This window comes from Mesoplodon bidens, assembly GCF_964165515.1.
Source record: "Mesoplodon bidens genome assembly, chromosome: 18".
Lineage (NCBI taxonomy): Eukaryota > Metazoa > Chordata > Mammalia > Artiodactyla > Ziphiidae > Mesoplodon > Mesoplodon bidens.
Window position 1 is genome coordinate 52,089,261 of NC_138175.1, and position 285,277 is coordinate 52,374,537.

Genomic DNA, 285,277 nt, shown 5'->3' on the forward strand with positions numbered 1-285,277 from the left:
TTAAGAAATATTGCTAAGGAGGTAAAGGCAAGGTATAGGGTGGGGGGGAATATAGGACAGGGCACCCTATCACCTGTGGGAAAAAACTATATATAACAACCTCTGTTTCAAATGCATTGATTATCTCTGCAAGAATTTACAGAAACTGCTCAGAATGGGAGCTTTCAGGAAGGAAATCTGTGGCTTTGCAGTTCAGCACTGGCATCCTGAAACTGTCTTCTTGTCTCACGGCTTAGCAGCTGAATGACCTCAGGCAAGTCACTCAATCCTCCAGCCTCAGTTTGCTTGACCGTGAAATAGGGTTAAAGGGTAGCATCTGCCTCCGGGGTCATGGAGGGTGAACCAAGTTCATGTGTATAAAACACTTTGGTTGGTGCCTGGCAACTCACAGCCTCATTGTATTTTAAGCTGTGATGACCCTTTGAGATCAACATTATACCTAAGGGTGAAAGTAAAAAGGTCCTCTTCCTTGAGTTCCCACAGACTCACAGGCTGGTGTTCCTCCGCAGGAATGTTCAGGCCCCAGGGACCACTGAGCAAAGGAACCTGAGAGGCCCCAGTTGGGACCCGGCAGCTGGTGGCCAGGCTGGGGGTCAGCAAGCTCCTGGCACCCCTCCTGGTAATCAGGGCCCCCCCGGGGATGGAGAAGTGGCCCATGTTGCCAGTTGGGTGACAGGGGTGTGGGCCGGGCTTAGTCTAGTCACTGCCCACCTACAGGGGTGTCAGGGAGGAGAGGGAGGGAGAAGCTTCCAGGACTCAGGGGACCCTAGAATCCCAGAACCTTCAGGAAGTGCAGAGTGAGTCCGGGCCAAGAGGGCAAGGTTTGAGGGTTTGGTTCAGGATTGGCCATGCATGTCCCACCCCTTGCCCTCCTCAGGCTTGAAGAGAGAAATAGACCAACTGGTCTCAGCCAGCTTTCTTCCCAATCAGCCAGACCTCCTACCCAGATTCAGATTTCATCATCAGAAAAAAAAAAAAAAAAAAGAGTCCAGGAAGGAGGTAAGAGGGTCCAGGAGGAGGCTGGGCTGAGCGGTGGGAATCTGAACCCCACAGAGCAAGAAGGCCCTTGCTGGCCTCAGTTTGCCGCCTGTGAAAAGGGTATTGTGAACGTTGCCCTCCCTGAGAGGAACGAGTGTCTGACAGCAGGAGGGACTGAGTAAACTCCAGGGCTCCAGCCTTCTCCATCAGACCTGTGAACAAGCCTCTCCTCTCAAATTTACATTCATGCATTCACCAAACCTTTTCTGAGTACCTATTGTGTGCCCAGCCCTGTGCTGAGTGGTACTGGGGACCCAGCAGTGGCTGAGACGAGCCTTGCTCCCACCTTCCCAGGTTCATAGGTCAGCAGGACAGACAGACAGTGATGATGCAGAGTGAGTAGGGCTAGAATGGAGGACCTCCGAGGGGAAACGCAGCTTGGGAAGTAGGGTCAGGGAAGGTTCCCTGGAGGAGGGGACATCTGAGCTGAATTTGGAAGGGTGTCAGAGACAGCCAGTGAAGGGAGGAGGAAAAGGGAAGGTATGGGCAGAGGACACAGCAAGGGCAAGACCTGCAGATGAGAAATTTATGAAACGAAGAATAGTTCCATCTGGTCACAGTGGAAATTGGGGAAAACTGAAGTTGGAACGGTGAGCTAGATCAGGTAGACAGAAATAAAAAGACTGAAGTTAAAATCATTCATTTAGGGACTTCCCTGAAGGTCCAGTGGTTAAGACTCCACGCTCCCAATGCAGGGGGCCCAGGTTTGATTCCTGGTCAGGGAATTAAGATCCCATATACCCAAAACTAAGCCCGTGCGCCGCAACTAGAGGAGCCCGCGCGCCGCAGTGAAGACCCAGCACAGCCAAAATAAATATATAAATGATAAATAAAAATTTAAAAAAGCATTCATTTAACACATCTTACCTAAGCGCCCGGCTCTGTGCTGTGTCCTACCGGGGTCTCTGCGGTGGCCAAGGCGGGTTCTGCCCTGTCCTCATGGAGTTTATCACCTATGTCACTGTTTCTTAAATTTCCCAAGTCTCACAGCTCCCATTGTCTGTTAAAATGCAGATTCCTGGGCTCCAAGGCTACCTTCCAAAGGGAGGCAAGTACAGTCCCACCAGGTGCCCAGAAGGAGAGGAGGATGGGAGCATCGGTGAACAGCCCTGAAGACATCACATCTGTTGATTCTAGAATTCTGCTCCTTTGATTGGAGTCTAAGCATTCTTAGCACAGCCTGGACATCTATATTTTCCAACCTCAGGTGTCAACTGATTAGTAGGGCATGAAATAAAGTAGTGAGTCTCAAGCAGTTAATTTTTTAAAATGTCAAATAGAGCGTATTGTACAAGTAATTATTGTATCGTGACATTTTAATTTACATGTGTGTGTGCACACCTGTTCATACACATACTGTGTTGCAAGCAAAATATACATTCTATTGTGTATCAACCGTCTCAAATTCAAAACAGTTTGAAAAACAGTGGTCTGTGGACCCCTGCGTGATTTGCCCCCTCCTTAAATTTTTAGTCCTCTTTTTCTCATATGCCTTTCTCCTCACTTAACCAAGATCTTCAGATTTCCACTCAGGAATCCCCTGAGTTTTCAAGACCCTGAGGCTGGCTCAGGTGTCCCTCAAGGCTCCTCCAGCCCCTTGGACGCCCCCATCCCAGCCCTGCCCACTCTGGGTGGTCACTATCTGGGGATGGGTCTGTGCCCTCCCTTGGGCCAGGGATGGGAACCATCACAACCACCGCTGAGTCCCCCCAGCATTGCCCTGCATGGGGCTAGGCACACAGTAGGGACTCTGGGAATGTGGGTTGAGTCTTTTAGAAACAGGAAGGAAAGGAGGAAGCGGAACCCTTGGGTCCATCCGGGCCAAGAATCATGGGAACTTCATGCATTCTGGCCTGGCTGGGAAGCTGCAGCCTGGGGGACTGGAGACTGGCCCAGACCTTCCCTTCCTACATTTCTAATTATTTATTTAAAAGTTGGCTTGTCTGGGCTGCTCTGCCCCGCCTCCCCCAGCTGCAGGCTGTCCAGCCCCTGTGGCTTGTGGTACACCGTGTAACTCGGGTTTCTTGAGGCCCAGCGTGGGTGTGTCTAGCACTGCCCTCCACACCTCCCCCCAGATCCAGCCAAGGCCATAAGAGCTGTTTTCCAAGGCAGTTGCCCCTGCCACCACTCCAGGCCCTGCCCTGGGACCCCAGAGGTGTCCAGGGGCTCGGGTGACCTGGAGAGAAAGACATCTGATGCTTCCAGGGAGACAGGCTAGGCTAATGGGCAAGGGCGTGGGCGTAGGGCTAGAGAGATGAGCCCTCCCACTTCTTAGCTGACCTTGGACAAAGGATTCCGCCTCTGAGCCTCAGGTCCTCAGGTCTGAAACAGGATGAAGGTAGTTTCTACCCCAGAGGTGGCAGGGGAATGAAACGAAACCACGTGACAAAAGCCCTTAGCATGGGTCTGGACAATGTAATAAGAGCCGGTATATTGGGGAGGCTTTTAATCCTGTGATCATTAGCATTTCCCTTTAGAGAGCCCTGGTCAGAGGCGAGCCAGGCCCCGTGCAAGGGGGAGGCCGAGGGGACGCAGGCCTGCCCTGGGGGTGTGAAGGACGAGGCCCTGGCAGGAGCCAGTTCTGCGGGCAGATAGTCACACAGCGTGTTCCTGGGACTGTGTGGGCACCACCTCTGAGGGCGGCTGGCCTGAAGGCCTAGGACGTTGTGAGTCTGCAGACAATTCCCACCTCTGACTGCCTGGGGCTACAGACCTGGAGGTCACTCGCCTCACCGTGCGCAGCCGGCTGGATCCCAGGAGGAAAGTCCAAAGAGCCCCTGCCTCACTTTCTGAGGGGAGTGAGGGGCCAGCGGCCTGACTTTGAGAGGTGTTAAGAGTCTGCAGCCCCAGATGAGGGCGGTGGTCTGAAGGCCGTTTAACAGTCCCTGGGCAAAGTCCTGCCAGAGCTGGGGGAGAGAGTCAGCACTTGGGGGTGGAAAGGGTAGGGTGAAGGGGGTTACCACCTTGGGCTCAAGTAAGGCCTGGGCCCATGAAATCTGAGGACATGTTAGAAACCTGTGGGTCCAGGGAATTCCCTGGCGGTCCAGTGGTTAGGACTCAGCGCTTCCACTGCCGTGGCCCAGGGTTCAGTCCCTGGTTGGGGAACTGAGATCCCCTGCAAGCTTGGCGGCGTGGCCAAAACAAACAAACAAACAAAAACAGAGAAAAAAGAAAAGAAACCAGTGGGTCCAATGCCCTCTTGGTACAGACAAGGAAACTGAGTTCAAAGACCCGCAGCAAATTATTGCAAGAGCCAGGGGAGGAGCCATGAGCCATGCCAGCTAAGGCCCCTGGAGGAGGTCGGGTACCAGGCCTAGAAGAGAGAAGGGCCCGAACCATCCAGGATAACAAAGCTTCAAGGTCTCACAGCCTGAGAAGGACATCAGGCTACATTCCATCCAATTTTCTTTTTTCAAAGTACCCATGAAGGGCTTCCCTGGTGGTGCAGTGGTTAAGAATCCGCCTGCCAATGCAGGGGACACGGGTTTGAGACCTGGTCCAGGAAGATCCCACATGCCACGGAGCAACTAAGCTTGTATGCCACAGCCTGCAAGCCTGCGCTCTAGATCCTGCAAGCCACAACAACTGAGCATGCATGCCACAACTACTGAAGCCTGTATGCCTAGAGCCCGTGCTCCGCAACAAGAGAAGCCACCACAATGAGAAGCCCATGCACCGCAACGAAGAGTAGCCCCGCTCGTCACAACTAGAGAAAGCTTGTGTGCAGCAACGAAGACCCAACACAGCCAAAAATTAATTAATTTATTTATTAATTTAAAAAACAAAAAACAAAGTACCAATGTAAAAGAATTTTTGAGTTGAAATTCACATAAAAATTAACAATATTATAGTGTATGACTCAGTGGCATTTAGTACATTCACAACATTGTGCAATCATCACCTCTGCGTAGTTCCAAATCATTCTCATCATTTTCCCAAAGGAAACCCCACACCCATTCAGCAGTCACTCCCCATCCCCTCCCCACAGATCCTGGCAACCATTAATCTGATTTCTGTCTCTATGGATTTCCCTATTCTGGACATTCATACAAATAGAATCATACAATATGGGATTGTGATAGTCTGAGTGTTTGTGTCGTCTGTCTCAATTTGTGTGATGAAACCTACATTGCAGCACTATTTACAATAGCCAAGACATGGAAGCAACCTAAATGTCCATCAACAGATGAATGGATAAAGAAGAATGAGATATTACTCAGCCATAAAAAAGAATGAACTAACACCACTTGCAGCAACATGGATGGACTTAGAGATTATCATTCTAAGTGAAGTGAGCCAGACAGAGAAAGACAATATCATATGATATCGTTTATATGTGGAATCTTAAAAAAAAATGATACAAGTGAACTTATATACAAAAAAGAAATGAACCCAAGACATAGAAAACAAACATGGTTACCAAAGGGGAAGGGGGTAGGGGTAAATTAGGAGTTTGGGATTAACATATACACACCACTATATACAAAATAGATAACCAACAAGGACCTGCTGTATAGCAGAGGGAACTATACTCAATATTTTGTAATAACCTATAAGGGAAAAGAATCTGAAAAAAAAAAAGATATATATGTATGTAAAAAAAAAAAAGGCAAAAAAACTTAACTCCCCAGGGTGATGGTATTAGGAAGTGGGGCCTTTGGGAGGTGGTTAGGTCATGATGGTGGAGCCCTCAAGATTGGGATTAGTGCCCTTATAAAAGGGGCTCCCCAGACATCCCTCGCCCCTTCTGCCCATGTGAGGACACAATGAGAAGTCTACAACCCAGAAGAGCGCCCTCACCCAACCATTTACCCTGATCTTGGACTTCCAGCCTCCAGAACTGTGAGAAATACATTTGTGTTATTCATAAGCCACTCCATCTGTGGTATTTTGTTATAGTAGCAGCCCGAACAAGCTAAGGCAGTCACCTTTTGCATCTGGCTTATTTCACTGGGAAATCCACCCAATATTTTGATTTAACAATAATAACTAACACTTATTGAACACTTAACTATATCCCAGGTACTACCCCAAGGACTGTGCATGTATTAACCTACCTGAGCCTCTCAATAAGTAGGTGTGTGGGGTTCTTTTATTGTCCTCATTTTATAGTCCAATAAACAGAGGTACAGAGAAGTCACACAGCTGGTAAGTGGTAGAGTCAGGCTTTTCTCTCTCCTTTTTATTTTTATTATTTTTTTTGGCACCGTCAGCCTGTTTTGTTTGTTTGTTTGTTTTGGCTGAGCCACACAGCATGTGGGATCTTAGTTCCCCGACCAGGGATTGAACCCGTGACCCCTGCAGTGGAAGCGTGGAGTCTTAACCACTGGACCACCAGGAAAGTCCCAGCCTCATTATCTTTGTACTGTGGTAAAATATACATAACATGTTGCTGACACTTTTAAACATTGTGAAGTATACAATTCAGTGGCCTTGAGCACATTCACAGGGTGGTGCAACCATCACCACTATCTAGTTCTGAAACTTTTTCATCACCCCAGGATTTGATCCCAGTTTTTTTCTACCTCCAGAGACCAAGCAGCTATTCCTACCTTGCCTCTCAGTTGAAGAATTTAGCATGGGGGTGAGAACTTGTCTTCCCCTTGGAGTTCAGCCTGCAGAATGCTATGCGTCTATCAGGTTGTCCGCTATGCCCGTCCAGGATCTGGGTTTACTAGCACCAGTTCTGGACTGTTTTCTCTGCCTGGAACCTTCCCTTCCACCTCCCAGCTCTTTGCCTCCTGTGACCATGAGGGGGATTTCTAAAGGCAGGAGCTGCCAAAGGGTCCCATTGTGGAAGAGAACAGAACTGACAGGCCAAGACTGGCTTCATGGGATCGTCCGAACTCCTGAAACCAGCTATGCCTGAAGCCAGCCAACTCGATGATTTTTTCACTCAGATGAGCCAATCAATTCCTGATTTTGCCGAAGACAGTTACGCTGGGGTTTTCAGCCTCTTGAAACAAAAAGGGACATAACTGGGACTTCTCTGGCAGTCCAGTGGTTAGGACTTCGAGCTTCCACTTCAGGGGGCGTGGGTTCAACCTCTGGGCGGGGAACTAGGATTCCACATGCCATGTGGCGCCAGCCAAAAAAAAAAAAAGGGACAGAACCAGTGGAGTGGGAGCTAGCCTGGTGATTAAGGTGCTGGGCAGTAAGTTCCCAGAGAAGGGACAGGCATGAACAAACAAGAGTGGGTGGGGACATGGCCCATTTCAGGGGACAGACAACAGATTATCAAGGTGGCTGCAATGTGGAATTTATGAGGGGTCACAGTGGGGTCATGGTGCAACCTTCCACTTGCAAAAAGAAAGGGGCAAGCCCTGACGATGAGAGGCCTAGGCCTTGGGAGGACCTGAAGGCTTCGTCCTAGGAGCAGCAGGAGGTCATCAGAAGGTTTAAGAAGCAGAGTGATACAATCAAATTTGCATCCTTATTAGAAGCCTCTGCACTCTGACCCATTTGCTGGTGGCTGTGGAAATCGGTACAGCCTCCATGGAAAGGCATTAGGCAATAGGCATTCATGTTAGAAGGTCCCATGCCCTCTGACACAGCAGTTCTTCTTCAAGGGATTGATTCTACAGTTACAGTCGCACACGTGGGAAATTAGTGCTGTTTGTGTTTGCAAGAGACTGGATGCCAGCCAAGCACCCATCAGGAAGGGACCAGCAAAATACGTTATGACCCATCCATGCAGTTGGAATACTATGCAGCTTTACAAAAGAGTAAGCCAGGGCTTCCCTGGTGGCGCAGTGGTTGAGAGTCTGCCTGCTGATGCAGGGGATGCAGGTTTGTGCCCGGGTCCGGGAAGATCCCACATGCCGCAGAGCGGCTGGGCCCGTGAGCCATGGCCGCTGAGCCTGCGTGTCTGGAGCCTGTGCTCTGCAACCAGAAAGGCCACAACAGTGAGAGGCCCGCATACTGCAAAAAAAAAAAAAAAAAAAAGAGTAAGCCAGATCTATATGCATTTCGGTGGTGTGCTGGTAAATGTTTAACCATCGGCTCTTTGGGGAGAAAACAGTCCTGATCTGTAGCGTTTGCCAACGTCTGTGGTGTAAAATACTCCCATCACGGCTGATTTTAAGCTTACCAATGTGACCTCACTGAATGCAGAGTTGGAAGATATCCTCAATACCTCACCACGATGTGGGATTTTCGTAACCTCTAGAACAGAGATAGCATTAAAATGTCGTAGAATAATTAGGAAGTGATCAATTGACTACTTCTCATCGTCTTGTGTAATAGAATGTATTCAGTTGTAAGTTTGTATAATTTAAGTTTTAGTAAAAGCTATGTTTAACAACAGGTTTGCACAATTCCCGGAAGTTTAGCAATCAGCCCTCACCAACTGTTACAAGCCAGCCCCCGCACACCACTGAGACAGCTCCAAGATGGAACAGCACAGCCAACTTATGGACAAGGATCTACAGGACTGTATCTCACCCCCACACACAAACTCTCCGCCTTACTTACTCCTCTCCAGCCTGGATCTGGAACACTTCAGTCTCACACCCACCTCAGGGCCTTTGCACTTGCTGTTCCACTCTTCCCCTCACATAACCACATGACTTGCTTCCTTACCTCCTCCAGGCCTTTGCTCAAATGTCACCTTTATCAAGGCTTTCTCTGAGCATCCTGTAAAAAAGTAGAAACCCTCCTGCCGCCTCCACACTCCAGTGTCTTTGACTGCTCTGTGTTTTATCAGCAGCACTGACTGTGCCATCTAACCTACTATGTAATGTTAAAATGTACTTGTCATTTTATTTATCGACTGTCTGTCTCCCCCACTAGAATGTCAGCTCCATGAAGGCAGGGAGTTTTGACTGTTTTCTTCTCTGCTGTATCCCCAGTGCCTAGAAGAGTGCCTGGCATATAGTAGGTGCTCAATAAATATTTGTTGACTAAACTTAAGGAAAAAATAAAGCACAGACTATTTACAATAGCCAAGACAGGGAAGCAACCTAAGTGTCCATCAACAGATGAATGGATGAAGAAGATGTGGTATATATACACAATGGAGTATTACTCAGCCATAAACAAGAATGAAACAATGCCATTTGCAGCAACGTGGATTGACCTAGAGATTATCATACTTAGTGAAGTAAGTCAGACAGAGAAAGACAAATATCACATGATATCATTTATATGTGGAATCTAAAAAAAAAAATGATACAAATGGGGAATTCCCTCGTGGTCCAGTGGTTAGGACTCAGTGCTTTCACTGTTGGCGCCTGGGTTCAATGCCTGGTTGTGGAACTATGATCCCACAAGCCACATGGTGCTGCCAAAAAAAAAAAAAAGATACAAATGAACTTATTTACAAAACAGAAACAGACTCACACGTGAAAAGCAAATTTATGGTTACCAAAGGGGAATGGGGGTGGGGTGAGGGATAAATCAGGAGTTTGGGATTAACAGATACATACTACTGTATATCAAATAGATAAACAACAAGGACCTACTGTATAGCATAGGGAACTCTATTCAATATCTTGTAATAATCTATAATGGAAAAGAATCTGAAAAGATATATATATATATACATATATATATACATGTATATGTATATATATATATATCTGAATCACTTTGTTGTGCACCAGAAACTAACACAACATTGTAAATCAACTATACTTCAATTTAAAAAACAAATAAGTAAAATAAAATAAATAAGGTGCCGAATCATGTAAATAACCTGAATAATATTCCCCTATCTGTATTTACAAATGATAGACTACCTCTGGGAGAAAATCCAAGAAACTGGTGGCCCCAGTGCCTCCTAGGAAGGGCTCCAGGGGGGAAGGGAGAAGAGAAAGCTTTCACTGTATCCTCTCGTGTACCTTTAAAAATCTGTGCCATGTGCCTTTAATTACCTATTAATATTTTTTTCAAGTGTTCTATTAAAAGCACCGCCTCAGGCTGGTGTGGGGAGCTGGGCCCTGGAAGAGGGCGAGCCTGGGCCAGGAGGCCAGGGCAGTGACCTGAGAGCGGGGACCGGATGGGGTTGCCAGTACTTCACGGCCTGTTCCAGAAGGTCCAGCTGTGGAATGTTCTACACGAAGCCCTTAGAAGGCTCTGAGAGGGGAGGCCTGTCCCTCAGGCCTGGCTTTTGCCAGCCAGAAAAGCGGGTCTCCCAAAAAGGCACCTTGGCCACCCCCTCCGCCGCTACATAAAAAGATCCCAATAAGATGCCACCTTCTGCAACCGGCCGGTGGATAAAAGCCTCCCTCCTCCTTCCGGCTCCCCTGCCCTCCCCTCCCCTCCCCTTGCCCTCCCTCCTCTCTCCACCTCCTCCTCCATCCTCCTTCTCCCCCTCCCTCCGCCGGCTCCTCCCTCCAGCCACGCACCACCTCCCTCAGCGCCTCTGAAACACCAGCGCTCTCTCTGCTCCACGCCTTTGCCGCTGTTGCCTCTGCCTGGAACTCCTTTCCCCTACCTCTTCACTGGCCCCTGCTTTATCCCAGAGAACTTAGCTTCCTTCCTTCACGTCACAAAGATTTACCAGGCATCGAAGGTCGGGCGCCCTGCCAGGGGTGAGGGAGCAGGCGCTGAGAGGTCACATCCTAACTGGGAAGGGCAGGGCGTAGAGTAGTCAGCAGAAACTAGAAACAAGGGAATTCTTAAAAGACAGCTAAGTGCTGCAAGAATGAGTTGTCTACAGTCGGAAAGAGGAGAAGGAGCCCGCCTGCTGAGGAACTGGGGAACAGCAAGTGCAATGGCTGTTGAGGATGGGAATGAGCTTGGAGAGTTCAGGAATCAAAAAGGCCAGTGTGGCTAGATTCGAGGGAGTGAGGGAAAGTGTCATCAGATGCGGCCGAAAAGGTAGGTTTCCATGAGGGATGTCAGAGACTCTGTGAGGAGCTTGGCGTCTCCTCCTCCAGGAAGCCCTCCTTGACTGCGTCAGGCACACTCGCCCTAACCCTGTTCACTCTAAGTTGGAGCTGTCTGGTCACAGGCCTGTCTGCCCCACTGCCCTCTGAGGGCAGAGCCAGTCACCACTGTGTTCCCAGCACTGCACAGCACATGCCTGGGTACACAGCAGGTGCTCAGAAAATGCCCTGGTCATCCCCAGGAAGGCTTGCCTTCTCTACCTCCTTGCCTCCCCTCTGCCTATGCCTCTTCCTGACCCAGCCCAGCCTCTTTCATCCCATCCGCAAAGGCTCATCTGGGGAGGATGCCCATCCTCTTTCATCTTATCCTCAAAGGCCCTTCTGGGGAGGATTCCCAGCTCCAGCCACCTCTGATGGGCTGCAGGCCTAAGGTGAAGGCTCTGAAGTGGTCAGATCAAACACCTCTAGAGCTGGCTTTGGGCCGGGCCAGTGTCAGGGAGGCTCCAAGGAGACTCAGCTTCCCAGATTTGAGTGTTCCAAGATGGAGAATGGAAGGGGGGCTGGGCAGCATGTGGAACTAGCCAAGGGGCCCAGTTGTTTCCCCATCATTATAATCACATCACTTCCAGTTTCTGACTCATTTCGTGCCAGGTGCTGGGCTAATTTTTAAAAATAATGTCATTTATTAATTTAAATGGATAAGATCCGGTCAGGGTGCAAAATTCAGAAGCCTCAAAAAGCCTGTGGGAGAAAGTATCTCTATTTCACAATTTTAAAAGGTTGGAAAAAAGCACTCCTCACGTTGAGTGGGGGCAGCTCAATTTTTTTTTTTTTTTTTGGCGTCGAATCAAATTTTTAAACAATGTGAATCTGCTGTCCACCCAGTTACCCTTCCTGGAGGCAACTATCATTACCAGTTTCACCCAAAATGTTTATTCAAAAAATATTTATTGAACACCTACTACGTGCCAGGCACTATTCTATGGGCTGAAGATATAATGGTGAACAAATAGGCTAAAGTCCCAGTGCTCATGGAGCTGATATTCTAAATGGAAGAGACAGATGCTAGACACACAGATAAGGAGACTATGGAGTGTGTCAAAAGATGAGACATTCGGTGGAGAAAAATAAAGAACAGGTGGGAGATAGGGACTAGGAAATCAATTTTTTTGTTGTTTTCTTTTATAGAAAGGTCAGAGAAGATCAAATCGCAGTTTGATGGGGATGATCTAGATTCCTAGTTCGAGAGGAGAAGCAGAGGAAAGAGGGGAGAATGGCTGGAGTGTGGTCCTTGAATTGGCAAGAGGGGAAGGGTCCCTGGGCTCCAGAGCAGTTCATTAGTAGGGAATGTCTGTTTTCCAGAGATGGCCATGACAATCTCTCCTGTCCCACATGCTCTTACAGGGTGACCTCAACATTCCTCCTATTGTGTGTGTTTTGTGTGGGATTATGTTTTCTCCCTTTGAACCTGGGCAGAAATTTGTGACTGCCTTGACCTACAAAGTATGATGGAGGTGAGGCTTCCAAGGCTACATCATCAAATGCCAGGCACTTCCCACTTGCTGTTAGGGCACTCATTCTTGGAACCTATCTGCCATGCTGTGAGGAACCTCAGCTAGCCCACGCAGAGAGACCACATGGAGAGGTCCCATGAAGATGCTCTAGCTGACAGCTCAGCCGAGGTCCCAGCCAGCAACTGCCAGCACCATCTGCCCAGACATGAGTGAAGACTCCTCCAGCTGATTCTAGCTCCCAACCATCGAGTCACCCCCAGTCTGCAAGTCTAGCCAGCTGAGGCTCCAGACATCAAGGAGCAAAGACGAGCCGTCCTTGCTGTGCCTTGTTCAAATTCCTGACCTATAGAATCCATGACTACAATACAAAGATTGTTTTATACCACTGAATACTGGGGCTGTTTGTTACGCAGCAGCAGGTAACTGGTACCCCCAAATAGTAGAAGAAAAGGCGGGTAGATGAGTAGAGGAGCTGGGGAAGTTTTCTTCTGACGGGTTCTCCTTCCTCAGTGAAGTAGGAAGCAAAGTCCCCACTGAAAGTGGGCAGGAAGGGAGAAGGTGCAGGAGTTTGAGGAGAAAGGAGAAGTTATTAAAAAGTCTAGGAAACAACCCGTGTCCATCAAAGAATGAAGGGATAGACAAAACGCACTACATCCACACAATGGAATATTGGAATATTATTCAGCCTCTCTTTTTGTGCCACCATTATGCTGGCGTGAATGACCAGGACGATGTTCTCAAGAGCATTAACAATGCCAAAATGAGAGTCACATGCCAAGTTCTTGTTAGGCTATGCTCCAAAGTCATTTTCCAGTTTCTAAGTGTGATGATGAAGCATGGTTACATTGGTAAACTTGAAATCACTGATGATCACAGAGCTGGGCAAATTGTTGTAAACCTCACAAGATCATCCCATTAGTTTGGTTTCATCATACTGACGACCACAGCTGGCATCATGGACCAAGAGGAAGCAAGACAAAAACACACAGGAGGGGCTTCCCTGGTGGCGCAGTGGTTGAGAGTCCACCTGCCGATGCAGGGAACACGGGTTCGTGCCCCGGTCCAGGAAGATCCCACATGCCGCGGAGCGGCTGGGCCCGTGAGCCATGGCCGCTGAGCCTGCACGTCCGGAGCCTGTGCTCCGCAATGGGAGAGGCCACAACAGTGAGAGGCCCGCGTACCGCAAAAAAAAAAAAAAAAGTGTCTTCCATAGAGCACAGACCTGTGGTTGCTAAGGAGGAGGGGGATGGGGGGAGGGATGGATTGGGAGTTTGGGATTAGCAGATGCAAACTGTTATATATAGAATGGATAAACAACAAGGTCCTACTGTAGAGCACAGGGAACTATATTCAATATCCTGTGATAAACCATAATGGAAAAGAATATGAAAAAGAATATTTAGACATGTATAACTGAGTCACTTTGCTGCACAGCAGAAATTAACACAACATTGCAAATCAACTATACTTCAATAAAAATATTTTTTTTAGAAATGTGTCTTCGGGGTGCTTCCCTGGCGGTCCAATGGTTAGGACTCTGCACTTCCACTGCCAGGGGCGTGGGTTCGATCCCTGGTCAGGGAACTAAGATCCCACATGCCGCATGGTGTGGCCAAAAAAAAAAAAAAAAAAAAGTGTCTTCTACTGAGCCACTAAGTTTGTGATAATTTGTTACAGCAGCAGTAAGAAATGAAGAGACGCATACATCCATATTATTCTTTCAACGTGTAATCAATATGAAAATGATGGAGTTATTTTGCATTCTTTTTTTCATATTATTACGTCTTCAAACCCCAGTATGTATTTTGCACTTATCGCAGATTTACGTTTGGATTTGCCACACTTCAATTATTTAATAGCCACACGTGGCTGGTGGCTACCGTATCTGACACCACTGGAATGTGAGATGGTGATAAACAGGGAGGAGAGGTTAGGAAGTGCTGGTGTTACGCAGAAAGGGGAATAGTTTGGAGCTTTAAATAAAACACTTAAGGGGGCTTCCCTGGTGGCGCAGTGGCTAAGGCTCCGCGTTCCCAATGCAGGGGGCCCTGGTTCGATGCCTGGTCAAGGACCGAGATCCCACACGCATGCCACAACTAAAGATCCCACATGCCGCAACAAAGACCAGCACAGCCAAATAAATAAATAAATATTTTTAAAAAAGAAAGAGAAAAACACTTGTGTGGCACAAAAACAAACCAAAAACCCTAAACAAAGCCTATAGGCAAATGAGAAATGGGGAGAAAATACTGGCAATGCAGATGACACATAAAAGTTTTACATGTATAATGAGCTTTTGTAAATCAATTAAGACAAACACCCCAAAGGAAACGTGGACTAAGGATTTGAATAGATAATTTTCTAAGCAGAAAAATGAAGCAGCTAATACACATATGAAAACTTAGCCTCTCTGCAGGAGGCAGGGTGAAGCATATTCAAATAACGTGGAGGTTTCCTTTTACACCCGCCAAATGGCACACATGTGGAAAAGGGCAGGCTCATATATCACTGATGGCAATGAGAATTGTTACAGCCTTTTTTTGAAAGGGAATCTTGGCAGCATCTACTACAATCAGACATGCATTTTACCCTTGATTCAACAACCCCACTGCTGGGAAAGCACCTCATAGAAATCAAACCTCCGGAATGAGGTAAGGGCTTATATGCAAGGGTGCTCACTGCAGGACTAGAGGAGCAAAAAGCTGGGAATTGAAGACGAAAACCTATCTTTGGGTTGAATAAATGATGGTCCACTCACTCTGTGAACACTTATGCAACCATTCCAAAGAATCTATTCTGACGGGCTTGGTTCAGTGGTCCACAGCCTCAGTCACGTATTAACATCACCTCGGGCGGGATGTTTTTTTTGTTGTTGTTTTTGGTTTTTTTTGGGTTTTTTTGCGGTACGCGGGCCTCTCACTGTTGTGGCTTCTCCCGTTGCGGAGCACAGGCTCTGGATGCACAGGCCCAGCGGCCATGGCTCACGGGCCTAGCCGCTCCGTGGCATGTGGGATCTTCCCAGACCGGGGCACGAACCCGTGTCCTCTGCATCGGCAGGCTGACTCTCAACCACTGCACCACCAGGGAAGCCCAAGGGCGGGATGTTTAAAAATCATGATCTTCAGGCCAAACCCTAAAACAGCCAAATCAGTCCCTGGGGGCCAGGGCATCAGTATTTTGTAAAAGCTCCCCCAAGTGATAGCCAGAGAGAAAACTACTGACTTAGAGGGATTTCCTGTGGCATAAAGTAGGAAAAGGAAGCTGCAGAGATGTGAGGACAGAAAAAAAAGTTCCCTGTGTATTGGTTTATCAAGCTATGTGCCAGGCACTCCTCTAAGGGTTTAATCCTCATAACAGCTGTATGACGTGGGACTGTTATTATCCCCATTTTACAGATGGGAAAACTGAGTCTCAGAATGGTTCAGGCATTTGCCCAAAGCCATGGGCTATTAAGTGGTGGAGTTGGATTTGAACTGAGGTCATCTGGCTCCTAAAACTGTTCTGGGCTCTTAATTGCTAAACTTTATATACATATATATGTATTCAAATATATATTCACATATATTCACATTTTTATATATGTAATATTCCTAGATATGTAATATTCCTATGTGTATATTTCTATAACTCTAATCTTCCTATATACATAATACTCCTCCATATGTTTCTATATATAGTATTTATATGTAATACTCACATATATTTTTACATATAATAGTAAATATATAATATTTGTGCATATTACTATAACATAGTTTTCCTGTGTATAATATTCCTATGTATATTCTTAGAGGTGTAAGATGCCTATGTATTCTTATATAAAGTAATGGTATATAAAATATTATTAAATATAATATTTATATTTGTTTATATATGATATTCCCATATACCATTCATAAATATAATATATTCACTTATATTCCTTCATACGTCTCTCTATATAATGTTCCTATATAAATATTTCCATATATATTTCTATATTTAGTACATTTCTATATATATTCATATATATCAATACATAGTATTCTTATATAGAATAATCCCATATATATAGTATGCTATTGTATTCCTATATACTATACTTCTACTTAAGTAATATTTATATATATTATGTATATAATCCCTCCCAAGGCTCCCCACCCTGGGCCTGCTCCCCTCTTTGGACTAGAAAGCTTCCAGGCCTTCCCCTCTTACTTTCTCATTCTTTTTTTTTTTTTTTAATTTATTTATTTATTTTTGGCTACATTGGGTCTTTGCTACTGTGCACGGGGTTTCTCTAGTTGCGGCGAGCAGGGGCTACTCTTCGTTGTGGTGCTTGGGCTTCTCATTGTGGTGGCTTCTCCTGTTGTGGAGCATGGGCTCTAGGCACGTGGGCTTCAGTAGTTGTGGCACATGGGCTCAGTAGTTGTGGCTCACGGGCTCTAGAGCACAGGCTCAGTAGTTGTGGCACATGGGCTTAGTTGCTCCGCGGCATGTGGGATCTTCCCGGACCAGGGCTCAAACCCGTGTCCCCTGCATTGGCAGGCGGATTCTTTACCACTGTGCCACCAGGGAAGTCCTTACTTTCTCATTCTTTTATAGGGTGTCCTACAAATTCAGCTCAATTCTGACACTAATTACCTGGAGATAATTTCAGATCCCACAGGTTAAGGGCTCAGTCCCACAAGACCATCCCCAATCACAAAACCAGGTGGTCACCAGTGCTTCTGACCAACTCCCTATAAATCAACCCCTTCCTCTGTTGGATCATTTGTTAAAACGACGCACAAAGCTCAGGGAAACACCTACTTGCATTCACCAGTTTATTATAAAGAATATTATAAAGAATACAGATGAACAGCCAGGTGAAGAGATTCACAGGGCGAGGTCCAGAAGGGTCCCAAGCATAGGAGCTTCTGTCCCCATAGAACTGGAATATGTCACCTCCAGGCATGTGGATGTGTTCACCAACCCAGAAGCTCATCAGATCTTGTCGTTCCAGAGTTTTTATAGAAGAGAGGATTGATTTGAGATGAAGAAAATAGAACGTCTCAGAGGAGCTTTATGGTAAGATGTCACCACGTCCCTGAGGTGAATAAACTGCTACAGTTAGTAAATGTTTGTGACAGAAAAGCCACAAATCGCCATACACTGGGTTACGCATCTTTCACTGTTCAACAAAATTTTGTTTTCACAAGCAAAAATCCATGCTGAGACTTTCAGAATCTAAACTCAAGATGCCATCACATGGTTCTTGTAGAAAGAACATTGCGAAATAAAGGGAATGGCAACTATTTTTCTGCTCAGGAAAGAGAAACTCCCCTGACATGAAGTTAACAATTACAATAAAACTAACCTTCAAGTACAGTCTTTGGTCATGATGTGAACAAAGTAAAATCTTTCAGAAGATACATCTGCAGATATGTAAAGATAGAACAGTTAAAATTGAAGCAAATAAACGAAATCACAGGGAACTTCATTACTGTTTTAAACTCCATATTATGCCCCACTGATATTGAAACTACTCATTTCTCCTAGACAGTGAAAGTGAAGATAGATTCACAGTGTGAGCCAGGAGATGACTGTTGCCTTTCTTTTTTCCAAATCCTCAATATAAAACTTTAAATTAGGGCTTCCCTGGTGGCGCAGTGGTTGAGAGTCCACCTGCCGATGCAGGGGACACGGGTTTGTGCCCCGGGTCTGGGAAGATCCCACATGCCGCGGAGCGGCTGGGCCCGTGAGCCATGGCCGCTGAGTCTGCGCGTCCGGAGCCTGTGCTCCGCTATGGGAGAGGCCACAACAGTTGAGAGGCCCACATACCGCAAAAAAAAAAAAAAAAAAAAAAAACTTTAAATTATATTATTTGTGATTAAAAAGGAAAAAAATGAACTGATGGAAAATTCACTTAAATTAAAATGGAAAGTAAACTGGTGTGGGGGGGCAGTTTTTATAAAGCTTTCATCTCCAGTCCCCTCTTCCCCCACTTCCCGGAGGTGGGTGAGTGAGGCTGAAAGTTCCAAGCTCCTGATCACTTGATTTTTCTGGTGACCAGCTCCATCCTGAGGCTATGAGGTGACTCCATGCTAAGTCACCTCAGCATAAACTCAGGGATGATCAAAGGTGTTCCTTATGGATAATAAAAGACACTTCTATCATTCAGGAACTTCCAAGGGTTTTAGGAGCTCTGTGCCAGAACCAGGGACAAAGATCAAACACATGTCTTATTATAGCACAATATCCTCCCTTCAAGTCAAGTAGCTGAATCCCCCTCTCTTTGAGTGAGAGCTGAGTTTAGTAACTCAACTTGCAATGAATAGAATATAGCAAAACCAAAGGTATGTCGCTTCCTGGATCGGGTTATAAAAAGATTGCAGTTTCCATATTGGGTCCTCTGTCTCTCATCACCTGCCCTGGAGGAACCCAGCTGCCGTGTGTTAAGAGAAAAACTGAGGCATATAAAAATTTTTAACAGTTGAAATCGAGCAAAAATCAATCCCAATCAGGCAATACCAAACTAGAAGTGGTTAGGAGCACTCCACCGACAGGAGCTGGAGAAAGACTTTTGTAGAGAAGACCCGGAAACAAAGCAAGGAAATTATTTGATTGCCTGTAGCTTAAGCATTTGCCTTATTTGGGAAAGGCTCATTGGCTGTGATTGGTTGCCCTTGGATTTTGATTCTTACTTCGGACAAAAAATGTTGCCTGCCACTTTAGTAAACAAAGAATGTTGGGACTTCCCTGGTGGTGCAGTGGTTAAGAATCCACCTGCCAATGCCGGGGACACTGGTTAGAGCCCTGGTCCGGGAAGATCCCACATGCCGCGGAGCAACTAAGCCCGTGAGCCACAACTACTGAGCCTGCAGTCTAGAGCCCACAAGCCACAACTACTGAAGCCCGTGCACCCAGAGCCCGTACTCCACAACAAGAGAAGCCACCACGATGAGAAGCCCGCGCACCACAACGAAGAGTAGCCCCCACTCGCCACAACTAGAGAAAGCCCACGCGCAGCAGCGAAGACTCAACGCAGCCATAAATAAATAAATAAATAAATTAATTAATTAAAAGAAAACAAAACAAAGAATGTTGCCTGCCATTCCAGTAAACATTGAATATTGCCCATCATCAATGCATCAGCCACTGCAGCCACCCCCATGGTGAGCCCTGAGGGGAATTCAGGATGGAGAAAAACAAGATACTGGCCCTAGATAGTTAAGATGCCTATCTAAGGAATAATTTCAATGAGACCAGACTCTTGCATGTTCCCATACTTAGAAAAGCACTAAAATCACTAACTTGAAATGTCTGGTTTTTTGTGATTAGCAGTAATCTTTTCTTTTTTTTTTTTTTTTTTGCGGTACGCGGGCCTCTCACTGTTGTGGCCTCTCCAGCTGCAGAGCACAGGCTCCGGAGGCGCAGGCCCAGCGGCCATGGCTCAAGGGCCCAGCCACTCCGCAGAATGTGGGATCCTCCCGGACCGGGGCACGAACCCGCGTCCCCTGCATCCACAGGCGGACTCCCAACCACTGCGCCACCAGGGAAGCCCTAGCAGTAATCTTTTGATGCTTGACTACGTGTTGGACTTTTTTTTTCAGCAAAAATTCCTATATATGCTGGCTCCTCCCTTACCTCTTTGGAGAAGTTCCTCAGAGCTATCTGAGAGGCTGTCTCCTGGGCTACCATCTTCAGTAAGGCCCCCGAATAAAACATAACTCGCAACTTTTATGTTGTGTTTTTCTTCAGTCGACATTACCTTGAGGCATTTATGGACTTATATTTGGGTTTGCTTATGTAGGCTGCTAATGTATTTGAGCTACCCCAGTCTAATGGCTTCCTTGTTTAATTAATTTAACACATGTCATAAGGACTCTCAGGAGAGGCTCAAGGGTCCAGACACAGCCACTGAGGAACTGAGGTTTCCTGCCATTCATCACCTGAGTGACCTTGAGAGCCAATCTCCAGCCCCACTTGAGTCTTCGAATGATGGTGGTCCCAGCAAACAACATGACCACAGTCTCTTAAGGGACCCTAAGCCACTACTGCCCAGCTCAGTTGCTCCTGGATTCCTTACACCCAGAAACTGTGTGAGATAATAAACATTTGTTGCTTCCAGTTGCTAAATATAGGGGTAATTTGTTATGCAGCAACAGATAACTAATACATACCTCAATAAAAGTTTATTCCAGGAATTCCCTAGTGGTCCAGTGGTTAGGACTCTGCACTTCCACTGCTGTGGGCCTGGGTTCAATCCCTGGTTGGGGAACTAAGATCCAGCAAGCTGCAATGCACAGTCAAAAAAAAAAGCTTCCGGGCTTCCCTGGTGGCGCAGTGGTTGAGAGTCCGCCTGCTGATGAAGGGGACATGGGTTCGTGCCCCAGTCCGGGAAGATCCCACATGCCGCAGAGCGGCTGGGCCCGTGAGCCATGGCCGCTGAGCCTGTGCGTCCGGAACCTGTGCTCCGCAATGGGAGAGGCCACAACAGTGAGAGGCCCGCGTACCGAAAAAAAAAAAAAAAAAAAAAAAGCTTCCATGGCTCCCCAGTACCCTTGAGTCAAAGCTCAAACTGCCTACCATGGCCTATGACTCCACCTCTCCCCTCATTCACCACTTTAGCCCCCCTCTCCCCATGCCTTTTGCACTTTCTAAAGTACAACATCAAAGACCAGACTCAAAGTCAGATGGCCTGCAAGTGATTCCTAGGTCAGCTGCTTACCAGTGCTATGACCTTGGTGGGATCACTTACCCTTCCCTGTGCCTCTGTTGTTTCTTCTATAAATCTGGCCCTCTTCATAGGGTGATGGTGAGGAATGAATGAGCTAGCTCGTGCAAAGTGCTTAGAACAAAGTCTGGAAACTAGTAGGTGCTTTTTAAGTCTTTGCTATTATTGTTCTCATAATACGGCAGCCAAAAAGAAATACAGTCATTTCCCCCAGATTATGCCACATGCTTTTTTCTTCCTGGTCTTTGCACATTTGCACCCCTCTCCTGGAACTCCTTCCTTATCCTTCTTCCCTTTGGCTTGTGTTTATTCATCCTTGATAGTGCAGCTCAAATGCCCCCTCCTCCAGGAAGCCCTCTCTGATTTCTCCTTCCAACCTGGATGCAATACCCACTCTGGGATCCCTCAGTGGATCCTGGGCTCCCCTCTTCCAGTCCTGCCAGATTTGGGATGGGTCTGTTTCCACCACTGGACTATGAGCCCCATGAAGGCAGGACTGGGAATATCTTGGTCACCTCTGGGTCCCCAGCAGTGCCCAGCACAGGGTGGGCATACCGAAAGTACTCAGGGAGTGTTTGTTGAAAAGATAGATAAATCTCCAAAATCAGGGTATGTGTGTATGTGTGTGGTGTAGTGATTACAAAAGCTGTTTTCAGTATTCCAGGCTAGAATGCTTTTTTTTTTTTTTCATCCGTGCTGCGCTGCATGTGGGATCTTAGTTCCCCGACCAGGGATCAACCCTCACCCCCTGCAGCGCAAGCGCAGAGTCTTAACCACTGGATCACCAGGGAAGTCTCATAGCATGCTATTTTCAATCACCAAAATACTGGGGGGTTTTTTGTGTTTGTTTGTTTTTTTTTTTTTTTTGCGGTACGCGGGCCTCTCACTGTTGTGGCCTCTCCCGTTGCGGAGCACAGGCTTCGGACGCGCAGGCTCAGCGGCCATGGCTCACGGGGCCAGCCGCTTCGCGGCATGTGGGATCTTCCCGGACCAGGGCGCAAACCCGCATCCCCTGCATCGGCAGGTGGACTCTCAACCACTGCGCCACCAGGGAAGCCCCAAAATACTGGTATTTTGTGCTTCAGTATTTCTTGGTAATCAGACATTTGCATCATTGGCCTTGAGCTGCACCCAGAGAGTTGCAGACTACCTCATAATTTAGAGGAACCGGGCTCACTCATTCAGAAAGCTTTCTGACCTCGTGCCTCGCTGCTAAAAACCTTACAAGTATCTTACTGGTGAAGGGTCACTTTTCCTGGCTCACCAGAGAGGCCAAGCATTGCTTCCTTTTTTTTTTTTTTAATGGGGGTATAGTTTCAGTTATCTGTTTTATACATATTAGTGTATATATGTCAATCTCAATCTCCCAGTTCATCCCACCCCCACCCCCCCGTCTTTTTTTTTTAATTGAACTTTTTCTTCTGAGATCATTGTAAATTCACATGCACTTTGAAGCAAAAATACAAAGAGATCTTGTGTGCCTTTTACCCGGTGTCTCCCTGATGGGAACGTCTTGTAAAAACTACAGTTGATTCTCCTTATTGGAGGCAGTGGTGTTCTATAAAGTTACAGCAAACGCTGAATTCGCGAATACTGAACCACCGCTCCTAGGGGAATACGGAGTTAGGTTCCCGCGAAATTCTGGTGACAACATTTTCTGAACCCGTCAATACATAACTTTGTTTTATGTGTTTTTCTGTTTAAAGATACTTTCTGTAATGTACATTGTTGATTCGCTCACACTGAACTCAGGCGAACAACACTACACTCACGCCTGAAGGAAGCTTATATAACATATAAAAATCTTACGCATTTTCTCCGCAAGGCACACCGCAGCCTTCTGGCTCTTCGGAACACTGAGCAGCACCTCAGCACTAGGGCTTGGGAGCCATTTTAAACGGCAAAATCACTAACAAAAAGCACAAAAATGTGAAAAACGTGGCACCAAATAGACCGTGAAAGGGACGTTTGTTTACAGTGTGGGAGCCGAACTGAGCGGGCAGAGCCTTGCCTCGGTCGACCTCAGCTGGGAATGCGTGTGTCGAGCGACTCAGTTTCTTTGGCCGCTCTGCGCATGTCTGGAAATGACCTCGAAATTGCCGCCAGTATTGATTTTGGGATTTCTCTGTATTTGCTTTCACAAATAGGAAATCCGTAAACCATGAGGACTGGCTGTTCAGTACCACATCCAGGATGTTGACACTGAAGTGGTCAGGAGACAGACGTTTCCATCCCAAGGATCCTGCCTGGTGCCCTTTTACAGCCAAGCCCACTTTCTTTACTCCCACCCGCCTCCTTAACCCCTGGGGACCTCTAATCTCTTCTCCATTTCCAGAATTTTGTCATGTTAAGAATGTTATATAAATGGACTGACATAGCATATATCTTTGGGGGAATCCTTTTAAAAGTGTACAATTCAATGGTTTTTAATATACTCACAGAGTTGTGCAATCATCACCAGAATCCATTTTAGAACATTTTCTTTACCCCCAAAAGAAACCTCACACCCCTTAGCCATCACTTCCCTCTCTCTCCATCCTTCCCAGTCCTTGGCAACCACCAATCTATTTTCTGTCTCTATGGATTTGCCTGTACTGGAGATTTCATATAAATGGAATCATAGGGAATTCCCTGGAGTTCCAGTGGTTAGGACTGTGCACTTTCACTGCCGAGGACACGGGTTCAATCCCTGGGCGCGGGAAATAAGATCCTGCAAACCGCAAGGTGCAGCCAAAAAAAAAAAAAAAAAAAAGGAATCATAGGCTATGTGCTAGGTGGTCTTTGTGTCTGGCTTCTTTCACTTAGCATAACCTTTGCAAGGTTCATCCATGTTGTAGCATGGATCAGAACTTCATTCCTTTTCAAGGCTGAATAATATTGCATTGTATGGATCCACCACATTTTGTTTATCCATTCATCAGTTGATGGATCGGGCTTGACTCTTAAGGTCTGAAACAGAGTGGAGAAGATGGAGCTCAAACACCATCTATTTTTTTTCAAACTAAAATATTTGTGTTACTAATAGCATTTTGGCATTTTTCAAAATATGTACCAAAATACTGGTTTAGTCATCTTCACTAATCGTGCCACAGGAAATTGTGCTCTGGTGTTTGTTTTAGATGACTGCTGGGAGTTTTATAGCTCAAGGATTTGAAATCTCAAAGACAAATATTTGCTCTCACTAAGTGCAGGTTCTGTTCTAAGTGCTTGGTGCATATTCGTTCATTTAACCCCTCGCAATAGCCCTGTGTAGTAGGGACTGCTATTATTGCCCCCATTTGACAGATGAGAAAACTGAGGCTCGCTCCCAAGGCTGTGCAGCCAGCCAGTGAGTGGGGAAGCTGGCTTTGAACCCAGGCCGTCTGGCTTTGGTGACTTCACTGTTGGTCACAACTCTAATCAATTCCAAAAAGTCAACCAGCATCGTGGATATCACGGCATCACTTCCAGAGGCTGACCAATCTGTCATTTCATGATTCTCGTGTTTGAAGAGTCAGCACTTCTAAGGCTGCCTGGACACCAAGGAATGTGCACACGGATGATATGACTCCTGGGATTTGCTTCAAAAATAAATGCAGGGGTGGGCACTGGATGGGGTAGAGAGGGCCCAGGGTGAGCCAATGAGTTGATAACGAAAAACAAACAAACAAACAAAAACACTCAAAACGACAACACATGACAAGAGGATGCTCAATCTTTCGATGAAGACTTTGGCACGGAGACTCCCCAGTCAGTAAAGGCGAGAAGATAGCCCTGGCTGCTGACAGACCTCCTTCAATCCCAGAACTTCCTGGCTGTGTGGCTCCAGCTAAGTGACTTCACGTCTCTAATCCTCGGGTCCCTCACCTGCCAAGTCGGGGAGACAGTCCTGACCTCCTTCGAGAGGCTGCGTGTCCAGGGCTGACCTGCCATAAGAACTCAACAAGTGGGAAGGTCTTGGGTGGGTGACTTCACCCTCAGCCTCCTCATCAGCAAAATGGGATAGTTGGGCTTCCCTGGTGGCGCAGTGGTTGAGAGTCTGCCTGCCAATGCAGGGGACACAGGTTCGTGCCCCGGTCCGGGAGGATCCCACATGCCATGGAGCGGCTGGGCCCGTGAGCCATGGCCGCTGAGCCTGCGTGTCCGGAGCCTGTGCTCCGCAACGGGAGAGGCCACGGCAGTGAGAGGCCCGTGTACCGCAAAAAAAAAAAAAAAAATGAGATAGTCATAGGACCTACCTTTTAGGGCTATTTGTTCATTTTTTTACTTACTATTTATTGAGTATCTATTAAGTGTGATTATTGAATATCTATCCTTTTCAGCATGAAAGAGAGCAGTGAAAAGATAGCTGTCCTTGCCCTGTGGAGCTGACACTCTAGTGATGACACTGTCTATCTATCTATCTACCACGTCTAGTGGTAATAAATGTAGTGGGAAGAAATCAAGAAATAAAATAGGTTCTGAGATAAATGGTGATATGATGTATGGAGACAAGGATAACTATTGTCTTTGGTGAGGTCAGGAAGGCCCAACTGAGGAGGTGACGTTTGAGCAGAGACCTGAAGGAGGTGAGCAAATGAGCCACACAAAAATCCGGGGGAAGGGGGTCCCAGGCAGAGGAACAGAAAGTGCAAAGGCCCTGAGGCAGGACTGTGCCCGGTAAGGTCAAAGCAGAGCCATGAGGCCATAGAATGAGTGAAGGGGAGGGGGAGAGAGGAGGTTAGAAAGGGGACAGGGACCTCATGGGTCGTGCTGACTGAGGCGGAAGCCACAGGAGGAATTTGAGGAGGGAAGTGACATCATTCACTTCCCGTAGAAGGATTCTGCTAGCAGGCAGGGGACTTTCTGTTGCAGGCAAGGGCAGAAGCAGCAAGGAGGCGACTGCCATAGTCCGGGTGGGAGATGCTGGCAGCTGGACCAGGGTGGTAGTTTGAGAGTCAGACTTTGGATACATGTTGAAGGTCAAGCCAACGGGATTTCCTGCTGGCTGGGACGTGAGGTGTGAGAAGCAGAGAAGACGCATGGATCCCTTCAAAGTTTCCGGCCTAAGCACCTGGAAGGATGGTGGTCTCCATGCCACTGAAGGAAATAGGGTACTCAGAGCACTCAGCTCCCAGCCACACATGAGAAAGTGCCCGACCTGTACTATGTCAGTTAAAGAGGATGTTGTCATAAACGCTGGAGAGGGTGTGGAGAAAAGGGAACCTTCCTGCACTGTTGGTGGGAATGTAAATTAATAAGAGCCACTACAGAGGACAGCATGGAGGTTCCTTAAAAAACTAAAAATAGAACTACCATACGACCCAGCAATCCCATTACAGGGCATATACCCTGAGAAAACCATAATTCAAAAAGAGTCATGCACTACAATGTTCACTGCAGCACTATTTACAATAGCCAGGACATGGAAGCAACCTAAGTGTCCATCGACAGAAGAATGGATAAAGAAGATGTGGTGCATATATACAATGGAATATTACTCAGCCATAAAAAGGAACGAAATTGAATTATTTGTAATGAGGTGGATGGACCTAGAGTCTGTCATACAGAGTGAAGTAAGTCAGCAAGAGAAAGACAAATACCGTATGCTAACACATATATATGGAATCTAAAAAAACAGTACTGATGAACCTAGTGGCAGGGCAGGAATAAAGACACAGATGTAGAAAACAGACTTGAGGACACGTCGGGGGCGGGAGGGGAAGCTGGGACAAAATGAGAGAGTAGCACTGACATATATACACGACCAAATGTGAAATGGATGGCTGGTGGGAAGCTGCCGCACAGCACAGGGAGATCAGCTCAGTGCTTTGTGACGACCTAGAGGGGTGGGATAGGGAGGATGGGAGGGAGGCTCAAGTGGGAGGGGATATGGGGATGTATGTATACATATAGCTGATTCACTTTGTTGTACAGCAGAAACTAACCAACATTGTAAAGCCATACTCCAATAAAGATATCAAAAAAATAAATAAATAAAGAGGATGTTGTCAGACAAGGGCAGGATTGCATCACAGAGAAGGAAAGGCAAGGCTGACCCAACCTCGACAAGACTCAGGCAGGTGTCAGGCATGGAGCCAGTCTTTCACCTAACATTCTCCCTCTGGGCTGGGCTGGCCTCTCCCTTCCCCAGGCCAGAAAGAAATAATCTCTCCCATCTCCACCTTGAATTCACTCTCAGCCGTGTTACTGAGGCTCCCACACTCTTCTGCCAGGCCCTCCTTCACTCAGGTCACTGATAACTACAACTGATGGGCCACATCTCAGCTATTTTGAGTGTGTGGCTTGAGGTAGAGATCCAGTCTCCCACCCCATGTGCATAACCTGCCCCCTTTCCCCATCTTCCAGGACTTCTGAAGCTGTTTTCCCCTCCCTCTTTTGCACACTTTCCCATTCTGCTCTTTGTCGTTTTCTTATTGATTTGTAGGAGTTCTTTATATATTGTGGATATGAATCCCTCTGTCAGCTACATGTGTTGTAAATATCTTCTCACAACTTGTGGCTCATCTTTTCATTTTGTTTTTGGGATCTTTTGATGCCCAGAGGTTTTACTTTTAATGCAGTCTTTTATTTTATGGTTAGTACTTTTTGTATCCTAAGAAATCTTTCTCTACCACACACACTGCTAAAGGAATAGCAAAGTTCTTTACCTACTCCTTTGGAATCATCTCCAAGGTGAAGAAATTGTGTGATCAATATGCCATCGTTTGCATAAAAAGAGTGGGGGAGGGCTTTCCTGGTGGTGCAGTGGTTGAGAGTCTGCCTGCCAATTCAGGGGACACAGGTTCGTGCCCCGGTCCGGGAAGATCCCACATGCTGCGGAGCGGCCGGGCCCGTGAGCCATGGCCGCTGAGCCTGTGCGTCCGGAGCCTGTGCTCCGCAGTGGGAGAGGCCACAACAGTGAGAGGCCCGCGTATTGAAAAAAAAAGAGTGGGGGAGGGTGTGTGTGTGCATGTGTGTATGTTCATATTGCTTCTCTAGGCATAATGTATATCTGGAAGGATAACAAAAAATTGGTTATACCAGTTGACTCCAAGGAAGGGAACAAGGTGGTTGGGGGATAAGTATTAAAGGGCACATTTTTTTCACTGTACCCATTTTTGTAGCTATCGAATTTGGAATATAGGAATACATTCAAAACTGAATTTATTATTATTATTACTATTATTATTGGCTGTGCTGTGTGTGGGATCTAGTTCCCTGACCAGGGATCGAACCTGGGCCCCCTGCATTGGGAGCAGGGGAGTCTTAACCACTGGACCACCAGGGAAGTCCCATAATTACAATTATTTTTAAAGCAGCAGCCCTTCTTAACCTCAAGGTCATAAAACTATTCTCTCATGTTTTCTTCTAAGTATTTTGTCTTACAACCTACCGGGGATGACTTTTGTGTATGATGTGAGGTAGGGATTGGATCTCCCACCCCACATGGATAACCCACACCTTGCCCCCATGACCTGAAAGGCAACCTCTGTTTTGTATCAGATCTCCTTGGATGGGTGGGTCTGTTTCTGGGCCCTCTGTTTTTTTTGTTAATCTGCTCGTCTAATATTATGCAAATACCATGGTCTCTTAGTTGCTCAGGCTGAGTAATAATGATCTGGAAGACTGCTTAGGCAAGCCCTCTCATATTCTTCCTCAAGATTATCTTGCCTCTTCTTGTCCCTTTGTTTTCCAACATGAATTCGTTTCCTAAGGCCTCTTGAAGAAAGTCCCACAAACTGGGAGCCAAAACAACAGAAACTTACTGGCTCATGGTTCTGGAGGCTAGAAGTCCAAGATCAAGGTGTAGCAGGGTGGGTTCCTTCTGAGGGCTGGAAGGGAGAATCTGTTCCAGACCTTTCTTCTTGGTTTGTAGAAGGCCATCTTCTCCCTGTGTCTCTTCGCTTTGTCTTTCCTCTGAGCCTGTCTCTGTGTCCAAATCTCCCTTTCTTTTATTATTTATTTATTTAGGCCTCACATTTGCCTTGCAGGATCTTAGTTCCCCGAACTCGGGCCATGGCAATGAAAGCACCAGCTCCTAACCACTGGACCACAGGCAATTCCCTAAATCTCCCCTTCTTAAAGGACATCAGTCCTACTGGATTAGGGCCCACTCTAATGGCCTCATTTTAACTTGATCACCTCTGTAAAGACGCAATGTCCAGGACTTCCCTGGCAGTCCAATGGTTAAGACTCCAAGCTTCCACTGCAAGGGGGCACAGGTTCCATCCCTGGTTGGGGAACTAAGATCCTACATGCCGTGTGGTACGGCCAAAAAAAAATAACAAAAAAACAGACCTCATCTCCAAATGAGGTTATATTCTGAGGTGATGGAGGGGGGACCCCAAATTCAAATTCAAACCATAACACAACATAAACTTGATAATCAGTTTCTTAAGAATGGAGAGTTTGGGGGCCTTCCCTGGTGGCGCAGTGGTTGAGAGTCCGTCTGCCAATGCAGGGGATATGGGTTCGTGCCCCGGTCCGGGAAGATCCCACATGCCGCGGAGCGGCTGGGCCTGTGAGCCATGGCCGCTGAGCCTGCGCATCCGGAGTCTGTGTTCCGCAACGGGAGAAGCCACAGCGGTGAGAGGCCCGCGTACCGCAAAAAAAAAAAAAAATTAAGAAAAAGAAAAAATGGAGAGCTTGTTTTTGGTGGGGGGAGGGTGACTACTGAGAGGAATTACATTAACTATAAGATAAATCTCACTCTATCTCTGAAATTCTTTCCTACTTCCTTTCTTACCTTTTGGGGGGATCCCTCTCCAACATCTGTCCCCTCAAAGAAAACAGAAACAACCTGCCTCCAGCATTCCAGTCTCATCCTACTGTGTGTTTTTGGGCAAAGGGTCTTTCCTCTCGCAACCAGAGTTTCCTTATCTGCAAAGAGAAGCTCATCCTGGCAATGGCAATGATAATGCCAATAGCTATTATACTTGGCAGCGTCGTTCTGAAGATTAAGTGGGATGATGTCTTTAAAAACCTTAGAACAGGGCTTCCTTGGTGGTGCAGTGGTTAAGAATCCGCCTGCCAATGCAGGGGTCATGGGTTCGAGCCCTGGTCCGGGAAGATCCCACATGCTGCGGAGCAACTAAGCCCGTGCGCCACAACTACTGAGTCCGCGTGCTACAACTACTGAAGCCTGGGCGCCTAGAGCCCGTGCTCTGCAACAAGAGAAGCCACCAAAATGAGAAGCCCGTGCACCACAACGAAGAGTAGCCCCCGCTCGCCTTAACTAGAGAAAGCCCATGTGCAGCAACGAAGACCCAACACAGCCAAAAATAAAATAAATAGATTTTTTAAAAAACAAAAAAAACTTAGAACCTGTGGAGCCTGGAGCAGGCCGGCCAATAACATTTCAGCAGCTTCCTCATTTGGTGGTTTTCTCAAGTTCCTCTGTGTCTCCCAGTTAAACACTGGACTTCCTTGAAAGCCCAGAGCTAAGTCTGGCTTCTGCTTTAGTCCACTTGCACCAGGGACTGCAAACACATGGCTCAGTCTAACCACTGGACGTGTTTTCTTTAAAAAAAAAAAATTTTTTTTTAAGCAAACATTAAAACACGAGAGGACTTCACATTAAAAAAACCTCTAGGTTGTTGAAAATCAACCATACTTCAATTAAAAATTTTTAGTTAAAAAAATAATAATTGGGTTTCCCTGGTGGCACAGTGGTTGAGAGTCTGCCTGCTGATGCAGGGGACATGGGTTCGTGCCCTGGTTCGGGAAGATCCCACATGCCGTGGAGCAGCTGGGCCTGTGAGCCATGGCCGCTGAGCCTGCGTGTCCGGAGCCTGTGCTCCGCAGCGGGAGAGGCCACAGCAGTGAGAGGCCCGCATACCGCAAAAAAAATTAATAATAAAATAATAATTTAAAAACCCTCTAGATTGTCAATGTCTTTTTTTTTCCTTTGGCTGTGCGGCATGCAGGATCCCCGACCAAGGACTGAACCTGTGCCCACTGCATTGGGAGCACAGAGCCTTAACCACTGGATCACTAGGGAAGTCCCACCAATGTCTCTTGAAAAATCAGATCCAGCCATACTGGGCCCACCTTTCCACATGGCAACAACGAGCTGAAGTGGAGTGGAAGCGGAGGTTGGGCTCCACCTCACAAGTTCCACCACCCTATTCAGTCTCAGGGGGACTGGCCCTGGTGGCAGCCGCCCCTCTCCCTCTCAGCCAATGGCCTTGCTTCCCATGTCAAGGTGGAGATAGACTCCATCAGAGAAAGAACTGTCGTGAATTCCAACACCACCTCCACCTGCTTCGGTGCCTGCCCACCCTGCCTTCCCAACTGATCCTAGGAATGAGCCCATGTCCCCTTGTTGCCTGGATCCCCCCTTTATTCCTCCCCAACCCTTGACACTTTCCTGCATTTTCAAGTCCCCCTTGCCAGTTGCACCATTCCCAACTGCATGAAACATGCTGCAATATTGTCTATTTCAAAAAAAAAAAGCACAGTCCCCATCTCCTTGACCCCGCACGATGCCCTTCCCTTCCAGCCACTGCTCTATTTCCATCTTTTATAGCAAAACTTCCTCCAAGGGGTTGATCGGGGTTTGCGCCCCATTCCTCCCCGCCCCCCACCCCCGCCTCTCTGGAAGCCACTCCTGTGGGTTTCATCCCTCCACCGGCCCCTCTGACCCGCACCTTACCAAATCCAGTGGCTTGTTCTCAGCACTTCTCCTATTTGACTGCTCAGCTTTTTTGTTTGTTTTGTTTTGTTTTTTGAAATATACATACCGTAAATTCACCTTTTTAAAATAATTTTTATTAACGTATAGTTGATCTACAATGCTGTGTTTAATTTCTGCTGTACAGCAAAGTGACTCAGCTACATACATATATATATACTTTTTCATATTCTCCTCCACCATGGTTTATCACAGGGTATATATTTTTTAATATTTATTTATTTGGTTGTACCTGGTCTTAGTTGCGGCACGTGGACTCCTTAGTTGTGGTGTGTGAACTCTTAGTTGCGGCATGCGAACTCTTAGTTGTGGCATGCATGTGGGATCTAGTTCCCTGACCCGATATCGAACTGCTGGCCCTTTGCATCAGGAGCATAGAGTCTTAACCACTGCGCCACCAGGGAAGTCCCTATCACAGGATATTGAATATAGTTCCCTGAGCTACACAGTAGGACCCTGTTGCCCCTCCATCTCATTGTAATAGTTTGCATCCGCTAACCCCAAACTCCCAGTCCTTCCCTCCCCCACCCCCTCGGCAACTACAAGTCTGTTCTCTATGTCTGTGAGTCAGCTTTTGCTTTGTAGATATGTTCATTTGCATCATATTTTAGATTCCACATATAAGTGATATCATATGATACTTGTCTTTCCCTGTCTGACTTACTTCGCTTAGTATGATAATCTCTAGGTCCATCCATGTTGCAGCAAATGGCATTATTTCATTCTTTGTATTGGCTGAGTAGTATTCCATTGTATATATATACCACATAAAATTCACCTTTTTTTTTAACCGGGGATTGAAGCCGGGCCCCTGCAGTGAAAGTGCTGAGTCCTAACCATTGGACCACTAGGGAATTCCCCAAATTCACCTTTTAAAAAAATTTTTTTTATTGATTGATTGATTGATTTTTGGCTGCGTTGGGTCTTCGTTGCTGTGCGCGGACTTTCTCTAGTTGCAGAGAGAGGGGGCTACACTTCGTTGCGGTGCATGGGCTTATTGCTGTGGCTTCTCTTGTTGCGGAGCATTGGCTCTAGGCGCGTGGGCTTCAGTAGTTACAGCACATGGGCTCAGTAGTTGTGGCTCACGGCTCTAGAGCGCAGGCTCAGTATTTGTGGCGCACGGGCTTAGTTGCTCTGTGGCATGTGGGATCTTCCTGAACCAGGGATCGAACCCATGTCCCCTGCATTGGCAGGCAGATTCTTAACCACTGCGCCGCCAGGGAAGTCCCCCAAATTCACCTTTTTAAAGTGAGCGATTCAGTCGTTTTTCATATAGTCACTAGATTGTGCAACCATCATCACTATCCAGCTCCAGAACATTTTCATCGGCCGAAAAAGGAAACCCTGTGTGTGTTAAACAGTGACTCCCCATTCCTCCCCCATCAACCCAGCCCCTGACAACCACTAATGCACTTTCTGTATCTAGGGAGTTGCCTATTCTAGGTATTTTCTATACTACATGGAATCATACATTCTGTGGCCTCTTGTGTCTGGCTTCTTTCACTTGACATAATGTTTTTAAGGTTCACCCATGTCGTAGAACGCATCAGAACTTCCTTCCTTCCTTTTTAATTTTTCTTTTCTTTTTTTTTTTTTTCTAATGTGCTGGCGTGTGGGATCTTAGTTCCTGGACCAGGGATTGAACCAGTGCCCCCTGCAGTGGAAGTGCAGAGTCCTAACCACTGGACTGCCAGGTAATTCCCAGAACTTCATTCCATTCAATGGCTGGATAATACTCTCTTGTATGGATATACCAGATTTTGCTTATCCATTCATCAGTTGATAAATATTTGGGCTTCAGGAGCATTTTTGTCAGACGATGGGGGTATAAGGTGCATATACTAAAATTCACCCTTTTTAGTGGACACTTCCATTAGCTTTGAAAGGGCAGAAGGTCAGATAACCACCCTCACAATGGAGATATGGAAGAATTCCATCACCCCTCAAAAGTTCCCTCATGCTCCGCTTTGACTGAGCCCCCAGCTCACTCCCAGCCCCTGGAAACCCCTGATCTGTCCTCAGTCACTTGGCTTTTTTCTTTTTTTTGGCCTCGCCACACATCTTGCAGTATCTTAGTTCCCTGACTGGGGATTGAACCCAGGCCCTTGGCAGTGAAAGTGCAGAGTCCTAACCACTGGACCGCCAGGGAATTCCCAGTCACTTCGCTTTTATAACAATGTCGTATGATGGAATTACACAGCATGTAGCCTTCCAGGTTTGGCTTTTCTCCCTCAGCATAAAGATTTGAGATTTGAGATTCATCCACGTTGTTGAATGTATCAGCTGCTTTCCTTACCCATGCTGAAGAATCGTCCATCGCCTGGATGGACCGCAGTTTGTTTATCCATTTAGTTGTTGAAGGACATTTGGATTGTTTCCGATTTGGGGTGCTTATGAATAAAGCCACTGTAAACAGTAACATGCTGGGGTTTGGGGTTTTGTTTTTCTGTTTGTAACTGCAAGGTAAATTTTATTTATTTATTTTACTCATTTATTCATTCATTATTGTGATTAAGCATTATTAAGCTATAACTCACATAGCATTCAATAAGTCCAGTTAAAGCATACAATTCAAAAATACAGGGACTTCCCCGTGGCGCAGTGGGTGAGAATCCACCTGCCAATGCAGGGGACACGGGTTCGAGCCCTGGTCCCGGAAGATCCACATGCCGCGGAGCAACTAAGCCTTGTGCGCCACAACTACTGAGCCTGCACTCTAGAGCCCGCGAGCCACAACTACTGAAGCCCGCATGCCACAACTACTGAGTCCGTGCGTGCCACAACTACTGAAGCCCACAGGCCTAGAGGCCGTGCTCCACAAGAGAAGCCACCGCAATGAGAAGGCCGCACACCGCAACTAAGAGTAGCCCCCACTTGACGCAACTAGAGAAAGCCCGCGCACAGCAACGAAGACCCAACACAGCCAAAAAAGTAAATAAAATTAAATCTTTTTTAAAAAGCCCCAAAAAACCAAAACAAAAATAGAAAAGACAAAAAAAAGTGTACAATTCAATGATTTTTCGTATGTTCATGGAATTGTGCAACCATCACCACAACCAATTTTAGAACATTTTCATCACCTCGAAAAGAAGCCCTGTACCCTCTGGCTATCAACCTCCAAAGCCCATTCTCCGCGACCCTTCCCAATCATTAATTTACTTTCTGTCAACAGGGATTTGCCTCTTCTGGAAATTTCATATAAACAGAATCATACAAAACGTGGTCTTTTATGACTGGCTTCTGTCAGTCAGCATACGTTTTCAGAGTTCATCCATGTTCTAGTACATATCAATGCTTCTTTCTTTTTATGGCTGAAAAAGAATTGATTGTGTGGACATAGAATATCTTATTTATCCTTTCATCAGTTGATGGGCCTCTGCATTGTCTCCACCTTTTGGCTACTGTGAGTAACGCTGCTATGAGCATTCATGGACAAGTTTTTGCGTGCACACAGGTCTTCATTTAACTTAGGTTCATATAGAAATTTTGCACATCAGTTTTTATTTCTCTTGGGTAAACAAATAGGAGAGGGATTGCTGAGTCATAAAGTAAGTGTAATGTTTAACTTTATAAGAACCTGCCAGACCATTCCAGAGAACCTGCCCCATTTTGTGTTCCCACCAGCAGTGTGCGAGAGTTCCGGTTGCCCTGGGTGCTTGCCTGCACTCGGTATTTTTTTTTTCCTGGCCGCACCTGGAGGCATGTGGGATCTTAGTTCCCCAACCAGGGATGGAACCCACACCCCTTGCATTGGAAGCGCGGAGTCTTAAACACTGGACGGCCAGGGAAATCCCACGCATTTGGTATTTTTAAATGAGCCATTCTCATAGAGCTGCAATGATCTCAACAGAATTTAACGCGTGAATACACTCTCCTCCTGAGCACGCTTTTTTCTCGATTCCAGGACGCTGCACTAGATGGTTTTCCTTCTCATTGGCTGTTCCTTCTCTGTTACGTTTTCTGATTTCTTCTCTTTTCCCTGATCTCATTCTGCAGATCTCTTTTGTCTTCACACCTGTTCCCTTGGTGATCTCAGCTGATCTCATGGCAGTAAATAACATCTGGTGCTTTCAAATGTCTATATTCGCCCTGGATCTCTCTCCCGAACCCCAGAGCCACACAATCACTGCCTCAGCAGCATCCCTCCTTGGAGGCCCAAGAGCTCAAACTTGACATATTTCCCCCCACTGTCTTCTTGCTTCCGGAAAAGGTGATTCTAGTCTTCCAGATGCTCGGGTTGTAAAATTGTGAGTGATCCCTGACTTCTCTCCCACCCTACATCAAACCGTCAGCAAATCCTACTGATTCCACCTTTAAAATGTGTCCAGAATCCGATCACTTCTCTCTACTTCCATCGCCTTGCCCCCACCTTGTCCGAAGCCAGCATCACCTCTTGCCTGGATCATTGCGATCACCTCCTCACTGGCTCCTGGTTCCCACCCTTGACTTCCTGTGTCAGATGTGGCAGACTGTCAACACTCCTTGGCTCAAAACATTCCCGTGCCCCACATATTGTATGATTCCATTTCTATGAAATGTCCAGAATGGGCAAGTCCACAGACAGAGAGTAGATTGTGGATTAGTAGATTACCTAGGGCTGGGGAAAGGGGATGGAGGGATTGAGGGATGATAGCTAAGGGTACTGTTTTTTTTGGGGGGTGATGAAATGTTCTGAAGTGGATTGTGATGACAGTAAAACAACTCTGAATATTCTTAAAAAAAAAAAAAACCTACTGAATTGGGGAATTCCCTGGCGGTCCAATGGTTAGGACTCAGCACTTTCACAGCCAAGGGCCCAGGTTTGATCCCTGGTCTGGGAACTAAGATCCTGCAAGCTGCGTGGCAAAAAAAAGAAAGACAGAAAGAAAAACCAACTGAATTGTACATTTTATTTATTTATTTATTTATTATTTTTTTTTTTTGCGGTACGCGGGCCTCTCACCGCTGTGGCCTCTCCCATTGCAGAGCACAGGCTCCGGACGCGCAGGCTCAGCGGCCATGGCTCACAGGCCCAGCCGCTCCGCGGCATGTGGGATCTTCCCGGACCGGGGCACGAACCCGTGTCCCCTGCATCGGCAGGCGGACTCTCAACAACTGCGTCACCAGGGAAGCCCTGAATTGTACATTTTAAATGGGCGAATTACATACCATACAATGTATGGTATGTGAGTTATATCTCAATAGGGTTGTTACCACCCTCTCCCAAACCCTCCAAAAAAAAGTCCTTCCGGATGGCTCTCATCTCACACGGAATAAATCCAATGTCCTCACCACAGCAGGTCTGACCTTGAGTATTCTGTCTTCCACCTCTAATCCTTCTATTTTATGAACACGTCACCTCCACTGTCCCTTTTGCTCACTCTGTTCCGGGTATACTGGCCTCCTTGCATGTTCTGCCCCAGGGCCTTTGCACTCGCTGTTTCCTCTGCCTATAATACTCTTCCCCTGAAGTTTCCCATGGCTCCTTCCCTCACCTCCTTCAGTCTCAGCTCAAATGTCACCTCCTCCAGCCAGGCCCTCCTGACCATCCATCTAGAATAGCAGTGCCGTCTGCCAGGCTTCCTTCTGTCCTCGTGTTTTTTTTTTTTTTTTTTTGCGGTACACGGGCCTCTCACTGTTGTGGCCTCTCCCGTTGCGGAGCACAGGCTCCGGACGCGCAGGCTTAGCGGCCATGGCTCACGGGCCCAGCCGCTCCGCGGTATGTGGGATCTTCCCGGACCGGGGCACGAACCCGTGTCCCCTGCATCGGCAGGCGGACTCTCAACCACTGCACCACCAGGGAAGCCCTCTCCTCATTGTTTGATTTGCCTCCATTTGCCTCGCTTTCTAACATACCAGACATGGACTTGCTTCTTTATGCATTGCCCCATCACCCTCAGGGGACTGAGCTCTCTGAGGGCAGGGGATTTGTTCTGCTCACTGCTGTATCTCCTGGTGCTAAAACAGTGACTGGCACATAGTAGATGCCTGAGAAACATGTGTTGAACGCACAAATAAGCAAACGCTCTCTGCATCCTTCCCTCTGTGAGCCTCAGGTCTGTGTGTCCAAAGGCCTCCTGGTCCTTTCCTGGGTGACCCCCAAGAGCTCACACTCACTCTAGTGGGTTGATGGTAGCCCCCAAAACATGTCCACATCCTGGAGCCTATGAGTGTGACTTAATTAGGAAAAAGATTACATCTTTGCAGATGTAATTAAGTTAAAGATCTTGAGATGAGATCGTCCTCAATTATCTGGGTGGGCCCTAAATCCAATGACCAGTGTCTCTATAAGAGACAGAAAAGTAGAAGATGAAGACATAGAGGAAAGACCATGTGAAGGTGCAGGCAGAGATTGGAGAGATGCAGCCACAAGCCAAGGAACGTCAGGGCCATGAGAAGCTGGAAGAGATAAGGAAGCATCTTCCCCCAGAGCCTTCAGAGGGAACACAGCCCTGTTGACACCTGGATTTCAAATTTCTGGCCTCTAGAACTGAGACGGAATCAATTCCTCTTGTTCTAAGCCACCTACTTTGTGGTCATTTGTTACAGCAGCCTTAGGAAGTTAAAACACTCTCCATGTTCTAATAACCTTGGCATATTCCTCCAACCTGCTCTTTCCCCATCTCAGGAAGGACCTTACCTCCCACCCCGTCACCCAGCCGAAGATCCAGGCCTCAGCCTGGGTGCCCCCCCGCGACACCCTCACCCCTCCAGGGTGGTCAGTCTCAAAGTCCTGTTAGTTTAAGCCACCAAGTTTGTGATAACTTGTTACAGCAGCAACAAGAAACGACTACACTGTTGGAGTGACTGTATCTAGAAGGGAATGCACCTCCCCAAGCCTCAGTGTCCCACATGTAAAATGACAATGATTATAGTCAGTGCTCACCGTTCACACCTATAAACATCTTTTCTCTCACAGGGCTTTGCACACAGCAGGCACCTGATGTCTGTGCAGTGAATGCATGCTTACTGATGGAAGGTACCACCCTAAACTGTCCCGGGATTAACTCATTTACTCCTCAAGAGCACACCATGAGATTAAAAACCATAGTCGACTCACTTTCCAGATGAAGAAACAGAGGCAAGAGAGGTTAAGTGACTTACCCCAAGGTTGCATAGTGTGTATGTAGCTGAGCTGACACAACCTACCCCCTGCAGTTGGGAGACTGATGCGAAGCTGTGTCACATTAATGGAAGTGGACGGGACGTGCCTAGCATTCTCAGCTCTGCCAAGGATGCCAGTCATGGCTGCAGCCAGCGGTCATCACTCTGCCCTCAGTGGGCATGGGGGGAGGGGGCACAGCCCCTCCAGAGGGCACTAGAAACACATGGGGGGAATTCCCTGGTGGTCTAGTGATTAGGACTCGGCACTTTCACTGCCATGGTGCTGGGTTCAGTTCCTGGTTGGGGAACTAAGATCCCAGAAGCCACACGGTGCAGCCAGAAAGAAAAGAAAAGAAAAAAAAGAAATATGCAGGAGTGTTTTCTGTTGTCACAAGTGATGAGGGCCACTCGGTACTGGCACTTGGCAGATGGAGGTGGACAGTCTTACACAGTGAAGAATCTTCCTACCCCAAGTGCCAGCAGTGCCACTGCTGAAAACCACTGAACACTGGGCCCAGCGCCTGCACCTCCGGCCTAGTGGTTAAGAACAAGGATTCTGGAGCCGCCTGCCTGGGCTCAAAAGCAACCTGGTTCATCTGCAGACTCGCCACGTGACCTTGAACAAGTCTTGTAACCTTCTCTGAGCTCAGTGATCTCCTCTGGAAAATGGGGCTAACAGTCCCTTCCTCATCATCTTGTGAGGATTAAGTAAGGTACTACATGTCAAGGCTCCGAACAGCGCCTGAGAGACATCGGTGTTGGCCCTGAGCATCATTATTTTAGTAGCAAGTGCTCAGTGTCGAGATCCGTCACCGCTTCCAGTCCCAGAAGCCCTCTGTGGGCAGAAACGGGTGGGAAAGCATCTGCACTCCCCCTCCCCCACCCTCAGCACGAGCAGTTCGTTGGGGTTTTTGTGTGTGTGTGTTTTTCTTTTTGACTGCCCTGCACAGCTTGTGGGATCATAGTTCCCGGACCAGGGATTGAAGCCAGGCCCCCTGCCGTGAAAGCTCAGAGTCCTAACCACTGGACCACCAGGGAATTCTCACAAGGAGTCTTTGTTGACTGACTGCCTGATGCACTGACGGCAGGGCGTCCGGAGTTGCCCCTGGTTCCCAGGGAAGATAGGCAAGGGCTCAAAAGACACGAGGCCAGGCGGGGACCACAGGTTTACTGGGGGCTCCACGCACGCACTCACGGCATCACATGACAACGGCATGGTTACTTGGTACACGCGAAGTGGCCTCCGCCCACAGCTGGGGCCCAGAGGCCGTGGGGGGCGGCCCTCTCCCTTGTGGCCCAGACACAGCTGGGTGCCTTCCTCCGGGGTAGCTGAGGGATGGGGCCGCTGGGGTGGACCCCGGGCCTGGAAAGGGGAAGGGAGCAGGCTCGACCGGGGGCAGGACGGGGGGCGGGAGGGGCCGGCCCGCCGTCACTCCAGGGACTGCAGCATCAGTAGCTGTTTGAGCACCTTCGTCTGGCTGGTCTCTCGGATTTCGCCGGCCAGGAACATCTCGTCCACGACCGTGTAAACCTGAGTGAAGGGAGGGTGAGGGGAGACCCTGGTGTGAAAGGTGGGGAGACCCCCAGGATGCTGGTCTAAACCTTGGGAGCTGGGGGCTCTGATGCCCGACGGCCAGGAAACAGACCCCTGCAGAGGCACCGGGGCGGCTGCGGGGGTCCGGCCCACTCCCCCTTGCCCCTCCCCCTTCTCCTCGTCTTCACCAGGAGGCCCACCTTGTAGAAGTTGAACACCAGGTCCAGTTCACAGACGTTGTGGAAATATTCGTTTAAGACCTGGGAGAGGAAGACAGAGGTGGTGAGAGATGGGCAGGGAGAGAGAGACACACACACACAGAGACAGGAACAGAAGGCATCAGAATGAGACGGCAAAAAAAAAAAAAAAAAAGCAGAGAGAAGCTGAGGAAAGGGGAGAGACAGAGACCAGAGGAAATATCAAGGGGGGCAGAGGAAGACAGTGGCCCCCCGCACCCCGCCTTTGAGGGGAGGGCAAGGAGGGCCCATGCAGCCCAACAGAGGGGACGAGGGACAGCGCCCGCCCGCCTGCGCACCTCCACAAAGTTGTGGATGGCCTCCAGGTAGGCCAGGTTGTTGTCGTTGACATCCACACAGATGCAGAAGTAGAGGCCGGCGTAGCGTCGGTAAATGATCTTGAAGTTCCGGAACTGCGGGGCAGAGAGGCAGGTAGTCAGTGACAGGGCGTGCCCAGGACCCAATGTGCTGGGCAGGGTGGAGCCAACATATTCAGTCCCGCGTTCCGCATGTGGTCCCTGAGGCCCTGCTCTGTGTCTGGCCTTGTGCTGGGGACACAGTGGTCCTGGCCCTCCCTGCCTAGGGCTCACTGTCCAGTAGAGACAGATTCATCCTCAGTCATCCCCTGAGTAGGCAGGGCTAGACTGTGGGAGTCCCAAGGGAGCAGGCAGCTGACCCAGGATGGGGGGCTGGGAGGGCTTCCTGGAGGAGGGGGCATCTGGACTGAGATCTGGAGGATGAGTAGGAGTGAACAGGCAGGAGTGCTTTAGGCAGAGGGAACAGGCTATGCAAAAGCCCAGAGCCCAGAGAGAGAGGCAGGGGTGTTCCACGGTGTCCATTCTCCCCTTTCTGTGGCTCCCTGTTACCTCTGGAGAGAGTCAAACTCCTCAGCCTGGAACTAATCTACTCAATCATTCCACAAACACTGCCTGAGTACTTATTGTGTGTCAGGCTTTGTGCTGGGCAGTGCACACTCACCACCTGTAACCAAGACAATCTCAGCCTTGCCCTTAACTGAACCGTAATATAAATACAAATATTACTACCTTATCACATACACACAATCCACGAATAAATATGCATGAACCAGGGACGCAGACTCTAATTTTATACGCATGTGTAAGTAGATAAAGCGATAGACACATAGAGATATGCATACTGGCTTGCAAAGCTCCATGTCTTTGGCCAAAATCTGAAAAATCCAGCCTGGCGTGTGTGCATGTGTCGCCACCTGGTGGCGACTGCAAAAGCCAACACAAGTCCCTGATTTTTTTTCTTTTTTTTAATAAATTTATTTTTATTTATATTATTTTTTTTCACTGCGTTGGGTCTTCGTTGCTGCGCGCAGGCTTTCTCTAGTTGCGGCGAGTGGGGGCTGCTCTTTGTTGCAGTGTGCGGGCTTCTCATTACACTTGGCTTCTCTTGTCGCAGAGCATGGGCTCTAGGTGCGTGGGCTTCAGTAGTTGCAGCAAATGGGCTCAGTAGTTGCAGCTCACAGGCTCTAGAGCGCAGGCTCAGTAGTTGTGGCACACAGGCTTAGTTGCTCCATGGCGTGTGGGATCTTCCTGGACGAGGGCTCAAACCCGTGTCCCCTGCATTGGCAGGCAGATTCCTAACCACTGCACCACCAGGGAAGTCCTCAAGTCCCTGATTTTTATTTATTTTTTTCCTACTGTATCCTTTTGTTAATTCCTATACTTTGTGTATGTTTTCTAACTTTTTTTCTTTTTTTTTTTTGGCCACGCTGCTCAGCTTGTGGGATCTTAGTTCCCTGACCAGGGATTGAACCTGCACCCTTGGCAGTGAAAGCACAGAGTCCTAACCACTGGACCGCCAGGGAATTCCCAGTATGTTTTCTAATATTATTACAGTAGTTCCTGCACATAATCCATGGATTAGTAAGAATATATCAAGAATAAACCTACCTAAGGAGGTAAAAGACCTGTAGTCAGAAAACTATAAGACATTGATGAAAGAAATCAAAGATGACACAAACAGATGGAGAGATACCATGTTTTTGGATTAGAAGAATCAATACTGTGAAAATGACTGTACTACCCAAAGCAATCTACAGATTCAATGCAATCCCTATCAAATTACCAATGGCATTTTTCACAGAACTAGAACAAAAAAATCTTAACATTTGTATGGAGACACAAAAGACACCGAATAGCCAAAGCAATCTTAAGAAAAAAAAGAGCTGGAGGAATCAGACTCCCTGACTTCAGATTATACTACAAAGCTACAATAATAAAGACAGTATGGTACTGGCACTAAAACAAAAATATAGATCAATGGAACAGTGTAGAAAGCCCAGAGATAAACCCATGCATCTATGGTCAAGTAATCTATGACAAAGGAGGCAAGGATCTACAGTGGAGAAAAGGCAGTCTCTTCAATAAGTGGTGCTGGGAAAACTGGACAGTTACATGTAAAAGAATGAAATTAGAACACTCCCTAACACCATACACAAAAATAAACTCAAATTGGATTAAAGACCTAAATGTAAGACCAGACACTACAAAACTCTTAGAGGAAATCATAGGAAGAACACTCTTTGACATAAATCACAGCAAGATCTTTTTTGACCCACCTCCTAGAGTAATGGAAATAAAAACAAAAATAAACAAATGGACCTAATAAAACTTAAAAGCTTTTGCATAGCAAAGGAAACCATAAACAAGATGAAAAGACAACCCTCAGAATGGGAGAAAATATTTGCAAATGAATCAATGGACAAAGGATTAATCTCCAAAATATAGAAACAGCTCATGCAGCTCAATATCAAAAAAAAAAAACAACCCAAACAAAAAAATGGGCAGAAGACCTAAGCAGACATTTCTCCAAAGAAGACATACAGATGGCCAAGAGGCACATGAAAAGATGCTCAACATCACTAATTATCACAGAAATGCAAATCAAAACTACAATGATGTATCACCTCACACCAGTCAGAATGCCATCATCAAAAAATCTACAAACAATAAATGCTGGAGAGGGTGTGAAGAAAAGGGAACCCTCTTGCACTGTTCGTGGGAATGTAAATTGATACAGCCACTATGGAGAACAGTATGGATGTTCCCTAAAAAACTAAAAATAGAATTACCATATGACCCAGCAGTCCCACTACTGGGCATATACACAGAGAAAATCATAATTCAAAAAGACACATGAGGGGGACTTCCCTGGTGGTGCAGGGGTTAAGAATCTGCCTGCCAATGCAGGGGACATGGGTTCGAGCCCTCGTCCAGGAAGATCCCACATGCTGCGGAGCAACTAAGCCCGTGCGCCATAACTACTGAGCCTGAGTGCCACAACTACAAAAGCCCACGTGCCTAGGGCCCGTGCTCCGCAACAAGAGAAGCCACCTCATTGAGAAGCCTGTGCACCGCAATGAAGAGTAGCCCCCGCTCGCCACAACTAGAGAAAGCCCACGTGCAGCAACAAAGACCCAACACAGCCAAAAATTAATTAATTAATTAATTAATTAAAAAAAAAAAGAGACACATGCGGGACTTCCCTGGTGGTGCAGTGGTTGAGAATCCGCCTGTCAGTGCAGGGGACACAGGTTCATCCTTGGTCTGGGAAGACCCCACGTGCCGTGGAGCAACTAAGCCAGTGCACCACAACTACTGAGCCTGCACTCTAGAGCCCGTAAGCCACAACTACTAAGCCAACATGCCTCAACTACTGAAGCCCACGCACCTAGAGCCTGTGCTCTGCAACAAGAGAAGCCAACGCAATGAGAAGCCTGTGCACCGCAATGAAGAGTAGCCCCCGCTCGCCACAACTAGAGAAAGCCCACGTGCAGCAACGAAGACCCAATGCAGCCAAAAAAAAAAAAAAAAAAGACACGTGCACCTCAATGTTCAGTGCAGCAAAATTTACAATAGCCAGGTCATGGAAGAAACCTAAATTCCCATTGACGACAGACGAATGGATAAAGATGTGGTACACATATACAAAGGAATATTACTCAGCCATAAAAAGGAACGATATTAAGTCATTGGTAGAGATGTGGATGGACCTAGAGACTGTTGTACAGAGTGAAGTAAGTCAGAGAAAAACAAATATTGTATATTAACGCATATATGTGGAATCTAGAAAAATGGTACAGAGGAACCGGTTTGCAAGGCAGAAATAGAGACAGAGACATAGAGAACAAACATATGGACACCAAGGGGGGAAAGGGGGTGGTGGTGGGATGAATTGGGAGATTGGGATTGACATATATACACTAATATACACTAACATATATACTAATAGGTATAAAATAGATAACTATACCTGCTGTATAGCACAGGGAACTCCACTTCGCTGAACAGTAGAAACTAAAACAACTATACCCCAATTTAAAAAATAGTAATAAAAAAATTAAAGAAAAAAGAATATATCAGGGTGCTAACTCTACTTTTTTTTTAAACTGATACAGATACATGATCCAATGTTTGAAGGCCCCTGCTCTGGAGTTGAGGGTTCAAGACAGGAAGCCAAGAGGGCAGGAAAACTTGATCTGGAGAAGTTACCAACTGACTGTCATAGCTGGCGTGGCCTTGGCAGGATCTGACCCTGAGCATCGCTCTTCTTTTCTTGAAATTCGCCCTTTCCTGCTGTCACCCTCCCGGCTCTTTCCTGTCACCACTGTGTCACCAGCACTGCCCTGCACAGGGCTACATGCTGGAGTGGGCCTGGATTGGGAGGAACCTAAGATGGTCAGGCCCCCTGTGACAGCTGCACCTGACCAGCCAGCCTTTCTGGCTACTTCTGTCTACTCGGGCCTCCCTGCCCCTCTCTGGGTCCCTCAGTTGCTGCCGTTTCTAGCCCTCAGTGTGGGACCCACCCTGTGCCGGCAGCAGGATGCCCCAGGAGAGCGGGCATCCCTTGACCTCCCCACTCCTCTCCCCTCATCCCCTCCTGGACATCTCGGCTGGGATGAGAACAGACACCTCAGTGCTGATATTCACCACAACCTTCTTCCTGAGTCGGCCCCATCCGAGAAAGTGACAGCGCCCCCTACTGGTGGATCCATTTTCTTTCACACACCTCATCCAATCTTGGGCCCTTCAGTTGGCTCTACCTTCAAAACGCTTCTCTGCACCCCTACTGCTTCCGTGCCAGTGCCAGTCACGAGCATCTCTCACCTGGACCTCAGAGGTCACCTCCTGAGTGGTCCCCCTGCTTCTTCTCTTGCCCCCTAGAGAGGGATCCCTAAAGCCCAAGTCAACCCATGTCCCTCCTCAGCTCAAAACCCTTCCGTGGGCTTCCCTGGTGGCGCAGTGGTTGGGAGTCCGCCTGCCGATGCGGGGGGTGGGGGTTCGTGCCCAGGTCCGGGAGGATCCCACGTGCCGCAGAGCGGCTGGGCCCGTGAGCCATGGCCACTGAGCCTGCGCGTCCGGAGCCTGTGCTCTGCAACGGGAGAGGCCACAGCAGTGACAGGCCCGCGTACCACAAAAAAAAAACACCAAAAAAACCCCCAAAAAACAAACCCTTCCGTGGCTCCCGTCTCACTCAGAGCAGGAGCCCAAGTCCTCACCATGGCCCACAACGCCCTGTGCCCTCTGCAGTGATCTCATCTGCTCCCACCATCCTCCCTGGCTTACTCCACCTCAGATACACTGGCCTTCTTGCTATTCTAGGAATGCCCCCCCCCCCCCCCCGTACATTCCTGCTGCCTCAGGGCCTTTGCACTTGCTGTTCCCTGGGCTTGGAATGTTCCTGTCTCAGGTATCATTTCCTTCCACTCCTCAATTCCTTCAGGTCTGGGCTCAAATGGCTCCTCTTCAATGAAGACCTCCTAACCAAACCATTTAAACCTGCGTTCCAACCCCTGCTGTACAAACCCCAGCAATTCCACCCCCCACAGCGGCTTCTTTTTTCTCCCTGACACCTATCACCGCCTGATACACTGTATCTTTACTAACAGTCTCCCACCCACTAGAATGTCAGCTGTCAGCTCTCCAAGGGCAGGTACTGGGTCTGTTTCGTCCCCGTATCACCAGTGCCTAGAACAGTGCCCGGCACACAGCAGTCCCCTGATTAATATTTGTTGAATTCTACAGGACAATCAGCCTGGTCTCTTGAACAGGCTAATCCCGTGGGAATTAAAGGTGGAGGCATCTCAATAAACAGACCAAAGAGACATGGAAACCAAAAGCAATGCCAAGATCCTTGACTGGCTTTGGACAATCAGTTTTGATGATTTGGGGGAAATTTAAGTATTGATTGGGCATTAGAGTAATAGTAGTAAGGAAGTATGACTCATTTTATCAGGCCTGATGATACTTTGGTCATGGAAGGAAGTGTCTTTATTTTCTGAGATGTATCCTGAAATATTTAGGGATGAAACGTCATGGTCTCTGTAACATATTTTTTTTTGGCTGCACTGCACGGTTTATGGGGTCTTAGTTCCCCAACCAGGGATTGAACCCAGGCCCTTGGCAGTGAGAGTGAGAAATCTTAACCACTGGATCGCCAGGGAATTCCCCCGTGATCTCTGTAACTTAATGGAAAACACTACAGCAAGGGATGGTTCATTATACCATTCCCTACTCTTGTGTGTTTGAGCATTTTAAGTTTTTAAAAGGCACCAGAAAAAAAAAGTTGTTCGGCCGAAAAAAAGAGAAGAAGGTAAAACAAAAATGCAGGACTTCCCTGGTGGCGCAGTGGTTAAGAACCCGCCTGCCAATGCAGGGGACACAGGTTTGAGCCCTGGTCCAGGAAGACCCCACATGCTGTGGAACAACTAAGCCCATGCACCACAGCTACTGAGCCTGCGCTCTAGGGCCCGCGAGCCACAGCTACTGAAGCCCATATGCCTAGAGCCCGTGCTATGCAACAAGAGAAGCCACTGCAATGAGAAGCCCGCTCACCACAACGAAGAGTAACCCCCGCTCGCCGCAACTAGAGAAAGCCCGCGCAGCAACGAAGACCCAACGCAACCAAAATTAGAAAAATAAATAAATAAATTTATAAAAATAAAAACAAAAGCAAACTCTTAATACTATGAAATCTGGGTAGTTTGCAATCGACTTCTCTTTTGTTGTACTAACCTGTAGGCCAGAAAATTTTCACACTAAAAATTACCCCAAAAGGAAGGAAGACGGCAAGCATGTTGAGTAAATGAATGTGGGAAGGAAGGAGGGCGTGAGGGGTTATTGCCATTAGAGGATGGGCAGGAGGCTAGGAAGGAGGGGTCAAAAGGAAGCAAGGGGGCTTCCCTGGTGGTGCAGTGGTTGAGAGTCCGCCTGCCGATGCAGGGGACATGGGTTCGTGCCCCGGTCTGGGAAGATCCCACGTGCCGCGGAGCAGCTGGGCCCGTGAGCCATGGTCGCTGAGCCTGCGCGTCCGGAGCCTGTGCTCCGCAACGGGAGAGGCCACAACAGTGGGAGGCCGGCGTACCGCAAAAAAAATTAAAAAAAAAAAAAGGAAGCAAGGGAGTGGGGGGGGGGGGCATTTGGGTCGGGGGTGGGGTGGGGGGTAGTTTCCCGTCACCTCCACAAAGTTGGTGTGTTTGGCATCTCGGACAGTGACCACAGCGTGCACCTCCTCAATCAGCTTCTGCTTCTCATCGTCATCAAACTGCATGTACCATTTGGCCAGGCGCGTCTTGCCTGCCCGGTTCTGGATGAGGATGAAGCGGATCTGGGGGCAGCAGGAGGAGGAGGGAGGGAGAGGGGTGGGGAGGGCGGGTCAGTGTTGGGCCGCCCTGCCCAACAGCCCCACCCATCCCCACAGGGGAGACAGGGCCCACGTGTCCCTGCAGCCTGTCTTCCAAGGGTCTCAGCCACGCCCCAGAGCCCAGCCAGGTTGGCCTGGCCACACGCTCCTGTCCCAGGTCCTTCCAACACCCCTGTGATTTCTCTGGCCAACTCTGCAGTCATTTCTAGGGCACTAAGTCCCAGGCTCCACCAACTCTCCTCTCCCTGACCTTGGACAAAAGATCCGCCCCTCTAAGCCTCAGTTCCCCATCCCCCACTCCGGCAAAACAAGTTTCCATAGAAGACCCACTTTGTCAGGGTGTTCTGAAGGTTAAATAAGTTTATAAATTTAGTCTAGTAGCTGGCACTAGCAGGTTCGTTCGGTGTCGGCTACGATCATCATCAGTGATGGCTAGGAAATGTGTTTTTATGATTCTGAAAAGCCAGCTCAACTCTCATAGGGCTACTATGAACACTGAACAAGTTGATCTCGGAAGTGCTTTGTATGGCGCCTATTACATACTGAGTGCTCAATAAAATTAGCTATTATGACTGAGGCATTTGACCAAGTGGCTAAGAACACAGACTCCAGAGCCCGAATGAATCCTGGCACTGCTGGCTGTGTGTCTGCAGGCAAGTTACTTAACCTCTCCGGACCTCAGTTTCTCCGTCTGTATAATGGCTATAACGAGAGTACCTCCCTCAGGAGACTGTTGCGTGAGTTATTAAATACAAGAGGTATAATACAGTGACTAGTACATACTAAGTGTTACACAAATATTAGTTCTTAGTAATATTATAATTCATCGGCATTTGCCTTTGAGAAAACCATGGCCCAAGTTCACGTAGCTAGGAAGCCTGCCTTTGGGCTCAGTTCTGTTTGAGATGGGCATGCTTATGCCCGTTTTATAGATGAAGAAACTGAGGCTCAGAGAAAGGAAGTCTCACAGCCAGAAAGCAGAGCTGGGAGTCCAAAGGCTTTCCTCTGAACCCCCTTACCCTCACTTGTGGGAGCCTCCACCCACTGGCGAGAGTCCACTCTCTTTCCTAAGCCTCACTCTCCACACACTCCATCCCTCCTCCCCCAACCAATCAGGCTGCACAGAAACAGGATATTACACTCTCCTTCCAAGAACCCCTTCTGCTGAGCCAGGGAAAACCACTTCCTCGGGCAGGGGTCCTGGCAGGCAGGGAAAGGGCGTGGGGTGGGAGTTGGGGGGACCCACGCCACACAGCCACAGCCTGGGGGCAGAGCCAGAGATAGATGGGGTATCTAGGGAGGAGAGACATAGAAGCCAGTCTACACAGCTGAGGGAGAGCTCTGCCCCTTGCTCCTAAATTCCCTCACACACCTCTTCCTGTTTCTCCTCCCAATTAGAATCTCTCCACCTCAGGGAATCCACAATGAGAAGTCCCTTCCCTCCTGTATCCGCGCCCCTCTGATGTCCCCTCTTGATGCTCCCCAACCTTCTCTGTCTCCAAGCCCCCTACCCTGGAGTTGTTCCCTTTTGACTCCCGCTTTCTCCGTTTCAGTGCCCTCTGTCAGGTCGCCCCATCCCGATCCCCGGGGAGGGGTGACAAATCCAATGCCCAGTCCTTGTTCCCAAAGCCCCATCCCCACCTCTCCCACTTCCATGCCTACTCCCTATTCTCCAAGACCCCTCCTCTTGCAAAGACCTACTCCATTGCTCCCCACTCATTTCTAGCATTCATTCCCTACGCCAAGGCTTCTCCCTTTTACTGCACACTTTCCCTGACATTAAAGCCCCATTCCCTACAGTTGTCTACTTCCCGTCTCCAGGGTCCAGTCTCTTCCCCTTGAGATACCTCTCTCATCAGCAGTATCCGGCCCAGTTCCAGCACCCCCTCCGCCTGCAATGTCAGCTTCCTGCCTCTAGAGACCCCCCTCTCCTATCAGAATGTCTCCCATTCTTCAACACTCCTGCCACGCTCCCAGAGTCCTCCTCTTAGGATGTCCCCTCCCCACCTCCAATTCCTTCTGCCCATCTCTGAGATCCTCCCTGATCTCTTGCCTCCCTGTTTCAAAACCCTCCAGCCAACTCCAGTGTCTCCCTCCCGCACAGCCCTCTCCCCTTGCCACCTGGTCTCCAAAGCTCCCTGGCCTCGAGAGCCCCGGTACACTCCAGCGCCCAGAACCACCTCCCGGTTTCCCCCTTCCCCGGCCTTCGATCGGCCCCAGTCCCGAGAGCCCGCGCCCGGCCCAGACCAGACCATCGCACCGCAGCAGAGGCGGCTTGTCAGTATCCCACCGAGTCTCCAGTACCTGCACGTGGACCCACCCTTCCCCCGTCCCCAGCGTGGGCGCGCCCCCGTTACCATGGCGACCCCCGTCCGGACCCCAGCGGCCCCGGTCCCGCGGCTTCTGGGCGGCTCCGGCTCTGGCAGCTGTTGGGGGACCGAAGGCTAGAGCGGACTTCCGGGAGACGAACTCGCCCGCCCTCTCGCGCACAGCCCGCTGGGAATTGTAGTCCGAAAAAAAAATGGGTTCGCTTGTCTGGGAGGCAAGCCTGGGAAAAGAGCCGGTCTCGCTTCCCAGCATGCTGCGCGACTGTCCTTTTCCTACCGCACGGTTCGGACTCCAAATGCATGCTGGGAGCCGTGGGCGAATTGTAGTCCTCGGAGGACTACAATTTCCGACATGCTTGACGGCCAGCGAGGCGAGCGCTGCATCCTGGGAAATGTAGTTCCTCCAGCCTCCCTCCACCTCCCCGCGAAGGCGAAAAGGACAAGCTGGGAATAGTTGTTTTAAATAAGAAACTGCGTTGGGGGAGCTAGAAATGTAACTGTCTTTCCGTGTTCACCCAGTACTTTGTTTAAAATGTGTTGAGTGTTTTCTGTGGGAGACAGTGGTTTAAGAGCATGAATTTGGAAGTCAGAACTGTGTGCAAATCCTGCCATCGCATTTCCTAGCACTTTGGGTCAGCAATTTCACCTCTTAACTCAATTTCTTCATCTGTAAAAGAGGGGTGATCAAGGGGTAACCTCAGTAGGGTTGTTGTAAAGCTTCGGTAAGTTTCCAAAGTACTTAGCACAGTGCTCAACACATGGTAAGTGCTCAATAAATATTAAAGTCATGAATGTTCACTGTTAACATACATCAGGTAATAGGCGTCTTCTTACTTCCTATCCAGAGGTACACCTGCCTTGTTTCAGTTACCCAAACAGGCCAAGTGCTTTCCCACCTCAGTGCCTTTCCTTTGCACTGTTCCCTGGAGATCCTTCCCCCATTTATTTGCTGGCTGACCTCTTTTCTTCCTCTAGCTTAAACAGCACCTCCACAGTACTATATAGAGGACCCAACATACAAAAGTCCCCCTCTTCGACCCCTCAAATTCTCTAGGTCAGCAGTTAGTTTGATTTTTGGAAGCCTTTTTACGACTGTTAATGATTTATTTGGGGTGTGTGGGTCTGTTGTCTGGATCTTCCCTTAAGTCCCTGTTGAGAGCAGGGACTCTGTCTATTAACTGTATCTACATCACCTAGAACACGGTGGCACATAGTAAGCACTCAGTAAAGGTATTGATACTGAGGGGACACTTGCCCTAATAAAAACAAACCATATCCTAGAACAATGTAAATTAAAAGTGTAGTATTGGCAGAAGAACCAACACATAGCTATTGAATAATTGCAAGGGCAAAAAGAGGTCAGAGATCATTTCCATCTCTTGCACTGCTTTATCTCCAACAGGGTTGGGACCAGGATAAGGTAAGCAATGTGCCCAGGGTGAAAAATTTTAAAAGGCACTCACTCGGGACTTCCCTGGCGGTCCAGTGGTTAAGATTCCATGCTTCCGATGCAGGGGGTGTGGGTTCGATCCCTGGTCAGGGAACTAAGATCCCATATGCCACGGGACGCAGCCAAAAAAAAAAAAAAAAAGTTAAAAAGGCACTCACTCTTAGGTGGTGACCCAGCCCTTGCAGGAGCCTGAAAGTGAGCACCTGGTTTGCCTCCCCTTGCTCCCAGCCTTGATCTCCAGTGCCCAGCTCAGTGCCTGGCACAAGTCTGGTGTTTGTTTGATAAACATCTGCTGAATGAATTAATTAATAGGTTTCAAGAAAACAGACACGTGTAATGCTAAGTAAAAGAAGTCTTACACGAATGAGTAGTTACTATGTGATTTGTTTGAATGACCATGAAGACTAAAATTGGTAAAACTAATCTATGATGTAAAAACAGGAACAGTGATTGTCTCTGTGGACAGAGGGCTAGAAGGTGAGGATTATGTTGGACTTGGCATAGTAATATTCTATACTTTGAAAGAGGTTTTAGTACATGGATGTAGATATACATCAAAAATCAACAAATGGTACACAAGATTTGTGCATTTCACCTTACATAAAATTTACCTGAACAAAAATAGTCAGTAAATATTGAGCTCTATTTGATGATATGCATATTGGTTTGTTTTTTGTTTTTTTTTTTGTCTTTTTTGTTTTTTTTTGTTTTTGGCCGCGTCGTGCAGCATGCGGGATCTTAGTTCCCCATCCAGGGATCAAACCCGAGCTCCCTGCAGTGGAAGCGCGGATTCTTAACCACTGGACCACCAGGGGAGTCCCTGAAATTAACTTTAAAATATATCAGAAAAGTAAGTTAGATTAGTGGATTGATTAAAGGATAGAGAGGTGAAAAGAAAAGAAACAAAATGATAGAATCTAAGTGCTGAGTATATGGGCATTCACTGTGTAAAACTTTCAAACTTTATGTTTGGAAATTGCCATAATAAAAGAAAGAAAAAAAGAAAAGAAAACAGACACTGTCCCCACCCCGACGTCATTCATGGTCTAGCAGGGGAAATAGACTTAAATGACATATGCAAATAAATAACAAATTACTGAGCAAATAACAATAAATATTTCTTATCTCACACAGCTTCTGTGGGTCGGGAATTTGGGAGCAGCTTACCTGGGTGATTCTGGTTTGGTGTCTCTCATGAGGTTGCAGTCAAGATGCCAGCTGGGGGACTTCCCTGGTGGCGCAGTGGTTAAGACGCCGCGCTCCCAATGCAGGGGGCCCGGGTTCGACCCCTGGTCAGAGAACTAGATCCCACATGCATGCCGCAACTAAGAGTTCACATGCCACAACTAAGGAGCCCACCTCTCACAACTAAGACCCTGAGCAACCAAATAAATAAATATTTAAAAAAAAAAAAAAGATGTCAGCCGGGAATGCAGTCATTTGAAGGCTCAGTCGACTGGCCCGGAAGGATCTCCCTCCCAGGGGCTCACTCATGGGGTTGGCTGATTAACGCTGGCTGTTGGCAGGAGGTCTCAGTTCCTCGCAGGTGGCCCTCTCCACAAGGACACATGAGCTGTTTTCCTCCAGAGTGAATGATCCAAGAAAGGGCAAGGCCAGAAGCTGCAATATGTTTTATGACCTGGCCTCAAAGTCACACCCTGTTATTTCCACATTATCTTATTGGTACCCGGAACTGCCCTATCCAAGGTAGGAGGGGACCTGAATACCAGGTGAGAATCAGCGGGGTCCATCTTGGAGGCCTGGCTACCACAATTGCTTAAAGCAGAGGCACCTAGCCTAGCTGAGGAGTTAGGGACAGAGCTAGGCAGAGTGTGCAAGCAGGGAACAGACCTTGTCTCTGCTGTCAAGAATCTCATGGCCTGGGTGGTTTGGAGTCTGAGTCTGTCTATATCTATGGAGTATAGATATAGACAGAAAGGACTAGTCCCGGCACTTCCTCCTTACTACAGAACCTGGAAAGACCCTTTCCTTTGAGGTGTCATTTCAACATGCTTGTCATAGGGAAAAATTGGAAAGAGACAAAATATGCATTGATAGGGGAAAAGTCAGCTAGTTCATATGCAGTCACATAACAAAATATGTGCATTCAGGTAAATATACAGAGAAGTCTGGAAGAAAACACATTTCTGGAAAGGCGAGGGGATGGGGTTGGGTTGTCCAAGGAGACTGCATCTTACCTGGTGTATTTTAAAATTTTGTAAGCACAAGAAATTCATGTATTATTGGTAATTAAGAATAATTAAAAGAATATATAACACAATTGAAAGTGGGCAAAAGATTTGAACAGCATTTCACAAAAGATGCTATTCAAATGGCTCATGTATATATGAAACGATGCTCAACCTCATTAATCAATGGGATAAGACAAATTAAGACCACAACTGGATACCACTACACAGCTATTAGAATGGCCAAAATTAAAGAGATGGACAATATCAAGTGTTTGGGAAAACGTGGAGCAGCTGAAATTCTTCTACATGTCTCTGGGGATGTAAATAGGTGCATCCACTTTGGGAAACTGGTTGAAGTACACATGCATACCCTGTGACCAGCAATTTCACTCTCATGTACATACCTAGCAGGAATTAGTACAAATATTTACCAAAAGACATGTTCTAGACTGTTCAAAGCAGCGCTATTCATAATAACCAAAAAGTGGAAACTACCCAGATGCTCACCAACAATAGAATGTATAAATACATCGTGGGTTCTTCACATAGTAGAATACTACACAACACTGAGAATGAACTATCTCCATTTACACAAAGTAATGTGGATAAATCCAACAAACTATGTTGATCAAAAAAGACCACTTAATTCCATTTATGTAAAGAATTAAAACAGGCAAAACTAAAATAAGCATAGAAATCAGGATGGGGGTCTCCTTGTAGGCGGAAGAGGAGTGACTGGAAGGGGACGGGGTTGGGGGGCTTCTCAGAGATTGGTCACATTCTGTTTTTTTATCTGGGTGCTGGTTACAAGGGCATGTTCTCTTGGAATATTCATCGAGCTGTACACATGTGATTTGTGCACTTCTCAGTGTGCATGTTTTATTTTATTTTTTAAATTATTTTTTAAAATAGGATCTCTCTCTCTCTCTCTCTCTTTTTTGGCCGTGCCACGCAGCATGAGGGAACTTAGTTCCACCGTCAGGGATCAAACCCGTGCCCCCTGCAGTGGAAGCGCGGAGTCCGAACCCCTGGACCACCAGGGAATTCCCTCCATTTTTAAAGTTTATAAAAATTGGGAGGTTCTTCATCCATCCTTCCATCAGACATTTAGCGTGTGCCCACTACGTGTCAAACACTGGCCAGGCGCTGGGATTTTGCAGAGCCTAGACATCCCCGCCTCCCGTTCCTTCCTCGTGATTGGCTTCTCTTCCGGCCAATGGCGGAAGAGTTCACCTCTCTTTGACATAACAGCCACAGCATCAGCTAGCTGCAGCTTCCTCAGTTCGGTTTGTAGGCGGCGCTGTGAGCTCACCGACTCCTTGGTCAAGCTGAGACCTGGTCCTCGCCCTCTGATTCTTTCTGACTCTGAAGAATGGAGAGAGAATATGCCCCAGCACCTCCACCCTCTTTGCAGAACCCTTTTGTGGATTTTTCTGCCTGTGCATCTCCCTGATGCGGATCCAGATCCCCAGGTCCCGCCTCACACCTACTCCAGCTCCACGGTTGGTGTGACCTCCAGTCCCAGATATTCGGGCCTCTAGGTCCATGCTTGGAAAATCTTGACAGTGGCCTAGGCCGGCAGTCGGTACCTCTCTCTGTCAGCTAATTGTTTACTCGCTTGTCTATTTATCCTGGAGTGGAGGTTAGCCTGGTGCGCGGAGGCGGCTGCCCCCAGGGAAGCCTGCTTCCTGTGGTTGGCTTGCTCAACTAACACCCGCCCTCTTGTGCACTGGAAAGAAATGCAGAGCTGGGAAGGCCCTCCTTGATGGTTCCCTTCGTTCATCCAGGGAAACACTGCCTGAGCCCCTGCCTTGTGCCTGGACCTGTGCTAGGAACATCAACATTGATTGGGACATCCCCACCCTGTCCTCATGGGGCTCACAGTCCAGTGGGATAGAAAGACCTATCAGTATAGGGGAACCACCCAGGGGTGGTCAGGGCTTTGCTGGAGGACCCGAAGGTGATGTGGAAGCCTAGAGGGCGACTGGCAGGGCCTCAGGGAGGACCTCCCGGAAGAGGGGACATCTGAGCTCGTATCTGAAAGAAGGAAACGAGTTAGTCATTAAACAGGGACTGTGTCTTGGCTACCATGCCTGCAGTGCCAGCCATCATCCCCTTTGTTTAGAATTAGATTCATTCATTTATTCATTAGCAATTATTTATTGTGGGCCATTTTCCAGACTGAGGAACTAGCCAGAATTCCTGCCTTCATAGGGCTCACACATAAAATGGTGATACCAGGGACTTCCCTGGTGGCGCAGTGGTTAAAAATCTGCCTGTCAATGCAAGGGACACGGGTTTGAGCCCTGGTCCGGGAAGATCCCATGTGCCACGGAGCAACTAAGCCCATGTGCCACAACTACTGAGCCCGCGTGCCACAACTAGTGAAGCCTGTGCGCCTAGAGCCCGTGCTCCACAACAAGAGAAGCCACTGCAATGAGAAGCCTGCGCGCCGCAATGAAGAGTAGCCCCGGCTCTCCGCAACTAGAGAAAGCCCGCGTGCAGCAACAAAGACCCAACACAGCCAAAAAAAAAAAAAAAAGAAAAAAAATGGTGATACCAATACAGAACTTCAACCGCTGATGGAGAGCTGTGAAGAAGTACTAGGTGTGCAGCTATCTGACCCCAGTTGTCTGGGTTTGAATCTCACATCTGCCACTAACTAGCTGTGTAACCTCTCTGTGCCTTAGTTTAGCAGAATAACAACTCTAACCTACTTGTAAGGTGTTCTGAGGGTTAAGTGAGTTAATATGTTTAAAGTGCTTTAGAATGTTGCCTAGCATAAAGTACCCATTTTAATAAAAATATGAGGGTTAGGCCAAATCTGCGAGGCCACCCTGAAGATGTGACTTCGAGTGAGACTTGAATGATAGGACAGGGTCGATGGGCTCCAAAAGAAGGGGAGAGGGGCATCTGGATGCAGAGTGAGCCCAGGCTTCTCTCTTCTCTAGGTGCTGCCAGTTCAAAAATTTCCCAAGATTGGAAGGACCTAGAATACGGCACTGGAGTTATAAACACATATTAATTTGAAGTAGGGGAATCCGATGTCCCTTCTCCCCAGTTTTTCTGGTGTTCTCAAGTGATAGATCTCAAAATCAGTTACAAACCATGGCTTGCAGTGGCACCTAAAGAAAATCTGGCCCACGCATTGGATTTGTTTAGCCCACAGCGCTAAAAACAAACTTTAAAAAAGTCATGAACGGGGACTTCTCTGGCGGTCCAGTGGTTAAGACTCCCGCTTCCACTGCAGGGGGCACGGGTTGGATCCCTGCTGGGGGAACTAGGATCCCGCATGCCACGTGGGGCGCCCCCCAAAAAACAAGTCATAAGCATCTAAAAATCAAATTTCATGCATTAAAAGTGTTAAATTAAAAAAAAAAGGGAGTCAATGGAAACGACCATCATCAGTAATCAGAAAACCTTTATTTGATAGGATGCTTTAAAACTTGAGCACACTTCAATTTTATTTTATTTTACTTTTTTATAGATCAATTTAATTTATTTGTTTACGTATTTTTTGGCTGCATTGAGTCTTCATTGCTGTGCGCGGGCTTTCTCTAGGTGCTGAGAGCGGGGGGCTACTCTTTGTTGCAGTGCAAGGGCTTCTCATTGCGGTGGCTTCTCTTGTTACGGAGCACAGGCTCTAGGTGTGCAGGCTTCAGTAGTTGTGGCACACAGGCTCAGCACTTGTGGCGCACGGGCTTAGTTACTCCGCGGCATGTGGGATCTTCCAGGACCAGGGCTCGAACACGTGTCCCCTGCATTGGCAGGCGGATTCTTAACCACTGAGCCACCAGGGAAGCCCCACACTTCAATTTTTTAAAAAAGCATTGAGATATGACCTCAAAAACAAAACAAAACTTGAGCGCATGTAATTTTATTTATCAACGTTTATAGAGCAAGGCATGATTTTCAGCGCTTTACAAACAGAACTCATTTAATTCTCCCTGCAAACCTTACTAAAGAGCTAAGATTATCATTCCATTTTTTAGATGAGGAGACTGAGTAAAGAAATGAAAAATGCAATAAGAAGAATAGCTTCTCTTTCTACATTCCTTAAATATTGACTGGGCTCCCAGAACGCTCATCTTCCAAGACCCGTACTTCCGGAGGGGTCCCAGAGGAACCCCTCTTCAGTTCGGAGGAATTCAGGGGTTACAGCGGTGCCCCTTCCCATCACTACTCTTTCCCCTCCGGGCTCCCGAACTGACATTTGATTTGCAATGCCGACTTGGAGGCCAGGGCTGCATGCGGGACCAGGCCCTCGCGCCTCTTCCGGGATCAGGCGATCAAGAACCCAAAGCAAGTTGTAATAAGCCACTCGTTACCTGCAGATTTTCTTCTCTGCCAGGAAAAAGAGCACGCGCTCCTCAGCCCCGCCCCTTCTTCCGGATCGACGAATTGAGGCTCCTATTGGGCTAAGGCGGGCCACGCCTCTTCGTGTTCCCCAATTAACTCCTCCACTGGGTGCGCTCCCTCCTCCTCAGCCCCGCCCCACCGCCCCAAGTTACGTCGCTCCCTCTCTCCTCCTCCGTTTTCCCCGGGGCTGAGCTCGCGCGGCAAACCCACCGCCCCTTGCCTCTTATTGGCTGGTCAGGTCCCGCGCGAGCGGGATCGCGCCCTTCGCTCACGCCCCCAAAGCTGGGCCATGCCTCTCCCCTCCCGCTTTCTCCAAGAGCCAGGGCGAGGAGGGTTTCGGCTGCTTCTGGCGCGCGCAAGGGTGCGCGCGCCTCTCGAGGACCACTCCCTCCGCCTCGTGCGAGTAGCCGCGGCTGCTGGCACCCCCTCCCGCGCACGCGCACTTGGCCACCCCAGTCCTCTGCCCGGTCGCGGGTAGCCTCGCGCTCTGTCTCGAGCCGCAGCCACCGCACTAGCGGCATTTCTTGGGGGCGCACGCGCACTGCGCCCTCCGCACCCGTTCCCTGGACGCGGCCGATGTGGTGGCAGTGAGTCCCTCGGGCGCGCACGCGCTCTCGCTTCTCCTTCGCCACGCGCCGGTTATCCCCTCGCGGCGCGCCCTCACGGGCCGTTATCCCCCTGCAACTGTCCCCGCGCCACGCACGCGCAGCAGCGAGGGGGAGCGCGCGCGGGAGCGGCGGCCGCAGGAAGGAGGCGCCGCCGCCGCCATTGCGAAGGAGGGAGGGAAGGAGCGAGCAAGGCTGGTCCGCCCTCCCCCTGGTTCCCGCCCCTCCCCCCTTCCCCTCCCCGCCCCCCGCCCCGAGAGAGAGCCGCGGAGCGGCGGGAGGAGGAGGTGGAGGAGGCGGAGGAGGGAGCCCGCGAGGGAGGGTCCGCCCGGCCCCCCGCCGCCGGAGCTGCCGCCGCCGCCTCAGCTGCCGCTGAACGAGGAGCAGCAGAACATGGCGCCGGGGCCGCCGTCGCCGCTGCCGGGATCCCAGAGGCCAGGGCCGCGCTGAGGGCGCCCAGCTGGTGAGTGCGCGAGCTCCCGGGCCCCGGCGGCGAGGCCGGGCGCCGCCCCGCTGTGGGGTCCAGGGGGAGGCGGGGACGGCGGGGCCCGGAGCCCGCGAACAATGGAGGAGCCGGAGGGGGAGGGGAGGGAGCGGCCCCCCAGCCCCCCGGGCCCCGCCGGCCCCGCCGCTTCGCGCTGCGGCCCGGCCCGCCGGGGCCCGTCTGCCCTTCGGACTTGCCCCTGCCCGCCCAGCCCTGCTGTCGCCGCGTCTGCCCCCACCCTCCAACCCATTGGGATCTCGGTGTCTGCCTCGGCCTCCCCCCCCACTCTGCTCCCAATTCTGCGCCTCCCCCTTCCCTCTTCCGCCCCTCAATGATGCCCTTCGCCCCTCCTAGACTGCAGTGCTCAAGGGATCCACCTCCTCAGTGACCCTTCCGCATCCCTTAATTCTGGACCCGCACTTTGAGATTCGTGATCCTTCTGCCTTCTTCGATTCCGCTTTCACCACCCTGGATGCCCCCTTCTTTGACCCATCTTCTGTTACCCTCCGCTGTTTCACCGCCAGGAGCTGTCCCTCTAGGACCTGCGGTTCCACCTCCTTGGTGATTCATCCAAGACCCTGTTCGTCTTGGCACTGCTGCTCCTAGGTCTTCTCCTTGGACTTAATTCCACGTCCCTCTTGGGCCCTGCTGCCTGCTGACAAAACCTGCTCCCCCCACCCCGCATACCCCTGGACTCTCTGACCTTCGTCTGCCTCAGTTCAGTTCCCTGCCCCCTCTCGGACTCGGATGCACCATGCTCGCCTCCTACCCTGCTCAGACCTTGCTCCCGTCTGCCATTCAGAGCCTTTCCTCTCTTCCAGACCTTTCTGCCTCCCCACTCTGCCCCTCATCCAATCTCAGATCTTGCTGTGCCCTCCAGCCTGCTTGCTTTCAGACTGCTTTCCATGAGGCAGCCTCCTCCCCCTTCTCTGACCCTGCAGCTCTCTCGTTTCTGCCTTTCACTTCTCTGACCTTTCTCCCGAACTCAGCCCCTCCGCAGCCTCAAGCCCTGCAGTCCCCAGTTCTGCCCCAGTGTTCTCTTTGCCGTTTTCTCTCTTCCCCACCTCCTTATTGGCCCTCTTTTGAGCGGTTCGATTCATTTGCTCCGGCTTCCTTTGACCTGTCTCCCCTTCAGTATTTCTCTGTGTAAGACCTGCTTCCAGCCTCTTTCTCCAAGTCGTGTCCTCTTCACTTGGGCCCTTCTTAGATTTGTCCTTTACCTCACTGAACCGTCGATAACTTGTCTCTGATCCATCACCCCCTTCCCTTCCCATTCTGCACCTCAGACTTGCCCCCGATCCTTCTTGCACCTGCTCTTTCATTTGTTCAGTTCCGCCCCATGCTCTCTGTTTAATGCTTTCCTCGCAGCTCTGCCCCTTTTGGAGCTGTCCACTTGTCCACCTATTTTTTGGACCCATTTTAACTTCCTTACTGCTGTCCCCTGTCGGTACGGTCCTCTAACTCTGGTCGTCTTGTGACTGCCTCGCACCTCTGTTGCCTCTCAGTTCTAAGTTTTCCACCTGATCGTCTATCCCCCCACCATTTTGATTCAGCCCTCAACCTCCACTCTCTCCTTGCTCGTATTTGTCCTCCCCTTTTTGCCCTACCTCCTACCCCCTTGCTGAGTCTCCTTCCCCCTGCTCTGCCCAGTATAGAGATGTTTCCCCAACCATTCCTACCTGTCACTCCCCCCACCCCAGCTTCCTCTTAGAGCTGTCTCAGTTCTGGGCTAGAGTCTCCCTCCCTTTTGTGATCCCTCTTCCAGATCTGTTCTTCATTGCCTTGTTTTCTCCTTCATCTTTTCTTGCCCCTTGTATCTTGCTAGGCTTCTTCTCTTCCCATTTAGTTCCTGTCACATTTGCTTCTCCCAGCTCCCCTGCTTGACCTGCACATTCCCACTGGGTGCTTCCCTTCCTCAGGCATGCCTTTCTCTGGTCTCCATCCCTCAGCTTTGGAGGGGAAGGGGCTGGGTTGGGCCTAGGCTTCTGCAGGCTCAGGTTTAGACTGCAGATTCTCTCAGCTCTCTGACCCTGAGGGTTTTATCTCGAGGGATCCTGTGAGATCTGAGTAAATAGGTGGGGGTTGGTTGATTGGTTACTGCTGAGTCTGGGAGTGTCTCCCCCCATCTCCCCCATTTCTGCCAAGGTTAGTGGTGGTGGGGGTAGATCTCCTTTCCACTGCCCCGCTTTCTTTCCCGCTCCCATTTGGCTCCCCAGCCCCTTCGGGTCCCTGGGCTTTGCAGTTTTGTGTCCTTCAGAAAAGGAGAGTGCAGCTGCTCACAGGTCTGTCTTCTCATTCTCACTTTCCCTCCCTCCTTCTCTGAGCTATTGAGACAGTCGTGCCCCCTCCCCGCTTCACCTCCAAGCCAACACCCTTTGGGAGAAGTTAGGAGTACGCTTTTTTGTTTGTTTCCAGCTGACAAGTCATACATGTGTTTTACCTTCGGCTGGGGAAATGCCAGTTCTCGAGTTCTCCCCAGTCCCACGGGGGGTTGTGGTCGCACTTGGTGTTTAGTGCTGTGGGTCTGCAGAAGCTGCCAGTCTTGACTTCTCTAATGGCCTCTGGTTTGCTTTGTGACCTTCGGGAGGGGTGGTGGAAAGTGGGCTTATTTCTTTTTCACCTCTGCTCCAGGAAGGATTCAGCTTCCTGGTCTTCAAAATGGTGAGGGCCTGGGTTTGGAAAGCTCTTTGCAGTTGTTTGTTGAAACGGAGTGCCAAGTGTCACTTAGATTTCTGCCCTCTGGTATTGCAGGCGCTCCCAGCCACAGGAGTTGAATGCTTATAGGTAGATCTATGTTTGGGAAAGGGAGGGGGCTCATTGGTGTACCAGGAGTATGTGGGTGGACCCTGACACTCCCCCAGCCTTTTGACTGCCCTGGTTTGGTAGAGTGAGAAATGGGTGCCAGGAACTGTCTGATATGATTGGGTTTTTGGTTTATTACCTGCGAAATGTACCTTTGCTGCCTTTTCCTTGAGCTTCAGTGATCTTATGTTGGGGGTAGGGTTTAGTAAGTTCATTCAGAGGAAGAGGTGGTTTTTACAGAAAACCAGACAAGCGTTTTCCTTCCTTACCTTGGGAGAAGGAAGCTTTTGCATGTTCTAGGTTTATTTATTTTATTTCTTAAGTAAATCAAAAGCCTGATTTTTTTTTCCCCCTGTGGCCTAGGGCAATTGCATATTAAAGCAGCCATCAAGCTGTGAAGGAGTGTTTACAGGAAGGAATTTATTTCTTAACTGAGCTATAATCAAACTTTGTTTACTTCAGCACTTATTTAGAATAGTTCTGTGTGAATGCATGTGAAATAAAAAACATTCACTGTCATCTACAGAATTGAACCATTGACTCATCAAATGTTAGGGCATTTGTATGTGAGACGGTGAGGGGGGCTGGATAGTAGATCCATATGGCCCCTTTAGTTTCTAAGTTCTTAGGACTTTAAGTTTTGTGACAAGCAGAGTCTGGTAGTTGTAATTATCTGTGGCATTTGTCTTCACCGTTATTGACTTTAAGAATTTTGGTTCACTTCTGTTAGTTTCTGTTCATTTCTGAGTTTTGGCCTTGTGAACCATGATTAATTCTCTGAATTTGTTTGAGTTTATGTTCCTCATGTTGGTATAAATAGTTGTTTTGTTTTTTATTCTTAATGTGGACGTGGCAGCTAATTAAGAATAAAAACAACTGTGTATGCAGTACTGCTTAAATTCGTGTTCCAGGGTTTTAACATCACTGGCAGCATAGAAAGTTTCTGCGTGCCCAAAGCTTACGTTTACATAATAGGAAGAGAGGAGACAGAAGAACAAAGAGCTGATTTTTCTTCCTAAACTGGTAACTGATGTTCCAGAGCTTGTCAGGTTTCTCTGATGGTAGCAGAGGCTCCAACTCCTGTATCAACATTTGCTTTCATGAAGGAATTGGGTGCTACAGAAATCTGAGGTGGTAGCCTTGGCCTTCTGGAACATTTATTGTGCCAGTTGGGGGTGGGGTGTGGAGTGGGGGATGGCGGTAGACCACTGTTTTCGACCTAGTAATATGTCTTCAAGGGCTCTTGCCCTGCCTAGAAAGTCTTTGTATTACTGGCCTGATTAAAGTTCCTGTCTTTTTTTATACTAGCCTTTCTTTTTGGCTTTGTCCCCCCTCCCTTACCCTCTGCCCCTTTTTTCTTGCCATGATGAAGGCCAAAGATTTAGGACAATAAAAAGATCAGAAAATAGTCATTCCTCTTGATACTGGACACATGCAAGTTGTCCTTGTGCAGATCCATGGGCCTGATGGTGACTTTTGACAAAGGACAGTCTGGGAGGAGTGAGGGTTGCATAGGTGACGGTAAACTACAGCCTCATAGGTGTTTGGTCAGTCTGTATGTGATGAGGAAACACATCAGGTCAATACAGTTGGAGATTGAAAAGATGAGACTAGTTGTCTGTTTCCCTCTAGTCTTGTCTGCTTTCCTCTCTTCCGTCTGCTGTGGTGTTCTGAGAGGTGTTAGGTGTCTTGTAGGGCCTTCCTGTGATCTGCTTTGACTCTTGTCATTCACCAACTGGCAGTCTAAACAGTGTGTTAACATACTCAGTCACTGTGACATTTTATTTATCATCTAGTTCAGTCGTTTAAAATTTCTTTTCCACACTATATGAAATAGATAAACTTGGAGATTCTCTGCTTGAAGAGGGAAGGTGACCAGCAGAAAACCCTTGGGTTTGGAACAACAGTTTGAAGCTCAGTGTGCCTCGTCTAGCCTCCTCATTTACAGTTGGGGCAATGGAAAGCTTGCAAGGGGCATGCTGACAGGCTTCCTGTTATAGTTGAAAAAGTAATGGGCATACGGGTAGGAGACCTTCTGGTCTAGGCCTTAACCTAATTAGAGGGACACTTGGACAGAATGCTTTACCACTCTGGCCTTCACATTCGTAGCCTGAAGTCTTGTGTGCCATTCAGCTCTGATTGTAGATTCTCGCCCTGGATCACCTACCACATCAGAGCTGGGACTGGGACTGGGCTCCTGGTGCTACTCTTAACCACTGCACCCCTCCCCGCCCCCCCCATCAAATCCTGTAACCCAGAACGGGCCAGGCAGTGGGGGGGCTCTTTCCCCAGGGGATGCAGTAAAATGAATTGGATTACCTTTGTTGTATGCTTTTTCATAAATAAAATAAACACTTGCCTCTTCTTCAGGCATTCACATGAAGACTAGTTTATAATTTGGGGAGAAAGGGGCATCCAGATTTTATTAACTACATAACTAAAACCATATACCTCTTAAAAACAATATGGAATTTTTCAAGCTGAGTCATTGTTGACCTAGGCTCTCAAATAGCAGTGGTCTGAATAGCACTTGAATGCTGGTATTAAGAAATGCAAACAAATCATTCATGTTCATCTTCCTGAAAGTTTATTTCAATTTAATTTTTGATACTATGCTTTATCAGGCTTCATCTGTGAAGAATTCTTGAAAATAATACTTGGCATCTGTCAGTCTAATCTTCATTTATTTGCTTCGCTGATGTTAAGAGACACCATTAAATTGATATATTAGCAGAGAACCAGCCATGAAGCATCCTCACAGGAAAGTAATATTTATTTTAGTCAAAAGTAGCCAGACTTGCCTATCTCCTTCATCCTTTTTGAAATGAGCATTTTCATTTTATGAAATTTGTGGCAGTTGTGATGTTGCATTATGCATCTATAGGTATTTCATACTTTTTTAAAAAATTAATTAATTTATTTTGGTCACGCTGGACGACATGCGGGATCTTAGTTCCCTGACCAGGGATTGAACCTGCGCCCCCGGCATTGGAAGGGCGGAGTCTTAATCACTGGACTGCCAGGGAAGCCCTCATACTTTTTTTTTTTTTTTAATTATTTATTTGGTTGCACCAGATCTTAGTTGCGGCTTGCCAGCTCCTTAGTTGCAGCACGTGGGCTCCTTAGTTGTGGCTCGCGAACTCCTAGTTGTGGCATGCATGTGGGAACTAGTTCCCTGACCAGCGATCGAACCTGGGCCCCCTGCATTGTGAGCGCGGAGTCTTAACCGCTGCACCACCAGGGAAGTTCCTACCCTCATACTTTTTTTGCTCTCCTAGTGTCTGCCTTCTTATTTGGAAAATGTTCTCTTGCTAATCACTATTGTAATATTTGCGTTTGGTAATCAAACTTGAACAATTGAGAGGCAGCTTCCTATGGCGTAAACAAAGTTGAATTGGTAAGAAGAAACCTGGGTTCTAGCCCTGGCTCTGCTGCTTACTAGCTGAGTGACTTTGGCTAAATCATTTTCACTTCTCTGGGCTACAGTTTCTTCATTAGAAAAATGAAGGGATTGTACCAGTTGGTTCCCATTATTTCCCATCATACCTAGCAAAATATCTTGTACATAGTAGGCCCCCACTACATACATGCTGATTGAAGCCAAGCTGGTGCCAAAGACTTTTTTCTTTTTTTGGGGGGGAGGGGGGGAGTTGGGGAGATGTGTACACTGACCATAATGGCTATTTTTAGGCTTGAAACTCTTAGATGGCATGCCCTCTTGGTCAGCATTTAATCCCTGTACATACATACACACATATATCGTAAGTGTCTTGACCAGGGCTACACAGCTAATAGATGCTAGGGCTATGTTATAAATCCATGTCTGTCTGATTCTAAAATTTGTGTTTATTTTATTAGACTGCCTTGCCTGCCTGGGATGTAAGAATTAGCTGTATTTCTAATCCCTTGAGGAATTCATAGTCAGTTATAAACAATTAACTATATATAATAATATGGGGTGGGGTGAGGGAAGTAAATGTTCAGTAGACTATTATTAATTTCTAGCTGCTTTGGAGGCAGTCCCATATTAATCTTAAAGATTTTCATATTCAGAGACTGAACACACATTAGGTTCCATATCACAGTATTTTAAAAGGAATCCACAGCCACAAGTACCAGCTTGTCTTTCTAGTCAGCATATTGAAGAAGTTGAGTATTTTATTTCTGACCTGGATTCACACCCAGGTATAACAAAACTGTAAGTAAATTTGTCTAACAGAAATAAGATGGAAATGCTTGGTCACGTAATAGCCTTAAATCTATATTTCGGGACTTCCCTGGTGGCCCAGTGGTTAAGAATCCGCCTGCCAGTGCAGGGGACATGGGTTCGATCCCAGGTCCAGGAAGATCCCACATGCAGGGGAGCAAGTAAATCCGTGCACCGCAACTGCTGAGCCTGCGCTCTAGAGCCCGCAAGCCACAACTATTGAAGCCCGTGCTCTGCAGCAAGAGAAGCCACAATGAGAAGCCCACGCACCGCATCGAAGAGTAGCCCCCCCGCCCGAAGCAACTAGAGAAAGCCCACGCACAGCAACGAAGACCCAGCGCAGCCAAGAAAAAAAAATCTATATTTTCTTTGGCAAATAGAAAAGTATCTGAATAGCTCTTAATTGATTTTCTTCTGAGAAAACTCTCTAGACAACTACAAATGTATAGATAAAAATATACTTTGCCCCTTGTTTGTGTGGAGCTCCCTATAATACTTTTTTTTTTTAATTTCAATTCAGAAAGTTATTAAATAATGTTGGGGTGAGAGAGTGTTTTCCAGCTACAGTTAATAGCCTCCTGAAGTGTAAAAAAAATATTGTTGCATTGTACTTCTTCCCATCTCCATTTAAAAGAAAGGTCAAAACCGAGTCTTCATCTGTTGCAGCCTGCACTGCTTAGGAATAAGACAAGGAAAATGATTACTGTTAATTGCCACGGGCAATTAAAAAGGATTCTTTGTTCAGTAACAAATTGATTGTGTACAAATGAAAGTCAGCACTGCATTAATACAAGATTATTAGATTCTTGAAATCAGCATCTTCAGCTAGAGTGGCTTTCACTTCAAGGGAATTGTGTCACTGGGAGTAGTGTACCTAAATGCTTGGTGATTAAAAGTGTCACTAAGTCTTGGACTTCCTTGGTGGCGCAGTGGTTAAGAGTCTGCCTGCCACTGCGGGGGATGCAGGTTTGAGCCCTGGTCCGGTAGTATCCCATATGCCACGGAGCAACTAAGCGCATGTGCCACAACTACTGAGCCCGCGTGCCACAACTTCTGAAGCCCATGTGCCTAGAGCCCGTCCTCTGCAACAAGAGAAGCCACCGCAATGAGAAGCCCATGCACCATAGCGAAGGGTAGCCCCCACTCTCCGCAGCTAGAGAAAGCCCGCACGCAGCAACGAAGACCCAACGCAGCCAAAAATAAATAAATTTATTGGGGAATAAAAAAAGTATCACTAGGTCTTTATGTTTCAGAAATGCTTATTAAGTTTCTAGGTGGAAGACTGATAGATGCTGCTTTTGTAATATCATTTTTAACGGACTGATATCATTGAATATTTTAATGCTGCTGACCTATAGGAAATTTCTTCCACTGATTGGTCAGTCAGTTGAGGAATGCACATAAAACCTTTGATAAATGAGGAAAAAGGACCCTGACTGCTGCGGGAGTGGGTTATGGCACATGCCTGGTATTAGTCAAGAGCCATGAAGGCTTAAAAATGGTCAGTTGAGCTAAAGTAGTTGTGATTTGATGTTATACGTGTATATATAAGGAATACATATTTTCTTTTTTTTTTTTTTTTTTGCGGTACGCGGGCCTCTCACTGTTGTGGCCTTTCCCATTGTGGAGCACAGGCTCCGGACGCGCAGGCTCAGCGGCCATGGCTCACGGGCCTAGCCGCTCCGCGGCATGTGGGATCTTCCCAGACCGGGGCATGAACCCGCGTCCCCTGCATCAGCAGGCGGACTCTCAACCACTGTGCCACCAGGGAAGCCCCATATTTTCTTATGTACAGATTCCCTTAACATTTTTTCTTTTTGTTTACTTTTTTTTTAATTAAGGAGCAACTTACATGTAGAAAAGTACATAAACCTTAAGTGTACATTTCTGAATTTTCTACATCTTGTACAGACCCCTTTTTCATATGATGGGGCATAATTTCCTTTCCACACAATTCTTCATAAGTTGGAAACTGTCTGAGAGTCTCTATCTGTAAGGCAATTCAGTCATGACTTTAATATACAAATGTGAATGTGTAGGATCATATTTATAACTTTTCCAAGTTTGTTTGAGGTCATATACCTGGTAATGAATGGGATAATCGTGATCTCGTACAGATTACAAGTGTCGAAAGCATCTTGTAATAACAGATCTTTCCTATTTGTGTTGTAATTCCAGAGTTTTTGGGTCTCTGTTTACTTGGAATTGAAAGGAAATAGGTATGGTCACTGCTGTGACATCATGATGGGACTGTCAGGCACGCAAACTGGTGTGAACTTTCTGGAAAGCAGTTTGGCAATGTTTTAAGAGACACAATCCTTGATCTAGTTATAGGTATCTATATGGACCAAAACCTAGAGATGAGGACCAAGATTTTATACAAAGATGTTAATTATAGTGATGTGTATTGGAAAGAAGAGAAGCAATCTAAATGTTTTAACTTTAAGGGAATGGTCACTTTATGGAAAAGTCTGGAGTCATGTAAAAAGGATGTTTTTGGAGAATTCTTGACATGGGAAAGTGCACACAAAATAAAATTAAGTATGAGAAAAAAGCAGGATATAGAACTATAAACAGTGTGGTTCCAGTTATTTTAAAATATATATGGGAAAAAGTGGAAGAAATATGCCAAAGTGCTGTTAGTATTTATCTCTATGTTGTAGAATTTTGAGTGATTAAATTTTTTTTCTGAGTTTTCCCATTTTCCATAATGATTTTACTGTTTTTTATTCAGAGGAAAAAAAGGTTAAACAATTTTTTTTTTTTGGCAGAGCAGTTGTATTATGTTTGGTTTTTCTTGAAAACATATGAAGGAAAAATTGAGCTGAAAAGCAAGAAATTAGTAATAGTGAGGTCTGTTGGACTCTAGTACCTTTGAAGGAAAGGCAGTTACCCTTTCTTAGCACAATAATTGCATTAATTATAGCAGTATTACCAGTTAATAACAACAGTATGCTTACTGAGTACCGGGAGACTCCTGAGCGTTCCCTCATGTTCTCCTCACCGCAATCCTCTGCTCTGAGGTAGGTGGTATTTCATTTTCTAGTAAGGGAGCTGAGGCTTCCTGAGGGAACCTACCCAAGGCCACAGGGCTGATAGGTCCCTGAGGCAGTCTGGTTCAGAGCCTTTGCTTGGAGCCCCTGCTTTCTGCCACTTTCTCTGGTGTGCTATACACTTTACAGAACTGATTTTACCCGAGAGATGAGGAAGATAAAAGTCTGCTTCATGGCTGATAGCTGTAGCTATACCAAGGTGTCCCCCACCCCAACCATGCTTGTTTTAAAGGAGCCATTAGTACATTACTTTTTCCTTTTCTTGGTCAAAATCAGGAATGGACATGGAACTAGTTATATCTTCCCTTTTATGGGCCAAAAAATTCTTTAGATCAGATTTAAATAATTTTATTTATTTAATATAGTTGATTAATTTTACTTAAATATTTAAATAACTTAAATAATTAAGGACTATTAAGCAGAAGAGGGAACAAACTGGTTCTCTGAGCTCCAGAGGCTAGAGGTGTATGGAGACAAGTTTTATTTTTCCCTTTTCCTCCCCATTCAACCAGTGTTTGGGTGTCTACACTGTTGAGAGTACCAGCTGTACACAACATGCCTCCTCCTCTCTGAGAGTTTATATGCCATTTATAAAACAAAAGCAATTCTTCCCTTACAGGTGACACAAGGAACACCCTGTTTCTGTACCAGAAAGTAAAAAATTTAGAAGGCCAGTGGCCTGATTTTTTTTTTCCCGATCTTATCTTTAAGAATTAAGTGCAACTTAACATTTCAACACAAGAATGCGTTGACTAGGAAGACAGGTATCAACTTATTATGAGAAAGAAAGTGGTCCAGGTTTTACCTTGAATACGGAATAATTTGGAAATTAAAAATTTTATCTTCTTTTTTTTTTTTTTTTTTTTTTCTTTTCTTTTTCTTGTTCTTTTTTTTGTGGTACACGGGCCTCTCAATGTTGTGGCCTCTCCCGTGGCGGAGCACAGGCTCCGGACGCGCAGGCTCAGCGGCCATGGCTCACGGGCCCAGCCGCTCCGCGGCATGTGGGATCTTCCCGGACCGGGGCACGTACCCATGTCCCCTGCATCGGCAGGCGGACTCTCAACCACCGCGCCACCAGGGAAGCCCCTTCTTCGTTTTTATTGTTGTTATTAACAGGACATTTGCACACACATATATCTGTTTATTTATTGGTCGTTCTTTCTTTCGCAAGGGAGAGCATCGAAGACCTGATGTTCATTTGCAGTGTGAGGTATTTACATTTAGACATGAGGAAGAAATTGCAAAGTAGCTTAGAAGCTCCACAGGGTTTTCTTGTTTTGTTTCCCTGTTTATTCTGTGAACCCATCACATTTGTCCTAGAACACGTCAGTAGGAGCACAGTATTTGTTGAATTAAAGATACGATTTTTTGAGAGAAACCAGGAAAAATAAAGTCTCTGGAATCTTTTAGTCCTTAAATTCTTGGGTTTCTTCAAGTGATGTAAAAACCCTTTCTGCCATTTTCATTTTGCTTCTTACCAACTTTGTGACCTTGGACAAGTCATTTATCTTGAGTTCTTGTCTATAAAACAGGCCTAAATACCTATTCTGCCTGCTGCAAAGGCTTTTTGTGTCCAGATTTTTTTTGGAGAGCTAAATGCCAACAGTGGATGTGGAATTCTGTAACATTGGACAGTCTTTCAGTTTTCTGGGAGGATGAAAAAGCACAGTTTGATTAATTAAACTGTTTAGGTAGGCCAGCATGTTAGAGGAAGCCTGATGAAGTTTTGAATCAGTAGAACAGCACATGCTATTGGTCTGTAATCTTGTAACTCACCCCAGGTAGCAGCCAATTTTAGGGTCTTAGCAGGGTCTCACACATCTAAATGTTGTAGGTCATAGGCCAAGTAGCAGTTGTTGAGGTCTGTTTAGTATTCACAGTGTTAGCACTGAGGCCTCAGTTACTCTCTCCCATCACGATGCATGGCCTCGGGTCGAGTCCCAGTCCCACCCCTTGCCAGCTCTGCACCCTCAGACAACACACTTAAACTTTGGTGCGTTCAGGCACCTCATCTATAAAAAGGGGAATATCATAGTGTCTACTTATAGGGTCACTGTGCAAATTAAAACAGATAGTGTATTTAAGAAGCTTAAGATCATGCCTGTGTCATGGTAAATGCTCTGTAATGTCATTATTAGTGCAGTAGTTCCAGACTTGGCTTTTACAGACCAGTTGACAATATGGCGGTGGGAAAAAAAATATTAATTTACCAATTTTTAGTTTCATCAGGGAGGACATTAAAAAAAAAGAAAGAAAGGGAAACTACTTCGTTGAAGAAAAAGGACCCACTATTAGAATAGAAGACAGCCATTTTCTCTTTTTTGGCCACGAGGCTTTCGGGATCCTAGTTCCCCAACCAGGGACCCCTGCAGTGGAAGCGCAGAGTCTTAACCACTGGACGGCCAGGAAATTCCCAAAAGATAGCCATTTTCATGGAAGTTGGCAGCTTTACGTGGACATACGTAGGTGTATGTTTCTAATTCTCATTTTTACATAGACTGGAGAAAACTGCCACAGGCCAACACGAGTAGTATGTGGACAGGTATTAAATAGACAGATACCTGTCTCAGTTCCTCCATTTATTGTCACCTTAAGCTCTTCTCTGAGCCTTAGTTTTCTCATGGGTAAAGTAAAGATACTAATAGCTATCTCACAGGGTTGTTTTGAGAAACCGGTGTAATGTATGAAAAATGTTTGGCGTATAGTAAGTGTTCAGTTGATAGAGCTTGTTATTCTCAAATATTAGTTGAGTATTAAGCCAGTTAAGCGAAATCCCCTGTGCTTTGTGCCACTGGGAATTCCGAGAAGTAGGGTATTGTGCTTGATTGCAGAAGTTTCCTACAAAGGTGTCCTCTTCATTCTTTCCTCTCTCATTTATTCTCAACAAGTCACTGGAGACACTAAACAAAAACCTGACTGTTGCTCCCCTGCTTTAAAACCTTTGGTGCTTTTCTATGGTCTGTAAGATTAAGTCCAGATCACTAGTGTGTTCTATGGAATCCTTTATACGCTTTGGCCCATCGTGCCTTCCCAGTCTCCAGAACACGCTCTGTTCTTTTTCTGCCTCTGTGTGTTTTTTAAATTAATTAATTAATTTATTTATTTTTGGCTGTGTTGGGTCTTAGTTGCTGTGCGGGCTTTCTCTAGTTGCAGGGAGTGGGGGCTACTCTTGGTTGTGGTGCGTGGGCTTCTCATTGCAGTGGCTTCTCTTGTTGTGGAGCACAGGCTCTAAGGTGTGTGGGCTCAGTAGTTTTGGCTCACGGGCTCTAGAGCGCAGGCTCAGTTGTGGTGCCTGGGCTTAGTTGCTCTGCTGCCATGTGGAATCTTCCTGGACCAGGGCTCGAACCCACGTCCCCTGCATTGGCAGGCGGATTCTTAACCACTGCACCACCAGAGAAGCTCTGCCTCTGTGTTTTTGATGAAGCTGGTTCCTCTTGAGAGTTCCCTTACCTATCCTCTGATTGGTGAATTTCCTGCTCATTCTTCAGCATCCTCTCAAGTGTACACTATTGAGACCTTTCTTCCTGGGGTTTTTCCTCAGCTCTGTTCCATTAGCACTTTGCTGGTGATGTTATACATATCACTTTTTTTGTGTGTGTAGTGATATGTTTGTATGGTTCTGAATCAGCAGTCACAAAACACCCATACTGTTCCCTTATCCCTGTCCCCCAGCCACCCACTTGTCCCCTTTGGAGACATCAGTGTTCTACCGGAGATTTTTTTTTTTCCTTCCAGAGATACTTTATGCACATATAAACAAGCAAATAGAAGTATGTATGCATTCCCCCCTGCCCCCTTTACATGAATAGTAGCATACTATGATTACTGTTCTGCATCTTCCTTTTTTCCACTTAATATTTTGGGAGATGTTCAGTGTTAGCACAAAGGAAGCTTCCTTGTTCTTTTTTTACAGCCTCGTGGTATTCCACTACACAGATACACTGTAATTAGCCAGTCTCCTGTTGATGGATATTGGATTTGTTTCCAGTTCTTTGCTTTTGCAATCAGTGCCGTAGGGGGAAACGTGAATATATGTCATTTTGCACGTGTGAGATTATACCTGGAGGAGAAATTCCTAGAAGTAGAATAGTTGTCTTCTACTACTACTTCTTTTCTTTTTTCCTTTTTTTTGGGGGGCTGCCATGGCTTGTGGGATCTTAGTTCCCTGACAAGGGATTGAACCCGGGCCACTGCAGTGAAAGCGCCGAGTACGAACCCCTAGACCACCAGAGAATTCCTGTCTTCTGCTTCTTAAAGCTAGGAATTTGTTTAAAAAAAAAAAAAAAAGCTAGGAATTTGTTCTTTTTTGTTTTTCACTTTTCCTCATAAAGTGCCTAACTTGTCACTGGTGCCTAATTAATGCCTGAATGAAGGATAGAATAGTCCAGCTGGTAAGCGAAGATGGATTTTTGAAAAAAACTGGACTTTGATATCCTAAGTCCTGATATCAGGGGTCCACAGCTAAATCCTAAAGCTTGCCGAAGTTCTGGCAGCTGTCCCCCATGGCTTTGGGTGTTATAATAGCCCATAGGACATGGTTGGAAGATGTCTGTGTAGCTCGCTCAGCTTGGGACAGATGTGACTTTTCAAAACTTCTCTCCCAATATGACAGTCAATACAATATCCCTCTTCCCTGTGAGCTCACCCCTAGGGAAATCCTTTTACTCTCCACCAAATGAAACTAGGTCCTCAGAGACTCCTGCAGTAATAATAGCCAATGCTTCTTGAGTCCTTTCTATGTGCTAGGCACTGTTTTATGCACTTTACATGTATTGACTCAAGGAATCCACGTTAACAGACCTCGGAAATAGGTACTGGTACTATTCCTGTGCCCATTTTACAGATGAGGGAACTGAGGGCAGCATGTGTTTAGGTAATGTAGGTGGATTCAGAGAAAAGAGAGTAAGAAAAAAACAGCTGCCCCTTAGAAAGTACCAAATTGTTACATAGTTTTACCGGCTGGTTTTGTGTGTGTGCTCTCTTTTCTCTCTCTGTCTCTGCAGTTTCACCTTAATTGTTGACCTTGATTATTGGGAAATGTTTCTCCCACTGAAGGGTATTTGGATGAACATGGTACATTCTTTCGTTTGTCCCCTTGATCCCTAGTTTAGCTTACCTGTTAAAGATTTCCAGAATGATCTAGCAGTTAATTCCAGTTCCATTTTCTGCCCCTCCTTTTTAGTGAGGTCCTAATTGGACTTTATAATTTAGTTTTTTCACCTAATCTTGTCTTAGCAAAATACAATCAAAGCCTGTTACCCAATTCTTTCTGTTATGCCTCCTTGAAAAATTTGCTTTTGATTTTTGGGGAATAGCCCTGGGAATTTTGGTATTGCATGATGTTCAGGGGGAAAGCCAGTGGCATGTGTTGTGTGTCATCAGCCAGCCTGGAATGCTCACTTTAATAACCATGTCAGATGCATGTCTTCTCAGAAACCTTGCCCAGATCCTTTCTCTATTTCCAAGCTCTGAATCAGCATCAGGGCTTCTTTTAGATCAGCCCTGTCTAATCACCTCTGTCCTTTACAACGGCCACCAGCCGCGTGTTTCTACATGAAATGTAGCTAGTGGGAATGAGAAACAGAATTTTAAATTGTATTCAATTTTGATTAACCTTTAAATGGGCAAAGCATTAGGGAGTGCAGATGTAGACTGTATCCTCCACAAGGGAGAGATTCTTCTTTTCCTCCCTCTCCCAACTCTGACATAGGACCATACTTCTTATGTATTTAATGAATGTTTGATAAATAGCCCTCAGATAAATAGCTGAAATATGTAAAGAAAGTTAAAATATTCCTTAAATTCTACTTCCTAGGAATAGCCATTTTTAGGAATTGTGTTATAGTTGTAGAAAAAATTGCCAGTTTTCATTGGCATTTCAGTGATTTCTGCAAAGAATTCATCCTTGATTCTACAAATTGAAATTCACCAGGGTTGTTGTAGGTTTGGGAATTTTCGGAGATGGAGGCTTAAAATAAATCTAATAGAAAGGGTCATACACTTAATAGAAGTATGACTAATATTGGTCAGGTAGCTTTATGAAGATTGTTGTGACATAATGGAATTCTGTCCTAATGACTAGAGTCCTTAGTGAACATCTAAGAGGATGAATCGTCATTCTTTCCACTTCCATATCCCAGATGATTTTGCTGGCATTTTGTTTTGAGGGTAAGTCGGGTGTTCCGGTGTGTTTGGCTTGATTCCTTCTTGAGATGATCGGGGTGTTTGAAGAGAGAGAGATTTAAGGATTTCTCACTTGCTCGCGAGAGACTAAAGGAGCAGAAACGGATCTTCTGTCATTTCTTTTCTCTTCCATAGTGGAAGCAGCACCATAGGCCAAGGTCTTTTTGTAAAGGGGGAGGCTAGGGGGGGGGTGTATGTGTGTGCTCACGTGCATATGCTTTTCCCATGTAAAGATGTCACTGATTTAGTTTTTATTAAATTTCCTTGAATCCCTAATGGTTTTCCCTACTCCAAATCATTTGTTTTTGGGAACTTCCATTCTGTTCTGAAATGATGTAGTATTTACATTGTAAGTGGGCTGGTGATGTTGGGGCCTAGCGAGGCATGGATAGAGTGATGAAAAATGATAAAACTGTGGTGCTCAGGAGTAAAGGAAGGAATTTTTTTTTTTTTTTAAATAAATTTATTTATTTATTTTTGGCTGTGTTGGGTCTTCGTTTCTGTGTGAGGGCTTTCTCCAGTTGCCGCGAGCGGCGGCCACTCTTCATCGCGGTGCGTGGGCCTCTCACTGTCATGGCCTCTCCTGTTGCGGAGCACAGGCTCCAGACGCTCAGGCTCAGTAGTTGTGGCGCACGGGCTTAGTTGCTCCACGACATGTGGGATCTTCCCAGACCAGGGCTCAAACCCGTGTCCCCTGCATTGGCAGGCAGATTCTTAACCACTGCGCCACCAGGGAAGCCCAAGGAAGGAATTTTTTAAAGTCTTTCAATTAAGTGGAATGTGGCATTGGATCCTGGAACAGAAAAGAGAATTAATGGAAAAACTGAAATCCAAATAAAGTCTGCAGTTTAGTTTTTTGTACTGGAGATAATTTCTTTGTTTTGACACGTGGAAGTCTAAAATTATTCTGAAATAAGTTTAAAGAAAAAGCCAGGAAGAGCAAGAGCATTTAAGGGCCGTGGGTTCACTAAGCGGGGTGGGGTTTACATAAATTTAGGTTCTATAAGGGCCTTCTGGGAGCTCTGCCTTTCTCTGTCCACTTCCCTCATTAAACTCAGTGTTCCAGCCACGTTGGATGACTGTAGCTCTTCCAGAGGTCCTTGCTTCTGACTCTTTTCATATACTGTTTTCTTTTTCATGGTATATTTTCCTGCCGCCCCTTACCCCCAAACAAACCAAACCAAACCAAAACCAAAGCCAAAACAAAACCAAAAACAACCCCCACAAACAAACAAACCAAAAAAACAAAAACACAAAACTTAATTCCTTTTAATTCTTTAGGTCTGCCTTAGATTTCACTTCCCTCAGAAAGCCTCCCCTGACTTGCAGTGGTCAGCCCCTTGCCTGAGTTCATCGCTGACGTGGTACTTACTGCTCTGTGTTCTGATTGTCTGCTTTCTTCTCTCTTTATCCAACTACGTCTTAACACCTTGAAGACAGGGGCTGTGCTTTTCACCATTTTATCTCTAAGCATATAACCCAGGAATCTAGGCATCATTCATGTTCAGGAAGTGTTTCTTGAATAAATATCTTTACAACAAGAAACAAGACTCCTACTCACACCCCGTCACCCTCTCAGACCCCACTGGCAGTTTCCCTCATTCCTTTAGGGGGATGGTGGCTGTACTTTGCTGTATAGTGGCATATATACCATAGATGGCCAAATCCCTGCCACAGAGAGAGAAATCAGGACTATAGAGATGAGAAAGCACATTTTTAACAAACTTAGTCTTGTATTTCAAGCTCCCAGGGGTCCAATTCAGGAAAATATTTTGTTTTAAAATCTGCTAGTTATGTACCAGACTATCTTTTCCTGTACTACATTAATTTATATCTCACTTTACACTAAGAGATAACACGTAGGTTGTTCTAAATCTGTTCTTTAAGTAAACCATTATCTAGATAATTAATATTGTCAGATACGACGCCTGCTTTTGAATTTCTTACATTCTATTTGGGGGAGAACGAACATGCTTACCCCACACTTTTTTACTGTGGCATAATAACATGAATCAGGTAGTGAGAGTAGCGCCCTTTGTTGCGGTGCGCAGTGAGACATTGCCAGTGCTAAAGCTATTACCTCTGTCTTCAGTTTCCCTTATGTCGGTATGACCTCAAACGAACAAAAAGGTTGATGAATTTGGGTTGCATCTAGTTAGACGGGGCTTAGAGATGCGGATTCTAAGGAAAAGTTACGAACTCAAGGGTCTATGGACCCTTAAGGGATTCAGATCGGGGAATATCCATGATGCTGTCAAGAGTATGTGCTGGATTTTGGTTCTGTTTATTTTCTGTGAAGAGAGGATCTGTAGCTTTCTTTTAATTCTCAAAGGAATCCCTGACCCAAAAAAGATTAGAACTACTGGTTTAGAGTAACACTGACACCCATGGCCTCATTTTGTCTCCCTTTTATTTCACCGTTTTAGATTGGGCACTGCGTTTTGTTTTTCCCTGATACTTATTTGGAGGCGTCTACTGTTGAACATCTAAGGGAGGGAGGAGTGTGTAAGTTTTCTTTTTGGAAGCTTGGTTTATGGCTCTTAAGCCTTCATGTATTCTCTCATTGTTTAGTAAAAATGTCTTTGTATTTGAAATATGATTACTACTTTGCTAGGTCTAAGTAGCTGAGCAGTGGTCATATAAAGATGAAAATGGGGACTTCCCTGGTGGCGCAGTGGTTGAGAGTCCGCCTGCCGATGCAGGGGACACGGGTTCATGCCCCGGTCCGGGAAGATCCCACATGCCGCGGAGCGACTGGGCCCGTGAGCCATGGCCGCTGAGCCTGCGCGTCCGGAGCCTGTGCTCCGCAACGGGAGAGGCCACAACAGTGAGAGGCCCGCATACCGCAAAAAAAAAAAAAAAAAAAAAGATGAAAATGACTAGGTTCTGGCCTTAAATAGGCTTTCAGTGATATACAACGTAAGCGCTCAGAAATGGTAGCTAATAGTCTCATGGGAACAACTGTCGTGTAGTGTCATGGCTATAGTCTTGGTAGATGTGTACGGGGTAGGATAGGAACATGAAGGGAAAATTATCCAGACTTTATTTTATTGAAATTTCACCGTTGGGGTTTCCCTGGTGACACAGTGGTTAAGAATCCACCTGCCAATGCAGGGGCCACGGGTTCGAGCCCTGGTCCGGGAAGATCCCACATGCCACGGAGCAACTAAGCCTGTGCGTCACAACTACTGAGCCTGCGCTCTAGAGCCCACCACCCATAACTACTGAAGCCTGTGCACTTAGAGCCTGTGCTCTGCAACAGGAGAGGCCACCGCAGTGAGAAGCCCGCACACGACAACGATGAGTAGCCCCTGCTCGCCGCAATTATTGCATGCAGGGGTGTAACATAGATGAGGTGCTTAGGGTCATTGACGAGCTGGAGAGGCCGTTGGAAATACAACAGTGACTGAGGTCCAAGCTGTGACACACGCATTCACGTGGAACTCTTTTAAAGACTGTTGACACCGTTTCCCCCCTTCTGTGGACAAGGTTCTCTTTGCCCATAGTCACTCAGCACGCATTTATTGGCCACCTGTACGTAGGGTGTGTAATACTGGACTGGAACCTTTGACTGGACTGTTTGCGTAGTAGGAGAGGGCAGTATCTTTTGATCACTCCCCATAATCAATATGGGGACAAGGTCCTTTTTGTTGGGAGGCAGTATAGATGGCCTTTGGAAGTCAAAATGCCCGAGTTCTAAACCCAGCTCTGCCATTTGCCAGCTGAGTAGCCTTGAGTCAGGTCAGTTGATTCCTCTGAGCTTCGGTTTCCTCTGAGATATAACTATTATGTCGGACTTTAGCATTATATGCTGCCTATCAGCCGCCTTGCCGAGGGCCTGTCACGACGTAGTCAAGCCCAGTAAGTAAAAGCTGTTTTGTTACTAGCTGATGGAGATTATAAAACTTGGAGAAATTCTCTCATTTTATTTATTCACTAAGGATAATTACTACATCACTCAGAAGAGAGATTCTACGTATGTGAATGGGAGGAATTGGGTACTCCTGGTTAGTATTAGAAACTACGATTATGTCTTTTTTTTTTTTTGGTTAGTCCTGTTTGTTCCATAATTTTTACTAGCGAAAGGTTCTTAACCTGGGTTCCTGAATTTTTTTGTGTAAGTGCATTTTTCTGAGAGGGAGGGTCCATATTTTCATCAGATTGTCAAAGGGATCCTTAACTGCCAAATGATTAAGAATTGGTTAATTGACCTATTAGGTCAGTATAGAGTCACAATTGGTACCCTTGATCTGAAATTATCCATTATAGTAAGATATTACTGAGAGAACTTTTCCAAATAAAAAGAACGTGATGAGGATATAGAGTGAATACTCAAAAGCTTTTGGGTGCTACCCTTATCTATTTATTTATTCTTCAAGCTGGGAGGAACTGGGGCAAGTAGGAAAGGAAGAGAGGTATCAGAGGGAGTAAGAATCCACCTGAAGAATTAAATGCCAGCTTCTTGCCCACATATTCCACAGACTGATTCTCGGTCATCACTCAGCCTCCTCTTCCCTCTACTGTAACTTCCAATGAGGCTGAATCATTTGTTTTCTTCCAGACATGTTTTAAGGTTTTATCACCTCATGTTGGTCCCTCTGCCTAGACTCTCCTTTCTCCCATAATTTGCAGGTCCAGTTCTCTGTGCTTCAGAGCTCCTTCCTGATGCTGCCTTTCTTAATTGTCATCAGCTTATACATCCCTTGAAAGCACTCACTCTCATTCATCTTTTGTCCTCCAGAGGCACAGTCCTTTGTATGGAGTTAGGCACTAAAGTGAAGAATGATGCATAAGATGGAACCTTATATCTGCTAAAGGGAGGAAAAAGATACAGGTTAAAATTCTGAAAACAGAAGCAACCTAAGTGTCCATCATCGGATGAATGGATAAAGAAGATGTGGCACGTATATACAATGGAATATTACTCAGCCGTAAAAAGAAACGAAATTGAGTTATTTGTAGTGAGGTGGATGGACCTAGAGTCTGTCATACAGAGTGAAGTAAGTCAGAAAGAGAAAAACAAATGCCGTATGCTAACATATATATATGGAATCTAAGGAAAAAAAAAAGGTCATGAAGACACAGACCTACTAGAGAATGGACTTGAGGATATGGGGAGGGGGAAGGATAAGCTGTGACAAAGTGAGAGTGGCATGGACATATATACACTACCAAACGTAAAATAGATAGCTAGTGGGAAGCAGCCGCATAGCACAGGGAGATCAGCTCGGTGCTTTGTGACCACCTAGAGGGGCGGGATAGGGAGGGTGGGAGGGAGGGAGACGCAAGAGGGAAGAGATATGGGGACATATGTATATGTATAACTGATTGACTTTGTTATAAAGCAGCAACTAACACACCATTGTAAAGCAATTATACTCCAATAAAGATGTTAAAAAAAATTACTGAAAACAGAAAAAATGATCAGATGCCAGTGTGAGTTCTGAGTTCTGGGAGGGAGTTTGGGAAACCCTTTCATAGCCTCAGTGACAGCCTGGGTAGGGAGAAGAACCCACCCTGAATTAGGAAGCAGGAGTGTGGGGAATAGGTAGCCAGCATTATGGCCTTGGCCAGGTCATATCACTTCTGGACTGGGGTTATCTTCTCTGGAAAGTGGGTTGGGCTTTTTGAATATGTAATAGTGATGCTGTTGATGAGCATCTGCTATGAGAATATGGTAGGGAACAACCAGACAAGGCCCCCTGCTTCTGTTCCAGTAGAATGTATTGGGTGGGTTAGTCCCTTCATCAGCCTTAAAATTCTGTGATCAGGAGGATGGGGCACCAATCTCTGCTTGAGATTGTTGTGAGGATTAAATGAGAAAGTGCTGTGAAGATTATAAAGTGCTCTTTCTTATTTATCAATATTTTGAGTACCCTCCACCCCCCCACCCCCTGTCTTTGACCTATAACTTAAACAGATTAAAAGTGTTTAAAATGTGTATGAAGGTCACTGCCAGCATTTTTACATTAGCCAATCCCCAGTGAGGTTTTCATGCCATATTGTAAGCACATTAACATAGGAAGGTTGAATAGAAGCTTTTTGCACCAGTAGGAGTATGAACTAATGATCCCAGGGTTTAGGTAGAGTCAGGCACTTAATTCTTTCCATTATAAGTGAATCCCTTAACAGGATTGGGATATAGATTTGTAATACCATCTTCCCCAACTAAAAATGTATTTGAGGAGAGTACATTTACTTATAAATGTTTCTGAGTTTTTTCTACATTAGGTTTGTTTCAGCCTTTTATTTTTCTGTTTTTTTTCCCCCTGAAGATTTCAGGCTGTCTCTTAAATTCTTTCTTTATTTATTTTTGGCTGTGTTGGGTCTTTGTTGCTGTGCATGGGCTTCTAATTGTGGTGGCTTCTCGTTGCAGAGTGCAGGCTCTAGGCATGCGGGCTTCAGTAGTTGTGGCGCGCGGGCCCAGCCGCTCCGCGGCATGTGGGATCTTCCCGGACCGGGGCTCGAACCCGTGTCCCCTGCATCGGCAGGCGGACTCTCAACCACTGCGCCACCAGGGAAACCCCTAGGATGAAAATTTTAAAGCACAACTCCCTTGTCTTTAAAATTGTCCCAGAACCCTCAAAACAGAGAGCAAATGATGCAATTAGGATGCAATCCATTGCCTGTGGGTTTCAAGAGAAATCATTTTCTACACAATTCGGAAGCTCATGGATAAAGTCAAGATTCCTTTTGTATCTGGTGAATTTTGTCAAAAATGACCTGATAAGGTGAGATTCTTACCGTGAGGTTAGAGTTTTTGAGTGTTAAGCAATGCTGTGAAATTTCTAAGATAGCTCTGATTTATGAATAAAATGTCACTTCTGATTCATTCTTTGAGATGTTTCTCTTCTTTTTTTCCTTGAAACTTTAAATGGAATTGATTTTGTTTACACTATGCTGTTGTTTTTCGCTTTTGGTGAAAGGAAAGACTTCCATCCTTTCCTGCTGTCCCCTGTGTTACGTCTTATTCTGCTGTTTGTGAGTTCTTGGGATGGAGATAAAAGATGAATTTTTACCTACCCACTGATTTTTTAGTATAGATATTTTAATTCCTTTAAATTTGAGACTGGCTTTCTTTCCATAGGATTTAATCTTATGATCGTCCTTATTGGGGGCCAACCCCCTCAGGATTCATACGAACACAGCTGTCTGATCAGTAAGGAAGATGCTTCTTCCAGAGCCTTGAAAGAGTATTTCTATAAATAGTGGAGTCACATAATTACTTCTTTTTTTTTTGGTGACTTTTCAGGTGTACTTGCTGTGTGAGTAGAAATCAATTTTTGCAGTGGGTTGAGGGGGAAAAATTGAGGTTAAATTCAAGGGCAGAAACTTATAGCATCTTCTCCCTTACGTTGTTCGAGAACTGAAGAAAGGTGCAAGTTAGTGTTTTCTCACCATTTAATGCTCAGATGACTGAAGTCATATTAATTCTTAATTGCAAATTACTGAAGTTTAAGGACCACCATTTTCCATCAAGTCTCATTTTGGAAATGGTCTTTGTGGTTAACACCACGAGAGACATTCTGTTTCTTCTGAGTCTTGGGTGACATCAGTGTGCCCACTGAGGAGAGAGCATATTGAATCCTGACCTACTTTCCCTTCCCCAGTGGGTTTAAGAAGCCGTGAGACAAGGTATGTAATAGTACTTTGAGCAACATAAGGCGCACACACATTTTTACGGGGAGTATATTATTAAAGTTCTGCCTCGAGGTAGATAAAAGCCTGTTCCTCTTATAGTGGAGAGCTCTGCTGAAAGAGCAAATGGATTATAGCGATCGTAGCTTCTCTTTTCTCCAGAAAGCTCAAGCTGCACAGCTGTTTTTGTTCATTCAGTCTTTGCAACACTGCAGTGTTGGGGTTAAGCCATGTGCATAGGCTTCAGAAGCAGGCAGCTAGGGCCACACGAAGTTGGGTGATTTAGAATGAGTCATTTGACCTCTCCGAGGCTGTTTTCTCATCTGTAAAATGGGGATTATAATAGTACCTGACTTGGGTTATTGTGAAAAATGAAATGAAATCACATATGTATGTTGTTTATTTGGTACTGTGCCTGGCTCATGAATATTTGGTTTTATTACTTGTATGAAAGAGAGATGACTAAATGGGAAAACAACTAGTGTAGGCGTGTGTGTGTATTTAAAGCCAATTCTAGTGCATTTTCTGTTCCATCATTTACGCCACATACTGTGCAGTGCGAAGACTTCATGTTGGCATGGGACTCCTGCGCTGTCCTTTTATTTCTCACCTGGCCCCAAGAAGGCCTTCAGTAAATGTTAAATAAGTGATGAACCTGAAGCCCCTCACTGTGAAGTGCTGGCTTAATTATCAGAGAAAGGTGTGATTTCCTGTGGTAATTGCTAGGTACATTTTTGTATATTCCAGTTTGTTGAGAGTTGATTATCTATGAAGCACCCAGTAAATCCCATTTTATCAGGCCTTTTCATTTTCCAGTCTCTGAAAGGAATTTATTGTGCCTAACACTTGGAAAATGTTTATATTGGGTTGTACAGCATGGTTTCCTGTGGTAAGGTTGTTAGAAGTAATAATGGACTAGCTAAAAATGTTAAAGCATTTATCTGTTAGGTTTGTTGGCAGATGAAGTATGAAAATGACAACAGCTGATGGCCCAGTTTCATCAGTCAGCCTGGAAATCAGTGAGAATCAAGCTTCTTTGTGCTCTGGTTGGAGGTTATATCTTCTCTAAGGTTTCCATTTCATGAAACATTTTTTTGTTAATGGAAAACTGGGTCAGCAGATGATGTGATGAAGGGCCATAGGTGTGTTTTTTTTTTTTTTTTTTTTTTTGCGGTACGCGGGCCTCTCACTGCTGTGTCCTCTCCCGTTGCGGAGCACAGGCTCCGGACGCTCAGGCTCAGCGGCCACGGCTCACGGGCCCAGCCGCTCCGCGGCATGTGGGATCTTCCCGGACCGGGGCACGAACCCGTGTCCCCTGCATCGGCAGGCGGACTCTCAACCACTGCGCCACGAGGGAAGCCCATAGGTGTGGTTTTAATAATTGTTAACCTCCGGAGTTACTGGGTTTTTATTTAGCCTTTTAAAAAATGTACACTCTCTAGCACTTCTTACCCTTATCTAGGTTTAAAATAATACCTGAAATTGAATTTAAGATAAGACTTAGGGCTGTCTAAGTGGCCTCTGAGCAGGTTGAAAACACGGACTTTCAGGAGCTGGAGGCTTGCATCTGCTCTGGATTGATTCAGTTCTTCATCCTGCTAAGAAAGGTGAACTGTGTTCTGGGCAGTTTTTTGTAATGGGGTTTTCAGGCTAGATGTTTAACAAAAAAAAATAGAGACCCTCATCAGAAGTAGAGGTTTGAGGGTGGCTTCGGCAAAGAGGAGGCAAAAGTCCCTGCCTCATGTGCCAATTGAACTCCTCCGCCTTCCTTCCCTAGTGGCTGCATTTCAGGACTTGAAAGAGCTTTGGAATCCTTTGTTGAGTGCTTTGGATGAGATTTGTATTCAAGTTGCTTTTTAGAACTAGGCTATTTGCTTGGCCTTCACCCCCAGTCTCTGTGAATCCCACAGCTGTATAACAGACATCAGTCAGACACCAGACATCTAAGAAGTACCTCCTGTGTGTGAGGTTCTGGGGAGACATAGAAGGAAACACATAGAAGGATTCTCTCTATTCCCTAGAAACTCAGTAAGTCAAAGAGAGAAGCGATACTGACTTCCTTTAAAAAAAAAAAAAAGTACACCTAAATAAATATACAGCTAAACTAGCATTTTAATCTTTTTTTTTTTTTTTTTTTTGCGGTACGCGGGCCTCTCACTGCTGTGGCCTCTCCCATTGCGGAGCACAGGCTCCGGACGTGCAGGCTCAGCGGCCATGGCTCATGGGCCCAGCCACTCCGGGCATGTGGGATCTTCCCGGACCGGGGCACGAACCCGTGTCCCCTGCATCGGCAGGCGGACTCTCAACCACTGCGCCACCAGGGAAGACCTAGCATTTTAATCTTTAGAACTCAAAAATGACACTGTAATATACCTACGGAGACATTTTCTAGGATTTCATTTTTTTTTTTTTTTTTTTTTTTTTTTTTTTCTTTCTTTCTTTTTGCGGTATGCGGGCCTCTCACTGTCGTGGCCTCTCCCGTTGCGGAGCACAGGCTCCGGACGCGCAGGCCCAGCGGCCATGGCTCACGGGCCCAGCCGCTCCGCGGCATATGGGATCCTCCCAGACCGGGGCACGAACCCGTATCCCCTGCATCGGCAGGCGGACTCTCAACCACTGCGCCACCAGGGAGGCCCTAGGATTTCATTTTATGAAATTAAAAAAAATCGGTGGTCTTCATTCTTTCACCATTTTATGTTTTATTTTTCATTTAGTTGATATTACTATTTTTATTTCTTCATTATCTGCTGTTGGATCAGTTATTGTCCAATCGGGAAAGTGGGAACCGCTCTAGATACTTCAAGCAGAGAGGGATTTGTTACAGAGGTGGTGGAAGGGCTGGAGGAGCAAAAGGAGGAAAGGAGGTGTGTGTGGGGGAGCACAAGGGAGAAGGGGGTTCTTAGCCAAAGATCAGAAAGCTGCCTTGGGCTTCCCTGGTGGCGCAGTGGTTGAGAGTCCGCCTGCCGATGCAGGGGACACGGGTTCGTGCCCCTATCCCGGAAGATCCCACATGCCGCGGAGCGGCTGGGCCCGCGAGCCATGGCCGCGGAGCCTGTGTGTCCGGAGCCTGTGCTCCGCAACGGGAGAGGCCACAGCAGTGAGAGGCCCGCGTACAGCAAAAAAAAAAAAAAAAAAAAAGAAAGCTGCCTTTGGGCTGGAGCCCAGGAGTCTGTACTCACAGGTGAGCTTGGAGCCATATTGCCACAGTTCAGCAGGAACCCAGAAACCAGTGCTCCGCTGATGCTGCTAGAACCTGTGGTGTGTGTGCAGCTGCCTGCAGTCCTCCACAGTTGCTCGTTGCTGCTGCAGACATAACCAGAAGCAGGAAAAGTGTTGTATCCCTCTTCCTGCCATCCAGTCTCTAGCCTTTGGCAGATTCTTAACAGGAAGCCAGCTAGCAAAGGAGTCTGGGAAATGTAGTTTGCAGGCTTTCAGTTTTGGTGATACAGAGAAGAGTATATTGTCTTACCCTTTGTTAGAATATGAACTCCAGGAGGGCAAGGATCTTTGTCTCTTTTGTTCGTTGCCGTATCCCCAGTGCCTAGTGTAGTGCCTAGTGTAGTGCCTGGCACAATAGTAGGTAATTTACAAAGGCTTAGTATTTTTTTGTTGAATGAGAATAAGTGAATAGGGGCACCCAGAGAACTGAATAAAGGCCACAGTGGTTAGAGTCCAGTGAGAAAGAAGTAGAATGGTGGAGATGAGATCACATAGGGATGTATAAGAATTTGGGGTTTTATTAGAAGGGCAGAGGGAAGCTCTGAGGGGTTGTAAGCAGGAGATCAGCAAGAACAGATCTGTACTTTAAAAAGATAATTTGCTACTCTACAGAGTATGGATTGCAGAGAGCAAGAGTAGGGTGGGAAGGAACACTTGATGCTGTAGGGATGTAGCTTCCCTGGATGCAGATATGTTTTCTTTCTCAGCTGTTGAATTTGAGTGTCTGTTCCAAGGGTAGGGGTTGATTGTTATCAGTCTGATTATAATTGCATGCACTTAGGTTATCATTAGCCCCAAGAGACCTACCTGTCTCCTTGAAGAACATCATTGTCCAGGGATCCTGCTGACGGAAGAAAGCTGTCAAGACAGCTTGGCTGTTATATGCCATTTAACTAGTTTGTGTCTGTGTGTGCCTCCCCTCCCCTCCCTCCCCTCTCCTCCCCTCCCCTCTCCTCTGTGAGATTTAATGACCTAGTTAGGGAGAAAGTCCAGGCCTCTTGGCTACTCTCCAAGTTTTCTACCACTAAAATGTTGATATTACTTTTCTCAGAATTCTTCTGAATCATTTGCAGGCACTGTAAGTGGTTTTTTAAACTTTGATTTTGCCACTTTAAAGACTGTTTGTACTAGTACTTTTCGCTGTAGGAATTTGAGTTGCTTTGGTTACTTGAGGAAGGCCTTTTCACTTGCCTTTGCTGTTTATATATATATATATATATATATATATATATATGAATTTATTTTATTTTTGTCTGCGTTGGGTCTTCGTTGCTGTGAGCGGGCTTTCTCTAGTTGTGGCGAGTGAGGACTACTCTTCGTTGCGGTGCATGGGCTTCTCATTGTGGTGGCTTCTCTTGTTGCGGAGCACAGGCTCTAGGCGCATGGGCTTCAGTAGTGGTGGCCTGCAGGTTCTAGAGCGCAGGCTCAGTAGTTGTGGTGCACGGGCTTAGTTGCTCCGTGGCATGTGGGATCTTCCCGGACCAGGGCTCGAACCCGTGTCCCCTGCATTGGTAGGCGGAGTCTTAACCACTGTGCCAACAGGGAAGCCCCGACTTTGCTTTTTAAAACGGAGTTGAGTAGCCTGTGATAGGTAGGAATGTTTCTGCCTCCTGACGTGTTAGTTGGCAAAGTAGTAGAGGCAGCCCTTAAATAAAGGTCACTTTGGAAGAATATTATTTAGGTACTTAGCATTCTTGGCATTCTTGTGGAATGATACAGGTTTATGGCCTTTTTATTAAGTTCTTAAAATGGAATGGTCTTTAATTAGAAGCAAGCACATATAAAACTTTGTGACTCCAGACAACACTGGTTTTACTGTATTAGGTTGTAGAGTGTGGTTTGCGCCTGTAGGAATATGGGTTTTGGAGGAGGAATCAAGAAAGGGTGTGAAAAGGCTGTATCAAACACATTCTAGCCCTGTCCAGGCCATTGGCTTACTGAAGCCTTAACTGTGTGGAATGTGGACATACAGCTTTCAAGCTCAATTGCCTTTTGATTGCTCCTGACTAGGCTTTTAGTTCTCATGATTCAACTGGTTGAGTTGAGCTTTTGTTAGATAGTCAATATGGAAAATGGAGTTCAGTAGCTTAAGTTTTTTTAACTCATGTAATTATAAGACTTGGCAAGCCATGTTTACATAGATTTTAATCGTCATCTTTGAAATGGCCTGCTCTAATGTTTTAAATAAGACAGTGGAGGAATATATACATTCAAGGACTGACAAGTTACTACAACCACCCCCGCCCGCCCCCCATCCAAAAAAAAAAAACAGTGAGAGAAATCCCACCATACTGTATATGTATTGTGTAAGATTCTTCACTGGGCAAAAAGGCTCAGGTAAGTGTATATCATCTCTTCATCCAAGTGTAACTCGGGATGTCCTTAATGAGGAAGACCTGAAGGGCTGGTGTGTTTGACAGAGCATTTTGGTATAGACACGTTATATAAGCTTACAGGCTGACACCTGTGCTGTTTAGGGGAGTTGATAGCCAGAGGGATCATCCTGTATGGACACCAAAATTAAGCCCCTGACAGGCTCTCTTAAACACAGTGGGTTTTCTGAGCAGAAAGGTGAAATAGCAGTTGGATTGCAGGAGCAAGTGAGTGGTCTGAGGAGTTGGGAAGATACGTGCAGAAAGTGAAGGAGCTTGGGTGAGTCACCTCTCTTTGTTACCAAACCCTCTCTCCCTTCTGCAGACTATAGTAGTCACGTTAGCCATGTTAGAGAAGCTTTCATTTAAGCATAGCTGATGTTCTAGGTAGTTAAAGTCAGTCTGCTGACAAGATTTTAAAATGGTGGTATATTTCTCTATTCCATTCTTTCTAGTGTGAGTTAGAAATCAGTAGCTATTTCTTGTACACCGATTTTAAGACTTTTCCAAAAGAAAGTAGCTGTGATATGTTCCCAGGGCCATGTGTAACCTGGGGAGTGGGAGGTGAGGTCAATGAGGGAAACAGTCAGTGGGTTTATGTTGGGACGAAACAGTGTGAGCGTTCTGTGCACAGGTAACTGAGAAAGGTATGTTGTTACCTAATGTAAGTATATTTTTGATAATTTGAATTCAGAGACATTGTTTTCTGAATAGCAGCCAAATACATGAGGTCAAGGTGATTTCCTCTTGTAGGTAGGACAGCTGTCATGGAAGAGTAGGTTGAACCTGTTTTCCTTCTTAAGTATGAGGGCTGAAGTAGTGGTAAGAGATGACTCATTAGTTTTCATGAAAATTACTGGCCGAGGACTTTCAAGGAATGGTGGTTGATAAGGAGGAACTAGTTACTATTCTGGTCTGTTATCTAAGGGAAAATCATGAAGCTAGCATTTTATAGAAAATGCCATTTATTAAATTCCTTATATGACTACAAGTGTTTTCTTAGTTATTTTTGGACTCCTTAACAGGACATGTTACTTTTATAGTTTGAAATTTATCTTGAAGTAATGGGTAGTAGATAGGTGCTATATGGAACATACAGCAGAAGCTCATGAAAGTATACATATGATGAGGGACAGAGGTTGTTTTTGTCCCCTTCCTGATCATTTTGATTCTCGGATTTCATTAACCTTATCGTCTCTGCCACCACCCATGGCAGAGAGTGGTGTGTAGAAACAGCCCTGGGGTGGGGTGGAGTGGGGAGAGGCGGGAGAGGCCCTAGCACAGGTCTGATGGCAGCTTCTGTGACGTCCCTTTTCCTCTTCAGCTTCCTCATCTGTTACCTGAAGGAGTTGGCTGACAGCTCTCCACAGCTCTGCATTCAAGGGGCTTTCATTTGGAGAGACAACAGATTGGTTCATCTAGAAGTCTTTTTAGTTGTTAATCCCAAGAAGAATCTTAGGAATTTTTTTTTTGGCCAGTTTTCTTCAGATTTTGCTTCTTATTTATCTGCCCTTTCCCCTTGGCCGACTCCCTTGACAGTGAGACACAGGGTCATCGGTTTAAGTATGGGAAGGAAATTATGGCCTTGAGCACAGTCAGAAAGAATCTGGCTCTCAGGCACTTCCTGTGAGCCACCACTAAATTACAAAGACTGAGCCCTGACAAGGCTTTTCAAAGGGGCATCTTACACCACCACTGTGTCAGCGTTTCCGTCATAAGCAGTTGTTTTTCATGGTGCTTATTATGACCAGGTTTGAAGTGGCCTTTACACGGAAAGCATTTACCCAGTAGGGTGAGGGTAAAATAGCAGAGAGAGATATGGAGGGAGGGGGAGAGTACAAAGATTGCTTTCAGAATTCCCTCTTTCAGCCCAGAGTGACTATGCCATTCTTTTTTTTTTTTTTTTTTTTTTTGACTATGCCATTCTTGCTCAGAATCCTGGGAGTTCCTCGGAGGATGAAGTCTAGACTCTCCTTATTGTGACAGGGCCCACCGCAAAACAGGTTTGCCCCCGACCTCTCCCACCATACATACCTTATGCTTGCCGTTCCAGTTCTCTGGCCAGGAGAGCATGTTAGAGCAGGAGGACAGGCCTGGGGGACTGGGGAGGTGTTTGACCTGGGCCTGTCAGCCGGGGCACCATCCCTTACTAGCCGAGTTGTTTCCCTTCCCTCTGTCTAGGTAGTCACTAATCTGCATAAGTTTCCTGAATGAGAAGAGAAGGGAGCCTTTGGGGGACAGACAGGAGACTCTTTTTGACTCTTGTCTCTTGGCAAAATCTTGGGAATTAGACCACCAAATGTCTGTTTATTAAATTGGTTTTTGAACCATGAAGTTTTTTGAGCTTTTTAAAAAACTACAGAAGTTGAAAAAATTTTTTTCTTTATATGTGGAATCCCAACATATAAAATAGATCAAATTGAGTTGCTCTGTTTTAAGGCCGGAAGGTCTGGTGTTCCACCTGTTCAGCCTTCTCCATAGCCCTGAAGATCTGCCAGTTACATCCGGGGCCCTCCAGGGCACTGCTCCTTAACTGTTCTTCTCACTGGTACGTGAGGATTAGAGTCACCTGTTTGACAGGACCCCAGGCAGAGGCCTAGTATACAAGGAAGAGAATGTATCCCAGTGGTTGAGAGAGGCGTGTGTTCAAATCCCAGCTCTACTTCCTAGCTATGTGAACCTGCGTTTCTTCATTTCTCTGAATTGTATCCTTTTTTAAAAACTGTAGAGAAAAGTGTATAAAGCATGTACAGTCTGAACAATTATGAAGTGAATACCCTACCCGTGTAACCAACCCAGGTCAAGAAATAGAACAGAAGCTCTGCTCGTATCCTTTTTCTGTCATACCTCCTTTCCTAACCTCAAAGTAGGAACCTGAAATATGCTTTTCAGATAGTGAGGTGATAAATATTTGAGTAAGAAATATTTTTCATAACACCTTTTTGTTAATAGTGCCTACGTGTAACATCTTCTCATTCAGAAAATCCATTTTGTGTTAAATGTATTAATTCATAAATCCATCACCTCTAGAAGATAGGGATAAACACCTCAATTTAGCAGATTTTCAAATATGATGAATTGAGCCTAAGGCGTGATTTTGTGCTAATTCCAGGCTCCTTCCCATGTTCTGTCTTGTAACTGTTCATTTTCCATTTCTCTCAGACCTCTGCTTTTAACTTTATTTGAAGCAAGTATATAAGTAAGTGTGGAGGCTAGAAAATGGAAAGGAGAAATATAAGTATCAGTTTACTAGTGTGAGTCCTAAATAAGTTCTTTAATCTGTGAATTCAAATTGTTCCCTACTAAGATTTGCTGGATTTAGAAGTTGTTCTGTTATGCTTCTCCGTGACCATTGTTCTTGTCTTCAGTCCAGGCGAATTAAATAAAATAAGACCAACCGTTCTTATTTAAAAAGTTCATACATGTGGCATAATTTTTATTACTAGCAGTAGTCTGCTTTAGGACTGGCAATTTATAGAATAATGCAAATGAGTAGTGAGGAATAATTAGAGATAATGGGCTGAAATCCTAATGTCATCTTAGACTGCCACCAGGGGAACAGAATAGTAAGGCTTACTGTTGGACTTGAAAACAAGCCGACCTATTTTTCCCAATTGACAGAAATGCCTGTTTCTTCCTCTGCAAGACACATTTGGCTGGACAGTACCTCCACTCTTGTATATTCAGATAAATTTTTTTGGAGAATGTTCTTTCAAAAAAACTTTTTTTTTTTTCTACTGAACTTTTTAAAAAACTTGAATAGATCAGAAGTGCTCAGAAGCAACTGCTGAGATAATTTTATAGGTTTTCTTTACCATTTCAAAAATCAATGTAAAATTGGCCCGAATACCAGGAAATTCAGAGGTAAGATGTGGCTGTGGGGTTTTTTTGTTTGTTTGTTTTTAAACATCTTTATTCGATTATAATTGCTTTACAGTGGTGTGTTAGTTTTTGCTTTATAACAGAGTGAATCAGCTATACATATATGTGGCTGTGTTTTTGTGTCTTGGTTTGGTAAGAATCTTAGCTCACTGTATTAATTGTAGATAGGCTGTGATACCAAGGTATTCGAGTAATTTCAGTTTCCAGTTGGCCTTGGTGTTGCATTTCCTTTGGCGTGGAATATTTTTGCGGGTTATCAGAAATTGTATGTTGTTGCTATTGTTCTTAATATAGGTAACCCAGAGAAATTGTGCTGCATCAGTGAGAAAGATTTCTCAGCCTTCACTTTTGTCTTTGTTTATAGTTGCTTTGATCAGATACCCTGATCAGAACTCCAGAGTTACCTGAGAGAAAGCTGCTGAGGATAAAGTTTAAGGAAGTGCTTTTGCTGAAAACAGCTCCCTTCATTCATCAGGGGAATTTGATTTCATCCTGTGAATAACTTGGCTTAGAAATTTTGTTTCTTTGGGACTGGCTTGTAGAGTTCTGCATGAGAACTGTGTCATGGTGGAAAATGGGCTATTTGCTTTATTCTGTGTGGGCTGGCTATGATGGTAAGATAACGTAGCTGTGTTTTTCTACGCTGGAATTTGAGGTACCTTTACCAGGGTTTGGGGGGAAAATAAATCAGGAGGCACATTGGGACTTCCCTGGTGGTCCAGTGGTAAAGAATCCACCTTACAGTGCAGGGGACATGGGTTGATACCTGGTCAGGGAACTAAGATCCCACATGCCACAGGGCAACTAAGCCAGCGCGCCACAACTAATGAGCTCTTGCGCCTCAACTAGAGCCCACGTGCCACTGACTACAGAGCCCACATGCCCTGGAGCCTGCTCACCACAACTAGAGAAGAGAAAACCCACACGCCGCAACTAGAGAGAAGCCTGCGCCCTACAACGAAGAGCCTGTGCGCCTCAATGAAAGATCGCGCGTGCCGCGGTGAAGACCCCGCATGCTGCAACTAAGACCCAGTGCAGCCAAAAATAAATAAGTAAATAATAAATCTTAAAAAAAAAAAGGAGCATTAAGAGACATTTGTAAAAATTATATATGTAACGTCAGAGAATCTTTCATAGCTGTTCTTTAAAAAATTAACTTTGGGGGGGCTTCCCTGGTGGCACAGTGCTTGAGAGTCTGCCTGCCGATGCAGGGGACGCGGGTTCGTGCCCCGGTCCGGGAAGATCCCACATGCCGCGGAGCGGCTGGGCCTGTGAGCCATAGCCGCTGAGCCTGCGCGTCCGGAGCCTGTGCTCCGCAACGGGAGAGACCACAACAGTGAGAGGCCCGCGTACTGCAAAAAAAAAAAAAAAAAAAATTAACTTTGGGCCCAATTATTTTCAAAATAGACATCTGAGTTATCAGTCCTTGAAAATTGTTTTTGACCCCTTTGTGTTTTCTTCATTGGGCCCTCTGGAGAGTGCTGTCCATTGCATAGCACATAGTAAGAGCTGAGTGCACATACATACCCATTGTCCAAGATGGCCCATCTGTTGTATGAGATTACATGTTGCAAGACCAGATGGTTAAACACTTACATCAGTCTTTCCAAAGATCCAGATGACCCATTTCAGAGATTTCCTGTACCCAGAGCCCTGGGGATATAGTAAGATTCTGTGGCTTTGAGGAAATCCTCCCTCCTACGCTGAACAGGAGTAGGTGTATGTAGCCTGTGGTAGTGGGAGCAACCACCAGTACTATTCCGGGCAGATATTTGCGTTTGCTTCCTTTGTAAAATCCGTGGCTTTTTGCCCCTTCCCTACCATGTTACTTGAATTTGCATTGGACTGAACGGTAGAAATATAATTGCCATATTCAAATGGTGTTTTCTTTCACGTAAGATGATCATCTCCTTAGACCGTGTTAATTTATTAGTTGAGGAGTTGAGGTAGCAGTGTTACCAACAGTAAGTAACACTGGTGGGATAAAAGATTATTTTCACGTTAGATTCTCACAGTAAAAATACAGTGTGTTCATAGTCTGAGCCCTGCTGACCTTCTTGTCTTCTACCTTCCATGCACGAAAACTCTGTGCCAGTCAGTATGTCCCAAAACGTATCTGCTGCTGTTCCATTTTGGTCACCGTCATTCATACCCTTTCATGCCTTTAGAATACCTGGGCCACCTCTCCAAGCCCTGCCAGTCTTTTATGTACCAATTCAGATTTTACTTCTGCTCTGACACCATTCCCAGTCTATCCCACCATTCCCAGTCTATCCCAGATCTGAATGATCCCCTCTTCCTTTCTCTGGATCCCAGGAAATGATCGATGCCATTTATTGTCTGTGATCTAGTTATTTTTTAAGTTAAAATATTGTATCTCTAGTAAATTATTAGATTCTCACCAGCAAGGACAGGGTCCTGTTTCTTCTTTATTTCATCACATTGTCTTAGATATAAATATGTATTTGATTTGGTTGATGGACAGTTCAGTTCTTAATTCTAAGGATGAGAGACAAGAGCGATACAAAAATGGTTAACGTCTCTGAAATATTATGAAGGAAGGAGAGAATTTAGCTGCTCTGTAACTGGGGCCATCAAATGGCCTACCTTTCTCTTTTGTTCAGTGTTAGAGGCTGTGTTGTGCTTGTTAAGTTTGATGTAAGTCATTTCAGATGTAGTCATTTCAAGATACTTCTCATGCGGTGAAGAGATGAGCAAAACAAGGGCATTTCTTCACGTTTCAATAGAAATCACAGAGGAAGTGAAGACTCCCTCTGTATTTTGGTGTCAGATTTATAAGTGTGATAATTCCTGTTTATAGCTGAATACTCTGATACATCATTTGTGCACATCACTAACTTGTCTGTAAATTTATTTGGATTTCACAGATGAATGAATTGGATAAACGAGGACCTTGGATTCCACTTCCAACTTTAATTTTTTTGTAAAGGAAAACAAACAAAAACCTTAGGAAATTTTACTTTAACATTTAATAATGTGAAAATAGAAACATTGGGTTTTTAAAGACTATTTTGTTTAAATTCAGTGGTTCAGTAGACCAGAGAGTCGTATTCTCTTCTTACTGGCGCTTTTATATCGCATCCTTCCTGGCCTGTTTGGAAAGTAAATTCCTCTGAAAAATTCTTAAGGAATCTTTCTTACAGGGAAAATGCTTCCTGGTTAGATCCCTTCCTTTTGTTTTTCCCCTCCCCTCTGTAGAGCAGTGAGTCTTACCATGTATTTACTTAATGCAGACATTTAAACCAGCTGTTGATGGTAATTCATAGTTTTGAAAATCCATTCAGAAATTTAATGTGTTCAGAAGTATGAGGTATTAAGGACATTTAGAAAATGCTCTGCTTTCTGTTAAATTAAAATGCATATTTCCATTCCTTTCTCCTATTGGAATTAAGAAAAATTATGGTAACAAGGATTTTGCTTCCTTTGCTAGTAGCTCACTGTGAAATTATTTCCTTATATTATCCTATATATAATTATTATACAGTGTTATATTATTATTAGTTTGGTGGTGTTCTGTATATGGTGGTTCAAAGTGAAATGCATTTTCAGAATTTGTTGGCTAGTCTCACAGGCAGAGAGAGTAGTTTTGGTTGTGAAAACTGGTGGTATGTAGATCTGTGTCTTAACAGGGCATTCTAGATCACAGAGCCCAGAAACATTTCCTCTTGGGGGTGGGGGTAGGGGTGTGAGGTTGTGGATGGAAGGGTGAAACACACACTGAGCTGCTGAACTTGAGCAGTCATAGTAATGCTGGATCACAGTGGCATTTCTGTGTCCTATGAAATGTGTACTATCTTGGGAATGTTACCACTTCTTGCCCTGGGTGTTTTGTAGAGGTGTTAAAAAAGAAAACACCCCTCCTCCTACCTTCCAGTTGAGGCGCTCTTTGTGGAGCTACTGTCTTGGTTAAACAAGTCAAATAACTCCGGAACCTTGGTGACAGGTTCTAAAAAAGCTCTCAGATGTTTGCATTATGGTTTTGTTTTTTTGTTTGTTTTTTTGATGTGGACCATTTTCAAAGTGAAAATTGAAAATTATTGAATTTGTTACAGTATTGCCTCTGTCCTATGTCTTGGTTTCCTGGCCTCAAGGCATGTGGGATCCCAGCTCCCCAACCAGGGATTGAACCTGCACCCCCTGCATGGGAAGGCGAAGTCTCAAGCACTGGACCGCCAGGGGAGTCCCTGCATTATGTTCAGCCTATATTTGTGACAAAGAATTGAAAATACTCCTGGAGTATTTTCCTTCCTGAAGAAGTGGACTTACGGCTTCAAATGTGAAGCTAAATGTTAGGTTCTGTGTTTTTATTTTTCTAATACAAGTAGCTCAGTAAAGCTTAAAGATAAAAGGAGTTACTGGTTTTTTAAAAGTTAATTTTTAGATTTTTTGGCTGCATTGGGTCTTCACTGCTGTGCGTGGGCTTTCTCTGGTTGCGGCGACCGGGGGCCACTCGCCGTTGCGGTGCACAGGCTTCTCACTGCAGTGGCCTCCCCCATTGCAGAGTACAGGCTCCAGGAGCGTGAGCTTCAGTAGTTGTGGCACGAGGTCTCAGTAGTTGTGGCACGTGAGCTCTAGAGCGCAGGCTCAGCAGCTGTGGTGCATGGGCTTAGTTGCTCTGCGGCATGTGGGATCCTCCCAGGCCAGGGCTCGAACCCATGTCCCCTGCATTGGCAGGCGGACTCCCAACCACTGTGCCACCACGGAAGCACGGAGTTACTGTTTTAAAGAATACTTTTTCCTCCTCTATTGTAACTTTTCAGTTTTAAAAGGATTAGCATTGGCAAATTATTAGAATGGGTGTTCAGATTTTGCTGTTTGAGTAGCTCAGTTGCCCACTAAGAACACCAGTTCCCATCAGATTTGCACTCTGAAGACATTGCGAAGTCTTGGACATGCCCTGTCTTCTACTTTCTCTTTCTTTGTGGCCTTCAGATCATTAAATTTAGTGACTCAGCTAATTTTTTTTACCCACCTCTTAGAAAAGTTGAACGTGTTTGTGACCAAGCACTTAAGGTTATTTCCTTTAAACCAAGTGTTTGAGACGTTTTTAGATTTATAACAGTCTTTGTTTACCATGTAATTCAGTCCAATTGAGGAACTAGTAAAACTGCATTATCCAGACATCAAAGACAGACATGTAAGAAGAGTATACTTATACCAGGGAAACTGTTAGGTTTCTAACAAGTGGAAAGTTACCAGGTGTCCAAAAATTAACCACTCCCATGCCACCTAATTCTCATTTCTTGTAGCTTTTTTAGTTCAGCCAGCAGCATTCTGAGTTTAAAATATCAGTTGCTACATTCTTGAGAGTTGAGAGTGTTTTCTTTTCTTTAGCATCCTTCAGATAACTGAGACTTTGGCTTGAATGGACTAAATAGAATATCCTGCCATAAAAAAAAATGTAAGTAACAAGGTGTTGAATGGACTATACATTTTAGTTTAGTTCAAAATTAAACCAATATCTTTATTTCTTGAGGTGTAAGAGCAGGTTGGGGTTTTGTTTTCCTGAGATTTCTGTGAAGAGGTAGATTATTCGGCCCACTTTACAGAGGGTAAGTGTGATGATTTGCCAGCTGCATGCAGCAGTTGCTTGAAGTAGGACCTGTGTCGCCAAGTTGCATTTCAAGATTGGTCAAGTGGGTGGCCTTGACTCTTGCCAGACCCTGGGATGAGGAATGATAGAGAAGGGCTCTGTTAGGTGAGCACCCTTGACTTTCTTAAATCTTTGTCAGCATTCCTACCTGAGACTCTGTTAAAGCCTCATTAAAACAAAATTGTAGGGACTTCCCTGGTGGTTCAGAGGTTAAGAATCCGCCTGCCGATGCAGGGGACACGGGTTCGAGCCCTGGTCCAGGAAGATCCCACATGCTGCGGAGCAACTAAGCCCGTGCACCACAACTACTGAGCCTGCACTCTAGAGCCCGCGAGCCACAACTACTGAAGCCCGCATGCCACAACTACTGAAGTCCGTGCGCCTAGAGCCTGTGCTCCGCAACAAGAGAAGCCATCGCAATGAGAAGCCCGCGCACCGCAACGAAGAGTAGCCCCTGCTCGCCGCAGCTAAAGGAAGCCCACGCGCAGCAACCAAGACCCAACACAGCCAAAAATAAATAATAAACAAATTAATAAATTAAAAAAATTGTATATGTATACTACAGAATAATGTGCAAAAAGCACTTTGATTTCATATAAATCTTTCCTTTTCAGGTATTTCAGAGGATGTGTGTAAACATGCTTTAGATGTTCATAAGCGTCTTATAATTTTACTTATGTACGTAATCACCTAGGGAAGTGGGGGATAGGGAAGGTTGTTTTTTTTCTCTTTCCCATAGCTATCCTGCTTGCTCCTCCTGAAGTCTGGAGCTTGGCTTCTATAGGAGCATGCCACTAGGTTATCTGGAGGCGATTACTTACAGGCATTGAGATTTCTCTTTTGAGAAATGGTCAAAGAATTTTTACATACCATCTAGCCACATTTTGTCTCCATAGAGGGTTTGGCTTTCTGGGTTATCAAAGGAAGACACGGATTTTTGGGAAAGGTCTTTGACCTTTCAGGGTTATCATCATAGGGGACAGTTGTGTTCTCCCATTTGTTGCCCCCTTGTATCAGTCAGAATAACGTATGGTGGTCTGACTTCCTGTGGCACTTCTTGTGAGATAGGCTCACAAAAAAATATTAAGGTTGTGGAAATGCTGGGTTCCTACCAAGCATAAATGAGATTCAAAAGAAAATTGCTGTTTATTTTAAATTCTCTTTGGAATGTCTCAGGAGACTGTTCATTTGGCTACAGGTTCAGCAATTGCACAGTTATATTTACGTGTGTAAGTAGACTGCAGTGCAGTATAAACTGTAGCAACCAGAAGAACATTTATGTAGCGGCAGCCAAAGACTACATATTTTACTTATTTCAGCTGGAAAGCTGCTAAAGACTTTGTAAGACATCATCATAACATTTTATGACTTCAGCTATTCAAACTTTAGGTCCTTTAAGGTGCCACTTCACAGCCACAGTCTGTGACTCCCCATAGCTTTTGGGGAAGAATCGAAGCTCTTTGAAAGTGGCTTAATCTGGTCCCTGCTTACTTGCTAATGCATCTCACCCATCTCCTCCCCATACACACTTAAGTTCAGCTGGTTCTCCCATGGGCAATGAATGCCCTTTTCTGGAGAGAGAGGAGTCTGCACATTTCAGCACCTCTACTTTAGGTCTCACCTGAGATGGAACTTCCTCCAGCAAGGCTTTCCTAAATCTAAAAGGCTGGGTTTGGGGACCCTTTTTTAATAAGCTCTAATAGTCATTCATTTATTCATTCCTTCAGTAAAGATTTGTGTCAAACATGTTCTTGTAGCTTGAGGACACAGAGTGAAGAAGGCAGGGGCAGGCCTTACCCTCACAGAGCTTACGTTCTTGTCAGGGAACCACCCCATATTCGTACCCTTCAAAAAAACAAACAAAAACACCTTTTATTTGGAAATAATTACAAACTTAGAGAAGTTGCAAAAATTAAAATAGCACAAAGGAATATCCTGTACATTTTACCCAGATTCACCTGTTGTTAATATTTTACCTTGTTTGCATTCTTAGTCTCTCTCAATATATAGGTGTGATTTTTTTTGGACCAGTCACATACATTATGGTCTTTTCCCTCTGAATACTTCAGTGTTTATTTCCTAAGAGTAGGGCTTTTCTCTCACATGATAGTTATAAACTTCATAAATTTACACTGATAGAATACTTTTATCTAATTCCATTCATAGTCCAGTGTTATTAATGGATCTAATGATATTCTGAATAGCCTTCCTCCTCCTGCCCCTCCACCCCCACCCCATACAGAATTCAGTCTAGGGTCAGATAACTGCATTTAGTTAGGATGTCTCTGTAACCTCCTTTAATCTGGAATATTTATTTACAAAACCATTCTCTGTCTATTATGACACTGATTTTTTTTTTTTTTAAGTACAGAAATGCACCCCCCCCCCGCCCGGCTGAGGTAGAACCTTGTTCATTTTGTGTTTGTCTGATGTTTCCTTGTGATTAGGTTGAGGTGGTGCATTCTAGGCCATCATACTGCATGGTGATGTTGTATCCTCCTGGGGTATCACATCTGGAAGCCCGTGATGTCCTTCTGGCTCTTTGGTGGTGATAATTTTCATTACCCAAAGTGTTGCCCAGTATCTCCACTGTGTAATTAGTGTGGTTTGTTTTTCTTCTTCCATTTGCAGCTAATAAGTAGTCTATCAGGAGACCTCATTTCTGCGCAAAATCCTGCTCCTCATCAAAATTTCCCCCCCTAGATCAGCATCAAGTGATGATTCTTGTCTGATCCAGTATTATGAACTCAAGTTCCTACTTTTGCAGTGGATTGTAATTCACTACTGTACTTAATTATTTTGATGTTCAAAGTGTCCCAGATTTGACCAGTGGGAGCCCCTTCAAACTGGCCCCTGTGTCCTTGTGAGGTACGCTATCATTTTTTCAAGCACTTCCTTCCTTTCTTGTACAATAAAATGTTCCAGGCTCATATTGTACCATCCCTGCCCTAGCCCTGGAATCAGCCATTTTTCCAAGGAGCTTGCAAGCCCTTGTTTTAGCCCTTAGCACACTGCTTATTTATGTGTCTTCCTCCATTAGATGACATTGTACCTCTGAGGGTACACAGATATCAGTCTTTTTTTTTCTTTTTTTAAAATAATTGTAAACTGCCTTGCTTTGTAGATTGCCTTTAGTACAAATGCTTTGGTTATTTCACCACTTCTTACATTCTTTGCTGTTGGCAGGTTCTCTTATTTATTTATTTATTTATTTATTTATTTATGGCTGCATTGGGTCTTCGCTGCTGTGCACAGGCTTTCTGTAGTTGTGGCGAGCAGGGGCTACTCTTTGTTGTGATACGCGGCCTTCTCATTGCGGTGGCTTCTCTCGTTGCGGAGCATGGGCTCTAGGCATGTGGGCTTCAGTAGTTGCAGCACGTGGGCTCAGTAGTTGCGGCACATGGGCTTAGTTGCTCCGCGGCATGTGGGATCTTCCCGGACCGGGGCTTGAACCTGTGTCCCCTGCATTGGCAGGCGGATTCTAAACCACTGTGCCACCAGGGAAGTCCAGATGTCAGTCTTATTTGCTCCTATGTCTTTACCCAGCTTAAGGCCTTGTACATTTGATGTTTACTATAATTATTTGTTGAATAATAAAATTGATTTTTCCTATTGTTTGGTGATTAAAATTGGTTTCAAAATTATGATGCTGATTGTTTTTCTTTTTTCCTCCCCCACCTAGGAAGAAATGTTGGCTATTTGGCGATGAGAAGTGGCAAAAACTCACCTCGTACTGGTATACAAGCACGATGAGATCTGACACTTTTGCTTCGTGGGCAGCCGGCCCCCACTGATAATGTGGGGAAGCCATTGGGTCCACTGGAAAACACTAATCTGATCTTGGAAGTAGCTGATTGTGGCAGGATGTGTCGACGATGATGATGGCAAGAAAGCAAGATGTCCGCATTCCCACCTACAACATCAGTGTGGTGGGATTGTCTGGGACGGAGAAGGAGAAGGGCCAGTGCGGCATTGGGAAGTCTTGTTTGTGCAACCGCTTTGTGCGCCCGAGTGCTGACGAGTTTCACTTGGACCATACCTCTGTCCTCAGCACCAGTGACTTCGGTGGGCGAGTGGTCAATAATGACCACTTTCTCTACTGGGGAGAAGTTAGCCGTTCCCTGGAGGACTGTGTGGAATGTAAGATGCACGTTGTGGAGCAGACTGAATTCATCGACGATCAGACTTTTCAGCCTCACCGGAGCACGGCCCTGCAGCCCTATATCAAGAGAGCTGCTGCGACCAAGCTCGCATCAGCGGAAAAACTCATGTACTTTTGCACTGACCAGCTGGGGCTGGAGCAGGACTTTGAGCAGAAACAGATGCCAGATGGAAAGCTGCTAATTGATGGTTTTCTTCTTGGTATTGATGTTAGCAGGGGCATGAATAGAAACTTTGATGACCAGCTCAAGTTTGTCTCTAATCTCTACAATCAGCTTGCAAAAACAAAAAAGCCCATAGTGGTGGTCCTGACTAAGTGTGATGAGGGTGTGGAGCGGTACATTAGAGATGCACATACTTTTGCCTTAAGCAAAAAGAACCTCCAGGTTGTGGAGACCTCAGCAAGATCCAATGTAAATGTGGACTTAGCTTTCAGCACCTTAGTGCAACTCATTGATAAGAGTCGGGGAAAGACGAAAATCATTCCTTATTTTGAAGCTCTCAAGCAGCAGAGTCAGCAGATAGCTACAGCAAAAGACAAGTATGAGTGGCTGGTGAGTCGCATTGTGAAAAACCACAATGAGAATTGGTTGAGTGTCAGCCGAAAGATGCAGGCCTCTCCTGAGTACCAGGACTATGTCTACCTGGAAGGGACTCAGAAAGCCAAGAAGCTGTTTCTCCAGCACATCCATCGCCTCAAGCATGAGCACATTGAGCGCAGGAGGAAGCTGTACCTGGCAGCCCTCCCACTAGCTTTTGAAGCTCTTATACCCAATCTAGATGAAATAGACCACCTAAGCTGCATAAAAGCCAAAAAGCTCTTGGAGACCAAGCCAGAATTCTTGAAGTGGTTTGTTGTGCTTGAAGAGACCCCGTGGGATGCCACCAGCCACATTGACAACATCGAGAACGAGCGGATTCCCTTTGACTTAATGGATACGGTCCCTGCAGAGCAGCTGTACGAGGCCCACTTAGAGAAGCTGCGGAACGAGAGGAAAAGAGCTGAGATGAGAAGGGCATTCAAGGAAAACCTGGAGACCTCTCCTTTCATAACTCCTGGAAAGCCTTGGGAAGAGGCCCGCAGTTTTATTATGAATGAAGATTTCTATCAGTGGCTAGAAGAATCTGTATACATGGATATTTATGGCAAACACCAAAAGCAAATTATAGACAGAGCAAAGGAAGAGTTTCAGGAGCTGCTTTTGGAATATTCGGAATTGTTTTATGAGCTGGAGCTGGATGCTAAGCCCAGCAAGGAGAAGATGGGTGTCATTCAGGATGTTCTGGGGGAGGAACAGCGATTCAAGGCGTTACAGAAGCTCCAAGCCGAGCGTGATGCCCTTATTCTGAAGCACATTCATTTTGTGTACCACCCAACAAAGGAAACATGCCCCAGCTGCCCCGCCTGTGTGGATGCTAAGATCGAGCACTTGATTAGTTCTCGGTTTATCCGACCATCTGACCGGAATCAGAAAAATTCACTTTCTGACCCCAACATTGATAGAATCAACTTGGTGATCTTGGGCAAGGATGGCCTTGCACGAGAGTTGGCCAATGAGATTCGAGCTCTTTGTACAAATGATGATAAGTATGTAATAGACGGTAAAATGTATGAGCTCTCCCTGAGGCCAATAGAAGGGAATGTCAGGCTTCCTGTGAACTCTTTCCAGACACCAACGTTTCAGCCCCATGGCTGTCTCTGCCTTTACAATTCAAAGGAGTCTCTATCCTATGTGGTGGAGAGTATAGAGAAGAGCAGAGAGTCCACACTGGGCAGGCGAGATAATCATTTAGTCCATCTCCCCCTGACCTTAATTTTGGTTAACAAAAGAGGAGACACCAGTGGAGAGACCCTGCATAGCTTAATACAGCAAGGTCAGCAGATTGCTAGCAAACTTCAGTGTGTCTTTCTCGACCCTGCTTCCGCTGGCATTGGTTACGGACGCAACATTAACGAAAAGCAAATCAGTCAAGTTTTGAAAGGACTCCTGGACTCCAAGCGTAACTTAAACCTGGTCAGTTCTACGGCTAGCATCAAAGATCTGGCTGATGTTGACCTGCGAATTGTCATGTGTCTGATGTGTGGAGATCCTTTTAGTGCAGATGACATACTCTTCCCTGTCCTTCAGTCCCAAACCTGTAAGTCTTCCCATTGCGGAAGCAACAACTCTGTTTTACTTGAACTACCAATCGGACTGCACAAGAGGCGCATTGAACTGTCTCTTCTTTCCTACCATTCCTCATTTAGCATCAGAAAAAGCCGATTGGTCCATGGGTACATTGTTTTTTATTCGGCCAAACGTAAGGCCTCCTTGGCTATGTTACGTGCCTTTCTTTGTGAGGTGCAGGATATTATCCCCATCCAGCTGGTTGCACTCACTGACGGCGCTATAGATGTCCTGGATAATGACTTAAGTCGGGAACAGCTGACTGAGGGGGAGGAGATCGCTCAAGAAATCGACGGAAAGTTCACAAGTATCCCCTGTAGCCAACCCCAGCATAAACTTGAGATCTTCCACCCATTTTTTAAAGATGTGGTGGACAAAAAGAACATAATCGAGGCTACTCATATGTACGACAATGCTGCCGAGGCCTGCAGCACCACAGAAGAGGTGTTTAACTCCCCCCGGGCAGGCTCTCCGCTCTGCAACTCAAACCTGCAGGATTCTGAAGAAGATATCGAGCCCCCTTCTTATAGCCTGTTTCGAGAAGACACATCACTGCCCTCCCTGTCCAAAGACCATTCTAAGCTCTCTATGGAACTGGAGGGAAATGATGGGCTGTCTTTCATCATGAGCAATTTTGAGAGTAAACTGAACAACAAAGTACCTCCGCCAGTCAAACCAAAGCCTCCTGTCCATTTTGAAATTACAAAGGGGGATCTGTCTTATTTAGACCAAGGCCACAGGGATGGACAGAGGAAGTCTGTGTCTTCCAGCGCCTGGCTGCCCCCAGATGGGTTCGATCCTTCTGATTACGCCGAACCCATGGATGCTGTGGTCAAGCCAAGGAATGAAGAAGAAAACATATACTCAGTGCCCCACGACAGCACCCAAGGCAAAATCATCACCATTCGGAATATCAACAAAGCCCAGTCCAATGGCAGTGGGAATGGTTCTGATAGCGAAATGGACACTAGTTCTCTAGAGCGAGGACGCAAGGTATCCATCGTGAGCAAGCCAGTGCTGTACAGGACGAGATGCAGCCGGCTGGGGAGGTTTGCTAGTTATCGAACCAGCTTCACCGTGGGGAGCGACGATGAGCTTGGGCCCATCCGAAAGAAAGAGGAGGATCAGGCATCCCAGGGTTATAAAGGGGACAGTGCCGTCATTCCATATGAGACAGATGAAGACCCAAGGAGGAGGAATATTCTTCGCAGTCTACGCAGGAACACTAAGGTAAGACACGAGGTTGGGAATGAGTTATAGGAGTGGCTTACACAGTGTCTTGGTAAGAGTTCATTGATGATGATGAAGATTTTCAAGGACAGCTTTCTCTGGTAAAAAACTGCCCTGTGGGTGTGTGTTGTGTGTGTGTGTCTTTACCCTCTGACTTAGCATTAAAAAATAAGCAGTGTCTCAGGTAGCTACTACCGGTAGCTCTCAAGTGGTAAGGACTTGGGATAGATAGCCCTAGTTGTCTTTGTCCAAAACAATAGTTAGGTAATTACCAAAATGAGCAGATCATGCAGAACTTGTCAGTGTCCTGACAAACAGCCAAGCCAGTGACAGTGTGCTTGGCCTTTCTTCACTGAAACAGCAGAACCCAGAATCACAGTCCTCAGTCTTTGACTGCGAAACAAACATTTCATCCGTACATCTCTTAAGTGCTCCTTTTCCCCCTTGCTGATCTGTAAAGGTTGCTGCATTTTAGATCAGGAAAAATTAGATGGTTATTTTATTTGCACACATAAATCAGTGAAGGGTCTTCAAGTACCTAAATGAAAAATAATCTTGTCTCTGTGAGTTATAAACCTGTCCCGTGTTTGTAAAATTGGAGTGCCCTCCAGCTTCTTGAGTGAGTTGCTGCTGCTATCCGTGAGAGCTTCGGATTTGATTTAGGAACCACAGGTGGGGCAGGAAGGGGAAAAGAAAGAAAAAGTAAACCATGTGTGTTAGGAATGTCAGGCCTGCTGTCGGATGTAGAGGAAACAGCCCCAAATGTGGGAGCAAATGAAGTCTCTTTATCTTGCGTGGAATTGCGCTGTGCAGGCCACTGTGCCCTGTCCTTTTGGGCTTAGGCTTTGAGATAGAAAAGGTATTTCTCAACTTTATTTTTTCCCCATTTAGAGTAGGGGAAATAACTTTTGTTTTTCAGAGAAAGACATCTTGGTGAGACACCACAACAGAACTCTGTCAACAGACTCTGTTACATGCGGGCCCGCCCCCAGCATTGTGTATTATCTGGAGGCTAGTTCTGCAGCTCATATTGGTTAAGAGGGTCCTTGGAGATGGAGGAACATGGCGCCATGGCCCTCACAGGGAAAACCTACTCACTTTGTGTTCCCTGATAGCATACAGCATGCTTCTCAATCACCACTGGCCAGAGCTTCCAGAATTTTCTTACCTATAGAATTTCAGAAAGGGCAGGGCAGTATCATTGTGTGTTCTGTTCCCCTCCCATTCTGAGCTGTATATCAATAAATATCATAGGCATTCTTCTGTTTGCCCTGCCTATGGTTTGCTTTTACATTTCTATACCTTTATCTGCCTGCAGTATTTTGTTCTCCAAGTTAGCGGGCAGACCAGTGGAAAGCAGTTCTTATTAGGAAGCCAGAAAGTAGCCTGACCAGCCTGCCAGTATTTCCCCGGAGCTCTCCTGTTTGATGATACTGGAATCCAAACATTTTGAACATTTTGGCTTTCTTCTCTTCCTCCTCCACTCCCAGGGAAGACTGTTGCCAGCACAGCGTATCTAAACGCTGACAGTCTTTTAAGTGTGGAGGTGTCTGCACACCTGGGAGTTAGGAAGGTAGCATAATACCACATTGCGAATCATAACGGGTTTTCCGACTTCAAGCTACATTTTTAATACTGTTGAAAATAAAGCTTTGAAAACACATTCCCAAACAAGCTGTGCTTTAAAGAGTAGGCTCAGCAGAGAACAGCTGGTTACAGGGAGCCTCTGAGATAGCCACCTCCATGCTGGTAATGAGTGCCTCCTAACCTAGAACTGCCTCACGCTGGGTTGCTGGGTCAGCGTGCAAGAAGTGATCGACTTCCCGTCTATCTTGGTTATGTGGGCCACACCTCTCCTAGTCAGATAAAAATGATACCTCTGGCCCAAGAGCAATAGCGTGCCAGAAGTCATTTAGGAGTATCCTTTGGAAAGAGTGAGTAAAAGGTGAAATTGTCTTTTCCTGCCTTGGAAAATGGTGCCTTAAAATGAGCATAGCTGCTTTGTCATCCTAGTGCAGAGATAAGCAAAGTCTTCATTCTGTTCCTGGCTGGAGCAAACCTCCTATTAAAATTTGCTGCCTTTAAGAAATCAGACTGACACTTGTTTACTGGAAAAGCAAGGTACCATGGGGCAGCGAATGCCAAGCCAGCCCCTACATGGGGGATTTGGCCTTTGATTTTTATTGGCATGACAAAGCAGTACAGTATTTATGTGAAGTGAGGGGAGAGCCATTTGGTAATGGAAAACACACTTCGTTCCTCCTGCATGCCACACACCACTGGGGAAATGGCACAGACCCGTCGTGCCCAGACCTTAGCACCCAGTTGAGGCAGCAAGACCTACACAGCTTCTGAAAATAGGGGGTCTGCCCAAGAGGGTGAGGGGAGGGGGTCTGTGCGGGGCAGAGCAGACGTCCTGTGCTGGGGGTGGTTAAGGTGGTGCAGTGTGTGGTGATCAGGAGCGCTGGGAATCAGAGGGCCTAAGTCAAAACCCAGTTCCTCCTCTTCCTTACTGGGCCTTTGGGCACTTGATTCACCTCTCCACGTCCCTTCTGCAAAAGGGACAACCTTAGTAGCACCTTTCTCATACGGTGTGGGAGATGGAATGAGATTGTGCCTGTAAAACACTGAGCATAGTGCATGCTGGATAAGCATTAGTTATTATTATTTAACTTGACCTTGAAGAATGAGTAGAATTGAGGAAGTGGTGTGAAGTAGGGAAAGGCTTGAAGGTGAAAATATGCATGTTGTATTCAAGGATAGGAGAAAACTGGTCTGGTCTAGCTGAGAGCTTGAGGGACCAGCATTGTCCCTCCCTTTTGTATAAGTTTTAACCCTGTGTGTTACTTGGCTGCTTTCTCCGCCCTTACCCTAGCGACAGCCCTAACAACAACCAAAAAAGCTATGCTCTGGGTACCTGTTGTGATGTGGAGAAAGAGAAATTGCTCAGTGCCCTTGGCTAATATGCTAGATTAGCTCCTTACTGTAAAATTGGAGTTGGAGTGAGGGAATGGCTTTCATTTCTACTAATGAAAGTGCAAACTGTAAAGCAGCTGACTCTCATTCTGGGTCCTTTTCCCAGCTGAACCATTTAGTAACCCACCCTCATAGTGGGAGCCTTCCGCACTCAGCTGAATGAAATTGAAAATCTACGCTTGCACTTCAGTGGGGTCCATGAATGGATGCTTTGTCTGTAAAGAGTTGTCGTTGCACATGGTCTCTGTCTCCCAGTGCCATGCGTTTGCAAAGATGAGATCAGGACCAGCAGGGTCTTATTTTAAAGCCAAAAAACAGGCTGGGGTGCCTTGCTCCACACAATGTGCTGTTTGGGCAAGCTCAAATTGCTGAATTCGTTGTGCTTGACCACAGATTTAGAGAAGACATTACTGGCTATTTTACCCTTCTATCTGATGTGCTCTTATTTTGTGTTTTTTTTTTTTTTTTTAAAGACAAAAACAGAATGATAAAGAAAATCTTTCACTCACTCTAGCTACCACATGACAAGACAACCTATTGAAAAGCAAACCAATTCAATCACGCATTGTTTGGTCTATAAGGCACCAAGTAACCAGTTTGACAGTTTGTGTCCCCCCCACCCCCCACCCCCGGTGAATTGGCTTATTTCATTGGATTCAGTGAATTGGCTGGTTGTTGTGGCTTTGTGTGGACACAGCTCTCATTTTGTGAGGCCTAGAACGGAGTTAAAGTTTCTAGTGTGAATAAAAACCAGCTGGGGAATTGGACTGCTCGCTCCACAGGGAGGGATGTTGCATTTTGACAAGCTGAATGGTATGAAATATGAGCTCTTTGTAACCTGCTCGGGAAAGACTCTCAGTGTGCGCTTCAGAAAAGGCTAGCCCTGCCCCATGAGCTCTAAGTGCAGATAAATACCTTGGTCTTAAAAGTGGGGTAGGGGCGCTGACTTGACCTTGGATTTTCTGATTCCCGAAAAAATTTTATCTTTTAAAAGAAGTACTCTTGCTCCAAAGCACATGTTCATTCATTCTTTTAGGAAGGAAACATTCAACTCCACGCACGGGCATTTCCTGAGCACTTGTGTGCCTGGTGTTGCGCTAAGTACCACATGTGTGGTAGTTGCGTTCATCTAGTTTACCGTTAACAGAGAATGATAGATTTTATACATGTATTTACGTGCATTTTGAATGTTGCCGGAGTGGAGGTACAGGGTGCTAAGGAATTGTATAGCAAGGAGTTTTACCCTCACCTAGGATATCTGGGAAAGCTCCCAGGGGAAATGATACATAAAGCTGAGACTTAAAGGGTGAAGCAGGCAAAATCAGTGAAGATGGAGGCTTCCTGGGTCGAGCTTTTGAGAAAACAGTGTGGAACTTGGAGCTGAAAAAAAATGTGGCATGTGCTAAGACTTGAAAGAGACCTAGAGTGGCTACTGTAGAGGGTGAGGGAGAACTGGGCAGAATAACAGAGGGCTATGGATCCCATGTGAAAGATTTTGTACTTTCCTACATTTATTGAATACCTACTGTATGCCAGGTATACAGTACCAGGCATTTTCACATCAAATTTTCATCTATTTCTCTGAACAATCTTAAGGAAGTGATTTTTTTAAAATCCTGGTTTTAGAGATGAGGAAACTGAGTCTCAGTGCCCCCAAATTAGTGTAGTTACTGAGTGGAGGAGTTGAGATTTTGGAACCCCAGTCTTCTGACTTCTGCTTCCAGTGGGTTTTTAGAGTCCCGTCTCCAAGAAAGATGGTAATATTCAGTAGCCAGGCACACAGTTGGAGTACTCAATCAATGCAGTCAATTTGTTCATTTTAGACAAAGGACTTTGGTTATTATCTAAAAACATCTATTTCCCCACACTGCCCCCTAAGAACAGCATGGTGCTGTTTGTTTCTAGCTTCAGTGTCTACTTGAGTAGAGGACAAAAAAGGCATGGAGACACTGAAATAGCAACTGGAACTTTGAGAAATTGTTTTGAACTGGTGTCACTCAGTTCTCAGTTTATTTTAAGCCCAAAGAACTGCTGTAGTTTGTTTTTGGTGACAAAAATAGGCTATCTTTAACTATCTGCTTTAGCTTAGAGCACACCTGTTCTTAAAAAAAAAAAAAAATTACAATAGGCAACCCAAATCTATTTTTCAAAGAACAGAGAATTGCTCTGATCTTCACTGGGCCAACTTGTTCTCCCCTACCACCTAGTGATACTGAAATATCTTTGTAGGAACTCAGTTTATTTCAGCTCGAATCAGGGATCACCTCTACTTCCATAGAGAAAAGCCTTCTGAGTACTTTTTATACAGTATTTGAGAGGAGGCTAGCAGGTAAAAACTGACCCCCACAGCTCTGGAAAGTCCAGATTCAGTGGGTGTCGAACCAGGCAGGAATGTTTATAAACACTTCCTGGAACTAGTGGACCCTCCTCCCTGCTTAGCCCCCTACTGCATTGGCCATTCAGCCTGAGAAGGCAACAGGGATTGACCCAGATTCATGCCTTTATAGGACAAAAAGCTATGGTCTCAGTTTATTTGGGTGCCTATGAGGGGATAACATGCCTTTCTTTTCCCACCATGCAAGAGGGAGGGTTAGGGATGCTAGGAGACTTCGTGCTACTTCCTGGTTCATCCCTAAATAAAGATGTTCCAAGTTGGAGGGTGACCGGGTCATAGTACTAACTGCCAGCTTGAAGGAGACAAGGCTAAGCATTTGTGCTTTCATAATAGACTTTGCCAGTCAGAACAGATCCATCCTCAGGTTTTCTCTTGAACTTGGGCTTAGATTTTTTCAGAGCCAGAAGGGGGAGCACCAGTCAGCCAAGAATACATTTGGGACATGAGCGAGTAACTTAATTGAAAAGGTCCTTTTGAAGCTGTGTTGGAAATACGAGGGAATCATCACCAATCAGAAAGCTGTAATGTTGAATATAGAATGCAAGCAAACACTTCGGGGGAAACCTAGAGTAATGTAGTTTATGGAATCTTTTGGTTTTTCTCAGATTCCTACCAGTTACAGTTAGTTCAGGGTGTGCCACTCTACAACTTGGCAAACCATGTGTGTGACCCTCTAGGGCTTTGCTTATATCAGTTTCACTCTCAAGAGGGCGAATTGCCCCATTCAGAGGACACTGTCCCTGTTCCAGACTACATTCTGTATATGGCATTCCTCCTTAAAAACAGAAACGCAGACTGGATTCTGTTTTTTTATTTGCTTTATTAGGTATGTTACCAAGCATTTAAAAGGCTGTGCTAGGTGGTACAACTCCAGTGACCACGTTTTCTGACCCTAAAATTTGGCTAAGTAATTTGACATGGATAAGGATATTTATGTAGACGGGGAGAGAATATTTGAAGTTGGCAGTTTAGGATCACTGAATAGCTGTACCTGCTGTTTCCATAGAAGATAGGATATTCTTTATCCAGAAAGAGTGGCTGACCTCTCCTTTGAGGCTGTGGGAGACTTTTTTTTCTTTGTGACTCAGTTGGTTTTTATCTGATATCTAGATCACCTTTGCTTGCTGTAGACGTATATCTTCTCTAATACCCATTAGACTGTAAGTTCATTGAGGGCGAGAGATGACTTTAGTATTAGCTCTGCTGCTAGTCTGTTAGGTGACCTTGGGTATAATTCATTAAAAAGGAAAAATGCCTAGATTCCTGCACACTGGAAACTTAGCCCATTAGGAAAATGGTCATATGTGTATGTAGATGACTATCCCTTGTTCAGTGCTCACAGAGTGATACAGGGAATTCATGACCTCATCTGTTTTTTAAAACGGAGTCTGTGATATACTACTGTCAGTATGAACATGACGTTCTGAACCTCACCTCACATCCTAGTAAGAGCAGACCAATGTTAGAAGACGAAAAAAATGCTCTGGTACCCACAGAGATAGTCATCATCTCAGCTAAACTTGAAAAAAATATAAAGAAACATTGGCCTTGTACATTATTGGAAACTGTTTTTGTTCAAGAAATTTATTGAGTGTCAATTGCACATCAGGCTCTGGAACCCAGTCATTTTACAGGCTGATAGAAGGGGTCCTTCTCTTGGCTGTTACTTATTCTTTGGCTGGCATTCTAAGCATTTTCTTGCCGCGTGGACTTGGAGGAGCTGTGGAGTGGGCGTATTGTCCCATAAGCAGGAGTTTCCCCTTTATGCTCTTGTTTCAGAAAGGCCAAGAGGCCAGAGGCAAATTCCAGTCACCATTTCTCCCCAGTGCAACACTGGCATAAGCTATTGGTTTATTTCTTTGTTTCCTTTGCCACCTGGTTAGTATCAAGACTAAGAATCAGGCATGTTTTTAAGGAAACTGTGAAGTAAAGAACAATGGACTATGTTATTTATTCAAAAAATATCTATCCAGAGGACAAGGTGAAGATGGTTTGAGCTGACCCAGTCCTTTGTTTATGTCAGCGGTGTGTTTCATCCTGGAGATAGTTCATGTAGGGGGAGGAACATGGGGTTTTGACATTCATACATCACTGGACTCTGAATCCTGGCTCTCTCAGTGCTGGGTGTGAATCTGTCTGAGCCTTTGTTTTCTCATCTGTAAAATGGGGTTAATAACCCTTCCCTCGAAGGGTGGTTGTGAGGTTTCAGATAACCGTGCAGAGCACCTAGCACAGTGTGTCTAGCACGCGGCCACTCGTGATTAATCACTGTTATTTTCCATTTGGCGCCCAGTCAGACTCTAAACTTAGACGTGCAGATGTGTAGCTTGTTCTCAGGGCTTGGTTTCCTCTGGCTAGATGCTTTTTTCAGTTCAGCCTGCTAATGAGTGAGCCCAAGAGAAGACAGATGCTGGGATGGTGTTCTTTTCTTCTCTCCAAGGACCTGCTGCTGAGAGTGCGCCACTGACTCCCTAATGAGTGACACATATCTGACCTGGGACTGAGACAGCTGGCAGGCCACTCAGAAGAATGGCATTTCCATCTTGACATGTGCCCAGTAACCCTTCAGATGCCTGAGGTGTTGCTTGTTATGTCAACAATCTGGTCCAGTTCTTGGCATGCACCACAAAGTCTGATTTCCTTCCTAGGAAGGTTTAGAATTAGTTGTGCAAGAATCCCTGCCTGATTTTGTGACACCCTAGAGAGCCTTCAGTTATTTCAAGGAAGTATTTTGACATTCTGTAAAGCAGAGTTTGTTTAAATCTTAGAGAGAATGAGAATTAATATCCATGTCATTCAACAACGGGAGTTGATGCCGTTGCCAAAGCTTACTCTCTGTTTTGTAAGTTGAAGTGCTGAACTAGGTTAGATCTTATTAGACTCTTTGAGGTGAGAGGGGTAAGAGCAGCTCTCTGGGACTTCCCTGGTGGCGCAGTGGTTGAGAGTCCGCCTGCCGATGCAGGGGACACGGGTTCGAGCCCTGGTCCGGGAAGATCCCACATGCCGCGGAGCAACTAAGCCCGTGCGCCACAACTACTGAAGCCCCCCCCCGCCGCGCGCCTAGAGCCCGTGCTCCGCAGCAAGATAAGCCATTGCAGTGAGAAGCCCGCGTACCCCAACGAAGAGCAGCCCCTGCTCGCCGCAACTAGAGAAAGTCCGCGCGCAGCGACGAAGACCCAACGCAGGCAAAAATATATAAATAATTTTTTTTTAAAGTTACCTTTAAAAAACAAAAAGAGCAGCTCTCTCATTTAGCCTTCCATCTGACAGCAGCGTCTCCTTGACAATGAGTATGGCAGGTAGGTTGCAGCCTCTGCTTTGAATACTTACAGGGCAGTCCTTTCCTTTTTAAACAGCTGGGGGTTTTTTGTTTTTTAGATTTCTCTGGCCAAAATTGCCTCTTTGTCTTCCTCTTATCTCTCCCAACAGGACTCTACAAAATCGTCTGCTCTCTTTTCATGAGATAGTCCTGTAGCTATTTGAAATAGCTGTCATCATGCCCCATTCTTCCCTTGCCCAGCTTAAAGACCCCTGGTATTTTATGTGAGTCTTTATTACCTTTAGAAGTTCTTCAGATTGTCAGTGTACCCTTAGTCATTTATTTAATCATCCATTTTTTTATTCTGCATATCCCAAGAACTTTCAGAGGAAGGTAATGAACCATAGTGGTTAAGAACGCAGGTTTTGTAGTCAGAACTGACTTGGGCAAGTAACTGAATTTTTCTGGGATTCAGCTTCTTCATCTGTAAAATGGAGTTTTAACACCCATATTTACAAATCTGTTGTGAATCTGGAATGAAATAATACGTATAAAGAATTTAAGCAGGGCTTCCGTGGTGGCGCAGTGGTTGAGAGTCCGCCTGCCGATTCAGGGGACACGGGTTCGTGCCCCGGTCCAGGAAGATCCCACGTGCTGCGGAGCGGCTGGGCCCATGAACCATGGCCGCTGAGCCTGCGCGTCCGGAGCCTGTGCTCTGCAACAGGAGAGGCCACAACAGTGAGAGGCCCGCGTACCGCAAAAAAAAAAAAAAAAAAAAAGAATTTAAGCAAGGATCCGGTGCTTAGTAAGTATTCAGTTGATGGAGGCTAAATTTTCTAGCTAACTTAGACTGTTAGAACACACCTCATTATCTTGCTCTAGTATTGAGAGGGTGGAGGAAGTATGAGATTAAAATTTATTGTCTGTTTACTAGAACTATGGTCAGAAGGTATTATAGTGATTGGAAGTAGCTTCCTGGCAGCTCTCTTAAAGTTCCCATTTTTTAAAATTCCATAACAGCAGTTTATTTGGAAGCTTCAAGGTTTTATTGAAGAAGAGTGCTATTGTTATGTTAGTTGTGACTGGCAAATGCTGCCTGGTTGGGGTTGGCCAAAAGATTGTCGCTTAAATCCGGATGGTCTTCCTTGTGTGTTCAGATTCTTCAGCTAACAGTTTAAATGGTATGGCATTTTTAAGGGAGAGCCTCACCTGATGCATTGTTACCGGTTGCTACAGTGTGTAACAATGGAAAACACTCAGCCCTTCTCACATTGTTGGGCAACTGCTGCGCTCTAGGCACTGAGCCACTTCCAGTACATCACATCATTTCACCCTCAGGACCACCTCGTGAGGAGGGTACTGTCCCCAAGGTGCTAAATTACTTGACCAAAGTCAGAGAACTTCTCAGTCAAGATTCAAACCCAGGTCTGTTAGATTTGAAAGCTTAAATTCTTTATGTTGTACTTCATGTAAGTAGAAGATGCCAGGGAGAGTCTAGATTGGTTAAATTATTTCGTGTAAAGATAAATCATTAATTTACTTTTCCATACTTCTTTGGCAAAAAGTGTGAAATCAGAGCCTGTTTGCCTCAGGCAGTCCATACAGGGGAGAGAGCAGCGGACACTCCCTGCAGCCTGAGAGGCTGTGTCACTGGTTTTACCAGGAGCAGGCATATTGCAGCGACAGGCTTTGTGGAGTGCATGTTCTTCTCTGGGACCCTCGGATCCATTCACATTGCATTACAGTCCTCCATACCAGATCAGTTAGCGGGCTGTGTGAGGACCGGATCATCTTTGCCTTTGAGTTGTCATTTCAGATAGTGTCAACCAGCAGTCCAGACATGGCCTCGTTCCTTCTTTCATGTACAGTTTATTCTCAGCTGGGTTTTTTTTTTTTTTTTTTGCCACTTGTTTGCACAGGAAGTCCTCAGCGAATTTCAGACTAAACAGGAAGTGATTTGTTCTCATATAAAGGGGGTACCAAAAGGAATGAGGATGAGCAGGATAAGGAAAGGGAATGGTTGACCTCAACCTAGAAGCTAGATAGCTGTCCTCTTTAGTGGATTTTATGCAGAGATCCCTCAATACTTTTAAGTTTTAAGTTGGGCATATTTGTAAATAAACCTGCCCTTCTAAATTAGTCTCATTAACTTGCAAATGAAACTGAATTGCTGGAGATAAACCTGCTCCATTTACCTTGATTCTATTTGGTTATCCTCCTCCTTAGTAGATATTTTAACAAAAGCCCAAAATTTGAGGTGTATTTCTGTAGCTTTAGGAAATTTACCATTGGTTTAGAGCATTTTTTCCTCCTCATGTGATCTTCAAAATAAAAGGATTGAATAATTTTGCAGCAAAATATCTCAATAATGTTTATGAGCGTGGGCTTTGGAGACAGACCCTCCTGGGTTTGAATCCCAGCACTGTCACTTGTTAGTTGTGTCACGTGAGACATTTTTCCTTGGTAAAATGGAATGCCATAAGGTTTAATAGAAACAGTATCTGGGACTTGGCTTGGTACGTAGCAGCGCTCAAGTAGTTGTTGCTGCTGCTGCTACTCCTACTGCATGAGGAAGGTGACTGCTAGGAAGGAAGAGACAAAGAATTATCTTATTTGTCATGTCTGATTAGTTGGTTTTACCTTTCCTAATGCAGAAGCCATTGGGAATTAACCCCAGGCTGATGTATCAAAAGGAATTCTTCTCTTGGGCTTTCAGCAGAATGCATGCTTTCTTTTCTCAAAGGAGGAAATTATTAGTTTTCAATTCCACTTTTTTAATCTTTTGAAAAGATTTTAGCCATCCTTGAGTGTATAGTATCTATTATCTGTATGGAATGTTTGGAAAGCTTCCTGTTTACTCCATTGTACCCCTGATAAAGGATGTTGGACAGTCATCTCATTGTTATTAAATAAACATGGCCTGCTTCTTATAAACACCTTTGTTCTGATAATGCAGTTTCACACCCAAGGTGTGACGATACTTGGAGGAATGAGATGAGTAAGTGGGTCTCTTTATCCTGCTTGCAATCTTTCTAACAGTTTCCACACCACTGAGAGTTCCTCTCTGGAAGCCTTACTGAAGTTTGAGTTGTATGTTGAGAATCACTTTGTTTTTGTGCTTTCTTTTCTCTTTCCTGGACAGAAACCAAAGCCCAAACCCCGGCCATCCATCACAAAGGCAACCTGGGAGAGTAACTATTTTGGGGTGCCCTTAACAACCGTGGTGACTCCAGAGAAACCGATTCCTGTATTTATTGAGCGATGTATTGAGTACATTGAAGCCACAGGTAAGTGTTACCTCGGAGCCGATTACAGCTTTCCCTGTTTACAGGACGCTTTCTAGAGGGCTAAGCCATCTGGAGATTCTGGAATTATTTCTTGTTTCCGTGAGATGCTTTCTGGGAAGGAGCTGAGTAATCCCGACAGCTGTCAGACTTGTGGATCCTCCATCTTCATGTAGTTTTGAGGCTGTCGTGCAAGATGTGTTAGGCCTTTCAGTGTGTGGGGGCAGTCCTGTGTCAGGACTGCAGTTGTGGCTGGTTAGAATACCTTTTCTATGGTCCCGCAGCTCCCTGTCATAGCATGCAGCCTGTTTGTCCCCTACAGGTCTCTCAGCAGGGAAAGGGTTTTATTTATCAGTGACTTCAGCGCTGTACTGGACCCAAATGGTAACACATTTTGGTTTAATAAAAGGAATGTGTAGATAGATGGCCATCGATCAGGTGCCTGAAATTCATATATTGCTAGAATTTTTTTCCTGCAGTAAAAAAACCAGCCAAGATGCTTAGATATCATCTAGTCAAGCAGCTGCATTTCAATTCCATTGGCAACTTGGTGTTATCACAAAGGCTGACTGTCTTAAAATTTTCTGTATTGCTCTTGAAATGTTAAAATTTTACCTGTGTTAAAAACACTTATTTTGTTCATTTAGAGCTCCCATAACGTGTCTCCTTGACATTTCTCTTTTCTTTTTCTTTTTTTTTTTTTTTTTTTCCTTTTTGGCCATGCCGCATGGCTTGTGGGATCTTAGTTCCCTGACCAGGGATTGAACCCAGGCCCCGGCAGTGGAAGCTCAGAGTCCTAACCACTGGACTGCCAGGGAATTCCCATCCTTGGCATTTCTTTTGTAACCCCCGGAGCTTCCAGTTTCATGTCATTGTTTCCCTTGATTTCCTCCTGGATACTTTCAAAGCTGATGAGCTTTGAGGAGGTGGTGTAGTGGGCACATGGTTATGTGGACCCTTGAGCATTAAGAGGTGAGCTCAAGGATATAGGCTGCTACTAATTTGAAACCAAGGTAGGGATTATAACCTCCCTATGTGTTCTTTCTAATTCCGCTCTTACCTGCAATGATATTAAGTATTGTGTGGTGTGGACAGCCTACCAAGGTCTGCTAATAATTTCAGCAGCATCATGTTAAGCTGAGTGGTGGTGTTCATATTTACTCAGGATGTGCCAAATCAGGGGAAATGGGTTTCAAATTGAAGCTCTCTAAAGACTCTGTAGTTATTTCCAGGGTTTTCTCAGTAGCACACCAGGATTGAATCACAGTAAGCACTTGGCATAATCATAGCAGATCTGTAGTTTGTTTAGACCATCTGTAGCCAAAGCCTTTTGTCAGTGTCCATCTTCTTGACATTGGTTTTATATCCGTTTCTTCCTGGCACCTCTGCCTTGGGCAAGGAGGAAATCTTCAGGAAGAAAGTTTGAGTGACTCAAGCCTCTCCTTGTTGACCTAGCACTTCAAGAAATAGTTTATATCATTTGGGGGGTCCCTAACTTTAATTTGAAGTGATTTCAGATTTATAGGAAAGTTACCAAAATTTTAAGTTGTAAGAAATTGAAAGTTACAATTTCCAGGTTCCTTAAATGTTAACATTTTACCACATTCCCTGTATCGTGTGTGTGTGTGTGTGTGTGTATCTTTTTTTCTGAAATGGTTGGAAGTTGCAGATACGATGCACCTTTACTTCTAAATACTTCAGTGGGTATTTACTAAAAACATTCCCTTTATGTAAGCACTATGCAGTTATCAAAATTAAGACATTAACATTGACCCAATACTAACCTATCTAATCTGTAGACGTTTTCATTTCATCATTGGTCACATTAACATTCTTTAATAGCAAAAGACAAGATTTTTTTTGGTCCAGGAGCTAATCTCAGACCACATTAAATGGTACATTTAATTATCAAGTCTCTTTAGTCTCCTTTAATTAGGACAGTTCAGTTTACCTGTTTTTCATGGTCTTGATAATTTTAAAAAATACAGATCAGTTATTTTGTAGGAGGTTCCTCAACTTGGATTTTTTTTTTTATGTTTCTTCACGATAGGTTCATGTTTGTATTTGTGGCAGTAACAGCAGGGAAGCGAGGCTGTGTCCTTCTCGGTGTGTCATACCAATTGGCTTGTGTTGTCAGTTTGTCCCATCACTGGAGATTTTCTCTTTGATCCCTTGATTAAGGTAGTGGTGTCTGCCAAGCTTCTCCACTGTAAAGCTACTCTTCCCACATTGTATGAAAAAGTATTTTGTAGGAAAATGCTTTCAGACTGTGTAAGTATCTGTTTTCTCCTAATATTTTCACCCACTAGTTTTAGCATCCATTTTATGATTCTTCCCTGAGACAATGATCATGCTAATTCCTTCTTTTTTTTTTTTTTGCGGTATGTGGGCCTCTCACCATTGTGGCCTCCCCCGCCGCGGAGCACAGGCTCCGGACACGCAGGCCCAACGGCCACGGCTCACGGGCCAAGCCGCTCCGCGGCATGTGGGATCCTCCCAGACCGGGGCACGAACCCGTGTCCCCTGCATCGGCAGGCGGACTCCCAACCACTGCGCCACCAGGGAAGCCCTACTTCTTCATTTATTAGTTAGGGTTCTCCTGTCAGGGTGAGCTTCCCTTTTCAGTGGGCTCCTTGACTGGCTCACCTGTGGTAGCACCAAATGCCTGAATTTCACCTGCATACCCCTCTCACTGAGCACATCGGTGGGCTTGATCTACCATACCCACCTTGCTTCTCTGACTCTTAGACTGTGATTAGCTTTTTTTTTTTTTTTTTTTTTCGGTACGCAGGCCTCTCACTGTTGTGGCCTCTCCCGTTGGGAGCACAGGCTCCGGATGCGCAGGCTCAGCGGCCATGGCTCACGGGCCTAGCCGCTCCACGGCATGTGGGATCTTCCCAGACCGGGGCACGAACCCGTGTCCCCTGCATCGGCAGGCGGACTCTCAACCGCTGTGCCACCAGGGAAGCCCTGTGATTAGGTTTTTATTATGTCCACTGCCTCTCCTCTACCTGTGCTTCTACAGGTGTTCTTCTACCTGTGAATCCTTTCAGGTGCGAAGACCTCTTCAACCCTGCCCCCAGTTCACTACCAGCCACTGCTGAGCTGCTGCTTCTCTTAAAGCTCTGTTAGATTGCACCACTGCTCACCCTGACACCCAGAAGCTTGGAACTTCAGGGTCCTCTCTGACTCATCTAATCCGTCGCCAAGTGTGTTGCTGTCCTTTGTCATCTCTTGGCTCTGTCTCCTCCACTTCTTTTCCACTGCCCCACTGTCACCCTCCTTCTCAGTCCATCCTGATTACGTGGCATTTCCTCCACTATAAACCTCTTCTTGCTTCCTCACTGCCTACCAGATGCCGGCGCGCTCTCAACTCCTCCCTCCTACGCGCACTGCTGCAGTACTGTTATGCTGTGGTTGTCTGCCTGCCGTCTCTTCCTCCCTCCAACCCTCCCTCCCCATTCTTTCTGTTTTATACTACCACAGGCATTAATTTTAAAATTGTTTTACAAGAATACACACCATGTATTAGAAGGATATGGCCAGAGCAGAATTTCTTTGTGTTTCTCTTCTTTGCATATACCCTTCGTGTGGTTTGAAATGTGCCCCACGTTCCTCCTTGCCTCTGGAACTTGTCCTCATTCTTCAGGACTCTTCCACCCCCAGCAGCACTTTGAATGTAACCTTCCTGGTAGTTCTTCCCGGCACATTTCAATCTTGAGAACAGGATTCTCTGTTCTCCTTGTCTCGGAGAACCTGGCACACAGTACACATTAGTTGTTGATGGAATGATTGGTTTTCAACCTGGAATACCTTAATTCCATTGTTTTCTTCTTCTTTCTTTCCTTTTCCTTTTAAATTCTGGTCATATGCTTCCCCTTATTGGCATTAGTTTGTACTTTTATAGAATTTCAGGAAAACAATTAGATGTGGTATCTGTGAGCTTAATGTGTATGTTGGGGGCAGTTGTCTTTTGTGTACTCAGTTTCCTAAAAGAATTTGTTTTCCTCTTCATAAAATTAAAGCACGTTCATTGTAGAAATTCAACAAAAGGCAAAAACTGAAAAAGAATTTAAAGATTATCTTCAACTTAATGAAAACCACTGTTGTTATTTTGATGTATTTCCTTATAGTCTTATTTCTCTGCATGTGTATAGGTTTTTAGTTTTACGTAATTCAGAATATGAGGTATTATAGTTCTCAAAAAAATTTTAGCATAACTCAGATGAGGCTAAGGAGCCCTGAGTTTACCAGCTTACCTACTCCCGTTTTCCTGCAGAAAAAAGAACTCAGTAACTAAGAGTTATGTTGGAGGACCATTTTTTGAGAACCATTACTTTTAAACCAGACATTATTTTGTGAGCATGTTCCCCTGTCATTACTCTGTGAAAATATGACTTCTAATTGCTGTACAATGTTCCATTAAATGGCTGTATCACAGATTATTTAACCATTCCCCGTTCTTAGGCCCCTGTAGCATTTTCTCCTGATGTACTTAAAATAAAACAGATTCACTAGGAGAGGCATTTGGGAAGAGTGATATAGAGCTTCAGGTCTGCAATTAGACCGCATTTAGAATCTTTGTTCTGCCACTTGCTCATCTGCAAACTGAGGGTGATGACAGGACCTGCCTGCTTGGGCTGCCAGGGTTCAGGGGGACTTGCACGTCGGGCGCCGAGTGTGGCGCCTGGCACACGGAAGTGCTCAGTGCGTGCTGGTCATCACGGTTAGCTTCACCCGTGGTACATTCGGTCTTCCTTCCTATTGCCGGTCAGACTTTACCGAGTTATGACCTTTTTCTTTTCTCCCTAACTTCTAAATTTGAAAGTGGTAAAATCCATTGAAAGAGTACTACAGTAATCACCCAGTATTCACCAGTGGTTAACATTTTGCCACATCTGCTCTTTCTCCCCATAATTTGTATTGTTTTTTTAAAATAAATTTATTTATTTATTTTTGGCTCTGTTGGGTCTTCGTTTCTGTGCGAGGGCTTTCTCCAGTTGCGGCGAGCGGGGGCCACTCTTCATCGCGGTGCGCAGGCCTCTCACTGTCACGGCCTCTCCCGTTACGGAGTGCAGGCTCAGTAGTTGTGGCTCACGGACTTAGCTGCTGCGCCACATGTGGGATCTTCCCAGACCAGGGCTCGAACCCATGTCCCCTGCATTGGCAGGCAGATTCCCAACCACTGTGCCACCAGGGAAGCCCCCTGTATTGATGTTAAACCATTTGAAAGTGAGCTGCAGACACCATGTCACTTTACTTCTAAAAGTCTCAGCATATATCCCTAAGCTTCAGGACTTTCTCCTCTATAACTATAATAACATTATCACTTTTAAGAATATTAGCATTAATTCAAGAGCATTTCATATATATCTATGTATAAATGTACTCAGTTGACTTAAAACGGTCTCTTATAGCTGAGTCTTTTGTTCTAGGATCCAATCAATATTCACAGTGCATTTAGCTATTGCCTCCTTAGTCTCTTTCAGTCGAGAACAGTTCTCTCTGCCTTTTTTTTTTAGTGATGACCTTTTTTGAAGTGTCTAGACAGTTGTCGTATAGACTGTACCCTTGTGTGGTGTGCTGTCTGTACCTCTCCAGTGTCCTCAGCCCCCTTCTGACACCACCCGTAGCCACTTCCTCATGTGGCTCCTGTCTGAGCCGAGGGCTGGGGCTGCAGACACAGTGCCCAGGGCAGCAGGACTGCTGCCTCCCTCCCTGGACACAGCACGTCTGTGAATTGGGCACCGGGACTCTGAGATTCTGGTGACTGGCTGAATGAATTAGTCCGTCAGGTGTTTTCCCCGGCTCTGGCTGCTTTCTGCTGAACTTGTGCTTTTCTTAGGGGAAGCCTGTGCTGCCACCTGCCCACCCATCCCATCTTTCCCTCTCTTACTCATGGTAGAATAGCCACAGGACCCAGTTTCCATGTGGTAGTCCAGGCAGTCACTTCTAACCAGTTAGAGATGATACTCCAAATAAAACTTGTTTGTCAGGACTGCCCCACGCAGTTCAAAGTCAGAAGTCATTGTGTCCCTGTTTTTGTGTCCATCTCATGCACCTGGGCACTGTGCTCATCCTGGCAAATAAAATATTGCATCATCACTTTCAAGGGCAGTGCTTGGGAGTTCATAGTCCTGCCGGCCATGGCTAGGCCTTTCATGCCTCGGGGCCTGTGTTGCTACCCACCTGCCGTTTCACAGCCAGTGTCACAGTAGAAATCGAACCAACACCTTGCAGTAGAGAGGAAATGGTGTGACCGTTATGAATTGGGATGACTTAAACCATCCCATCACCTTAAAAATATTTTTTCTGGGACTTCCCTGGCAGTCCAGTGGTTAAGACTCTGTGCTTCCAATGCAGGGGGCACCGGTTCATTCCCTGGTCAGGGAATTAAGATCCCATGTGCCGCGCAGCACAGCCAAAAATTTAAAAAAAAAATCTTATTATAAGAGTAATATACTTGCTCACTGTAAAAAATTTAATCATTATAAACATAGGTAGATGTTATATAGGTATATAACAAAGTGAAAGTCCCTTATAATCCCAAGTCTCCGGAAGTAATCTGCATTAATAGTTGTATTATGTTTCCTGCTAATACTGTCCCCCAAAATGTTTAAAAGCATGAGATCATGTACTACGGTTCCACAGCCTGTTTTTTGTTTGTTTTAATTTAACACTGTGTGTCTTGTGCATCATCTTTTAAAATTTCATCTCCAAGCCAACTGCATTTTAACCTTTGACCTGAGAAGAGGGTGGCAAGAGTTGGGCTCACCGGGGGTCTCTGGGAGTCTGGGAGGAGAAGCTTTGTTTGCAGCCATTCTGCCTTCCAGGGGTGGCCGGTTCCTGTCCCATGTTTTGTGAGTAAATTGCTGACTCTTCCTAAACATGAATCACAAAGAAAGGATTGCTGCCTTGCCTCAGAATGTGCTGCTCCTGCTGTTACCAGGGCTCTGTTGGAGCTCCTCCCCCACATTCTTAGGTTAGCTCATAACATTGTGGGTGGAGATTGGTTCTAGTTTGCACCTGTTTTTTGTTTGTTTAAATTTTTTAAAAAATTATTTATTTTTGGCTGTGTTGTGTCTTCGTTGCTGCACGCAGGCTTTCTCTAGTTGCAGAGAGCGGGAGCTACTCTTCATTGTGGTGCACGGGCTTCTCATTGCGGTGGCTTCTCTTGTTGCGGAGCACAGGCTCTAGGCACGGTGGGCCCAGTAGTTGTGGCTCGTGGGCTCTAGAGTGCAGGCTCAGTAGTTGTGGCGCACAGGCTTCGTTGCTCCGCTGCACGTGGGATCTTCCCGGACCAGGGCTCGAACCCCATGTCCCCTGCGTTGGCAGGTGGATTCTTAACCACTGTGCCACCAGGGAAGTCCCTGCACCTGTTTTTTTTCCTGAGCTTTCTGACCGGTTCATTTATCCTTTTTCCATATTTTCTAAAATTGGAATGTGTTCAAGAAATGGCCAGTAGGTAGAACAGCTTGCAGATTGATTTGCAGATGCTTTTAGCCCAGCCCAGGCCCAGGGACAGCCTCTGTGCTTTCTGTGCTAATAAGATATTAGATTTTCACTTTCTCAGCTCTGGTTACATGGGAAGGCTGGAAAAGGGCATGTAACTACATGTAACTACTGCAGCTGCTCTGGGGTCACCATGGCAGCGGGGTGGGAGGACTGACTGGGGGTCAGATTTGACTTTGTATTTCTGGTTAGAAAGCTTTTTCTTCCAGTTTTCATCCATGTGGAAAATTGGTCAGGGCAGTAGTCACTGCTCCCCTGTGATAGCAGCGTGACTCCTCAGTGAAGGAGAGCATTGGCCGAGCCAATCTGAGATCTCTGATGTGTGGCAGGAAGTAGGAATATTCAGTTCTGGACAGTTTATCTCACTGGAGTTGGGGTGAGGACTTACTTGTAGAGCCTACTCACAATCCTCCTGAGAATAATTTCTCAGGATAAGTACGCTATCTTTACACCTCACTATGGCCACAAAAGTAAGGTTTTACACACCGAGCCTCTGGGCCAATTTTGAGTCAAGGCTTCCTTCCCGAAGTTGAGGGGAAGTATCCACGTCCTACAGCATAGAAACTCCCTGAAGGAGCTTCTTCCAAGTGTCCCTCCTCCCCATCCCGGCAGGTCTAGTATCCTGGAGGCTGAATGCCTAGTGCCCTGCTCATCTGGGCTCTGCTGCATGTATTCCCCAGGCCCGCAGCCTCGCTTGTCAGCCATTTAACTAAGAAGAGCATTCTCTAGGAATGATTTCTTTGAATAATGTGTGAGACCAAACCTCCTTGGTCCCTCTTTCTGTGATTTTTAACCTTTTTCTTTTGGCAGTGAGAGGGGGCAGGGTGACAGTGGCAAAAATCATTTCACATCCAGCCATCCTTTTCTTAATTGCTTTGCTTACTGAGAGGTGACCAATCCCCAGCACCTCTAGCAAGTGCCACAGAGGGCTGAGAATAGGAATTGTTCCCAGGGAGAAGTAGTTTCATTTGGACAGGAGGCCCCTCTTTTGCATCTTAAATTACAATGTATTCAGACCATACCATATACATAATTGGTAGACCATGGTTTTGTTAGTGCATCTTGCTTTCTTTTGGTCCCTGTAGAGTGAAAAGCTCCCTGTAGTCAAGGAGGCCTGCAGCTGTTTAAAATAATAATGCCAAAGATGGTCTGCCATCACGTTAACTTTCCCCATTTTCTATTCCTGACACATTTATTGAGTGCTTGCTATGATCCAGGCATTGAACTGGGCACTTGGCATGTGTGATCTCATTTCACAAGAGATTGTTTTGTTGCTGTAAGAAGCCAGATGTGGGAAGGTGGCCCTTGGGAGGCAGTCAGGGTACATCACGGTCTTTTTATCACTGCAGCGAGGACCTCGGTGTCAATAAAGTGCACAGTCGGCTTGGCTGGGGAGAAGGTGGCAGCATTTGTATTCTCCTCCCCTGCTCTCTGGGAGGAATCCTACCCCACAGTCTGGTAACAGAACCAGGACCCTGCCTTTCAAGGCCGTGCCTGCCTGGGCACAACATTGCCCCTGAAGTTCACATTTATTTTCAAAAGCCCTTTGCTGGAGGGCCTGGAATCGAACCACACTACCCTGCATTGGGGTTTCAGTGCCTGCACTTAGCGGGATTTGTATTGCAAGAGGGGCTTTTTCTTTTTCTTTTTTTTAAGATTTTTTTTGATGTGGACCATTTTTAAAGTCTTTATTGAATTTGTTACAGTATTGCTTCTGTTTTGTGTTTTGGTTTTTTGGCCACGAGGCATGTGGGATCTTAGCTTCCCAACCTGGGATCGAACCCACACCTCCTGCATTGGAAGGCGAAGTCTTAACCACTGGACTGCCGGGGAAGTCCTGAGAGGGACTTCTTCTGTCTGCCTTCCAGGGGCACTCCTTGGTGGACAGCAGAATCAGGTCAAGCCTGACCTCTCATCTCTGATGGAGTGGGAGAATCCAGATACAGCACCAAGTGGTTGTAGAGAGAAAGAAATGTCCTGATAAGTCGTTAGTAGGTTTACAGATATTTAGCTTACCATCTTTTGGTGGGGGGGATGGATGGATGGCAGATTCTGTTCATTCAGCAGATATTTATTGGATTAATTTATTAATATATTAATTAATGCTAGGCATTGTGTTGAACTAAAGTTGCCCTCATGATGACCAGGGGTGGGGGAAATAGACATAATCACACGAATGAATAATTAATTCAGGCAAGGAACATTATTGGATTTTAAAAATCACTGGAGAGGGCTTCCCTGGTGGCACAGTGGTTGAGAGTCCGCCTGCCGATGCAGGGGACGCGGGTTCGTGCCCCGGTCCGGGAGGATCCCACATGCCGCGGAGCGACTGGGCCCGTGAGCCATGGCTGCTGAGCCTGCGCGTCCGGAGCCTGTGCTCCGCAACGGGAGAGGCCACAACAGTGAGAGGCCCGCGTACAGCAAAAAAAAAAAAAAAAACTTAAAAAAAAATCACTGGAGAATAAAACGACTGACAGGACCAAGTGACAATATGGAGCAGTTAGAACCCTCACCGCTGCTGTTCAGGTGAGTAAACAAACTGGTCCATCCATCCCCTGGAATACTACTCAGGGGCCAAAAGGAATGAATTACTGCTACACACAGCAACAGTGTCGGGTCTCAAAATCATTATATGCTGAGAGTGATAGAAGCCAGACACAGAAGACTACAAATTAAGATTCCATTTATACATGGCTCTGGAAAATGCAAACTAATCTATCGTGACAGGAGGCAGGTCAGTGGTTATGGTTGCCTGGGAGCTGGGAGTGGCAAGAAAAATTGCTTGCAGAGGGGCATGGGAAAACTTTGGGGGGTGATGGGAATGTTCCTTACCTTGATTGTGGTGATGATTTTACTCATGTACACATACTTCAAAATTACCAAACTGAATGCTTTTAATGGATACAGTTTATTGTTTATAAATTATGCCTCAATGGTTGATTTTTTAAAAATCACTGAGGAAAGGTGTTGAGGGAACATGATATTTGCATGGTCTCAGAATACCACCCAGCACATTAATTACTAATTACAAAGGAGAAATGTACCTTTATAATGGAGAGATATGGGGGTTACCATCTTAACAGAAGGTGATCAGGACTGGCACCCCCAGTAGCTGTTCAGCCTAACATTATGTGCCTTGTTGCCAAAAATATTTAATCTGAATCTTATCATGAGTAGATAATCAAACAAATCCAGAATGTGATACATTTTACAAGACAACTGGCGTGGACTCAGTAAAAAGGTCAGTGTCATGAAAAAGAAAAATGTTTGGGGGCCTAGTGCAACTTCTGTGTTTATAACCCGAACCCCTTTCCCATTCAAGTAGCCAGGTGTTAAGTCCATGAGCTTTTGAGTCACCTCTAGCGTCCTGACTTTCCCACACAGTAGCTGGCCATAAACTGTCTAAGCCTCATTTTCCTGTTCCTTCAAATTGGGAATAAAAATAATAGCTCTTTCAAAGGGAATTTTTTAGAAATAAATGAACTCCTGTTTGTAATGTTCTTAGCATAATGCCTAATACGTAGTAATCACTCAGTCCATGTCAGCCATTATTTTGGTGGCTCATGTTACTGATTTACTGCGGTTGTGGAAATCCAAATAGGATACTTACCCAGAACAGTAATGGATGACATTAGACAATGTCTGTAGGCAGGGTTTTTTGTTTTTGTTTTTTTGTTTTTAACCGGATGAGGAGGCAACAGAATCAAGCGTTTTATTTATTTTTTCATTTATTTATTTTTGGTCACACGGCCTGCAAGATCTTAAGTTCCCCAACCAGGGATTGAACCTGCGCCCTCAGCAGCAAAAGCACGGAGTCCTAACCACTGGACCGCCAGGGAATTCCCTGTAAGCAGTTTTTAAAAACTTCTCATCGAAGTGTAGTATCCATTAAGAAAATTGCACTCATCATAAGTACAGCTCAATGAATAGCCACTAACTGAATACACCTGTATAACCAGTACCCAGACCAAGAAACAGAAGATGACCAGCTGCCTGCAAAACTTACTACCCTGGCTTCTGCCCCTGGCTTCTGACAGTTACAGAATAGTTTTGCCTGCTTTTGTACTTTAATAATGGACTCATACCAGATGCATAGTTGTGGTCTAGCTTCTTTCTCTCAGCATTATGTCTGTGACATTCATCTGCAGGTGGATCTGTAAACCCCCTCGTAGTTGTGTGGTTCATTCATTCTCATTGCTGTATACTGTTCCATCATGTGACTAGTCCACAATTTATTTATTCATTCTACTCTTCGTGGATATTTGGGCACTTTCCAGTTTGGGGGCTGTTAGGAATAGTGCTGTTGTGAACATTCTTGTACATGAATATTGGTGCATGTATGTGCACTCATCTACTTCAGGTATATACCCAGGAGTGAGGCAGTTTTTAATAATTAATTTTAACATGTTGAACATGTTGGTTTAAAAGATGTCTTGAAGCACATATCCGTTCCTGAAGGGCAATAAGCCTATGAGGCTGAGAGCTAAAGCAGTAAGAGGATCTCTGCTACTTGTTTATGGCTTTGTGTTTCCTGTCTTTTAAGGGGTGAGGGGTCGTTCTGGCGAGGGTGTATGTGGGTGCACAGAGCTGTGTCATACATTATTTTAGCAGCTAGATCATTCCCGTTTGCAAAGTGTGCCTGGCTGGAAGAATCTTGAATTCTTCCAGTACCTTGTGGTGTAGCCCTTTTCTCTGCTGGGGCTCTCCTCGTGGTTCTGAGTTGAGACTGTGGTTAGCACAGATCTTGGTAACCCTATGGTTTTTACTTGATGGGCTATCATGGGGCATTGCTCTCTGATTCAGTTTTGGCCATTTGTAGCACAGATAAGTAGGTGTTCTTACTGACACCTACCAGTGAGACTCTAAAATGAGAGGTTCAGCCCTGTGGGCAGTTTGTGAGGGGAGGAAGGGTGAGGCAGAGTCTGGAAGCGAAGCTCTTCCCCCAGTGTGTCTGAGTGTGAGTGTGGAGCCCTGCAGCCGAGGCTGGAGATCAGCTTGTCTGCTTTGTTCACAGGTCAGAGGTGGCCCACGGCTCCTCTGCGCAAATGGAAGCCCTCTGTAAAAGTGCTCTTTGACAGAATACTTAGAGCTGTGACCTTCTTCCTGATTGAGCTCGTTTGCCCGGGTAAATGAGCAGAGTGCTTTCTGCGTGGCAGATTTAAATTTCACCACTAATTGAGGGTAGCATCTTTGGGGAGAAGCGCTTGCCATTAGATCAGAGGCCTTTTGGGAGACAGCCTGGCAACAAGCACATCAGGGCAGATTAAGGCAGGGGGTAGGGATGGGGAGAGGACAGAGTGCAACTGTTATTAGTAACTGGGGGACGGTCCTCGGAGAAACCAAGTGAGAACTTCTGCCATGTGCCTGTGGGGACTATGCACATACGTGTTGCATATGTTTTGAGGGCCTTTTTTCCCCTTTTTTCTTGCTACTGACTAATCTGTGCAGGATGAACCTGGAGCCAAACTGCCTGGATTCGAATCTCTGTTCTGCTGCTTATGAACAAGTGTTTAACCTCTCTGTGACTCAGTTTCCTTGACTGTAAGATGAGGATAATGATAGTACTTTGAATCATTGTGGTGATTCAATATGTTAAAAACCTTATAACAGTACCTGGCAGGTTGTAAATGATCAGTTAGCATTTGTTGCTGCTGCTTTTAGCACTGACACTAAAGTGCATCTTCCACTCTAGTTGGGCCTCTCAGCTTTCTGGAGCCTCATTTGCCAAGCCCTGCTGTCCTCTAGGCTTGGTTCCCCTCCCCCTGTGCAGAGGCCCCTCACCTTCAAAGTCCAGCCCAGGCTTCTCCCTCAAGGAAGAGTAGCCCACTGACTCTCTCCCCTTTCTGAGTTTCAAAGAGCTTGATAGCCAGGTGGGTCAAGCATAGACTTTGGAACGGGTCATACCCCGTTCAGAGTGCCAGCTCTGCTGCTACTCTTCTCAGTTTCACCGCTTCACACCTCTGAGCTCTGTGCTTCCTCTGCAAAATGCAGCTAACGATAATACCCACCTTGTTAGGGCTGTGAGGGGTGAAGGAGATCGTGTATAAGATGCTTGGCCTGGCACATGCTAAACACTCAGGAAAGGGGAGACCTTGTCATTTTGTGGTGAAATCTTCAGTATTAACTTCTTGCTTGTCCTCTGATTATTTCGTGAGTTGGTATTGATTCCCTGTGTAGATGTTCACCCCTTACAGTCAGGGATGTTTGTTACATGTTTTAGATCTTCTCCATGCCTATTCGGCCTGTGATAAATACTTGGGAATCTTTTTTTCTACAGAGCCATCTTCACCTCCATATAACCTCACTCTTTTGATAACTCTGTGCATTTATTTCTCTGCCTGATTCCAGAGTGCCAGAGGACTGGAGTGCGTCGAACTGTGAGGATCCTGTCCTTTTCTCATTCATTCAGTATATAGATAATCGGGCACCTTCTATACTGTGTGCCGTGCACTGCTCAAGATGCTGATGATACAATATTGGAAAAACGAGATAAAAATCCTTGCCCTCATGCACCGTGCATTTCAGTCTTGTGGGGGAGACAATGACAAACAAAATATAAAGAATCTTAGTGATTAGTGCTTGAGAGGAAAAAAATGAAGCAGGAGAGTGGTATGTGAAATGTCTGGGGCGAGTGTTAAAATTTTAGATATGGAGGGCTGGGGGAGAGTGCCTTTTGATGTGAGCCTGAAGTAAATGATGGAGGGAGCCATGCGATTACCCAGGGAAGAATCTTCCAGACAGGACAGCAAGTGTAAAATTCCTGAGCCTGGAGCATTCCTGGTAAGGACCTTGGCTTTTACTCTGAGTGAGGTCAGAAGCCACTGGAAGGTTTTGAGTGAAGGGACAGTAATTGGCCTTTGTTTAATAAAATAACTCTGACCACTGTGTGGAGAACAGTTGTGACCCTGAAAGACTGAAATGCACTTGATCCAGCTGCCTTTCTGCAAATCCTCCTCCATTCTGCCCTTCCTTTCTCTGCATATGTACCCCGTCTTGCATTATGCTGGCATGGGTTCACCTAGACCCTTCGTTTAAACCTGAAAGGGTAGAGGTGTATAACTCGGCATAGGAGGGCAGCCTGGATTAGAGCCAAAACTGGAAGAATGCAAGAAATGGTAAGCAGATGGGTTAACTCATCTTTCTTCGCACTTTTCAGTTTCATGCCTCCATGTCTTTGCTCATCACTGTTCTTACTGACTCACATGTTGTTTCCCCTCCCACCTGACAAATCCCCACTCTTTCTAAACCTTCCCTCTCTAAACATGCCTCTGTCACAGCAAGTTTTCCCTTGTGTTAGGGTTAAATGAAGTCAGAAGGGGGGGCCCTGTCTAATAGGGTTAGTGTCCTTGTAAGAGGAGACATGAGAGAGGTCTCACCAGAAACCACATTGGCCAGCACCTCGATCTCGGACTGCCCAGTCTGTGGTGTTTTGTCATGGTAGCCCAAGCAGAAGAATACAAGTGGCAAGGTGATTGATTGATGCAGGCATCAAAACTCCTGAGATCCTTAAGTATGGGCTGATCCTTCCTTCATTTATGCATCCCCATGGGGCCTAGCTCCCCAGAGACCTCAGTCAGGGATCTTTGTGTTCACATGACCAGGACAGAACAATTGGGTCAGTAGGAATGGGAATTGAGGCAACAGAAAGTCAGAAGGACTGAAGCTGGTGGAAGAAGACGTGGAAGAGTATCACTTGAGAATCCTGGTCTAAAAAGATAAGCTCACTCTTTTGTGTTGTACCTGGCTCTCAGGTGGTTTATTTGTTTGAAATGTAAGATGACTTGCGTATCAGACAATTGAATCCCCCTTTTTCAAACAGAGATGGTGCAAGGCCTTGTGATTTCACCCCAGTTTGCGTTCTTTCACCCTTGGCTGGAATCCTTTGTCTATTTAAATTTGGTGGCCTCCCAACAGTTTAAAAACAAACTCGCACAATTTATCTTTTCGGGGAAGCTGCAATTTGGTTGAAACAAGACCTTTCTAGCATGTAGCTCCTGATAACTGCAACTACAATCAGTGTTTCTGTTTTGTGATCTATTTTTTGTGTTTCAAAAGCCACAACAGAAAACTCTTTCTTCTTTTGTGGTTGTCAGGAGCCAGCATTTGGGTTGTGGCAGCAAGAGAGTGTTTTTGTGGAAATTTAATCCGTAATGAGGTATTCCACTTACTGGCCCGGGCGCTCTGTGAAGAGCATGTATGCCTTGATAACCCATGAAGGGGGTGAAGGACCCCAAATCTGGGTAAATTCAAAATTCTTCTGAGCCTTGAAAAATGTAGGTCATGTAGTAGTAGTTGTTGTTATTGTTTTAATCTCACTAAGACCAAATGAAAAGGTGAAAATACCCAATCTGAATTGAATTAAATATAACAATTATTGATTCTAAGAAGCCCCTTGGTTCTAAACTGCCCCCATCCGTGTGATAACAGCTACTGGGGGAAGGATTGTGGGGCAGTACAGTAAGTGTAGGTATTAACAGTAAGTTAGCCTAGTGTGGAAAACATTAAAACGGGCCGAGGTGCACATCATCAGAGGGAAGGAATGTGGTAATGGCTGTTTTAACAACAGTAGTGAGGAGGGTAATTAACAGTAAGGAGGCCCCGTCCTAAGCTGTTCATGAGCATTATTTCGTTTCTTCCTCACGGTGAGGAGTTGTCCCTTGCCCACACACAGCCAGCCTTTCAGCAGCCTTCTTGGCAGCAATTACGTAAGGCCGACAATATCGTTCTAATCTGAACATCACTATTTCATATTTCCTGTGTTTGGGGTAAGGAAGCTCTATCCTCAGAGTGATCTTTGAAGGGAAGGACTTACATAGCATTTAAATAATATAAGCAAGGGCTTCCCTGGTGGCACAGTGGTTAAGAATCCACCTGCCCGTGCAAGGTTGGAGCCCTGGTCCGGGGAGATCCCACATGTCGCGGAGCAACTAAGCCCGTGCGCCACAACTACTGAGCCCGTGTGCCACAACTACTGAAGCCCATGCGCCTAGAGCCCGTGCTCTGCAACAAGAGAAGCTACCGCAATGAGAAGCCACCACAATGAGAAGCCCGCACACCACAATGAAGAGTAGCCCCCGCTCGCCGCAACTAGAGAAAGCCCACGCGCAGCAGCGAAGACTCAATGCAGCCCCCCCCCCCAAAAAAAAGAACAGAACAACCCCCTGGAGTCAGTCTGCTTGGATGCCAGGCTTAGTCCTGCCACCTCATTAGCTCTGTGATCTGGGGCAGGTTACTTACCCTATCTAAGCCTTAGTTTCCTCATCTATTAAATGGGGGTGCTGATAAAAACAGTATTTTGATATATCCAAATATTCTCTTTAGATTTAACCAACTATTGCTGAGCATTTGAGAAGTACTTATTTATAGCTCTCAACATACTAATCACCAGTGACTTTTAGCTGTTCTTAAAACAGACCTTCTAACACTGCTATTCAGATGGTACCATGCTTCATCTTTTTTTTCCCCAAAAGTCTGATTTAAACTAGCTTAGATGTTTTATTCATCCAAATAGGCTTTCTCAGTTACTTCAGACTTGTGAAGCTGGGCCTAGTAACCATTTTGGTATGGTGGCAAGGTGATAGATGGCAGGCATCAGAACATCTGACTCTGGGTTCTGGATCTGTTGCTCACTCATTCAGGCCATGAGGATGTTGATAGAGCATGTTCAGTAATCCAGAAGACAGTGACTAGAACATGGCCCCCTGCCGTTAGGAGTCAGGAAATGAGAATGGGGGAGGGGTATGCCTGTGTTCAGGACTATGAGAACCCAACAGGGGAGCTGGAGTCACCTCATTTCTCTTATCCTTAATTTCTTCAGTGCAGGATGGAGGTAATATCTGCCTTACAACTATGCTACATGGCGTGTGATAGTGAAGATCAAAGAAGAGACACATAGAAGTATTTTTAGATTATGAAACTTTGCATCTCTTCTTGTCTTGAGGTGTGTTGGTCTTATAATTTGAAAGGTAGAAGTAAGGCCTTCAGTTACTCTTGAATAGGTATGTCTAGGTGCTGTATCTCATGTAATCTTTACAGCAGCCTTGTGAGGTAGACCATCTAATAATGCCATAAAGATTAGAGCTGGGGGCTTCTCTGGTAGCACAGTGGTTAAGAATCCACCTGCCAATGCAGGGGACACGGGTTCGAGCCCTGGTCCGGGAAGATCCTACATGCTACGAAGCAACTAAGTCCGTGAGCCACAACTACTGAGCCCGTGTGCTGCAACTACTGAAACCTGCACGCCTAGAGCCCGTGCTCTTCTTTCAAGAGAAGCCACTGCAACGAGAAGCCTGCGCACCACAACAAAGAGTAACCCCTGCTCCCCACAGCTAGAGAAAACCCAAGTGGAGCAACGAAGACCCAACACAGCCATAAATAAATAAATAAATAAATGGATGAATGAATGAATGATTGAGTTTTTTTAAAAAAAAAAAAGAAGATTAGAGGTGATTGGTAGCTGTGCCTTCCCAGGTAGGGAGCAGGGTGATCATAACTTTGGTCTTACATCTTGCATATCTTGCCTATTAAGAGGTTGTCAATTTAATCATGACCAGAACTACAGCAGCTCCCAGACTTTTTGATTTGGTGGACTAGTACTGTTACCCTCAGCATTTTGGGGGTGACAGAGGGTTGCCAGCTTTTTGTTCTGCCAAGCAAGGATATTAAATTTTTAAAAAATATCTTTTATGACTGTTATTTCATAAAAGTGAGAATACCTCATCAACCTCAAAGTAGTAGGAAAGATGATTTCAAAATATAAGCTAGCCTTCTATTAATTTTTTTTTATCATGTGTTTGGTGTAAAATGCGGGACAGTAAGCAGTGAAAAAGTAAGTCTCCCTCTTAGCCTTCTATCCCAGTTCCCCTAAACTAGCAAACTCCCTTTGTCTGTGTATAAGTTGCAGTTATCTAATTGTTTGATTTATTTATAATCTTTGTTTTTTATAGGATTCATTTATTTGTTTTTACAGTTGAATTTTTTTATTGTTTCTTTTGGCTTCTGGGCTTTTGACATACTCACTTAGAAAGGGTTACCCCACTCCAAGATTACTTTTGAAAGTCTACCATAGCTTTTTTCTAGTGTTTTATGGTTTTACTTTTATCTGACATTTATTTTGTGGACGATGCAGCGTTATTTCAGACATGACAGCGTTATTTGTTGCACCTTCTACTGATTTGAAAGCCAGTTGTATGTATTACATACAGTGTGTTGTATGTATGTATTACAGTGTGTACACTGCTGAATCCCAGTATGTACTGGGGTGTCTTTCTGAACCCTCTCATCTCTTTGATCTAGCAAACTAGCTATCCATCCATCCACGTGCCAGAACTACACTGTTCTGATGACTGAGTTTTATAGGTAGCCACTTAGGAATTATCTTGGCTTCTCTTGTTTAATTTTCCATACGAACTTCAGAATCTGTTTAATTTTTAAAATAAGCCTTTTGTAACCCTTAAATCATACATTAACTGCTGATATCTTTATGACGTTACATTTTCTTTTTTGTCTCTCAGTAGTATTTTAAACTTTTCTTCATGTAGCTCTTGGTGGCTTTTTTTTTCTTTTTTTGGTTGCACGATGAAATGGACTAATAGGTGTGTGTCTATATAGATGAAGACTTTTGATTTCTACATATTAATTTTGTATCCAGACTCCTTACTTGAATATTTAATTGCTTGTAATAATTTTTCAAATGATTCAGTTGGGTTTATTGAAATGTAATATACATATAATAAAACTCACCAATTTTAAGTTTATACCCAATGAGTTTTGTTTTTTTAAATATTGATTGATTGATTGATGGCTGCGTTGGGTCTTAGTAGCGGCACACAGGGTCTTCGTTGTGGCATGCGGGATCTTTCACTGTGGTGTGCGGGCTTCTCTCTAGTTGTGGCACATGGTCTCTGTAGTTACGGCACGTGGGTTCTCTACTTGCAGCAGGCGGGCTTAGTGGGGGATCTTAGTTCCCTGACCGGGGATCAAACCTGTGTTCCCTGCATTAGAAGGCAGATTCTTAACCACTGGACCACTAGGGAAGTCCCACCCAGTGAGTTTTGGCAAATGTGTATAGTTTTGTAATCATTGCCACAGTCAAGATATAGAGTTTCTTGGGGTTTTTTAGGTAAATCATGACACCTATAAATATTTATCATTTAACTTCTTTTCCTCATGTTTATTCCTCTGATTTTTTTCCGCCTTTGGACTAATTATATTGGCCAGTAGTACCTCCAGGACCATATTATATAATGCTAGTAATAGTGGATATTCTTACCTTGTTCCTTGTTGGCTTTGGGATGAGACAGGAAATTTTTTTTTTTTTTCATTTTTAAGGACTTACTTATCCATCCATCCTTGTTTACTAAGAGTTTTTTGGTTTATCGAGAGTGGAGTTAAATTATATCAAATATCCTTTGAGCTTTTGTAAAGATGTAGTCATTATAATTTTTCTCTTTTGAACTATTTGGAAATACATTAAATTAATAATTTTCTACTGTTGACCCACTCCAGGACTCCTAGAATAAATCATACTTGGTGTGATATACTGGGAAATAGATTATATGGTCTCTGTCCTCAGGTTCTGGCACACAGCTCCTAAAACCCTTGGAATCTCTGGACAGGTGAGTGTCTTTTGTAGGCTAATGAGATGACTGGTGACTTAGGGCCCCTAGATAGATTCAGGATGGGGCTGGTCACCAGAAAGACCCAGGCACGACTAGAGGGTTGGAATTTTTTAGCCCCACCCCCGAACCTCTGGGGAGACGCAAGTGTCTGGAGAGTGAGTTCAATCACCAATGGCCAGTAAGTTTAACCAGTCATACCTATGTAATGAAGCCTCCATAAAAACCCCTAAATGATGGAGTTCAAAGAGCTTCCTGGTTGAGGTGCTGGGAGGGTGCTCAGAGAGGGCATAGAAGCTCCACGCCTCTTTCCCTACACCTTGCCCTATGTGTCTCTTCCATTTGCCTGTTCCTGAGTTGTATCCTTCATAATAAACTAGTAATATTAAGTAAAATGTGTTCTTGAGTTTGTGAGCTCTTTTGGCAAATTATCAAACCTGAGGAGGGGGTCATGGGAACTCCTGATTTATAGCCTGTCGGTCAGAAGTACAGGAGGCCTGGGACTTGTGACTCGTGCCCGAAGTGGGGGCCAGTCTTGCTGGGACTGAACCCTTAACCTGGAGGTCTGCACTGACTCCAGGTGTAGTTAGTGTCAGAATTGAATTGAATTGTTGGACATCTAGCTGGTGTGCGGAGAGTTGGAGAACTGGTTGGTATGAGAAAAAACCCACACACATTTGGTGTCAGAAGTGTTGTGAGTAAAAACAGGTCCCTTGGTTATAGAATATTATTTTTAAATGTGCTGGTGAATGCTATTTGCTAATAGTTTTTGCATTAGTGTTCGTAAATGCGGTCATTCTATAGAGATTTTTTTTTCCTATTGAATGTTCAAAAATGTTAAGTGTCTTTATATTTAAAGGGCAGTATTGCTGTATATAAAATTGGGTTAGCCTTTCTTTCCTCGGGGACTTTATGGACACAGTTCTGCTATCTTCTAGTGTGGGCTATGCATGGGAGAAAATTGAGGTCAGCCTGTGTTTTGCCTAAATGCCTTGAAGATTCCCTTCCCTCCCTCCCTCTCTCTTTTTAAAGTTTAATAAGTTTACCAGGACATACCTTATTAATTGAATTAAGTCAATTTTTCCTGGAACCATAGTGAGCCCTTTTAATCTGTATATTGAAGTCATCCTAACTTTGGTTCTACATGTCCCTTACAGGGTTTTCAGCAATGTCGTTTCTTTTTTTCTTTTTTTCTTTTTTGTGTTACGCGGGCCTCTCACTGTTGTGGCCTCTCCCATTGCGGAGCGCAGACTCAGCAGCCATGGCTCACGGGCCCAGCCGCTCCGCGGCATGTGGGATCCTCCCGGACCGGGGCACGAACCCGTGTCCCCTGCATTGGCAGGCGGACTCTCAACCACTGCGCCACCAGGGAAGCCCAATGTCGTTTCTTCCCATGTGTTTTTGGTTTCTGTAATGGAAAAAGATTTATTCTTCTCTTCTACTTCCCTAGCTCTGCCCTTAAGTGTTTTATCTACTTTTGTTGTCTCTTGTCTTTTCTTAGTGTATCTCTGCTTTACACATTGTTTCATAGAAGAGATTGTGTGGTTCATTTGTTTTTTATTTCATGGGAATATATTTTTATTTACTAGTGGCAGCATGTTGAGAGGTTTTTTTGGTTTTTAATTTTTTGGCTGTGTTGGGTCTTCCTTACTGCACATGGGCTTTCTCCAGTTGCAGCAAGCAGGGGCTGCTCTTCATTGCGGGGCCCAGGCTTCTCATTGCGGTGGCTTCTCTTGTTGCGGAGCACGGGCTCTAGGCGCGCAGGCTTCAGTAGTTGTGGCTTGCAGGCTCAGTAGTTGCGGCTTGCGGGCTCTAGAGTGTAGGCTCAGTAGTTGTTGTGCATGGGCTTAGTTGCTCCAAGGCATGTGGGGTCTTCCCGGACCAGGGCTTGAACCCGTGTCCCCTGCATTGGCGGGCGGATTCTTAACCACTGTGCCACCAGGGAAGTCCCTAATGGAAGCATTTTTGGATGAATGTTCTTTGCAATTGGTTTTTCTTGTGGGGTTTTTTGAGGTTTTTTGTTTGTTTTGTGTTTTTGCTGGTAGTTTTGTGCTGGTTCCTTTTTTTTTAATTGTGATAATATATATAACAAAGTTTACCATCAATCATTTTTTAAATGTACAGTTCAATATGTACTAAATCCTTTTATAAAATTGTCATTCATCTTTGATTGAGGTGATTCCTTCCAGTCTAGCAGTCTGTAGAAAATTCTTTTGGGAAGGGGCTAGCCTAGCAGGGGTTTTTCTTGAATATTCTACTAGCAGCCTTTCTTGCCCTCAGACATCTGGAAATGGCAGTTGTAATGCCCCAGGCATTCTCTGTCACCCTGCCTCCTTGACAGACTGCTTCCTGTAGGTTTGACTTGTGTGTATGATTCTTCATGCCTTACTGGGTCTGAGGAAGCCTCAGTCACCAGTCCCTGAGCCAGTTCCCACTGTTAGAAACAATGGATTGCTGGTATTGCCCCCTTAGAATGAAGCATTTACTTTTTAGAAGTGGACTTGCATGCTTTGTCTGACATCTGTAACAACAGGCGTTCTCTCTCATCGCTTTCCCACACCCTCGTTTGACCTTTACAGCATTTGGTGGTTCTTACTCACATATTGGGGTTTGGGGTCACAGATGTCTCTAGTTTTGTCAGAGACGTGATGTTTCTGTTTCTCATTCTCCTGGTTGCTTTTGTGTGGTTCTCTAGTGGAGAAGGGGTAAAGTCTTCGTTCTGCCATTTTAAAATGAAGTACAGTCTTCTAACTTTAATAAATTTAGCTTTCTGAAAAACTCATTTTTTAAACAGTCCTTATTTTTTGCCTACTCATGAGAACTTCCTCACTACCATTGGTTGGGAAATTGCTGCTTTTGTGTCATTTAAAGGTAATCTGATCTTGTTGAGGGAGCAGCTTGAGGGGTTAGCGAGAGGGATGTGTTTAGACCCTTTCCTGTGTTCTCTCCATTAGCCTATTTCTGTCTCCCTCTGATTTTATGAGCATTTCAGTTAGATCTCTGTGCTCGGTTACCCATCTTCTTGTGTGTATATATCACTCTGCTGAGAAACTTGAGAAAGCTATGTCTCCTTTATGATCCGGCAGCGTGTGCAGCAGGAGTAAATGCCGGCCGGTCCCGTCACCAAAACAGGAAGCTCTGTGAGTTTGTAGGTAACAGACCCACACAGACCCTTGTGGCTTCCTTAGGTCTTGTAGTATGGAGAATTTCGTAGGTTTTCATTCTTTAGTCTACATAAAGAAAGATCCTTTTTAGAGAATAGATTTTATTTTTCACCCCAGCCTTAATTATTACTGTCATTTCTTTAGCTAAATTCTTCTTTTCCAGCTGGCCATAGTGTATCAGTCAGATGAGGCCAGCTTACAATTTCAATGGCTTAAAAGAGCAAAGATTTTTTTCCCACTCATTTATGGTATTTGTTCTGGCAGCTTTGCTCTGCACTGTCCTCACTCAGGGACCCACTGATGGAGCAGCCACCCTCTTGAACGACGCTAGGTGCGAAGAGAAAGAAATTTCTGGAGGATCTCATTCCAGCAATTAAATGTTTCAGCTTCACCTCACTTCTGCTCACAAGTCACTGGTCAGAACTGGTCACATGACTTTACCCAACCACAGTGGGAGCAAAGGAGTTTAGTCTTCCTTGTTCCCAGGAAAGGGGAGTGGGACAATGACAGAAGTACTAATTAAGGACAACCATGGCTACCTGTCAGTTGTGTCAGCAGAGTTGGCAAGCGTTCCATTTAGTATTTCTGGTGTTTGAATTTGTACGTTTTTCTTTTAGCATACCAGTGGATTGGAATGTCTGTGCCCAGCTCTGCATAGAACTTCCTGAGTGATTTTGCAGAGGGAAGAGGTTCTGAGCTTTTCTCTCTTCTGCATGATCTTACTTAATCCCCATAGAGTCTTATGAGGCGGAGACTATTATTTTCCTATTTTAATGGTGAGCTGGTATTGAGAAAAATTAAGTCATTTGCCCAAAAGTGGCTTAACTCATAAATAGAAGATTCAGCTCAAATGTTGATCTATTTAATTCCAGAACTCAAGCTCTTAATCTTTATATCTTAAGACCTGAGTGTCCCCAGCTTTTAAATGGGAAGCTTATTAGACTATCTTGTCTACAACGGCCTTGCTGACTTAAAAAAATGCCTGCCTTCCTAAAACTAGCATAACAGCCCTGGTTGTCTGTGCTTTGAAATGCTAGCCCTGTTTACAACATTTGGCATTTCCTAGAAGCAAGGAACCAAAGCCCAAATAATTTTACAGTGGAAGTCTTGATATGGCAGAGAAACACGATTCATGGCAACACAAACTATACTTCTCTTGCTTGATTGTAGCATGGACCTTGGCAGCCAGAAGTCATGGTGGCTTGATAGTTTCTGATCACAATGTCGAGGGCCAGCATTCTTCGTGAGTGGGGATATGTGCAAAGCAGTAAGTCAGGTGCTTGCTTTGGCCTTCTAAGTAAATCTGGCAGTTGGGAGACCAGCTTTTAAAATAGGTTAAACTTAAGACTTTTTTTCACTAGGCCCTAAGCCTAAAGGTTTCTACTCCTTTTTTTTTTAAAGTGTTTGTTGTTCTTGTTGTAAAATAGGTACTCCTTGTTAAAAATAATCAAAGGCAGAATGCTTAGAATTTGGTGCAATCGTGTACTGTTGGTGGGAATATAAATAGACATAGCCATTAAAAAAGATAGTTTAGCAGTATCTGTTAAAAATGTAAACCTCTTACGTTCTCAGTCCCAGCCACTGGCCCTTCTGGGAATTTATCGTCCTATGGAAATGTTTGTATATGTGCACACAAAGGTATATACAAGGATATCTGTTAATAGAATAGTGCATCTGTACAGTGGAGTTCTAGGTAGATGTTAAAAAGATAAGGTTTATCTAGCCAATATGGGACTGTATGTCCGTGATTTATTGTAAGGTGAGAAGACCAGATTGCAAAATTATGTGTGTAGTGTGATCCCATTATAAGGCGGAGTAAACCTATGCTTATGTTAAGGTATATTCTTATGACTTGGTGTGAAAGATGTCTGAAAATGGCAAGGGTTTCAGGAGTGCCTCCCAGGTGGCTCTGGGAGGGGAGGGAGATTTTTGATAGGGGTAGTGTTGGAAAATCGGCCTTTTACTGTTTACTCTATACGTAATTGCTATATTGTATGAAAAGAAGTTTAGCAATAAATGTATATTACTTTAAAAAATTAAACTGTATAGAATTGTTTGAAGTGGAAAAGTAAAGTTGCTTTCTCATTCCTCGTAGATATCTGCTGTTAGGAGTTTGAATGGTTCCCTTGCAGAGATTTATTTTTCGTGCATATACATATACATATACATAATAAGCATCACGTGCACAATGTGCTTATACACAGTTGGAGCAGCACTAAGCATACAGTTCTATGGCTTATTTTTTTCCACCTAAAACACATGTTGTGAACATTTTCCCATATTGGTCGGTATAAACTACTTACTACAACTACCACCGCTACTTTTTCCTCTTCTGCCTCCTCCTCCTCCCTTTCACTGCATAGTATTTCTTGGTCTGGATATATCATCATTTATTTGCTGTTGAGGGACATTGTTTCTAGTCTTTTATTACAAACAGTGCTGCAGTGGATATCTGTCTATAGGCATGTGTATGCACACTCAAACACAGGTGTACAAATATATCTGTGGGATAAATACCCCAGAGTGGACTGAAGGGTACGTTTTGTGTTTTGATGGATATTGCCAAAATACTGTTCAGTGTATAAGGGTAGCACATGTTTTTAAAATGGTCATACGTTAGAATTGCAAGATGCCTTAAAAATCATGTAGTTCAGGGGCTCCCCTGGTGGCACAGTGGTTAAGAATCCGCCTGCCAGTGCAGGGGTCACGGGTTCGAGCCCTGGTCCGGGAAGATCCCACATGCCGTGGAGCACCTAAGCCCGTTTGCCACAACTACTGAGCCTGAGCTCTAGAGCCTACAAGCCACAACTACCGAAGCCCGCACGCCTACAGCCCGTGCTCCGCAATAAGAGAATCCACCGCAATGAGAAGCCCGCGCACCGAAACTACATTGTAGCCCCCGCTCGCCGCAACTAGAGAAAGCCTGCGCGCAGCAACGAAGACCCAATGCAGCCAAAAATAAAGAAATAAATAAACTTATTTTCAAAAACTCATGTAATTCAACTCTGCGATATGGGTAAATCTCACGAACGTGTGGAACAAAAGAAGCCAGAGACAAAAAAATATATACTGTATGATTCTGTTTATATAAAGAAGAAAAACAGAAAAACTTACTTGTGCTATTATAAATCAGGACAGTGGTTATCCTTGGTGAGGAATAGAGACTAGAAGGGGGCTTCTGGAATGCTGGAAATGTTCTGTATCTTGGTCTGGGTGCTGTTTACATGGTGTGTTCAGTGTGTGAAAATTTATCATTTTACACTTCTCTATAAACTTATAAATGTGTATTATACTTCAGTGAGAGTTTTTTGTTTTTTAAAGCATCTAGTCCAACTCTGGTTTTATAGATTAAGACCCCAAGAGTTGAACGCTTTCCTTCCTCTCCTGCCAGATGCAGATGAGGTTTCCTGAGAGCCTCATGCTGGCTCTGGAGCCCCGACCTGTCTTGCCAATATTGGACTAGTGATGCTGTTGGCACTCGGAAAGGCTGTGAATGTGTGACAGAGTCTCTCACCCTTGAAGAATGATGGTGTGTCTGAGAGCCAGCTGCTGTGTCAAATGGAGTTTCTGGTTTTACAGCGCACGCTGCTGTGTTTGGGAATACCCTAGCACAGGCCTCACACACCCAGTCGATAAGACAAGCTCAGAAGGCTTACAGCTGAGGAGAAGTCCAGTTCTCTGTCATGCCAGCCGCCTCCCTCGTGATTTCTTCTCCTTGAGCTTCTTCTCCTTGCATCCTAATCTGTACTTCCCACTGCTTATTTCTGATTGTTTTCAGGCCAGTCCCTATTTTAGATCATTTTATCTTTTTCAGTAAAATTGTTTGTTTAAAGTAAAAAAGAAATAGATTTCTGTTGTATCCTTCCTGGCCTGCTTTAGGAGGGTGGTGGAGTGGTGGATTCCAAGGAATTGTTTTGTGTGGTATGTGACTCCAGGATTTTCAGCATCCAGGATTCCTTTATTTTGCTGTGGAGATTCTATCTGGAAACTTTCTGTGAGTCAAAGCATAGTTGGGTTGTTTGAGCATTTCCTGTGGTCAGAAATTTTCCTTGTGGTCAAAAAATTGATCGGAGATTAAGATGTCTTCTGAGCACTTGCTGGCATGCACATACCTATTGACTTTGCTAGTGCTAGGAGCACATGTGTGTGGGATGTCCTGTTTGATCATGAGTTAGAAATAATGGCTAAATTACAAGAGCCAGCCAGCCCTCTTAACATAGTACAGTCTTACTATCATGGCCGAGTCCATGTCCTGACAATACCAAGAGATTGATTTATGCAAATTTAGGTAAGTATGTAAAGTCCAGCATGGCCACCTCTTAAACTTAAACATCCCTGACACATGGAGGAAATGTTAAAGGTAGTTACTGATCTATTCTAAAGGGGGCACTGGTAAATACAATGCTGGGGTAAGACATTCCAGATATGATATTGAAGAGACACCAAATTGGTAAGTCCTTATTTTGAACCAGATGGGGCCTTCTGTAAGTGGACCCTCTCAGTAGAAAATTCTCATGTTGGACTTCACTCCAAGCCCCTACCCCACCTCACTACTTTCTGCCCTTTTGTTTCCCTTCACCCTCTGCTTCCTTCCTCCACTCTGGCCTCAGCGAATCAATTTGTTATCAAAGATCCAGCTTGAATTATGCCTTCTCACTGATTGGCCATCCTTACTTCTGTTGACCTCGCCCTCCCTCTTCTGGACTTCTGTGCCAGTATTGTCTGTGTACTCTGCTTAGCAGTCACATGTTCTGCCTTACAGCTTTTCTTTTATTATCTTTAATTTGATTACACTTTTCACATCTTTACCTTGTCTGCCTAAATTGTCACCTCCTGAAAGGATATGACAATGTTGGTGATTTTTATATCCCTAGGGTAGTGTCACCCAGGTAGTATGCTTTCAGTAATGATTTATTGCTGTGATACCCTGTTGCCCAAATACCACCATGTGTCATATCATCAGAGATGCGATTACTATAAATAGAAAATTCAATTGCTAATTTATTTTGCAAACTTGAGCAGGTGGCATCTTTCTTTGTCTTCCTTTACACCATAGGTCAATCTCCACTGAAAAACTGTGTGACAAAATTATTTTCAATTTCCGACTGACTCAGCTGACCCTCTGGATTTCGGGTAGTATTTGCTTGTCAGGGCAGTTTCAGTTCAGCAGAAGAGTTGATGTGGTTTGTTGGAGCTTAGTGGAAGAAGATTTTACCTGGGTTTTAAGATCAATATGTGAATTCTTTGAAAAGATAGAATAGGCATAAGCCAACAAGAACGCAGGGTGAGACTATAAAAGTCTCAAAAACTTGCAGAAATGCATAGTCTTTAAGTCTTTGGTAGCCTGTCCAAATATGAAGCATGGATCTAAATTTTTATTCAGTTATCATAGTACTACCTTTTGTATCATCTCCTGTGTCTTGTGACAATTACTTTATCAACCATTAAATCCTAAAAATTGGGTCTTTTCTAAGATGTTTGTTTTACAGATTTCACTCTCTTGTTTTTATACCAAAATCATGGTTCGTGAATTCTTATTTTATAATGTGTTCTAATAACTGGTAGAATTAATCATTTTCAACTCTTTACCAGAATATTCTATAGCCTCACAGTATCCTAAAAGAGTAATTAAAAACCTGTTATATGCCAGTTCCCCTTACTTAGGCGCTGGAGGTTCAGCGATGAATAAGACGGTTCACATTTTCCTAGCAGGGCTCTCAGTCCTAGTGAAGATTAGAGTCAAGACCAAGTTAGTAAAGGAAGTAGTTGGCAGCAAAGCTTCCATTTTTCTACAGCCCCATTGCCTAGCTTATACGCCCAGCAGCCACCGAGGTCTACAGGGTAACCTTCCAGCCTGCCTCTGTGTGATATTTTTTATGGGATCTTTTTTTTTTTTTTTTTTTTTTTTGTGGTACATGGGCCTCTCACTGTTGTGGCCTCTCTCGTTGCAGAGCACAGGCTCCGGATGCGCAGGCTCAGCGGCCATGGCTCACGGGCCCAGCCACTCCGTGGCATGTGGGATCTTCCCGGACCGGGGCACGAACCCGTGTCCCCTGCATCGGCAGGCGCGCTCTCAACCACTGTGCCACCAGGGAAGCCCTATGGGATCTTTTAAAGATAGTTTTGCTACTTTTTTCTTTTTTACAAAGTATCTTAATATGACTTTTTTGAATTATTTTCTTTAGTGCATTTAACCATTCCATTGAGATTTTTTTTTAATATATTTATTTATTTATTTATTTGGTTGTGCCAGGTCTTAGTTGTGGCATGCGAACTCTTAGTTGCGGCATGCATGTGGGATCTAGTTCCCTGACCAGGGATCGAACCTGGGCCCCCTGCATTGGGAGCATGGAGTCTTAACCACTGTGCCACCAGGGAAGTCCTCATGCCATTGAGATTTTTATTTGGTTTATGTTTAAAATGCAGTTCAACATCTTTGTGTAGTGTATGGTCTTTCAATTCAAGGTCATGATGTCTCTGTGCATTCTTTTCTCTTCATTTTTCTCATAATTAGTCATTGTAGTTTTTTAAATTTATTTATTTATTTATGGCTGTGTTGGGTCTTCGTTTCTATGTGAGGGCTTTCTCTAGTTGTGGCAAGCGGGAGCCACTCTTCATCGCGGTGCATGGGCCTCTCACTATCGCTGCCTCTCTTGTTGCGGAGCACAGGCTCCAGACGTGCAGGCTCAGTAATTGTGGCTCACGGGCCCAGTTGCTCCACGGCATGTGGGATCTTCCCAGACCAGGGCTCGAACCCATGTCCCCTGCATTGGCAGGCAGATTCTCAACCACTGAGCCACCAGGGAAGCCCTGCAGTTGTTTGTGTTTACTTTCTAAGGTTGATGAGGTCAAGTGTAATGAATGTTTGTCAACCTGTAAATATCTGGGCCTATTGAGTACAAGACGTTTTCAATGCTGAGGAGATCCTGAGCCTAAGGCCAGGTCCCATTGGAAAGAGAGCTACATGGAAGAGGAAATTAATAGTTCACAGCAGTGAGTTTGCCTCAAGTCCGTGAGGCTGAAATGTTAGGTGGAAGTCAGGGAAGGAAGGAAATTCTTTGAGCTGGCTTGATACTTGTCTGGGCTGGGGGCTTGGCCTGAAAGATAAGTTGGATTCTGTAACAAAGGATGGAGAAGAATCTTCTAGGTAGGGGAGGTGGACTGAACAAGATTCAGGTGTAGAGGTGAGAGGTGCTGTTGACCACATAGCTATGTTGCCCTAGAATCCTTTGAATGTCAGGTTCTGGCATTTAGACTTGGACAGGGGTTTTCAGTTTGTCTGTCTCAGATCCCTAGGATTCTAAGGAAGGTTTTCTGTGTGGAAACGGGGAACGCAGGCCACTGGGATTCTGGGTCCTTCACCCTTAAAGTTCGGTTTAAGATTTTATTTGGAAAAAGGATTTTGGTGCTCTTGAGAAAGGTTATCAACCCTTGTTATCATCAGTGGGAAGGCAGGGTTTGAAGGTTTTTATCTGAGAGAATTCGCTGAAGCTCTCGGAGGGCACTCCCTTGTTACCTTCCCATATCAGTCAACCTAGTCAGTCGATGCTGTTGTTTTTACCACTTGAGTGGGTCTTGAATCTGGCCCCTGCCACTGCAATTAATCTCACTCTCTTCCTGGTTTATGATCGTAGCCTCTTGGTAATTGGTCTTTCTCCTTCTGGTCTCATGTCCGTTCAGTCCTTTAGCCACACTGCTGCAAATATCTTTGTAAAATGAATGAGATCACATCACCTTCCCACGTTTAAAATTCTTCATGGGCTTCCCTGGTGGCGCAGTGGTTGGGAGTCCGCCTGCCGATGCAGGGGACATGGGTTCGTGCCCCAGTCCAGGAAGATCCCACATGCCGTGGAGCGGCTGGGCCCGTGAGCCGTGGCCGCTGAGCCTGCGCACCTGCAGCCTGTGCTCTGCAACGGGAGAGGCCACAACAGTGAGAGGCCCGCGTACAGGAAAAAAAAAAAAAAAAAAAAAAAATTCTTCAGTGGCTCTCCATTACCTCCAGGATAAAGTTTAAGGCTGTTGCCAGCAAAACCGGCCCCTGTCCATCATCTAGCCTCACCTCTTGCCATTTTCATCCACGATGATAAACTTCAGCCGCACAGATTAGAGCGGCATGCCACTTCTTAAGCTTTTGTGCTATTTCTCATCCGCGGTACCTTTACTTGCCGTTCCCTTTCAAGAGTCCCCTCCTGGCGTCCTTCCCTGGCCTACCCTCTGAGCCAGTGCCCACCACCCTGTGTTCTGTAGTGCTCTGTGCAGTGCTCTGTGAACACTTACACTCTGGACTCTGATTGTCTTCCTTCCTCAATGGATCCTAAGTTCCTTGAGGGAAGGGACTGGGTCTTCATCATTGTATCCTCCAAACCAAGACACAGGGCTCTAATAAATGATTATGAACGAATGAATGGTGTAGAGACATTCAGAAGACCTCTTTCCTCAAAAGTGCCATTCAGTGGAAACGTGGAATTGTATCTAAAGAAAGGGAGAAGTAAAAAGATGCATATAATACTAAGGTCTTGAGCAAGGTTGCAACATCTGAGTGAGAACTAATTTCCCTGTGTTCTTAGTGCGAGGGGTAGAGGGTGTATTGCTAACAGTCCAGGGAATGTGAAACTTTCGAGGTAGGATACTTAAATAGAGGGTCTCAGAAGGAAGGGAGCTGCGAGTCAGCAGAGCAGGGGGAAAGAAAGCGAGTGGATCAGGCTGCCTGGGCTAACGGGAGACTTGGTGTCCCGAGGGTGCGGCTGGCCATGAGGATTCAGGTGCACCTTTTCTGAGTTGGGAGAATTGTCTATAAATCACTTTAGAGTTTAGAGTTCAAAAATAAGGGAATTCCCTGGCGGTCCAGTGGTTAAGACTCGGCGCTTTCACTGCTGTGGCCCGGCTTCGATCCCTGGTCGGGGAACTAAGATCCTGCAAGCCATGCAGCATGGCCAAAAAAAAAGAAAAAAAGCTGTTATAATAATTATGATGATAATAATAAATGGAGGATAGGTGGATAGATGTTTTACCCCAGGGGATTTGGCACTTAAAATTTTTCAGTCCACTGCAGCCTGTATCAGTTCAGAGGTCCTTAGAGCAGAGACCTGCTCTGACAAAGATTCCTCATTACCTGGTGATTTCTCTTCTCCCTGATGCACCCTGGGACTGCTTGAGCTATTGTTCAGCTACCAGGAGCAAGCAGAGGCTGGGCGGAGACAGCGTTGGAGTCTCCGTGACTCTAAGTGAACATTTACATCCAGGCTAATCTGAGCAGCAACAGGCAGACTGTTAGCGAACACTCTTCCTTCAAGGATGTAAAGACAGAGAGCTTGACTGTCTAAATAACAGTTGAATGAATTGTTGTCTGTGGGGTGTTGTCAGCCTCAAAGAAGCAATCAATTTTCTCTCCTTGCCCTCTGAAAAAGAGCTACTTGTGCCATTGTTAGATCTCTTTGCTACAAGTATTCTTGGGTTGGATTTGGCTTCTGAGTTTATCTCCATTTTCAGGAATCCTTCCCTGAATACCCATCCTCCCACCTGCCGAAGGCAAGGTAAGGTGTCCCTACTGGCAGAACCAGTAGGCTGTCTGCTACTGGTGTGCAGCCCTGTTGTCACCACTCTGCATTCATTGTCTTTGTCACTTTGCTGCTTTGTTTCCTGCCACGCTGCTACACTAAGGAACTCAAGAGCAGAGACTGTCTCTGCTTTGCCATCACCTGGCACAGCACCTGACGTGCAGTAGGCACTTGGGTATTCATTGAAGGAATAAGTGATTTTTTTTTGTCCCATGTACTAAATCAGTTAGATTAAGGCAGATAGGAAATAGTCACTAGATGCAAGATGAATTCTTGAGGATTGATCACTTAAAGATCTCTTCTTGGCAAGTCTGTCTACACTTTTGCTTTTTTTTGCTTCTCTTTTTCCCTGCCCAGGCTCTTAAATTGATTGCATAAAATTTTGTTTCCCTTTGAATGCTGTAGGGTGCTGCTGCCTATCTTTGGAGTTTACGTAAATATTTGTTGTCTAAGGGACCTGGTATGGTTAGAGCAGGGAAATTGGGGAAACGCAGATTCGCAAACCCCTGGAAACTGTGACCTGAAGAACTGTGTGGGTTTATTTTTACTTAGGGGCGCATAACCTAGGGACTATGGATAGGCTTCTGGAGGCCTGTGAACCCCTGATTTTCTACAGCTATTGGTGAGATTGTATGTGTGTGTATGTGTGTGTGCGTGCACCGCACAATGTGGATGCACCAGAATCTACAGCCTTCATTAGGTTATCAAAGTAAGAGGAGTCTCCTCCTCCCAAAAGGTTAAAGACTACTGTGCAGCCAAGTGTTGGTGGAATACCTACCATATGATCCGGAGCAAGCGGGGGTGATGGCACACCTTTGTCCTCAAGGAGTTTATGATCCAATAGAGGTTAAAAGATTTGATCCTAAACCTCTTAGAGCTGGCAAAAGAGAGATCAGTGAGGGCTGGGAGATAGATTTGTTAGGCTTGAAGGATGAGTAGCATTGAAGTGACTGAGACTAGATCAAATAGTTTTCTCTTCCCAGCTCTCCAAGACAGGAAGCCTCATAGCTTCCCAGTGATTCCATGCAACTTGCTGGTCCAAATTGGTTATAGTCCACCTCCAGTTTTACTGTGTGCCCATCCCCTCCCATTGGATCCTTTCCAAATAGAGAGTCACTGATCTCGTATACTCATGACAAACAGCAGTAATAGCAGCTAATAAAGCTTTTAATGTGGTAAATGTTCGCTCCTGGCTTTATGTTCGGTATCTCACCTCCATATTACAGATTGAAAATAAACAACCCTCCTGGGTGCTGGAGTTTAGTAACTCCCTTGGTTTTATCCCTCCCCACAGAGAGATGGCTTAGCACACATCTGTCTCCCTTGTGTGTTCACAGTGACCGCGAGAAACAGACGCCCAGCGTCAGCAAGCACTTTGATGTGTGGTGTACCATTCCTCAGAGGACACCAACCCAGTCTTTCCTGGAACTGCCTTCCAAAAAACCCTGCCAAGCTAGTAAATGGAAAATGGCTGCTAAGTGTTCGGAATAAGTAACAGGCATATATTCTGGCTTTATAACTCACTGAGAGCAGAGTACAGTGTTGCCCTGATGGAAGGCAGCAGGACGAAAGGCCAGACTCTCCCTCGAGCTGGTTTCCTACAGCTGTTGGTGAACTCCCAGGCTGCTTAATCTACTTGGGAAATGCTCTTCATTTAGCCCCAGCATGCGGCACAGAGCCTTCTACGGCACCTGTGGGCAGCGAGGCAGGCCTGACCCCCAGTACGTTCCTTACCTTCTCTGAGTCTGTGTTTCCTTGGCTTCCTTGCAAGGGTAGTTGTGCATATTAAGAGACAACACGTGCCAAGCGCCAGTTAGGACCTCACGTTGCCAAGCCCGGTGCTGAGTGTTTCCATGAGTCTCATCCCATTCTCATAGCAGTCTTCTGAGAAGGGTGTAATTTCCAATTTTCTGAAAAGGAAAAGGGGATTCAGAAAGATGGGGATTGGAGCTGGGACTCTAATAACCCAGAGCCATTATTACCCTTTTGGCCACATCGCCTCCCTTCACTGGGGTAATTTGAAGCCCAAAGAAGACATCAGTTGGGACCTGCCAGCTAATGGAGCAGTGGGATCAGGCAGCTGATGTCGTACTCTGGTACCCTACACCAGTACCCCCTTTCTAACTGCATGGGAGGGTTTTCTTCCCTCCTGACACCGGCTGTGTGGGGTCTTTCCCAATACCACGTCAATTCTCCGACACCAGCCAGGTGTCCTGCCACGCAGTTCTGGCACTAACCACCCGGAGTTACCATCAGGCTCTGCAGGTTCAGGGCTCAATCCCACAGAACCGCCCTCACTTCACCACGCCAGTTGCAAGTCCCTGGGCTGTGCACAAACTGTCTGACTTGGCCAGAAAGTCGGGGGTTCCCACAGCCTCCCCGCAGGTTTGATAATTTATTAGAACAACTCACAGAACTCAGGAAAATGCTATGCAGCTGATCCTTGAACACCACAGTTCGAACTGCGTGGGTCCACTTATACTCAGATCTTTTTCAATAGTAAGTACAGCCGTCCTCCCCATCTGCGGTTGGTTGAATCTGTGGATGCTGGACCACCGACACGGAAGAACCGCAGACATGGAGCGTCGACTATAGGTTATGGGCGGGTTTTCAACCGTGTCGAGATTCAGCACCCTTAACCCCCACCGTGTTCAGGGTTCAACTGTCTTACTATTACAGTTTGCTATAAAGGTTACAACTCCGGAACAGCCAAATGGAAGAGATGCCTAGGGCAAAGTATGGGGTAAGGGACACAGAGCTTCCATGCCCTCTCTGGGCACGCCACCCTCGATGTGTTCACCAACCTGGAAGCTCTCCGAACCCTGTTGTTTAGGGTTTTTATATAAAGGTTCCATTAAACCTATATAAACCTTCCATTAAACCAGGCATGATTGATTAATCATTGACCACTGGTGGCTGAGTTCAGTCTCCAGCCCCTCTACCCTCCCTGGAGGTGGGGGTGGGGCTGAAAGTTTTACTCTTTTCATCAAGGCTGGGTCTTTCTGGTGACTAGCCCCCATCCTGAAGCTATCTAGGGCGCCCCCCCGCCCCCCCCCCCCCCCGCCAAGGGTCCACCTCATTATCATAAACTCAGGTAGCGGGTAACAAGGGGCTTGTTATGAATAACAAAAGACGCTCCTATCACTCAGGAAATTCCTGAGGGTTTTTGGACCTCTGTACCAGGAACTAGGGACAAAGACCAGATATATATTTCCTTTATTATACCACACTGTCCCTGCCCTCCCTGCAGGGTTCCTGCCAGTGGGCTTCCTTAGCCCCTCTATGGACACCTAGGGCTGAATTGGCCAGTGGCCTCTGAGGCTGGGAAGGAGCCGCAGGAGGAGCCCAACCCTGGGCCGGTGTGCCTCTCGTCGTGCCTGGAGGACGGTGCTCATGCAGGGCCGTTTCTTCCTGGAGCACCCCGCCTGCTTTCTTAGCTACTCTCCCGTGGCTTAGAGGACAGCATTAATCTCAAAGTAGCACTAATCCCTTTTTATAAGAGAAGGAACAAATCCTCGAGTTCTTTGGGCAGAGGCCACTCACAGCCATGAGAATGGAAAGGACCCACATTCCAGCCCTTTCTTCTGTGCTTCAGGCTGGTGAAGCTGTGAGCTTCGTAGCATCAGACTGAAACGATGCAGAACTTTACCAGGTTCCTTCCCACTTGGGACTCCCCAAAAAAAGCCTCCATATTTGCATCCTCATTTATCGTAGCCACTTTCTGCAGTTACCGTGGAAGAGAACTGGTGGGACTGGAGCTGTTAAATCCAGTCAGTTATTTCCCGGCACTCAGCCTAGGTCTCTGTGATCCTCTTTCAGAAAAGGCAGCTAATTTCAGTAGAGATACCCCCATCTATCACTATAATAGTTTAATAGGTGCTGTTAGTTACAGCTCGAATATACCAACGGGCTTTATGTGAGTAACTGCCATATTTATGCTGCTTTGAATTGATGGTAAAGTGCTAAAATATGAGGTATGTGGTTTCATATGCTATGATTTTATGGGGGTTCTGTGTTACTTAATCTCTCCCTCCCCCTATAATTCTAGGTTAGCTTGTTGCTTCCTCGTTATCCAAATAGTTTTTAAACAAAGCTTTCTCCACGTTTTTTGACTACTTCCCATGTGCCCATTTCTCACCACCCTCCTGTATTCTGCTTGCTTATAAGTTAAACACAAGTCATTTGCATTCCGAAAATGCCTTCTTGCCATAAAAGCAGGCAGTCAGCTCCACTCTGGGCTCTTTCAGATAAGCAGCGTTCACGTAGCTTGTGACTCGGCAGTACTAGCAGATTTCCTTGGGACCCAGTGCCCTGATCGGAACAGCATGCCCTGGCAAGCTGCCTGGAGAGCCCAGCAGCCAAAGCGAAGTAAAGCCTGTTTCACAGAGTAATCCCGCCCTTCCATCCAAGACAGAAATCATCTGGGTGGAAGCCCAAGTCCCCAGGACAGTTCCAGCAGGCCTGCCTTGCCTGGCTGGTCCGTTGCACTTTCCCCCTCCACAGCAGTGAGCTTTGGTGGACAGGCCGCTCTGCCCTTCGCCAGCGGAGAGGAGATGAGACTGTTTTTGCCCCGACAGGCAGTGCAGCAGGCTGTCCTGTCACAGCAGCCCTGGGGAGCAGCACCCACTCTCGACTGAGGGCCCTCGCTGTCTCCCTCCCTCTCCCTCATGGGGGGCGTGCACGTGTGCGTGCGTGTGTGTGTGTGTGTGTGTGTGTGTGTGTGTGTTTCTGTCCAGCTTCTGGGAAAGAGTGCAACCCTCTTGTGGGGGATCCCAGGCAGAGCGAAGCTGTTGCCCTGCTCTGGAAAAGTGAGCAGGCCAGATCTAGAGACCACACGTAGACAGCAGATGGCTTGCCCTGGTGAGAGCAGGAATTCACTCAGTCCCCATGGCTTCTCTAGGGAGCAGCGGAAGCAGGGAAACCAGTCCATAAAGGAAGGTAGGAGTTGGGTGCGCTTGTGTACGAAGCACCTTTTCTGTGCTGGCCAGGCCTGAGGCTTTCTCTCTCCCATATTCTGTGGGCTGGGAGGCCTGCCAGTATGCCTTGAGGCACGAGGGTGGTTGAGAACAAACTACTTCAGTCCGCTTCCTTCCTCTCTTCAGCCAGAGAAACTGCACTTTTATTTTCAGGCATGTGTTCCTCCTTCCCTCCTTTCTGTGGATAGTTACTGAATGCCTTCTCCAGGCACGAGTTAACTGTGCCAAATCCAAGTACATAGAACGGTAATCAGAAAACATGCCTGTTCTCCTTGGAGGACCAGCATGCAGCGAATAATCACACAGCTGTACAGTAACTTTCAAGTTTTGCCCAGTGCTATATAGAGAAAGTATGGGGGTAGTGTAGTGCGCTGGTTAGACAGAGGCTTTGGCGTCTGTATGGGAATAGTCATTATGGTAGTATACAACTCATAGGGCTGTCGTAAGGGTTTCGGAGACAATGCGTGTAAAACGCTTATCACTGTGCCTGACCCAAAATATGAGGATTGCATAAATGTAAGCAGTTTTTATTATCATAACTGACTTAATTTAGATCCGGGGGTCCGTGGAGACTTCTGAGGGAGCAGTGTTTAGCCAGCCAAGAAGGTGGAGGTGGAAGTAGAAGGTACAGCCTATAGGAAGGCTCGGGGGCAGGAGGGGCTCACGCTTCGAGACTCTGAAAGGCCAGCATGATTGGAGTGAAGTGGCTTGGGGGAGGGCAGCAGGATCAGGTGTTGATGCGGCCACCAGGCCACATGTGGACAACTTTGTATTGGATCCTAGATGCAGACAGAGTACAGATTGTGGGCTGGTGGCTGGTGGGGACCACGACCAGATTGAATACCAGAGTGTTAACAGCCTTCTAACCTATGAAGTGTACTTTCTTAGTGAGGCCAGGAAAGGAGGGACACTGGGCTGTGATTGGTGACATCACAGAACCTTTCATGGTTCATTGGGAATGAGGAACCGGAAAGCAGTTAACCTCTGCCCTCACTAATGCTTGAGAGGAATCTGCCTGTGACCTCAAGGGGCTTTACCTGGGGGCCTGCTGTGGAAGGGAGGTTGGCATTGTATGCATGGGGGGTGTATTGTACCTGTGTGTTAGTTTAACTGTTTCTTTGTTGGTGGCTCTTTGTTTAGTCAATGAGGACCCCCCCCCATGGCAGTGACACTAGCTCACCTCCGAGTCACACTGCCATCACCCCCGTGCCACTGGGCTTGAGTGTGCTGGCGAAGTCACACTTGGAGCCCGAAGGATGCTCACATTCTTGGCAGTAGGGTCTCCCAGCTGCTCTTTGCTTCGTTGCTGCTTTGCAGAGTACAGTCTGCTCACCTCAGTTATAGGTCACACTCCTCTCCCCTCCATCCCGTGCTGCCCAGAAAGAGCAGTATTAACTCTGGGCTGGCCTAAGGTTCACTTTGTCATAGTGGTTTTCTTAAACACATATATTGGGCTATGCGTTTCCTTGAAAGTCAGGAAACAAACAGAGCCCCTCATTTGGCTCAGAGCAGGGTCCAGAAGCCCTCTTTCACAGTTAATGACAGTAAATACATGGGTAGCTTATAAAGGATCAGCCAGATGCTAGAGCCATATGATGCCCCAGACTTGGTGTGATATTTCCATCTCTTCCCTTTCAGATCTCTTCTCTCCCTTCCTCCTCAGCCTTGAGATTTATGACGTGGCTGTGTGTACATGCAATGGCGCTGGAAATGTATAAAGCCACAATGCCTAGTTGTGGGGCTAACACCCGGTCAGGCAGTCATAATAGAGTGCTAGTGGCATTCTGTCATGGGGAGAAAGGAGGTCTGGCATTGCCAGAAACAGATCTTGATTGGCGAGGGAATTACCAAGGGAAGACAGCTAACAAAGGGGCACTGGAGGGGCCAGAGTGACCCTAGTGTTCAGGTAATAGAAGGGCCAGAAAATCATTCCAAGCACATCCAGAACAGGAAGGCAACAGGGAGACCTAGTGGGGATTCTTTAATGTTATCAATAGTAGAACTTCATCATAGGAATAAAGCACGGACACTGTCCATTGGCTGCTGTCTGTCGAGAGAGGAGGCAGCGTTTTTTCTCTGGCTCTCCCTGCTTATCCAACTGACAGATGAGAACACTGAGTGGGGTGTGAATGAAGAGACGAATGCGTATAAGTAAACAAGGGAGGAATGGAAAATCCTTCTAACCCGTAATGAATCTGGCATTTATAGGATAAAGCCTACATATAATATGTAAAGGATAAGGGAACAGGGAATTAACGTTGGAGGGAGTAGCGTGATGTTTAAATGCACAGTCAAGGTGGGAGGGAGGCTCAAGAGGGAGGGGATATGGGGATATATGTATGCATATAACTGATTCACTTTGTTGTACAGTAGAAAAGAACACACCATTGTAAAGCAATTATACTCCAATAAAGATGTGAAAAAATAAAATAAGTGCACAGTCATCCAAGACAGAGACTCGAGTGAGCCAGTTCAGAGCCTGCTCCCCCCACCATGTACACACAGCTCTGTGGCCTTGGGCTTAGCCTCTCTGAGCCTCTATTTACTCTCTGTAAAATGGGAATAAAAATAATAATATTTACCTCAAGGAATTATTGGGTGGATTCACTATGATAATTCTAGTGCAGAGCTTAGGAAAGTACCTGGCACATAGTAAGCCCTCAGCAAGAGTTAACTGTTATTATTATTGTTTTATTATTATCATTATTATTTCAGCGTACCAGCCATTTGTATTACTTGCTTTCATATGTGTAATCTCAGTATTCACAACATCTCAATAGTCATTAATAAACAACCCTGTATTTGTTGAGGAACCAAGGCTTTGAGAGGTGGAGTGATTTGTCCTCAGTCACCCAGCAGCTGTAAGACAGAGCCAGGATCAAAACTGAGGTTACTTTGGTGTCAAAGCCTGTGTGTGTGTTTAATATTTTTCTGCCAACTGGCCTGTTTTGGCCGAGCCCTCAGAGCAGGCCATGCCTACAGGGAGGCGCTGCTGTTGAAGCTTGTTAAAATGTAAAGAAAGGGCAGGGGGAAGGCATCATGTTGTGGGCTTTACGTAGGTTATCTCATTTGTTCCTTGCAGTAGTCTAAGAAGGTGGGGGTTAATCCACTGTAGAGTCAGATGTGCAGAAGTTAAGAGTCAGGATCCGAACCCGGATCTCCCTGACAGCAAAATTCAGGTGCTCCTCCACTTGCCAGCTTGCTTTCCACTTAGATCATTAGGATAATAGCCGCTCCCTTAGCCCTGTGCTAAGACCTTGTTCAGTGCACCCCACCAGGGTGTACGGTGGGGACTGTTCTGTGTTGTGCAGGAAAGGAAAGGAAGCGCGATTGCCCAGGATCTTACAGCCAGTAAGTGGCTTGTGACTCCACGCTAAATGCTCAGCCACACCCTAGCCCTTTCACCTTCCATCGTGGCGGGGGTGCTGCAGTGTGACCCTCAGGAGGAGATGGACTGCAGTGACACTGTTGGCATTTGACCCAGAGAGGTCAGCCCCCTTCAAGACAATTTGGACTTTATGCTCGATGGGGTTTCCTTTTCTCCCAGAATTCTCAGCACCCCTCTGGCCTTGAAACTTAGCCTGCCTGAGACTTACCTCTGGGATACAGGAAAGAAAAGGAGAATGGTCTATTAGATGCGTTTCCTTAAAAGTTGACAGAAGTAGTTTAGTAGTTAAAGCCTGTCTGATGTGGGGCGTTTTACAGCACTGGCAGCACCAATTAAAAACATTTTTAAGGACTAAAGTGCTGAGTTTTATATCTAAATATAGAAAGTGAAAAATAAACAAGTCAGAGTTTGTCTTGGAGGAAGTATTGATTTGTTGCTAGAAAGGAAACTTAGGAGGAACTGAGTCCTGGTGTGACCGAGCAGGGGCGAAGCCTGGCCGGGGCAGACTACGGAAAGACTTCAGGCCAAGAATGCCAGTGCCGAGAAGTGGTGCTTGGGATCCAGGAATAAAAACTTTTTTGGACGTTTCAGAAAATCAGACATGTACCAGAGCAGAAGGTGGTTCTCCTCTCGGTTTCCAAGCTCCTACAGGTCACCTGTCCATTCTCCTGGGGCCCCTGGTGTGGCAAGTGCCACAGGCATCTCTCGGCCGCTGTGATGGGGAAGTCAAGGGTAAAATATGCCAGTTCTTAGCCCATAGGGAACGCCTCGTGGCTGGCATTGCTGGGTCATCTAGCCTTCTGTCACCAAAATAGTTTTGAGGAAGACCACAGCTGAAAGCTCTGTGAAGGATCTTATCTGCCATGTTGGGTGCTCAGTAAATTTTTTTAAATTTATTTATTTTATTGTATTGTATTTATTTTTATTTTTGGCTGCGTTAGGTCTTTGTTGCTGCGCACGGGCTTTCTCTAGCTGCAGCGAGCTGGGGCTACTCTTCGTTGCGGTGCGCGGGCTTCTCATTGCGGTGGCTTCTCTTGTTGCGGAGCATGGGCTCTAGGCACGCGAGCTTCAGTAGTTGTGGCACACGGGCTTAGTTGCTCTGCAGCATGTGGGATCTTCCCAGACCAGGGCTCGAACCCGTGTCCCCTGCATTGGCAGGTGGATTCTTAACCACTGAGCCACCAGGGAAGCCCAGTAAATATTTATTGAAAGAAAAAATAAGGCCTCTTTGCTTTTCTCTTTTTTAATGTCCTTTTGAAAAATCACACATGGCCGTGGTTTAAATAATGTGTAGAGGCTTGCTAACAAATAAAAAGTACCAGTTTTAATACTTTTTGGAGATGCTTTTTTCCTGAAGTATCTGGTATTTATTTTTCCTTATGTATTGCCCCCCAGTTTTATTGGATCATAGATCTTAAGAGTCAGAGGGACCTTAGAGGCCTGGACCATCTTCTAGAGTGGTGGCGGTTCTCACAGTATGGTTCCTGGACCAGCCGCATCAGCATCACCTGGGAATGTGTTGGAAATGCAGAATTTTGGGGCTCACTCCCAACCAACAGAATCAGAAACCCTACAATTGCAGCCCTGTAACCTATATTATAACCAGCCCTCCAGGTGATTCTGCTGCACGCTCAAGTTTGAAAACTGGTGATTTAAAACGCAGTAGTAGAAGAACACAGGCTCTGGAAGCAGATGGGGTTCAGATTGCAATTCACTAGCTCTCTGACCTCGTGCATGTTACTTTACCTCTCAGCCTCGGCATTCCAATCTGTAAAATGAGATTAGTAATAATCTCTCTGAAGGAGCTATTGTGAGAACTGATGTAAAAATGCACGGTAAGGACTTACCATTATGTGCCTCACACATAGCATTCAATAAATGGTTTATTACTGGTGTTATTAGCTGTCTTCTTAGACCAGGTATTAATCTTTTTAAACAGCATCCCAGACAGATGGCTATGCAGTGAGAAGGGAGTTCAAAAGCTCTGGCCTTTATAATGAGTGACAGCTGTAGCTATTATTATTTTATATATTGAGAGAATATTTGCCTTCCTGTCATTCCCATTCTAGTCATAGCTCTGTTCTCTAGAGCCATTGGAACAAGACTGTTCTACGTAGAAATTGTTTCGATTTTTGAAGATAGCAGCCTTGGCTATTCTGAACTGTCTCTTGTTCTATTCCCACATGTTAACTTGTTTCTTTTGTTCTATTCCCAAAGATTAAAAGATTCCCAAAGAAATCAGTAGGGCTCTGTAAAAAAAAAAAAAAAAAGACCTATTGCCGAGATTCTGCTATGGTAATGGGTCTTTGGAGACTTCTGGTATGTAGAGATGCCTCATAGTTTAAGATTGAAGCTTTCTCAGTGGGACCTCTAACCATGGAACACATCTTGTGGCTAGGGGGTACTGCTTTCTGCTGGCAGGTGTGAGCCCGAGTCAGCCCCTGAGTGTTGCTGTATGGGTCTGCGGGTCCCAGGATGCACACCCCTTGGAATCCAGCGTCTCTGCCTAGGGGCCTGCTCCAGGCCCCCAGCCCTTTCCCTGATCTGGTCCTGGGCTCCTTGGCAAGCTGCCCTTGCTCTGCCGGGCATCCTAGTTCTCACCTGTGTTGCTAGCTCTCTGTTTCACGAGCAGCCTGCAGTTTGCAGTCTGCTCTAAGATTATTGTTTTTATTTAATTGATGTCTAATTAATAGTTGTGAAAAATTGTACTGGCCAAGCAGATGATACCTTTCCTAAATTATGCCATGTTGTTGTGTAGAGCAGTGGCAGAATTGCTATTTTAAAGTGGGATTTTGTAATATAAACGTGTCCAGATTACAGGAAATACTAAGTTGATGATTAATTGATGCTGTGGAGCTGACCTTGCGCTTTCAAATGCTTCCACTTTTGTGATCATCCATCTAGTGAGGTTTCAGCAGGCCCACACCTCTGGTAATTTCCCGATAGCTAATTTGCAGTTGGTTTTCTGCCTTGTGATACCGGGGCAGGTGGTCATTAGGAGACAATGCAGAGGGCTCCTCTGTCCGTGCTGAAGGTCAGGGTTGCCAGAAGATGATGAATGGCCTGAAGCTGTCAGGATCTTCTCCAGTTCAGAGAGTGCCTCTCCACACTGGGGCTCAGGATCTGTGGACATTGCTACTTCATCGAGGACTTTTTAAGCTCCTGCTGTTTGTATCATTGTCTTCTTTGTATTAGAGAGGGCTGATATTCAGGTAAAGAGAAAAGTGTAGTGATTTTTTTAAACCTAGGGGGTGAAGATTGAATCTGTTGACACATACCCAGGGCTTGTCAAAACGTGGGTGATTTCATGTGTAAGCATGTGACGTGTTACCCGAGATGTGAAATAGGTAGAAAGTTTAAATATGTCTGAGAATAGTTTAGAAAAGTTACTGAGGAAAGAGACCATTGTAAAATTACTAACTAGGGATGGTGAACAGGGGCCACCCTGACCTCTAACTTCTGGAGGTTGACAGCAATAGAGGGGATGGACCATCTCAAAATTGGCTACCCAGAATACTGAACGCCAGTGGGTTTCACTCAAATGTGTTGTTTCTTTGAGGGGATTGGTCGGGGGGAGACTGTGGTCTGGACCCCAGCCTGATGGTGGATGAATGTCAGGCATCTTCTGGAACAGTGTGGAGGCAGAAGAGTAGCAGAGGCCCTAGACTTAGACCACTCTGCCTCTTACCAGCTATGCAGTCTAGGGTGAGGACTTCACCTTTCTGAATCTCCCTTTTCTCATCTGTATTCTCTCTCTATCCAGTAGCCCCACCATAAGGGGTTGAAGATTCGATGGCATCATCATTCATCTAATAAATGAGTGGTGGATGTGGACAAGCATGTAGCCCAGTGCACAACATGGTGACTATGCAGGAAATATTAACTCCAAAAGGGAGGGCAGTGGGAAAGGTCACCACTGGGCTGGGGTGTGTCCAGGGCCTCAAGTTTGGATAGTGTCTGCACTTCTTGTGCCGAGTACAGTGATGGCGCAGCTCCTTTGTAGCTAGGCATTGCACAGTAGGGTGTCCTTGAGGCTGGTCTGTTAACCCCCTTTTCTCTGGGGTGAAAGGGCCCATGTGCAGTTAACAGCTTTTAGGCTAGGGAATTGATGACTTCTGCTTTTATGTTCTTCACAGTTCACCTGCCACCAATCTGGGGCTCCAGAAACAGGCTGACTGCTTTTATCTCGCCTGATGGGTGCCTCTCCAGAGGCATCAATTACGGTGATAACTGACGTTGAGACACTTGGCTCTCAAGAGCCTCCTAATGGACCTCAGGGCCTAGTCCTCTATCCACTGTCCGCACTGCCTTCTGGCGTTCAGTAGTGGCTCCAGGGTGCTTCCTCAGTGCCCCTTCAGCTGGTCAGAGTTGCTCAGAACCATGATCTTCAGAAGGGAACCAGGGTTGGTTTGGCCATGAGATCCCATCTTGGCTTTCACAGTGACGTCATTGTCCTTTAGACCCATGGTCTTAGGGGCGCAACAGTGGACTTTCCTTCCTGGAGAGAAGGAGAACCAAGTTGAGAGACAGTGCTTGGAGTCCACTGCAAGCTGCACAGTACTTCCTGTGCCAAGGGGTGGGGAGTGAAGGGTGGAGGGAGTCATTCTCTCACTTGGTACTTTATATCCTCCCATGTTATTATTTAATTGAATTTTAGCATTGCTTTTTTCCTTACCTAACACTGTACACCAAGTAAGTTCCAAAAGAATCGCAGAGTTAAACATAAAAAAAAAAGTTGTAAAAGAACAAGAAGGAAGAAATAGAAGAAATAGAGAATATCTGATCTAGGAACAGGAAAATCCTCTCTAACCATAAAAACAAATGAAGACATCATAAAGAAATTGATGGGTCTTGAAAACCTAAAATTTTTGAATTATGTACTTCCAAAAAATCCAGTACACAAAATTAGAAAACAGATAACAAAAGGGAAAAAATGTAAATATATATAACATTAACATAGTCAGTTCTTTAATATTCAAGTACAAAATGAGAAGAACCACTCCTATAGGAAAATGAACAAGAACATGAATAGGAAATTCACAGAGTAAGAAATACACACTGCCAAGAATCTTTTAAACTTAACTAGCTATCAAAAAACGTAATTGGGGCTTCCCTGGTGGCGCAGTGGTTGAGAGTCTGCCTGCCGATGCAGGGGACACGGGTTCGTGCCCCGGTCCGGGAAGATCCCACATGCCGCGGAGCGGCTGGGCCCATGAGCCATGGCCGCTGAGCCTGCGCATCCGGAGCTTGTGCTCCGCAACGGGAGAGGCCACAACAGTGAGAGGCCCGCCTACCGCAAAAAAAAAAAAAAAAAAAAAAAAACGTAATTGTGGGTTATTCCTAACAGTGAAAACTTGGAAAAACCTAAATGATTAACAGTAGGTTGTTTTTAAATTACTGTATATTTTGATGTCTTTAAAATCATGTTGTAAAAAAACATTTAATGATTTAGGTTCACAACATACTTTGTAAATGAAATGGGTGGGTTAAAACAGTATTCTCTCCATTTTGTTAAAAAAAAAACTAAAATTCCAGAGTATACACCAAAATGTGGACAAAAGATATCTTTGTCTGATGTGCTTCTGTATCATTTTAATTTTTACAAAAAACAAATGCTTTTACATTTTTAAGTGAAAAAGAAAATGGGCAAAAGTGGGTTGAGGCCTCTAGGTAAGTCAGGAGTGCTTCAGCCCTGTTCCTTCCTCTCTCCCAGTGGGTGCCTCATGGACTCGCCCCTTCTCTCCTCAAGTGCAGTCCTCCTCATTCTCTGCTCTCCACTTCCTGCTCCTAAGATACCTGCTTGTTTCTTCTCAGGATTGAGCACTGAAGGCATCTACCGGGTCAGCGGGAACAAGTCAGAGATGGAGAGTCTGCAAAGACAGTTTGATCAAGGTAAGGCCGCAGCCCAGCCGAGCACCGGAGGCCAGTCAGGGCAGACGCAACAGCCGAACTGCCCGTGGAGCCCCTCGGGGGTGCTCCTGCCACGCAGCCCCAAAGCCAAGAGGTGCTGGCTGGGTGACTGAGAAGGAGAAAGTGTTTTGGCCCCTGTCAGCAAACAGAAGTGTCATCCCCGCCAAACGTGCTTCAGCCGGGCTGCTCCCGCACCCCACCATCCAGGCACTGTTCCAGCCCGCTCTGGCACCACCTCGCTCACCAGGAAAGGGCCTTGCTTCCCTTGGACTGGGCTGTGCAGGGGTTAATCTCAGGCACGTGATGTAAAGGTTGGGTTGAGATGACACAGGACCACAGGAGTGCCCCCCTCACAGAGTCCCTGCGGGAGAGAAACAAAGCAAGGGAGCCTTTTGTGATGAGCTGAGCCTTGGGCCCCAGACTCCCAAAGCTGAACTCTCATGAGTTAGACTGGCTCTTGGCAGGGACTTCGGTCTCCTAAGCTAGATCAGGTCTGGAGGCCTAGAGCCAGATGGCCAAATCTATTTCACCCTAACCCAACAGCCAAACTGTAACTCTTAGAAGTGAACACCCACCAATGCCAGAAGCAAATGAGCCAAAGCAGTAAAAATTCACAGATGTCACTGACCAAAGAGGAAAGTAAGCTGGGGATCAAAGTAGGGTCCAACTTAGCATGTGACTGGGCCTCAGGAGACCAAGCCAGGCAGCCTGTGCAGGCCTGCAGGAGCAAGCAGCTAACCATGGTGCGCTGGGAGCAGGCACCCCACCCCAGCACCCAGGGGCCCATAGCGCTGCGTAACTCCACAGTCCGTCTCTGCTGGCTGGCAGCGGGAAAAGGTGACCCAGGAGAGAAGGAAAATGTGCGTTAGTCTTGCAGGATAGGAAGCATGAGGTCAAAGTGAGGGTAAAGCCACCCTTGGGTATACACTTGATTATATGCCAGAATCTGTAACATGGGTTACATACAACCCCCAACTAGAAACAGCTGATATCTATCAGTAGATGATTTGTTACGATCAGAAATGCAATAAAGTATGTAAAGAAGAATTAGAGACAGAGGTCAAAGGTATCATAAGCTGGAAGGGACCAGCAAGGGGAAAATAAGCCTCGTTGCCCGGTCACCACAGGAGCAGGGACGGAGATGGCAGCCCGGTTGTTGGTAACATTTTGTAACCTTCCAGGCAAAGGGAGCTGGCCTTTTGGGAAAGCCTCCTCCTGTTTTCCCTGAGTGCGAGGGTGTAAGGAAAAGGTAGCAGCACACCCAGGCCAAACAAGGGGGGTCGGATGGCACAGAATGGGGGGTGCAGCTCCTCTACGCAAAGGCTGACCTTGGAAGGTTGGGTGTCAGCCTCTGTCCGTGAATCTCAGCACTTCCTTTTCTTCTTTTTTAGCAGCACCCAGGGATGCCACCTTCTGTCCAGTCTGTGATGATCCTGAGTCCCTGCCAGGCTCCAGGCCTGCCCTGGGCAGCATCCCTGGGCCCTCATTTCTTTGCTTATCCCCAGCGCTGAGTGTTCCTTGCTTCTGCCCAGCTTAGATTGATCTGGCCTCACTCTCCCAACTTCCTTTCAGATCACAACCTGGATTTGGCAGAGAAGGACTTCACAGTGAACACTGTGGCAGGGGCCATGAAGAGCTTTTTCTCAGAACTGCCGGACCCCCTGGTCCCATACAACATGCAGATTGACCTGGTGGAGGCACACAGTGAGTAGTGGCGACCGTGTGTAGCTTGCGGGCCCCTGGCAGCGCCCCAGGCAGACTCTGTGTTAGGCAAACTGAGGTGGGGGGTGCAGCACCTTAAGAATGGGTCCTGCCCTCAGAGAGCTGACACTTTGACTCTTGGAACTGAGATGTGAAGGACATAAGGAAAGGGAGCTAGCAAGGTGGCACCGGAGGGGCTGACACATTAGGCCCATGCCTTGGTTGACCAGAGGTGCTTCTCTGAGGGTTCTGTCAAGAAAGTTGCAGGTGGCCCCAGAACTCCGTGAGCTGAGAGCCTGGTTTTGATGTCGGACTTGAGGCAAATCTCTGCTCCGTTGCTTGTCCACAGTGTGTGCATGGCCAGCGTGACCTTCCCTGGCCCTTAGCTGCCGCTGTTACCATCCCTCCTCGTATTTATTAAATGAGATTAGGAGAGGTCTGGAGGCAAGGCTATGTCACAGACCTGTTAAGTGGTAGGTGCCTTTCCTTGCCCTCCTCTCGCTCACCCCTCTTCTCCCAGCTCTCGTAGAAGGAAAGTAACGTGTGGCGCAGAGCCAGAAGCCGTCCTCTTGAGGGAAGGGGACAGCTCCGAGGGCCCTGACCAGATGATCACTTGAGGCTGCAGCGAGTTAGCATCTCTGGTTTTAATGGTCACCTCGCACGCCATCCTGCCTGCCCCTAGAGCCGTTTCTGCCCTGGCTTGCCTCTCTCCGGAGGCATTTGTCCACCATGTGGGAACCTTCCCACTGGGCAGCCTTTCCTGGACTTCATGTAGTGCTCTGGGGGGTGCCTGGCCTCTCCAAGCTTTCCACGGGGTGACATTTCTGAACTTCTTTAGCCAAAGGCAGCCTTCTACTTTGTACCTCTGGTGGGGTGGGCCAAGACCCCAGAAGCAGCCGCTGCTGTGCAGCTATAGAAGGGAGTGTCTTTGCCAGCGACCAAGGGGGTGGGGAAGTGGAAAGGGAGCTGTGTTCCTGGGACCCCAGCACATTAGTCTTATCTTGCCACTGCCCAACTCAAAAGAGGGAGTTTTAAGCAAACACGATTTACTCACAAAGCTGATGGTGTGGGCAAAAATCGGGGGGCTGTCACAAATTTGCAGGACTTGAAGATGTGGGTCATGGACTCTTAGTGGCTTCGGGAGATAGAGGCGCTGACAGGAGCCCAGCTGTGGAGGGGTGTCCTTGTCAGAACCTGGCTGCTGTCAGTGCTACAGAGCCCCAGAGTCACTGTTCTGTGGTCTGCCTTTCCTGTGATGTTTGTTTCCACAGTCTAGGTGCCGCCTTCCCCACCATATTTTACACACACCGTCTTAGCTGATTGAAATTGTTCGCATCCCCAATCTTATCCAAGCCCACGGGGAAGCACTGGCAGCTTCTGGGACTGTCATAGGGTTCCCTGGCCTTCTTTCCCCTCTACCGTCTCAGAACAGGAGTCTGGGTTTCTCCAGATGAGTTAGGGGGTGGGGACAGGTGCCAGCTTCTGCTCTGGTCCTACCATCCAAAGATAGAGGTCCTCCCGGCAGTCACTTCTCTAGCAGGCTCCAGGCTGGCTCAGATGAGAAACACATGGGAAATCTCCATCCAGAGCCAGCTTTCTTCCCATCTAAGCTAAGCTTGTCTCTGGGCAGAAGTTAGGAAGAGAAGGTGTGGGCTGGTACCCAGCTTGCTGGAAGCCCAGAGATTCCTGACAGTGTTTATCTTCACTTGGCGCCATCTAGAGGCTTGTAGAGTCCTGGCACCCCGCAGAAAGAATCCCATTGTTTCTGCGGGAATTGCTGACATAGCGTCTTTTTGTTTGGGGAGGGTCATAGGGGGCAGGAGAGGAAGGTGTTATTGATAGGGAATCAGCTGCCTTCCTACAGCAGCTTCCGCCGCCTGCCCCTGCTGAGGAAGGGAGCTGCTTGCTGCTACTGCAGCCTGGAAAAGGGTGGAGATTTTCCGCTTCCTCTTCCCATTGTGTGTTTCCTGTGCCCCAAGCTAGTCAGCTGGGGCTCCGTTGTCTTGAACCTGGTAGAGAGAAGTGTATCTCACTGACATGGCACCTCTCACGGCCTTAGCAGTTGAGTGAAGAGTGGGGCTGTGTGTGTCAGAGCTTAACTGAGCCAGAAACACCAACCAGGCAGTGCCAAAGTTAGTGTTAAGGGACATGATGGAACAAAGATTCTCATGCCCAAAAGTAGCTATTCTCAGCCTGGCTGGGTTTCCATGGCAACGTCAACTTGACCAGCTCTTTCCATATAATACCTAAGAGCTGTTGTGTCTGTGTGTGTTAAGGGCTTGGAAATGGTTTCCGATCCCATCACAACAAATATCAAGGTCACTATCAAATTGTTTTGTAAGCTCCAGAATTTCACAATATTGAACATTGCTGAAATTGTGCCTACAAATTGAGATTTTTGTGATTATTCACCAGTTATTTTCCTACCACGTTCAAGGTGATACGTGGGAGATTGAGAAATGAATAGCAGCAGGAGCAGCCCGTACTGCTAGGGCGTGGCAAGCTGGGCGTGGCCTTGGGTGCTGAGACATTGTTCCTGCCCTCCCCGGTGCTCGTTTAAGTTCTCTGCCAGACAGCGTGAAGCAACCTGAGCTGGAAGTGCAGAAACGCAGTAAGGAGAGAGGAAGGTAGAAGGCCTCGTGGAAGAGATGGCACCTGAGCTTGGCTTCAGAGAGGACCAGGATTTCAGGAGGCAGCTAAAGGGGGCTTGAATTCCCCGTTCTGTCTCGTCCTCACGTTTCACCCCAGCCTTCAAGAAACAGTATCATTTATTCTTGCCCCGCATCTTCTTCCCCTCTCACGGCCCCCCCAAAACCCCACCACCACCTATCCAGAATCCCTCTGGTCCAGCAGTCCCCACACACCCTGTCCTATGTCTTTTGTGCCAGAAAAGGCCCTAGAGCTGCCTCCATCTTGGTCCAGAGGCTCTGAGCCTAAGGACCTTTGGCCTCAGAGCCTCGTTAGCCCCCATAAACTGCTTGTGTGTGTGCGCATTTAAGTCTACGGAGAAGACCATGGTCTTTCATCAGATTGTCAAAGGGATGGGAGTTCCCTGGCAGTCCAGTGGTTAGGACTCCACACTTTCACTGCCAAGGGCCCAGGTTCCATCCCTGGTCAGGGAAATAAGATTCCACAAGCCACACAGTGTGGCCCACCCACCCACCCCCCAAAAAAAAAAAAAAGATTGTCAAAGGGATATATGACCCCAGATGGTTCAGGATGCTGGCTTATTGTCTCACCCTTTCCATCTACAGACGAGACAGCTTAGGGCTAGAGATTAATAAATGACTGACTGGCAAGGTCACTAGGCGGACCAGACCAGTCTTGCTGCTCACCGGGCGCTTGTTCACATGCTGCCTTGTGATGTTGCTAATTCTGGGATCCTGCTTCCTCTTGTCTGTCCAGTTAGCTGCTTAAGAGCACGGGGGTGTTCCTCATCTCCTAGCACGTGCCAGGCCCTGTGTGGGACAGGGACAGATGGCAGCAGACAGACAAGTATGCAGTCCCTGCCTTCATCTGGTGGGTAGGAGATATTGGACAGGTTGCTGCAAGGTCGTACCTCCAGGAGAAGGACACCCTGAAACTTCCATTCTGGGCCCAACAGAGTGAGAGTTCAGCCTTGGAGTCAGTTCCCACCAGAAGGACAGGTGGCAATTGCATGCCATGTGTGCCTGCATGCATCACTGAGCGATTGTGACCTGAGCCGGTGTTTTCCTTTTTTGGTGGTGCAGGTGTGCAAGGTGGTCAAAATCCATCAGGGATTTTCCTCTAGGCACTGAGCTGAGCGGTAGCAGATCCAAGCCTAGAGCCTGGTTGACAGCCTGGGTGCCAGAGACGGCAGCAGAGTGACACAGCCAGGGCAAGAACAGTGTTTGAGGTCAGGGCCCCTGACACCGATTTGTGTGACCTCGGACCAGCATCCTTAACTTCTCTGGGCCTTGGTTTATCTGTATACTGTGAGGGGTGTAGCAAGCTATATCCTCTGAGGTCCCCAGTGGCCTCTGGCTATCCTCTCCTCTTTTTTTTTTTTTTTTTTTAATTAATTAATTTATTTATTTTTGGCTGCCTTGGGTCTTCGTTGCTGCACATGGGCTTTTCTCTAGTTGCAGCGAGCGGGGGCTACTCTTCGTTGCAGTGCGTGTGCTTCTCATAGCAGTGGCTTCTCTTGTTTGGGAGCCCGGGCTCTAGCCGCACGGTCTTCAGCAGTTGTGTCTCGCAGGCTCTAGAGCGCAGGCTCACTAGTTGTGGCACACAGGCTTAGTTGCTCCGCGGCGTGTGGGATCTTCCTGGATCAGAGCTCAAACCCGTGTTCCCTGCATTGGCAGGTGGATTCTTAACCACTGAGCCACCAGGGACCAGCCACCACCTCTTGCTCCAAAGTTCTTGGGACCTCAGTTCCAAGTTCCCTGGTCTGTATCCAGACTTCGTCTTTTTTTTTTTTTTTTTTTTAATTATCTATCTGTCTGTCTATCTAGTTAGTTATTTTGGCTGTGCCAGGCCTTCGTGCTGCAGCATGCGGGACCTTCGTTGTGGCGTGCAGGATCTCTTAGTTGCAGCAGGTGGACTTCTTAGTTGTGGCATGCGGGATCTAGTTCCCCGACCAGGGATCGAACCCAGGCCCCCTGTATTGGGAGCACGGAGCCCTACCCACTGGACCACCAGGGAAGTCCCCAGACTTTGTCTTGATTCAGCTGACCTCAGATGCCTCTCCTGAACCTGTATTGATGTCTCAGTTGACAGACACATGGTTTTTTTTTTTTTTTTTTTTTTTTTTTTTTTGTGGTACGCGGGCCTCTCACTGTTGTGGCCTCTCCCATTGAGGAGCACAGGCTCCGGACGTGCAGGCTCAGCGGCCATGGCTCACGGGCCCAGCCGCTCCGCGGCATGTGGGATCTTCCTGGACCGGGGCACGAACCCGTGTCCCCTGCATCGGCAGGCGGACTCTCAACCACTGCGCCACCAGGGAAGCCCCCAGACACATGGTTTTAAAAGTATGGATTTTGGGGCTTCCCTGGTGGCGCAGTGGTTGGGGGTCCACCTGCCGATGCGGGGGACGCGGGTTCGTGCCCCGGTCCGGGAAGATCCCACATGCCGCGGAGTGGCTGGGCCCGTGAGCCATGGCCACTGAGCCTGCGCGTCCGGAGCCTGTGCTCCGCAACGGGAGAGGCCACAACAGTGAGAGGCCCGCCTACCGCAAAAAAAAAAAAAAAAAAAAAGTATGGTTTTTTAGCTGAGGAAGCCTAAGCCCTATAGAGCCCCTCACCCCTCTCAAAGAGGATTATTGAAGCTGGTGAGAGCTCTGAGCGTGGTGGCAGGCAGGTGATCCAGAGCAGGAGTGCTGGACTTGGAGACAGAGCTTGGTGCCCACGCCTCCTTCCCCTCACCAGCCTTGTGTCCTTGGTGTTGCCTCTTGAGTGGGTTTTCTCAGCCAGCATGTGGGATAAACCAGCCCCACCTTCCCTCCGGTGGTGGGAGGGCTGCACAAACAGCAACTGTGAAATTGCCCCGCCGACATTCCTGCACTCTCCAGAGGTAAAAAGTCACTGGTGTCATGACTACCAGTTTGAGTGGGTCCCTCAACACTGGTGGTTGTTTGCTTGCTGGAGGGAAATCAAGACAGAAGGACAGGTCAGGTCAGAAGGCTGTGCGCGAGGTGGACCTTGTTTTTCATGGGGCTTTGCACTGGGAGGCTTCCGGTTTTTCCCTTCGCCGTCCTCCCCTCCTCCTGCCAGTCTTCTGATGCGCCCGGCGCCCACAAGCACCTGCCCCGAGCAGCTAGCCGCTAGCGGGGGAGGGGGAGAGGGAGACGAAGCCCGGGGAGCTTGGCCGGCTAGGGCCCTGTTAGGCACCTTGCTGGTGTGCTACACCGGGAGGGGGAGAGAGGCTGGCGTGCCTGAGGGTGGCCCTTGAATCACTGTCCGAGCAGGTTCTGTAATCCCCCCGGCCCACCGCCCGGAAGAGAGAGAAGGAGCAGCCGTCCTTGTTGCTCAGCGGATAGGAAGGAGAGGGGACGTCCCGGGCAGGCAGTGCCATTAGCAGCCCCATTTCCTGCATCCAGCCAGGAGGACGGGTGAGGCTGGGCTCTTATGTGAAGGTGCTGCCGTTCATACACAGCTGTGTTCTTGTCGTGCAGGCGCCTAGAAGAGGCCTGTGCCCAGCCCCGTCTGGAAGGGCACAGCTATTTTAAGTGAGACTCAGCATGCACGTGTTTCTCGTGTTTTCCAGGACAGTTGTTCATCCCTCCACTCCTGCCCCCACCCTGAGCAGTTTCCTTCTTTTAAGTAAACTTTTTATTCAAACGTAACAGTAAAGGATTTTGAAACTCAAGGCCAGACAGAAAGTGTGCCCTTGAAGTTGAACCCTTAAAATAAGTCTTGGGTTCAGAGAAATGAAACTGATAATGGCACCACATAATTAGTTCCTGTGGGGGGTTTATAGTCATCTTCTAACAGACAAATGTTACCAAAACACTGTTTTTATCAAGCCACGCTCTCAAGTCAAAACATTCAGCGGTTTCATGCTTATTAGCCTGCCCGCGGACACTCTCAGTAGCTCCATGCCTGCCATCTTTGCGGCCGCCTCTTCCACTGCTTCCCTGAAACTTAGACTTGCTCCCAGGTGCTTGTTGTGTGTCTGGCTGTGAGCTCTTCATTTCATGGTGTGGTGTTGCCAAGTAAAGGAGGCACTGTCATGAGCCTCTTTTATGGGCAGGGAGACAGCCGCTGAGATGTGTCACTTCCCCGAGATCACACAGCTGGTTGGTCTCAGAGACAAGATCTAGATCACCACACAACCCTTCCTCCCTGTACCTCCCCACACCTCTCCACCAGCCCTTTATGTTCCATCTGTCCTTTTGAGTCTAGCTTGAGGCTCCCAGACTGTGGTGACCCTCTAGGAACATCACCTCCTACAGAAGTTCTTAACTAGGAGGCCACAGGCTTCCTAAAGAATACGTGGGCTTGGGGGAGTCTGTGAAGCTCCAGGGATCGTAGACAGGGCTGTACACAGTTTATTTGTGGGAGAGGGTCCAGAGCTTTCATCTATCCTAAAGGAGCCCGTGTCCCCAGACCAGTTAGGAACCATCATATTTCTTAATGACCCCCTGTCCGCCCACCCCACAGCCATCAGCTGTGGGAGAGCTGCCATCTCTTCATGGGATCCTCCTGTGATTTGTATGAGCCCTGGAGTCCGAGAGACAGCCTTCATTTCCAGCGAGTGGCCACAGGGATATCTTTCCATGCTCAGAGAGATCTCTCGACCAACGGGTTCCAAGTGGTCTCTGGACCACTTTTGTCTCAGTAGCCCAGGGCGGCTCTCCCAGACAAGGCAGGCCAGGTCTACTCAGGAATGGGGAGCCAGGGCCCCAGGGAGCACAGTAGTCCTCACTCAGACTCTGAAGCCATCTGGAGAGGGTTTGGTTCCCACACCAAGAGGCTGATTTCTACAACCTCTCTGGGCCTCAGATTCCTTATCCTTGAAGTGGGGTGATAACAGCCCCGGCCTCGTAGGATTGTGCGGACTCGCTGAACCAGGCCTGGCATGGATTAAGCGTTTCATTTGGGTTAGCTTATTTTCCCTCTCTCAGTACATTAGGATTCTGTGATGGGCAAACTCTGGGCGGTAGTGGGGGAAGGGGGTATGTAGTCCCTTTGATGAACTACATAAGAATTCCCCCACTGTTTCCATCAGCTCCTCCAATAGGGAGATATGTGGAGGGTCCCTGTGACTCCAGGAAAAGGACAGAGCCCTGGTCTTGTGACAAACTCCCTCCCTAGACCGTCTGTTGGCGTGGGTGGGTGGCAGCGCTCACCCGTCTGGTCAGGAAGCAGGCAGGCTTTCTGCATTGGGATGCCTGTCTCCAGGGGCAACCGGATGAGCAAAGAATGGTGTTCTTTATGGTAGATTCTCTCTAGATCGTGGAGTCTCGGGTGGGAGGGTCAGGAAGCCCCAGGCGTACAGCGCTCCCCTTCAGCAGGGGCCTGGGACACGGAGGTAGGCCTGACCCCTAGCCCCATGCCACTGCCAGGTGTGCCAGCCTTGGGCACTGGCTTGCAGGGAGAGGATGGGGTTGGGCTTCCCTCAGAGAAGGTAGAGTATACAGTGTACTCTTCCCTGGCCGCCAACCCACCAGTTTGACCAACTGCCCAGGACCAGGATCTGCTTTGAGCCACAGGCCCACCAGCCTTGTCTTGGTTTTCTCTTTCCTCAGAAATCAATGACCGGGAGCAAAAGTTACACGCCCTTAAGGAGGTACTCAAGAGATTCCCGAAGGAAAACCATGAAGTCTTCAAATATGTCATCTCTCACCTGAACAAGTACGTTGCAGGGCTTGCTGTTTGGTCTTCCCTCCTTTGAAAACCTCCAGTCGGGGCCAGTTGGCGGTAGAATGCGGCTGAGCAAGGCTCCGTCCTCAGCCTGCTGGCGTGCTGGCTCCTGCCCCTCGGGTTCTTGTCCTGGTTCTGTCTGAGAGAGGCCTGCATGGCCCCCCGCACACCCAAAGTTCTTTCTCCAGGATTCGTGTTTCCTGACTGGCGTGACAGAACGCTGGGCCGAGACAGGTGTGCAGTGTAAAAGAGTGAACTGCAGTCAAGCAAGTGCAGGGAGCCACAGTCAGGAAACCAGTTAGCTGCATGGTTCCCACATTTATTCACACACAGAGTAGGTTTGTTTTCCAGCCAGACCTATTCCTCTCCTGACAAAGTGGCGTTTTATGAACCCTGGCTTGGGATACACATGCTTCTTCTCTGTACAGCCAGAGCATTGCCCCGCTTTGGGGGCCTGCGGGAGAGTCCCTGAGGCATCCTGCCCACCCACGGGGCTGGGGGGGCGGGGTGCCTCCCGTGAGCTGGGCCTCAGCGCCGCATGGAGGCACTGGAACAGAGGATGGGGCGTGGAGGGGCTCGGGCCTCAACTCGCAGGCCAGGGCCCTGGAGACCTGTGCTGGGGCCTTTTCTGTTCTCGGGCTGCGGGTGGGCGGGCCAGGAGAGCAGCTGGCGCGGCAGCGACCATGAGCACAGGCAGTCGAGATCCTCGACCAGGCCTGCTGCGGGGCTCTGACCTTGAGTTTGGTGTCGCCTACAGAGTCAGCCACAACAACAAGGTGAATCTCATGACCAGTGAGAACCTGTCCATCTGCTTCTGGCCCACCTTGATGAGACCCGACTTCAGCACCATGGACGCCCTCACGGCCACCCGGACCTACCAGACAATCATCGAGCTCTTCATCCAGCAGTGCCCCTTCTTCTTCCACAACCGGCCCATCAGCGAGCCTCCCGGCGCCACGCCCAGCTCCCCCTCTGCCCTGGCTTCCACCGTTCCCTTCCTCACCTCCACACCCGTCACAAGTCAGCCGTCACCGCCCCAGTCTCCTCCGCCCACCCCCCAGTCCCCGATGCAGCCACTGCTCCCCTCCCAGCTTCAAGCCGAACACACGCTGTGAGCCCCTGAGGCCCAGGGCGAAAGGAGACACGGTCTTCTCTGTTTGACGGGGTGGCGTTTGGCCTTGAACAAAACCGGGTCTACTGGGGGCGGGGGTGGGGAGCGTGTCCCCTCTCTCCTCTCACCTTCTCGACATCTCAGTGGTAGCACCACCAGCCAACAGTCCGCCAGAGGCTGGGCCATCCAGTGCCCTGAGCCCAGCACTGCAGACCTGGGGCTGGCTGCAGGCCACAGCCAGGGCCCTGCCCTTTGACTTGGACCCTTCTGAGGACTGAACTAGCCAGGCAGTGGCCCTGTGGCCCTCCACACGCTCACTGCTCCCCGGACCCCCTCCCCCACCTGTCTGCGCACACCAGCCTCAGGGCGTCCACCCACTGGACAGAGCACGGGCTTTGGCCAGGGGAGGAGGAGATTTGGGGCTTCAGGCTGCCCCAGGGCAGGGCCGGCGGCCCCTGAAGAGTACACTTCCCGTCTGTTGCCACTTGCCACCTGTGGGAAGTATCTGCACCCCACCCGCATGGCCCGAGCAGCCTGTCGAGCAGCCTCCTTGGGAACATGGAGGCCACGGCTCGGCCACCCCGAGGTACAGTGCTGAGGGCATCTGCCCTCAGCACAGATCAGAACAAAGGGAGGGTAGCTTCGTGCCTGGACCGAGAGAGGGTGTCGCCGCTTCCACCCCCCACGCACCCCCTCCTCGCTTCACAGGCTTTGGGGATACGTTCACTTGAAAACAAAGGAACACGAAGAAAAATGGGAAGACCCCCTTCAATGATTTTCAAAAAGAAAAGGAAGAAAACTACAGACGTTGAGATTTAACTGTCTCCCCACCTCTGCCGAGAGGCAGGCAGGTGGACGCGGACCCCTGTCTTGGTGACAGCAGAGCAGGGGTGCCTGCCCAGGGGCGGTTGCCCGAGAGCCTGTTGGGGTCCCACTTAGGCCCTGTCACTAGATGCCCCCCACCACCCCAATAAGACAGTTTGAGCCCTTGGTGGGAAGAGCTCAGGAGACCAGCCTAGATACTGGCCTGCCTCGGAACACACTACAGTGCTACAGAAAGGCGGCTGCTGCGTGTGAGCGTGCGCGTGCGTGCACAAGGTTGGCGGCGGGCGTGGGGCAGCTGGAGGGTGCCAGGGTGCACTTGGGGTTTGGTTCAGTGTGATTGGTGTCAAAGTGGAATCATTTTCATACTGCGCCAGCAGGGGTATTTGTGGGAAGTGGGCCGTGTGGGGGAACTCTGAAGTACGGGGGTCTGTTGGTGCCACGTAGGGCCATCCTTCACGCTCCCAGGCTGTCAGAGCCCAGAGGAGCTAAAGGTACAAAGACCGTGAGAGTCGTGGGGAGGGCATCGTGCCTGCCTGACACCATCCTCCTCCCATGGCCTTCCCCCGCCCTTCCTGGCCTTTCCACTGGCCCCTGAGAACCCTTCTCATTCCCACCTCCGCCCTCCAAACACAGCAACCCTGCTAAGGCTGCTACAGATACTGGCTGCCCCCCATTCCCGTGGCTGGGCCATGGCCTCTGCAGTGAAGAAGCCTGACACTAAGGTACCCTGGGCGTGGGGTGGAGGCCCACACGCTGCATAATCCTCTGGGGTCGCTTTGCACTTTAAGAAGCAGCACCTGTGGTATGTCCGAGGCTGCCCTGGGTTGCCTCAGCCGGGTGACCTGACAAAGTAAAAGATGCCTCGGAACAATCCCCGCCACTCCCAGCCCCAAATGCTTCCTGTTGGCTGTTGGAGGGTGGGGTAGGCCCTTGGCTCACTGACTTCTTCCTCTGGATGAGCTGGATGTCTCACTGTTTCTAGTTCTTGTTTGACAAAATAAGGTGCTTTTGGGAAAACGAAATGATCCCTGCAAGTGTTCCTGCCTCCTTGGGGATACAAATCGAAAAACAAACCCAAGGTACACGGACGTCTCATGTAAATGCTGGATGCCGGATTTCTTCTCTTCTGGTGGATCTGTGCTTCATGCTTTATAGGTCGGGGCTTGGCTGGAAGGCAGTGTTTCTGTTTAGTTTTGACTGAGGTTGGCAGACTCGTGTTTCTCTGGCCCTCCAACTCCCTCAGCTCTGAGCCCCAGGCAGGTGAGGAAATTACTCCACTAATCTCTGCCTTTTCTCGGTCACGCTCACCTACTCCCAGTCAGCCCCAGTTTGGGGTGGGGGTGGCCTGGGGCCACTGTCCCATGTGTGAACTAACACAGAAGTGGCCCGGACCCCTCCCACTGCCCAGTCTACACGACCACCCCTTGTGCTGGCACACTGGGCCAGCTGCAGCCTTGGCTCTGCACCAGGAACTTGGCAAGCCCCCAGCTGTCCCGCCTTCCCAGGCCACCCCCACCCCTGAGACTGCACAGTCCTGTAAGTGGTAGGTGATTTTTCTGGATGGGGAAGGGCACAGTAAGGGCGAACACCTGTGCATTGCATCATTACCCATGTGGGAGTAGCAGAGACCAGACTTCCACAGGTTAGCCTCCGGTCCCACAGTGCCCCCGGCCAACCACCCTGGGCAGCTGCAGGGACCCCCTCACGTGCCTGCCCCCAATGTCCTGCCAGGGCTTTAACTGCAGGTGCGGGCTGGTGGCTCATGCCCCGAAAGCCACAATTGGACAGGAAGCTCCAGGGGTTCCTCTTTGTTTCCTTTGCTAACTCTTTACTTACATTTTCTGCTTCTCAGGCTGGAGGACGTTCATTCCGAGCTGGCATTGGTACCAGTAGCAGTGCTGGGCCCTAGGCTTTGGCTTCTGGGGGTGGGGGGGGTGGTCAGCATTTGGACCAAATGGGCACTTGGAGGGGCCCCACGAAGGCGAGTGTGGCAGTGTGTTGGGACAGGCTACCCGTAACTGGAATGCTTCCCCCCACCTCCCGTTCATCTAGTGTGTTAAGCTCTGGAAAGTTCTCTGACAAGTCATTCTCGTGTGAGCTGCACCACAGCTCTAGGAATTGAGGGAGTGGCAGGCATTAATTATCCTTTGCCAACATGGGTAAGCATGTCAGTGGGGGTATGGGGCTCGTTCTGCGCCTCACAGCAAAATAGCGGTGTGCCCGGAAGCGCTCTCTCTGTCCAGTGTTCCTTCTACATCCACGAGAGTGTAGACACTCAGAGCTGGGAATGAACTGCCCTCGACTGTAAGTATAAGGCTGATTCCTGGTCTGCAACGCCGGTGCTTCCGCAGAGGGAAGTGGTCCAGGGTTAGGAGGCGTGGCTTGTGAATTTGCCCTCAGTTATTGGTTGTGTTGCATGTGGGTATCAGCGCATTTATTCCTGCGATCTGTCAAGTTCTTCCCATCACTTGACATTTTGAGGAGGAATGTGAAATACTGAGTACTGTTTCCTGGGTTTTCCTGCATCCCACTGCCATCTTGGTCTTCCTGCTTAAAGCAGAATGCATGCTGCAGGTGAAATTCTTCTAGCAGAATGTGTGTGTCCTTGCCAGGGTGGACAGAGGGTGACAGCATAGGGGCAGCACACCGGCCAGAAGGGGCTGGGGGAGCACGACTTCCCTCGTCCCTGCACCTTGGCTCCTCCGGGGGGCGGGGGTGGGGGAGACCTGGAGGCACGCCATCCCCTAGGCCTCGGGTGTTCCGGCCTCAGCCCTGAAACTCGGAAACCAGTCCGCTGCATTTGTAATCCAAGGTCATCTCCATCTGTGCCCTCCCCAATCCTCTTCTGCGAGGAGAACCGCACTGCTGGGGGGATGTTTGCTGGAGGAAGTGTTGGCTCTGCCACTGAGGCCTCTGCTTTTCCAAGAGAAGGAAGCCCCAGGGATTTGGGTGGGTTGCTGCGGACAAGCGCCCTCGCTCCACCTTCCTCGTGTGCGATGGGCATGGTGTGCCGCGGGGCCTGGGAACGGGCCCAGCTGGCTGGAGACAGGTTTCCGCAGACAGTGGATGGAAGAGTTGCCCGCCCTCCAGTTGCTGGGAGGTTCAAGCCGCTCGTTCGTGCTTAGGTGAAAGGACGACTGAGTCGTGTATGCCGGAAGCCTAAGTCACATCCGTGACTGCTGGTGATCGCACCAGAGAAGGCCTGGCATGAGGGGAAGGGCCACTCTCGTCTAAGGTCCCGGGCTGGGCCTGCCGCCACTGTCTTAGAAGGGAAGGATTCTTCTCACCGCCGCCTCTGAGAGCCATTTTTCAGCCGGCCGCCCGCCTGCAGACTCCTCGAGGGTCAGAGGCGACTGCCTGCAGCTCCTGCCCGGCAGCACCCCCCTTGGCAAGCTCCAACAGCAGTGATGTTACACTTCAATGTAGTCGAGACAGGGCGTAAGTTATTGTTTGCATAAAAAAGAATCATGTTCCCTGTGTACATTTAAAGAAAATTTTTAAAAAGTCTGAATTGTATGGGAATAAAACTTGTTTGAAAATTTGGAATAGTGCTGCCAGCTTATTTTTCTGGTACTTGTATTTTCACATGTTAAATGATCTTTATATATGTTGAATTAACAAATATTTTGAGTTTCCTGAGGGGAAAAAAAAAACATTAATGGTATTGAAATGTGTTAGTAGTCTGGCTGTGTGCCCAGAATTCTGTTTCGCAGCAAAAGTGAAGAACTGTATGTAAAGAAAGTATAACAATTATTTCTTTGTATTTTAGGGGCTTTAACCAGGACATCCTCTAGTTGGTATTAGGAATGTTTGCTTAATTTCCAAACTTTTTTTTAAACACGTGGGTTTTTTGAGGCTCCAACCTGATTAGTGCATGGTCAGCCATCAACTAAGGCTGAGGCATCTCTGACTGAGGTGTTTTTGTTTGGTTTTGTTTTTTAAAATCATGTATTTGCTACAGAGTATTGTACTTGTCTCAATGGGAATGGTGTAAAAAACGGAAAAGGCCTTATGTGACATGTATCATAGTTAATAAATCAATCTTGTAAAAAACCAAACCTGAGAGAGATGAAGGTGGCCCCTCCTCCCCGGGCCCTGAGCACACCCACCCCGAGCAGGCCAGCAGGCCAGGCTCCCGCCCCCTCAGGCCCTGTGGGGACGCTGGCTCCATCCTCAGACCCTCAGGAGGAGCGCGGTGGGTCTCTGGCCACGGAGGGAGAGGGTCCCACAGCGCCCCTGGGAGCAGGCATTCTCCAGCAGAGCTGGGCCCCTTGGGTAGCTGTTGGCACCTTCCGCCTCCATTCCTGGGACTGCTGCCGGGAGCTCCCGCCTGCGCAGGGCCAGCGCTGACCTCCTCTCCTCTCCTCTCCTCTCCTCTAGCAGAGCGATCTGCTTCCCCCCACGTCTACAGTCACCCCTGCAGTTTACTTTAGGTCATCATGCAAAGCACCACCCAGAGACCCCTGTGGCCACAGGGACCCAGCAGGCCAAGGAGACACCGAACGGCAGCTCCTGTCCTTCCCTGTCACTCCCCGTTTTCTGAGCGGAGGCCATGCCAGTGGCTCTGGGGTCAGATGCCATTATTTACCCTGGGTGACCCAGGAGAGTCGGCCTCTCAGGACAGCAGCTCCAGGGATGGAGGTTGACTGCCCCTCAAAGACACCTGAGCCACTCAGACTCGGTCTGCTCTATCCCTGTTCCCTCCTCACCCCTCCTTCCTTCTAGGCTCTCTAGGTCACCTTCCAGATGCCACCTGCAGCCGTGACCTCTCTGTTCCCACTGCCTCCGTTCTGGCCCAGGTCCTAATTCTGGCTCAACTGGACTCTGATGGACACTCCCACACCTTCAGTGACCTCCCCGTCCTCAGCCTTCGTACCCCGAAGTTACTCCAGAAGGAAGACCTGGCTTTGCGTTACCTGCAGCAGCAGTGGGGACTAGTCACCAAACGAGATGCCTCTCCCCTCCCGTGCCCATGGCAGGCGCAGTCATTGATCACAACCCTCCCCCACCGGAGCTCGGGCCCTACACGCCCCTCCAGGCAGTCGCTGCCCATGGACAGGAGCCAGCAGTCACTCAGGTCTACCGCGGGCCAGCCAGGGGCCCCTCCCTCTGGACCCAGCCTGCCCTCTCCCACTCCTCCAGTCAGACCCCCAGCATCTGTCAAAATCATATCCTCTGAATGCACTTGGCTCCTTCCGGCTTCCAAGTCTTTGCTTGTGCTGTTCCCTCTGCCTGGAATTCCTTCTACCCACACACCCCCAAACCTCAGCTCTGCCCGTCAGATCCTCGCCTGTCCTTCCAAGCCAGTCTTCCTCTAGAAATTCTTCCCAGACCCTTTTACACATTGACTCACCCAACAACCATTTGCCTGCTATGGGGATTCGTGTGACTCCCATAAATGCTTCAGCATTTGTTCTTTTTCAAAACAATTTATACAGTTGACACTCAATATGTGTGCTGACATAAACCTTTGTCTCAAGTCACGTGTACTTGTATACTTATACCTCTTAGCCCCATCCACCCAAGTGGAGAGCTTTGGGGGGGCAGGGCCTGTGGCTCCCCCTATGTCCTCTCAGAATGCCCACCAAGGTGCCTTGAACAAGGCGCCCACCAAGGTCCTCGGTCTGTAGGACGCAATGGTCGGTCTCAACCTTGCCTTTGACTTGAGTCTATAAGCCGACTTCTCCCATGTGACTCCAGCACAGACCTCCGCTCCGAGGGCCACATTCCTATCCACCTGCCTGTGACACTCCACTTGCTGACCGTGACATACCCACAGCCACACTCCCGACCCCTTTCTCCAAACCTGTTCATCCCCCATGCTTCCCCAAAGCCAGAGACCCTGAAGACCTCCTCAGGGTGTTACTCTCTCCCATCAACCCGGCCCACCTCCAAGTTCCATTTTACCTTCCACGTAGCTCTCAGACCCCCCCATTTTCCTCCTCCTCAGTTCCTGCCACCATCCTGATTGAATCTCACCAGCTTCCTCCCTGGGCTCCTCCCAGGTCTCCCAGCCTCCAGTCTCACCCCCTCCCTTCCATCTCCCTGTAGCAGCAGAGCAAGCTTTTCAAAACAGATCTGGCCCTGCCACCGCTCCCTTAACACCTTCTGGGGTTCCCCGGTGCCCTCAGAGGCAAACTCTTCAGCAGGTCCTGTGAAGCCCCCGCCAACCCCCCAGGGAGTCTTACCTTACACCCTTCGGTCCAGCCCTCTGACTCCTCAAGGGCCTGCCCACCTCAGGCGTTTTGCACATGCTGTTCCCTCCTGGAACATTGCCCACCCCTCCTTGCTAACTCCCTCCCTAACCTTTAGATTTCAGGTCTTCCTTGGGAAAGTCACCCCCTCCCCCCAGACCAAGATGAACTCCTTTGCTTTCAAAGAAAAAAGAAATGTTCTCTTCTTCAACAGCACTTTTCTGTTACTTGTTCAGATTTTATTCGCCCATTTAACCCATATTTCCTGAGTGTTTACTCTGTGCCAGGCCCCCTGGGACACAGCTGGGAGTTGACCCCTAGTGGAACAGACACAGTAAACAGGCAAAGAAATGAATGTATGCCATAATGTCGGGTGTAGATAAGGTATTAAGGGGGAGAGGGGATGTTACTTGGGATGGTCACGAAGACCTCTCTGGGGACGTGACATCATTGCAGCAGGCAGAGACCAGGATGACTTGCCTCGGATACAAAACTTAAAGGAACACAAACTCAGTGATCAAGATGAAACATATTTCAATTCATGTTTTAAAAAATCAAAGTCAGCTCCCCAAAATCCATGATCAAAATTTTAGGTAAAAAACAGACTCAGTAACAGTGCTGTGAAGCCCCAGGCAAAAGGAGAAATCGATAAGACAGCCTGGAGTGGGGAGGAAAGTGATGGTGGATGAGACCAAAGCCAGGACACTGGACGTGGAGAGAGGAGGTGGGAGTCCGGATATCTTAAAGGTCAGGGCGACAGGATCTGCTCAATATTGCACGTGGCTGTGAGAGAGAGGAGATGGGACGACTCCAGGGTTGACACAAAGTATGTCTAATCACCGTCTGTTCCCCAGAGTTGCAGCCAGCACCGAGCACCTACTGGGCTACTAGGCTCTCACCAGCTCCAGGCCGACTGCCCGGAAGTGGAGAACGCGGCGTGTTACTCCATGCGGCCACCAGGGGTCAGCAGAGCGCCGCCCTGTCCAGCCCTGGTCGGGACTGGGAAGTGTTGGAAGCCGGGTCGGTGACGTTTTAAGCGAGGGTGAGAACGGGGTTGGAAATGTCCCAGGAGCAGGCTGAGAAGGGGCGGGGGTGGGGGGGGGTGAGCTACTCATCCAACCAGCCCTCCATCCATTTATTCAGGGCGAGGTAATAGGCTCAAAGTTTGTCCTGGGGGCCCTGGGAGCCATGGGGTAGTTTGAGCATGGGAGAGACTGCGTCGGATTTGCAGGAGCTGAGGAGGGAGAAGAAAGTGAGGATTTGAGAGATACTGCTCACCGGAACTCTGCCTCCTAGGTGGGGATTAAAGAGCGTGCAGTTGCCATAAATGTTAGCAAGACAAATCATATTAATAGAAGCTAACAGGGAGTTTGGGATTGACATGTACACAATGCTATATTTAAAATTGGGGGGGGGGGGCCCGGGAGGCCCCCGGGAGGCCCCCCGGGGGCTTCCCTGGTGGCGCAGTGGTTAAGAATCTGCCTGCCAATGCAGGGGACACGGGTTCGAGCCCTGGTCGGGAAGATCCCACATTCCGCGGAGCAACGGAGCCCGTGCGCCACAGCTACTGAGCCTGTGCTCTAGAGCCCGCCAGCCACAACTACTGAAGGCCGCGTGCCTAGAGCCCATGCCCCGCAACAAGAGAAGCCACCACAGTGAGAAGCACGTGCACCGCAATGAAGAGTAGCCCCCACTCGCCGCAACTACAGAATGCCTGCGCGCAGCAATGAAGACCCAACGCAGCCAAAAATAAATACATACATACATTTTAAAATAAATAAATAGGGCTTCCCTGGTGGCGCAGTGGTTGAGAGTCCGCCTGCCGGTGCAGGGGACAGGGGTTCGTGCCCCGGCCCGGGAGGATCCCGCGTGCCGCAGAGCGGCTGGGCCCGTGAGCCATGGCCGCTGAGCCTGCGCGTCCGGAGCCTGTGCTCCACAGCGGGAGAGGCCACAACAGTGAGAGGCCCGCGTACCGCAAAAAATAAAAAATAAAAAAATAATAATAATAAAATAAAAATAAAAACTAACAGTAAATCAACCATACTTCAACTTTTAAAAATTGATTAAAGAAGAAAAAAGTATCTTTAAAAAAGAAAGCTAATAATTTTTGGACACTTACAAGGTATCAGGCCCTGTTTTCTTATCACCACTTTCAAGATGAGGAAACCAAGGCACAAAAGAGCCAAGTGACTTGTCCAACATCACAAGCTAGTAAGTGGGAGCCAGGATTTGAACCCCAAAGCCCACGGCTCTTCCTGTGGCTACTGTAACAAATGACCGCAGACTGGTCATAACAACAGAAATGCCTCCCCTCACAGCTCTACCAGCCAGAAGCCCCGGATCAATGTGTCATCAGGGCTGTGCTTCTCCGAAGTCTCTAGAGGAGAGCTGTTCCTCGCCTCCTCCAGCCTTTGGTGGCTCCAGATGTTCCTTGGCCTCCCTCCAATCTCTGCCACCGTTTTCGCATGGCCTCCTCTTCCTCTAACCTGTGTATTTGTATTTTTCCTGGGCGTCTCCTCTTCTTTTTTATTTATGTATTTATTTATTTATTTTGGCTGCATGGTGGCTTGTGGGATCTTAGTTCCCCAACCAGGGATTGAACCCGGGCCCTTGGCAGTGAAAGCGAGGCAGTCCCAACCACTGGACAGCCAGGGGATTCCCTCCTCTTCTGTCTCTTATAAGGACACTGGTCGCTGGAGTTAGGGCCCATCCAGATAATCCAGGATGATCTCATATCAAGATCCTTAATTACAGCTGAAAAGACCCTTTTGCCAAATAAGGTCACGTTCACAAGTTCCAGGGTTAGGACATGGACATATCGCTTGGGGTGGGGTGGGGGCACTTCTCATCCCCCTACCACTCTGCCCCATGATACTAGTATTATTGTTGTCATCGGTATTGTGCTTATGACCTTGAAGGGCAGCTTGGGGCTGGAATAAAGTCGGAGACTCCCAGGACAACACCCAAGTGTCAGGCTGGGTGACACTTGGATGTGGGGCTATTTATCGAGTGGATGGGTGGTGTTTTCTTTCATTTCCCCCTTCCTTTATTCTCCCCAGTAATTGTCAGTACTTTACTAGCCTACCTAAAATCGCGCGCGTGCACATATGCACGCACACTCCCCTGCTTTATTTTTCTCTAGCACTTAGCTCCATCTGATGCAGATATTTCCTTGTTTTATCTGTTGTCCGACACCCCCACCTGGATGCGAGCTCCAGTGACAAGAATCTCTGCCTGTTTCTTCCCTGCTGGATCCCTGGAGCTTCTGACACATTTATAGGTGCTCAATAAATGTTTGCTGGCTGGATCAAAACCAAAAACAGAACAACTCTGGGGCCACATTGGGCTGCCCAGTCCAGTTCTCCAATGACTCTTCATTGTCCGTTTAATGTGCTTTAAACGAAAACAGTTTTACTCTCAGACCTGAACACGAGCTCCTCCGCTGACGGAATACACTCCTGGGTGCTGTACCCCATTAGCACCCCTGGTGGTCAGGGGAGACAGCTCCTTGACAGCCTGACTCTCAGAATCCTGGCCTCCAGCAAGGTCTGGCTCCAGGAACTCTCACTATAAGGTTGCAAAGTGCAGGAGTGAAAGCAGGAAGGATGAAGATCAGATGTGTGGTGGGACTTTCCAGAAACTGAAAGCCTGGAGGATGCTGGAGATTCAGGGAGTCACAGGTCTGTGCCAGGAGGTCTCAAGAGCAATGAGACTCAGCTTGGAGGGACTTCATTCGCTATAACCCCCTTGGGAGCTCAGACCCAACACCTGCCGCCCCAGCCCTCCTTCCTGCTTCACCTATTCAAGCAAGGGCAGCTCCATCCTCCAGGCACTGGAGCCAGAACTGCCACATCCCCTTGACTCCTCCTCTCTTTCTGTCATCGCCACATCTGGTCGCCAGCCAATCCCGGCAGCCCTGCCTTTGAAATATCTCCAGTATCCGACCATCTCTCCCAACACCCACTGCCTCCCTGGGGGCCACCATCACCTCCCACCTGGACTCTTCCAGTCGCCCCCTCAGCTGGGCTCCCGGCTTCTGCTCTCACCCTTTACACTTCGTTCTCTACCCAGCAGCCCAAATTGTCTTCAAAAATAGGAATCAGGGGGACTTCCCTGGTGGCGCAGGGGATAAGAATCCACCTGCCAATGCAGGGGACACGTGTTCGATCCCTGGTCCGGGAAGATCCCACATGCCGCTGAGCAACTAAGCCCGTGCACCACAACTACTAAGCCTGCGCTCTAGAGCTCGTGAGCCTCAACTACTGAACCCACGCGCCACAACTACTGAAGCCCGTGTGCCTAGAGCCTGTGCTCCACAGCAAGAGAAGCCACCCCAATGAGAAGCCCATGCACCGCAATGAAGAGTAGCCCCCGCTCGTCACAACTAGACAAAGCCTGCGCGCAGCAACGAAGACCCAACGCAGCCAAAAATAAATAAATAAATAAAATGAAAACGATAAGGTAAAAATTTAAAAAAATAGGAATCAGTCTTTTTCATATATTCAGACATATTTTTATTACATTAAGGTTGTACCCTATTTAAATGAATAGTATCGAAATCAGTTTGTAACATGAGTTTCTTAGAGGTAAAATAAATGTCTTCATCACACTTAAAAAAAAAAATAGGAATCAGGACTTCCCTGGCGGTCCAGTGGTTAAGACTCCGCACTTCCAATGCAGGGGGTGTGGGTTCGATCCCTGGTTGGGGAACTACGATCCCACATGCTGCACAGAGAGCAGCCAAAATAATAAATAAATAAACAAACAAACAAATAAATAAATAAATGGAATTAGATCAGGCCCCTCCCCAACCTAACAACCTCCAGTCCCAGTGAAAACCAACCCCTCCCCGAAAGTCCCTGCCCACTGCAGCTGACCCAGACACACGCAGGCTTTTTAATTTTTTCTCCCTAGTTCCTCCGTTCTACCTCAGGGCCTTTGCACTTGCCATTCCTCTTGCCTGGAGCACTTTTCCTATCGATTCATCTCATCTCAGGCTTCCCAGCAAATGTCACCACCCTTGAGAAGGCTTCCTGTCACCATAACTACCCTCCAGTCACTCTCTCACCTCACCCTGTTTTATTTCCTTCACAGCACTCAGTATGAGCAGAAATCATCTTTTTAATTTACTTGTTTACTTGTTTGCCCCCCATATACACACATAAGGACCTTGTCTGTTTTGTTCACTGATGTCTCCCCAGCCCCTGGCACATAATAGTTATTCTTTTTTAGGATTGAGGAATTGCATTATGTTTACTTATACATTCTCGTCAGATGCATACATGGTTTAAAAATTTAGTTAAAAAGAATTCTGGGACTTCCCTGGTGATCTGGTGGCTAAGAATCCGCCTGCCAATGCAGGGGACATGGGTTTGATCCCTGGTCCGGGAAGATCCCACATGCCGCGGGGCAACTAAGCCCGTGCGCCACAACTACTGAGCCTGCACTCTAGACCCCACGAGCCACAACTACTGAAGCTCGCATGCCTAGAGCTCGTGCTCCACAATAAGGAAGCCACCACAGTGAGAAGCCCGTGCAACACAACGAAGAGTAGCTCCCGCTCAACACAATTAGAGAGAAAACCCACGCGCAGCAACGAAGAAGACCCAACACAGCCAAAAATAAAATTAATTAATTACTTTTTAAAAAGAGTATAGTTTTTTTGTTTTTTGGGGTTTTTTTTTTTGCAGTACGCAGGCCTCTCACTGTTGTGGCCTCTCCCGTTGCGGAGCACAGGCTCTGGACGCGCAGGCTCAGTGGCCATGGCTCACGGGCCCAGCCGCTCCGCGGCATGTGGGATCCTCTTGGACCGGGGCACAAACCCGTGTCTCCTGCATCGGCAGGTGGACCCCACACCACTGCGCCACCAGGGAAGCCCCAAAAAGGACTCTTGACAAAGGTTTGGGGGAAATCTAGGAGGGCTGGTGTTACCATCTGGGGCCTGAAGGGGTAGGGAAAGGGCTGTTAAGGGACCCTGGGACTGTGGCAGTCGAGACCTTCATGGTCTCATATCCTACACCTCCTGCCCTAGCCTGGGTTCTCAGCTGCTCAGCTGCATACAGCTCTCCTTGGCCTTCCTCAGCTTTGGAGACGTTTCCCATCAAAGCTCGGAGACCCCACCACTCCCAAAGCTGCCTGGGTGGAAGAGATGGGGGAGGATGGTATATGTCCTTGAGAGGTGGTGAGAGCCCTGTAACCAGGGGGAATCAAGGAGAGGGACAAGGATTTTAGTAGGCAATAAAAATATGGATGTGTGTGTGTGTGTGTGTGTGTGTGTTTGGAGGGTTCCAATGACTTCTCCTTAAACAGTCTCATTTTTCCTTATTAAGAGAGTGTACTTTTAGGGACTTCCCTGGTGGCGCAGTGGTTAAGAATCCGCCTGTCAATGCAGGGGACACGGGTTCGAGCCTTGGTCCGGGAAGATCCCACATGCCGCGGAGCAATTAAGCCCATGCGCCACAACTACTGAAGCCCACGCGCACCTAGAGCCCATGCTCTGCAACAAGAGAAGCCATTGCAATGAGAAGCCTGCACACGGCAATGAAGAGTAGCCCCCGCTCGCCGTAACTAGAGAAAGACCGCGCGCAGCAAAGAAGATCCAATTCAGCCATAAATAAATAAATTTATGTTTAAAAACTATACTCTTGGGCTTCCCTGGTGGCGCAGTGGTTGAGAATCCGCCTGCCGATGCAGGGGACACGGGTTTGTGCCCCGGTCCGGGAAGATCCCACATGTGTATATATTATATACACATATTATATACACATATATATTATATACACATATATGCAAGTGCATGGCCAATGAGCCTGCGCGTCCGGAGCCTGTGCTCCGCAACGGGAGAGGCCACAACAGTGAGAGGCCCGCGTACCGCAAAAAAAAAAGTCCTTTTTGAAATGCCCCTCGGTTCCCAGCTGGAGGGCCCCAGGTGTCTCCTCCTGGGGCCCCGCCTGATGCACACCCTGACCCAGAAGCTGTCCTATTTTTTCCCAACTGTATTACCAGAGCTGCAGAAGGGCACAGACATCACAGAGCAGCCCCACCCACTTCACTGATGGGAAGCTGAGACCCCAAATGGTGTGTGTTTTTCAGTGACTTCCTGAGTGGTGTAGAGGTAACATGATTTGCGTCTGGTTATATGAGGGCGATGTGTCTTTGTATGTACATATCACATCTAGCATATTTAATGCCTGGCTCTATTCTCAGCTTCAAATGGCTTAACTCAGCGATTCTCAGATTTTTTTGTCTCTTTACATTCTTAGGGAAAACCAAAGAGCTTTTATTTCTGTTTCATAAGCCATGTCAGAAATTAAAACTGGAAGTTTTTGGGACTTCCCTGGTGGCACAGTGGTTAAGGATCTGCCTGTCAATGCAGGGGACATGGGTTCGAGCCCTGGTCTGGGAAGGTCCCACATGTTGCAGAGCAACTAAGCCCGTGCACCACAACTACTGAGCCTGCGCTCTAGAGCCCATGAGCTACAACTACTGAGCCCTCGTGCCACAACTACTGAAGCCCGCGTCTAGGGCCCATGCTCTGCAACAAGAGAGGCCACTGCAATGAGAAGTACGTGCACTGCAACGAAGAGTGGCCCCTCCGCTCGCCGCAACTAGAGAAAGCCCACGCGCAGCAACGAAGACCCAACGCAACCAAAAATAAATAAATAAATAAATTTATAAAAATAAACCTGGAAATTCTTGAAGATGATTCAAAATTCATTTTTAAATAGCAATAATAAACACATTACAGGCTAACATAAATAACATATTTTATGAACAATTTTAGTGAGAATAATGTCATTATTTTATACTTTTGCAAACCTCCTCAAAGTCCAGCATAACAGAAGACTGTTGGATCCTCCTGGCTGCTTCTGCATGCAATCTGCTGTGATATCACATGCCATGCAGCTTCTGGAAAACCCCACCTGGCACTCATGGGAGAATGAAGTGAAAAAGGCAGAAAATGTCTCGGTATGAAAATTTGACCTCGCGGACCCCCTGAGATGGTCTCAGGAACCAGTGCCCAGGTCACACTTTGAGAACTGCTGGCTGGACTTATTTAATGCTCACAATGATGCTAGGAGGTGGGTACTAAAATGAAATTATCCCTGATTTACAAGGGAGAAGGCCCAGAGTGGTGAAGTTACTTGTCCAAAGTCACACAGCAGTAAGAGGTAGAGCTGCAGTCTGAACCCCAGAAATTAGGCTCTTAACCTCAACAAGATCTGTGTGTGTGTGTGTGTGATCATAAATTGTATAGTATGAGTGCACTTCTCAAGGCCTGGCATGGCACCTGCCCAGGTCACACAGTCAGGAAGTAGCATCAGGAGTTAAGAGCCAGTGCTCTGAGCTTGAATCCCTTACCCTGATACCCTAACAAGTCTCTCTGAGAAGAAACAGGAAATTATTATTAGCTGACAGACCATCACCAACAGGCTATCTAGTCTCTCTATGCCTCAGTTTTGTGTGTGTGTGTGTGTGTGTGTGTGTGTTTTTGTTTTTTGTTTTTTTTGCGGTACGCGGGCCTCTCACTGTTGTGGCCTCTCCCGTTGTGGAGCACAGGCTCCAGATGCGCAGGCTCAGCGGCCATGGCTCATGGGCCCAGCCGCTCCACGGCATGTGGTATCTTCCCGGACCGGGGCACGAACCCGTGTCCCCTGCATCGGCAGGTGGACTCTCAACCACTGCACCACGAGGGAAGCCCTATGCCTCAGTTTTCCTAGTAAAATGGGCTTAGTAATAGAGCCCAGCTCAGAACCTTGCTGTGGGGAAAAAAATTTAGCAGAACATAAAAGATTAGCTCCCAAGTTGTTCAGTGTGGTTATCCAGAGCCACTTGAAGAGTGTTCCCATCAGCCAGTGCGCATGAGGGTTCAGAGGTGTGTGCCTTGGTTTCTCTATCCAATCAGACAGAGGAACTCTTGCTCTCTGCCAGCCTCCACCCACCTGCCTCTCCTAAGACTCCTGTCCCACCTTCATTAGTTGCATTGTGGTCTCCTAGGAGCACTTAAGCACCTGGAAACCCCCATGCCAGGCTGCTGAAGGGGCTTGGGAGAGAGAGGTGTAGTATCTCCTACCAGAGTGGGAAAGGCCTGGCTCAGTCACCTGGGTCCCCAGTTCTCTGTGGGAGGTGCTATAACTCCTTAGTTCCCATTTATGGTCTAATGGGAAGCTCTGATATCGGGGTTCCCGTGGGAGCAGTGGTGGGTATAAGACCCCAGGATCCTGGTCTCTGAAGTTCCTCGGATACCTGTGTCCCAGTCCCTGGGAGGTCCAGTTGTCAAATCCTGCTCTTGTAAGGAGGGGGGCAGAGCTTGGGTGCAAGGTCACCTTCTTGTCCAGGGAGTCTTGCTGACACCCTTAAATTCTCTCCTGGAAAAGAGTCTCTAACACCTGGATTTGTGCCCCTGGAGGGGGCACCGACGTCTGGGTCTCCACCCCTAAAAGAGACTCAGGTGCAAGGTGCCCGCCTTATCCCGAGGGGCTGCTGGGGTGCCGGGTTCTCTTGGGGAAGATGGGATGATAGTCCCTCCCAGTGGGGTATAGAGATGGTGCCCGGACTCTGGTGTTCTTCTCTCGGGGTGGGGAAGCTGACTTCGACGTTCTCGTTCTGGTGGGGTGAGGGGACTCGGACATCAGAGCAGCCCGGAACTCCCTTGCTTGGAACCCCCTACCACGGAAAAGGCCGGAGTGGCTGGAGCTGGGCTGGACCCAAGGGCGGAGTCTGTGGGCGTGGCTCCAGCAGGCCCCGCCCCCGCCCGCCAGCGCTGTCCCCGCATCTCGAAGTCTGCGAGGCCTCGGTGGGCGCTGAGAGCCTAGCGCCACAGCCCGCGAGACTCGCCGAGCCCGGCCCGCCCCGGGGTCTATGGGGCCGCTCCTCTGCTGCGCCGCCCGGCCGGCCCCACGCCGTGCCCGGAGCCTGACCCGTGGCCAGGTAAAGAGGCTGTGGGTACTGCGGGAAGGGAACGCCTGGGGGCTGGCATGAGAGGACAGGGAACTCCTGGGTCCTGGAGGAAAAGGGGACCGGAACTCCAGTGTGCTGGGAGCTAGGGCATCGGAACGCCTGTATCCCGAGGCTGAGGGAGGGGGCGCACAGATGTTGGGTCCTGGAGAAATAGGGGGCTGGGGGATCTGGACGCCAAGGTCTAGGGCATCGGGACACTTGGTTGGGGAGGCTTGGGGACGGTGTGGATATGGGGAGCGGGGGTGGATCCTGAATGCCTAGTCCTGGAGGAATGAAGACCTAATTCAACACGTTCCTTGTTCTGGGGGATCTGGAAACTAGGACACTTGGGCCCCGAGTGTCTGGTCCATCCTGGGGGCGTCCTCGGGCTGAGGCTCTGGCCACTGCATCTGGGGTTGAGGCTCGCACGTCCGGGCCTTCAGGGAGGAAGTTGTGGTTGCGGAGATTTGGCTGCCTGGACACGTGGCATCACCCCGAGGGGCTGGGGGTGATCCTTGGGCAGAGCATAGGGTGGGGTCCCTGGTCTCTGTCCCCCCTACCTCCTTAGCCCAGCCCGGGAAATAGGCGCACGTCAGATGCAAGGAACCGGACTCCTGGGATGGGCTTCTGGGGGCGGATTCCCCGAGGCAGAGGGCTCTGGGGGCTGCAGCCGGGCGCGCCCTGGCCCCGGCGAGGCGCCCGCCCCCCGCCTGGCTTGGGCATGCTTGGCACGCAGCGCGCGGGCCGGTCGGATCCGTATGCGCGCCGCGTGCGCCTATTGGTATGCGGGAGCCGGCCCGGCGCGGGCGTGAGGCGGGCGCTCTAGCGGGCGGCGCGGGGGAGGCGGCGGCGGGGCACGTCCTCGTCCTGAGCTTCTCCCAGAGCCCGGCGCGGTGAGAGCTGCAGACTGTGTAGCGGGGCCCCCAGGGAGGGGAAACTGAGGCAGCATCTAGCCGCAGCTCTTTGCTGGGACCCTGCGCCCCACGCGGACCTCGGTTTCCCTAGCAGGTGCCCCACTTGCCCCCTCGGGCGCTGAGCGCTGCCTCCCGCTCCTTCCCGCTGCAGGAGACGCGGCTCTCGAGTTCCGCAGGCTGCTCTGAGCCCGCCTGAGCGGGTCTCCGCGGAGATGGCGGCCCCCTACCCCAGCAGTGGCGGTGGAGGCGAGGTCAGGTGCGGGGGAGGTCGCGGCGGCAGCGTCCCTTGGGACTTTCTGCCGGGGTTCGTGGTCAAGACCCCGCCCGGACCCTGGTGAGCAAAGCTCCGCCCCTCGGGCTGTGGCCCCGCCCCCAAGGCGGTGTCCCGGGAGGATTCACACTCACCTTCTGCCCCGCCCCCTCGGGCCAGAATTTCTTACCCGGAGTTGCTCAACTGTTGTTCTGTAACACCCACCCCACACACCTGGCGTTCTGTTCCTAGCCCCCTTCCTCGGAATTCCTACCCAACATTCTTCTCTCCTCTTCCTCCTCCTTCCCTCAGAATTTACACCCCAGGTTCTGCTCCACGGCGGGGTGTAGAAGTCACACTCAGGCTCTGCCCCACCTCCGGAGTGTTGAATCAACTTTCAACATCCCGTCCCGTTCCCGGGGCCCCAAGAGGCGAGGCTTGTCCCCCAACCCCAGACCCCTGAGTCTCCGGGCCCCGCTGACGCCCCCTCCGCGCCGCCCGCCCAGCCTGCAGGCGCAGCGCAAGGAGAAGTCCCGTAACGCGGCGCGCTCGCGGCGCGGAAAGGAGAACCTGGAGTTCTTCGAGCTGGCCAAGCTACTCCCGCTGCCCGGAGCCATCTCCAGCCAGCTGGACAAGGCGTCCATCGTGCGCCTCAGCGTCACCTACCTCCGCCTGCGCCGCTTCGCCGCTCTCGGGGCGCCACCCTGGGGATTGAGGTCCGCGGGGCCTCAGGCTGGCCTAGGTGAGTGCGCATGCGCGGGGGTGGGGGTGGGGGTCCAGGCACGCTCCCCCGGTGCAGGGCACCCGTTATCTGAGGGTGCGCGCCAGCTCTCGCCCAGCTCCTGCACCCGGAGGGAGTACAGGAGTTGGAGTCAGACCTTTTGTGTGTTCCTATCAGGCGGCTTCTACTGTCCAAGCCTCAGTTTATTCATCTCTAAAACGGGCTCACCAGGTTGGGACGATTTCATGAACTCTGGCCTAATCACAGGCCTGGCCACACTGGATCATACCACCAGTTAATGCTATTATTGTTATCAGGGAAAATGAATCATTATTATCACAAAGGAGATTATCACAGCGCCATGGGCGTGACAGGGGGGACCCAGCCTGGGCCTCCTATCCACTAATGGGCAGGAAACTCCCGCACTCAGACCTGAGGGACCCCAGAGGGAACCTCTAGAGTCTGAATTCCCAGTTTGGGATGCGGGAAGGAGACAGGATAATATGGCAGGTAAGATGGCGAGCTTCAGAAAGACGGGGGTCCCTGTCCCCACTCAGCCACTCCCCACCATTGTGACCCTGGGCAGGTCGCCTCACCTCTCTGTGTCTCACTTGTGAAATGGGAATCATGATGAAGCCCCTCCCCCACCCGCAGGGCTGAGAAGAGAAGATCTACCAGGTAATATGTATATGTGTAAAGACCCTAAACACACCTGGCACAGAGTAAACGATCAATGTCTAGCAAGCACTGTTATCAATGGTTACCTGCAGGTTTATTGAGCAGCTACTGTGTGCCTGCTACGGTTCTGAGCCCTGGAGATCCAGCAGGAAACAAACTGCATAAAAGTGCCTGCCCTGGACAGGCTGACATCCTACTGGCCAAGACACAATAACGAAATGCAATCAGTAATATGTTAAAATATAGAATATGTAAAACACAGATATATATAGATAGATAGATATCTACTTTCATTATTATTCAGACTTCATTATATAGAAGTGTTATGTTATTGTTATTACTTCTATTTTATGTTTTATTTCTTTACTCATGACGAGAAGAGAGCGAATTGTCTTCATCTGAGGTCGCAGGTGACAGGGACAGGGCACCCTAGGCTACTTCCCCCCCCCCCAAGAAGGGTTGTCCTTAAGGTGGGGTTGGAGGGGCTCCAATTCCCCTCCTGCCCTGGTCTCAGGGGGGAGGGGGGAGAGAAAATAGCATTGATTAAACTCGCAATAAATCACCATTTAAATTTAAATAATCCGGCTTCCCAGGCGGTAATTAGGCGAATTGACTGGCGCGGAGAGAATGCGGCATTAGCGCCGCTGATTACTGTCATTACCGCGAACAACATGTGCGCCGGCGGGGGATAAACATCTTGTCTATTGTCCCCAAGCCCCGGGAAGAGAAAGGGGGAAGACGCTGAGAGAGCCTCACCGGCGTCCGGCCTCCCCCATCCGTGCTTGCCGGGATGGCTAATTCAAGACCACTGACCTCAGCAACCTCCCTGCCTGTTCGTGGGAAGGGGGAGGGACAGGACTGTGCGCGGGGGAGGCACTGCGTGGACTCCCCCTGTACCCACAAAATTAAGAAATTCGGAGCATCTCCTGCTCTCCCGGGTCCCCAACAAGAGGCCAAGCACCTGCTTCGATAGTTCAGATGGGAAAACTGAGGACAGTGACTTAGCTGCCGTCAGAGAGCAAAGCATTGTGCCTCAAGCTCTCTGTAAAGGAGGGGGCTCCCGTGTTCTCCTCAAAAATAACAGCAGTAACATACCAGTCAAACACGGTGTTGAGTGCTGCATCCAAATTCACTTGCTAATCCTCTCAAAAATCTTCGGAGGGAGGCAATGCTATGTTCCCATTTTATAAAAGGGGAAAACTGAGACCCAGAGAGGTGAAGCTCTTTGCCCAAGGTCACACAGCTGAGAAGGGGCCCAGCTGAGATTCAGACTCAAGTGGCCTGGCTCCAGAGCCCACCTTCTCAACCACCATCCTTGGCATGCTTGTGGGTCTCCAGGGATGGGTCCTATGTTGCAGGTCTCGGCCTCTCTCTCTGGGCCTTACTCTACCATCTGTGAAATGGGATGACAGATGTTGAAGTCTAGCCAGGGGGCTCTAAGTCTGGGGAGGAGACAGCCTTGATCTCCTATCAGTGTTTGTCATTCATTCAACAAATGCCCAATGAATACCTTCCCTGCGCCAGGCACCGTTCTAGGTGCTGGGGACACAGCAGGGAACAGGACAAAGTCCCTGCCCTCAAAGGTGGGCCTACACACCTGACATGGTAGGTCCCTTGCCCCCCACCTCCCTGATATCACCTTTCTACCCCTCTGGCCTCTTCAACCCCCTCCCCCACATGAGCCACCTTGCTGTTCAGAGAAGCCTGTTCCCACCTCAGGACCTTTGCACTTGCTGGGCTTCCACCAGGAACTCCCTTCCCTTAGAATGTGGGCTTTTCAGTCAAGCCTTCCCTGACCACTCTATTAAAAATGACAACCCTGGGACTTCCCTGGTGGTCCAGTGGTTAAGACTTCGCCCTCCAGTGTAGGGGGTGCAGGTTCGATCCCTGGTCAGGGAGCTAAGATCCCACATGCCCAGGGCCAAAAAAAACAAAATATAAAACAGAAGCAATATTGTGGCAAATTCAATAAAGACTTTAAAAAGAGAGAGAGAGAGAATAGCACGTGGCATATAGTAGGTGCTTAAAAAAAAAAAGACAACCCCCTGCTCCCAGCATGTCCTATCTTCCTTTCCTGCCTTATTTCTTGCCATAGTACTAATCATCATCTAATACTATATATTTTTTATTGCTGTTGTTTATTGTGTTTCCCCCCTACAGCACCTTGTGTGCTGAGCCTAGAATAGTGCCTGGGGCAGAGTAAGGGGTCACTAAATATTTCTTGGGTGACTATAGAACTGCGTGAGAAGAGGAGGGGGACATCACAACTCACAGGTCAGGCACGGCCTCTCTGAGTAAGTGACCTTTGAGCTGAGACTGGAAGGAGGTGAGGGAAAAAAAGCTAGGAGAAAAGCTGGAAGGAGAGTTTTCCAGGCAGAGGGAACAGCAAGTGCAAAGGGCCTGAGGCAGGCAGCAATCAGCTTGCTAGATGCAGGCCACAGTTGTGAGGTCAGGGGCTCCAGAGAGGAGTAAGTGAGGCAGGAAGTGGTCAGCGGGTCAGGGGCCAGGTCCTGCAGGGCCTCTCAGGCCATGGTGAGGACTTTGGCTGTTACCCCGAGTGAGATGGGAGTCACAGAGGTGGTGGATGTGAGGGCAGAAGCTGGGAGCCCAGTGAGGAGGCAAGTGCAGTCGTCCAGGCGGGAGGTGGGGCAGCTAGACCAGGGTGGGGGCAGTGGGGTGAGAGGTGGTCGGATTCAGGTGATGCAGTGAGGGTCCAGCCTCAGGACTTGCAGAATATGGGTGAAGGTGTGGGAGAAAGCGAGGGTCAAGGTGGATGGTAAGGAAGCCTCCCCAAAAGGTAGAGGTGCCCGAAGTAGAGCTTATTCTAAGAAGAATAGTGCAGGACTCACCTACTGTGTACCTGGCTGTGTGCCATTTGCACGCATGAACCCATTCAGCTCCAGCCCTAGACCCATTTCACAGATGCAGTTGAGGAAAGTACAGGCAGAAATGCACCCACTCCAGTCCTCAGGCCTGCTCCCAGGGAGCAAGGCACTCTGATTATGGCAGGGGGCTCCCTCTCCCAGACTTCCAAAGCTAATGAAGTCCCAGCCCTTCATTAGTTGCCCTAGCCCAGGGCAGCAAATTCCTCAGGGCAGTTGAGAATGGGAGGTGGAGGGGGACCCCTGGGAGAAGTCTTGGCTTCTCCCCTCGGCCCCTCAGCGCCCCCTCTGTGTGTGGGGGAAGACGACAACTGGGACAGTTTTGTTCCAGCAGAGGCAGGCTCTGATAAGAAACTCAGCAAATGTTTGTTGAATGAGCGAATGATGGTTGGTCTCCGGATGTGACGAGGGGCCAGATCTGAGAGTAGGGAAGCGCCCACAGCTGAATCTGGGACACAGGAGCTGAGGTATTTGTGGGAGAGAGGAGGGAACACAGAGAGAGGAGTCAGGGAGTTGGTGGATTTGGGGCAGGGGGAGGCCGGGGGTAATAAGACACATCAGTCAGGGATGCGGACAGAGGCCGGGGAAAGGATGGGGGAACAGCAAGTGGCTGAGCCCTCCCCCTATACACACCCCCCTCCCGACGTGCCCATTAAGGCTGTTAATTGCAGCCGTTCAGTCTGACCTGGGCTGATCCTGTGAGAGGGAAAATGAAGGAATTAGCAAAAATGACAGGGGAAAATTGCGACAATTAGCAGGCGGCATTGTTCCCGCCTGTCACCCGGCTGGTTCCCGCTGCATCTCGGGGGAGGGGTCCCCATCACCCCACCCCCCAGTTATTGTTCCTGGAGTCCCAGGCGGGGGTGGAAAAAGGGTGTGAACAGCCGTGGGGATGTTGGGGGTGCTCCTGGGAGAGGAGGCGTGACCAAACATTAAGGGGCTGGGGGCGGGGCTTGGGAGCTGCGTCCTGATTGGGGGGGGAGGGGACGGCGTTTCGCCGCCTGGTGTTTTGATGGTCTGGAAATAACAATAGTAATCACGCTATTAATACTGATCCCAGCTCTGTTTCAGAGCACCTGCTGCATGCGGGCGCCTGGTAGGCCCTTTCAGTCCCCTAAGCCAACTGAATGCTCAACACCCCTGTGAGATCAGCTCGCTTGTCAAACCCACCTGACAGAGGAGGAAACTGAGGCACAGAGTAGTGAAGGCACTGGTCCCAGGGCACACAGCCAGGGAGGAACAGTCCTGGGACTTAACACCAGAACTGGACCCTCAGCCCTGCAGGAGCCAGGTGCTTGGCGACCCTCGAGGTCACTGGCTCCCCAATCTGGGCACGGACCCCTTGCGGGGGTCGTTCTCTGCAGGGTCAGGGAGGGCATTCTGGGTGGGAACAGAGTCCAGGAACACAGGGCCTCCGCCCACGCCCAGCATGGATGTCTGGCGCCCTCTGCTCCTCACTGCGGGGGATGGGTCGGCCTGTGTCTCTGTCTCCGTCTACTTCGCCATCTCTGTCTTCCTGCCACTTTCTCTGTATCTGTCTCTGTGCATCTCTTTCCCTCTGTCCCTCCATCTCTTTATGTCTGTCTGTCTTTACCTATCTCTGTCTCAGTTTCTCTGTGTCTATATATGTCTCTACCCCTCTCTCTTTTTAAAAAAATTTTATTAGGGTAAAATTTATATAACATGAAAGTCACCATTTTACAGTGTGCAATTCGGTGGCACTTAGCACATTCACAGTGTTGTGCAACCAGCACTTCTATCTAGTTCCAAAACATTTTCATCACCCTCCAAAAACCCTGTCCCATTAGCAGTCCCTCCCCATTCCTCCTGCCCCTTCCCCCAGCCCCTGGCAACCACTGATCTGCTTTCCATCTCTGGATTTGCCTCTTCTGAACGTTTCATATAAATTGAATCCTACACTGTGTAGCCTCTGTGTTCAGCTTCTTTCACTTAGCATAATGTTTTCAAAGTTCATTCACGTCGTAGCATGGATCGGTACTCCATTTCTTTTTATGGATGAATAATCTTCCATTCTATGAATATAGCACATTTTATTTATCCATTCATCAGTTAATGGACATTTGGGTTGTTTCCACCTTTTGGCTATTAGGAGTAATGCTGCTATGAACATTCATGTACAAGTATTTGTTAGAGCACCTGTTTTCAATTCTTTGGGGTGTATACCTAGGAGTGGAATTGCTGGGTTATATGGTAATTCTATGTTTGACTTATTGAGGAATTGCCAAACTATTTTCCAGAGTGGCACATCGTTTCACATTCTCACCAGCAATGCACGGGGGTTCCAATTTCCCCACAACCTCGCCAACACTTATTTTCTATTTTTTAAAAAAAATTCGAACCATCCTAGCGGGTGTGAAGTGATCTCTCATTGTGGTTTTGATTTGCATTTTGCTAATGACTAATGAGGTTGAACATCTTTTCATGTGTTTATCGGCCATTTGTGCATCTTCTTTGGAAGAATATCTGTTCAAACCCTTTTGCGCATTTTTGAATTGCGTTGTTCATCCTTTTGTTGTTGAGTTGTAATGCCCTTATTTCTTTCTCTATTTCCTTATATCTCTCTGTCCATCTATTTGTCTGTCTTTGTCTCTCAATGTCTCTTTCTCTGTCTCTCTGTCTCTCTCCTTTCCTGTCTCCTATCTGCCTCCTTCTCACCCTTCAGGTCTGAGCTCAAACACCCCCTCCTTCAACAGGCCTTACCCCATGCTTCTTTTTTTTATTTATTTATTTATTTATTTATTTTAAATAAATAAATAAAATGTTTTGGCTGCGTTGGGTTTTTGTTGGGTTTTGTTGTTCTTCAGTTGCGGCAAGCGGGGGCTAGTCTTCGTTGCGGTGCATGGGCTTCTCATTGCAGTGTCTTCTATTGTTGCAGAGCACAGGCTCTAAGGGCGCAGGCTTCAGTAGTTGTGGTACATGGGCTCAATAGTTGTGGCTCGCGGGCTCTAGAGCGCAGGCTCAGTAGTTGTGGAGCACGGGCTTATTTGCTCCGCAGCTCAAACATGTGTCCCCTGCATTGGCAGGCGGATTCTTAACGACTGCGCCACCAGGGAAACCCCCCATGCTTCTTTATTTCACACGACCTATTCGATTCTTCATAGGGCCAACAGGCCCTGGCCTCACCCCTCCCTCTTTCTCCAGCCCCAGGCCGCAGGGGCCCCGTGGCGCTGGTCTCCGAAGTCTTCGAGCAGCACCTGGGAGGACACATCCTGCAGGTGAGGCCCCTTCCCTGCCTGCTGCTCCTTGCTGCCACCTGGTGGCCGTCTCGGGAGAACCGCACCCTTTTCTCCAGCATCGGTCCCTTCGGGGAGCCCCAGAACTGGGAGGCAGAATGCTCAGGCTCCCCCTCCTGCTCCCCCTAGGGCTACTGAAGCGCTTTACCCCAGAATAATCCATCCCAGGCGGAGGTCCAGATTTCAGAACCTCTTACAGATGCCAGGCCCTCCTCTCCCCGACCCCGTCTCTCCCCACTCTAGTCCCTGGACGGCTTCGTGTTTGCCTTGAACCAGGAAGGGAAGTTCCTCTACATCTCAGAGACAGTCTCCATTTATCTGGGTCTCTCACAGGTAAGGGGCCCGCAGCAGCCTGCCTGGCCTGGCTCAGCTGCCATCTCCCTTGCCGGCCCTCCTCTCTCCTGGCCTCACCATCCCAGCATGGAAAAAAAAAAAAAAGGACTGGGTCTTTGGTCCCCAAAGTATGTTCCTTGGAACCCCACATGGCACCTAATATGGCTCCTCCTCCCAGGCAGAGAAGGGTTATTAAAGTAAGAGGTCGATTTGGAGAAAGCAAAATAGCAGAAAGATAAATTTGCCTATGAGTGGTTGCCAACTGTACCGTATTTACCAAAACTTGTTTATTCTTAACACTTTTAAAGGATTACAGCAATTCGTACTGGAAGGGTTTGGGTTTTCCAGCTTGGAAGATTTTCTGTGGCATTTTAGTTGACTAGTTTTCATTTTGCCTTTATTTCAACCCACTGTTTCTGTTCCAGCTCCTGCAGCTGGTGGCTGAAAGGTAAAAGGAGGGCAAAGAGAAGCCAAAAGCCCCCACCCCTGGAGTCGTGGCTCCTTGCAGCACCTTAGGCCTTGCCAATCCAATCAGTACAAATTGCTGTCAACTTTTATCATTTTTACAAAGATTTTGACAAATGGTAAATTTAGGAAATTCAGTGCATTGGTATTTGGCCTTCGTGAGCAGCTCTTCAGTGAGTTGTTGGAGGTTCCTGGAGGAGGAAGACCCTGAAGGGAGAATATGGACAAGAGGAAGGGAGGGAGGAAGAGTGGGGGGAAAGGCTCAAAGCTGGTGTGTGTGTGTGGGGGGGGGTGTTTAATGAGGGATAGAGGGAAGCATGTGACCCCAAGCCCAGGGTCAGTGGGATCCATGGGAGGTTTCTTTTCTTTTCTTTTCTTTTGCGGTACGCGGGCCTCTCATTGTTGTGGCCTCTCCCGTTGCGGAGCACAGGCTCCAGACGCGCAGGCTCAGCGGCCGTGGCTCACGGGCCCAGCCGCTCCACGGCATGTGGGATCCTCCCGGACCGGGACACGAACCCGTGTCCCCTGCATCGGCAGGCGGACTCTCAACCACTGAGCCACCAGGGAAGCCCCTCTTTTCTTTTTTTTTAAATTTTTAAATTTATTTTTATTTTTGGCTGCATTGGCTTTCCGTAGCTGCGCACGGGCTTTCTCTAGTCGTGGTGAGCGGGATACTCTTTGTTGCGGTGCGCAGCCTTCTCATTAAGGTGGCTTCACTTGTTGCAGAGCACAGGCTCTAAGGGCGCAGGCTTCAGTAGTTGTGGTACATGGGCTCAGTAGTTGTGGCTCGCGGGCTCTAGAGCGGCAGGCTCAGTAGTTGTGGCGCACGGGCTTAGCTGCTCCACGGCATGTGGGATCTTCCAGGACCCGGGCTCGAACCCGTATCCCCTGCATTGGCAGGCAGATTCTTAACCACTGCACCACCAGGGAAGTCCCATGGGAGGTTTCTGAGAGGAGGGCCATGGTCAGGGGAGTAACTTAGGGAGAGGTATGTACATGGGGACTGAAGGCCAGAAGACCAGTGAGGACGCTGGGACAGAAACACAGCAGGGAGAAGATGGGTGCGGGGACTGGGGAGGTGTGGAGATAAGGGGACTACTGTGAGAGATTTGAGGGATGAATTGAATGTAAAAGTCTGTCTAATTAAAAGGTTCTAACTCTTTAAAGAGTTTGAAAGCCATTCCACTGCTTGTGTCCTGATTTCCATCCTGTGAGTCATTTCAGGGCGCAGTTGTTTGCTGTATGGGGGTGAGTGAGTAAGCAAGAGCTGCGTATATGAAGGCTTACGACACCCCCATCCCAACCACATACACAGCTTCTTTATACTGTAGGCAGGGGCAGAAAATCCTTAATAATCTCTGGGTTTGAAGTGGGAGGGCACGGGAAGTGCCTAAGTTTTTATCCTCCTTTAAAAGGGTTTAAATATATATATATATATATATTTTTTTTTTTCTAATAAAAACACACACTGCTTGCAGGCGAGTGAGCCTGTGGCAGAACAGGCGGGCGAGTGACTGCGCGCGCACCTCACCCGCCCCCTGCATCCCCCTCCTTCGCCGGCAGGTGGAGCTGACGGGCAGCAGCCTCTTCGACTACATTCATCCGGGGGACCACTCCGAGGTGTTGGAGCAACTGGGGTTGCGGGCCCCGACCCCCGGGCCCCCCACCCCGCCCTCCGTCCCCTCCTCTTCCTCCTCCTCCTCCTCGTCCTCCTCGCTTGCGGATACCCCTGAGATCGGTAATTCCCAGCATCCCCAAAGAAAGAGGCCTGAGGGTAGCTTAGGGGATGCTGGGTACAATGTCTCCTTTATACAAAAACACTCTTGTTAGAGTTTTGCAAGCAAGTTTTTGTAAAATGAATCAGAGTCTAAATTGAGGTAGCGAAACGTGGCTCCCTAAGATTGCCTGGATCCCCAAGATTTGAACTTTAGAAAGACCCCTCTGGCTGCAGAGTGGAGGTGGGTGCCTGTGGGTGACAGATGGAACCAGGCTTTGGTAAATAATAATAACAACGTGTGCTTATTGGGCATTTACACGTGCCCTGCCTTTAAGTACATAATTTTATTAAATCCTAACCACAAGCCCACAAAGCAGGAGCTATGACTATCTCCATTTTATAGAGGAGGAACCTGGGGCACCGCATAGAGAGGGTAAGTGTCCCAGGTCAGCTGTAAGTGATTGAGCTGGACTCCAGCCCAGGCTTGTCTGACTCCAGCGCCTGTGCTTCTAGTCCTTCTCTCCAGTGGAAAATTCCACTCCATTTTGGGGAGGGTGTTGGAGATTACCCTTTTAGCTCTGAGATATTGGGGGACTGAGGTTATCTTTCTCATAAATAGGCTTTTCTTATATGGGGTTTGCTTAATACCCAAACCATCTGAGCTATCAGCAGTGCTTGCAAGCTTGGCGAGATGTTTGTGACACGTGTGGGTCTGTTAGGGAGCGTGATTATAGTTACACCTCAGTTTAAGGCACAGGGTCATCTGAGTGTGAGCATATTTATAAGACAGTTTCACAGGGTTTATAGAATAATCTGTATTTGTGTGGCTTATTTGTTGCTATAGCCCAAGCCCCCACTCTGTGCTCAGCCCTCTGTTGGGCAGGGCTGGGGACACAGTGGTGACAAGAGCCCCAGCCCCACCCTCCCGGGGCTCACAGTCCAGTGGGGGAGACTGACCCTGTCCCCAGACAGTGATGACCCAGAGTGGGCAGGGCTGGGGTAGGAGACCCCAGAGGGGCAGCTGACCCAGCCTGGGGGTCAGGGAGGACTTCCTGGAGGACATGTCTGATCTGAGACCTGGAGGTTGTGGCTAGAGATGATGTCAGGAGGAGGCAGTTCTTGCCAAAGTTTTGGGCCACGGTGAGGAGGAGCTGGGCTTTCCCCCAAGGGTACTAGGGAGCCATGGCAGGTTCAGAGCAGAGGAGGGATGGGGTCAGATCTGAGCTTTAGAAAGACCAGGCTGGGTGCTGCTGGGAGGGGAGGTTGATGTAGGATGTCAGTGGGCTTGTAGAACCAGTAGGTGCGTCTGTGTGACTGTGGCCATGACCCTGTGTCTGGATAGCTCTGCAGAGGGCAGGGGTGGCCCGTGTGTGTCCTCTTCAGGACCCCATAACCTTCCTTCACTCTTCGTCCCAGAGGCCAGCCCCACCGAGGTGCCCCCCTCCTCCCGCGTCCAGGAGCGCTCCTTCTTCATCCGCATGAAATCCACCCTCACCAAGAGGGGGCTGCACGTCAAGGCCTCAGGGTACAAGGTGGGTGTGAGCTCTCCGCCCTGACTCCCGGGTCCCCTCCCTGGCCCGAGGAGAGCGCCTGTATTCATGCCAGCTCTGTCCACGGGCCCCAGTTCTTGGGGATGACAGCCAGAGCCAGGCCCTGTGGCCAGGTTGTGATCCTCCCGCCCCACTGGCCCCGCCTTGCCCTCCTCCGATCGCGCCTGCCACCTTTAGGTCATCCATGTGACCGGTCGCCTTCGGGCCCGCGCCCTGGGCCTTGTGGCCCTTGGCCACACGTTGCCCCCGGCCCCACTGGCTGAGCTGCCGCTGCACGGACACATGATCGTCTTCCGACTCAGCCTGGGTCTCACCATCCTTGCTTGTGAGAGCAGGTACCGGGGTTGGGGGCTGAGGTGGGAGGATGGGGGAGCACTGGAGAGGGGGGTAGGCAGGAAGTCAGAGGAGCTCGGGGTCGGGGGTGGGGGCGGGGCCCTGGGGAGCCGCGGGAGGAGGGAAAGCCGCGGAGGGCGAACTGGAAGAGGGAGTGAAGGCGGAGGCTAGGGCGGGGCCCGGGGCGGGGCCTCTGGGATGGAGGCGGAGCTGTACTCGATTCCGAGAGACCCAGGCCCTCCCTTCTGCAGCGCTCCGCCCTTCCTTGCTCCTATTTCTCTCTGCCTCTCCGGCCTCTCATCTCTCACCCACTCTCCCTCACCACGCAGTGGGGGGAAATTAAATAGCGAAATAGTCTCCACTCACCAAGCGCCTCCGGAGTGGCCGGGCCACCCCACACCCAGGAGTGCCATCTGCTTGAATGCCCATAGCTGCCCGAGGAGGGACACTACTATTTTAAATATTCTCCCACCCATTTTACAGAGGGAAAAACTGAGACCCAGAGCACTCCAGAGCCAGGGTTTGGACCCTGAGGGATTCCAGAGCCAACCCTGCCTCTTTCTCCCCACCCCATGGTCTGGGACCCCTTCCCTCCTCTCTGTTGCCCCCTGCCCTCAGAGTCAGCGACCACATGGACCTGGGGCCCTCGGAGCTAGTGGGCCGCAGCTGCTACCAGTTTGTCCATGGACAGGATGCAACCAGGATCCGCCAAAGCCACCTGGACCGTGAGGACCCCTCACCCCAGACCTGAGCACCCCCACTGTCCCACTCCCTGGAAGTCCTTCTCCTGGGCTGACCACAGTCCCTCCTGCTGCCACCTCTGGGGGCTCCACTCAGCACAGGAAGAGCAGCAAGGAGATTCTGAGCAACGGCTCAGGATGGGGGCGTGGGGAGTAAGGGGAACCGTGGGGTCGCTCTGACCCACCCTTCAAAATCCAGGAGCCTTGATGCCGGGTTACCGCTCCGTCTTTCTGACTCGGGCTCTCTCTGCCTCCCTCTCTGTACTTTGCCTTTCTCTTCTCCACACTGTCTCACCCTTCCTGTTTCCCTGTTGCCCCCTCTCTGCCCATCTCCCTGTCCACCTCTCTCCCACTGCCTGTCTCTCTCTGCCCCTCTCACCTCATCCCGCCCCTACCCCATCCCTTCCGGTGTCTCCGGTCCCTGGGCTGGGCCCAGTGCTGGACAAGGGCCAGGTGATGACCGGTTACTACCGTTGGCTGCAGCGCGCCGGGGGCTTCGTGTGGCTGCAGTCCGTGGCCACCGTGGCCATGAGCGGGAAGAGCCCTGGAGAGCGCCATGTGCTCTGGGTCAGCTACGTGCTCAGGTGAGGGTTGCGCCCCTCTCCTCTCCCACGGGGAGCTCAGAACTCCCTCCAGAAGATTCTGCCAGCTCTCCCCACCTTCGGGTGGGGGCTCTTCAGGGAGGGCTTCTAGAAAAGGACAGATGTAGGCAGTGGTGGTGAAAACATGAAGGGGAACAGGGTCCAGTGAGAGTAAAGGCCTGGAGGAGGAATGAGCTTGCAGGAGGCCAGGGGTGGGTGGCGGAGTGACAAGCGCTTCCAGGGAGAAAGAGGCAGATATGAAGTGGCCTCAGGCCCAGGGTGCTTCTGGGGCACTGGGGAGCCATGGCAGGCTCTTACCAGGGGAGGGCCACCACAGAGCAGAGCAGATGATGGGAAGAAGCTGGAGGAGGGAAGGACGTTCCAGGCCGAGGCCCAGCACAGGCAAAGGCTCAGGGTCACAGCCGGACCCGTCCGAGGAACTACAGGGGGTGCTCTGGGCTGGAGTATAGAGTCTCGAGAGACGAAGCTTAGGATGGTGGTGGGGGCACTGGGGAGCCCTGGAAGGGTTTAGGGCTGGAGTCAGTCAAATCTGCTTCTTGGAAAGACCACTCTGGCTGCCATGTAGAGGGAGGTCTGTGGGACAAGACAGGGACTGGGAGGCCAGGGGCAGGTCCTGGGAAACGCCCGGCAGCACAGGTGGAGGAGGGGAGGCGGCCATCTGGCCATCTCTGGCTTTGCGGGGCCTGGGTCTGAGCCTCTGAGAGGAGCAGCAGGTTTGGAAGAAAGATGCTGAGGTCAGATGAGCATGAGGTACCCGGGGGACACTTAGGTGGTGACATCCAAGCAGCCACGGGCTGCAAAGGTTTGGCCTCGGGAGACTGGGCCAAGCTGGGCTAGAAGCCAACTTGGAGTTTGGGGTCCAATGATGAGTCCTAAGTGCCTCGGGCGGGGGCGGGGGGAAGTGTCTACACTCAGAGGGGGAGGGGAAGTCTACACTCACAAGACTGGCAGGCAGGAGGGAGTCTCCCCTCACCAAAGGCTGGGTGGCCCGGGACTCAAGCTCCCAATCCCATCTGTCTTGTCCCAGTCAAGCCGAGGGGGGCCAGATACCTCTGGACGCCTTCCAGCTTCCGGCCAGCGTGGCCCATGAGGACACGTCCAGCCCGGAGCCAGCACCCACAGGTGAGCTCACCTCCCACCCCAGCCCCTGGGAGGCTCCGAGTGGCCTCTGGGACCTGTGCTGTCTGGTGCGGAAGCCACTAGCTTCACATGTGGCTATTTACAGTAAGATTAAAATTAAAATTCCATTTCCTTAGTTGTACTCGCCATGTTTGAAGAGCTTGGTGGCCATAGGTGGCCAGTGCAGATATGGAACTTCCTTCCAGCCTCGAAGAAGTCCTGTTGGACAGCCTGCGTCCAGACCAGAGCCTTTGACATCTGGGGCATGGTCACGCTTTGTGGTGGTGGCCGTCCCATGCATTGTAGGGCATTTAGCAGCATGCCTGACTTCTACCCACTAGAATCCAGGAGTATCCTCCTCCCCAGTTGTGACAACCAAAAATGCCTCCAGACTTTGCCAAGTGTCCCCTAAGGGGACCAAACCCCTCCAGCAGAGATCCACGGGTCTTGACCACGGGGCGCCATTCTATTCCACAGATGGGAAGGCTGAGGGCTGGGGACACGCACACACGGAGCCCTTCAGAATCTTCCTCTTGCAGTGTCAGAGCCTCCAGTGGAAGGAAAGCAGGCCGTCCCCCCGCAGGAGGACAAGGCCCCCCAGCCCCGGGGCAAACCCATCAAAGTGGAGCCCGGCCCGGGGGAGACTGAAGACCCGGAGGACAGTGGGGATGAGAAGCCGTCTGGCCACCTGGCCCCAACGAGGCCCGAGTTCACGTCGGTCATCCGGGCTGGGGCCCTGAAGCAGGACCTGGTGGGGCCGTGGGGCCTGGCGCCTCCTGGGGACCCCCCACCTTCCCTCCTGCACACTGGCTTCCTGCCCCCCGTGGTGCGGGGCCTGTGCGCGCCTGGCACCATCCGCTACGGCCCTGCTGAGCTGGGCCTCGTGTACCCACACCTGCAGAGGCTGGGCCCAGGCCCCCCCCTCCCCGAGGCCTTCTACCCCGCGCTGGGCCTGCCCTACCCGGGGCCCCTGGGCACCAGGGTGCAGCGGAAGGGGGACTGAGGACTGGAACAGCCCCCCACGTGGCCGGACCTGGGGGATGGGTGGGGACCAGGGCTCTCAGCCCCAGTGAATTAAACGCCTGCTCCCGCTCTGTGGCTCCTCTCTGGGGTCAAGGAGCTCCTCTCTCCTTTTCTTCCTTCTTAGGTATCTCCGCGTGCCCCCCAGCGCCTTCCACCCCGACCCTCCTCGTTCGCTCAGCATCCCCGCAAAAGCAACCACCACTCGGAATCGGGAGCGAGGGAAGGGTCAGGTTTTAATGTCCCGGTCCTCGGGCCCCGGCAGTCCAGCGCCCGGCCATTCCCCGCGGCCCTGCGGCTCACTCCGGTGGCGGCCGGCCCGCCTCGTCCGGCCCTTCCGCCGCGGCGGTCCCGTCGTCTTCGGGCACCAGTTCCACGTCCAGCTCCAGCTGGCCCATGTAGAGGCCGACGGCACAAGCCCAGAGCAGGCCGGCGGCCAGCACGGCGCCCACGCCTGCGGCCGCGCCCCCCAAAGAGAGCTGCATGGGCCCCCGCAGCGCCGCCAGGCCCACCACATAGGAGGCGCCGCCCCACACCACACACAGGCCGCCCAGCAAGAAGAAGCCTGTGGGACAGAGTGCGGGCCGGCGTCAGCGAGGCTGATCCTGGGGACCCAGGCCGTTCACGGGACTGAGGTGGCCTTAGAAAGGGGATGGGGCACACTCAAGAGCGGGGTAGGGCTCAGGGACAGTACAGAGCCAAGGTCGGGGACAGGAGAAGGAATCGGAGGGGTGGCTAGGCTTGGAGGTGGGGGGCTGGTCCGAGAGCAAAGATAAGGCCGGAGGGGCAGGGGCAGGACCAGGCTGGGGGTGGGGCTGGGATAGGGACCCTCATCTTTGTTGAGAAGTCAGATTGGAAAGGATGAGGACCCACAGCCCTGCCCTGAGCCACCCCCTCTGGTGGGTCCAGTGCCCAGGAGGTAGGGATGGGGTGGGTGGAAGGTGGACACTCACAAGTGAAGGTGAGGCCGCTTCCGGTGGCGGAGGAATGAGGGGTTCTAGCGATGTTTACTCTGGGGGTTGACGGGATGGGGCAGGAGTCTACCTTCCCCAGTGGGGGCGGGAGCGCCCACTCTCCCTGGTGGGGGCGACACTGGGGTCTGCACTCACCGTAGGCGGCCTCCCGACCCATATCACTCTGCATGAAGGAGATGACCCCGATGCCTGATGCCAGGAGGCCATTGCGGAACCAGGAGAGGAAGGCTGGAGGGGGTGGGGCGGGGCGGAGAAATCAGCATCAGCCCAAACCCTGCTCTGCAGCCCCCCAGCCCAAACAGTCAAACCGACGGGCGCCTCTTCATCTCACCACCCAGTCTGGCGCCAAATCCCCACCTTGTCCTGGCGGTCCGCCTACCAAACCCTATCCCCCACAAACCCTCTCTCGTCTCCATCTCTGGGCCCCTCCCCACCCCAAACTCTGCAACACCAAAGATTCAAGACAGTCTGCAGAATCTGGCGGAGGATCTAAGATCAAAATTGCAGAACCTAAATCTGAGGACAGGAAGGTCCCAAGAGGTCATCTTGGTCAACGTCCTCCCCACATGTGTATCCCCAAGGGGTGCTCCCTCACTTCTTCCTCAGACCTCCCAACAAATTGTTACCCTCCCCCCCACTCCCCCAGGCCTCTCTCCAGCTTCCCCCTTCAGTTTTCTGAAACCTCACTATCTGCTGCTGGGTATGCTCTTCCTTGGTGTGGCATTAACGGGGACTAGTCGGGCTACAATCCCCCCACCCCTACCCCATCCTGTACCTACAAAACCAGTCCTCTCCAATCCGGACCCCCACCGCCCACATGAGGCTCCGCCCCCTGCAGCCAGGAGCAGCACGCCCTCCAATCAGCCCAGAGATTTTCTTCTATTGGTTGTTCCCTCTTCTAATCTGCAACTTCCTCCCTCTTCTGTGGGGCTCCACGCTCCCGCTTTATGCAGAGTGGTCGCCTCTTTAATCTGAAGTGGCCCATCCAACGAGGCCCCCTCTTGTAGGCAACTCCCCCGCCCATAGCCCTCTTTGGAAGCCTCTCCCACCCAGACAGCGCAGTTTGATAAGGCTGCCTGTCCTGGCCCGACCAACCTCTCCAATCCCTACTACACCCCATAAACCGGACCCACGGTCCCATCCACAAGCCCTTCTCCTATGCGGACAGACTGCGCTCTTGCAGCCTGCGCTTACACGGAAGCTCTTCTCCCTCCTGAGCCCGGGCCCCGTTTCCAGCAGAAATCCCACCACCATCCTCCACTCGCGCGCGCGGACAGCTCGGCTATGCGGAACCCCCTCTCCCAGCCGGGCCGACCCCAGCCACAGCCCCAGACCTGTCTCATGAGCCTTCCGGAGGAGCCAGGCGTCTGCGCGGTCCAGCTCGGACACTGGGGGCGGCGAAGCCCCAGCGCGGGGGCCGTGGCCAGGAGCAAAAGACCCCCGGGCGCCCCCGCTCCGGGGCCGCGGAGGCGGCAGCAGCGCCCCTCGGAAGCGGAGTCGGGCAAGGCGGGCAGCCCGAGCCCACCACCAGCCACCTCCCATGGTTCGCACTACGGCCGCAGCGCACCGCACCGCCCCATGGGCCGCCCGTAGGCTGAAGCGCACGTCACTCAGGCCTATCCGCTCATATATTGGTTTTGTGTGTGCCACTCAGGTCCGGTGCGCACTGTCCATTGGTTGAAATAGCGGCAATCCCTCCTCTGTCATCTGTGCCGGTACTGTGCGTCCCACCTTGCTTCTGGGGCTGGACTTCGAATCCCAGCGTTCATTGAGCAGGGGGAAGGCCGGTCTTCAGAAGTCGGAGGCGCGATGTCTTCCGGGACTTGTAGTTTTTGTTAATAACTTTAATAGCCAAAAAACAAAACAAAACTCGTGGTGCTTAATGTAGAACCTTTGCAAAATCTCGAAGAGCCCAGAGGAGAAAGTAAAATTCAACATTAATCCCACCAATGAGCGGTTACTGCTAATACTTAGTTGTACCCCTATTCCACCTTTTTTCTAGGCAGGTGTAAAAGGTTGCCGTTTGACAAATTAATTTTTTTCATATGGTAACAGTCAATCGTGAACATTGGCCGGTGGCATTTAATATTTTTCCATAGCATAATTTTTTTTAATTTTAAAATTTTTATTTATTTTGAACATGGCACAAGATGCAAGTTACAAAGTGGTCTAATGAAAAGTAATTCACATCCGGTGCCCCCAGCCAGTCCCCATCCCCTGTTCCGCAGCAAGTTTAAAGCTTCACAATGATGCATTATAGGACGTACCACAAGTTATCCCAAGCCCTAGATTGTTTCCAATTTTTCCTGCTATAAACAATTTTTCCTTTTAGGTCTAAGCCAATGTCTGAGTTGAGAGGGACCTGATTTAACTGTCAGATTTCAGCAGCCAGTTTCTGCCTCTGGGTCCACAGATGGCTTCATATATGCCCTTATTACACTGTGTTGTAATGATTTCTATACTTATCTGTCCCTGCCATCAGGCTGTGAGCTTCCAGTGGACTTGATCAACAGACCTCCATGTCCCTCCATTCAATATAGGTAGGGGACTTGGTAAATAATAATAGCAAACATTTATTAATGACTTCCCCTGGGCCAGGAATTGTACTAGGCACATTATGTGCATAATGTCATTTAACCTTATCATAACCCTAGGAGTTAAGGATTAGAACATTCCCTCTTTTATAGAGGGAAAAAAACATAAGGCTCAGAGAAGTGAGGTAATAAAAGTTAATGTTTGTTGAGCATTAACCATGTCAGACACTGTACTCTTCCTTTACATGGATACTCTCATTAAATCCTCAACCCTAGGTAATATGTACCATTATTATCCCCATTTTACAGAGAAGGAGGAGGAGAGGTTAAATTAGTTGCCCTAAATCACACAGTTAATTAAAGTCCAATGCCAAATTACTAGCCACTGTGCCATGCATCTTATACGCATTCATTCATTTAACAAGTGTTTACTGAGAAATTTCTCTCTGACAGCGTTATGATACACATTTGGTATAAATCAGTGAACAGATAAAATTCTCTACCCTGAACTTCCTCAATCTGATAAAGGGCATCTACAAAAAATCCTACAATCAGCATCATTCTTAGTTGTAAAATATTTACTACTTTTCCCTTAAGATTGGAAATAAATCAAGGATTTCCACTCCCACCACTTCTGATCAAAATTATATTGGAGATCTTAGCTAGTGCAATAAGGCAAGAAAAGCAATAAAGGGCATAAAGATCAGATGGAAGAAGTAAAACTGTCAATATGTACATGTGATGTAATTTTTTTTTTTTTGGATGCTTGTCTTGTGGGATCTTTGTTCTCTGGCCAGCGACTGAACCTGGGCCCTCAGCAGTGAAAGCATGGAGTCCTCACCACTGTACTGCCAGAGAATTCCTGTGATGTGACTGTTTATATAGAAAATTCTAAGGAATCGAAATAACTACTGAAACTAATCAATGAATTTAGCAAGGCTGCAAGATACATGATCAATATACAAAAATCAGTCTTATGTTAATATACTTTCAGGAAACAATTGTAAAGTGAGATTTAAAATAATTCCCTTTACGGGTTTCCCTGGTGGCGCAGTGGTTGAGAGTCCGCCTGCCGATGCAGGGGACACGGGTTCGTGCCCCGGTCCGGGAAGATCCCACATGCCGCGGAGTGGCTGGGCCCGTGAGTTATGGCCGCTGAGCCTGTGCGTCCGGAGCCTGTGCTCCGCAAGGGGAGAGGCCACAACAGTGAGAGGCCCGCGTAACAAAATAAATAAATAAATAAATAAAAATAATTCCCTTTACAATTAGCATCAAAAACAAAAATACTGGGACTTCCCTGGTGGTCCAGTGGTTAAGACTTCATCTTCCAATGCAGGGGGTGCAAGTTTAATCCCTGGTTGGGGAGCTAAGATTCCACATGCCTCGCAGCCAAAAAACCAAAACATAAAACAGAAGCAATATTGTAACAAATGCAATAAAGACTTTAAAAAAATGGTCCACATCAAAAAATAATCTTTAAAAAAATACTTAGGAATAAATTTAACAAAAGATGTGCAAGATTTCTATACTGAAAACTACAAGATACTGTTGAGACACATTAAAGAAGATCTAAATAAATGGACATGTATATACCATGTTCATGGATTAGAAAGTTCCTTGCTTTCACGGAGCTTACATTCTAGAGCAGTGATCCCCAACATTTTTGGCACCAGGGACCGGTTTCATGGAAGACCAGTTTTCCACAGACGGTGGGGTGGAGGGGTGGTTCAGGTGGTAATGCGAGCGATGAGGAGCGGCAGATGAAGCTTTGCTCGCTCGCTGCTCACCTCCTGCTGTGCGTCCCTGTTCCTAACAGGCCACTGACCGATACCAGTCCATGGCCCGGGGGTGGGGGACCCCTGTTCTAGAGGGGAAGGCAGAAAATAAGCAATAAATATGCTAAATAAGTAAATTCCAGGGAAAGTCTGGGACACTAGCGGAGTCCAGATAAGGCACCTAACCCTGCCTGGATGTGGGGTCAGCAGGGGGTGCCTAAGTTGAAACTGGAACTATGAGTAGGCACGGACCAGGTAAAGCATGATCAGAGACTTGCAGAAAAAATCTGGGGTCCAGGAAAGATTCCTGTGAGTGTAGGAAACAATAAAATAAATGCCGATTATTTACCATCATGAGAGAGTTTCCTTAGTTTCTTGTGGGCAACTGTGATAATTATATTGTCTGAGATGACCTAGAGTGTGTAGAGATCTTTTGAATCCAGAAAAGCAGCTCTCTGCTCTCCCTAACCCCAGCCAGAGCAAGGCATCGATAACCTTAACCCTCCCAAATCACCCCATTTAGCTCCTGGGTCACCTTTAATTCCTGATCCTGTGCACTAGGGTGCTATAATGCTACGGAGGATTTACGCAGGGAACAGACAATGTTTAATTTATCTGTTAAGAAACTCACTCTGCCTCTCTTTGGAGGATGGATGTAGCAGGGAGAGATCAGAAACTTGCAAGAGGACAGGTTACCATATCAATACCTATCTATTTCTCTCCAATCCTTCCCTAGTCCAAACCCTTGTTATCTTTCACCTGGTACCTGAAAAAAAGCTCATTCAATGATCTAAAGACCGCCCCTAAAGTAGATTCTCCATTTATTAATTCAGCAAATATTTATTGATTACCTACTATGTACCAACCTCTGTTTGAGACACTGAGGATATAGCAGTGAACAAAATAGAAAACTGTCCCAGCCCCTATGGACATGACACTATTGGGGAAGGGAGACAAAGGAATAATTAATGTAATTTCAGGTAGTGTCAAATCCATGAAGAAAATAAGTCAAGGTGATGAGGTAGAAAATGAGACAGTGTGGCCGCCAGCCACTAAGATGATCCAGTGATCTTCACACTTTGTATAGTCCTTCTTTGTTTGTTTTGTTCGTTTATTTATTTATTTATTTATTTATTTATGGCTGCATTGGGTCTTCGTTGCTGTGTGCAGACTTTCTCTAGTTGTGGCGAGCGGGTGCGACTCTTTGTTGCGGTACGCGGGCTTCTCACTGCGATGGTTTCTCTTGTTGCGGAGCATGGGCTCTAGGCATGTGGGCTTCAGTAGTTGTGGCGTGTAGGCTTAGCTGCTCTGTGGCATGTGGTATCTTCCTGGACCAGGGCTTGAACCTGTGTCCCTCCCCTGCATTGGAAGATGGATTCTTAACCACTGTGCCACGAGGGAAGTCCCTGTTTTGTTTTGTATTTTAATTTATTTGGCTGTGCCGGATCTTAGCTGCAGCACGCGGGATCTTCGTTGCCACGTGCAGGATCTAGTTCCCTGACCAGGGATCGTACCCGGGCCCCCTGCATTGGGAGCGCAGAGTCTTAACCACTGGACCACCAAGGAAGTCCCCAGAAAAGGTTTTAAATGAGCATCAAGTGATGTTTCTCCCCAGCTTAAACCATCCTATGAGGGTGAAGATCTTCCACAGCTTTCCATCACCCTCCAGAACCATGGCTGCAAGGCCGGCTAGGCCAGGCCCCTGTCGACCTCTGCTCCTTCCTCTCCTACTGGGAAGAGCTTGGATTTTATGGAGGGAGAGGCAGGTTGGGGGATTAAACTTGGGGAAGGAACTCAAACGGGCTGTACTAGATAGTCTGCCTGCTGGCAATGAATGCTAAGCATTAAATGGGCTTAAATGGGAACTGAAAATATTTGAAACACATTTTTCACATTTTTGGCTGATGAAGGGTTTTAGGCAGATGAGAAAGGAGAGAAAAAAAAGATTAAAGGGTCATTGCAGAGAAAACAAATCCTCTTTAAAGAGACAGAGCTGGCCAGTTGCCTCTGCACTTGTGATACCATCAGTGGTTCTAAAACGAATCAATTGGGAGCTTTAAGAAAAACATTAATGCTCCAGCCCCATCTTGGAGCAACATAGTCAGGACCTGCGGATCGGAGGGCGAGATCAGGCATTGGTATCCTTTTACAGTGAATATATTTTTATTTATCACAAGAAAAGAAAATATAATTACGTGGTGCGATGGAGGTGCTCCAACACTGCAGTCGTAATCATACTGCAATATGTAATTGTATGTATAGATCAATGTGTATCAAATCATCACAGTTACAATACAAACTTATACAGTGTTATAGGTCAATTATATCTCCATTTTTAAATTTTTTTTTTTTTTTGCCACGCCACGCAGCTTGTGGGATTTTAGTTCCCTGACCAGGGATTGAACCTAGGCCATCGGCAGTGAGAGTGTGGAGTCCTAACCACTGGACCACCAGGGAATTCCCTAAACATTTTTTTAAAAAATATATTTTTATTAAGAACTGACTAGATGGGGACTTCCCTGGTGGCGCAGTGGATAAGACTCCGCGCTCCCAATGCAGGGGGCCTGGGTTTGATCCCTGGTCAGGGAATGAGATCCCACATGCATGCTTCAACTAAGAGTTCACATGCCACAACTAAGGAGACTGCCTGCCACAGCTAACAAGCCCACGTGCTGCAACTATCCTGCCACAATTAAGGCCTGGAACAACCAAATATATATATATATATATATATATATATATAGTAAAAAAAAAAAGGAACTGACTAGATGTCAGGGATTGTTCCAACACCCATGGACACAGCAATGAACGCAATGAACCAAGGAGATAAACGATCAGCTTTTGTGGCAGGCAGGACATTTCAGAGTGTGGAGGGGAATTACAATGTCAAGTTGTGAAAACCACAAAGAAGGCATTTATTCAGCTTGTCCTTGAATAAGATTTCAACATTTTGTCCAACCAGGTGTTCACGGCCCATCTCTCACCCTCTATTTTGCTCTACGCAAACTTAAGTCTGGCTTCTCTCCTCCCCCCAGGCCCTCAACTGTAGCTTCCCTCGTCTCCGAAGGACTGAAAAGTGGGACATGCCCCCTCGTCAGCTTCTCCTGAGAACCCGCTGACCCCAGGAAGACACACTTCCTGTGTGTCTTGCAAACCACCGTGATTACTTTTCCTCATCTAGGCAACTTCCCCTTGACTGAGAAACCCTCTTACCCTAGACAAGCAATGTCTTTTTCTGTCTGATTTTTAAGATGCTTGCAGACTTTGTTTGTTTGTTTTTTGGCTGCACCACACGGCTTGTGGGATCTTAGTTCCCCGACCAGGGATTGAACCTGGACCCTTGGCAGTGAAAGATCAGAGTCTTAACCACTGGACCGCCAGGGAATTCCCGATTTCGGAGCTCAGAGCATTCTCTCTACTGCAGTGGGCTTTTTGAATAAAATTAACTCGGTCTGGAGTATTTGACACCTCCAGAAAGTCCTTGTGTGTTCTTCATTAAGTTACTTCCGAGATACTTTCTAGTTTTTTATCGCTCTTGGGAAGGTTATCTGATTTTCTGTTAATTTCCTGGTTGGTTATTGCTGGTATATAGCATTTTTCTTGACTAAATAACACCTCTCCACTTGTTATCCTCCCCACACCCAGGTATTCTCTTCCTTGTAAAAATTACTTCAAGGATGTACTCCAGAAAGTGAACATGTGAATCCAGGGAAGAGGAGGCTATGGGCTGTGAGGGTTTTACATGTGAGGGAACAAGGTCTCCCTGTGACAACAATTTGAATAACTTGCTTTATGAGATTCTGGGTAATACTTATTTTCTTCTTCCCATTTTTTTGGGGGGAGGAGGGAGTTTTCCAAAAAATTTTACCATTAAGATTGCTTTGGGGACCTCCCTGGTGGCACAGTGGTTAAGAATCCGCCTGCCAATTCAGGGCACACGGGTTCGAGCCCTGCTCCAGAAAGATCCCACATGCCGTGGAGCAACTAAGCCCGTGTACCACAACTACTGAGCCTGTGCTCTAGAGCTCTCAAGCCACAACTACTGAGCCCGCGTGCCACAACTACTGAAGCCTGCGCACCTAGAGCCTGTGCTCCGCAACAAGAGAAGACACCGCAATGAGAAGCCCGTGCACCTCACGAAGAGTAGCTCCCACTCGCCACAACTAGAGAAAGCCAGCGCGCAGCAACGAAGACCCAATAAATAAATAAAATTTTTTTTAAAAGATTGCTTTTATAACCTGGGGTGGGGGGTGGGAGAGAGGAGAAATGTCATTTTGGGTTTTTTCCCCAGTTTTATTGAGATATAATTGGGGTATAAGATTGGGTTTAAGATGTACAGTGTGATGATTCAATATACATATATATTGCGAAATGCGTATCACAATATAATGTTAGCTAACACCTCCCTCACTTCACACAGGTACCATTCTTTTCAGTGTGTGTTGAGAACATTTAAGATCTGTTTTTCTGTGCTTTCACTGCCGAGGGCACGTGTTCAGTCCCTGGTGGGGGAACTAAGATCCTGCTAGCCACGTGGCACGGTAAAGAAAAAAAGTTGAAAGATCTACTGCCTTAGCAACTCTCAAGTATACAAGAGAGTACTGTTACCTGTACTCATTAGATCCCCACAATGCATTCATCTTCTAACCGGAAGTTTGTATCCTTTGCCCACCTTCACCTGTTTCCCAAGAAACGTCATTCTGAAAGCAGAAATGTCAGGGCAGGCCAAGCCGCAGGGAGTGGCTGGGGCCCTTCCCATTGCCCCCTGAGCTGTTCTGTTCCCTATGGCTTCCTGGACGTTTGCCTCGGCTTCAGCGTCCTATCCATCTCTGGACCTGGATATCCCTCTTTCCGTCCACTTGTGGTAAGTAAGAGACATGAGGAGATGAAACGGAGGGATTTGAAGGCTCTGGATGGGAGCCTTGTTCTCCCTGCCCCTCAGACCCCGCCTAACCCTGAACTGCTCGTCCATCTCTCTGCTAAAAGCAACTCCCCTTTCTAATCTCACGACTTCGCCCCCCCCAGGCTGCCAGACCTTCCCTCCCTCCACCTTTGTTTCTCCGTCTGGGATTCCCTTCCTTTCCCTCCCACTTCCTTGGCCCCCAGCCCATGCAAGGTTCAAGACTCTCCTTTAGTGTCTCCACTTACCTGAAAATTATCCTACTACACTGATTTGGCTAGAACAAGAGAATTTTCTGCGAAATGCTAGTAAATTGTCATCATCAGTCTACAAATCTATGATTTCCATGTGAATGATGTACTTTTAGGTGTGATGTCCTTGTTCAGTGTTAAACCTGCACAACTGTACAAGGCGATCATATGTCCTATACACCTGGCAGATGCCCAGAGAGCTGGGTCTTTCCTGGACACCCATCCATCCATCCACTCCCTCTCCAGGCTTTCCTGCATTCCTCTCCCACAAGATGTGGTCTGTGTGTTTAACTCTTAGATGACCGCTGGCTTGGAGCACTGGCTATTTGTCTTAACAAAGTCCTTCATGAAGACACATCAGATCATCCATGAGGTGTAGCAGAAGCAACAGACAGAAGGCTGGATAACGTGAGCTGTGTGGGGAAGAGAAAGGTGAAGTGGAGCCCTTTCAGGGAAGAGGCAGAGCCTGCTCTTCCAATTTCTGGGACCCACTGGGGAGAAAGGGAGGTGCCCAGGGTGAAGCAGGGCTTAGTGGGAAGCGGTCGTCTCCCCGCTCCCCTCTTCCTCCACCAGCTTGTCCCATCTCCTCCTCACTGCACACCCTCCTCTATAGTTGTGATGTGACTCTGAGGACACCACAGGGTGACGGCTAGGTCCCCTACAAGAGTAACAGCTCACGCAGCAGAAGGTTTCACATGCCCCTCAAAGACAGCAGATGCCTGGGGCACGAAAAAGGGAGTCAGTATGTTAGATCCACACTCGCTGCCCTCCTATACCTTCCTCTCTACAACAGGGGCTAGAAGCCTGCAAACTACATTTCTCCATCTCCTTTGCCAGCTGGTTTCCTGTTAGTTTCTGGCAGTTGGAAGGCATAAAAAGCAAGAAGCTTTTTTTCCCCCTGGCTTCTGGTGTCGCCCTGAGGCATGGTTGCCAAGCTCAAGCTCCAGGAGTCCTGCTCAGGCAGCCTGGTTCCTACTTCAGCAACATAGCAGTCTCTGGGTGACACTGTCCTTTTCTTGTTACACTGACCCTGGGGATTCTAGCAGCTTCCTGCAGCTCCTAATCGGTGGTAACCCGATTATGCCTCTTTTACTCCTCCAGCCCTTCCAGCCTCTTGGTGTCCAATTCCCTGTATTACATTCCCTCTGGTTTAAATGCCTGGAGTGGTTTCAGTTTTCCTGACCAGATACTGATCAAGAGGGAAGGATGGGCATCGCTCTGGATTCCTCTGACAACCGCAAGCCCTGGGGCGTGGCATCTCTTCCTTGGAGCTGCTTTGTCTCCCCAAGAGTAAGATGACTCTGGAGCCAGACTGTCTGTATTTGGAGACTGACTTTGCCACTCAGTAGCTGTTGATCTAGGACAAGTTGCTTAGTCTCTCTGGGCCTCAATTTCTTCACTTGTGAAATGGGAACATAATAAGACCTACTTCATGGAGTTCTGAAAATTATTCAATACATGCAAACACCCAGCCCAGGGCCAGCACCATCTCACGTACTGTGTGTGTACGTGTTAGTGGTTATTGTTTTAGTACATGTGATAGCATATGAGGCCTTAAAATGGTTCTGACTGTCTGGCTGTCTGTTCTAGACCGACTCAGGTGACGCCAGGTAAATTAGTTCCCTGTCTGTTTTTTTCCGTTCCCTGTAAAGTGAGGATTAGCACGGAATGGTAGAACAGAATTACGCAGTTTTCTACGTAATGAGAAGCAGAAAACTAATCTTTTTAGGAGCTACGTTTTGCTTTTGTTTTGTTTTGTTTGTTTGTTTGCACAGCTTGCGGGATCTTAGTTCCCTGACCAGGGAGTGAACCCAGTGCTCCCTGCAGTGGAAGAACCAGGGAAGCCCTGGAATTTCTTTCTTTCTTTTTTTTTTTTTTTGTGGTACGCGGGCCTCTCACTACTGTGGCCTCTCCTGCTGCGGAGCAAAGGCTCCAGAAGCGCAGGCTCAGCGGCCATGGCTCACGGGCCCAGCCGCCCCGCGGCATGTGGGATCCTCCGGGACCGGGGCACGAACCCGTGTCCCCTGCATCAGCAGGCGGACTCTCAACCACTGCGCCACCAGGGAAGCCCTGGAATTTCTTATTCAACTTTTTATTAATGCATCACACACATCCAGAAAAGTACAAAGATCACGGCACATAACTCGATGAATTTTTTAAAAATCACATCCCACATCACCAGCTCCCCAACTGAGAAATAAACATGATCAGCGCCCCCAGGGGACCGCTCGAGCCCCTTCTTAGTCACTGTAGCCACTGCCAAGGGTAAGCCCCTGAATGACTTTAATAACACAGGTTAGTTTAGTCTATGTATTTGTTTCCCATGGCTGATGTTATAAATTACCACGAAGTTAGTGGCTTAAAGCAATGCAAATTAATTTTTTTGTTAACAATTCTAGAGATCAGACATCTAAAATCAAGGTGTTGGGACTTCCCTGGTGGTGCAGTGGTTAAGAATCCACCTGCTAATGCAGGGGACACGGGTTCAAGCCCTGGTCCAGGAAGATCCCACATGCCGCGGAGCAACTAAGCCCACATGCCACAGCTACTGAGCCTGTGCTCTAGAACCCGTGAGCCACAATTACTGAGCCCACGTGCTGCAACTAGTAAAGCCTGCGCGCCTAGAGCCCGTGCTCCACAACAAGCCACCGCAATGAGAAGCCTGTGCACGGCAGCAAAGAGCAGCACCTGCTCGCTGCAACTAGAGAAAGCCTGTGTGCAGCAACGAAGACCCAATGCAGCCAAAAATAAATAAATAAAATAAATTAAAAATTTTAAAATAAATAAAATAAAATCAAGGTGTCAGCAGGGCTGCTCTCCTTCTAAAGGCTTCAGGGGAGAATCTGTTTCCTTGCCTTTTCCAGCTTCAAGAAGCTACTTGCACTCCTTGGCTCGTGGCCCCTTCCTGGAGTCACTCCAACCTCTGCTTCCATTGCTACATCTACTACTCTGCTTCTCTCTTATAAGGACCCTTGCGATTACACTGGGCCTGCCCAGATAATGTAGGATCATCTCCCCATCTCAAGATCCTTAACTCAGTCACATCAGCAAAGTTTCTTTGCCGTGGAATGTAGCATTCACAGGTTCCAGGAATTAGGATGCGGACGGAAGTGTTCTTATAAGAGGGAGGCAGGAGGATCAGTTAATAGAAGAAGATGTGACAAGAGAAGCAAGAGGTCAATTCTCCCCTGAGTGCTCCAGAAAGAACACAGCCCTGCCAACACTTTTATTTTATTTTATTTTATATATTTGGTCAAGCTGCGTGGCTTGTGGGATCTTAGTTCCCTGACTAGCAATTGAACCTGGGCCCTGGCAGTCAAAGTGCGGAGTCCTAACCACTGGACCACCAGGGAATTCCCCCAACACCTTGATTTTAGACTTCTGGTCTTCAGGACTATAAGAGAATAAATTTGTATTGTTTTTAAGCCACTGAGTTTGTTGTAATTTGTTACAGTTACAACAGTGAACAAATATAGTTATCAAGATTGACAATGAATACAGTTGCCAGAAAGTGGGAGGTCTTGAGAGGAAAGTAAATGGAATGATTTGTAATTTTAAAAAAATATTTATTTATTTATTTATTTATTTTCGCTCCGCTGATTCTTAGTTGCGGGACACAGGATCTTCGTTGTGGCACGTGGGCTTTTTATATTTGTGGCACGCGGACTCTTAGTCACGGTAGGCAGACTTATTTGCAGTATGCATGTGGGATCTAGTTCCCCGACCAGGGATCGAACCCAGGCTCCCAGCATTAGGAGAGCAAGAGACTTACCCACTGGACCACCAGGGAAGTCCCATGATTTGTAATTGTAATTATTTTAACAAGGAGCTCCAGCTAGGGTTTAGAGCTGTGCCGTCCAACGTGGCAGGCACTGGGCACATGTGGCTCTTTAAATTTAAACTTAAAAACGAGAAGTCAAGGCTTCCCTGGTGGCGCAGTGGTTGAGAGTCCACCTGCCGATGCAGGGGACATGGGTTTGTGCCATGGTCCGGGAAGATCCCACATGCCGCGGAGCAGCTGGGCCCGTGAGCCATGGCCGCTGAGCCTGTGCGTCCAGAGCCTGTGCTCCACAGCGGGAGAGGCCACAACAGTGAGAGGCCCGCGTACAGCAAAAAAGACAACAACCGAGAAGTCAGTGCCTCAGTTGCACTGGCCACACTTCAAGTGCTCAGTGGCCACATGTGTCCAGTGGCTGTCATATTGGACAGCACCGAAGAGAGAACATTTTCATCATTGTGGAACATTCTAGTGGGCACTGCTGGTTGAGAGAACAAGACACAGAGAATGAGGTGTCATAGTATTTAGAAGAGCAGCCTGAAAGTAAAGGGGAGGGAAGGAAGCAGGAAGTTGGCAGGAAATACCTAAAGTTGACATATTTTGAGAGAAATAGAGGAACCACCAGAAGAAATAAGAAAGAATGTGAAAGCTTTTGCTTTTCAAGTGGGCTACTGGGGATATGGTGGAATGGACAGGGTGGGTGCTAAGGACTGAACTGTGTCTTCCCAAAATTCATATGTTGAAGCTCTAACCCGCAATGTGACTGTATTTGGAGATGGGGCCTTTAAGGAGGTAATTAAGGTTAATGAGGTCATAGGTTGGGGCCCTCATTCAATAGGATTAGGGTCCTTAGAGGAGACACCAGTTTTCTCCCTCTCTCCGCCCAACAAACCCTCATCCCTGGGTCCCACCCCACCCCACCCCCAGCTCACTCATTGGCTGGAACAGGCTTAGGGGCGTGGCCTCCACACAAACCTGGTGGTGAATCTCTGGGTGCAGCAACCGAGGCTTTAAGATAATGACGCTCCCTGCACTGAGAGATCCAAGCCACCACACCTCCTCAGCTGGCAATGTAGCCCGTGGCATGGCACCTGCAAACAATGAGGGATGCCTGGGAGAAATGGGGAGGGCTGATGTGGAAAACATTAGTCCTGGTCTCCAAATATTTCCAGCTCTCCGCCTCCTGGCCACTTGGTAGAATTGCACCTCCCCATCCCCTTGAAGTTAGGCTGGCCCCCTTACTCGCTTTAGCTCATGAAATGTAGCCAAAGCAAAGTCCTTGGCTTTGGGGAGGAAGCATTTAAGAGCTGGTGGGCTCTTCTCCACCTCCCTCACTGCTGCCAAGTTGTTCCAGGGGTAGTGCTTCAGCCAACCTGGGTCCCTCGGTGCCTGTGATGAGCAGAGCTTCCTGCTGACCTGTGGATGAGCCACTGAGATTTGGGAGTCTGTGCTTCTGCAGCATAAACTCGCCCGTCCTTACCAATACAACTGATAAGCTCCAAATCTTAAAAAAAAAAAAAAAAAAAAATTGTTGGGCTTCCCTGGTGGCACAGTGGTTAAGAATCCGCCTGCCAAAGCAGGGGACACGGGTTTGAGCCCTGGTCCGGGAAGATCCCACATGCCACGGAGCAAGTAAGCCCGTGTGCCACAACTACTGAGCCTGTGCTCTGGAGCCTATGTGCCACAACTACTGAGCCCGTGTGCCACAACTACTGAAGCCCGTGCACCTAGAGCCTGTGCTCCGCGACAAGAGAAGCCACTGCAGTGAGAAGCCTGAGCACCGCAACGAAGAGTAGCCCCCCGCTCTCTGCAACTAGAGAAAGCCTGTGTGCAGCAACGAAGGCCCAACGCAGCCAAAAGTAAATAAATAAAATAAGTAAATTTATTTAAAAAAACACAATTGTTTCCGAGTATCGTTAAGAAATGCTCACCAGGCTCACACTTTGGACAACGCTGTTGGGAGAAAAAGCAGCTAGCTCATTTTCCCCTAGGTGGGTCTTTTGCAAATACCCAGTAAAGTGTTCCTAGGAATCTTATTGAATGATCATATCTCATCCAAAAGGTTTTATTGCTAGGTGAGAAATACTCTAGTAGCAGCAACCATGGCACACGCATCCCAGGACAGATGTCAGAGGGAGTTGGTGAGGGCCTCCAGGACCATCAGAACCTTCCCTGCCTGCATCCCTGGAACCAGCTGAAAGAGTAGTGTAGGGGGTTAAAAGGTGGCCCCCCAAATATATGTTCACATCCTAAGCCCCTGAACCTGTGAATATGACCTTTTTTTGGAAAAAGGATCTTTTCAGATGTAATGCTTAATAATGAGTTTTCTTTTGGGGTGATGAAAACATTTTGGAGCTAAAAGAAGGTGATGGCTGTACAACGTTGTGAATGTACTAAGTGCTACTGAAATGTTCATTTTAAAATGGTTAATTTTATGTGACTTTCACCTCAATTAAAAATAGTAATATTAAATACGTTACAAAATAAAGTGCTGGCAAAGATGTAGAGCAAGTGGAAGTCTCATTCACTGTGCTGGGAATTGTAACATGGTATGACCAGTTTGGAAGACAGTTTGGCAGTCTCATAAAACTCAGTGTTCACCTGCTCTGTGACCCAGCAATCTCAGTCCTAGGTATTTACCCAAGAGAAATGAACAGCTATGGTCACACAGAGACCTGTACACAAATGTTTACAGCAGCTATATTTATAACATCCCCAAAGTAGAAATGGCCAAATATCCCTCAGCAGGTGAGGGAGTGATTGTGGTCCACCATCCAAGGGGGCACTACACCGCTATGAAAGCAATGAGCTGCTGATATAGGCACCGACCATCCAAGATTACTTGGATGCAGGAGTAATCTAAGAAGGAAAGAAATCAGAAGAGTGGTTGCCCATGGGAGGGTAAAAGCAGGGAATGACCAGGAAGGGGCATGAGGGAACTTTGTTCTCTAGATTCATAGGGGTTTGGGGTACCTAGATGGATGCATTTCTGAAAACTCCACGAGTGTACATGTAAGATTTGTGCATTTCATGATATGGAAATTCCACCTTAAAAAAAAAGGGAACGTAAATAAATATTGAACTCTGGTTAACGATACACGTTGCAGAATTTAGGGTGTTCTGATGTCTGGAACTTATTTTGAAATGCATCCAAAAATATGGGACTTCCCTGGAGGTCCAGTGGTTAAGACCCCGCGCTTCCACTGCAGGGAGCACGGTTTCGATCCCTGGTCAGGGAACTAAGGTCCCACATGCAAAGCAAAGAAAACAAAAATATGATGTATGGGTGGGTGGAGGGATGGACAGTTGGCTAAATGTATGATGAAGCAAGTACAGTAAATGTTCACACTTGTAAAATCTAGGTGGTGGGGCAGGGCAGGCACCCGCGGAACACCTGGCATTCTTTGCTGTTCCCAACGTCCCATCGGAAGGCTCTCAGCCCCACTCACCAGCCGATGCTTGATGGCCACTCCTGTCCCATTTCAGTTTCCATTTCTTCCTCCAACAGCAATGCTGCTCAGAGCTCCACGTGCTTCCCGAGTGACGCCATCCATTCCTGCAGCTTTGATGACCAGCTCTGTGGAGGGGCCTCTCACGGCCTGCAGTGCAGAGCTCCGCGTCCAAAGCTGCACTCAGCCCCTTCCGAGACCACCTTCTCCTCCCATGTGCCACCTCAGTAAGGGATCGCCATTAAAGGGCAGGACGGCTCCCCAAAGATGTCCATGTTTTCTTTTTTTTTTTTTTTTTGCGGCACGCGGGCCTCTCACTCTTGTGGCCTCTCCCGTTGCGGAGCACAGGCTCCGGACGCGCAGGCTCAGCGGCCATGGCTCACGGGCCCAGCCGCTCCACAGCATGCAGGATCCTCCCGGACCGGGGCACGAACCCGTGTCCCCTGCATCGGCAGGCGGACTCTCAACCACTGCACCACCAGGGAAGCCCAATGTCCATGTTTTTATCCCAGAACCCATGAATATGTAATTTACATGGCAAAAGTGACTCGGCATATGTGATGAAGGATCTTGAGATGAGGAGATGATCCTGGATTACCCAGTCTAATCACATGGGTCTTTAAAAGCAGAGAACCTTTCCCAGCTGTGGTCAGAGAAAGATGTGACAATGGAAGAAGGGCCAGAGACATGTGACATTGCTGGCTTTGCAGACAGAAGAGGGCCACGAGGCAAGGTGGGTGGGTGGCCTCCACAAGCTGAAAAAAAGCACGTAAACAGAATCTCCCTGTTCTTCCAGAAAGGCAGGCAGCCCTGGCAACCGTTAGATTTTAGCCGAGTGAGACGTGTCACGCTTCTGACTTCCAGGACTGTAATGTAGCAAGTTCCTGTTGTTGTTTTGTTTTGTTTCCCCCCCACCCCCGCCGAATCCCTGTTCTAAACCACTTGGCTTCTATAATTTATATGGCAGCCATGGAAAATTAATAGAGGCCCATTGAAACACAGAAACCAAAGTAAGTCCAAAGAAGACATGGCTACTCTCCAGGCCAAGTCCTGCTCCCTTCTCACCCTCGCCGAGTGCGGCTTCCCCAGAGAAGACCCCTGGTTAACAAGTGGGTAATGTCTGAGTCCATTGGGGCTGCTATAACAAAATACCACAGTCCTGGAGACTAGAAGTCCAAGATCAAGTGCCAGCAGATTCAGTGTCTGTCTGGTGAAGAGCCTCTTCCTGGTTCCCAGATGGCTGTCTTCTTGCCACATCTTCACACGGTGGAAGGGGCAAAGACACTCTGTGGGGTCTCATTTTTTATAAGGGCACTAACCCCATTCGTAAGGGTTTCATCCTGACCTCATCACTTCCCAAAGGCCCCACCTCCAAACACCATTGCATTGGGCGACTAGGTTTCAACATTTAAATTTTGAGGTGACACAGTCTACAGCAGTTAGAGGGCTCCCGTTTCTCATCCCTAGAAGCCAGCCCAGTTGTCCTGAGTTCATCACTGGCCTCTTCTGTGATCTATGCAGGGGGCAGGACCATGCCTGTGTGGGCCACCTGTGTCCTTAAAGGCCGAGACTGGCCCGGAGCCAGAGCTCAGGAACTGTGGAATGCAGTCGTCAGCCGCTAAGGGAAGCTGAAGCTGTTGGGAGGCACCATTCCCACAGTGTCATCATGAATGTCACCCTGGGACTGGCCACTGAGAAGAGACCCTGGTTTCAAGGTTTCACCCCCGCCCTGTCATTTCTGGGACAAGGGATGGTGGGGGCAGCACGGAGAAACAAGACCCACAGGCTTTTTAAAATAACTGCATCCTTTAATGGCAGTAATACAATTATTGGATTAAGAGACCACAGGAGAAAGGGCAGGTGATGTTTCTGGAAGACAGATATGGAGTACAAAAAGGGGTTGGAATAGAGTCATGCGACGATCATTGTAAAAATACAGTACGTTATATACATATTTGCACCATCAACTTTCAACTCTGAAATAGTATTTACACTTTTGTTACAATCCTGGTTAGAGAACAATTTTTCTTTAAAAGCTCAGCCTGATGGCAAATGAAAATTTCGGGTGAATTCATAGTCCCATGAGGTTCTTAGGCTGAATATTCCAAGAGGAGGGTTCCAGCTTCTATTTCATCCACAGATTTCAGTTTTAAAAAAGTATTTAATTTTGCTTTTATAAAAAAAATTCTCAGAGGAGGGAAAAAAAAACCCAACCACAGCCACACTGTGTATTCTTTCTTATTTTACAAACACTAACTAAGGGCTGCAGCCCTCTGCTTCAAGGCCAACACTGGTGGCTGAAGAAAAACCTCACTGATGATTGTTTAAAAGAAAATAAAAAGACACAAAGACAAACCAAACCAACCTGATCATGGCGCACTGCCTCTCCCACCCTTGCTTCCGGCCCCAAACTCAATGACTGTTTCTCTTCTGGGGCAGGGCGTTTCGTATTGAACCCTCTTTAACCTCCTACCCCGAGGAGGTGGGAGGGGGAACCCTTTGGCTGGGACACCACGTTTCCTCATTATTAGTAAGAAAGAGTCAGGGCTCTTAAGCGAGGTGGCCGAGACGGTGGGATGAGGAGGAAAAAGGCGGGAGATGGCTGGCAAGTACCGGCACACAGGCGGGAGGGAGCCCCGGCCGCACAGGCCTCGCCCGGTTCCCCTCAGGCCACGTCCACGGGGTGGACCTCCTCTGGGGCTCTGTGGACAGGATGGGACCTCAGCCAGGGTCTTGGGGGAGGTCGGGGGGAGCCTGGGCAGGCATCTATGCTCCCTTCCCGGCTCAGCCGGATGAGGAGAGGAGGATACAGGCTTTGGGTCCCACGGCCCCTGCCCACAGTGGGGGGTCCCAGTCCCTCTCCTGGAGAGGGCCCCGCAGCCCACACCCTGCCCTGGCTAGTCTCCCACCGTGTCCTCAGGCCCCCTCCCGGAAGTATCCACAAATCCAACTCTGTACACGCCTCGAACCCATGCACCTGTCGGCTTGGAAGAAAACCAAACACACCAAAACCACGGGCCCTAAAAATATGGTGCAAGGAGGTGTGAAGAAAGCGGAGAAAGCAAAACATTTTGCCGAGAACCACCCAGGGATCCCTCCGTCAGGAGACTGATGGCGTGGCCGTGCCATGGATCCTTGAGCTGTCCCCAGAGGGCCGGGGCCGGCTCACTGGGCGCTTTGCCTTCTGAGCCCAGGACAGAGCCCAGCACGGGGGGGAAGGCACGGCCGGGACATGACAGGACGGGACGGGCTGACGGGAAGCGCACGCTCTGCCTCTCGCAGGCAGCTCCTGGCCACACCAGCCTCGCCGACTCCAGGTCCACTTCTCACCCGGAGTCTCCTGTCGCAGGCTGGAGGGCGCTGGTTTGCTCTGGGATGACCTCTGGACGGAGGGTGGCAGGGAGGCCGGTTTGTGCACCCAGGTGGAACAGCAGTGGACAAGGCTTTGCTTCTCCCGCCCAGGCAGCTTCCGAAGGCTCTCTTCCTTCTGTCTTGACACTTTCTCACTGCCGCTGGCCCCTGAAGCGGGTCATCATGGCCTGCACACTGCAGAGGAGACGCAGAAATGCCTAGACCTGCTTCCATGCGGGTCCTGCCCACCATCTCGGCTCCGTCTCTTCTTGCTCATGCACCACAGGGTGAGCAGCGCTCAGTGCCTTCTCGACGCCTGCTGTTCCCTTTGTCCTGGTGGGGGGGTAGGATGGGGGGAGGGGCCAAGCTTTGCCCAGAAAACCCACCAGACCCCCAGCCACCAAACTGGGGCCCCAGCCTTTAAGGAGTCCCTGAAAAATCAGGCCTGGCCAGGCCAGGCGGAGTGCCAGCTGAGGCTGAGGCCCAGGGGACTCGCAACTGTACACATGCACATGTAGGTTTTCTTGACGGGAGCCTAGGAGCCCCGCAGCACTGACCAGAAGTTAAAGATGGTTATATACAATTCATGTTTCAAAGAAAGTACTACTTTTAAAAAAAAAGGGGGGGGGGAGAAAAGAAAAAAGAATAGGACAAAAGAAAAGAAAGAGCACCCAGACCCCCTCCCCCCTCCCCCCAAGTCCCCAGCTCTGGTTGCTGCCCTTAAATATTGCCCTGGGAAGGGAGGGGTGCAGGGAGCGCTCGACTCCGGCTTAACACTACTGGCAAAAGGGGGAGGCGGTGGGGTCAAAGCCTTTAAAAACATCTTTCAGGGACCCAGCGTCCTGCTCACCCTCTTGGGCCGGGCTGTTGCCAGCAAATGGGCTTCCGGAGCCCGTCTTGGGTGCCTGTTTCACGGTCCCGAAGAGGGTGGGCACCGGGAGGTTGTGCACGCCGGGCTGGGGCGGGGCGCCCTCTGCTGGCGGGGCGCCCGTGGCGGCGGCGGGGGCCGCAGCGGCCTTGGGCCGGGGCCGGTTGTAACTGTTGTACCTGTCTGTGGCCGTGGCTGCGGCCCCATCTGCCCCGGACTTCCCCGATTCGGGCTGCTCCAGGGCGGACTTGCGCACAAACGGGGGCTCCTTGGCCTTGGCGGCGGAGCTCTTGCCGTTGCCCTCAGGGCCCCTGGGCTGGGTGCCGGCATCAGCGGCCGGCTCTGCAGCTTTGCCACCCGTGCTGGGAGTCCTGGGGTCATAGAGGCTGATGCCGCTCAGCACGCTGCTCTGCCCACTCCCGCTGCCCTGGCCCAGGCCGCCGGCTGCCAGCACGCGGGGGTCGTAAGGGGCGGTGGCTGGCGGGGAGGACTCCCCACTGGGGCTGGCAGCTGGAGAGGGAGCTTCGGTGGGACCAGGCTTGGCTGCCCGGGAGGAGGCAGCAGGGTCTGCTGGTTTCTGCAGCCGGGGGTCAGTGGGTGTCTTCCGCACTCGGGGGTCACTGGGCTTGTCACCGGGGCCAGGGGCCGCCGAGGGGCCAGTGGCATTGACAGTCTTGAGGATGCGAGAGAGGAGCTCAAAGTCAGGCAGGCTGGAGCCAGATGTGCTGGGATCTGTAGAGGTGCCTGGGCGCTGCCGGGGGTTGGGGGGGCCCGAGGTGGTGGTGCGGTGCAGCCTGGGATCCAGGGCAGGCATGGACTGCAGGGCCGCGGGGACGGGGGGCACTGCATCCTGCTTGGGGATGGGCAGGGGGATCAGGTCCTCAGGGTTCCAGAGCACAGTGCGGGCAAAGCTCGGCTTGCTCAGGGTCACATCCTTCTTGATGTGGCTGAACTGCTGCAGCTGCGAGCGCGGGTCCCGCAGTGGGTGCCCAGGGAGGGGGTCCAGGGGAATGTTCACAGCCTTCTCCCGAAGGGCCCGTTCCCCTTCCTCCTCTTCTGCAGGGGGTGGCCCAGACCCCTTGGAGCCACTGGGTCCTGCGGGGCTGGAATGAAGGCCGCCTTCGGGCTTCGGGGTGGACAGGGAGCGAGCCAGTCGAGGGTCAGAGGGTCCTGTGTCACCTGGGCCTGAACTGCTGGAAGCCTCGGCGTGGCGGCTAAGTCTGGGGTCCCGGCTGAGGCGGGGGTCAGCCAGCCGCCCTCCCGTGGGGTGTCCCTTCTGGAGGCGGGGGTCCCCCAGCCCACTGCTGCTCAGCTCCCCGATGGAAGCCTGGGGTCGGCTAGACGTCTGCTGCCTCAGGGTCTTCAGGATGGAGGTGACGCTGCTCCCACCCTCATCCTCATCACTTGAGTACCAGTTTCCAGTGTCACCTGAGAAAAAGCAGAAAGGAGCAGGGAGAGGGTGAGTGGCCACCACATCCACCACCAGCCCTCTTGGACCCCATGGCAGCCCACTCCCCTGACTCTTACCTCTCAGAACCTCAGTTTCTCCTCTCTTACAACACCCCATCCCCACCACAGGATGCCACGAAGAGCCAGTGAGCTCAGGCAGGCCAAGCACCGAGCTTGGCAGGTCTCTGGCTATCGTTTATGGACCTTTCCCTGCGTACCGGCACCATTCTAAGTGCTTTGTCTTATTTGTCACAAACACCCAGGATTTAGCGTTATCATCACGCCCATTTGACAGATGAGAAAAACAGAGGCACAGACAGTGCCATAAGATAGGGGGCGGAGCCAGGGTTGAGCTCAGACTCGGAGCCCAGGGCTCTGCCGTCACCTCCTCACCTCCTGGGCAGGTTCAGGCCCAGCACGGCAGGCCTGGCTCTGGTGCCTGTGAGCAGCTACTGCTGCCTTGGCTCTCACTGCGCTTGGGGCTCACAGACACGTGCCTCCCAGGCCCCTCAAGACATTCCCGCGACCCAGGGCAGGGCAGTCACCAGCTGATAAGAGGCGGGGCCAGGTGGGCAGACTCAGAAGCTAGCCCATGTCCAACTTTCTAGGCAGGTACAACCAGAGCCCCTAGGGGAGGGGGCTGTCCCCTGTTCTCACTGTCCCACTTGCTCCTCGGCTCTGGTCAGGGCCACCCATGGCCTCTGGCTTCAGGTTCTAGATACCGTTTTTGTCCACCCCCTTTCACCCTGGGGTGGACACCATCAGGTCACTGCACGGCACCTGAGACTTGGCAGCTGTGCCTGTGATTATTACTGGTTTATGTCGATGACTAGTTCTCATCTGTTGGCTTCCCGAGAACATGGTCTGGGGAAAGGGGGACTGAGAATCTCCCTACAGCCTCCTCTGTAAGGGTGCAGGGGGTGAACCCTATTGCCTGCTGTCTCCTGCAGGGACCAGCCCACCTCCCTCCTCGATGGGATCAGGGTCTCTCCCGAACCCCATGACACAGAAGGGCAGCCCCGACGTCTAACTTTCTCAGGGACATGCAGCGGCCCCAGCAGCTTCACAGCCCTGGGCAGGGGTCCTCCCCGGCCACAGGTCCCTTTCTGACACAAAACCCGACCTAGGTGCTCCCCACCTCTGCCCTGCGCGGCGGCCCGGGGGGCTGCGCCCGTCAGGGAAGCCCCCGCCCCTGGGGAGGACACGTGCCTTCCTCACTCTCCCGGTCCTGCTTGCTGCGCTCAGCCAGCCTCCTCGCTCTCTCCTCCTCCTCCTGCTGCTTCTGCTGGATCCTCAGGTACAGGGCCCTCTGGGCCGAGGGCAGGAAGTCGGGGACAGCGGCGCCCGGCTTCGGCCGGCCTGGGGGCCCCCCCTCAGGGAGGCTGTCGGGCTCCAGAGGGCGCTCGGGGAAGAGGGGCTCCCCCGGCCCCCCCGGCAGCTCGTCGTAGCGCCCGTAGTCCTCTGTGGCAGGGAAGAACCGAGGGCTCATGTCGGGAAGGGCCTCACGGCACCAACTCCGACCCACCCGTGCCCTTAACTGGAAAACCACCCCCTGATGGCAATGGGTGAGAATGTGTAGCCCGTTCCTTCCTACCCTCCCCAGGAGGGGCCCCGCGGAAAGCCCAGCAACAGAGGACGGAGCAGCCAGTGGGGGCGGGGAGGGTCCCACCTAGGATGCAGCCACTGAGAACGGGGCTCACGGTGAGGTTTAGTGACATGGGCAAATGCTCATGAGGTGAAAACAGGACGGAATGTCGTACGGATGTTTGTAAAACACAAAGAAAAGGCTTGAAAAGACAGACAGAAAACAGTCCCTCTGGGGATGAGAACAGGAGAGAGGGGCTGAGGGATCTTTCACTTTTTACTCCACACATTTCTGATCTGTTTTAATTACTCTTGATGAGCATTAATTTTATGATTTCTTTAAATAAATAATCAATAAAGAAAAACACACCCTAATCTCTCAGTAAGCTCAGAATATGAGTTCAACCATGGTAAACAAAGACTAGTAAAGAAGAGAAGAAAATACACCACAATGTTGCTATGGCTACATGTCAACCCAGAGGCTGACTGGTGATTCCTCCTCGTACTCCCTTTATGGGTTCCTAACTCCACAAACGTTTATGAGCGGGACGGGGTGGGGGGTGTTTCTCCCACACAGCATCTAGGAAGCACAAGGCGGAAGGGCTTGCCTTCATTCCTGAAGGGCGGGCAGGCGCCCGGCACTAGCCACCTCCCTTCACAAATGCTACCCAAGTCAGAGCCAAAGACGAGGGGAACACCGTGGGCACATCTTCAACAACACGCCTGGAGACTAGTGTGTGTGTGCGCGCGCGTGTGTGGGTCAGAGACAAAATCCAGTTAGCACTGTCCCACAGAACGAACGTTCTGCAACGATGAAATCTCCCCTGTCTGCACCGTGTGATGTGGCTCCCCTACTGAGCAGCCAAAATGTGGCCAGCACTACCAAGAAAGTGAATCTGTAACTTAAACTGAACTTTCAGGATTAAAGTGATTAACTCTGCAAATACGTCACACACAAAGTGTATAAAGCATAAAGTGAAAGGTCACTTTCTTCTAGCCCCTGAACTTCATAACATGTGAACTTGATGGGCGAGTCTGCTCTGAGCCACACCCTGGCTCCGAGTTGGGGACACTCCTTAAACAACGGTCCCACCCAGTCCCCCCTGCATGGAATTCAAGAGTGAATTACCTGACGGTTCTGTTATTTTCAATATATTAAAAACAACTGAATAGTACTAAAAAGGTAGATTTCATGATATGGGCATTAGAGTGAATTACTCCAGAGATACCAACTGTTATCAGCTTGACAGACTTTCGGGTTTTCTTCCCCACCCAGACCTTTTCCATGCACGTTTCATACACGTTCTTTAAAGGGGGAGGAAGCCCCCTGAGGTCGCCTGCTTTTCTCACTGGAGAATATGTCACTCCCCTGGCTCCCTGCCCCAAACACCCGCTCTCATGCCTCTCAACACTACTGAGATGCCAAAGATGCTCACACTGACCTCCAGCCTGCTCAGCTTCCTGACGTCTGCGCGGCTGTCAAATGGGCCCCTCATGCTTACTGTGGCCAAAGCAGCAGTGCTGCCCTGCCCCAACCTGGCTCGGCATGAACACCCAGAGCGACTCTGCCCCGCAGCTGGCATCCCCATCCGCCCCTGCCGCCCCGTCACATTGGCCCTATGGCTCCACCTCTAAACCTAGCCCTGCTGCTCCCTGTCCTCTCCCGGCTGCCACCCACCTCACCTCTGCCCAGGGCGACTCAAGGGCAGCCCACAAGCTTCCAAGATTCCCCTCCAGCCCCTACTAGCATCCATCGCCCTTGCGTTCCTCCACTATCCCCGTCACTCTTCCACCGAGTCCACCTCGCCATGGCCCGCAGGGTCCTGTGTGCTGGGACTTCTCTCCCCCGTCCTCTCTTGCCAAGCCACATGGACACCTTTGTTTTCCACAAACAAGGTGACTGGCTGAGGCCTCCGTACCTGCTGCAGCTGTCACCTAAGCCAAGCCCATGACTCCCTCCCAGCCTTCACCTCTCAGACAGGCCTCTGCTGGCTGTGACGCACCCAGCCGGCCCGGCCTCCACCCGTCACTCTCACACGGTGCCCCATTTCACCGCCAGCAATGACCAATGCCGAAATGAGCTGACGCCCTTGTTTACACACTTCCTGTCGGTTTCCCTCCACTCAAAGGCAGTTAAGGCAAGGACTACGTGCTTTGCTTGCTCTGACCCCACGCCTAGAAGCACGCCTGGCCCCTGGCAGCAATGACACATCTCGTCCTTCTGAGGGCTGCACACCACCTCCTATTGATGCGGCACTGTCGTCCAAGCACCCGACTGTCGGACGTTTAGTTTGTTACCAACACATGTTCTCGTTTTGTAAGAAAGGAAGGAAAGGAGGAAGGAAGATGGTCAGCCTTGGGGACAGAACAAGCAGAGTCGCAAGGGAGCTCCAAGCCAAGAACCATCCCGGAAGGAGGCCGCTTTGGTTGAGGGCACCTCAGCCTTGAGGTTCCACACCATTCCACACCCATCCCTCTAACTTCCCAAGCTCCCACTCCACACACACCAAGCAAAACTTACAGAAATTAAATAAGTTATAGTGATGGTGATCATAACACTCCTCCTGGACTCAACAGGGTAGTGAATCCCACATCACTGAAAACGTTCAACCACTCACGGGACAGAGATGGAGTTGGATTCATGTTTTCAAAGACTCAGACCAAGGAAGAAAAACCAAATCTTCCTGACTACATTCCACTGTGCAGACCCCGGCAGCCCCGGCTGGCCCCCACCCTGAGCCCTGCATACCTGCGTCCCCAATGAGTCCTGGCTCCATCTCCATGCCCTCTTGCTGCTGGTAAAAGTTTTCATAGAAGTTCTGGGCTGGTGGGATGGGGGGCATCATTCCAGAATGTGGGGAGTCTCCAGGACCATAGGGCATCATTGGAGGGCCGCCAGGTCCCATGGGCGGGCCAGGATTCATGCCAGGGCCCATTGGCATGTCGGGGTGCATGTCCGGATGCATGTCAGGGTGCATGTCCGGGTGCATGTCGGGATGCATGTCAGGATGCATCGGGGCCCCCATCGGCCCCGGGGGTCCCATGTTGGGCCCGGGGCCCATCGGCCCTGGGGGTCCTCCGGGTCCAGGGAACCTGGAAGGAGAAAATGGTGCCCATGAGAGGGGCTGCAGAGGAAGGGTGGCAGCCACATCCCTGAGGAGACACAGAGGCCTGCTCATGGTTGAGCAACAGAGGGCTCCAGACCAGGCCTCTGAGGGCTTTGGAGAGAGGCAGGATGCTGGCCTGGTTAGGTTCCAGGCCACAGGGCCCGGCACAGAGGAGCCTGGCTGAGCCCAGAAAAGCCCCCAGGCACTCACCTCACACCCAGTTTCTCAGCCAGCTGTCCTGTGGGCCGCACCACGATCTCAAACAAGGAGGGGATCTTCTTGTTGTACATGTCCTGCTGCTGCTGCAGCTGCTGTGGGGACAGCGGCTCGTGCACGGGCATGGGCAGCTGAGGGGGGCCGGGGGGCGGAGGCGGGGGCGGGGGCGGGGGCGGGGGGCCACCCTGCATGGGCCGGCCATTCGGAGAGGTCGGGGCCGGGGGCCCAGGTGGGCGGGGCGGGGTGGGCAGGAGGCCCACGCCAGGGGGTGGTTTGGGCAGGGGGTTGATGCCCTGCTTCTTCAGCTCCTCAACCTCCTTCTCGTCCTCGGCGCCCGCCTCTGCGTCATCAGCCAACATCTGCGGGCCAGGAAGGACGAAACAGTGAGAGTCAGGACAGGGGAGGAGGCGGGTTGGAATGCACTCCTCCAGGGCTGAGAGCCGAATTTGCTGAGGATAACTCTTCAATACCCTGAGGGCCTTAGAGCAGTGGTCCCCAACCCCCGGGGCCACGGACTGGTACTGGTCTGTGGCCTGTTAGGAACCGGGCCACACAGTAGGAGGTGAGCAGCGGGCAAGCAAAGCAAAGCTTCCTCAGTATTTACAGCAGCTCCCCGTTGCTCGCATTTCTGCCTGAGCTCCGCCTCCTGTCAGATCAGCGGGGGCATTAGATTCTCATAGGAGCCCGAACCCTACTGTGAACTGCGCATGCAAGGGACCTAGGCTGTGCGTTCCTTATGAGACTCTAACGTCTGATGATCTGAGGTGGAGCTGAGGCGGTGACGCTAGCGCTGGGGAGCGGCTGCAGATACAGACTGTCATTAGCAGAGAGGTCTGACTGCACAGAGACCATAATAAATCGGTTGTTTACAGACTCATATCAAAACCCTATCGGTGAGTGGCAAGTGACAATTAAGCTGCATCTTACGGAGTAGACTGGACGTAAGCAACACACTTTGGGTGTCACTGTCTCCCATCACCCCCAGATGGGACCATCTAGTTGCAGGAAAACAAGCTCAGGGCTCCCACTGATTCTGCATTACGGTGAGTTGTATAATTATTTCATTATGTATTTCAATGTAATAATAACAGAAATAAAGTGCACAATAAATGCAACGCGCTTGAATCACCCTGAAACCATCCCCCATCCCCAACCGGGTCCATGGAAAACCTGTCTTCCACAGCACCGGTCCCTGATGCCAAAAAGGTTGAGGACCTCTGCCTTACAGCATAAGGCCAATGACCACAAAGCCTCCTGGCACAAAAGGCATCGCCGCCTACCACTGCCGCGTCCCTTCTCAGTGAAGAGCTGACAGGGGAGCCATTCTTATTTGGCAGCAAAGTACATGCAACATATACCATGTACTATTTCACCATTTTCAAGTGGACAATTCAAGGACGTTGAGTGCATTCGCGATGCTGTGTAACCACCAATCTCTATCTAGTTCTAACACCACCGAAGAAGACTCCACACCCATTAAGCAGTCACTCCCCATGCCCTGCTCCCTCCCAGCCCCTGGCAACCACCTACTTTCTGTCTCTATGGATTTGTCTATTCTGGACATTTCATAGAAACGAAATCCTATAATATCGTGGCCTTTCGTGACTGGCTTCTTTCACTTACCATGACATTTTCAAGGTTCACTCATGTTGTAGCTGTACCATCTATTTTATCTATTTCATGGCTGATTAACAGTTCATTGTTCTGGGCTTCCCTGATGGTGCAGTGGTTAATCCGCCTGCCAATGCAGGGGACATGGGTTCAAGCCCTGGTCCGGGAAGATCCCACATGCCGTGGAGCAACTAAGCCCATACACCACAACTACTGAGCCTGTGCTCTAGAGCCCGCGCACCACAACTGAGCCCTCACGCCTAGAGCCCGTGCTCCACAACAAAAGAAGCCACCGCAATGAGAAGCCCGCGCACTACAATGAAGAGTAGCCCCTGCTCACCGCAACTAGAGAAAGCCCACGCACAGCAATGAAGACCCAACGCAGCCAAAAATAAATAAAAATAAATTTATAAAAAAAAAAAGTTCATTGTTCTGTTTGAATTTTAAGGGCCCCTCACCACACTTGCAATCAAAACCCAATCACTTACGAGGACCCACAGGGCCTGACAGCAGGGCTGGGTGTCTGGGGAGGACTTCAAGCACCCTGGAGGCTTCATTTCCTTCTATGGTGTGAGGACTCCTCCACCCTAAGCACCCAGCTCTGTTTCAGTTCTGCGGACAGCTAAGCTCTTTCCCCAGCAGGGTCCTGGCCTGGACCAGGCCTCTCCCCAGGCATTCGTTTTCCCCTCCATTTTTAATGTATGGCTCCGTGTCCCCCAATTGCTGGGGTCTCTTATTAAAGGTCAACTCAAGAGTGACTGGCCAGGTCTCCTGTATTTACGACTGGAACACCATTAGCTCCCTTGAAAGCACTGCCCAAGCTTTGTGAGATTTTACATTTAGTTGTATCTTTGTTTATTCCTGGCCCGATGACTACCAACTCCACAAGGGCAAGACCCGCAGGGCCCACCATAAGGCCTGTTACAGGGTAGGTGGACAATTCCAAAGTCTGGATTCAAGCAGAACGTCTCACCAATTAGGATCCTGGGCAGATGTTAACACTGCAGGCCTGCCTGCTTCTCTTGGAAGGCCAGCTTGCAATGCTGGCCTTTGGCTGGTACCTGGGAACCTGGATTTCGAGAGGGTTCCCAGGATTCCCTGACTGCTAAGAGGGGCTCACTGTGTCTAAACCACTTGCACAAACAGTATGCTTTCTGTGGAACACCCCTTTTCCTTCTGGGGGTCTGGGATTCTGGTACATGCCAGGCAGAGGCTGGCTCGCTGGCACTCGCACTCCGGTCACAGAGCCAAAGCCCTGCACTGCTAGCTCCTTTCAATGGCAACGAAATGCCCTCAGGTGTAGGCAAAACCTAGGGAGGAGGTTATACCTCATTAAACAGGAACAAACTTGACCACAGCTTCCTCCCTGCCCAGGGAGGGGATGCCGTGGTCCAGCCACCAAATGCGCCACACTCCCCTCGCCGCCGAGACTAGGGTCACACATCTCTGTACCGCTCAGCACTCGGGAACACCCAGCCAATGGCCCCTGCGCGGGGGACAGAGGCTGAGGTGATCCTTCCACTGCCATCCCCGGCCCCGCACGGTGCTCAGCACACAGGGCCACACAATGAATTCAATGACCAAACGAGCTGAAGCACTGGCCCACAAGACAGCCCCTACGAGCGTATCTCCGGTCCTCAGGCAAGGCGGGCCCCCTCTCTCTCACACTCACCTCCCTGGGTCCCGTCACTTCCGCTTCCCCACTGTGCCCCGCAATCGGGGCTTCCACACCCATTCCACACTGGAGAGAAGTCTCACCTCACGGCGGGCTCCCACTCCAGGACGTCGCCCCCCTCACCCCTCACGCAGATCCCACAACACCCCGACGAGGACTCCCGCGCAGGACACAGCCAGCTCCCTGCACTTATCTCTTTACCCGCCACCCACACTGGGCCACAAGTGCTGCCTCAAAAGCAAGGGCTGAATCGCATCAGAGCCCAGAACACTGATGCATAAGATACATAGGAGGTGTCGACACCCCACCCCCACCCTGAAAAGCTGAACCCAAACCATCCAGGCAGTCCTTCGGCACATCTATCCCTAGAGACTCCCACGCGCCCCTTCCTGGGCCTCTCTGCAGCAAGGAGCTCCCTCACACCACCCAACCAGGGCCTTGCTGGGTCCCATAACCTCCCCCACCAGGACTGATTCTGAATGATTCTCAGGTTTCCAAAAGTCAAAGGCATCCTCTCAATGGAAAAGGACGGCCACACCTGTGGATACACATAGACATGTGGGCCAAGGTTCATGGGCCAAGGAAATAAGAAATAAGCTCATGTCCATTTGTTAAACATTCTAAGCTTTCGGAATTCCCCGGTGGTCCTGTGGTTAAGACTCTGGGCTTCCACTGCAGGGGACGCGGGTTTGATCCCTGGTTGGGGAACTAAGATCCTACAGGCGAACTAAGATCCTGTACGGGCGTGGACAAAAAAAGAAAAAAAAATCTAAGCTTTTGCCCCAAACTGGTAACAAATCAAATGTTCTTCAACTGGTGACTAGATAAACAGTCTCAGATCATCCACACGGTGGAGTACTACTCAAAAACAAACAGTGATGAACTATCAATACTTGCAACAATGTGGATGAATTTCAAACACCTTATGCAGGATGAAAGACGGCAGATTCAAAAGGCTATTATAGGGCTTCCCTGGTGGTGCAGTGGTTAAGAATCCGCCTGCCAATGCAGGGGACACGGGTTCGAGACCTTGTCTGGGAAGATCCCACATGCCGCAGAGCAACTAAGCCCGTGTGCCACAACTACTGAGCCAGCACTCTAGAGCCCACGAGCCACAACCACTGAAGCTCACATGCCACAACCACTGAAGCCTGCACGCCTAGAGCCTGTGCTCGCAACAAGAGAAGTCACCGCAATGAGAAGCCCATGCACCACAACGAAGAGTAGACCCCGCTCGCCACAACTAGAGAAATTCCACGCACAGCAACGAAGACCCAACAAAGTGAACAATTAAAAAAATAAATTTATAAAAAACCAAAAAACAAAAGGCTATATAAACCGCCCACATGTTTAGAAGCTACATACCATACGTCTATTTATATGACTTTCTTGAAAAGGCAAACTACAGGGACAGAAAACAGATCAGTGGTTTCCAGGGGCTGGGGATGGAAGAGGCACTGATTACAAAAGGGGAGGGGTTTTGGGGGTGAAAGAATGAATTTCCTCTACCTAGACTGTGAGGTGGTCACATGACTCTCTGTGTTTGTCAAAATTCACAGAACTAGGGAAAATTCCCTGGTGGTCCAGTGGTTAGAGCTCTGCGCTTCCACTGCAGGGCGCATGGGTTCAATCCCTGGTTGGGGAACTAAGATCCTGCATGATGCCCAGCACAGCCAAAAATAAATAAATAAATAACAGAACTAAACAGGGACACTTTTTTTTTTTAAGACTGGATACAAACTATACCTTGACAAACCTGACTATAAAACAGTATATGTATAAAACAGTAACTGAAGGATTTAATGGTAAAGAACCATAATGTATGCAACTTATTTTCAAATGGCTCAAGGAAAAAAAATAAACGCGAGCAAAGTGATAAAGCAAATAGGGCAAAATAATGCTGACAGAGGAACCTAGGCGGAGGGGATTCTCTGCGTTATTCTTGCCACTCACTCTCACGTTACAGTCACTGACAGCCCCAAAGGCAGGCACGTCTCAAACCTAGAGTGGGTGGTTGGAAGCTGATGTATCTGGACAGACAGAAACGTCACCAAGAAGCAAGAAAATAAAGCTGAAGAAGAGGGTGGAAGCGAGAGCACAGACATCTCAGGAGAGGAGGATGAAGGCCCTGTCCTAAGTGGCACCACAGCTTGGACCCAAGGGCTGCCCAAGGGCCTCAGGCCCCAGCCCTAGTTGATCAAGCTGCAACTCTGTCCAGGAGAGAAGGAAATGGCTGACCCCACACGTTTATCAGGGTTACTCTGGGCCATTGTAAAGGTTTAAGTTTTACTTTCTGACCACCCAAATTCAATTCTGGAATGGTTTTTCCAGGTTCAACACTCATTTTTAACCTACTGAGACTTGACTTTAGATAGGGGATGTTACTGATACTCTCAAAATGTTTGTGGCCAGAAATGGAAATGTGCCACCTTGATTTGCTTTGAGTTTTTTTTTTGCGGTACCCGGGCCTCTCACTGCTGTGGCCTCTCCCGTTGCGGAGCACAGGCTCCAGACGCACAGCCTCAGTGGCCATGGCTCACGGGCCCAGCCGCTCCACGGCATGTGGGATCTTCCCGGACCGGGGCACGAACCCGTTTCCCCTGCCATCGGCAGGCAGACTCCCAACTACTGCGCCACTAGGGAAGCCCTGCTTTGAGTTTTTATTAGGGTGTCTAGAGCTGTGCTGTCCGATATAGTGGTCACTGGCCATGTGTGGCTACTGGGTGCCTGAAACGGGGCTATAAGTAGAAAATAAACACTAGATTCCTCAGACTTAGTACCAAAAAAAAACAAAAAACCCCCAAAATATCGTAATTATTTCATCACTTATTACCTGCTGAAGTGGTACTTTGGACATGGATATACTGAGTTAAATAAGATATACTGGTGACACTAATTTCACCTCTTTTTACTTTTTTTATGTGGCTACTAAAAAATTTAAATTTGTGGCTCTGTGGTGTTCCTACTGGACAGCACTGGTCTAGAGAGCAAACTCTGAGACACCAGCAGGGGGCAGTCCGCAGTCAGAGATTGCTTAGTTCTTCAAATGAGAAATGAAGCCGCCATGACTTTTCCCACTCCTTACCCTGTGAATGACTCACAGATTCTAGACAGCTACCAGTTTCAAAACCCTATTCCTAGGATAACAGGCCAAAGGGCCTGGCAAAGATGAGAACTTTCTCCACAAATGCTCTCCCAATGAGGAGTGGACGTTCTCTTGCTTTGCTTGTGCAGGGCTTCCCCTCAACCCCTCAGGCAGCCCCGGCCTGCATGGGTGGATTCCTGAACCTGGCTGAGGCACCGATTCCTTCCATTCTCAAAAAACAGCCAATCTCCTTAAACTTTCTGGGAACCAGAGAGAAGGCAGCAAAGCCTTTATGTGAAAGGACACGTGTTCTCGCACCCATTCACCCAGTGATGGATGTCAGGAAATCAAGGACAGGAACCGGGGGCCCCAAAGTCCTCAGCCTGACTCCTCAGGGAGAACAACAGACATGAGGATGAGTTTCAAATGTCATCTGGCTGGTAAGGAAGCCCCGATACCTCACTGGAGGAAGTCTCCCCCATCGTGAGAGCCTCCAATTGCCCCATACTTTCTCTACTACATAAAAGAATCCTTAAGACTTGGAAAGAAACGTTTGACCCTTCCATCAAAACAGAACCCATCCAGGGACTTCCCTGGTGGCACAGTGGTTAACAATCTGCCTGCCAATGCAGGGGATACGGGTTCAAGCCCTGGTCTGGGAAGATCCCACGTGCCGCAGAGCAACTAAGCCCGTGCGCCACAACTACTGAGCCTGCGCTCTAGAGCCCAGGCACCACAACTACTGAAGCCCGCGTGCCTAGAGCCCGTGCGCCGCAAAAAAGAGAAGCCACCGCAATGAGAAGCCCGCGCACTGCAACTAAGAGTAGCCCCTGCTCACTGCAACTAGAGAAAGCCCACGCACAGCAATGAAGACCCAGCACAGCCAAAAATAAAAAAAATAGTAACCTAAAAAAATAATTAAAAAACAGGGGCTTCCCTGGTGGCACAGTGGTTGAGAGTCCGCCTGCCGATGCAGGGGACACGGGTTTGTGCCCCGGTCTGGGAAGATTCCACATGCCGCGGAGCGGCTGGGCCCGTGAGCCATGGCCGCTGAGCCTGCGCGTCCGGAGCCTGTGCTCTGCAATGGGAGAGGCCACAACAGTGAGAGGCCCGCGTAAGGCAATAAATAAATAAATAAATAAATAAATAAATAACAAAACCCATCCGAAGTCTCACCTCCTCTTTGTATACCACGGGCTCTCTCTAAAGGACAGTTAAGAAATCACAAGGTATGTTTGGAGACACACCACGCAACATTCCTTTTAGGGAGCCGCCCCTCCAGGGAAAACCATCCCGACCGGAGAGAAGACACACGTGTGGTCACCTCAATTCTCCCTGCAGAGAATACAGCCCCCATTTCCTCCTCAACATGGCCCAGCTCCAATCAACGCAACTGGGGATTCTGGTCCTGCACAAAGGCCAGACAGGCGGGCTGCAATGCCAGGCCCGTGGCAGGCGCACCTCCTGGTCCCCATTAGCCATGGCTGCTGTCAGCCTGGACATTACCTTGTCCAAGAGCTCTCTGGTCTCCTCGGTCAGGGGGTCGTGAGAGAACATGCAGTCATCGCCGTTGATGCAGTTCCCGGTCGTGTGGTACAACTTACACGGAAAATCACGTTCACGGCAAGTTAAGGCAAATGCCTCACCTCATGAAACCCACCCAAGGACAGAATCCAAGCCCCTTTGTTTTAGAGACAAGGAAACTGAGGCCCAGAGAGGCGAAGTGACTGGCTCAGAGCTGCACAGCAGGTTGGCAGCTGACCCAAGATGAGACCCCGGTTCTCGACACCCCTACTCTGTAGTGCTTCCCGCCCCACCACGCTGGCCTTGAGGCTGTGTCCTCAGATCCTCACTCAACAGGAAGAGGGGAAAAGTTCAATGATTTGCCCATGGTTACACAGCCATTTGAAAAATCTCAGAAAGATAACAGGCAATGGTATAAGCCAGTCTCGAGAGTACCCTTGACCCCTGAACAACATGGGGGTTAGGGGCGCCAACTCAGTCAAAATATCTGAGTATAATTTATAATCTGTCCTCCATACCCTCAGTTCTGCATCTGTGGATCCAACCAACCACAGATCGTGTAGTACTGCAGTATTTACTACTGAAAACAAAACAATCTCTGAGTGGACCTGCAGAGTTCAAACCCATGTTGTTCAAGGGTCAACTGTATATGTAAAGGGGACACATAACGTGTGTGCCTCCGTTTAGTCATCTGCAGACTAGGAAGAGCAGACCCATCACAGGGCAGATGTGAGGGTTAAGAGATGGATGCGCAAAGCTCTTGGCACGGTACTGGCACGCGGAGCGAAAGTGTGGTGAAGACCAGCTGTTATTACCAGTAAGGAGAAAAGGAGCTCTGTACCCTCAACCAGATCAAACGTGGGCACCAAAGGATATCATGCATATAGGGGCAGTTCTCGGCTCTGGCACAAAATCCGGTGATGTAAAACTTGCACAGTTCTCGCTTCTTTGGTAGCTCGATGTCGTGGCTAAAATTACAGTGGTCTCCCTGGAAGAGAAGCAGTGAAAAGGTAAGCTGTTTGCAAAAGGAAGTACTGCTCTGTCACTGCTGAAGCACACAGGGACCAACGACAGAAACAAACCCCCACCCCGACCCCAGAAAGGGCAGGAGGCCCAGGAAAGGCAGTCACATAAATGCAGTTTCCCACCAACCTGAAACTTCTGCCACAGTGTGTGGCCCTTTCTCTTGCCCCTGCCTCCCTCCCCCATGTCCTCAGTCCTCCCGGCTCCATTCTGCTGCCTTTCACTGCTGCTTTCTAACTCTTCCTCCTCCTGCCTTCGCCTCTCTTACTCACTTACTGTTTGCTGCATAACAGCCAGTATCCAGTTTCATGCTTCTTCCTTTCTAACAGAAACCTAATTTCTAACAAAACCCCAAACTCCCCAGGGAAGACAATACTGCCCTGATTTTTTTAAAAAATCCCTTCACACAGTTTTCTTCCTCCTAGCCCTTGGATGTGATGCCTGGAGGCACAGCAGCCATTAAGCAACCATGAGGACAAAAGCCACATGCTTAAAGATGCCAGAATAAAAAGTAGGAAGGAACTTGGGTCCCCCATGGTGCCACTGACAACTGTACCAGTCCTGTAATGCCCCCGCTCCCCCGCCCCAGACTTTTTTTTTTTTTGGGCCACACCACATGGCATGCAGGATCTTAGTTCACCAACCAGGGATCAAACCCATGCCAGCCGCAGTGGAAGTGCAGAGTCCTAATCACTGGACCACCAGGGAATTCCCAAACTATTCTGAGAGACAAACGTCTATGTGTTTAAGCCAGTGGAGTTGAGTTTTCTGCTATTTATAGTCAAATTGTACAATCCAAACAAAACAACATCCAAGTAAACTGAAAAGAGAAACTGTTCTATACCCGTTCACCCATTCTCTTAGGAATAGCTACACTTTTGTTTATATATATTTCAAGTTTCTAAAAATAATATGAATTGCAACTATAATAAGGACTATTTTACACACAAACACACCTTTGTTTGAAACACAATAATATTTTTTCCTAAGACAGGTACACAGGTGCAGTACTCCCTGGGTACTTGCTTGCCAATATCTGCCTGCTGCCTGTATACCTGAATAAAAAGCTGCCTGGTTGAACTAACACTGGATTATACTTGTTTCCTTCAGAACTTTCAGGTCATTGGCCCATCTTCTGGCATTATACTCTGCTGTGAAGGTCAAGGCTGACCTCATTGACCACCTTTTCTGTCTGGATGCCTTAATGATTCCCTCTCCGACATTGAAGTTCAGTAACTCACCCAGGATATGTTACATCTTTGCACGAGCATCAATTCTAACAAAACGTTTGAGGCCATATGGATTGGGTGAAAATTTTGGCCAAAAAAAATCCTCCCAAACCAAAAAAACCCAGATGTGTCACCAATCTTGTCCTGGCTCTTCAGTCACTCTGAGGAGTGAACTAAGTCTTCCAGGCCTTCCAGGCATCTCTCAGACAATCACTCCAAGCCCACCAGAACACTGCCCCCCAGTGAGTGTGGCCTCCAGAACATTCCCAGAGGCCCATGTGTCCCTGCTCTGGGCACCCTGGTACTACTGGAACTGGCCCCTTACCCATGTGCACCGCCCTTCCACGAAGTATTTGCAGATGACTTTGCCTTTCTTGTCGGACTGCTGGTGGGGCTTGTCATGGTCACCCCTCCGGTAGCTTCCACCGCCGTCCTGTTAGGAACACAGAGTGTGACTATAAAGGGGAATGAAGAGGAAGGGTAGGGAGGGGCCTGTGGAGACGGACTCTGAGGGAGGGAAAGGGAGACAGGCTGGCTGGCAGGGATGAGCACGCCCCCGTGTAACAGGAGTGCTGACCAGCAGCTTCCATCCAGCACCCAACTCTGTGGGGTATGAGCCCCGGAGCGTGGAGCGTGGGCAGCTGAGGACTCGCGCGCCACACACCTGTGCGGGAGCACATTCATTGCAAGAAGAGGCGGCACGAGCCTTCCTGGAAAACTCTCCAGGGCTAACTCAGAGAACAGGCGACTGCAGGTGCTACAAAGCTATGGTTTTAAAAACAGAGGGTCTCACCAGCAGCGCAACCCCCATGAGAGATAATTAGTGCTGACAGGCTCTACGGGGAATGGCTGATGGGAGCAGGGGGACAGGACCAGCCTCGGAGGATAACTCATTAAAGAAAAAAAAATTTCAAGAAGGAGCCTTGAGTAAACACATCAGATGAGAACGAAGAGCCGACTTACGCCCATGTCGTCATCGTAGAAGTCCTCGTCTTCGTTCATTCCACCCTTGTTCATCCCTCCTCGGCTGCCACCTCGACCGCGGCCCCGGCCCATCCCTTTCCCTCGACCTCGGGAACCCCGGCCACGGCCTCGACTTAGCCCTGCAGAAGAGAGAAATGGCGTTAACCTGAGGCCTCTCTCCAGGACCCGAGGCCAGCAGCTGCCAGAGGAGCCCCGCTGACTCGCCCCTCGTGGCCCCGCCCACCTCGTCCTCGGCCATCCTTGGACCGGCGGTACTGGTTCAGCTCCTTGGAATAGTCGTCATAGTCCTCATCTCCCATCGGCTCCTCACTTTCTCCGTACTGGAATTCCGGAGGGAAGAGAAGCAGGAAAGTGTCACTTGGCGAACAATGTCCTGAACTATATACTCCACCCCTTTCTGCCTTTTTGTACACTCGGGACAATGTCAAACTCAGAAGAGCAAGTGAGCAACCCAGTGACTCACACCTGTGCCCCCTCTTCACACGCCACAGCCTAAGCAGTGGCTGGTCCTAGTCCTTTTGCCCTCGCAGCCTTCACTCTTAGGACTCCCAGCCCACTGGGCAGCTCCCAAAGGACAGCTGTGCAGCTAGAACAAGGGGCAGCGTGGCAAGGTCTCGGGCAGGGACCGAACAGTGAGTGTGTAGTTCTCCTCACGTGCACACGCGTTTGTGTGTGTGTACGAGGTAACTACACAGGCACCCGACTGCGAAGGCATTAAGTGCTTCGAGAGTACCCTCGGGAACCCTGTCTTCAGGGATGGGAACTAAGGTGCTCGCTGAGAGAGCGGTGAGATGAAGATGTTCTTGACAGCTCACCCTTTGGTACTTTTTCTATTCTGAACCATAGGAAGGTTTTCTCTATTCCAAATAATAAATGAACATTTCTAAACACATAAACCTGCCATCTGATGTTTTCTTTCCACCTTAGTCTTACAGACTTAGTCTTGCAGCTCACCAGCCACCTGCCCCCACTCCCACCCCCCATCCCAAGCTGGAGAAAGCCTTACTTCCATATCCTCTTCATAGAAATCCTCTTCGTCCTCTGGGTGGTCTCCTCCCACGGAGCCTCTGCCTCTGCCTCGGCTGCCCCTGCCCATGCCTCGGCCTCGAGACCCTCCGCGGCTTCCACGGCCTCGGTAGCCCCTGCCACGGCCTCGGTTGCCTGCATGGTGATTCAGACAGTGAGTGTCTGAGCAAGCAGGACCCACCAGCAGAAGAGAAGTTAACCCACTGACTACCCAAGGTCAATCATTTCCTCTTCCTCCTCCTGTTCTAAGAAGCCTTCCTGGCTGCTCTAGGCTGATTCATGGTCCCTGGGCCCCTGGACAGGGGTAGCTGAGCACCGTGGACACACGCCTGCTGTAGCACTCACTACACTACCCTGACTGAGGCACTGTCCAACACAGAGGCACCAGTCACGTGTGGCTACTGAGTACCTGAAATGTGGCTGGCCAAACTAAGAAATACTGTGAGTATAAAGTGCACACTGAATTTCAAAGACTTAGTTAAAAAAGAGAGAAAGAGAGAATATAAAATATCACGTCTATTTTGATTACACGTCGAAGTGAGATTTGGAATGTATTTATAAAATGTGTTGTTAAAATTAATTTCATGTTTCCCTTTTTTTTTTTTTTACATCTTTATTGGAGTATAATTGCTTTACAATCCTTTTACTTTTCTAATGTGACCACTAGGAAATCTGTAATTGCATGGTGGCTTGCATTGTATTTCTATTGGACAGGCTAGTCCAGAATCTCCCCAAAGAGCAGGGCCTATCTAGGGAGGAGTCTAAGAAAGACGGCCAAAAGCAAGAATGACCAGCCACTCAAACAACAAGCTGGGCCTCGAGCAGGGCTAAGAACTGCTGGGCTGGAAACTTCTGGAAGCACTCTGGGGCTGGGAAGTATCACTGGCAGGAGATGGTTCCAAGAGGCCGGGCTGGGTAGCTGTGCTCTGCCCTCCCCCACCATCCTCCGAACTGCCACAGGTTCAAGGTTCAGAGGTGTGGCAGTCCCGTGGCTGCAGTCACACTTTGTCAGGTGATGGGAGATGGGAGGCTGGGGGAGGAGGCGCCAGCTGTCAGTTACCATCCCCAGGGGTGCGAGCTGTTCCTTCTGTATCTCTTCACAGCTGACCAGGAAGTGAATTTAAAAAACAACCCTTCAGGGACTTCCCTGGTGGTCCAGTGGTTAGGACTCGGCGCGGGGTGTGGCCAAAAAAAAAAAAAAAAAACCACCACCACCACCTTGAGCCGTAGTAGTCTTCTTCTCCTTGCCTCACGCCAGTCTGGCTCCATCCCAACCACGGCTTCAGCACTGGACCCTCTTCTCACGTGGCAGAACTCCGGTCCCCTGTGCTTGGGATAGAGCTCCCTGCCTGTCTCCTTCTATGCTTATCTCAGCCCTGCATGACTGCTCATCTCTTCTCCCGGTCTTGACGCTCCGTGAGCACGCGGCCCACGAGGTCTGTCTGGCTCTGCACTGAGCGCCCAACCCCCAGCCCTGGAGGAGCAGCTGCGGGGCTCACCTCGGCCCCGGCTGCCACCCTCCTTGGCCCGCCGGTACTGGTTCAGCTCTTTGGTGAAGTCGTCGTAGTCGTCCTTGCCCATGTCCTCCTCCTCATCACCCTCGTACTCCCCGTACTGCTCGTTCTCATAGTCTTCGTACATGCCGTAGCCCTTGCTGTCCATCTTGGAGTAGGCCTTCTTGGGCAGGGGCGTGGTGTGCGACGGGGGATACTGCTGGTGGGACTGATGGGGAGAGGACAGTGAGCTGGCCCTGGGGCCTCGGATTCAGACCAAGATCCCCACTATTCCCTGAACTGGCACAGCTGTCTGGGTGTCTCTGCTGTCCCTGGGGTGAGACGCTAGCCCCCAGCCACCTGAATGAGATCTGGGCTGTTGGCCCAGATGTTTCTGTTCTTCAGAAAGAGCCACAGCTTTAAAGACAATTGAGACACACAGGCCCCATGACCCCTGAATTACTGGAGAGGGAAAAGAAGGGTGTATTTCCCAGGGAGATAGAACAATCTCATTTGGGGAGGAGGCCTGATAGGCAAGAGGGGTGCTCCTCAGTCAAAATTTTCCTGGGGCCTTAGAATTCAATTAATGACTATTTGGCAACCAAACTAGAAAACCATTTAAAATGATGCTTTCCAAAGTGTGCTAGTTCCAAGAGATACTGGATGAAGTTTAAAAATACACATACATGCACAAATGGAAGACACCAAGATGTCCTTCAATTGGTAAATGGATAAACAAACTGGTACATTCAAACAAGGGAGTATTCAACAATTAAAAGAAATAAGAAAGACATGGAGGGACTGTAAACGAATATTGTTAAGTGAAAGAAGACAATCCGGAAAAGCTACATATGAGTCCAATTAAATGACATTCTGGAACAGGCAAAACTACAGAGACAGTAAAAAGACTGGTGGTTGGGAGGGGCTTGGGGGGAGGGACTGATGAGTAGGTAAAGAAAAGAGGACTTCTATGGAATTGAAACTATTTTATATGATAGTGTATGGTGCGTATATAACAAGATGCATTTGTCAAAACCCAAAGAACTGTAAAACACGAAGGGGGACCCTAATGTAAACTATGGACTCTAATCAAATACGTACCAACGCTGGCTGAACAATTACAACAAACGTGCCACACTAATGCAAGACATTAAAAACTGGGGTAAAAACTGGGGAACTGGGTGGGGTGGGGTGGGTAGGGAACTGGACTACCTGCTCCATTTTCTCCAAACCTAAAACTGCTCTAAAAACAACAGGGTCGGGCTTCCCTGGTGGCGCAGTGGTTGAGAGTCCGCCTGCCGATGCAGGGGACACGGGTTCGTGCCCCGGTCCAGGAGGATCCCACATGCCGCGGAGCGGCTGGGCCCGTGGGCCGTGGCCGCTGGGCCTGTGCGTCCGGAGCCTGTGCTCTGCGACGGGAGAGGCCACAGCGGTGGGAGGCCCGCGTACCGCAAAAAACAAACAAACAAACAAACAAACAAAAAACAGGGTCCTACTGCATAGCACAGGGAACTATATTCAATATCCTGTGACAAACCACAATGGAAAAGAATATGAAGAAAGAATATGTGTACATATAACTAAGTCACCTTGCTATACAGAAGAAATTAACACAACACTGTAAATCAACTATATTCAATAAAATTAAAAAAATAAAACTACTCTAAAGATAAAGTCTATTCATTTAAAAAAATCCACACTCATTATCAAAAAAAAGAAAACATAAAACATGGAGATGTACACAACTACTTTAGCAGATCCTTTTATTTTTGGCTGCAATGGGTTTTCGTTGCGGTGCGCAGGCTTAGTCGCCCCACGGCACATGGGATCTTAGTTCCCCGACCAGGGATCGAACCCGTGTCCCCTGCATTGGAGGGTGGATTCTTAACCACTGGACCACGAGGGAAGTCCCACTTTAGCAGATCTTAAAATGCCTCAACCCCTAGTTCCCAATCAAAGCTGGTGGTGTTCTCTCCATTCCCGGCTGCCCTCAGGTTTAAAGTCTGAATCTACATTAGTAGATCAATGTCAACTCTTATTCCTTACAAAAAATTATGTTATGATGGATGATGCTGAGTTACAGGATACCTTTAAGAACTACTAACTTTAAAAATACTTTTTATCAAAATTTGAAAATCTATGTTGATTTACTTCTTACTGGTTTTACCTGAGGAAAATAAAACAATATACAAACCGGACAAAAAATTTAAATTTATGCTTAAGCTCAGTGGTATATAACTTCTGACCCCACAACATCCGAGATGATTTACTCCCATAACCGTTTCATTCTCTTGCCAACTTTCCACAAAAGGACACTGCTGAACAGCGGAAAAGTCAGCTCTCACAGGGGCAAATCATCATCCTTCTTGGGGACAGGGGATATGACGAGCCCTGCCAAGGCCACGGGAAAAGGTAGCATAGAGAAGTATGGCAATCAGCCACTGACTGGGCTCAACCCCAGCTCCTGTACTTCAGAGCCGTGCAACCTGGCTGAAGTTCTCGAAGTCTTAGTGTCCTCACCTATAAAGCGGGGATAAAAACAATACCTAATCTTGCAGAATTAAAATCAGTGTAAAGTGCCACGTATGAATGCCCAGCACACAGCCAGTGTTCAGGAAACATGGGCGATTTCATTACCCCCGGCTCCGAGCCCCATGGGGGTCCCTGACCGGCAGTCACTCACCGGCGCGTAGGGGGGGCTGTACTCTCTGTACTTGCGGTGCCCCTTCTCGCTGGGGCTGAAATCCGAGTCATCTGAGAAGTCAGAGAAGTCATCGCTGGAAGAAGCGTGGCGCTGCAAGGACAGGGGCAGAGGATTAGAGCTTCTGCGGAGGGCTGGCCACCTGCACAGCCACTGCTGGAATGTGCCGGAAGGGCTCCGTGCGAAACGCCTCACCTAGGGGCATCTAGCAGCAATGGAGCATGAGCTACCAACTCTTTTAGAAAAGGTCTTTATCCAATTTGGGGAAAGGAAAAACAGCCCGATTAAGAGTACCCTCCGGCCTGACAAGATGCGCTCGGCCCCTGGGGCCCTCAGCTGGGCCCAGCGCCAGGAGGCCCAGCACATCCGCCAGGACCTACTTTGTGCTTGGATTTCCTCCTCTTCTTGGACCTCCTCTTCTCCTTCTCCCGCTCTTTCTTGCGTTTCCGCTTCAGCCTCCGGTGAGACTTCTCCTCATCTGAGTCGCTGTGGTGCTTCTCCCCCTTCTCCTTCCGGCTCCTCTCGGGGCCTCCGGAGGCGTCCTGGGTCTCCTCCGCCCCATCATCCTCCAGTTCGCCTTCTTCCAACTCACCATCCTCCCTACGAACCAACCCCAAAGCCGACGTGAGCATGGAGTTTGAGGGGAGAGCCGCGGGGGCTGTGGGCTGGCCCAGGGCGATGGGAACGCGGGGCCCAGCGCTGAGGGCGAGAGGCCCCGGGGAGACGGGGCGGACCCCAAAGGGCTGCATCGGCTCTGTCTGTCCCAGCGGGGGGCGGGGGGGGTGTCCGTGGATGCCAGAGGTGCTGCCACGAGCGAACAGGCTCCGGTCCCTGGGTTTCGAGGCCTGACCGCTCCACCAGCTCCACGGCTCTGGGCCAGAGGTGGGGAGCTGAGCAGGTGGAGAGAGGGGAAGGGTCCCAGGCCCCTCCTGACGCGCCCACATGAGGGCTCACCCCCACCTGCTGCTGGCCTCCTTGCTTCCCACCTGACTTGCCTCACCTCCGGGTATCCCTTCTGGCTCCCTGTCCTACGACTTCCTGACTCTGCCAAATCCCCCACATGTCACCCCAATCTCCCTTACTTTACAAAATAAAAGCACTCTCCACATGTGACAGATGCTGCTGACAGGACGTTCTGAACATCAAAATATGTACAGGGTGGGGGGTGGGGGTGGGGGATAAATGGGTTAAGAAAGGAGCAGCTGGAAAAATAATCCAGTTTTTGAGCCAAACCCACAGACACAGTTCTCACAAGTGCAGGAGTTGCTTTAAAAAAATAAACAAATGTAAAAAAATGTCAAAAGCTCCTCAAGTTCCTCATGCATGACGATGCCTTCCTTCTCCATTAACTAAGACCCACAAAGAGAATGAGAAGATAAAGAGTAATATAATGAACCCAGGACCTAAAAGGCTAACCACAGAGAGAACTAATCTAGGCCACAAAGGCCTCGGCCGTTCAGATGGGAGCCGGTCAGCGTGGGAACAAGCTCACCAGGCGAGCCCAGCCCCTGGAGCCCTGAAGGTTCTCACAGGCTCTGTGGAGAAACAACTGCCGACCTCTGAGGATCCTCCACGGCCCTCTCCCTCGCACTGCTCCCTTTGTGCGCCTCCACCTGCTCCCCCCAACAAGGGGATCCTTCCGTTAACTCTCACTCCCAATTCAGAGGGGTCGGGGCAGCTTCAAACCCAAATGGTACAGCCCCACGGTTACCCTGGCAGAGGTCAAGGGCAGCTCTCAAACACAGAATGCAGGACCAAAAACTCCCCCCGACGTTTCAAAGGAAGCAGTACAGAGAGGTGACCGATGGGTGCCTTGTGCTGTTCCCCTGGAACCGCCAGGCTGTCGTGGGCCAGCCCAGAGGGAAGACGCCGAGTCAACTGCGGCAGAGGCAGGAGGCGGCATGCCTGACAAGTGAGGCATCTTCTGGCTTGGGTGCGGCCCACACCAGGAGCCGCTCTCCTGGGAGCAAAGCTCTCATGGGGTGAGGCAACTCTGCCAGAGTGGGCTTGTCCGCAGTAAAAGCGCCACCTAACTGGGGAAACTGGTTTTGGCAAGCTCACCAAGCTGAGGGGGAAGCTGTTACTAATGGGCAGGGCAAACTTGCTGCTGCCCACGCCTGGGCCTTTTCATACCGAGGGAGCACGCTGAATAGACTGTTCCCTGCTGGGAACACTGGAGAAATACAGGGACAGACAGACTAGACAGACACTATGGAACTAGGGAAGGCCCAGCAACAGACCGGAGAGGAAGGGGTTGGGGTCTATGAAGAAAAGCTAAACAAAAGCATCACTCTCCACACTTTAGTCCGGAAAGGAAAAAGCTGAAAATACCCAGAATCCCAGGGCAGGGATGAAGGGAACCCAGGAAGACAGAAACTGCCTGGGGGGCCAGAAGCCCGGATGAGAAGAAAGCCCAAGATCACAAAGGGCAAAAGACCCTCCTGGAACCAGAAGAGGCGTGTCAGAGTGGAAGGGACAGCGGGGCACCATCAACAACCTCATTTTCAAACAGGAGGAACTTAAAGGGATAGCAGGTGAAAGGATCTGTCGAGGTCAGATAGACGGGGGGACACGAAAAAGCCAGAAACTGACTCTAAGCTCGCCATTCTTCCTCAATTGCTGAGGACGGAAAGGGAAGGGGGAGCCCACTCATGGACTGCCTACTTGATGCCACAAACATTTCTGAGCATATTCTCTGTGCCGGGTCCTTGAGCACCTCCTGTTCTGCGTTGTCCTTGTAGGAAAAGATACAGATTACAAGAAACCCAGGCCACAGGGCAGTGTCTGTGATACAGGGCTGCAGCAGCTGAGCCAGAGAGGCTGGCACCCGCAGACACTCCTCCACCTCTACTACGTTCACGGGCAAGGATGCCGTGGCACGGCCAGCGAAGGCCTTGCCTGGCCAGGGTCAGCTGAGGCCTCCATTCCTGTCCTGCTGCTACACATCACTGCTCACACTCGCGGGAAGGGGGAACAAAAGACCATCCAAGCAACTCCAAGAGCTTCAACCATCCTCAAGAATGGCTCCAGAAAAATGCCTTTTCATTCCAAAGGCAGGGAGGTACAGCATCCAAAACCACCCTTCAAAGACTTTTAGCCAAAGAGGAATTCTCTGCATTATCTATATTAACAGCCCCAGGCAGATGTGGGTTCAGTGAGAATCTACAACTTTTTACAAACTGGGTAGTGAATACTTGAAACTTTGTTCCCCTGGAGTTGGGAGCAGCTGCAAAATAAATAGCATCAAAAAATCCCTGGTAGGGGTTTCCCTGGTGGCGCAGTGGTTGAGAGTCCGCCTGCCGATGCAGGGGACGCGGGTTCGTGCCCCGGTCTGGGAAGATCCCACATGCCGTGGAGCGGCTGGGCCCGTGAGCCATGGCCTCTGAGCCTGCGCATCCGGAGCCTGTGCTCCGCAACGGGAGAGGCCACAACAGTGAGAGGCCTGCGTACCGCAAAAAAAAAAAAAAAAAAAAAAAAATCCCTGGTGATTTCTGAAGGGGAATGGGATATTAGAGGGGACACGGGGATGGTGACACTTGACTGCCCACTGCGCATTCTCACCACCATCTGGCCCACCATGCTCTCCAACTCTTCCGAGCCCTGGGCCCACCTGAGGGGGTTCCCCTTGATAACGCTGGAGATTCCAAGCTAAACATCCTGCATGAATACAGGGCCTATTTTCTTCAGACTCTGTTTACCAGAAGAAAAAAAAGAAAGAAAGAAAATCAAGCCAACTGGGATAGACGCAGGAATCCTGTGGGCCACTGACACAACCGCACAAAGGCTGCCTCCATAAAATAGCAACCGGGGTTAAGTGGTGCCACTGAACAGACTGCCAGCAAAATCCATGTCAGAGTGGGATTAAATACTGAGGGAGCATGCTGAATAGACTGTGACATGATCCCCCAAGAAAAGTGGGGGAAGCCCCACTGTGCTAATCATTTCAATCTAGACGTGCCAAACCTTTTTTTTTTTTTTTTTTTGCGGTACGCGGGCCTCTCACTGTCGTGGCCTCTCCCGTTGCGGAGCACAGGCTCCGGACGTGCAGGCTCAGCGGCCATGGCTCACGGGCCCAGCCGCTCCGCGGCATGTGGGATCCTCCCAGACCGGGGCACGAACCCGTGTCCCCTGCATCGGCAGGTGGACTCTCAACCACTGCGCCACCAGGGAAGCCCTGCCAAACCTTCTCGAGACAAGCATGTAGGAGAAACCCTGAAGCATCGGCCTGGGCAGAAACCACTTAATTCCCAGAGCCTGGACTGGCAACATGCTGGGATGGCTGCACCAGGGCTGGCCTGCCAGAGCCACCAGGAACTAGAAACCAACCATGCTGGGCGACCAACTTGGAATGGATGCCCGGGCGGAAACAGGAAAAGGCCAATGCCTTGCTGAGGCTCAGCTCTGCCTGTGCCTCCTGGACTAAGCATCCAGGGCATTTAAGTTTCCACTTGCAGAGCTGGTGATGGCCAACTCCTCCTTCTGGGTCAAAGAAAAGATCAGGGTGCCCATTCTAAGGAATGCCTACAGGCCAACTCCACAGGGCACAGAAGTGTGTCAGGTTCATCACATACTATGGGCTTGGCAAAAACAGTACTGGAAAGAAACCTCATGCTTCAAAGGAGGCTGGGCCCACCCACCAGTCTACAGATCTGGGCATCCTGCTTCCTTTTGCAGACCAAGTAACTCAACCAGCTCTGCGTCTTCCCTAGCATATGCTCTTGGTACGGAACCTGAGCCTCGGTTTTCTCATCTGCAGAATGGGATAAGTGTAGTAGTACCTACCTCAAGGGGTTGTGAAAGTTAAACGAGATAACGTGGATAAAACCCTTGACATGGGGGGCAGGCACAAAGTAAGTACCAGACAAATAACAGCTATTAGTATTAAGAACCAGCTAGCATGAGCACACCTCCACATGGATAATCCTAAACCAGCTGCAGTGCTTACTGGGAAGCATTTTTTTCTGTGGACAAGCTACAGCCAACTCCCCTCGGGGACCACTGCTAACTGCTGGCCAACAAGTCCTCACTTTTCTTGGCCCGTCTGTGCCACCGTCCTCTGCCAATAAATCCTGCCGACGAAACTGACAAATCGACACCTCCCCTTCCTCAGCTCTCATCTAGGTGGTATGAGAAAGTAACCAAGTGGCTGACCAGGAGGAAAAGGCACAGCGAGAGCTGAGCCCCAGGAAAAAGGGAGAAAGGTCCCTTACAAAAATGAAGTTTGGCAACACGGAAATCCTCTAGAGGAGAGTTGGATGGAAGCTGAAAGGGGCCTGGGTTTATGGATCTACCTGATTTACAAAAGAAAAAAGAGAGAGAAAGAGGAGAGACAGGCAAGAAACAAAAAAGATGAAAACCCATGGGAGCAGTGGTTGTTACCTGAAGATCATGAAGTCCCTGACAAGAGGCAGCTAGGTTAATGTGAAGGTCAGGGTTATGAGCATTAACTGCCCAAACTCTCAACAAATTGCCTGGGTAGGCTCTGAATGACCCATTAATTAGGGACAAGATTACAAAAATTACAAGGAGGCTCCGCCTCTTCAAATGTTGAACAACAGTCCTAAATGCAGAAGTCCAGGATCCCCAAACCCAACCCTGCAGGACAGTCACTTGCTAGGAGTGAAGGTACGGAGCCTTTCCTTTACAAAACTGGCTCAGGGCTCATGCCTGAGGAAGGCCCCTGAGACCTTCCCTCGATTTAGGCCGTGGTGAAGCAGCCACGGGAGGAACCTCACTGAGGGATTTTTCAGAGGCAGGAAATTCTTGAAATAAACCTCTGGGTCTTGCACATGTTTTTCAGTGTCCTTACTACCCAGGTTCACCAACCACAGATCAAGAGCAAAGAAGCACTGTGTCTCCCTCCCCCTCAACATTCTCAGGTGTGGTCCTAACTGGCTCAGTGACATCACAGCATTTCCATGGCAACATGCCCACATCACAGACACCAGCAAGCACAAACGAACCACAGGAGAAGCCCAAGCCGCAGCCCAAACCCCTCACTTCAATGGAAGCAAGACAGCTTGTCCAGTGCCAGGACCCTGACATGAACACACCTACTGCCAGAAGTCAACGTGGGGGAAATTGCAGAAATCTGAACCTGGACTGGGTATTTGAGATACTAAGTAATTATTGTTAATTTTGTTAGGCATGATTATGGTTTTGTGGTTATGTTAAAAAAAATTAAGTTAAAGGTTCATACTGAAGAATGTATGGATGAAATGACATGAGGTCTGGGATGTGCTTCAAAATACTCAAGGGGGGGGCTTCCCTGGTGGCGCAGTGGTTGAGAATCTGCCTGCCAATGCAGGGGACACGGGTTCGAGCCCTGGTCTGGGAAGATCCTACATGCCGCGGAGCAACTAAGCCTGTGTGCCACAGGTACTGAGCCTGCGCGTCTGGAGCCTGTGCTCCACAACAAGAGAGGCCGCGACAATGAGAGGCCCACGCACCGCGATGAAGAGTGGCCCCCACTCGCCCCAACTAGAGAAAGCCCTCGCACAGAAACGAAGACCCAACACAGCAAAAATAAATAAATAAATAAATAAAGTTATATTTAAAAATAATAATAAATAAATAAATAAATAAAATTCTCAAGAGGGATTGGGGGAGGTAGTGAGATGAACCAAAATTCGCAAAATGTGTATAACTGTTGAAACTGGTGATGGGTATAAGGCAATCTATGATACTATTTTCTCTTCTCTTAAATACGTTAGAAAATTTCCCTAAGAAAAAGTTAAAAAATAAGAAAGATGCCCTGGGTGGGGACAACCTCTCAGTAAAGTGAAGAGAGCTCATCAAGATCCTCAAGAAGTTAATTTCCCTAACAAAGAGCTGGAGTTCAAGGTGGGGGCCTCCACCAGCCCTCACATCTCTGCTGTGGTTTCCTCAACTACAAAACCTTCCTGGGCACCCCAGGGTCTTATAAAATCCAAGAGCCATAGGAAATATTCACTACTAACATCCTATAGCAGCAATTTCCATGCCAGGCACCACACTGCTGTGCTCTCCACTTCTGCACATCTGTCACTGAAATGCATTAACAAACGTATGCAGTAGCAATTCATTAGTATCCCCATTTTATAGACAAACTGAGGCTCAAAGATGGGAAGAAATATGCCCACAGGGTCACAGCAGGAAGAAGCAGAACTAGAACCAGAGTCCAGGACTTTCTGACTCCAGGTCCAGCTCTTAACCTCAACCCTTGAGACCATTAGAAATTATCCAAAAAAGAATAATTTACTAAACAGGCCAACAAACAAAACAACTCTCACCCTGAAATTTATACTTGAGTTGGAAAAAAATAAGACACAGGTACAGAAAACAGATTAAATGAAAACAGTACTGCAAAAAATGCCAAAGTAAGATACTAAGACACGGGGCAAGCTCCTTAAACACTCTGTGCCCTGCTCCAATTGTGAAGTGAAGGCAGTAAGGGAACCTCCAGGATGGATCTATATCCTCCTAGAAAGAATTCCCTGAGACCATGTAAATCAAGTGTTTAGCACCAACCTGGCCCAGAATAACTGCTTAGGAGTAAAAACTATCAACATGCAAAGACACAAAGCCAATCCAGGCCATCCAACATCAAATGAATGGAATTGGGACATTCAAAAATATGACCAAAAGACATCTGGATAGTTTAGGGAACAAGAGGTGTCCAGAAGGGACTTCCCTGGTGGTGCAGTGGTTAAGAATCCGCCTGCCAATGCAGGGGACACAGGTTTGAGCCCTGGTCTGGGAAGATCCCACATGCCGCGGAGCAACTGAGCCCGTGTGTCACAACTACTGAGCCTGCGTTCTACAGCCCGCGAGCCACAACTACTGAGCCTGCGTGCCACAACTACTGAAGCCCATGCACCTAGAGCCCATGCTCTGCAACGAGAAGCCACCGCAATGAGAAGCCTGTGCACCGCAACGAAGAGTAACCCCGCTCCCCACCACTAGAGAAAGCCCGCGCCCAGCAACGAAAACCCAACGCAGCCAAAATAAGTAAGTAAATAAATAAATAGTGTCTTAAAAAAAAAAAAAAAAGAGGTGCCCACAAAGGTCCAAGGAATCCTAGCAAAAAAACAAATAGGACTTATCCCAAGAGGGACAGAAAGCAACATGAATCCAAGGGAAGAAAATTCCAAAGTCCTCTAACGCTAGAAGGATTGCTACACTCCCAAGTGTGTGGCATCCACACTGGGGTTTGTCCAAGCACACAAACCTCTTAGGCAGAACATTTCTGTAGAGTTTAAAACAAGCTGACCAAGAAAAACCCAGCTTGCTAGACGAATCTCTGAGTCAAAAGTGTCCTTTTCTTTGCTCAAATAGCTATTCTCCTACTCCCACTCGCCCTGAAAACAGCTCGTGTTCTTGATAGAGGCATCTCTCTGATCCAAGTTTTTCCTGTCAGATGAACCTCTGAAATCTGCTTCGCAGCAACAAAGAATTTCCTAACCTCCTTCTCAGGCCAACCACACTTTGGATTGCTTAAAGCTGGCAAGATGCTGGTTCTCATCCAAAGAGAGATGATTTTTATTATTCCAGAAAGGAAAATCGAAACATGAAACTTGTGAACGAAGACTTCTTGTTCATAATTTTTTCAGGGGAATCAATTTGGTTCCATTCAGCCAAGACAAAGTATTAACATTTTCCTCTTAAAAGAGACCTGGCCTAGGAGGCAAAGATTTCTTGTTCATATATGCAATTATCTGTATACAATTATTTGTTAACTTCCAGTCAACGGTGGGTTCCTGGAGGGTGGAGAAGAAAGAGGCTGGCAGTCATCCCTGAGTTTCCAAGGGCCCAGCACAGGGCCAGGTATAGACTGGGTGGGTGCTTGGGATATGGCCGACACAAACAGGCATCAATCTCAGCCATCCACACCCTCTTTGTCAATTTCATCAACACAGACACTGGACCATTTCCCAGGCAGCAACCTGGATCACTTAAAACTCTAAATAGGTCACTGAGGGGTTGCCTTTGGTCACAAACTCATTCACCAAGGTGTTTATCGAGGGCTTCCTGATAGACCAGAGGATAAATGACAAGAGCCCTTATGTGACTGGTGCACCAACTGAGCAGTTGAACGTGGCTGCCAGTCAGCCACCTCAGGGCTGCAGCCAGGGGCTGCCTCTGTCGCTGAAAGGCTGTGCTTCCGGGGACTGCTCTGGTGCCCCGTGCAATGGCAGGGCCTGGAATCCCAAGGAAACCTAAGCCCTGGTGTCTGTTAGGAAAATGAGGAGGGCAATAATCCAAGCCACCTGCAGTGGAGGTTTAGCCAACTGACACTCACGTCTGGGCCCAGCTCCCTTGGGTCGGGCCATAGAAGGGATGTGTTAGCTGCCATCCATTTCCTCACTGGGCTTCAAGAGGTCTCCGGTTCCTTCTAATGAATGAACATCCCTTCAATTTAAAGGTTCAAAAGCCTGGGTGTGGGCCTCTACATCCACTGGCAGGAGTGGAATACAGGGACAATGGAACCTCAACAAGTCATGGAGGGGCAGCAGTAGCACAGCCCCCCTCTCTGGGGACAACTTTAAAGTCCCCTCCCATTGCCCCCAACACCTCCACCACCACCACAAAGATAAATGACGGTGGCTGCTGTGTCCACCCTCCAGGCACTAGGCCCACAAGACCAGCGCAGAGGGCAGCAGAAAACACTTTAGGCCGTGCGGGCCACACAGTCTCTGTCCCACCTAGTCAACTCTGCTGTTTAGCGCAAAAGTAGCCGCAGACAAGATAAACGAATGTTCCAATAAAACTCAGCTTATAAACTTTCACAAAGCCACATTTAACCTCTGTGGTACTCTGCTTTTTCTACCCTCTTCCATTTGTTTTCCACATACAGGAGGCAAATCAATAAATGGACCTTATATCCCACTAATGCCTGCATGCTGCAGATTGAGGGATATTGTGCCAGATCCAGGACGGCCTCTGGGTATAGACCTCAGGGCTGGGTACAGGCTGGCTGGGTTCTAACTGCCTCCACACCCAACAGCCCTGTGACCTTCAACAAGTGACTTCACCTCTGTTTCAGTTTCTCAGCAGTAGGACTAAGGTGAGCTAATGCGTGAAAAGCACTCAGTCAGCCCCTGGGGCAGGTAACCTTTGACCTTCACATGACAATGCCCAAGAGGTACCGTCACACCTTTGGGAAGGCCAGGAGACTGACCTAGGAGATGAGTAACTCTTACAGCACATCCAGTCTGCCTGACACCCACGTCCACAGCCAGCCGCCACTCCCCACCATCTCTCTACCAGAACTGGGCCTGCCTGGTGTGGAGGGAGCAGGCGGCATCCAGGCTCTATTAAGCTTTATGGCTCTGAAGTGTAGGGTTTTCAACAGGTACAAGGGATCCAGCCTGGAATTCAGCTAAGCTGCTGAGCCAAGGTTTCTCTAACGGCTCTTCCTGGGATCTAACCACTTAGCTTATCCTTACAATTCATTTTCAAGGCATCTACTCTGCAGCTGGGTATCAGGAGCTGCAGTAGCAGCAACCATGCCTCACCGTGGCCAGATGCGGCAGAAGGCAGGGCAGATACGGGAAGGTAACATGAGGCCTGGTAAAGGCAGTACCAACTTCTACCCAACTCTAAATGAAGTCCCAAGGAGAGAAGGGCTCCTTGAACACTCCGAAAACTGTTCCGCTCCAAGAAAAGCACGAGACAAGCCTGGCTGCTGAATGAACAAAACCTTAACTGACTCAGCCAAATCACCAAGGGGTGGGAGAATCTTGGAGCTGGGACAGACCGTGTTCATTTCTCTCGGACTCTGGTGAGGGTAAAGGACGGACTTAAGGGGACGTGACTGGTTAGCAGTGCATGAGGTGCTAGAGCCCTGGTTTCCCTGGTCTCAGGAGGCCTACCAAGGCTGTAGCCCTGACTCAGACTCTGATTGCAAAAGATGAGCAGGGGAAGGTAGCCAACATGAGCTCAAGAAAGCATGACTGTTGCAGCATCGTATAATAAGGACACTGAGCCAGCAAGAAATGCCTTAAGATGGCTTCCACTTAGTTGAAACCCCAATCAGCTCCTTGCAATTAAACTGCTGACCAGAAACCTAAGAAGTGAAAGATAAATTGACTTCCTTCAAAAACACAGATGTTATTCTTACCTCTGTTTATACACCAGACTGTAAATTCTATCTAGAGTTTTTCTCTAGTAGGGACAGCAGGAAGATAAAGAAACCAAGATTCTCTGAATGCCAGGCATTGTGTGGGTGTTCTGCATATGCCCATTTGACCGCAATGCCCCGAGAGGAGGGCATTATCCTTGGTGGCCACTGCACGCTGAACACAATCTCATCTGCCTCCACACCCACGCTCTTCCTTCATATCCTGTTGCCACCTCCAATGTTCAAAAGATGTCACCACTTGCCTTACAAATAGCGAGCTGAGTCACCAGTTCACACAGATGAAAAATAACAAAAATAAAAAAACAAGAAAGATCCTCTACCCAGAGCAATTTGGCCAACAGAAGCAAACTATGCTCTGAGCAAATAATCTATGTACTACTAAAAAAATTATTCCAAAAGCAGGATGCAACTACGTCTACACCAACTAAGAGGCCATGTCTTCATCTTGGTCATCAACTGACTACGGGTCAGAAATGTATTTTTCTTTTTTGTGTGTGTGTGTTACGCAGGCCTCTCACCGTTGTGGCCTCTCCGGCTGCGGAGCACAGGCTCCGGACGCGCAGGCCCAGCAGCCATGGCTCACGGGCCCAGCCGCTCTGCGGCATGTGGGATCCTCCCGGACTGGGGCACGAACCCGTGTCCCCTGCATCTGCAGGCGGACTCTCAACCACTGTGCCACCAGGGAAGCCCCAGAAATGTATTTTAAGAACTGCCCTCATGGGCTTCCCTGGTGGCTCAGTGGTTAAGAATCCACCTGCCAATGCAGGGGACACGGGTTCAAGCCCTAGTCCGGTAAGATCTCACATGCCGCGGAGCAACTAAGCCCGTGGGCCACAACTACTGAGCCTGCACTCTAGAGCCCGTGAGCCACAACTACTGAGCCTGCGTGCCACAACTACTGAAGCCCGCAGGCCTAGAGCCCATGCTCCGCAACAAGAGAAGCCACCGCAGTGAGAAGCCCATGTACCACAACGAAGAGTAGCCCCTGCTCACCGCAACTAAAGAAAGCCCACGCGCAGCAACAAAGACCCAAGGCAGCCAAAAATAAATAAATTTTTTAAAAAATGTGAAGAACTGCTCTCATAACCTCATATTGTTACTAAATCCAGGCAAAAAACTTTGCACAATGTCTTCAAGACTGCATCTTCATGAACTATCAAAAGCAAAAGAGGTCTGCAGCAAAGACACAGCCAATAATTTTGGAAAGCCAAATCCATGATACCAAACAATCTGTTTACCTTAACCCACTCAAATGAACTTTATGTGCCACCCAAACAGGCAGCCTTTCCACTCTTTCCACTGGGTTCTAACTCTGAAACCGATCTCAAACCATTTGACAGGATTCCCTCCACCAATGAGCAGACTGCTCCTACGGATCTTGGAATCAGCTTATTAAATACCAACTGCCGGAAATCTCAGAAACAATCCTTTTTTTTCTCCTATTATGTCAGTCGTTATGTTACCAAGGTACAGGTGAGCACCTTGCTCATTTAGAAATTCAGCCACTTCACTTCCTATTTGCTCTGAATTATTTTCTTCTAACCTCCTAAGCTGGGTCAGAACCAGTCACTGTGGTACTAGAAAATATCGTCCGCAGGGACCAAAATTAGGTTCTCTGGAATATGGTTTGACCTAAAGCTACCCACAGAGGCTTGGAAATAGTTTCATTAGAGATTTTCGCCACAGAGGTTATTTATCGTAACTGGATCTGGCCTACACAACAAGATGGTTCTAGGAACCTGATAACCACAGAAATGTAACAGAAGCGAACAACAAGTAAGGCAACCCTGAGACATCCATTTTTCACACATCAGGGAAGGGAAACGATCTAAGAGAAAGGAGCGGAGGTAGAGGCATTATTCAACAACAAATTACTGAACCAGCCCAATATGAAATTGTCTACGTTCAACTGGAGGGGAAATCACAAACTCAGAAGCAACCATTCGTCTCTAACTTGCCAGCCAACAGCTGGGAAAGCCTTCATTTCTACAGGTGCAAAACAAATTTCCCTTGGGATCAGCCTTCCTGGCTGAGGCAAAGCCATACTACTGGTTTTCTAAAATAGCTAACTCTACTTTAAGAAAACTCCAGCTTGTTAAGAATCAAAATTGTAAACCTTCAGAGCAAATCGAAACCCTATCTGGGAGATAGTACAGATGATGAATTAGAAACCCTTTTGCGGAATCACATTTTTTTCTTTTGAAGAGCAAATTTGAGGGGAATAAAAAATATAAAGGGGTTATGACCAGAATTAACTGTTTTCACGGTCACAAGTAATTTTGTTTCTACTGGGAGATTTTTATTTGCTTTCAGATTAAAGCTCTCCCCAGAAAACATAAAAATTTTAAAGATTACAAGTGTATAAGAGCTGCTGTTAAATCATGGATTCTGAGTGACACCCTTTTTTTTTTTTTTTTTGCAACATCCATTAATTTGAAATTTAACTAATACTGGTACATCAGTTTGAGGGGGAAAAGGTAGTACTGTGACATTTCAAAAACAAAGACTACTGAAATAGTTTGACATAATTACTGGGGCTTCTTGGATTTGATGGATGAGATTCCTTTGAGAAGGAAAAAACAATAAACCCTTGTGTTGATATGCCTGAGCGTTTTTAAGTGCTTGAGGAAATATTTTAACATTAATGACTGCTAAAATTTTCACTTATAAAAGAAATGCAATTTCCTTAACATTTCATTTTAAAAGTAAAGTTAAAAAAGCATCCTTCTACACTTAGCCCCTGTCACTTGGAAGGTTCATCTGTTAGCATCCAGTTTCTGCACTTGGCTCCTGGAGGAGAAATTTTACAAAGGATGGGAAACTTCAAATAAATGCAATTCATTTTCGGCTGACCCTGCGCACTGGATAGTGTGTTCAGTTTGTGCTTCAGACATTGTTTTGCAGGAATACTGGACTGTGTGGACACTTCTTCCTCCCACAAATGATTTTACATACCTAAGATCATCACAGCAGTTAAGTTGTGAACATACCGAGAGGAAGAACAAAACAAGTGGCCCACTGAATTGCAGTTTACATGTTTCCTCATCTAAATGTCGGCGAATTTTTTTTCTCCTAAGAATGGAAAAAAGGAAACAGGATCTTGGGAGGGGAAGAGGGCTGTGTGTTAAAAAGTTTTCTCTAACAAAGTATGTCAGGGACCGAAAGTGGGCAAGAGGGAAAATGGAACTTCAACGTGTTTTGTCTTTTAACGGAAGAACTTATGCTTGTAAAACACATCAGAAGTAGTGTTTGGTTCTGCAAGTCATTTCTGTTGCTGTTTTTTCCTTGTACATGTAGGAGAGGGGGGACTGGGGGCCGGAGGAAGTGTTCTCTCCACCATGGCTGGGCGTGTAACACGTTTGCATCGACTTTTCACGGTCAGGCATGTGCTTTCGAACAAAGGAACAGTGGAGACGGGGAGAGGAAACTGAGGCTTGACACACTTTACAGATTTGGTGCTTAAACAGTACTTTACAAATGACTTGCTTAATTTAAACGTCCATCACCATAAGAGACATCGGAGTCAAATGAGAAAATTGGATCTACTTGAACCACAATCTTTTGGGGGCGGTTGGGGCAGAGGGGAGGGAGAACATTAACTTGCACGCAAGCATCATAAACCAAATTCAGTAACCTCGTCTCCTACAAATGGACTTGAAGTATCCACTTTCTTCAAAGATGAAGGCTGGAGACAAAGCAATGGACTGAAATGGCAAGAGGGATACCAAGGGCTTGAAAACATATGGGCCTTTTACAGAGGTTTTTGTCATGTTACAGTAATACACTTTCTTTTTTGAGAAAACTGTGTACATCAAATTTTAAAAATTAAACATCAAAAAGGATGTGCAAGTCTAAAAGGGCTCAACAGGGTTAGAATCCTGATTTGAACATATAAATTCACGCTCTCAAGCATCACTTTGGTCTAAAGGCGAGGAGGAAGGCAGGCAGGAAAGGGACAAAAAGAGGGAGATAATTGAATTACTCAATAAAAGAGGCTACTTACCATCCCAACCCATTGTAAGACATACACTTCTGACATAAGAGAACTCCTTAGAGGTCGAATAAAGCGTGTAAGCACCTTTGAGTAATGCACCTGCCCCCAAGAGGGGGCCCGGAAGCCCAACGTGGGCTTAGCGAACAGACCTTTGCTAATCTGTTTATTTCCTTGAACTGGAGTCAGGCTGCGATGGGCTGCGATTCCCAGGACGATACATTTAATTAGAACAAAACAGAACAAAACAAAAAAAAAATTTTGTAAAAGCTCACCAAACTGCTGCACTTGTGTCTCTGAATGTGGGTGGCATTTCTTTTAAAAGGCAAAGTATGGTCTGTGAAGGAGAAAGGGAAAAGGGGAGGTGGGAGTGGGGAGAAGGGGCCGTGGTGCCTGGCATGGGAAGCCCTGGCTAAGACCCCTGTCTAAGGAAGGGTCCTCTGCGACTCCCCAGCCCCGGGCTGCGACGGGGCAGCCATCTGTCCAGCGCCTTCTCTTCCCCTCCCCACCCCCACTCCCTCCAAGACTCACTTTCCTGCCGGCTGAAACCCTTCTACGATTTCCAAATCCACTCTCTAGCCACCTCTTCCCCTGCCCCACCAAAAGAGTGGGCGAACCCTGCACCCCAACCTTCTGCTGGCGCAGGGTAAATGGGGCCCCAACCTCTCGCTGAAACGCGCCGGGCTGGCCCCTTTATCACCCTCCAGAGAAGGGCATGGGGCGAGCCCATTTCGCACTTAATAAAGGGGAGGGGGGCGCTGCCTTTCACCCCTTGCCAAAGCACAAGGAAACCTCGTTTTTTCTCCCGGAAGGGATGGCGCCCCATTTTAGCCCGAAAAAGGAGGGAACCCCACGAGAAAGAGGGGACCAACTTCCTCTCCAAGGCAGGGAAACCAAACCTCACCAGCTTCCCCCACGACCCCCGCCAATAAACGCATCACCTACCTACGAAAATCAGGACCCCTCCCTTTAAGGAAAGCATGGGGAAGGGTCTTCTCCCCCAAAAAGAGGCAGGGGCTTACAAAGGGGCGAGAGATCCTCCCAATTTTGCCCCCTAGAGAATAACAGGGAAACACCTCCCGCCAAAAAAAAAGTGCAAGAAGCCCCCACCGAAAGGACCCCCCGTAAGGATGGAGAAAGAAATTAACGAACCCCCACTTCCTGCCTCCTACAAAAGCTAGGGTACCTCTCCAAGTAGGGCAGGGCACACCTCCCCCAGGAGAAAGGATACTGCCGGGTTCTGGGAGCCCCCCCCCGACTCCAAACCCCTAAGAGCGGGGCTGTTGCTCGAGATCCCCCCGAAAAGGGTCCGGGGGCCCCTCCCCCATTCCCTTCCCCGAAGCCAGGCGACGGGCAGGCGGGCCCGTGGCTGCCAGCTCCGGGAGCAGGGGCAGCCAGGACCCCGGTGGGCCTCCGAAGCCCCCCCGCCCCCGGCGCCCCCTCCCCAGGGCGGGCGCGGGGGGTCCGGGGGGCGCCTCCTCACCTTCCCCTCAGCATGGCGCCCAAAAAAGACAGAGCGAGAGCGAGGGAGAGCGGGCGAGCGCCGCGAGGGGGGGGAAACGCATGAGGCCGGGAGAGAAAGCAAGTGAGAAAGAGCGAGCGAGCGAGAGACACCCACCGACCCCGCCCTTCCTCCTCCTCCTCCTCCTCCTCCGCGGCCCGGCCCAACATGGCGGCCGCCCCCCTTCCTCCTCCTCCTCAACCTCCCCCCGGGGACGCCGCCCCGGCCGGGCCGGGGGCCTGACCTGTCGTCAGGGAGCGGGAGGCGGTGGTGGAGGAGGTGCGGGGTGGCCAGGCAGGCGTCGGGGGAACACGGAGGAGGCGAAGGCGTTGATGGCGGTGGCGGCGATGGCGGCGGCAGCGACTCTGATGGCGGCGGCGGGGGGGTCCCGGGCGCGGCCTCCATAGTTCCTTTTGGGGGGGAGGGGATGTTAATGCACGAAAAAGGACTGCTTGGGCGTGGCGGGAGGGGCACACTTCAGCTCTGAGGGCTCCTGATAGGAATGGGTATATATTTTTTCAGTTTCGGAATCACCTCTGCGCCGACCTCCGCGTAGGCCGCGCGGCCTAGGCCTCAGCGGGCCGCTCGCCGCCTGCTTTCTCCGCAGCCCACCCCTGGGGTCACTCGCTCAGAGGCGCGGGACCCTCATCGGGGCGAGAGCACCCACACACACACACACCGCTGCGGGCCCGGGGGTGGGAGACCCGGGGGACACGGACACTGGTGGGTGGTTCGGTGTAATTAGCGCGGGCCGCGCGCAATGGAGCAAGCGAGGGGGAAAGGGAAATGAGGAGAGCGAGCGAGGACGATTAAAAAAAAAAAAAAGGAATTTAGGAAAAGGTAACGGGCCGCAGAGACAGGCCGACGTCTGTCTGTCAGCCCGCACTTGGTGCCCCGGCTTCCCGGCCCCTGCCGCAGTCAGAAATTCACACAAAATGGCGGCTCGGGCCCGGACGTGCCAAGAGGCTGAGGCGGGAGGAAGCGCGAGGTGGGAGGGGGAACTGGGAGGTAGAGGCGGCGTCACGTGGAGGAGAGAAGCACAAACTGCTCTCCCGAAGGGCCGCGGAAAGAGCCGAAGGGAGAGAGTGAGGCCGAGGCAAGGCGGAAAAAGCCGGAAGGAGCTGAGCTGAAGATCGCGAGGGGCGGAAAGAGCCGAAGTTGTTAACGGGGGTGGAGCTAGAGAAAATGGGAGGCCCCGGGGAGCCGGAAATAGCCGAAGCGAATCGGGACTGGGGAAAAAACAAGGAACTAAGGTGATCCGGAAAGAAGCGAAGGCGGTGTCTATGGTGGGTGACAGGAGGCGGAAACAGCCGACTGACGCCCGGCGGCGATAATCGGATTTAGACGGAAAGAGCTGAAGTGTGGGGCTAGTGAAGCGATTAAGAGAGTAAAAGACTGAGGAATTCGCTCGAGAGCAAGCGGGGAGAACCGAAAATTGCTACCTTGAGGGAAGGCGGGAAGAGTCGAAAGTTTTAGGTGGGAGAATGGGAAAGAAGGAATTCGGGCTATGGAGAGAAAAAAATAACCGAAGGCTGGAGACCGGGTGCCTGGAGTTGTAGGTTTCCGGAGGATGAAACAGAACAGGCCCGGAGATGACATCATTAGAGACCTGGGTTGATGATGTTATCCTTGGGCGGTGCGGGTGGGCGGGGAGGGCGGTCCTTGGTAGTGCTTTGGGGGAGTTAAGAACCTAGAGCTTGCTTAGTAGGTGGAAGATCTTAAATGCTACACATGGGAGCACTGACTGGGTTCGAGTATAAAAACGTAAAATCTTTTGATCCTCACAACTGTACTAAGGGGAACTACTATTGGCTGCCTATTTTTTAATTTTTTTTAAAGTGAGAATTATTTATTTATTTATTGGCTGCTTTGGGTCTTCGTTGCTGCACGCGGGCTTTCTCTAGTTGCGGCGAGCGGGGCTACTCTTCGTTGTGGTGCGCGGGCTTCTCATTGCGGTGGCTTCTCTTGCTGCGGAGCGCGGGCTCTAGGCGCGCCGGCTTCAGTAGTTGCAGCACGCGGGCTCAGTAGTTGTGGCGCACGGGCCTAGTTGCTCCGCGGCGTGTGAGGTCTTCCCGGACCAGAGTTCGAACCCGTGTCCCCTGCATCGGCAGGCAGATTCTTAACCACTGTGCCACCAGGGAAGTCCAAGCTGCCCGTTTAATGGGTGCAGACTGAACCTCGCGGTGTCTAGATAATTGGCTCAGGGTCATAGGATTAGCCTTAAGGAGAATAACACGATTTTTAATCAGAGCTAGCATTCCATTGCCCCCTGCAAAAATTCTGTTCAGTCCTGTTTACAAGAGAGGATCTTCATTCGATGCTTTTGTGAGCTCCTTGTACAGTGCCAAGTCCTGTAATGGGTGAATGGAACATGTTTCTTTTTGGAGCTTAAAAACTGATAATGCCCCAGGGGAAAGAAACTCTAAATTGAAGAGTGAGCGGGGGCTCCTATTATACTGGGGGACAGGGTTGTTTAAACTGAGACATGAAGAAGAGATAATTCCAGGCAGAAGAAATAGCTTATTTCAGGCCCTGAAACAAGGCAAGGACCACTTAGTTTCCAGGAACAGAGAAAACCCTGGAGACAGAGGCGCCAGATCACCCGCTATATTAATATTACTATAAAATTTTAAATGTCCCAAACCTGGTCTGGGACACAAGCTCTTTGTGTGGGTAATTTACAACCTCCTTTAGGGAAGAAATTGGCATTCCTGATAAAGTGAAACGATTAAGCCATTTTCTATTGAATTTTGATGGAATGAAAGTTCTGGGAAATCAGTGGCCCACCCAGTTAACAGTCAGCTGACTGCCAGCCAAGAATCTGCCATCTTTAACTGGATCATCTTTTCTTCCTGGATCTAATCTGTAGTCTAATAGGGTTATTTAACAATTCTCTTCTATAAAATGACCTTTTCAAGAGAAAATGTTTCAGTCGGCCTACAAGAGACCTTTTTTCCTTGCATGCATGATTGTAATAAAACATTGGCACATGCTCATAACTAAATTGTCCAAAAAAGGTGTTTTTTTTTTTTAACACACGGAGAGCTAGTAGAGCAGGATTGTGAGAATGGAAAGGAAAAGCACAGAAGTGGGTCATTATGTGTAATTGTGAAAGGTGCCATTTCCCCTCTATGCCTTGATTTCTGAACCCCGTGTATTCTAGTTATAGACAAAACAATACTAGGTGAGACCACAGACCACGTCTAGGAAGATGGTACCCTGTCCTTTCAAGATGTGGTCTCCAGTTGGCACCATTTCTGAAGCTTCAATAAGCCACAATTCTAGACGGCCATCTGCTTTTAGGTTATGAGGAAAATGAAAGTATCAGCGAATCCCAGGAAGCAAGATTTCTCCAGTGCTTTTTCAGTGTCATACTACAACGTTGTCCACCAAGAGCTTCTGACATTCTAGATGACACTTGGACTTAATATTTAATTGTTGATTAGGGTCCAGACTCAGTAAAGTTATGGAAGATTCTCATGTTTCAAAGTGATTTTTTTCTGCCAGAAAAGACAACCCTGAAAGACATTAACCAGTTTTGTATCAAACTTTCCAACTTAATTCCAGCATTTTTTTCCCCACTGTCTGTACATATTCATATCTCATGTCCTCCTTTGAACCAGCTTTATTTTTCTGCTAGTTCCCCCATTGATGAGTTAAGTAATATCTTTGATACGTGCTCACCATGGTTTTGTGTGAGGGTGATGTTTTTAACTTTTAAAAATTTATACTGTGAAAACAGTAAAGTTCAGGGATGGTGATGATGGCAGAAATAGGGCTGAGGCAAAAAAAAAAAAAAAATTTCCCAACAGTGATGACAATCATTATTCCATTGAAGGGGAATTGATGACCCTTCCAATTGGAAAGGATCCAAGGTAAACAACCTTCCACCAGTGGCTGGTAAGTGTGAGAACTTTTCACAGAACTACTTGTGCCTTGAGGACCATCTTGGGTTCAGTCCCCAATATAACACTTCCACTAGATGCTGGGCCTACCCACTTCATCTCTTGGTGCCTCAGATAATGCACCATCATCTGGGATTCTGTGGCCAGTCAGTGGTCTTCACAGAACCCATGAATATGCCAAGAGCTGATTATTAGTACTAGAAGAATCAATCACCAGACAGATCATGGCTTTTTATAAAACCCCAAGGTTTATTTCTCCTTGAGGTTTACCAGAGGTCCACAGACTACCCTTATTTTTATTTATTTTTATTACTTTATTGAAGACTAGCATACATACAGAAAAAATATAATCACGAGTATTGTGAAAATTAATCAACAGAAACCTCATTTAAGATGGAGTCAGGGACTTCCCTGGTGGCGCAGTGGTTAAGAATCCACTTGCACGCAGTGGTTGAGAGTCCGCCTGCCGATGCAGGGGACACGGGTTCGTGCCCCGGTCCGGGAAGATCCCACATGCCGCGGAGGGGCTGGGCCCGTGAGCCATGGCCGCTGAGCCTGCGCGTCCGGAGCCTGTGCTCCGCAACAGGAGAGGCCACAACAGTGAGAGGCCCGCGTACCGCAAAAAAAAGAATCCGCCTGCAATGCAGGGGACATGGGTTCGAGCCCTGGTCCGGGAAGATCCCACGTGTCATGGAGCAACTAAGCCCATGCACCACAACTACTGAGCCCGCTTATCACAACTCCTGAAGCCCACGTGCCTAGAGCCCGTGCTCTGCAACAAGAGACGTCGCCGCAATGAGAAGTCCGCGCACCGCAACGAACAGCAGCCCCCCCCACCCCGCTCACCACAACTAGAGAAAGCCCAGGGCAGCAACGAAGACCCAACGCAGCCAAAAATAAATAAATTTATAAAAAAAAGAAAAGATGGAGTCAAGAGGCCAGAAGGGGGAGCTCTCATGCCCTGCTCCTTGATGCCAACTGAGTACTCCACGGAAAGAAACTACCTTGCACTCCCAAACAGGAGGGGCAACGGCTTTACTATACCGAAGGAAGAATTTCTCCTCGCTTAGCAACAGCCCAGCCAATGAGAAATGTTACAGCCCCGCCAGAGAGAAGTCATTGCCACCCCTGAACTCCTACTTTCCTCCAACGAATTTTCATGTAGAACAGCCCCGCCCAACTCCCCCTTTTTCCTTATAAAAGCAGACTCCCTTCCTTTGCTCTCTGGACTTGCCTGTAGTTCCTCATAGATTATGAGACCTGAATTGCAATTCTTCTGTCCCTGGATAAACCCATTTTGGTGATAAAATAACCCGGTGTTTTATTGGTTTTAGTTCAGCACTATACAGCTTGATAGGTTTACATGAAGTGAATATGCCATGTAATCAGCACCTAAATCAAACGGAAAATTATTTTTTAAGGGGGTAGGGTGGAGAAAACAAACAAACAAAAAAAGAAAACGGAAATGATAAGCCAATCCAGAGTCTCCTCCTGTCCCCATCTAGTCACTACCTCTTCCCAGGGTAATAACCCTTCTGACTTCTAACCTATACTCTTTGGTATCTGGCTTCCTTCACTCAACATTCGATTTGAGACATTTAGTTGAAGTTCATTCATTCTCATTTCTGTGTAGTATTGCACAGTGTGATTAAACCAGGTATTGGTGCTAATGTGGAGCAACTAGAACTCTCCTACACTGCTGATAGGACTATAAATTGGTCTAACCATGTGTATTGTGATTTATATTAAGAAATACATATTTGGTCTTTGTCCCTGTACCTTGCACTGAGCTCCTAAAGCCCTAGGACTTTCCTAAGTGATAAGAGCTATAGATAAAGGTGCCTTCCTTATTCATACAAGCCCCTTTCAACCACAACTGAGTTTATGTTAATGAGATGACTTTTGGAAAGCCACAAAGCTGGTTGCCAGGGGAACCAATCAGGAGATTAGAGGTTTGCAACTTTTAGTCCTACTCTCCAACCCCTAGGAGAAAGGAGAAGGGCTGGAGATTAGCTTAATCACCAGTGGCCAATGATCTAATCTAATCAATCATGCCTATATAGTGACACCTCCCTAAAAATCCCTGAGCTATGGGGTTTGGAGAACTTCTGGGTTGGTGAATAAGAAAACATCCATGTTCCAAGAAGGTGGTACACTCCAAACTCCAAGGGGAAGGAAGCTTCTGTGTTGTGGGTTTTTTTGTTTGTTTATTGGCCTCTCCGCATGGCTTGAGGGATCTTAGTTCCCCAAACAGGGATTAAAGATTGAACCCGCACCCTGGGCAGTGAAAGCGCGGAGTCCTAACCACTGGACCACCAGGGAATTCCCGAAGCTTCTGTGTTCTGTGCTCTGGATCGTCCTGGACCTTGTCCTATGCATCCCTTCATCTACCTGTTCTGTTAGCATTCTTTCATATCCTTTGTAATAAGCTGGTAATCTTCTAAGTAAACTGTTTTCCTGAGTTCTGTGAGCCACTCTAGCAAATTAATTGAACTGGAAGAAGGGATTGTGTGAACCTCCCATCTGTAGGTACTTGCCAACTTCACTTGAAGTTGCAGGTGGGTCATCTCCTGGAACTGAGCCTGTTAGGGAATCGTTGACCGAAACCGCCCGCCTTGGCTAGACATGATGCTAACCACTTGCATGAGTTGTTTTGCAGCAAGAGGTCCCAATAAGGATCAGGGTGTTGCCACCGAAAGCTAACTGGGAGAATGCAGGAGGGGCCCAAAGGAGGGAGGACACGCCAGCCCATAGAATGTCTTGTAAAACTAACCCAGAAGAATTCAGGAGGGGCCAAAAGGAAGAGGGAGGAGATGATATGTCCTGACAACCTCCCAGAAAGCCTCACGCTGGAATGCATCTTGGCTGAGAGATGCATGCGCCTCCAGGAAGGACCCTGAGACAGAATAATTGGCCAGAGACAACCGGAAACTAACCCCGTCACTGTAAAACTTGAGACTGCGAGCAATGTGACGGAGCAGTTCTCCTGGGTCCCCTTACCCTGCCGCTCTCCGCCCAGGCACCTCTTCCCAATAAAGTCTTTTGCTTTTGTCAGCACGTGTGTCTCCTCGGACAATCCATTTCCTAGTGTTAAGCAAGAGCCCTCTCTCGGGCCCTGGAAGGGGTCCCCCTTCCTGCAACGAGCCCTTAACTTGCAGGATCTCATGCTAACTCCAGCTAGTGTCAGAACTGAATTGAAGTGTAGGACCCCATGCCAGGTGGAGAATTGCTTGGTGTGGGAAAACCTCCACGCATTTGGTGACCAAAATACAGAAGTATTCTAGTAGTGGAGAAACACAGGAGTTCCCTTAGAGCCACTTTGAAAAATAGCCTGGCAGTTATCAACTACAGCTGAACATACACCTACACCAGGATAGAGCAATTCCAACCTGTGAAATAAAATTCATGTTTTATGGCAAGATAAGAAAAATTTAAACATAAAAATTTTTTTCTCTGCCCTTTGGCCTCCTCTCTCCCCTCTGCAGCGCACTGTATCTGCATTAGGCATCGACCAAACCTCCCCCATTGGCAGAAATACCTGCTCTACCATAAAGAGAAACATTCTCCAGGCATCAACAAGACAACTCCTTAAAAGATAACATTCCTTCTGGATCTTGTAAGGGGCCACATGACCCACCACTTTGTACTCACAGATCTGGATTGTGCAAACTATCTATGTCATTTAATGCACAGTCTTCTGTCTCAAAAACCTATATAACTGTGCTTTGACCTGTAATGGATGGAACAGTTCGCAGAGCTTTCTGAGAGGCTGTTCCCAGGTTATAATCTTCCATTTGGCTCAAATAAAATTTTCCATTTCTTTCCTAGATCAGCTGATTAATTTTTTTCGTTGACAAACCACAAAGTATATATCCAACAAGTGCATACAAAAGGCACAAACAAGATTAGGGTTAGTAGATGCAAACTATTACTTATAGAATGGATGGACAGTAAGGTCCTACAGTATAGCACCGGGAACTATATTCAGTGCGATAAACCATAATGAAAAACATGTAAAACTGAGAATATAAAAAGAATATATAGGGCTTCCCTGGTGGCGCAGTTGTTAAGAGTCCGCTTGCCAAGGCAGGGCACATGGGTTCGAGGCCTGGTCTGGGAAGATCCCACATGCCGCAGAGCAACTAAGCCCGTGCACCACAGCTACTGAGCCCACGTGCCACAACTACTAAAGCCCTTGCACCTAGAGCCGGTGCTCCGCAATAAGAGAAGCCACCGCAACGAGAGGCCCACGCACTGCAACAAAGAGTAGCCCCTGTTCGCGGGAATTAAAGAAAGCCCGTGTGCAGCAAAGACCCAACGCAGCCAAAACTAAAATAAATAAATAAAAATTTTAAAAAAGAACATATATATAAAACAGTCACTTTGCTGTACAGCAGAAATTAACACAACATTGTAAATCAACTATACTTCAATTAAAAAAAATTTTTTTTAAAGGTACAAACAAGAATGCTCACAGCAGCACTATTCGAAAGAACCCTTAACTGGAAACTTCCTAAATGCACATCAATAGTAAACCAGACAAACTGTAGTGTAGTCACCATTTTTGAGAGCCCCTGGATCACTGCATTATAAGACCCAAATGGCAGAGTCCTTTGCACTTGTAGGGACCTAGGGCAGGCCATCCCAAAATATACCTCAACGGCATATTGATTATTTCGAATGAAAGTTACTGAAAAAATGACTGATACAAGAGGGACACTTTGACCTTCCTCTCTGTCTCCCTGAAAACAGGAAATATATCTCCCATGTGAAAGGTGTCTTCCCTGTACTGAGAGGTAGAAAGACTCCCTTATCACCAGAGACAGGGAATTCAGGGCCAGAAGGCTATATAAACAATATAAACAGTTACTTCTTTACTAATTTACTACCCAAGTCCAAACTTTGCTTAAATTCCTTAGTAATGAAACACCCAAACCTAAGTTTCTTTGTTTTGTCAATTACTCTCCAATTTATTGTTTCTTTGTCTAAAAGAAACAATTTTTGTCTAGAAGTTGCCTGTTTTGGCCACTTCTTAGGTTCCAGTTCTATGAGACTTCCATGGGCAAGGATTAAAATGTGTCTCTTTTTCTCCTGTTAATCTGTCTTGTGTCAATTTTATTACTAATCCAGCCACAAGAACTCAAGAGGGGTGAAGAGGGAAATTTCCCCTCTCCGATACACTATATCTTGGACCAGCTAGAGAACCTCCTCTTGCATGGGGCTCAGAAGCTTTAGAGTTTTCTTTGCTGATGAGTGAGAGCAAGTCTCCCAACCATGATGCAAATTGCCTCCAAAACTCCAAGAGGGCCTCCAAACATTTTGGCTTTTTTGTAGTGCGTGGGCGGGGGAGACACAAGTTTCAGCAACTCCCCTTTTGTTTTGGAAAAAAAATTACATTCCAACATACCTCTTCTTTTGGATCTCCAAAACATCTTTGAGCAGGCAGATTCCTGTATTTTTCTGAGACAGAACCTTCTGTAATGCCCATAAGTCTAACCAATGCCTCCATGGCACATATTTCATTGTACTCTTGGAACATCACACTTCTGGCAAAAGATTTGTTTTTTCTAGTTCCTGGGGTGGCTCTAGGATGGATTCTTTGCGCCACGGATGAGCAGCCCTTTAGAAAGAAGACACATCACACGGTGTAGAAGCAGCACCAGAAGCTGGCTCCAACCTCTGGAAACCCTGGGGAAAAAAGGAGACCATTGGCCAAAGAGAGACATTACGGTGTGTTGGATCCTACTGATTGCCAACCCAATAGCTATTTCCACCTTCTTTCTTGCTAATCCAACCTTGGATTTATTGGGGAGGTCGGAGGTAAAGAAGTCCAGTTTAGGAGATGATCCTTGGTCTACCTAGTTCTTAAGGTGGTGATGTCGCCCCCTAGAGGACATTTTGAAAAATATGGAGGGAAGTTATTTTTGGTGTCAACTGATTCTCAAGGGGACAGTATTGCTCCCTTGGGGGTGTTTTGGAAATTTGCGTGAACTTTTGGGACATCACAATACTGAGGAGGTTGTTACCTACCGGCACTAGAGGATAGGGGGTGGGGATGTTAGGATGTCCTGCGACATTACATTGGTAATGAATGATTACCTAATGAACGCAGTTAACGATATTTCATCAATAATGGAAAGAACACTAAGGTATATTAAGCTGTCATGCTGAACGTTTCCAGTTCTTTTGGAATTGTGTGCATAGCAAAGTCATGGTAGACTCCTGGAAATTTAAAAAATGTATACCACTATGTTTGGGGTAATAAAAATGTTTTGGAACTTGATAGAGATGGTGGTTGCCAATGGTGGCTGTACTAAATGCCACTGAACTGGTCACTTTAAAATGGTTAATTTTAGGGACTTCCCTCAGAGTCCAGTGGTTAAGACTCTGGGCTTCCACTGCAAGGGGCACGGGTTCGATCCTTGGTTAGGAAAATAAGATCCTGCATGATGTGACGCAGCCAAAAAATAAAATAAAATGGCTAATTTTATGTTGTGTGAATTTCACTTCTGTAAAAACATGTTTAAAAATATATAAATTTGAGAATATATCATTACATTGAAATTTCTCTATAAGCTTTAAAAAAGTATAAGGGGAAAGAGGGAAAGAGGACACTTTTAGATGTTGAATGAGTCTAGAAGTGCAGAGAAAATAATTTATAGCGCAGTTAGCTTTACTTTTCAGGGCTCTTTTTTTTTTCTTTTTTTTTTCTGTACGCAGGCCTCTCACTGCTGTGGCCTCTCCCGTTGCGGAGCACAGGCTCCGGACATGCAGACTCAGCGGCCATGGCTCACGGGCCCAGCCTCTCTGCGGCACGTGGGATCTTCCCGGACCAGGGCACGAACCCGTGTCCCCTGCATCGGCAGGCGGACTCTCAACCACTGCGCCACCAGGGAAGCCCTCAGGGCTCTTTTTAACAAAGTGATCATTTGACAAGACTTACTAAATACTCACAGGTAAAGGCTCAGATCACTCCCTAACCAAATGCAAATGAGTACATGCCATGGATCTTTAAGGTCAATTTCAAGGTCAACATATTAACAAATAAATCATTCAACGCTAAGGATCTGTTTTTGCTCTTCAAAAGAGATTGACTCCTTTATTTTCCTTTCTATGATCCATTTACATTTCTCTTTAATAATATAAGGCAACTCAGCAAAAGTGTTTATTTCCAAAGGCTTATCCAAAAGATACTTGATATAGCCCTCTGCTGCCCAGTCATTCCATGACTTCTAAAAGTCTTTCCTGCACAGAGATTAATTGATCTTGTCATTGGATCATTTGATCCTGTGATTGGAAATAGTAGCATGGCATAGTTCGATAGCTTTAGATTCAGAATTTTTTTTTAAGGTTTAAAAAAAACAAACCTTTTTATGATGGAAAAATTCAAAGATACACAAAAATAAAGGGAAGAGTAAAGTGAACCCTCGTGTACCCATCATCCAACTTCAACAATTATAAACTCGTAGCCAGATAACCAACAAGGACCTACTGTATAGCACAGGAACTATACTCAATATTTTGTAATAACTTATAAGGGAAAAGAATCTGAAAAAAATAAATATATATGTACGTAAAAAAATGATACAAATGAACTTATTTACAAAACAGAGACTCACAGACATAGAAAACTGTAATGGAAAAGAATCTGAAAGAGAATATATATATATATTCTGAATCACTTTGCTGTACACCAGAAACTAACACAACATTGTAAATCAACTGTATTTCAATTAAGAAAGAAAGGAAGGAAGGAAGAAAGACACCAGTCATATTGGATTAGGGCCCACCCTAATGATTTCATCTTAATTTGATTACATCTGCAAAGACCCTATTTCCAAGTAAGGTCACATTCATATGAAGCAGGGATTGAGACTTGAACATATCTTCTTAGGGGACACAGTTTGACCCATAACACTTCATACAGATGTGAATTCATCAATCTGTATAATGAAATGTATGTACTTTATCATATTATACTTTTATTAAAACATTATTTTTTGGGACTTCCCTGGTGGTGCAGTGGTTGGGAGTCCGCCTGCCAGTGTCGGGGTGGGGGGGGGGCACGGGTTCGAGCCCTGGTCTGGGAAGATCCCACATGCCATGGAGCAACTAAGCCCCTGCGCCACAATTACTGAGCCTGCGCTCTAGAGCCCGCGTGCCACAACTAGTGAGTCTGCCTGCCACAGCTACTGAAGCCAGCATGCGCAGAGCCCTGCTCTGCAACAAGAAAAGCCACCACAAGGAGAAGCCCGTGCACCCCAATGAAGAGTGGACCCTGCTCACTGCAACTAGAGAAAGTCCACGTGCAGCAACGAAGACCCAACGCAGCTGAAAAAAAAATAAATTTATTTAAAAAATTAGTTTTTAAATCTCCATGTATTATTTGACTCTCATAGCAGACAGTGTGTACAGAATGGCTTAGAAAGTGTATTGACCTGTACTTTCCTGGTGGTTCAGTGGATAAGACGCTGCACTCCCAATGCAGGGGGCCCAGGTTTGATCCCTGATCCGGGAACTAGATCCCACATGCATGCCGCAACTAAAAGTTCCCATGTGCTGCAACTAACACCTGGTAGAATCAAAATAAATATAAATTAAAAAAAAAAAAAGCAGACCCTTGAGAGATACCCAGAGCTTAATCCAATGTCTTTTTTTTTAATTGAAGTATAGTTGGTTTACAATGTTGTATTAGTTTCAGGTGCACAGGAAAGTGATTCAGTTTTACATTTTTTTGGAGAACGTTTTCTCTTATAGATTATTACAAGATATTGAGTATAGTTCCCTGTGCTATACAGTAGGTCCTTGTTGGTTATCTAGTTTTTATTTAGTAGTGTGTATATGTTAATCCCAAACTCCTAATTTATGCCCCCAATCCAATGTCTTTTTTTGTTTGTTTAATTAATTTTTCTTTTTTATGGCCTTGCCACGCGGCTTGCAGGATCTTAGTTCCCTGACCAGGGATTGAACCTGGGCCCATGGCAGTGAAAGTGCTGAGTTCTAATTACTGGACTGCCAGGGACTTCCCCCCAGTGTCTTTTATTTATTTATTTATATAAATTTATTTACTTATTTTTTTATTTTTGGCTATATTGGGTCTTCATTGCTGCTCGCGGGCTTTCTCTAGTTGCGGCGAGGGGGGGCTACTCTTCCTTGCAGTGTGCAGGCTTCTCATTGCAGTGGCTTCTCTTGATGCAAAGCACAGGCTCTAGGCATGCGGGCTTCGGTACTTGTGGCACGCAGGCTCTAGAGCACAGGCTCGGTAGTTGTGGCTCACAGGCTTAGTTGCTCTGTGGCATTTGGGATCTTCCTGGACCAGGGCTCCAACCTGTGCCCCATGCACTGGCAGGCGGATTCCTAACCACTGCGCCACCGGGGAAGTCCCCCCAGTGTCTTTTAAATAGCCCTAAGAGTTACATGGTTCTAACAGGAAGAACAGGAAAAGAATTCAGACTAGAATGAAGCAGGACTCAGATCTTTCTTCCACTATTCTCCACAGTGACTGCAATTTTGAATCATCTGGAGAGCATTTTGTAAAACTCCCAATGTCTCAGCTCCACCCTGGACCAATTAAGCAGTCTCTGAAGGTGGGGCCTGGGCACTGCCTTTGCTAAAAAGCTCTCCAGATAATGCTAATGTGCAGGTGGGCGAGAACCGCTGCCTTGGTTAACTGGTAAGCAGTCATCTGGGTGGAAGTAATTATGTAATCCTTAAACCCAGGAGCCTGATCTACTGAATAACTGGTCTCCAACCCTTTTAAGTTACACAGTCTCAGTTTGGGCAGCTGTTCTGATTAGCTGTTGCTAAAAACCAAACTGCCCATGGGTATATATCCAAGAGAAGTGAAAACTGTCTCAAAGAGATATTTGTACACCCTTGTTCACAGCAGCACTATTCATCCTAGTGGAAAAGGTAGAAACAACCCAGATGTCTATTGATGGATGAATGGATAAACAAAATGTGGTATGTACTTACCGTGCAATATATTCAGCCTTAAAAAGGAAGGAAATTCTGACACATGCTACACATGGATGAACCTCGTGGACCCTATGCTAAATGAAATGTCAGTCACAAAATGATAAATACTGTATGATTTCACTTATATGAGGTATCTAGAGTAGTCAAACTCATAGAAACTAAAAGTAGAATGGTGGTTGCCAGGGGCTGGGTGGAGGGGAAAATCGAGAATTGTTTAATGGGTAGAGAGTTCCAGTTTTGCAAGATGAAAAATTTCTGGAGATTGGTAGCACGATG

General features: G+C 48.2%; 5 protein-coding genes across 19 annotated transcripts; 2 read left to right on the plus strand and 3 right to left on the minus strand.

The window, feature by feature from the left end:
- Positions 1 to 39,963: 39,963 nt before the first annotated feature.
- AP2S1 (adaptor related protein complex 2 subunit sigma 1) lies at positions 39,964 to 50,729 on the minus strand. Its single transcript, XM_081217098.1, has 5 exons — positions 50,619 to 50,729; positions 48,076 to 48,225; positions 40,884 to 40,997; positions 40,549 to 40,608; positions 39,964 to 40,345 (listed from the first exon to the last, which is right to left on the minus strand). Exons 1-5 carry the CDS (start codon positions 50,619 to 50,621, stop codon positions 40,244 to 40,246), a joined length of 429 nt encoding a protein of 142 aa, XP_081073224.1. The 5' UTR covers positions 50,622 to 50,729; the 3' UTR covers positions 39,964 to 40,243.
- An 8,190-nt stretch (positions 50,730 to 58,919) lies between these two features.
- ARHGAP35 (Rho GTPase activating protein 35) lies at positions 58,920 to 181,264 on the plus strand. Of its 3 annotated transcripts, none has more exons than XM_081215696.1 (7): positions 58,920 to 59,657; positions 102,331 to 106,207; positions 117,980 to 118,124; positions 165,150 to 165,227; positions 166,818 to 166,949; positions 175,156 to 175,261; positions 176,028 to 181,264. In XM_081215696.1, exons 2-7 carry the CDS (start codon positions 102,524 to 102,526, stop codon positions 176,383 to 176,385), a joined length of 4,503 nt encoding a protein of 1,500 aa, XP_081071822.1. In that variant the 5' UTR covers positions 58,920 to 59,657; positions 102,331 to 102,523; the 3' UTR covers positions 176,386 to 181,264. The 3 variants fall into 3 exon arrangements, with proteins under 3 accessions (XP_081071822.1, XP_081071823.1, XP_081071824.1); XM_081215697.1 differs by lacking the exon at positions 58,920 to 59,657 and adding an exon at positions 79,609 to 79,784; XM_081215698.1 differs by lacking the exon at positions 58,920 to 59,657 and adding an exon at positions 81,914 to 82,654.
- An 11,904-nt stretch (positions 181,265 to 193,168) lies between these two features.
- On the plus strand, positions 193,169 to 209,989 carry NPAS1 (neuronal PAS domain protein 1). Of its 4 annotated transcripts, XM_081216524.1 has the most exons (12): positions 193,245 to 193,330; positions 194,405 to 194,587; positions 195,010 to 195,245; positions 201,947 to 202,020; positions 202,282 to 202,371; positions 204,400 to 204,574; positions 205,970 to 206,085; positions 206,281 to 206,438; positions 207,055 to 207,161; positions 207,613 to 207,760; positions 208,806 to 208,900; positions 209,437 to 209,989. In XM_081216524.1, the coding sequence occupies exons 2-12, from the start codon at positions 194,466 to 194,468 to the stop codon at positions 209,898 to 209,900; spliced, it is 1,785 nt and encodes a 594-aa protein (XP_081072650.1). In that variant the 5' UTR covers positions 193,245 to 193,330; positions 194,405 to 194,465; the 3' UTR covers positions 209,901 to 209,989. The 4 variants fall into 4 exon arrangements, with proteins under 4 accessions (XP_081072648.1, XP_081072651.1, XP_081072649.1 ...); XM_081216522.1 differs by lacking the exon at positions 194,405 to 194,587 and having other exon boundaries at positions 193,169 to 193,330; positions 194,816 to 195,245; XM_081216525.1 differs by lacking the exon at positions 194,405 to 194,587 and having other exon boundaries at positions 193,169 to 193,330; positions 194,816 to 195,245; positions 207,660 to 207,760; positions 209,437 to 209,523.
- A 145-nt stretch (positions 209,990 to 210,134) lies between these two features.
- On the minus strand, positions 210,135 to 212,467 carry TMEM160 (transmembrane protein 160). Its single transcript, XM_081216526.1, has 3 exons — positions 212,226 to 212,467; positions 211,027 to 211,119; positions 210,135 to 210,482 (listed from the first exon to the last, which is right to left on the minus strand). The coding sequence occupies exons 1-3, from the start codon at positions 212,431 to 212,433 to the stop codon at positions 210,217 to 210,219; spliced, it is 567 nt and encodes a 188-aa protein (XP_081072652.1). The 5' UTR covers positions 212,434 to 212,467; the 3' UTR covers positions 210,135 to 210,216.
- A 16,898-nt stretch (positions 212,468 to 229,365) lies between these two features.
- Positions 229,366 to 272,670, minus strand: ZC3H4 (zinc finger CCCH-type containing 4). Of its 10 annotated transcripts, XM_081217892.1 has the most exons (16): positions 272,561 to 272,670; positions 271,363 to 271,528; positions 254,885 to 255,104; positions 254,487 to 254,597; positions 251,810 to 252,032; positions 250,291 to 250,445; positions 249,508 to 249,604; positions 249,264 to 249,403; positions 248,626 to 248,733; positions 246,925 to 247,036; positions 246,031 to 246,140; positions 238,148 to 238,512; positions 237,580 to 237,923; positions 234,456 to 234,707; positions 231,780 to 233,225; positions 229,366 to 231,124 (listed from the first exon to the last, which is right to left on the minus strand). In XM_081217892.1, exons 2-16 carry the CDS (start codon positions 271,521 to 271,523, stop codon positions 231,111 to 231,113), a joined length of 3,858 nt encoding a protein of 1,285 aa, XP_081074018.1. In that variant the 5' UTR covers positions 271,524 to 271,528; positions 272,561 to 272,670; the 3' UTR covers positions 229,366 to 231,110. The 10 variants fall into 10 exon arrangements, with proteins under 10 accessions (XP_081074018.1, XP_081074016.1, XP_081074019.1 ...); XM_081217890.1 differs by having other exon boundaries at positions 229,366 to 233,225; positions 272,561 to 272,669; XM_081217893.1 differs by lacking the exon at positions 272,561 to 272,670 and adding an exon at positions 271,653 to 272,012 and having other exon boundaries at positions 229,366 to 233,225.
- Positions 272,671 to 285,277: the final 12,607 nt, after the last annotated feature.

Excerpts from the sequence above, each read along its gene's own strand:
- AP2S1 (XM_081217098.1), bottom strand. Across the intron at positions 40,998-48,075 it reads AACACACCAACTTTGTGGAG|TTCCGGAACTTCAAGATCAT; the intron begins GTGACGGGAAAC and ends TCTGCCCCGCAG. Across the intron at positions 40,609-40,883 it reads CCATCCACAACTTTGTGGAG|GTCTTAAACGAATATTTCCA; the intron begins GTGCGCAGGCGG and ends TTCCTCTCCCAG.
- ARHGAP35 (XM_081215696.1), top strand. The coding sequence starts at position 102,524 with ATGATGATGGCAAGAAAGCAAGATGTCCGCATTCCCACCTACAACATC. Across the intron at positions 118,125-165,149 it reads TGAGTACATTGAAGCCACAG|GATTGAGCACTGAAGGCATC; the intron begins GTAAGTGTTACC and ends GTTTCTTCTCAG. Across the intron at positions 166,950-175,155 it reads TGACCTGGTGGAGGCACACA|AAATCAATGACCGGGAGCAA; the intron begins GTGAGTAGTGGC and ends CTCTTTCCTCAG.
- NPAS1 (XM_081216522.1), top strand. The coding sequence starts at position 193,262 with ATGGGGCCGCTCCTCTGCTGCGCCGCCCGGCCGGCCCCACGCCGTGCC. Across the intron at positions 193,331-194,815 it reads GGAGCCTGACCCGTGGCCAG|AATTTACACCCCAGGTTCTG; the intron begins GTAAAGAGGCTG and ends TCCTTCCCTCAG. Across the intron at positions 202,021-202,281 it reads TGGGAGGACACATCCTGCAG|TCCCTGGACGGCTTCGTGTT; the intron begins GTGAGGCCCCTT and ends TCCCCACTCTAG.
- TMEM160 (XM_081216526.1), bottom strand. The coding sequence starts at position 212,433 with ATGGGAGGTGGCTGGTGGTGGGCTCGGGCTGCCCGCCTTGCCCGACTC. Across the intron at positions 211,120-212,225 it reads CCGGAAGGCTCATGAGACAG|CCTTCCTCTCCTGGTTCCGC; the intron begins GTCTGGGGCTGT and ends CACCCCCTCCAG. Across the intron at positions 210,483-211,026 it reads GGGTCGGGAGGCCGCCTACG|GCTTCTTCTTGCTGGGCGGC; the intron begins GTGAGTGCAGAC and ends TCTGTCCCACAG.
- ZC3H4 (XM_081217890.1), bottom strand. The coding sequence starts at position 271,523 with ATGGAGGCCGCGCCCGGGACCCCCCCGCCGCCGCCATCAGAGTCGCTG. Across the intron at positions 247,037-248,625 it reads TGGAAGGGCGGTGCACATGG|GGAGACCACTGTAATTTTAG; the intron begins GTAAGGGGCCAG and ends CTTCTCTTCCAG. Across the intron at positions 233,226-234,455 it reads GGACCGGGAGAGTGAGGAAG|GTGACACTGGAAACTGGTAC; the intron begins GCACGTGTCCTC and ends GCTTTTTCTCAG.